Raw genomic sequence first — 224922 nt, 5'->3', positions numbered from 1 at the left:
ATGAGGAGATGGCAACCCACTCCAGTATTCTTGCCTGGAGAATTCCATGGACAGAGGAGCCTGGCCCAGACTTTCCAGCATTTGATTTCCCTTCAAGTGCCTGGGGTTCCCCCCCGCCAAACATCTAACCACTGCTTGCTTGATACCCTGCAGAACTATCGCCTCAAGAAGATCCAGACCATCAGTTCTGACCATCATCCAGACCATCAGTTCCTCGCAGTAGAACTCCCTCCCAACCTGGCTCTCCAGAACACCCACCCCAGCTTCCCAGAAGTCTTGTGACGCTTCACATCCCCACACTCTGGACATTTGTTGGGCGCAGCTGAGCACAGTGGACAAGCTAGATGGAGGGAAAGTAAGGTGTCTTCTGAAATCAGACAGCCAAGGTTGGTTGGTTCGTCAGTTTGTTTTAGAGAAGGAGAAAACTTTATTGTGTGTATATAAAGGGTGATTTCAGTTGTCCTCTGAAGGGCACCCTGACTTTTAGCGTGAGACCAGGCTGCATCACTTACAAACTGTGTGACCTTGGGCAGAATCTCAGTTTCTTTTTATCCTGGTTGTAAAGAATTTAGTTGTTATTTAATATTGGCTTCAAGGTCACAGAACCTCTCTTCATAGTCTATTTTTTCCTTCACTCCCCAGTGAGGATTCTTCACCCCACCGCCCAAGTCTGGCCCTGACATGCCTCTACTAGAGTTCGTTGGTGGGTCTCTCAACTCTGCCTCCCGTGGTCCCCATTCCCTACTGGGTGGAATTCCTGCCTGCGCCCACCCTGCCCTCTTCTGTTATCGACAACAGCAATCTTAGTCATCTGACTCTGACTGATTGGTGTTCAGTTAGCACAGGATTGAGATCAGAGGGTATACAATTTTAGTTAGAGAGACTAAGCATAAGCTCGGTAAGTGAGCACAGTGTTGGGGGCACTTGGTTTCCTCCCAGCTGTGTGGCCTTGGGCAAGCAACTTAACCTCTGTGGGAACCCACTGAATGCACTGGTCCTCACCGTGCAATCATAATAGGTGGTGAGTGCCTCAAATAGGATGTCTGGGCCCAGTCAGTACTTGGTTATTCTTGCTCTTTTCTCTGCACAGAAAGGAGTAAAATCCTTTCCTCAAGCATCATTCAGACTGTAGCCTCAGACACCTGCCTGCTTCCCACTTATCCCACACAGGAGGCCAAATATAACTCCTGACACATCCTTTTGCCTTAAAGCAAGAGGCTTGTCTTGGCTCCACTGCTCTTATCTCTACAGGCACCTGGTTCAGTCTCTGCCAGCCAGCTAAGTCTGTTTGGCTATCTCTCACCCACCTTCCTGTCATAACACGTGCTTGAAATGCCCTTCCTGTCCTCTTTCCAAAACCAGGCCCCACCTTCTTGGAAGCAGATTTAAGACTCACTTCCTCCCTTAAGTCTGCTTGACTCAAACCTCCCAGTTTCAGGATTGCTAATCATGAAAAAATATTTCATGCCTCCACCCTTTGCAACTATGACGTAATAAGATTGCACCTGTCACATCTGTACCTGTGGGCACCTGTCTTCCCAGATATCTGGTTGTACATGTGAGTGGTTATAGAGTAGGAGGCAAGAACAGACAGTGACCAAAAACTCAACCAACAAAACAAAAAAGTAGCTGGTGAGGTGGAGAGAGGACTGGGCCAGATCAGACCTATGTCCATTTGATCACTTACTACATGGGTGACACTTAGCAAGTTACTTAGCCTTTCTCTTTGAGCCTCTATCTCCTGGCATATTTGTTAAGAAAATCAGAAAATTACTAGGACTTCCCTGGTGGTTAAGAATCTGCCTGCCAATGCAGGGGACATGGGTTTGATCCCCGGTCAGGGAACTCCAGTGTTCTTGCCTGGAGAATCCCAGGGACGGGGGAGCCTGGTGAGCTGCCGTCTATGGGGTCGCACAGAGTCGGACACAACTGAAGTGACTTAGCAGCAGCAGCAGCAGCAGCGGCGGCAGGGAACTAAGATAGCACATGTTGTGGGGCAACTAAGCCCACATGCCACTAGTAGAGAGAAGACCCCGCACACTGCGATGAACACCCAGCCCAACCAAAAAGAAAAAAGTACTACTATTATTATTTACCTTACCCAGTACTGTCCTTGCTCAGTACTGTTCAGGCACTGTCCTAAACACTTTACATAGACTTTTACATTTAATTTTCACTCAACACTAGCAGGTAGGTAACATTATTTTCCCTATGCTTCGGTTGAAAATACTGAGACACAGTAGAAACTCAACACAGATATTAAGTACCTTGCCCAGGTCACATAACTAATAAATGGCAAAGCCAGAATTTGCACCTAGGCAGTTGGATCCCAGAGTCCATGTTCCTAAGCACTCTCCTTACTGCCTCCCACATGTAATCCTGTGTGTGTGCAAAGCCCTTGACACACTGCTTGTCACTGCAGTCCCAGTGAGGAAGGTGGCTGCAAGTGTAGGAGGCCAGGGCAAGTGTCTCTTTCCCTGAAGCTGGTCAGGACAGAATAGAAAGCGGACACTTTACGCGCATTTCCAGGGCCTAAGAAAGGTGGGGGAAAAATATAAAGAATTTAAAGTCGTATTTTCCTACCTAGATGTGTCTTATAAACACACATATGCCACACGGACACAGACTTCTCACAAATACATCACATTCACACATACACAATCAGTGACCACTCTGAACCCATGAAGCTTCCATCAGGAAACCTTCCTGAGCTGGTCCAGGCCTCACAATCTCTCAGATCCCTAAATGTGTACTGCACTGACCATTAGGCCCAGCCAAGCCAGCCCTCACTATGTAGTGTTCTATTCATTCAAATAACTGTCCAATAACTACTGAAAATTGGGACCAGGTATTGGAGAAGGAGGACCAAACAATGTTGTTTCTGTCCTCCAGGAACTTTGAATCTCCTAGGAGAACCTAGCAGTCACATCAAGACTTAACAGTAGGACAGAGGAATAAGTGTTATCATTGACAGACAGGTATTTTGGAAAGCTTCCTGGAGGTGACACTTAAGTTAAATTGTAAAGGTGAACAGGAGTTATTCTGGCAAAGGAAGAGGTGTGGAGGAAGGAGAGTAAGGAAGAGGGAACAGGTTAACAAGCTTGGGAAACCCCAAGTCATTCTATCAGCTGAAATGAAGAGTTTCTCATAGAGGCAGAACATGAGGCCATAGGGATAAGCAGGGCCCAAATGCCAAAGAGCCTGATGTGCTGACCTGAGAGATTCAGTCTTTCCCAAAAAGCTTCATGGAAGGGTTTTTGGCAGAGACACATCACAATCGAATCTGCATTTCAGAAAGGTTGACTCAGCAACACAGAGATAAAGGGGTGACAGGGTGAAAATGAGGGGACATTGAAAAGACTTTCAACTATCTCTGGAATAAATGAACTGAAATTCTTAGCACAGTGGGAATGGAGAGGATATTTATGAGATACCATGGAAAAGTGCGGAGGTCATCCACTGATATAGGTAACATGAAGGTCAAAGGTTAGACTGGAAGGAGAGGAGCCAATGATACTTTTTGACTTCTGGAGTTCCAGGTGTCTCTTGGACACCCAGGTGATACCTAATAGGCTTATGAATATGTGTGTGTCTGTATTTTTTTTTCCATTATTACAGTTTGCAAGACATATGGACTGGAGATACAAGTTTGAGTGCTAGGGCAGTACAGGTAGCAAGAATGTCGATGTAGTCACTCAGAGAAAGTGTGGGCCAGAAGGTCTGTGGACTCAGGACTGATCTCTGAGGAGCTCCAACTTCAAGCAGTTGAAGGCTTGGATTTGTGAACATTCTTCCAGGAGCAGGGTGTGAAGAAAGGAGGAAAGGAGATCAACAACATTTAGGGGAAAACAAGGTGAATAGACGAGAAGAGAGGGACGAAACTGCAGGAGACCAGAACACGGTGTCAAGTCGAGGAAAGTCAGTAGCATCAAACACTGCAGACGTCAACGAAGATAAGGACAGGAAACTTCATGTTAGGTTTGGCAACTAAGAGATGGCCAATGCGGCCAGAGTGAGGTCACTCGAGCGATGAAAGGGTGCGTTTCTGGCTGTTGAAATCTTTTCAACTGAAACGCAGTTTGAGCATCTGGCTGGGAACTGCACCCCGCGCCGCTTTCCCGAGTTCATCAGAGTCAAGCGTTCACACTGACACACCAGAAGGATAACAGGAACTTGGCGTTTTCGAACAGAGCGCGCAGGAATCCTGCGCAGGCGCTTCCGAAGTCGGTCGGCTCTCCCGCGAGCCCCTCCCCAGGCCTGCAGAGGGAGCTGCGCCTCGGAGAATCCAGGGCGTGAGGCCGCTCTAGCCAGCGCTCGGGCTCGGTGGCGGGCGCCGCAGCTCCGCGTCCGGCTCGCCTCCTCCCAGCACAGGTGGGTCCGCCCGCGGTGGGCAGCAGTGCTTGGGAGCCGTGGGGCGGGCGGGTAGCGGCAACCTCTGGGCACGGAGTGGGCCCCATCACCTAAGTGCCCCAACTCGGGCCCGGGTCCGGCGAATTGGGCTGTGGCCAGGGCCGCACGTGTGCAAGTCCGGTTCGGGTGGGTTCCTCCTGGACTTGCAGTGTCTGTCCCGGGACCCCTTAACACCCCAGGGGTCTCCGCCCGGGCTTGCTCACGGCTTCCTGGGGACATCGAGGGGCGGAGCTCCAAGGGGCGGGACTCCCATGATTGACACGTCTTTCGCCAGGTTTCACGGGCACCAGTGGACCCTTCTTCCCCTGCCCTGAATCTGAGCCAGCACCATGGTGAGAACCCTGAGCCCAGCTCCTCACCTCCGCATGCTCATGCCCTTGCCCTTGTCCGGCGTGGGCTTGCCTCCGTTGCCCGATATAAACCTGGGGCTCCGCAGGGGTGGTTCCAGTGGGTCTGCCCCAGCAAGGCAGCCTGCACTCTTGCAACCCGCCCATCCCTATAGCACGGGCGCCTGAAGGTGAAGACATCGGAAGAGCAAGCGGAAGCCAAAAGACTAGAGCGGGAACAGAAGCTGAAGCTATACCAGGCAGCCACCCAGACTGTATTCCAGAAGGTGGGGCCCTCAGAGGTAGTGCTCTCCCACCGTGGCTCCCTTAGCATAGCACTTGGCCAAGAACTGCGCCTCAGAGTCAGGTTGCTTGACTCCACATCTAGGTTCTATCACTTACTAGCTGTGTGTCCTTAGGCAAGCTACTGAATCTCTTTGGACCTCAATTTGCCCATCTGTAAAACAGGGCTAACGATTGCACTTACTGCATATGCTCTGCTATGCTAAGTCACTTCAGTCGTGTCCGACGCTGTGTGACCCCATAGACGGCAGCCCACCAGGCTTCCCTGTCCCTGGGATTCTCCAGGCAAGAACACTGGAGTGGGTTGCCATTTCCTTCTCCAATGCATGAAAGTGAAAAGAGAAAGTGAAGTCGCTCAGTCGTGTCCGACTCCTAGCAACCCCATGGACTTGAAAATCAATGATTGCAAGATTACATATTATCCCATAAAGGGCTTTGTATAGTACTTGTAGTAGAGTGTGGCATTCACAGAACATTCAGTAGTTCTATTTATGTTATGGAGCGCTGTAGCAGAAGAGTGATGTGATCCCTGATCCTGCTATCTATCTTCTCAGCGCCAGGCTGGAGAGCTGGATGAGTCAGTGCTGGAACTGACAAGCCAGATTCTGGGAGCCAACCCTGACTTTGCCACCCTCTGGAACTGTCGACGAGAGGTGCTCCAGCAGCTGGAGATCCAGAAGTACATAGGGGTTTAGGGCCCAAGGAAGACGGCCCTCGCTCTGGCCCTGCCCGGCCTGGGTCCAGGGGTGGAAGAAGAATGGGGCAGCCAGGGGCATAGGCAGAGGGCAGTGGAGGGCTGGGTGCAGAAAGTCAGGGGTGAACTGAGATTGGGTGTTGGAGGGCCCTGACCCCCATTCCTCTGGGCACAGGTCCCCCGAGGAGTTGGCCGCTTTGGTGAAGGCAGAACTGGGCTTCCTGGAGAGCTGCCTGAGGGTGAACCCCAAGTCTTATGGTACCTGGCACCACCGCTGCTGGCTGCTGAGCCGCCTGCCAGAGCCCAACTGGGCCCGGGAGCTGGAGTTGTGTGCCCGCTTCCTCGAGGTTGATGAGCGGAACTGTACGTGCCTGCAGATTCTGTCTCCCTGCCTACACCTGCCCCATGTCCCGGTAGTAGGGCCTCAGTAAGGTCCAGAGTTGGGAGGGATGGCCAGGATGGGCCCACTGAGCTGATGACACAAGGGATGACGAGGTCAAATGTGTCCTCCATGGAGGGCACAGAGGTGTTTCTTGGGGTCTCCAAGGGGATGCCAGGGTCCCAGCCAGGCAGCTCTTCTTGCCCTGCTTCTGAGATGTGTTGTCTGCCTATCCCCCCAGTTCACTGCTGGGACTACCGGCGGTTTGTGGCTGCACAGGCAGCTGTGCCCCCTGCAGAGGAGCTTGCCTTCACTGACAGCCTCATCACCCGAAACTTCTCCAACTACTCCTCCTGGCATTACCGCTCCTGCCTCTTGCCCCAGCTGCACCCTCAGCCGGACTCAGGACCCCAGGGGCGCCTCCCTGAGGATGTGCTGCTCAAAGGTAAGCAGGGTCAAGGCGTGCTTGAGAGGACTCTGCTATGCTGCCCTTCTGACCCTGATGCCTAGGCCTGCTCTTGAAGCTACCACTCGGGAAAATGCCTGGCTCTGGGGATGCATAAGATCCAGCCCCTGGCTGCAGAGAGCCCAAGTGTCCACTTGGCTCCTGATGTACGCAGCCCCTGGGTAAGGCTGGCATCTAAGTGAAACTGAAGGCAGGAAGTTCTCCAAAGAGAGGGCAGTATGTGGGGGTAGACAGGAGCCCAGAAGGGTCCTAACCAAAACCCCATGCCTCCTTGGCCCCTGCAGAGCTGGAGCTGGTGCAGAACGCCTTCTTCACTGATCCCAATGATCAGAGTGCCTGGTTCTACCATCGGTGGCTCCTGGGACGAGGTGAACAGTAGGGAAGAGGCGGGGGATTGGAGCCAAGAAGGAATGGAAGGATATTTAAGGAGACCTGAGACTATTTCTTCCCACAGCTGATCCCCAGGATGCCCTGCGCTGCCTGCACGTGAGCCGGGATGAGGCTTGCCTGACCGTCTCCTTCTCTCGGCCCCTCCTCGTGAGTCCCGAGGCTTTTGCTGAAGGGTACCATGGATGGTGGGCCTGGTGCCGTTGGAGTGATGGTCTGTCTCTGTCCCCTGCACCAGGTGGGCTCCGGCATGGAGACCTTGCTGCTCATGGTTGATGAGTCACCCCTGGCTGTGGAGTGGAGGACCCCAGAGGGCAGGAACCGGCCTAGCCACATCTGGGTATCCCAGGGTTGGTGGGTGGAGTCGGGGCTGGGACAGGGCTGGGGTGGGATAGTCAGAAAAGTGGTGCAGCCTGGGCTTTCTCTTAACCCTGTGCTCCCAGCTCTGTGACCTGCCCGCCACCTCCCTCAACGATCAGTTGCCCCAGCATACATTTCGTGTCATTTGGACGGCAGGCGATGCCCAGAAAGAGTGTGTGCTCTTAAAAGGTGAGCCAGCCTGCAGCCTCCCCGCTTTGCAGCAGCACCCCCCATCCCTGTCTTCCTCTCATGGGTGTCCTCTCCTACCCCTGCTCTGTCTCTCAGGCCGCCAAGAGGGCTGGTGCCGGGACTCCGCCACGGATGAGCAGCTCTTCAGGTGATGAGCACAGGGAGGCACGCAGACAGGAGCAGGGCTGTGCACTCTGGGCAGCTGGGTGGGATGCCGAGGGCTCAAGTAGGTGTCTCAGACTGGCTACTGGGGATGACCAGCACCGCTCCCCCACCCTGCCCACCCTCAGGTGTGAGCTGTCAGTGGAGAAGTCCACGGTGCTACAGTCGGAGCTGGAATCCTGTAAGGAGCTACAGGAGCTGGAGCCTGAGAATAAATGTGAGGCCCGATTCCCCTGAGCTCCTGCTTCTCTAAGGAGGGCCCATCCTAGACAGGCTCCTTGCTAGGAGGAACCAGACGAGACCTTCCTTCCTAATCCCTGCCCTCTCCCCAGGGTGCCTACTCACCATCATCTTGCTGATGAGGGCACTGGACCCCCTGCAGTACGAGAAGGAGACACTGCAGTACTTCCAAACCCTCAAGGCAAGTTGGGTCCGCGGGAGTTGGCACGGGGGCAGCCCAGCACGCAGGGGGCAGGCAGCTGACACACAGTTCCTGTGCCCTCTTCTCCCTGCCAGGCTGTGGACCCAATGAGGGCAGCGTACCTGGACGACCTACGCAGCAAGTTCCTGCTGGAGAACAGCGTGCTCAAGATGGAGTACGCGGAGGTGCGCGTGCTGCACCTGGGTTACAAGGTAGGGCGTGCGCATGCGCCTTCCCCACCCTCACGCCGCTGGCCCACCTCCCTCTTCCTCAGGACCCGGCAGTGTCTATATCTGCTCCTCAGGCCTCAGCCGAGACACTCGGCGTCCCCCGCTTTGCCTTCCATCTCACATGCCCTTCTGGACATTTCTTCCTTAGCTCATTCCATGCTTCTCTCCCTGGGGCAGACCCCATCACCTAACAGCTTGAATAGTTCTCAGAGATTTCTGACAAACTCCTGACTCTCTTTTTCCTCTGTAGTCCTTCCTAATCAATCTCCCCAGCACGTTATTTTTATCATGGCGCTGCTGCCCACCTTTGCTCCCATCAAATCAACTCCGGGCTCGCCAGGCCCTCCCCCGCTAGTGGTCTGTGTTCATCCCAGCACCGTGTACCTGCCCCGCTCCCTGCACCACAGGCCACCGCAGCCCCGTGTCCTTGATCTGGTGCATGTACTGCCGGGGGTGGTGAGGTATGCTTCCCAGCTGCTCCCTCCTGTCCTCAGCTGGGGCCCCCCAGGGCCTTTGTGGGGCACACTGGGCGAAGGCCTGATAAACGACAGCTGAGAGCTGTCCCCCAGGCCTCGCTGGGTATCTCGTCCCCCTCCTCAGGATCTGACGGTGCTCTGCCATCTGGAGCAGCTGCTCTTGGTCACTCACCTTGACCTGTCACACAATCGTCTCCGAGCCCTGCCCCCTGCCCTGGCTGCCCTGCGCTGTCTTGAGGTAAAGCCCCCAATCCTCTGTCATTGTTCTGGGTTTTCCTTTCTGCCTCAGCGATTCTCTTATCTACTTCTTCTCATGTGTCCTTGTGAATACATAGTAACTCATGCTAATGTCTGGGCTGCATACCACTTTCCTCAGTTTATTTCTTATCTTTCTAAATCCCGTTGGCCCCTAGTATCCTGAGCTCACTTTCTCTAAAAAGGCTTCTAACCACTAATATCTCCAAAATTCCTAATCCCTATAAGCTATAGTAAAATATGCTAACATTACAACATTCCTTAAATCTTTAGCTTCTAACTATTTTAATTATTCCTAAGCCCTAAATTCAGCAAACTCCTTTGCCATAAACATTTCCCTTACAAATAGGTTTCAGATAGCAATCCCTCCCATGGCCTCAAGCTGCAGCCTACGTGCTCATCCTGGAACACTCTTCTATAAAGGTCCTTGAACGAATGTCAATGATTAACTTTATGAATTATTCTCTGAGCACAGCTGCAGAAGGCTTTGTGCCTTCTCATGCTCCTCTCAAGAACAGTAAGCACCTTAATATTCCTTTCAACTCAATATTCCCTCCAACTCAGCCAAGGAGAGGAAAAAACAAGTCAGAATCACAAGGCCTAACTCCTTCATCCCAAGTCCGTGCCTGTGGGACAAGGAGAGGGAGTTGGGGCCGTGCCTCCATTTTGTCAGTAATGCCTAACGCGGCTGCCGACACCTTTCCCCTTCCTCCACCTCAGAAGTCTCCCCACCCTACTAAGAGATGTCAGGGTCCTCCAGCCCCGACAGATGACCCCAGCCTTCTCTTCTGTCACCCAGCCTGATCCCAGGAACACTTCCATGCCCTGTAAGCTGATCACCCTGGGCTCCCCAGTGGCTTGTACCAATCCCATACTGACAGCTGCCTGCCTGCCTGCCTTGTCTTCCCTGCTCCCAGGTGCTGCAGGCCAATGATAATGCAATCGAATCCCTGGATGGTGTCACCAACCTGCCCCGGTTGCAGGAGCTCATCCTGTGTAACAACCGTATCCTTCCGTCTGGGTGCCATTCAGACAGCAGGGAGGGCAAGGTGCCACACCAGGAAGGGATGGCCAGGAGGCAGGGCGGGCATGCCCTGGGCGTGAGGAGGGGGTGTTGGCCATCTAAGCTGAGAAGAGGATAGCCTGGCGCTGTATAAGGCTGTCATTGAAAACTGTCATTGTCATTGAAAACTCTCACTGGTAGAGTTTTGCAGGATGGAAGGAAGTGACTCCCTCAAACCTGAGTTCACAAACCGCTGCCTACAGATGCTCTTGGGTACCACATCGTATGTTTAAAATCAGGAGGTTTTATATTCTTTTAAAAATCTAGAATTCTGATTCTTCTCAAAACGTGTAAGCTGAAGCATGCTTTGGCCTGCATTTCCACTTGGGAGCCCTTGGCTATTGATGAATCATGGGCGCCTCTGCAGCAGGGGCTGGCTTTCCCCTTGGCCACAGTTTCCACCACTCCTCTGGGACCATATCCCATCAGGGTCCTGCACCTCCTGCCTGGCCCCCGGCAGGTATCTGCAGCCTAGAGGCCTGTGTCCCACTGGGAAGTGGCCAAGGGGCCCATCCAGCAGGCTGCTCAGTAGCAGTGCTCGTTCTGCGGTGACAGGTGTTCAGGAGCAAGCAGATCTGGAGAACCAGCCGAGCTTTCCTTGACTCCTGCCCAAGGCCTCCAGCAGCCTGCGGTGCTCCAGCCTCTCGCCTCCTGCCCCAGGCTGACCCTCCTCAACCTGCAGGGCAACCCGCTGTGCCAGGCAGAGGGCAGCTCGGAGCACCTGGCCGAGCTGCTGCCTTCGGTTAGCAGCATCCTCACCTAAGAGGCCCTGCCCCCACCCTTGTCCTTTAACTTATTGGAACTGAATAAACAATGAAGAGGGCCCTGAGCACTGCTAAGCTGCCGCCCCACCACCATTATTGCTGTCACCACTGCATTTCTGGACAAGAAAGGGAGAGAGATGTGTCGGCTCCCCCGCTCTGCTTCCGTTTTATGCTCAGTCTTGCCGTTCCCTGTCGCGGAGCAGCAGAACCTCCATTTTGGGGGCAGAATCTGGGCCACGGCTGGATTGGAGTCTGCCTTCTGCTTTGGGGCTGGGCTGCGCCTAAGCTCCAGGCTGGCATCAGGTTTGGGTTCAGTTCTAGTTGGAGTGGGGCTACAAAGCACCTGGAAGTCTCTCCAACTAGAAGGGCTCAGAGAAGTTTCTTCCGTGATCTGTGCCCCTTCCGGATACCCTGTCTGCCCTGGCTCTCCTTCACCAAAGCTGTTCCCAGGAGGTGTGTTCAGAGTGCCCTGGCTCCACTCGCTTATAACAACACTATTAGTCCTCATGAGTAGCATGCCCAGGATAAAGAGCCCTTGAAAATACTTGATCCCATTTGATCCCCACAAGCTCTCAGGGCTGAGATGATTAGGCTCATTGTGCTGATGAGGAAACTGCTGTTCAGACACACCCAAGGTTGCTGAGCTCAAGTGCTGGAGCCAAAGCTGTCTCTGTAACTTGGTCTGGGATTCCAGATTCATGTTCTTGCTTCTGGATTGGGCAGAACTTGGCCTTAGCTCCTGAAGTACTGAGATGGTGTCTTTTCCCAGGGTCTCCCCTCCAACACACACAAGTACCTTGTCCTGACTCTGAAAGCCCTGCGGCACTTGAGCCTCCCGGGAGGAAAGGGGAGTGGCTCAGGGATGAGGGCACTGAGTCAAACCTGGCTGGGTGGGGAAACCGAAAGATTGATTGAAACGAGGGAGCGAATGTGACCAGGCATTTTCCTGTTTCCCTGAAAATCTACCTGGGCCTACATGTACACACACTGAACTCTCAGGGCCCTCCCTGTCCTTTCAGTATCCAGAGTGATACACAAACAGCCTTCCATGAAGCCCTTTGGCTGACCTGCCTGGAAATTTGATTCCTGCTCTTGAATGTGCTGGAGGTGGGGTTAGACACCCCCTGCCAGGTCTGGAGCTTAGACTTGGACAGGAAAAGGTCATGGGGATGTGGAGGGCTCTGCCAGGTCCTGGAGCCTCTGTTCCCACTCCCCAAGGCACCTCCCTGCCACATGCATCACCAAACTCAGCCTCTCCTCCAGGCAGCTTCCTTGTATCTCCTTGCCCTCCCTGTTTTTACTGTCTTCTGTCCAGTGTCCCATGGGCAGAGCTGGGACAATGGCAGGATGGAGAGAAGAGAACCCAAGAACAGGGTCCCAACCTTCTGGAAGATGCCTGACCTCCTCTTTGCCTTGGGGTTCTCTCGGTGGCCTCCGTGGTGTTTCTCCCAGGGTTGGGATGGAATTGGGCAGGTGCCTGCAGCCGGTTGGTCAGGATTCCTAGGAAGAATTCCAAGTTGAGAACCGTGGCCTCCAGCTCACCAGACATTTGTCTCAGTGGAAGGAGGGGGTACTCTGCAGCCTGGGGACAGAGACTTCATTCCCACCTGAGCCTCAAAGCAAAGACCAAAGTCACCTCCAAACCCCTGAGGGGTTGGGGAAGGGTGACCGTTAGAAAACGAGATCGCTTCCACTCTGACCTTCCTAATCGCAAAGGTGGAGGGGCCCAGGGAGCAGGAAGCAGCTCTTACTCATACTGGGGGCTTGGCGGAGCCAGAGGAAGAAGGAGGGACAGGTGGATGGTAGGGTCAGAGGATCTGGTAGAGCCGGCAGGTCAAGGGCTGGCTGGTGGAGCCAGTCTGAGGGCCAGGTGCTGATGTCACCAGTCTGTAACAACTTGGGATCCAGGGACCTCCCTGGACTGGGTGAGTCCTAAGAGCCAGCCCATGGGCAGTTTCAGAGACACAGCCAGGCAGCCTGAGCTTGGGAACAGCAAGTCTGCTGGATAGAGGTGTGGGTGGAAGGGGGTCCCTGCCCCATTGCCCTCTGAGCTTCTCCACCGAGAAGGTGCCTCTGATGCACCCAGTTTGGCAGGCAGCGTCCCCCAGACAGGTGGTCTCACCGAGTCTTTCCGACTTGAGCCCTCACAGACTCCAACCGTGCCCTCTCCCTACACGTCGGTCCTTAGTTCCTCGAAAGGGGAAAAGAGGGTGTGGCCCAGCGTCATTTCCCGGCCCCCAGACGCTGGACCTCCTCCCCCAAGTAGGGGGACGAAGCAACCTTCCTTCCTCTTCTTCCCAGAAGCTCGGCCCCGCCCTCCCCCCTTAAAAACCACTTACCGGCCCGCCCCACACCTTCCATTCGTGCGGCGGAGTCCGTCCAGTCCCATCTCCGTCCAGTCCCATCGGTCCTGACCTGTTCCACCTCCGCCGCGGGACTCAGAGATGACGTCGCCAACACCTTCATCAGGTGAGGGGCTCCGACGGGGCACTGCGATGCTGAACCCCAGCGATGCTGTCTGGCGGCTGAGGTCGGGTCCCAACAAGGTGGAGTGCGGGCCAGCCAGAGCCTGTCCGCCCCAGCGAGGCTCCAGGCGACCAGAGATCCCCTGCCTGGGAAGCCTGACTTCAGGCACCTCCGCCTCCTACCCCTCCCAGCAACTCCTCATGGGTGTATGACCCGACGATGTGGGGAAATGCCAGGACCCCCGGTGGTGAATGTCACTTATCTGTCTAATTCAGAGAGCAGTGGGTGGGGGATTCCTTCTAAGCAATGGGTCCCTGAGGCTGTCAGCATTGGATCTCTAGACTGAGGAGCTTTCAGGGGCAGCAGGCTCAGGATGGCCTGTGCTGCCGCCTCTCGAAGCTGTGACAAGTGTGCACTCGTTTCCTGGGATGAGTGCTGGAGCAGGTTTCTGGTTTGGGCATCTGCTTTGGAGGATGTCCGTGTGAGGGTGAGAGGGGAAAAAGACTCGTCTGTCTAATTTGGCAAGTTTCTCTAGGTGAGTGAAAGGAGACTTTGGGGGAAGGTCTCTGGGTGGATCTGAGGGAATCTCAGGGTCAGGGTCAGATCATCTGTCATCTGGCTGGGATGGAATCAGCTCTCTGGATGGAGGGTTTCTGGGTGAGCTGATTGGAGCATCCTGTAGGGGTAAAGGAGATCTGAGTGAGTGATCAGAGCCTCCCTGCCTCTTCCACATAGGCGGTCCTCGCTCGGATGTCGGCCGCTGGGGCGGAAACCCCTGGCAGCCCCCCACCACACCTTCTCCAGAGCCAGAACCAGAGCCAGACAGACGTTCTCGCCGCGGGGGCCGTTCCTTCTGGGCTCGCTGCTGTGGCTGCTGCTCTAGCCGGAACACAGAAGACGATGACTGGGGGCCTGAGCGCCATGGAGACCGGGGAGGTCGAGGATCTGGCTCCAGGAATCGAAGACCCGACTCCCGGGGCTCAGACTCCCGCCAACCTGGCTCCCGGGACTCCCGCCAACCTGGCTCCCGGGACTCCCGCCAACCTGGCTCCCGGGACTCCCGCCGGCCTGGCTCCCGGGACTCCCGCCGGCCTGGCTCCCGGAGCAGCGCTGTGAACGCAGCTGGAGATGGCACCATCCGAGGTGAGGCCCACCTGGCTATGTTATCTGAGAGCCAAAATGCCTTAATTGGGCCTGAGGCTCATTCTGACATCTCTGGGGGCCTGGGAGGCTAGTGGTGGGGGCCTGGACGCCCCGTGGGGCTTTACTGAGCCGGAGCTGTGGCCTTGCAGAGGGAATGCTGGTGGTGACTGGTGTGGATCTGCTGAGTTCACGCTCAGACCAGAACCGCCGAGAGCACCACACGGACGAGTTCGAGTACGATGAGCTGATTCTCCGCCGTGGGCAGCCTTTCCAAATGGTCCTCTTCCTGTCTCGTCCCTATGAGTCCTCTGATCATGTCACCCTGGAGCTGTGCATCGGTCAGTGGAGCCTGCAGTGGGGGATGGGGATGATGGTGGTGAAGTGGAGTAGGGGTGGTGGTGGAGTAGGGATAGGGAGCTGGTTAGCAGGGCTGCCAGCCCTGGTATTAGGGTCACAGGGATGTCTTTAGGCTCCTCCCTTACCCCACTCCTCACCCCTGCCAGCTAAGGCAGGTGTAATCATGTAAGTATGTCCCCCGGAGGGAGGGTCTTGGCTTCCCTGTTTTCGTTTCCTAAGCTCACCCTCTCCGAGCCTCCAGGAGCATTTGTCTCAAGATACTTTTCCTTTGGATCCTTACTACTGCATCCTCTCCAGTGTTGCTGCTTTTGGGTATCTTTCTTTCTGGGTCTGCCCTCCTTCCCCAGGATGTGACTTCACTCTCTGTCCAACTCTGTCTCTCTGTTCCCATGGCCCAGGGCAGGTGCCTCCCTCATTGCATTGCATGGTGGCCACTGACTGCCTAGGCTGATGATTATACTGCTGCCGGGGGCGGGTGACTCCTGGTACCCTTTGATTAGGGCCTAGCCTTGCCCACCCCAGCCTCTAATTTCCCAGGTACCCTTACCACCTCCAGCAGGGATGCCCTGGGCTCTGGAAGCTGCAGGCCCAGTGAGCAGGCAGGCTTTCAGGACAGGAACTGTGCTTTCATGTGGGGCAGGGACACCTAGACCCAGACAGGGCGGCTCTGCTCCTCCTGCCCAGGTACTGGGACAGTCAGGCAGGTAGAGGGTGACGGTGACCTGGTCTCTTCTACTCACCTCCGAGTTAAGTGCAAGGGAACAGGTTTGGGATGTTGGACTGGAGCTCTGCCCTGACATGTGGGCATGCATCGGGTGGGGACAGAGCTGTTCTCAATCTGGCCCAGGCAATTGTCCAACTTGGGACACACATCTTGGGTGGGGCTGAAAGAAGTCCAAGGCTCCATCCCCCTGCTTCAAGTGGGCTGCAGCAGCTAATTGGTGTTTCCTCCACGGCAGGAAATAATCCCGAGGTGGGCAAGGGCACCCATGTGATCATCCCGGTGGGCAAGGGGGGCAGTGGAGGCTGGAAGGCCCAGGTGACCAAGTCCAGTGGGCAGAATCTGAACCTACGGGTCCACACCTCCCCCAACGCCATCATCGGCAAGTTCCAGTTCACCATCCGCACACGCTGTGGAGCTGGAGAGTTCCAATTGCCCTTTGACCCCCGCAATGAGATCTACATCCTCTTCAATCCCTGGTGCCCAGGTGAGCTGCTGGAGCAAAACATGGACAGGAGGGGAGGGCGTGTAGGGCTTCCTTTGCTAAATCTGGCTACGTGCCTGTGTGCCTAGCCCTAGGAAAAGCCAGCTTCCCAGCGTCCAGGTGAGGGGACCTCAATGCAGGATGTAGAGAAGTGACCAGCCCAAGGTCACAGAGCCGCATCACCTCTCCTGGTGAACGGCCCTGGTGACAGCCACCCTTCTCCCATTATCCCCTATCTTGTTTGCTCTGTACTTCCTGGAAGCAGCGCTGTCAGGCTAGAGGTGTCCCTGCTCTTCCTCTGCAGTCATGAGCCCTGCAGAAGCAGCTGAGGGGCAGGTGGGACCCAGGGAGAGGGCTGAAGGGGACCAGGCATATGTGTTTTGGGGACACAGAGGACATCGTGTATGTGGACCATGAGGACTGGCGGCAGGAGTACGTGCTTAATGAGTCTGGGCGAATTTACTATGGGACAGAAGCGCAGATTGGCGAGCGGACCTGGAACTACGGCCAGGTAGGGTTGGCTGGGGCCTCGTGCACTCAGGGCACTAGAGGCAGGTGAGGCGGGGTGGGGGCGCAGGTGCTAGCCTAAGGGTCACCTCTGCCTTGGCTTCCCCCAGTTTGACCACGGGGTGCTGGACGCCTGCCTGTACATCCTGGACCGGCGGGGCATGCCCTATGCAGGCCGCGGGGACCCCATCAGTGTCTCCCGGGTCATCTCTGCCATGGTGAGCCCCCTTGAGTCTCTGAGCCCTACTGAGTGTCTGCCTGCTGTCTCCCGCCCCCACTCCTACCATTTCTGATTCTTCCAGGACCCAAGCCCTGTCCGTGCCCTTGCAAAAGGTACGGTGGGAAGGGATCTCACTCATCTCCCCTTCCAACCTGTCCCCTAACCCTCCCCTTCCTGGCTCCAGTTCCAGCTCTTGTGGAATGTAGGGCCAAAGCCCAAACTTGGCACACCCAGGATGCACATTCCTGTGTCAGACCAGGATGGGGGGGCAGAGGGCTGTGGGAGGGGCAGGCAGGACTCAGGCTGCCTCTGAATCCTGAGCGTTTAGGGGTGAGGGATGGTTGCAGGGCCGGGGGTTAGGCTGGGGGGCCCTGAGCCTCTTCCCCAATTCTGCCCCACCCCATCCTGTCCTGGACAGGTGAACTCCTTGGATGACAATGGGGTCCTGATTGGGAACTGGTCTGGAGATTATTCCCGAGGCACCAACCCCTCAGCATGGGTGGGCAGCGTGGAGATCCTCCTCAGCTACCTCCGCACCGGCAGCTCTGTGCCCTTCGGCCAGTGCTGGGTCTTCGCCGGCGTGACCACCACAGGTAGTGGAGGGATGGGACGGGACCGCCTGGGCTTTACACGGAGGGTGGAAGGAAGCTAGGCTCCACCTTCGTGAGCCCAGCCCAGTTGTGGCTGCAGTGCAGGGATGGGCGGGGGTGGCTGGCAGGCTGGCCTTAATTATCATTAATTAGTGTTAACAACCCAGAAAGGCCTAGAGGAGAGGAGGGAGAAGGGACAGGCAGGCACAAGGCCAGGCAGGTGGCCTGGCTTCCCCTAACCCCCAACACTCCCTGGCTCAGTGAACTTCTGACTCTAGTGACCCCTGACCCAGCTTGGCAACCCCAGTTGCCCCTTTCCCCTTGCTATTCCTGACCTCACGCCTCACCTGCCCCCCTACCCCTGCCCTGGCCCGGGGCCCTGAACCCAACCCTGGCTGCTTCCCCACAGTGCTGCGCTGCCTGGGCCTGGCCACCCGTACTGTCACCAACTTCAACTCCGCGCACGACACAGACACTTCCCTCACCATGGACATCTACTTTGATGAGAACATGAAGCCCCTGGAGCACCTGAACCATGATTCTGTCTGGTGAGGCTGGGCTGGGCTGGGCTGCCTGTCCCTGCTGATGACCAGAGACCCGAGGCCTGGATGTCGAGAGCAGGGGATGCTGGGGAAACCCCAGGTAGGCAGCCCACCGAGCCCTCCATCTATGTCCATCCAGGAACTTCCACGTGTGGAACGACTGTTGGATGAAGAGGCCAGATCTGCCCTCAGGCTTCGATGGATGGCAGGTTGTGGACGCCACACCCCAGGAAACCAGCAGTGGTGAGCAGGGCCCCTGCCTGGCTCCTAGACTCCACTGGGGGCCCCTCCCTGTGTCCCCAACTAGGGGAACAAACTCCAGTGTCCTGGACGGGGCCTTGGAGTCAGATCCTTTCGTTCTTCAAACGGACTCATGAGGGCAATCACCATGTGACCCGTCATTTATTTTCACCTTTCTGCATAATTATTTGCCCCAATTTTATTTATTTATAATGGTTATTACACTCAGATGGCTCAAAAGTCCAAAGATTTGAGAGAATTCAGGGAGAGGTTTCCCTCACCCAACAAACCCACTTTTTCCACTTATATTTTTATTTACATGTCCTGGAGATAATTAATTGAAAGACCTTTTTATTTATATATATATTTTTTTATAGTTTAAAAAGTCACTATTTTAAGTAAAGAGCTTCCCAGGTGACTCAGTGGTAAAGAATTCACCTGCCAATTCAGGAGATGCAGGTTTGATCCTTGGCTTGGGAAGATCCCCTGGAGGAGGTCATGGCAACCCACTCCAGTATTCTTGCCAGGAGAATTCCACGGACAGAGGAGCCTGGTGGGCTACAGTCCATGGGGTCATAATGAGTCGGACAGAACTGAGTGACTAAGCACATTTTAAGTAAAACATGCTTGGAAGAAAAAAATATATAGAATTGCGTAATATAAAATGGAAAATTTCCTATTCTCTCTCAGGTGGTTTCAGTTTTGTTTCAAGGAAATTTCTAAACCTGAATTCCGGGAACAGATTCCAGAAATCTGTGTGTTTTGAAAGTTCCCCTGGTGATGTTGCAGATCGTCTGGATTAGAGGCTTTCTCTAGGGCACAGTGTTAGGTCAGCAGCAGCGTGAACCCAGCCCCTGACTTCCTGTCTTTTGACACATATTCTTCCTTTTACCAAGTTCTTCTCATTGCTCCACTGGGTTATATATACGGTATGGGGAAAAAAATCAGGGTTCAGGTAGGTTCAAAGGGGATAACAGCTTCTATAACGCAGTCCAGCATAAGAAATAATCACTGATGGTGTAACCTACTAGTCTCTTTTCCACAACGCATGTTTCTGCAAAAATTAGATCTCCCCAGACTTTCCTGGTGGTCCACTGGTTAAGACTCCACACTTCCACTGCCAGGGCTGTAGGTTCAGTCCCTGGCGGGGGAAGTTTTGCATGCCATGAGGTGCGGTCAAAAACAAAATTAGATCTCAAACAGGTCCCCCACACCCTTCCCAGTTAATAATCTGGCCCCAGGGAGCCCCCACCTGCCCCTCCAGCTGCTTCTCCCCTCCCTGCCTCCCCCTTCTCCCTTCCTCACCCTGAGTCAGATAGCCCTCCCCTAGCCTACCTTCCTCTTCTGGTCTCTGACCAGACCCCTCCCTCTCAATCATCTCTGTAAATAGTGCCCCCTGAGTTATACAACCCCAGAGATGCCTGTGATATTGAGACAGCCTGTCACAGGACACCAGGAGACATGAGTTCCAGTCCCCACTCTAGGAAGTGGGTGGGCTAGGTGGCAGGCAGGGATTCTGAAGCCAGCCAGGCCCGGGCTTGATTCTAGCTTGATCACTTCTTAGATATGTCATCTTAGGCCAGTTCCTTGCACCTTTGAGCTCTGGTGTTCTTGTTTGTAATATGGGGATGATGTATACCTTATAGGGTGATTGGGAGGATCAAATGAGAAGTCATATTGGACTAGCAGCATGGCTGGAGCTTAGTAGCTACTTAGTAAGGATTAGCCCTTCCAGTCTCTCTGTGTCCGGCTGTCTTACGTCTCCTGGCAGTCACTTTGCCTTGCTGAGCCTATTTCCCCATCTGTAAAAGGAGACCCTAGTTCGAGGTATTTTCTAAGATTCTCTCCTGTTGGACAGCCCTCACTTCCTGTTCTGTGTCCTCTCAGCCACACCTCCTCTCTATCAACCTATCTCCTCCAGAAAGCCCTCCAGAGCATGATGAAGACAGACATTGTTTCCTACCAGCTCCCCTGTCACCTGCCCACAGAAAGGATACCGTGGGCTATAGAGCTGAGGGTGGTTCTGGATCTTTCTGGAATGGTGACTGTGATGTCATCTCTCTCCCAGCTGGCAAGCAGAGCCATAATGGGCTCTGGGTTTGTTTTGATGTAGGATGGGGTGGGTGGGGTGGGGTCTTGACCTCTGGGGGTCATAGACAGCCGACATCCAGCTTCAGCCAATGGAGGAAGTGTGCCAGCAATTCGGTTAACAAGGCAGGCTTGTCCCCCCTACAGTCGTCACTGCCCCCCTCACCCCAACCAATGACTGACGCAAAATAGAACTGCTTTCCCCTTTGTTTGCCCTCCCTGAGCTGGACTGTGAAGTGAAATCGGTCAGTCGTGTCCAACTCTTTGTGACCCCATGGACTGTAGCCTGCCAGGTTCCTCCGTCCATGGGATTTTCTGGCAAGAATACTGGAGTGGGTTGCCATTTCCTTCTTCAGGGGATCTTCCTGACCCAGGGATCAAACCCAAGTCTCCTGCATTGCAGACAGACTCTTTACCGTCTGAGCCACCAGAGAATCTGGACTGGGGGGTGCTGAACCTGGGCAGTGGGCACTGGGTGGGCTTGGAAGGGTGGGCCCAGGATCTGGGGGTCCTACTCAGCCTCCCTGGATCTCTCACCCCTGTGGTGCCCTCACTCCCATAGGCATCTTCTGCTGTGGGCCGTGCTCTGTGCAGTCCATCAAGAATGGCTTGGTCTACATGAAGTATGACACACCCTTCATTTTTGCAGAGGTGAGGGCTGTGCGCCTGGTGCCTTCATGGGCAGCCTGGGGCGACCAGGGCACTGGCGTTGGTCCTAGGTTCTCCAGGCGTGCCCCACTGCTGACCAACTACCTTTGTGACCTTGGGCAGGTCACTCATTCTACAAATCTTAGTTTTCCCAACTGTAAAAAGCCATAATAATGGCTGCCGTGCTTTCTGTGCTCAGGATCAAAAGAAATAATGGGTATGAAACTGCTTTATAAGTCATGGAGTCAGCAAGTGAGTGCAAGGGATTACTGTTATTAATGCCCAATGCACTGTGAGGAGCCTCCCAGATCAACTTCTTTCCTGCTCTCTGGCCTTGTCTGGCTCAGCTTGAAAAGTCTCCCAGTTTCACTCTGCCAGGAAGCTCCCAACCTTTGGATCCGGCCTTCCCTGCAGTTCCTAGGATCCGGGGAAGGCAGCTGGGGGGTCATGCCCGCCCTCAGACCCTCTGGCTCATTCATTCCTGGCTCACACCCCCCACAACTGCCCTCCCCACAGGTGAACAGTGACAAAGTTTACTGGCAGCGACAGGATGACGGCAGCTTCAAGATCGTGTATGTGGAGGAGAAGGCCATCGGCTCACTCATCATTACGAAGGCCATCGGCTCCAACATGCGGGAAGACATCACGCACACCTATAAGCACCCAGAAGGTAGCAGCTCCCCATCCCGGCCAGCTCTGGCCACAACCAAGGGTGCCTTCCAAGCGCCCGCCCAGCCAGCAGCAGCTGTAAGCTCACCCTTGACCCTCAACCCCCAGGCTCAGAAGCAGAGCGGAAGGCAGTGGAGACCGCGGCCGCCCATGGCAGCAAACCCAACGTGTACGCCACGCGGGACTCCGCAGAGGATGTGGCCGTGCAGGTGGAGGCACAGGACGCAGTGATGGGGCAGGACCTGATGGTCTGCGTGGTGCTGACCAACCGTGGCAGCAGCCTCCGCACCGTGAAGCTGCACCTCTACCTCTCTGTCACCTTCTACACGGGCGTCACAGGATCTGTCTTCAAGGAGAGCAAGAAGGAGGTGGTGCTGGCGCCGGGGGCCTGTAAGTGCCTCGTCCCCAGCCTGTAGCACCCCCCTCCATGGCTGGGTAGCCCAGGGCTGGGGACATGGAGACCTGGGGAGGCCGGGTCTGGGGAAGCAGGCCTCGGTGACACCAGGCCTCTTCCCTGCAGCGGAGCGCGTGACCATGCCCGTGGCCTACAAGGAATACCGCGTCCACCTCGTAGACCAGGGGGCCATGCTGCTCAACGTCTCAGGCCACGTGAAGGAGAACGGGCAGGTGCTGGCCAAGCAGCACACCTTCCGTCTGCGTACCCCAGACCTCAGTCTCACGGTAGAGCAGCGGGCTGGGCTGGGGCAGATTGGAGGGCGAGGCGCAGGGCATTAGGCCAGAAGCAGTGGCGGGAGGAGGTCAGGGACCAGCCTGGGCTCTTGGGCTTCGGTTCCCTTTTCTGGAAAATCAGGTCTCCTTTCCCTTACTCTGGGGTGGCTTCAGCTGGGGAGTAGGTTGGAGTTTCCTCTCTGGCTTTGGGTGAGCCCTCCCCCAGATGCAGGAATGTGGGGTCAGGGCGGTCTTCATTCTAAGGAGCTTTCCCTCCCTCTCTGGTGGGACTGTCCAGTCCCATAAATTTGGCCCGAGGCTCTGATAATGGGGGTCTCTTTCTCTCTCAGTTACTGGGAGCAGCCGTGGTTGGCCAGGAGTGCGAAGTACAGATTGTCTTCAAGAACCCGCTGCCTGTCACCCTCACCAACGTCGTCTTCCGGCTCGAGGGCTCCGGGTTGCAGAGGCCCAAGATCCTCAATGTTGGGTGAGTGCAGTCCCTCCTTTTGCCCCAACCACTGCCCTTGCCAGCCTCCTGGCTGCATGGGTCCCACCTTTGTCCCTCTCCTGCTCAGCTCAGGACAGTAAGGTCTGTCACTTGGGGCCAGCCAGCAACACCTCCTGCCTGAGTTCAAGAAGGCCTGCTTCAGGCAGTGCTCCTCGGTGTCCCTGCCTGCCTTGCTGGCTTGTTAGGGAGCTAAAACCTCAAATAGGAATCACTAGTAATTTGTCACTGCTGTCGCCCAGCACTCAAGAGTTGAGCAGGCACTTTCAGGAATGTAAGCTCATTTGGAGACCCCCAATACCCTTTAAAGTACATTAGAGACAATCATATGATGAGCTTCAGGTCCTGGCTTCATCACTCATGGGCTGTGTGCTCTATGTATGATCTTCTCTATGCCTCAGTTTTCTCACCTGTAAAGTGGGGATAACAGTAATAACCTGGCTCTGAGAATCACAGGAGACAAGGCATGTAAAGCCCTCAGCGTGGTGCTGGGCACAGCATCAGTGCTCCGCTGGTAGCTGCCCCCCTTTACAGATGGGGTGGCTGAGAATCACAGGAGACATGCATGTAAAGCCCTCATCGTGGTGCTGGGCACAACATCAGTGCTCCGCTGGTAGCTGCCCCCCTTTACAGATGGGGCAGCTGGTGGCCACATCTCCCAGAGGGTCTCGGCTCCTAAGGGGCAGGCTCCACTCCTCCGCCACAGTGAGCACCTCACACAGGCTCTCAAGCTGGTTGCTGGGCTGGTGTGGTGAGCAGAGTGAACAGTTCCTAAGGAGAGAGCCCTGTGCCTCAGGCCCTCATCCCACCTGCTGGGGCCTGATCCCAAGCCAGGGGAGGCTATGTGCCCGGCAAGTGCCCAAGGTCGTGTTCCCGGGCCACGCTGCCACCTCTGACATGGACTCACACATGCAGGAACAGGGAAAGCAGAGAAGGCCAGAGGCTGACCTTTAAGATCAGCTTTCTGGTGACAGGGGCAGGAATTTTCCTCATCCAATAAACAGCACCCAAGGGAAAGTGACCACACTCATGGAGGGGCTGGGTGGGGAAACAGAGGGTCCCTGACTACCCTACCCATCCCTCTCCCCACACACACAGGCTCTGCCTGGGGGTGGCCGCCACTTTCACCAACAGACCAGAGCTGAAAAGGCTGCTCTTCTGACCTTTGACCCATCCTGGGCTCCTGGGTGATGGGACACCTCACAAAGGAGCGCTCTCCTCCTGTCGCCCTAAAAGAGTTTCTGGCAGCTTAGAGAGCGGATCTTGGAACTCCCAGGCAGCCTGCTTGCTGGGGTCTCTCACCTGCCGCTGACAGACAGAGGTTCCCCTGTCCTGAGGGGTCCCCGGAGCTGGGCTCCCCTCAGCTTCCCTGCCAGATCTTTGATTCTCTCCCCTTCCAGGGAGTAAGGCAAGGGCCACCCACACTGCGTACTGGAGACTCAGCCCCTCTCTTTAACTGTGGGGCTTGTATGGGCCCAGTCTCCCCACCAGTAAATGAGAGGGTTGGATGGTGGTTTCTCAAGGTAGGCCCTCGGTTGACATTCTGTGGCTCCTCCAGCTACTGTGAGCCCAGGTGGGGCCTCCAGCACAGGTGAGAGCCCCTAGCTGCTGATTTGGGTATATTATTGGCTGGCCAAAAAGTTCGTTTGGGTTTTCCCCTAACATCTTAGAGAAAATCCCTAAACAAACTTCTTGGCCAACCCAAGCAATTCCAAAATTGGCATTACTTCACTCTCATTTGCACATCAAAGGCTGTGGTATGGAGCCTCATTATGGCAGAAGGCATGCCACCCCACCTGCTGACTGGCCACTTAATAAACATTCCAGCACTTACTCCTCCAGACGGCTGTTGTCACCACTAAAGCAGTCACCAGGGGAAGCTAGAAGTCTGCTCCAAACCCTTCTTGGGAATTTCCCCCAGAGCCTGAATCACATTCTCGAGAATGTCCTTAGGGTGGTCTTCTAAAGGAGTGGATTTGACTTTGGGGAAACAGCTTCAAGTCATTTAGAACTAAGACTGATTAATAAGGTAAATAAGTGAGCCAGGTGGGTCATAATGCCCTTTTCAATCAGAAATGAGCCTTGGCTGTAAAGGAGGGACAGTGACTTGGCCAGGTGTGAGTGCACGCCCAAGTGGGTACATGTAATGTGTGTGTGGTTTTAAATGGCTGTGAAGGAAAATCTGAGAGGAGCTTTTTTAAATGTTCAGTGTGGTGGAACAAGAGCATAAATGCTAATTTGATGCTAATACTCAAATTAGCATCAAAGACAATGCTAATTTGGATGTCTAAGTTCTGATGTCCTGTCAGGGAGTTTGTTTTATTACTGGCACTCAGTTGTGGGCACATTCCAGCATTAGTAGCTGATGTGTTTGCCTCAAACTCTCAAACTATGGTGCAGCCAAGGTCATGCCCGATACTAAGATCAGGGTAGGGAGAGATCTTGACATCCCTAGTTGGAACCTAGACAGCAATTTATCTTGGAAATAATCTTATAAATAAAGGCTAGGCTCTGAAATAGTACAGTTCAATTACACATGTGTGTGCTCAGTTGCTTCAGTTGTGTCTGACTCTTTGTGACCCTATGGACTGAGGCCCACCAGGCTCCTCTCTCCATGGGGATTCTCCAGGCAAGAATACTGGAGTGGGTTGCCATGCCCTCCTCCAGGGGATCTTCCCTATCTGGGGATCAAACGCATGTCTCCTGAGTCTTCTGCATTGCAGGAAAATTCTTTACCCCTGAGCCACCGGAGAAGCCCCACAGTTCAATTATAATATGGGTAAATAGACTTTTGAAGGCTGGTCTGAACCCAAACAACCTTTAACCTCATATCAATAGAAAAGTGGGCACAAATTAAAAACACAGATTTGTTACCAGGCAGAGTACAGCTTGGGGCTTCCGCTGTAATTCAGTGGTAAAGAAACCACCTGCAATGCAGGAGCTTAGGAGATGCAAATTCTGTCCCTGGGTTGGGAAGATCTCCTAGAGGAGGGCATAGCAACCCACTCCAATATTCTTGCCTGGAGAATCCCATGGACAGAGGAGCCTGGCGGGCTTCAGGGCACAGGGTCTCAGAGTCGGAGATGACTGAGGCAACTGAGCACGCACGCAGAGTATAGCCTACCTGTTAAGTTGTAGACTGAATTTCAAGTTGGATATTCTGATAGGAAGTATAGAAATTAAGTCTACAACCTATCAGGTAGGCTATAGACATCTATATTCCTACTTCTCGCCTTCATAGAGCTTGGAGGCACCTTCAAGACCATCTGATCCCACCCCATCATTTTATATTCACTTCCATTTTACATCAGAAAGTGAGGATGACTGGTAGGTGTTCTAAACTACACAGTTAATGGGATAGAAGGAGTACAGAGTGGTCCAGGGACGTCCCTTGGCAGCAGGCTCCAAGCTAAATGTTTTGCCCCAAGGAAATCCTTGATGTTGGGGTGTTGGCTCATTCCCTTGGAGGACTGTGGTGTTTGCACAAGTCTGGCTCCAGAAATGGTCCCCAAGGCAGGCTCAAGTTTAGCAGGGGCCAGAGGTAAGGGTTTCAGGCAGAGGCAGGAAAGGACAGACACTAACAGGTGTGATCAACTGCAATACACATTCAATCACAGTCAATGTGTCTGCGCACATGCAGATTGCTGGAGGAGCTCAGACAAAGGCGAGATTCATTTTCCTGAGGGTAGGAGGTGCTCCAGGGAGCCCCCAGTGAAGAGGAGGTGTGAACTGGGTCTGGAGGCAGCCCAGGGGCAAGGCATGAAAACGAGGTGAATTCAGGGGAGGGGTGGAGCTCACTGAGGCTGGTGGGCAGGAGGAATGTGGTGGTGGTGGGGGGAATGATCGCAGGCAGGCGGGGTGAGTCAGAGTGAGCCTGTGTGTCAGGTCGGGGAGCTACAGTTTCGTCTATCTCCCAAGCAACAAGGAAGCCAAGCCCTTGAAAGGCTCAGTTCACCTCTGAGTGACTGGAAAAATGAATGGAAAATGAGATGAGAGGCAAGGAGGGCAGTTAGAAGGCAGGTGAAATTGTAAATTCCTGGAGAGGTGATCTGGGACTAGAGGTGCCTGGGAAGGAAGAAAATAAAGACACTGAGGGGTGTGTGTGTGTGTGTGTGTGTGTGTACACTAGCATGTGTATTTCTCTCACATACACACTTGTGTGTGTGTCAATTTAAAGATGCCAATTGTCTCTGTTCTTGGGAGGGACTGCAGTGTTGTTTGCTTGCCTTTTGGGGGACTCCAGTTTTGTTTTGTTTGTTTGGGGCTTTTTTTTCTTTTTTTTTTTTTGAGATAACATCCTAAGAGGTGATGGTAGCAGAGAACTCCTTTTCTTCCACCTTCTTCCTTGGCAAGCCTGGAAGTATTTGGCAACACTGTGTCAAGCCCCAAAGTCTCCTTTTGAGGTTTCCTTATCTTGGAAACCCATCAGGGGATGGGGCTGACCTGGTTGGGGCAGGAGCATCAGTGATGGAGAGGAAGGGGGCTGTGCTCGCTCTTCGCCCAGATGTTTGTGAGAGCAGGGAGGGAGGAGTTCTGAATGCCGAGGAGATTTCCAGCTCGGCAGCTGGCTGGGTAGCTACTGATCACGCTTTGTGGAGGCGGACTTGGGGTTCAGGCTCTGTCCTCCTGTAGGTTAGGTCGTGGGTGTAGAGATTCCAGCTGAGCCCAGAAATGCCGGAAGGGCTCCACCTGCTGCTCCTTCCTTCCAGCTGCCCCATCAGCCCTTACTCCCCACTCCACACCCTGTCACCCCAGGCCCATGACCCTATCTCTGCCCACAGGGACATTGGGGGCAACGAGACAGTGACCCTGCGCCAGACGTTTGTGCCTGTGAGACCAGGCCCCCGCCAGCTCATTGCCAGCTTGGATAGCCCACAGCTCTCCCAGGTGCACGGGGTCATCCAGGTGGACGTAGCCCCGGCCAGCGGAGGCGGGGCCTTCTCAGACATTAGAGGCAGCGGTCGCTCAGGGGAGACCATCCCCATGGCCTCTCGAGGTGGGGCTTAGCCCTGAGCCAGGAGCAATGGGACTGATGTCAGATGAGCAAGGACACTGCCTCAAGACAGGGGCCTACGGCAGAGAGGCTCCCCAGGGGCTCAGGTGGGAGACCCAGGCCCCTGGGAGGAGCTGATCTCATTTGCACAGATGCTGGACGTAGATGCTAATAAACTGTTTTTTAATAAAGCTGCTGTTCTGTCCACGTGTCAGTCTATGCCAAGCCAAGGAGTGTGGGCTCACGGCCTATCCTGGGGATGCAACTTGGCATTTCTGACACCCCTAGTTCTGAGAAGCATGGTTGGCAGATCACCAATGGCACCTCTCAACAGCTCTTAATGGGGGCTGCGTGGCATCAGGACAGCCTCCAGTGCTTCGCTGGCCAGTCTCCCCCCACCCCAGGGTGCTTCTACTGACCGAAGCCCTTCTGAAGCTACCTGGGCTGAGGGGGACTGCCCCTTCCACAGCACCTCCTAATGGAGATAAGGAGCTAAATTCCTTTCTATGGGCACACGTTTGAGGTAGAAATAGGCTGGACTTCTCTGGGAACAGCAAAAGTCACTTTCCAGTATTGATCTTCAAATATCCTTGTCAAAGAATTTTTACGAAAGTAATACGTGTTCAGTGTTAAGCATTAAGAAAATACAGAAAATGGTAAAGGAGAAAATAATAATCCTCAACTCCCACCATGTACAGAAAGTAACTTAACATTGTTTCACATGCTGCTTGCCACCACCCCCTGGAACCCTGCCCATAAATTCCTACAGAGTTAAATATTCTTTGAAAACACCATGGTTAGAGACTAGATGGTAGACTAGGCCCTCCTGGTCCCTCGGATCTCTGGCTGCCATTCTCACTCTCTTCAGCTGGTACCTCTGCCTCTGCTCAGGTGACTCAGGCCTCTGCCCTGGGCTGTCCGTCATCCAGCTACACTCTGCCAAGGTGAGCTCTGCCAGCCTTGAGGTTTTAAAGACTCCCCAAGTTGTATGTGTTCCTTGAACCCCAAACTTGTGTATTTACTGCTGTCTCAATATCTTTACAATGTGACCGTCCAATGTGGTTGTCTCATAGACACCTCAAGTATACCAGGTCCGAAGTCAGACTCATGACCTCCCTCCAGCAGGTATCTTCCTACAGCTTCCCCTCCTACATCAGTAAATGGCACTTCCATCTTTCCAGTTCCTTGGCCCCAAACTTTTGGAGTCACCCTTGACTCCTCTCTTTCTCTCATAACCCACATTTGGATCTGTCAGCAAATCTTGCTGGTTCTATCTCCCATTCGTAGGTGTTCAGCTTCTGACCACTCCTCTTCTCCTCCACAGCCACCATCCTGCTCAAGCTGCTTTCCTCCCCCAGCTGGACTGTTGCACTTGCTTCCTAATTATTTCCCCACTTTGACTCAGAATGAGCAAGTGGACCAGATCGTGTCAATCCTCTACTCAAAACCTTCCACTGCATCCCCTCAAATCAAAGTCCTTATAGCGCTCTGTGACTCCGCCCCTCTCCCCTCCCCGCCCCAGGCTCAGTCCATCCAGCTCGCTGGCCCCTTCCTACCTGGACAGTGTGAGGCACACTCCTGCTCCATGAGCTCTGTGGGGCTGCACTTTGCCTGCAGACTTCTTTAGACTTCTTTCCCACGTGGCCCCACGGCCCACTCCTTCTCCTTCAAGACTCGCTAAACTGTCACCATCTTCTGGTCTTCTCTTCTATTCTATTTTAAAATTGCAGCACCTTCCATGTTTGCTGTTCCCCCTTGTTCTTTACTTTTCTCCAGAGTGCATGTTACCAAGTGATGTTCTTATATTGAATTTTTGTATCATTTGTTTATTCTCTAATTCTCTCTACTTCTACTGCCCTACTACTACTTCTACTACTAAGTCGCTTCAGTCATGTCTGACTCTGTGAGACCCCAGAGACGGCAGCCCACCAGGCTCCGCCGTCCCTGGGATTCTCCAGGCAAGAACACTGGAGTGGGTTGCCATTTCCTTCTCCAATGCATGAAAGTGAAAAGTGAAAGTGAAGTTGTTCAGTCGTGTCCGACTCTTCCAGACCCCATAGACTGCAGCCTACCAGGCTCCTCTGTCCATGGGATATTCCAGGCAAGAGTACTGGAGTGGGGTGCCATTGCCTACTGCCCCATCCTAGTGCAATCCACCATGCTCCATCACTTGGATCGAAGCTCCAGTTCTCCCGCAAGACTTTGCCCTTCCCTGTCTATTCTCAACTTGGCATCCAAGGGATGCTTTTAAATGTCAATCAGATTATGTTACCAATCTGCTCACACTCCCCAGTGGTTCCTCACCTCTCACAGAATAACAGCTATGGCTACTTCACCTTTCTTGTTTCTCAAAGCCTTGACATCATGGCCTTCCGACTGATGGTTTTCCCTGCCTGGCACATCATTCCCCTGCTATCCAGGTGGCAGGTACCTTCCTTTGAAGTCTGTCCTCGAATATCACTGTCTTAATGGAACCTTTTCTGGCCACCCAATTTTATTTTGTATTTATTTTTCTCTATGCCAGGTCTTCACTGCTGAACGGGCTACTCTCTAGTTGTGATTCAAGGGAGGGCTTCTCATGGCAGTAGCTTCTCATTATGGAGCATAGGCTCTAAGCATGCGAGCTTCAGTAGTTGCGGCTCCCAGGCTCTAGAGCACAGGCTCAGTAGCTGTGGTGCACAGGCTTAGCTGCTCCAAGGCATGTGGGATCTTTCTGGATCAGGGATCGAACCCACAGTCGTCTCAATCGAACTCAATCGTCTCCTGCATTGGCAGGCACATAACTACTGAGCCACCAGGGAAGTCCCTGGCCACACTATTTTAAATTGCAACCCACTCTTCTCACGACTACTTTTCCTTGCTTTATTTGTCTCCATAACACCTATCTACATCCAACATAGTCAATATTTTAACAATGCATTTATTTATTGTGTCTCCCCTGCCCCAACTGTAATATAAAATAGTGACTTTTATATTTATAAACAGTGTAATATAAGCAGTGATTTTTGTCTGATTTGGTCTTTGTTATATGCTCAGAAGTTAGTGCATGGAAATACTCAGTGAATATTTGCTGAGTGAAGAAGAATTGGGTACTAACCTATGGCTTTCCTGGTGGCTCAGACGGTAAAGAGTCTAACTGTAGTGTGGGAGACCCAGGTTTGATCCCTGGGTTGGGAAGATCCCCTGGAGAAGGAAATGGCAACCCACTCCAGTATTCTTGCCTGGAAAATCCCATGGATGGAGGAGCCTGGTAGGTTACAGTCCATGGGGTCACAAAGAGTCGGACATGATCGGGCGACTTTACTTATTTATAAGAATGACTGTCATCTTCACAACAACCGCTTAAGGTAGTTGGATTGTAATTCCCCCTCTACAGATGAAGAAACTGAGGCAAGGGGCTAGGGTACCTGTCAAAAATCATTAAGCAGTCTAGAATAGGATGGGAACCTGGGCAGTCTGGCTCCACAGCCTGCATTTTATCTGAGACTGAAAGTGGCCCCACAGAGTTCTTAATTTCACCCTCAAACTCTTCTTCCCCTAGTTTTTCCCATCTCATTGTTACTATGATCATCTAGTTGTTACAGCCAAAAACCTACAAATCACCCTTGATTCCTCCCTATTCTCTCTCCCAAGGTTCACCCCAGCAGAATTTATCAGTTCTATGTCCAAAATATATCCGAGTCTGTCCTCTCCACTTACACTGTCACTGTGCTCTTTCCCTACAGAACTGCCATAGCCTCCTGATGTTTTTCCACTCTTGTTTCTGAATAATCCAATTTCTACACAGCCAGTGAGCTTTCTAAGCTCTAAATTAAATCCTGGCACTCTTCTGCTTAAAACCAGACAGGGCTGGTACTGAACCCAAGTTCATTTGTTTGCTTCTTGAAAGCCAATACTCAAGAGACACGTGTTGGTGGGAAGGACTAGCTGCATTATTCAGGAGGCCATCAACCTTGGAAGATGGTGGACTAATGTCCCCAAACCATCTCCAAGTTGCCGGTTACAGGACAAAGGGTTTTAAATTGGAGTTTCAGGGGTGTTCGAGATGGGGCTATGTGCAGAAGAGCGAAGTCAGCTCCAATAATAATAATAAATTGGCCATTTGGTGTTCTGGTCAGCACCATCTAGAAGGGTTTATGTGCATTTAGTCTTCTACTCCAGGCTCGGTCTGCTCCCATATTTTTAAGGCCAGTCCCTGGGATTCTTACGCAAGCAAAATTGTCTCCCACTCAACGAGTCATTATCTAAAAGCTCTAAGATAGGCCAGGGTCAGTAGGGAGTGAAGATGCAGGTAAGTTTTAAAATCTGTGCTGCTGGAGCAGCTTATCTTATGGCTACACTTCCAGTGCTTTCCCAACACCCTTAGAACCATGCAAAGTGCTACCCTCATCTATTTGGCCTTGCAGCCGTCTCTAACCTCAACTCCACCACTTGCCCCTGACCCTGCTGCCTCAGCCCCACAGTCCTTCTGCTTCTCAAATTCACCAACCTTCTACCTAAGCCTTGGCATCTGTTCTTCCTTCTGGAAGAACACTCTTCCCCATGGCATGGCTGCCCCTCATTCTTCAGGTCTCAACTCAGATGTCACCTCCCTCAAAAGAGAGGGGGTATATGTATACCTATGGCTGATTCATGTTGAGGTTTGACAGAAAACAACAAAATTCTGCAAAGCAATTATCCTTCAATTAAAAAATAAATGAATTAAAAAAAAAAAAGATGTCGCCTCCCCATTGAACTCTTCTCTATCCATCAATCTGATTAGTTGGTTACCGCCAGTCTCTTAAGTATATCACCCTATTTTATTTCGTATCCTACTTAGCACTTATTGTTTAACATCAGTGTGCTTATTTGTTCATTAAATTCTGTCTCTTTTCTCTAAAATGTAAGCTCCTTAAGAGCCTGTCTGTTTACACCCAGGACCCAGAACAGGGTCAAGCACAGAGCTGCAGAAGTGTTTGCTACTTACACACTTAAAAGCAACAATTTGCAAGATGTAACTTATCATTGTTCCTTGAATATGTCGAGCAAACTCCAATAGTTGTACTGTTTTTAAATAGAAATGATGTGATTTATTTGATTAATCTCTCATTCCTAGAAATTTAAGTCTTCCCAAAGTTTTACTATTTAATTTTTTTCTCAATTTAAAAAAAATTGGGGACCTCCCTGGTGGGCCAGTGGCTTAGACTGCATTCCTAATGCAGGGGGCCTGGGTTCGATCCCTACTCAGGGAACTAGATCCCGCATGCCACAACTGAGAGTTCTGCATGTCACAACTAAGACCAAGTGCAGCCAGATACATTTAAAAAATAATAATAATAATAATAAATTTAAAACGTTGAAGTATAGTTGATTTACAGTGTTAATTTCTACTGTGCAACAAAGTCAACCATTATACGTGTATATGTACATTCTTTTAAAATATTTTCCATTATAGTTTATCATAGGATATTGAACATATAGTTCCCTGTGCTATACAGTAGGGCTTTGTTGTTTATCTGTTCTATATATACTAGTTTGCATCTGCTGCTGCTGCTGCTAAGTCCCTTCAGTCGTGTTCAACCCTGTGCGACCCCATAGACGGCAGCCCACCAGGCTCCCCTGTCCCTGGGGTTCTCCAGGCAAGAACACTGGAGTGGGTTGCCATTTCCTTCTCCAATGCATGAAAGTGAAAAGTGAAAGTGAAGTTGCTCAGTCATGTCTGACTTATAGCGACCCCATGGACTGCAGTCTACCAGGAGGTAGGTAGGAGGTCCATGGGATTTTCCAGGCAAGAATACTGGAATGGGGTGCCATTGCTAACCCCCAAATCTCAGTCCATCCCTCCTCTCCCCTCCAAAAGTTTTGCTATTCTAAACAGAGCTGTAATAAATATCCTTGTACAAGAAAATAAATCTTTGCGCTCATTTTAAATTATTTCCTTAAGATAACCCCCAGAGTGAGAATTATTATGCAAACAAGACTGAGCACATTTAAGGTGGTTCAATATACTTTATTAGTTTCCAGAAATACATCAGTATCTCTTTTTATTGAACTTGGGGGAAAATGTGAGAGCTTAAGATTTCTAACAACTTTGTAACTTGCTTCACATTTATTCACTTCATCCTGGTCCTCTGCATGTATCAGAACTCAAAAATGCTTGAAATCCTCAAAAAGAAAAAGAAAAACAACAACAAAAAAACGGGAAGGCAATGCTATTCTCCAAACAGCTAGAGGGAAAGAAACGAATATATGTTGAGCTCCTACTATGAGTTAAGTTCAAACTGGGTGCTTTATGGTGATCATCTCCTTTTATTTTCTGGGGGTGAGCATCAGAATCCCTATTGTCCCAGTTTAATTTGTTCTTAGGCCTCTGGCTCCCCTCCTACTAGAATGGAAGGGCAAGGACCTTATCTCTGTTACTCACACTGATTCATAGCCTGTGACATACTAGGTGTTCATCAAATATCTGTGGATATTTGGAAAATCCACAAATCTGTGGATTTGTGGAATGGAAAATGAACTAAATTGGAGGGTGATGGAGAGTCTGGAGGCTTAGGAGTGCAGTGGAGGATTATGTTCTGGAGCATTTGTGGGAAGAATGCATAAGTGATAACTAGTCCAACTCTGGGAAGAGATAATTGGGTACTCAGGGAGAGCTGAGTAATGACCAGTTGAGCAAAACTCTTACTGGGATTGTACCTCAGCAAAAGTACTAGGGAAACCTATTTAATACCATTTACATTTTACATGATTATTTCCTTTACATCCTCCTTTATCTAACAGAATGCCTTCCTTAAAAAATTAAAGATGTATTCTTAGTTTTGTTTTAAGAAATTCACTAGAAGACTTCCTTGGTGGCTCAGTGGTCAAGAATCCACCTGCCAATGCAGGAGACACAGGTTCAATCCCTAATCCGGGAAGATCCCACATGCCTCAGAGCAACTAAGCTCATGCACCACAACTACTGAGCCTGAGCTCTAGAGCCAGTACTCTACAACAAGAAAAGTCACGGCAATGAGAAGCTCAAACACCACAACCAGAGAGCAGCCCCTGTTCGCCACAACTAGAGAAAGTCCACACATAGCAGTGAAGACCCAGTACAGCCCAAAATAAAATTTTTTAAAAAATTTAAAAAGAAATCTGCTAGAGTTGCTGAGGGAGGCTTGGGGAGATAACTATGAGGGGGTTTGTGGAGGTAGTCAACACATGAGCCACAGAAGATGAAAGTCAAGTCCATGAGGCAAGGACAAAGGACTCATCCAGTATGTGCAAAGCACAAAATATGAGACAACTCAGTATATCTTGAAATGCAAGCAGTTTGAAGAGGATTGGCTTATAGGTGCAGGCTAAGTGCAAAGTGGCAAGGAATGTGTTAGAAGAGGTAAATTTATTCAGATCATTAAAAATCCTTTTGCCATATTAATAAGGGGGAGCTTTCAGTTAGGGATGATGTGATCAATTTTGCATTTCACCAGATTTATGATGAAAGCAACATGGAAAAGAAAATAGGAGTTGGGCTGGAGGTAGGGAGACTAGTCTTCTCAATGTGAGAGACAGGGAACCTGATATAAGATACAGACTGTGAGCATGAAAAAAAGAGGGGGTAAGTTTGAAGGTTCCATTAGAAGTAGAATTGATTAGACTTGGTGAGGGATTAGATTTGGAGAACAGAGAGGACAAACTTAAGGGCAATGGTCTTGTTTTCTGAGTCACGGGTAAAGAAACATGTCATGCACACAAATACAGAGGCCAGGAGAAAGAACAGAATTTAAAATAGAAGATAATTTTCAGTTTTCAGTCTGGCATATAAGGAGCTTAGAAGTTCTTCTCACTTCTGTCCTTACAAGTAGGATGAACAGAAAATCAAAAACCAAGAGAAAATCTTGAAGGAAGCCTGAGGAGTAGAAGTGGGTACATCTTATTTATAGAGGAGCAAGGATAAGAATTACATTGGGGGAATTTCCTGGTGGTCCCGTGATTAGGACCGTGTGCTTTCACTGTCAGGGCCAGGTTCAATCCCTGGTTGGGGAACTAAGACCCTGCAACCCATGCGGGGCGGCCAAAATAATAATAATTACATCAGACTTCTTCAGAAACCAAGAAGAGAGCACAGTAAAATATCTAAAGTGTTGAAGGAAAAAAAAGTCCATCAACCTAGACTTCTGTATCCAACAAGATTATCTCTCAAAAGTGAAGGAGTAACACTTTTTCAGGCAAACAAAAATTGAGGGAGTTTGCAGCCAGATCTGACTTGCAAGATATGCTAAAAGAAATTCTTCAGAAAAGAAGGAAAACGACATAGGCCAGAAACTCAGATCTACATAAAGGCAGAACTTTAGGGAAAAAAATAAAGGTAAAATTAAAAAGTCGGGTAACTAGAATTTCATAGATGTCCGATTTGAGTACTGTAGAACTTCCAGCTAGATGTCCCGCGGGCAGTCGAATGCATGGCTCTTCACAGAAGACTGATCTCGGGTGGAGACAGAGAGGAGTATAGGGGCCATTATCTCTAAGGAGATGGCCCATGGAAAGGGTAGTTTCACTAAATCGCTGTAAGGCAGCCAGAGCAGATAATTAATTCAGAAAACAAAGAATACACACTGTGTGTCAAGTTCTGTCCCTGGAAATAAGGAGAGACTCCAGGAAGGGTGACAAGGAGAAAGACAAGTTATACGAGGGGGCTGACTGGAGTAAGCGCACAACAGAATTCGAAAAGGGAAATCTCTGTTGTCATTTTTAGCACTACACGCCTTTAAACAATATATCAACACAGAAAAACACAAAAAATTACCTACAGTCTCACCATCTAGAAAAAAGTTAACAATCTGACGTATTTTTTTCAAACTTTGTATTTTATTTTTTAAGGGCGGGCGCCCTCTCCTGTTCTGTGAAGAGAGCCGAACCCTTACTGGAAGCCGCGCATCGCCCGGGGAAGGCTTTGGAGACGCTGGGATTTAAGGAATCGGATTAGAGAGGCTGAAGACGATGGAGAGGGAAACAGGCCCGAACCTCCCTTTACAGACTAGAAATTCAAAGAACGAAGCGCTTTCTCCACAGGCTCCCCAAAATAATGCACCGGTCGGGGGCGGAGCCCAGATCGGCGGTCCCCTCCACCCCGAAGCTGTCGGAAGTGCGCGGAAGCGAGGGCGGGGACCAGCAGCGGCGCCGGATCTGCCCGGGCGTGCCCTTGTGACGCGACGTCACGTATCCCCTGTCTGGCGGCCCATTGGTTCGCCACTACCACCCTTTTCCCGGGTAGGAGAACTGGTCGCAGAGCCGGAAGCGAGGTAGCCTTCGGGTTTGAGACAGCGGCGGCGTTTCAGGCAGAGCGGTCTAGTGCCAGTGGAGCTGGCCAGCTTCTCCATTCAGGCTCCATCCCGAGTTGGAGAGAAACAGGATTCTGGTGGCCCTTGGGAGGCGCAGAGTCGGATAGCCAAGTATCCGTTGCAGACTGAAATAGCGGAGCCAGTAAGGGCCACCGGAAGCCCCGCCCCTGGGAGGAGTCGGGAAGCAGCGCCGAGGAGGTAGGAACCCAAAGAGACGGCCCCTTGGGTGGGGTCCACCTGCCATGGCCACACCCCCGGGGGCCGGTCCCGCTGCTCTTCGCTTTGTAGCTGCTGCCAGCTGGCAAGTCATTCGCGGACGCTGCGTGGAGCATTTTCCCCGAGTAGTGGAGTTTCTGCGATACCTGCGCGCTGCTGCCCCTGGCTTGGTTCGCTACCGGCATCATGAACGCCTGTGTATGGGCCTAAAGGCCAAGGTATTGGAACAAACAGGACCTGGTAGAAGGGATAGGGATCGACTACCTGGGGGTGGAACCGGTAGGAAAAGGGCAGTTTGCTCCGACGTGGGCTTTCTGAGCTCAGTACCCTCCACAGTTGGTGGTGGAGCTCATCCTGCAGGGCCGGCCTTGGGCCCAGGTTCTAAATGCCCTACATCACCACTTCCCAGAGTCTGGACCTGTAGTGCGGGACCCCAAAATCGTGAGTAACCCTTGAAACGAGCCCTACCCCGGTTAACACCTGATGCAGCAAAGTTGCTCCTCTTCGTGGTCACTGGATCCTAGTGCCCCTAACCTGTTTGCCTTCCTTACCCTCGACAGACAAAGCAGGATCTGAGGAAGATATCGGAGGCTCAGGAAACCTTTTGCCAGCAGGTGAAGCAGCTGGCAGAAGCCCCTGTTGATTTGGCTTCGAAGCTGCAGGTGGGACTGGTTGCTTTGGAAGCAGTGGTGTAGCTGTTGGCTCTACCCCTCTCTGACCTGCTGCTTTTCCTCCTGCAGGAACTTGAACAAGAGTATGGGGAAACTTTTATGGCAGCCATGGAAAAGCTGTTTTTTGAATATTTGTGTCAGCTGGAAAAAGCACTGCCTACGCTGCAGGCACAGCAGGTTTTGTTGGGACAAAACACTTAAGGGCAGAATGCTGGGGTGGCGGGTGGGGTTGTAACAAGGCCTGTGGTCTTCATGCCTCTCTCCCTTCTCACAGCTTCAGGATGTGCTGAGCTGGATGCAGCCTGGAGTTTCTATTACTTCTTCTTTTGTCTTGAGCCAATATGGCGTGGACATGGGGTGGCCACTTCCAGGTACCAGGACCATGTGGGAGAACTAAGAATTTGGGGGGTGGAGTTTTTAGCTTGAGACCTTTTGAGACAGCCCACTGGAAGGGTTACATGGGCCTGAGGTATAAGAAACCAAACTGAGTGGATGTGTTCAAATTTTAGCTTTTTAAGGAGCCTTGTTTTCTTCTTCAGAGTGCTCTGCTACTGATTCAGTGAACACGACAGAGCCCTCAGAGCAGAGTCCTCCTCAGCAACCAAGACCAGCACTCCACGACCCTCTGCCAAAAGCCTCTCCTAGCCCACTGCTTCCTCAGGGACCAGCCTCGAGGAAGCATCCGGAACCTCTGACAGGCCACCATTTCAATCTGGCCCCTCTAGGCCGGCGAAGAATCCAGCCCCAGTGGGCACCCACTAGCAGAGGCCATAAGGAGCGCCCCACAGTCATGCTGCTCCCCTTCAGGGACGTGGGTTCACCAGCCCAGGTCACATCTAAGCCTGGGAAGAGTAAAGATGGCACACATACAGCAGATGCAGCCGGTGCTGTGGGCACCAGAGCACCCTCGACTGGGAAGTCTAGGAGTCCATCCAAGACCCTGGGAGGAAGAGCTCTGAAGGAGACTCCAACTGACTCATCTGCCTCAGAGCAAAAGGAGTGAGTAGAACAGCTGCTTCTCCCTACTAGCGGCACGTGCCTTGCCCGCTTTCCTTTCACCCTGTCTTTGCTTGCTCCCACCTCAGGAACTGCCACATGGAACCACTAAGACTGTCATTATCACCTCCTAGGAAGTCAGGTAGGTATCCTGAGTCAGAACCAGATCAAACAGCCCTTCCTCCTGGGGACTCCTGCGGATCTGTGTTCACTGAGGAGAGTGCCTGGACTCTGCTTTCCTCCCTACAGTGTGTCCTCCGTCTCTGAACAGCTCTGACATCACCATAGGGGACCTGGTTTTGGACTCTGATGAGGAAGAAGATGGCCAGAGGGAAAGAAGGGTGAGTAGGAAAGCTGGGAAGGGGATGGGTGGGCAGAACAAGACAGAAAGTGACAAGCTCTAGGATATGGAGGGCTCAGGGCACGTTTCAATGATGATAGGATCTCCCTGCTCCCTTCTCTGCAGGAATCTCTGGAAAACTATCAGAAGACAAAGTTTGACACCCTGATCCCCACCTTCTGTGAATACCTACCCTCTTCTGGCCCCAGCACTGTGTCTATCCCTTTCCCTGACTCTACAGACAGTTCTAGACTCCTGTGATAAGACTGAAATGCTCACGACATTCTGCCTGTCTCCTTTCTCTCATACAGTTTAGTGGGGATAAAGTGAAAGCCTGGGCTTGGGTTGCCTGACTATAATGCTGAAGTTACTTTGTAATGCTTGATAATTAAATTTTGGATTTGTTAAAACACTGTCTTGATGCAAGGAAGGGGAATGAAGCCTTCTCTAAGGTCAGGGTAGGTCATTCTTGAGAAACACAACCAGCCTCTCTGGGGCTGGAAGCTGATCCTTTTGCCATTTTACTTCCCTTGGAGAGTGTTGTTCAGACATGCCCAATTACCAGGGCTGAGAGCCTGGAAGAAAAATTTCCTTTTGCTATTCTGAAAATACTCTGTGGTCCGATGCCAGAATATACTTTGTAAATTCTCATGCTGCCAGGTTCGTTGCGGGTAGTGGCTCTAGAATGGAGATATTTCACGGGAAGGGTACTCACTGTCCCTGACTCTACTGGGTCAGTGCCGGCTCCACTTGCCCTGGGGTAGCACCCAGATGCCAGCCTTATGCAGAAACCCCCAGAATCTCAAAGTCATTGGGATCTCTCTTTATTGAGGTATTTAAAGTATGTAAATACTTCCACGCTTTGTAGATATTCAAAGGTCTATTTAATGAATTTGATTAACAAAACATGATTCTAAAAGCCTACCTCTACCAGAACAAAGGCCACATAAAACATTTATGTATGAATCAGCCTCTCTTCTTTTCAGTCCTCTTCAGAATGCTGGGTCCCCAGATTCCTACTTGATTCTCTCAACTTCCTTTTCTCAGCCTGCCTGCCTTGCTTCCTCCCCACTAAGTGCCTTCGGCATTTTGCATGTGCAGATAGAGAAGTACAGAATTACTGCAGGAACCGTCAGGAGAGGATAGGAAATGACCAAGTAATAGCCTGAGTAGCTGGGATGAGAGAGGGGCCCACTTGGGAGCCCTGTGGTGGATGCTAGAGCCCTGGGAGGGCAGAACTGCTCAGGTCTAGCTCTCGTCACTGAAGATTGGATTCACCTGCTGGGTGACACGGATGAAGGTAGTTCTCCGGCTCAGCTCCTTCAGCTTAGCTGCTCCCACGTAAGTGCAGGTGGAGCGGATGCCTCCAAGAATGTCTCGGATGGTATGTTCCACATCCCCTTTAAAGGGCACCTCCACTGTCTTTCCTTCTGAGGCCCTTAGAAGAAGAAAAGCTTTCTTACCTTTTCTCGCTGGATTCCTTACCCTGGTCTCTAGCATTTAGTCCTTCCCTGTTCATCACTTTTCTTCCAAGAACTGTACCATCCATCTCCCAGCAACCATGAGTTCTGCCATCACCCTTCTGGGAAAGTCATGCTTTCCAAGAACCCTTGGCCTCTGGCCACCACACCTACCTGTACTCAGCCACACCCCCGGCATACTTCTTCATGGCCATTTCGGAACTCATGCCGTAGAAGAGCTTGTACTTCCTGCCATTCCTCTCGATGAGCTCACCACCTGACTCACTGTGCCCAGCCAGCATGCCGCCCAGCATCACGAAGTCAGCCCCTGCCCCTGCCAGCACCAGCGAGAGGGTAAGAGATGAAACTGGCCCAGGTGCCCAAACTGTCACCCTCAGAAGCAATTCACACCAAGTTTTCAGGCCTCACAATGATTCTGGCATCTTCCTGGTTTTGTTTCCTTAGCTGGCCCATAACCCAAGCACACAGGCCTGCTCTGCCCTGACTCTATTCCTCAGTAGGCCTGACTTTTCCAAGAATTTCAAAAAGAGTCTCTGCCAGGCTTCTGCTCTCTGCTTTTTGTTGCTTTTGCCAGCTGCCTCTTTTTACTGTGCCCAGCCAAACAAGACTCACTTCGAGTGTCTCAAGAGCAAAGGTCTCCAACTTGAGTGTGAGCAAGGATGACCCAGGAAGCTGGGAAAGTACAGATCTGCAGCCCTACTCCCCAGAGCTAGATCCTGTGGATGCGGTGTGGGGCTCAGACCTCTACTCCATCCAGTTGTCCAGGCGATGGTGCAGATGGTCCTGGCCCACATTTGGAGAGTCTGTATTAGAGTTTCAGGATGTCCCCTGCTGGCTGTCCCAGGTGACACCATAGACTTCTGGGTCCCTAGTCATATTATTAAAGAACAGCTTTCTTGGACTTCCCTAGCCTGATCCTCAGCCCGCTTCAGTGTTCTTGCCTGGAGAATCCCAGGGATGGGGGAGCCTGGTGGGCTGCCATCTATGGGGTCGCACAGGGTTGAACACGACTGAGGCAACTCAGCAGCAGCAGCCTGATCCTAGACCCTCAGAGGTGACTCATCCTCTTCTACAGGATCCTCCTTACGTGCCCTCCTTACCGAAAGCCTTGGCCACATCCCCAGGACAGCTGCAGCCTCCATCCTGCAAAGTAAGGAGCACTGTGAAGAGACAGCATGGATGCCCCAAGCCCTCTAGGAGGTCCCAGCGGCCCAGCTCAATGCTGACAGGGACCCAGGAACCCTAATCCAAACTCTACCAGAACCTCCAGACATGGGTGAGAACCCAGATGTTTGGCAGCTTCATATCTATCCTGCCCTTGACCTTACTGAAATGATGTGGCCTTTGAGGCCGTGAGCAGCATCTGCACACTCCATCACTGCACTTAGCTGTGGATACCCCACTCCGGTTTTCTTCCGGGTGGTACACACGGAGCCTGAGAAGAATGTGACAAGAATGAGGATGAAGTTGTTCACAGGTGTCTGCCACTGGAGGGGTGGCCAGCGGCCCCCAGTGAACCAGCTTACCTGGTCCAATTCCCACTTTGATGATGTCAGCCCCAGAAAGGATCAGCTCTTCCACCATTTCTCCTGTTACCACATTCCCTGCCTGGGACAGAACCATCAAAACAGTATTCTCAGGGTCAGAAAGAGAGGAGGCAATGTGCTTCCAACATTATTACAAAGAAGAGTCGCTGGGTTCCCCTTTTAGATGAGTCACTTCAAAGGACCCTGCTTCCCAAGCTGAGCTGGGGGGGGAGTGGCCAGTGTCGCTGCTGTACTAGGGTAAAGTGGGGGTCCATCTGGAATAAGCTCACACCGCATTTACAGTAGATTTCTCTCTCCCTCCCCACCAAGACACCCAAACATATCCTGTCCTTAAACTGTTACGTCATGAGACCTCTCTGGCTTCAGGGGAAGTGGGAGGACATGGTAATGTAGGCTAAGTACCCACCTACCCAGCTGTATTTGCTTTTGATGAACAGGACAGAGAGACCCCACAATGCTGTGAAGAAAACAAGGCCTTGTCATCACTCCCCTGAGCTTGTAAAAAATAAAACTGCGTTTCATGCAACCCCTTTAATGTAAGACCATAGTGTCTGTCCATGTCTTTGGGCAGGTGTGTATGTACCAGGGATAGGTACAATGCATAAGTGTTCCATTGTGGTTTGGTGAGTGACATCGGGTACTGGATTTACAAGACTGTGTATCAAGGGTCAGAGAAAACAGCACTGGCCAGTAACAAACATCTCAAATGGGGAACCATGGATAACCACCCAGTGCCATGATGAAGTGGACTAGGAAATGCAGTAGAGGAGAAAGGAACTTATAACAAATTAGAGTGGCAGGAAGAGTGGGGGAAGGAGAGGAATGGACCCACTAGAGGGCAACAGACATACCATGATGGTGTGTTCAGGGAAGCGCTTCCGCACATCCTTCACAAATTCCACAAAGTGTTCAGAGTAGCCATTGGCCACGTCCAGGCATACATACTTCACCTGGGGAATAGCGTTCAGGATCTGTTCCAGCTGCTCAAAGTCCGAAGAGCCTGTGCCTGAGCTGGCAGCCAGATGCTGTGAGAGAAACAGGGTCATGAGCATGTCAGAGGCAACAACATGGCTGGTTAGCCAAGGGGAGTGGGGAGGTCAGGGTTGGAAGGCAAGCAAAAGGGATTGTCGGAAGACTGGGCTAAGGAAGGGATCGGGAGGACCGGTGTTACCTCAAGACAGTCAGGATTCTGGCTGGCAAACTCTTTCCACTGCTCGAGGCTGTAGTGTTTATGGACAGCGGTGAAGAGGGAGAACTGGGGAGAAGAAAGCATTAAAAAGGAAAGAACTTGTTAGAACCGCTTTCTCTGGAAACAGACCTTTATATTATCCTATCTGAGGAACAAAAGGACTGAAGTCTGGAAAAAGCAACTTGAAGATGTCAGTGGTTGAGCTGAGACCTCAGTTCCACCATTATTCTCCCTACAAATGCAGTCGGGCTTTTCCACATAAGCCAGTACCTGCCCAACACTCCCACCAAAGCACTAAGTCATTTGGATTGGATTTTACCTGCCAGCGTGTGCAGTGCTTCTGACTTAAAAGGTGACAAGGACAAGCTGTTGGTGCAGTGGGATAAGCCCAGACAAGAGAGAACCATGAAAAGGCTGTACAGAGACAGTGTCTGCCTGCATTGACTCAGCTCCTCCTATGATAGCCTAGTACGGAACTAACCTATTTTTGGTGTTTTCTGTTCCATTTATCAGCAGTAATTCAGTGAGCCTAAAGGCTCACAAAGTCAAAAGAGGTAAAGCCTTAAGGTTAACAGCCAATAAGGTACTACCCTTTCTCCATCTCTGCTAAAGTAGTGGACAAAAGGGACTTTGTCGGTGGTCAGTGGTTGAGACTCACTTCCCATGCAGGGGGTGGGTTCGATCCCTGGTCCCACATGCTTCAACACATGGAACCCACCCCCCCCCAAAAAAGTAATGGACAGATTTTCTTAAGTCATGGACCAACCTGAAAAGTCTGTTTCATTCAGCCTGTTTCCGTTAACCAAGTTCAAGGCTAGAATGACTCATCAGACTTATGTTCCCTAGCTCAAAAAATTGCAGACAACATCCCAATACAAAGGCCACTGTGAATGCTGGTGTTTGTGCTTTAAAAGTGCAGACAAGCGAATAAACAAGGCAGCAGTTGAGAAAGCACAAATCTTGCAACTGATAAGAGATCTAAGGGATTAGCCGGCAGTAAGGAAGTGCACATGCTATACTCAGACATCATCAACACTACCCAGCCAAAGCTGCTACTGAATTCTGCTTTCTCAGAACACTCTGCCACTAACAAAGAAAAATCACTCTAGGAAGTCATCACACCTGGGAGATATCTTGGCATAGGGTGGCATGATGAATACATCCAATTACATACCAAGCTAGAGATCTAGAAAAAGGTCCTTGCTTGCACCCAACCTTTTAATTATTACTGAGACTTGCCTGTATCTCTAAAATCTGACTTCTTAAACATTCATCAGCAGAAACAAAAAGCCAGTCTCAACATAAAGCATCAAGAAAGTCCCAGCAATGTCCATACGTTGTAGGACATCTGTTAACAGTGAAGTCAGATTCACCATTGCTGCTTAACTCTACTGGATAGGCCAGGTGGACAATGGGCAACAGTGGGATTGCTAAGCAGACAGTGAATGGCAACAGAAATATGGTACCAAAGCTGCATAACTATGAACCTCAGAGAAATGGCAGCATACATTCCAGAAAGACTTATAGCAATCAGAAACAGAGAAAGGGAGACGAAGTCCTTAAGGATAGCAGAGCCACAAGCAGCAGCAGAATCCATCAACCAGGGCTACATGGATAACCAGAAGAGTGTATACATCCTCAGGATACCCAAAGTAACTATCTACTTTCTCAGCTACAAGTATAGAAGCAAGTAATATAACTGACAGGAGCAGCATCTTCCATTTTGAAAACAAGCAATAACCTGAATAAGAAAAACATTCCATTTTGGGCACATCCCAGAACACCCAGGAACCTAGGACTTAAAAGGAAGATTAAAAAAAAAAATAGCAGGCATGAAAGAAACTAAATTTCTTCTAGGATTTTCTAGTTGGGAATTTTTGAATGCTCAAACTATATTTAGTTTCTGGACTAAAACAGTGAATGCTGAGTATCCTAACAGTAGTGTAAAGAGAGATGCATGTGGTTTGTAGAGGGTAATCTGGGTAGTGGGAAAAATTGGCAGGATGTTTAAAATGCTGGACAGGAGAAGAGGGAAGTTTCGTTAAAATGGGTGCAAAACTTAGCTTTGAATCTCCCTAAGTCAGATGGCCATTTAAAGTTATCAGATAAAGAGGCCTTAGTACTATTGCAGAAAGCAGTAAATCAAGCATCCTGTTAATTGCCAGAGCTGACCTGGGATGGGAGTGGGGATGCAGATACCTCTGCAGTCAGCCCACAAAACACCATGAGGAAGGGGCATGAGGGAAGTCCTACCTTACAGAGGACCTTGGCCATCTCAAAGGTGCCCACAGTATCCATATTGGCAGCAATAATGGGGATCCCAGTGTACATCTGCTTTGAGTTCCGAAAGGCAAAGGATCTTGTGAGATCCACCTGCAGATGCGAACAGGAAACTGAGCGTTTCACTCATCCAAAAACAAGTACTGCAGGAGAGCAAAAGCCAGGAATCTTTCCCAGTTCAGGCCCTCCAAGGAGCTTGTGATCAAGAAAGAGCAACTAGGAAAGCAGGCTCACCTCACTTCGAGACTTAAGGGTACTGCGTTTGGGCCTCAACAGGACATCCTTGAAATCCAGCTTGACGTCGTTGTCGATGTGAGGCATGGCAGGGACCTTAAGATAGCAATGAATCTGAGGGTTGGAAGGTAGGAAAAGTCTGGGAGAGGGTAGCTGAGTCAACTTCCCTTTAGGTCTTAATGCCCTGTTAGGGCTGGGTGGCTTATCTCTCTCCTAGCTGAAATCGTGGAAAGTCTGAGCATTGACTGAGGTACAGTCCCTGAAGAATGTCACTTCAGACCCATGCGGTTTCACTTTCTCTCGGTGTCTTCAACAAATAGTACTATTTGTTGGGGAGAACTGGGAGTTCTCCCAGTGAGTGACCCTAAAATGGTGCATTCTTTACCCCACCACTCTTCTTTCCGCCACCCTTACAAAGACCAATCTAGGGTAAGGGGCAGATTTGGGAGCGAGGAGTGGTGGGTTTCTCATAAACCAGCTTCCGGGATAGGGGTACTCACTTCCTGTCTCCGTGATTCGAGTGGCAGTTGACCAACGCTTCTCTCGCTTAACCACAGCCTCGTGCAGCCCCGCTGAGCCTTGTGGGATAACAGGTTGGGCTAATTTGCCGCAGAGAACTAGCAACCGAGGAATTCCGGCTTCGGGGGCAGCCGTGCAAGGCCTTCTGGGTAACAGAGTTCACACACTGAGGATGCCGTCGGATCCGAGGGACAGGGGACTACAACTCCCAGAGTGAGACGCGCGGAGCTGCCCCCTGGCATGATGGGAGGAGTAGTTCGTTCCGTGCCCTCTTATCACTAGCCCCAACTCACTGGGGACTCTCAGAATTGTCATCTCTGCTGAGACTAAGCTGGCTGCCTTTTTACTTTCTTTTTTTTTCTTTCACTACGCCACCGAAACGAAACGCAGAAATATTCCTGAGCCTTTCCGGAACCCCTTGGAAAGAAGGGAGAGGGGGCGTGCGAGGCAGGGGTGGAGCCTGGCAGTGACCCGGAAGTAGAAGTGATTCCTGCCGGCGGAGTGCTGGGGAGAGGCATCGGCGACCGCAGCGGCAGAAGCAGCAATTTGTCTGTGTGCAGCCCCAAACTGAGAAGAAGATGCTAATTAAAGTGAAGGTGGGAGCACCACCAGCCTTGCCAAGACGGCAGTGGTACTGGGCTGGCCGCTGTGCCTTAAGGGAGAAACCGGGAAGGAAAACCACGCCTTTCCCGAGCCTGGAGGGGGTTGACAGCTTCGGGGCTCCGCGCGAGGGGTGCCGGGAGGTAGGGGGGAGGCCCAAAAGGACTTTAAGAGCAGGGGGCTGGCCCCGTCAGGAGACTCTTCCTTACCTGCTTTTACTTCAGGGCCGCCTTTGTCCGAAGTCTCGCTGTTTGTATGCACCCCCGCGGTCATAGAGAAGGCCTAGCAGCATTTTGGCCTCCTTATCTCTCGGTTTTTTTGGAATGAGCTCTGTTCTCCATCCTTCATCCCCAAGTTACCCGGTTCTCCCAGCGCCTAACGTAGGCTACTCCGAGTACAGCACAGCACAAAAGCGTTAGCCTAGGGAACTGGGGCCTCCCAAAACTAGACTGTAAGCCTTGGCTAGTTGTTGCCAAGATATAGTATCTCAGCCTTCCTTCAGGAACCAAAGGTGGGAGCGTGTTCAGTCAGCGCCTGCCTTTCTGAGCCAGCATCCTGGACTAGCCTCACTTCCTTGACTGAGGCAGGCTATCAGTACCCTAGTACGCGATCTCCATCCCGCCTCCCATGGTTCTTCACTAATTCCCAACCCTCATTAGCCCTACCTGCAGTTTCCTTCTTTGTGCCTTAAGACGGAGGGACAAAAACTACCAATTGGTGCAGTGCAACGTTAAACTTTTTTTTAACTGCTAAGTAAGTCTGTCGTTACTGCGTCTGCTCCTTAGTGTATTTACCACGCATAATAGCCATTAACATCTTTAGCTCTTCTGAACTACCTCTTAGCTAAGGATTGGGGCCAAGCAGCATTTTAAAGGTCATTGTTTTTTAAAATTTGAATAATGACTTACAGCTTATAGCTCAGTCAGTAAAGAATCCGCCTGCAATGCAGGAGACTTGGGTTCGATTCCTGGGTCAGGAAGATAGATCCCCTGGAGAAGGAAAGGGCAACCCACTTCAGTATTCTTGCCTGGAGAATCCCATGGACAGAGGAGCTTGGCAGGCTGCAGTCCATGGGGTCACAAGAGTTGGACACGACTTAGCAACTAAACCACATATTTTCATTTCCTTTGGATAAATACCAAGAAATGGAATTACTAGGTCATGTATAACGTTAAAAGAAACTGCCAAACAATTCTCCAAAATGTGGCACCATTTTACATCCCCACCTGCAATGAGTAAGCATTCTATCTGCTCTGCACCCATCTTTATTTTAGCTGTTATAAGGGAGTGAAATGTTACCTCAGTCAGGTTTAGATTAATCACTGTTGGTCTCCCCCCACCACAGCATTTTGTCACTGCACTTTTGTATTTGGGCAATAATAATCAGTATGGCATTTCCTTGTATGTTGGTTTGTTTTAATAATTGTATGTCTCATTGTCTGTTGATTGTAAATCTACACTTGAAAAAGATTGTTGACAGAGGCTGAGTCACTTAATTTCTTTTGTATCCCCTCCAGTGCTTAGAGCAGAATGTTAAGTTTAGGTTCATCATAGTTCAGTTGAATACCATTGGATGTATTCCTAGGTCACATAATCAGATTTGAGGGAAGAAACCCAGTATGACGTGATCTTTTAAAATTGTTTAGTTTTATTTATTTATTTTTAATTGTTCAGTTTTAAACAGTTTTAATTTATGGACAATTTCAAACATATAAACAGCAAAGAGAAGGAATAATACACCCTATGTTGTTGTTTAGTCACTAAGTCATGTCCAGCTCTTTTGTGATCCCATGGACTGTAGTCCACCAGGCTCCTCTAGGTCCATGGGATTTCCTAGTCAAGAATACTGGAGTGTGTTGCCATTTCCTTCTCCAGGGCATCTTCCCAACCCAAGGATTGGACCCAGGGATCGAACCCACGTCTCCTGCATTGGCAGGCGGATTCTTCACCACTGAGCCACCAGGGAAGCCAAAGCACCCTATACACAGTTTCAAAACTATCATCTCATGGCCAATCCTATTTTATTTATACTGACTACTTTTCTTACTTGATATTTTAAGAAGCAAATCCCAGATAGTGTACCATGTATTATTTGTACATATTTCAGTATTTATCTGTAAAAAATTTTTTCCCTAACATAACCATAATTATTACACCTAAAAAATCAACAATAACTCCTCACTATCATTGTCTTACTTATTTTTTACAATTTGTTTGAATCTGGATCCAATTAAAATTCATACATTGTGCTTGGTTGATAAGTATTTTAGGCCTCTTTAAAATTGTAATTCTACATTTCCCTGATTTTTTCTTGTTTAATAACCTAGATTATTGGCCCCATAGAGTTTCCTGTATTTTGGATTTTGCTGACTACATCCCCATGTAGTCTTTTAATATATCTCTTTCCTCTTTATTTCCTGTCAATTGATAATAAGATCTAGAGGCTCAGTTAGTCCTGTTTGTCTGTTCATGTGAGAATAATTCAGGGGTGGTTTTGTGACATTTACTTCTGTCAGGTGGTTTTGCTTTCTGTGATGTTAGTAGTTGCCTAGATCTATTATTTCATTGGAGTTTACAAAATGGGGATATTCTGATTTTATTGTTGCTTCCTACATAAGCTGGAATGCTGAGCCGTGTCCAGCACAGTGCCCATTAGCCCTCGTGGGCTATCAAGCACTTGAAATGTGGCCAGTGAGACTGAGGAATTGAAGTTTTATTTCAGTTATTTATTTTATTTGTATTTCATTTTAGTTAAATATAAGAACTAAAACTTTATTCAGCCCTTGCTACTGCTGCTGCTAAGTCGTTTCAGTCGTGTCCGACTCTGTGCGACCCCATAGACAGCAGCCCATCAGGCTGCCCCGTCCCTGGGATTCTCCAGGCAAGAACACTGGAGTGGGTTGCCATTTCCTTCTCCAATGCATGAAAGTGAAAAGTAAAAGTGAAGTCGCTCAGTCGTGTCGGACTCTTAGAGACCCCATGGACTGCAGCCTACCAGGCTCCTCTGTCCATGGGATTTTCCAGGCAAGAGTACTGGAGTGGGGTGCCATTGCTGGGAAACCTTTTAACTTGTTTGGAACAAGTTGGGAATGTAAATCTTTTTCAACTGTAAATTATGAAAAAAATTTTAATCTTTTTAATACTTATTTATGTGGCTGCATTGGGTCTTGGTTGCATCACGTGGGATCTTCTGTTGCGGCACATGGACTCCGGCTCAGTAGTTGTGGCACTCCGGCTTAGTTGCTCCTTGGCATGTGGGATCTTAGTTCCCCTACCAGGGATCAAACCCTGATCCCCTGCATTGCAGGATGGATTCTTAACCACTGGACCACCAGGGAAGTCTCATCAACTGTAAATTATGAAATTTAAATACAGATCAAGTATTTGAGATGAAAACTTACCATCTGCATTGAAGTGTGCTATAAGTATGAAATGCACACAGGATTTTGAAGATTTAGTTACAAAAAAGAATGTAAAATATATTAATAATTTGCATATATTGGGTTTCAGAATATTAAAATTGCACCTTTAAAAATGTGGCTACTAGAATATTTAATATTGTATATGTGGGTGTTACTAAGTTTCTATCTCTAGTAGACGGTGCTACTTTACTCTCAGCAAGGACATTATTTTAATTTTTTTTTTTTCATTCCAGAGTGTTCATGGTTTTTAAAAAAGGAAAATACAAAAAAGCACAAAAAAAGTAATTTAAGTCAGCCATAATCTCACAACTCAAAAGCACTGATGTGTATATGCTTTCAAACTTTTTTGAAAGCATATAAATACACATGTTGATTTATTTATTTACAAAATTAGAATTATACTATTAATCTAAATACAATTTGAGGAGTCTGTGATTTTCCCCCTGTGTCTGTACCATAATTTATTTAACCTTCAATTTAACCTTAAATTGCTGTTTCTAGTTTTGCAGTTTGAAAAGGTTGCAGTCCCATTGTCATAGATATATTTTTGGACATATTATTTTCCCAGAAGTGTTGTTGCTGGGATGCCATATGCCAGAATGCTGTCTGGATACATTCATAGGCTTTTGTAGTCAATCTCAGAAACAAGAGAACCAGTCCTAGACTTTTAGAATTTATAAACCAGTAATTTTTTTTCAAACCTTGTAAAGCACAAGCATCCAACTCTTGGGAGGGCAGTTCTAGGCCTCCTGTTAGAGTTTTTTGTACTTTTTAAAAATTGTTATTATTAAATCAGAATGAATATTTATTAATATCCATATGATAAAGGAATATATTTTTATTAGAAATGTAAATAGTACAGATAAAGGGAGAGTTAGGTTTGGTAAACCCTGTGCTCAGTCCTACTCCTCTTCTCAAGGATAATCATTTTAAGAGATAGGTATACTTTTAATCCTTTTTATGTATGTATGTATATATCTACATGTAGAAAGTGATACTAATCGTATATTCTTTTAGATCTTTCCATGTCTGTGTATAAGCTGTTGCATAATAAATATATCATTCTATGGGTGTACCATAGTTTGTTTTCTTATTAATAGGCATTAGGCTATTTCTCGGAGAAGGCAGTGGCGCCCCACTCCAGTACTCTTGCCTGGAAAATCCCATGGACGGAGGAGCCTGGTAGGCTGCAGTCCATGGGGTCGCTAAGAGTCGGACACGACTGAGCGACTTCACTTTCACTTTTCACTTTCATGCATTGGAGAAGGAAATGGCAGCCCACTCCAGTGTTCTTGCCTGGAGAATCCCAGGGACGGGGGAGCCTGGTGGGCTGCTGTCTATGGGGTTGCACAGAGTCGGACACGACTGAAGCGACTTAGCAGCAGCAGCAGCAGCAAGCTATTTCTAGTGTTTTGCTTTTATAAAAGGTGTTACTGCTACTGCTAAGTCACTTCAGTGGTGTCCGACTCTGTGCGACCCCATAGATGGCAGCCCACCAGGCTCCCCTGTCCCTGGGATTCTCCAGGCAAGAACACTGGAGTCGGTTGCCATTTCCTTCTCCAATGCATGTTACAGTATACTTTATATGTTCCTCTTTGAATATGTACTGAAATTTCAAGTTTTTCCTTTAGGTTAGTTACCTAGAAATAGAATTGTCTGGTTAAAGAGTCTTTGCATTAAGAACAATAAAGTGAAATATTTGTGGACAACACAGAATTGTATACTTTTCATTTGGTCAGGAAAGAGCCTTAAAAAAAATACCGTATATTGTCACTGTCATTTCATAAAAGGATATTTTAACAGCTGAATATATTTAGTTTCAGGGCTTCCCAGGTGGCACAGTAGTAAAGAATCTGCCTGCCATTGCAGGAGATGCAAGAGACACAGGTTCAATCCCTGGGTTGGGAAGGTTCTCTGGAGTAGGAAATGGCAACCTGCTCCTATATTTTTGCAGAAAATCAGAGGAGTGTGGCGGGCTACCGTCCATGGGGTCACAAAGAGTCAGACACAATCGAGAATGCATGCACATATTTAGCTTCATGAAAATCTCACTGTTGCTATTCCTTTTCTCATTTTAACATAGACTATTGAATTTTCATATAGACCAGCTTGGGTTGGGGTGGAAACTTAAGAATCACTATTGTAATTTATTATTTTGCATCCAAACAGGTCAATCCAAGGGAGTTACTCCTGCATTTTTTTTTTTTTTTTAATATCCTTAGTACTGAGCCATTGTCATGGTTGAGAAATTAGGTCTTATGTCCTTTCTTCATTCTGGTCCCATAAGTGGGAACCATATGTTATTTTGTGATCTGCCACAGGAGTGTACATTGAGTCCCAATACTAGGTCACCTGGACTTCCCAGGTGGCTCAGTGGTAAAGAATCCACCTGCCAAGGAAGGAGTTGGAGATGCAGGTTCGATCCCTGGGTCAGGAAGGTCCCCTGGAGAAGGAAATGGCAACCTAGTCCAGTATTCTTGCCTGGAAAATCCCATGAACAGAGAAGCCTGGCGCACTACAGTCCATGGGGTCATAAAGAGTCAGATGCGACTTGGCAACTGAGCATGCGTGCACTAGATCAGCCAGCCTCAGGCAGTGCTGAACATGGAGCTAAAAGCTCTGGTTCTGGGGCCAGCGAATTTGTGTTTGGATCCACACTCTCCTTTTGACATCATAGGCATGCTTTTTAACCTGTCCAAACCCCATTTTCCTGATCTATAAATGGTTATAGGAATAGTACATATCTCAGGTTACTTGCAAGGATTAAATGTATTGATGCATGTAAGACACTTGGTATAGTTTCTGACTCTTAGAAAGTGTTCAGTAAGTGTTGGCTGTGATCATAACATGATCTTCAGTGTATTTAGTGAGTGAAGTTGGCTCAGTTGTGTCCGACTCTTTGTGACCCCATGGACTGTGGGTCCTCCGTCCATGGGATTTTCCGGACAAGAGTACTGTGTGGGTTGCCATTTCCTTCTCCAGGAGATCTTCCTGACCCAGGGATTGAACCCGGGTTTCCCGCGTTGTAGGCAGGCGCTTTACCGTCTGAGCCACCAGTGTATTTAGCCTTTCCATTATTGACTGCTTATATGTCAAACACCGTACTTTGTGCTTAGACTGGGAAGATTGAACAGTCTCTGTCCTTTAAGAAGTTGGAGTATAAATTGGAGAGTTTGACACTTAACTAGCTGTAATATCTATTAAAGTGCATTGGTGACGTCATCAATCTTAAAGGGTCCCTTAAAGGTTTGAGAAGGAGTGGAAGAGGGGATGGCAACAAAGAAAACAGTAGAAGCAAAGAAAATGCCCCTAAATGAGACCATCCATTTGTAGTCTAGATTACTATAGACTGATGCAGGTGGAACTTTAAGAGCAAGGATGGATGGGAGATAAGATTGGATGAAGCACAGCATTTGTAAGTGTACAGTTGTGTTTTGGGTATCAGCAACCCTTAGCCTATGGAAGAAGTCAAGAAGACCAGAGCTGCAATTTTAGGATTTAGGTGAAAATCTGGAGAAGATACAGGAGAATAGAATGTTGAGTTCTAGTATTGCTTAAAAAGCTGGTCAGAGGTGATTGCTAGTGTCCTTGAGAATGCTTTGAATTATCTGAGTGTTAATTTCTAGCATTAGTACATAAAACAAGGTCCTTTTCAAAGGAATACTCTCCTTAGGACAACTCTCATTGCTGTCTTATCCAAAGGAGTTATAGTATTCTCATGGATTCTAATTGGGTGGGGGATGAGATGACCTGTGAGATTAAGAGGTCAAATGGTTTACAGACTCTTCCCCTGTCAAAGTTGTTCACAGCCTAAAAATGTCTGAAATTGGGTATGAGCAAATACTCCTGACACTTCAAATCAACTTTGCGGAGAGTGTGCATTTCTCAGAAGGAAGTCGATCCCCCAAGGCTAGGCCAGGATGTTTTACCTAGGAGACAAATTGTATACTGAACTATAAGACTCATGAAACCCTTGCTATTTCAGACGCTGACCGGAAAGGAGATTGAGATTGACATTGAACCCACGGACAAGGTAATGTATGCCCAGTACCTCTCCAAGCCTATCTCCCTACATGTACCTTTGCCTGGGTATGCTGATGAACTTAGTCCTTTTGCTCTCATGCTATCTGCATAGCTCTTGTTCTTTCCACTTCCATGGTCCCTCCCCCTGAGCAGCCCCTGACTACTTGTACCCCTAAAGGTGGAACGAATTAAGGAGCGTGTGGAGGAGAAAGAGGGAATTCCACCACAGCAGCAGCGGCTCATCTACAGTGGCAAACAGATGTAAGTATGGAATGGAAATGAAGGTATGGTGATGGGTTTTTTTCCTTGGCTATGCTGGGTCTTTGCTGTGCTGGCTTTGCTCTAGTTGAAGTGCGTGGGATTCTCAACGCCGTGACTTCTCTTGTTGCAGAGCACCAGTTATAGGGTGTATGGGCTTCAGTGGTTTCAACTCCCGGGATCTAGAGCAGATGCTCAACAGTTGTGGTACACGGGTTTAGTTGCTTCTTGGCATGTGGGATCTTTCCAGATCAGGGATTGAACCTCTGTCTCCAGCATTGGCAGGTTGATTCTTTACCACTCAGCCACCAGGGAAGTCTGAAAATATCTCTAATTTCTCTTGTTAACAGGTTACCCATATTGCTAATACCCCTGTGGGCTTTTGTCTGTGTTCAAAATTGAAAGAAATATCAAGTTACAGTTGGGGATTAGTAAAAATATAAAAGATGTAATTTTTTTTCTCATATGCATTCATAGATCTCCAGAGATCCGTGAAACCCAGGTTAAGAATGCCACTCTAAAGGGTATTGCTAATAACTTTTTTTTTCTTTTTTGCTTCTTCCTGTAGGAATGATGAGAAGACAGCAGCTGATTACAAGATATTAGGTGGTTCAGTCCTCCATCTGGTGTTGGCTCTGAGAGGAGGAGGTGGTCTTAGGCAGTGATGGACTCTGCTCCATTTTACCTCCCTGCCCTGTCACTCATAATGAGGCATCATATATCCTCTCACTCTGTGGGACACCAGAGCCACTCCCCACTCCCCTGGATGCCCAGTCTTGTGTGTCTGTTGGTGGGAGACTGTGAGGACCCCAGGAGGCAGTGTTCCTGGCCCAAAGGGCCCTTGCTGGCTATTGGGTTTTAGTTTGCAGTCCTGTGTGCTTCCCTCTCTTATGGCGGTGTCCCTGGTTCTCAATAAAATATTTCTTGACCTCCTGGAATCTTTCTTCTATTGCACACATGTGACTGAAATCAAAGTGGACCCAGGGAATTCCCCAGTGGTTCAGTGGTTACGATTCCCTGTTTTCACTGCTAAGGGCTGGAGTTCAGTCCCTGGTTGGGGAACTAAGATCCCACAAAACGGGTGTGATCTTAGTTTTGAGTTTGGCCAAAAAAACCCAGAATGGACCCAGTGCACACCCAGTTACACCAGGCTGAAGGACTGTGACAATGGAAGGGAACGTACCCTTAGAGGAATTCTCAAACTGTAAGTGTATACTCAGGAGTGTGCTAGAGCCAACTGTTACTTGTGCCAGAGCTAATCATTGGCATCTTTCCCAGACCCATATTAACTGACTTCATGTTGGTAGCTTGAAATTGGCCATGGTCAATAGTATTTACAGAAATTGACAATACAAATCAGTCCTTCCCCCCAAACTGGTTGTTAAATCTATCTTTCAGCATATTACTGATGTGGGTGGTAGAAACCAGGAGAGTGAGTTCTCCCTCACTGAGATGCTACAGGACATTTGGGCCTGGTTCAAGAAAAGCCCTCAAGAACTTAATCAACACTGCATTCTTTTATGGCTGGAATACTGCTGAGGGCTCAGGTTTCTATACCATGGAGAGGCTGATACTGAGATAGGATGAGGAGTGATGAGCTATGATGGATCACTTTAGGTCTCGGTGAGAGAAAATGAGAGAGGGGTACTAGAAGAAAGGGCTTCCCTTCCTTGGCTCCTCTAGTTCAGTAGCATATGGTGAACCTGGGTTGGGTGGAGAAACAAGCGAAGATACCTTGCAGAGACCTGAGGGTCATGGGAGCTGTCGGCGATGGTACTTTGCTGAGGTCCTTCCCCTCCTCCACCACCAGAGGGCGCCCTTGGGCGGTCTTGGGACCGACCTTCCCAGCTCGGCTTGGCGACGCTCTAGTCGCCGTTTCTCTGAGGCCCGCCGGCGGCCACTGAGCTGTGAGAGCAAGGCCTGCCTCCGTGCGCACAGCCTGCGGGCACGGGTCATGGCGCAACTCCCCAAACTCGCAGTCTTCGATCTAGGTGAGGGACAGGGTTGGGGAAAGTTTCGTAAGGCACAGTATTTCTCCAAAGCCCAGTAGCTGCTCTCGAGGCCCTGCGCCCTCGGCAGGCTGAGACACCCCCATCTTCTCCCTCTCGCAGACTACACGCTCTGGCCGTTCTGGGTGGACACGCACGTAGACCCCCCTTTCCACAAGAGCAGGTGAGGCAGGGCTGGGGAGGCCTGGGGCCAGGCGGGGCTCCGCGGGAGCTGAGCGCACTCTGGCCCTCTCCAGTGATGAAACTGTACGAGATAGGCGGGGCCAGAGCATCCAACTGTACCCTGAGGTGCCTGAGGTCCTGGAACGATTGCGGGGCCTGGGAGTACCCATCGCGGCCGCTTCACGGTAAGAAGAGGGACTGAGTCGGTCTCATGTTGAGAGATGTGTGCATGAGGAGACTTCCGTGTAACCCTTTGGCTGCAAAAATTTAGGCCGCGCAAATTTGCAGGTATTTGTACATTTTCGAATTGTACCCTCTGCTATGCATTTTGTAACTTTATAAACATTGGCTCAGAGGTACCCGTATCAGGCAAGAAGGATATGGAATTGAAGCTGGACGGAAGATGCTTGCCCATCCCGGACAAACAAGAAGTTGATTTCCCCCTGGTTACACATAACTTCACTTGCAGCCTTGGCCCTCCATTCTCCCCATCTACTACACCTTTTTACAGGACAGGTGAGGTTGAAGGAGCCAACCAGCTGCTGGAGCTCTTTGACCTTGTCAGATACTTTGTTCATCGGGAAATCTATCCAGGCAGCAAAGTCACGCACTTTGAGAGGTACGAAGTGATAAGTGGTGAAGCAGGGAGAGAGAAGACCAGGGAGACTGGAGGGGCTAAGAAGCCAGCGTGGTCACTCCCAGCGTGTCTTGCACAGGTTGCAGCGGAAGACTGGAGTTCCTTTCTCTCAGATGATCTTCTTTGATGATGAGAAGAGGAACATCGTAGATGTCAGCAAACTGGGTACTAAGTGGTGAGGCTAGCCATTTGGGGAATGAGGAGGAAGGCTTCCTAAGAGGGAAAGGGTTGGTAGGTATGTACAGGATAGTTTGCATGCAGGTGATGCCCCAAAAAAGGCGAGAGTCCTAACTGGGAGCCCTCAAGGCCTGATGAAATGTGGCTTCTTTTCTTTCTAGGTGTTACCTGCATTCATGTCCAGCATGGAATGAGCCTTCAAACCCTAACTCAAGGATTAGATGCATTCACAAAGGCCCAAGCTGGACTCTGAGGTCCAGTCATTTGAGGCACAGAACTGAAAGGAAATCAGGAGGGCATTTTCAGGTGCATTTGTAAATTATTAAAGTGTATTTGTGTGCGGCAGAAGAGATCTTACCCTGTGTGGGTTGTTTCTGTTTTGACCTGGGGTGGGCCATCCGGAGGTGCAAAGACCAGAATGTGAGGCACTGGATCCGCCTTATGAACCTGTGGCAAACCGACTGTGATCTCCTTGTGCGCTCCCCATTCCCACTCCTCTCCCGAGCTCTGTCAAGGGCGTAAAAAAACTCTTGCACTGGCCCCAAGTAGTAGGGTGCATTACCCTGCACATTTCCTTCCAGGAAACAAAGAGTTTGCGGGTTGGAGTGGGGCGGCCTTTTTATACAGCGGGAAACGAAGCGGCCGCTTTGAGAGGAGCGCGTGGGTTTGGGGCTGGTGTGTTGGCTCACGTGATAGCAGTGGTCTCACTGGCGCCTGTTGATGATGTCGCCGCGGTGCCCTAAGGAGGGATTGGCCGAGGCCGGTCTCGAAGTGATGCGTATGGCACCTTCTTGGGAGCAAGGCGGAAGCGCACGGGATACCGTGGGGCGGAGGCGGGAGAGGCGAGGGTCGCGATGAGTGGGCTTGGCCGGCTGTTCGGGAGGGGTGAGCCCGGGCGAGACTGGTCCCCGGGAGGTGCTGGCCGCAGGGGGCTGGAGGCGGGGAGAGCAGGAGACGCTGTCTGGAAAACCCCTATAGCCCGGCCTTCTCCCGAGCCAGCACCGCCGCCTTGTCAGCGTGCGCGGTTCCAGCTGCCTTCCTGGGAGGGAAGAGCCTGAGGCCCTGGAGGGGCGCGAGTGGAGGGCGTGGCTCCTGTGCTGGCTCCCACTGTTGAGGCTGTGGGGACGAGTTTCTTGGCATCCAGTCCTTTCCAAAACACTGGTGCTTCCTTCAGGCTGGGCCAGAGGCAATCTGAGGTGACCCAAGAAAGCTAGCCGTCTTGAGCTCCTCTGAGGTGGGGGATACAGGCAAATCTGGCATTTACAGTGTGGTGTGGCAACTCCGTCATGGAAATTTTCCCGAAAGCCAGGGGTACACAGAAGAATCAGGGTGCCAGGTGGTGATCCGGAGTCTAGAAGTATGCCAAGTGGGGGTTGGGGGTGGTGGTGGGAGGGTGGTTGAGGTTCTTTAGGAAAAGGTAACTGTGCAAAACAGAGGCAGGGAGAAGTGTGGTATATTTAGGGAAAAGAAGTTCTGACCTCTGAGTATGGGTGGGTGAGTGTGTGTGTGTGTGTATGTGTGAAGGACCCTGTGTATCTTGTTAAAAAACCTTTTTTGGATTTTATTCTGTAGGCAGTGGAGAGTATGGAAGGATCTTAAGCAGGCTCAGGCCTTCAGCTTTTTTATTTTTAAAAAAATAAGTTTGTTAGAAGTGCAGAAGATAAAGGGAAAAATTGAGATCAGACTTTTTTTCTTTAGCCTCTATGCTCTGTTCAATTTGATGCTGTGAAGTCAGGACCTTGAGTATCTTCTAGGATAACAAGTGGAACAGTGATTATAAAACGTGATTGAACTCTGGTGGTTAACAAGATAATGAGGTTATGCATGTGTGGGTGCCGGCGGCACATGGGAAGTCTTTGTACCTTCCACTTGCTCAGTTTGCTGTAAATCCAAAACTGTTCTAAAAAAAAAAATAAAAGATTGGAAATGACTTGAAATGTAGCTAGGAATAGCAAAAGGATACTGGCTTTGGAATTCATACTGTCACATTTCAGTTCCCTTGCAGTCTCTTACTACAGTCGTTGTGATTTTAGATCAAAATGTTAACCTCTTTGTGCCTGTTTTCACATTTGTAAACTGGAGTTAGTACATTCATTATAGAAAGTCATTTGGGGATTAACAACAACACTATTAAGTGCCTGGCACATACCATGTACTCCATGCTGCTAAGTCGCTTCAGTCGTGTCCGACTCTATGAGACCCCATAGACGGCAGCCCACCAGGCTCCCCCGTCCCTGGGATTCTCCAGGCAAGAACACTGGAGTGGGTTGCCATTTAATCCTTGGCTAATATTTTTCTTTCACACAATGTGGGCTGCTCCATTGGATTCCAGGAAAGAAGGAGAAGGGGCCAACTCCTGAAGAGGCAATACAGAAACTGAAGGAGACGGAGAAGATATTGATCAAGAAACAGGAATTTCTGGAGCAGAAGATTGAACAGGAGCTACAAACTGCGAAGAAGCATGGGACCAAGAACAAGAGAGGTAATGGGGGAGGGAAAGGTGCCACCAGGGAGGGCCCGGGGGAAGCAAGGGCTTCTGGCTCTGATGTTCAGGGTGTGGGCTGGATCAGCTGCCCTACAGGCTTTGCGGAGGAAGAAAAGGTTGGAACAGCAGCTGGCACAAACCGACGGGACATTATCCACCCTGGAATTTCAGCGTGAGGCCATTGAGAATGCCACCACCAATGCAGAAGTGCTTCGTACCATGGAGCTTGCTGCCCAAGGCTTGAAGAAGGCCTACCAGGACATGTGGGTATGGGGGGAGGGGAGGAGGGGAGGAGGGGACCCAGGCACTGGGGAGAGTAGCTTGGTTTTGTGCTGTGACTCTTAAAACCTCTCCAGATGTGAATTTAGAGTAGAGACGCCTGTGACGGCTAGACCTCTGTCAGCCTTCTTGCTTACTACAAGATGATCTCTGCTGGCTGGGACATTCTAGGGAGGAAATATGATTTCCTGGGTTTTTTTTTTTTCTTTTTGGCTGTGCTGAGCAACTATGGGATCTTAGTTCCCCAACCAGGGATTAAACCTGGGCCCCCAGCAGTGGAAGTGCGGAGTCTTAACCACTGAACCACAGGGAAGTCCCAATTTTTCTCATTTTTTAAGACCCTTCAGAGAGAGCAACCAGTCTTCCCCATTGTGGCTTCATGTCATTTCTCAGCCCATGTTTGCCTCTTTATACTTTTCCAGGGGTCTCTTTTACCTGGTAGCCCTGGATTTGTCAGTCTGAAGCCACAGGCAGGAGGGATGTCATTCATGTGAGATTAAAAAGTGAAGGGGATTGTCACCTGATTTCTGGGCTGTGTATCTTGTTCTCAGGGACATTGACAAGGTGGATGAACTGATGGCTGACATCACAGAACAACAGGAGGTGGCCCAGCAGATCTCAGATGCCATTTCTCGGCCTGTGGGCTTTGGAGATGATGTGGATGAGGTGATTGGGCGAGAGGGGTCAGGGAATGTTGAATGCACGGGACCAGCCAGAAGGAATGCCCAAGAGAATTGTGGGGCAGGTTTGGGGGGAACTCCAAAAGTATGTTTTTGGAAATAGAATTTTCCTTTGTTCTGAGTGGCCTTGTCCTCCCGTATCCAGGATGAACTGTTGGAGGAGCTAGAGGAGCTGGAGCAGGAGGAATTGGCCCGAGAGTTGTTACACGTGGGTGACGAGGAAGAGGAGGAGCCCCCGGTCGCACTGCCCAGTGTACCCTCTACACGTCTGCCTGCAGAGCCAGGTGCCCAGGGCTCTTCTGTCATCTCAAGGACTTGAGAGGGTGGGATAGACAGGGGGGAAATTACTCCTCATCCATCCTGCCTCGAAGGATCCAGGCAGAGAGGGTTGCTGCTACAGTTGCATAGGTTGTTAACTGCATAAGGGTATCTGGCCGAAGGGAATGGGGACTGAGATCCAGCCTGTGCTTCACCCCACAAACCATGTATCCTGGTTTAGGGATGCAAGTGCTGGGAGAAATGAGCACCTTCTGATTTGCACAAAGGTGCTATGGGAATTAGCAGCAGCCCAGCAAGCAAGACCATAACCTTAGGTTCTTTGCTGGGAGAGAGCATTCAGCAGGTTCCTAGTGTTACAGAAGGGGATGGTTGGAAGTTGCTGAGACCTTAACACTTGTCTTTCTCTGGGTGTCCTTGTCTCCAAAGCTCCCAAAGCGGATGAAGATGAAGCGGAACTAAAGCAGCTGGCTGAGTGGGTGTCCTGATGAGTCTGGGGTTGTCGGCCTGACGCTGCCTTTGTTGCTCTCTTTTCCTTAAGTGCCAAATGCTGAGCTAAAGGAACATGACCTTGCTGGTAGGTCCTGCTGCGGGTGGTGGTGTGACCCTGCCTGAGAAAAGGGTCTGTGGCCCTCCCTTCCCTGGCTCAACTATGAAGAAGGATTGGTACGGGAAGAGCCCCTGGGCTCCCATGGATAGCATTACAGTGCCCTCATCCCCAATAAAACTGGGCGGACGGAACCCTAGTGCTTATGCTGCCTTGTCTACCACTGAAACTCATCTCCTGGTTCTCGGAGCTTTGTTTCAAGAAATGAGTGACAATGAGAGTGAGAAAGGGGAGCTGTAGTGTAGAACAAATGGAGCTTCCAGTATCTTAACCTGGTGTGTTCCAGGCAGATATTGTTCCATCTCTCAAGCTGGTTTGTCCTAGGGATGCCTAGCGCTGAGGGTAAGGAAACTGCCATCTAGTATTATCCCAGAATCATGTGGGGCCGCCCCTAAGTCTTCCCTCATCCCTTTTTACCCAATTGTGCCATACAAAGAGAGCCGCATGATTTACTACCCATATTCCTTTTACTAAGCCCGTTCACAGATAGGAAAGGAGAAATACACGGATAACGCGGCAAATAGGTTTGCTTTCTCCAGAACGCATAGTGAATAGGCTTGGTTTGAAACTGTTACTTCCACGTGTAGGAACAATAATGAGGGACCCTAACTACTGGGACTGTTTCAGTGGTGGTTAAGGTGGCATTTGGAGGAGGAAGGAGCCAAAATATTGCCCACCTCCTGATACTGGTTTCTAAAAGAATGAACAATGCTGTCCCTTTGGACTATAGACAAACAGAGCAACCAGGGTACAGCAAGTTCTGCCCCACTACTTGAACATTTGGAGTGCATGGAGACACACAGCAGCGAGCATGTCCTCAGCCAGAACAGTGAAGCGTCTCCGAAGCAGGTGTTCCTCCCATCTCGCCCAGCCCACCTTCAGAACCACAGAAGAGCTACATTGTAAATTACAACCTAGACTTAACTGGTGTCAAGATGACCGGTTACAGGCTCTGGGCAGAAATCCACCTCTCACCCTCAGCACTGTTCCCTGCTAAGGGTCCCCTGAGGAAAGAATGTGACTCCAGCTAATGAAACTAAAACAGAATTAGATTTATTTATTTTTGGTATAAAAGATTTTTATCCCCAGACCCTCCTGCTTTGCTCCTCTTTCAACCCCCCTCCCCTCTCTGCCACTTTCAGGTACTGATTTCCAAGGACTGGTGACGATTAGTGGTGCTGGGGGGCTGGCACATGGCCTCGAGTAGCCTGATCTCATGGGTGGGTTGCTCAGGCTGGAACTTCAGCACCCAGGGATCCTTGATGATGTCCAGGATGGTGGCACGCTTGGGGGCTTGGTGTAGCATCTGGAGGATCAGGTTCTAGGGCAGGGGAGAGAGAGGTCTTGGCTGAGCTGGCCCCCTACTGTGCCACACAGGCAATGAGCAGCTGGACCTAAGGAAGAAGCAGGATAGCCCATCACACCACTCTGGTGAAAGGGAGTATGGCCCTGACTTTACCCTTAAAAGCCTCCTGTCTGCTCAGAAAGCCAATATCTTGAGGGGAATCCTTGCAGAATCCCCTTCTGGCCTAGAGATAGAGACTAAAACCTGCTTATCACTCATCCCAGGTGCAAGCCCAGGGGTTGGCCCTTTAAGCCCTCCCTGCCATTCTAGGGCAGAGAGTGGGCATGAGATGGCCCTGGTGGCGGGGAGCCTTCCCCTGGATCGGGAGGTCTAGGTTGGGTGTTCCCTCCCTACGGGGCACCCAAGGCTTCAGCCCTCCTAGGGGAGCCAGCACCTTGCACTCCTGGGAGATGGCATAGTTAGGTGGAAAAGTGACCTCCTTCTGAGTCTCTTTCAGCAGCTTCTTGAGATTGGTGTCATCAAAGGGTAGACGGGCGACCACCAGAGTGTAGAGGATGACGCCCATGCTCCAGGTGTCAGACAGGAAGGGGTTGTAGGGCAAGCCTAGCAAGATCTCTGGGCAGGCATAAGCAAAGCTGCCACAGTAGGTCTGGCTGAGGTGGCTGAAGCAGTTCATTTGGCGGTAGGAAGGGCTATTCCGCACAGACTGGTTGGAAGGCACCATCTTGGCGAAGCCAAAGTCCGATATCTTCACGTTCTCCCGCTTGTCCAGCAGCAGGTTCTCCAACTTTAAGTCCCTACCAGCAGCAGAAAGGCTGGGGGTCAGGAGAGGGCTTAGTATTAGACTGGCAGCTGAAGGGCCAGGGGTCAGAGGCTAGAGATGAGGAAAGGCAAAGGGAGAGAGATGCCATTATGAGGACACAGGGCAGAGAGGAAGGAAAGCCAGGAAGTTGTGAGCAGAACCCAAAGGGGAGAGGATGGCAGCTAAGGACTACTGAGAGCTTAACATCACTTTTCATAAAGTGCTGTGCTCACAGGGGGCACTTAATACATGTTCTTGAGCAGACGATTAAAGTGGATGGATGGGCCTAGATACTCAGGAGGGAGATCAAGGAGGGGAGGGTGAGGGAAAGAGAGCAGAAAGTAGGAGCTGTGCATAAAACCCCCTGGAGCCCAAAGGCCCCAGTCTGAGTGGCAGCGCCCTCACCGGTGCACGATGCCCTTGCTGTGCAGGTAGGCGATGCCCAGGGTCAGCTGGGAGAACCACTTTCCAGCAAGGGGCTCAGAGCAGGCCCCGTAGCGCTGGATCCACTCAAGAACGTCACCACCCTGAGCCAGCTCCAGAATGATGTAGACCCGGGATGTGGTCTCGATGGCCTGATAGAAGTTGATGAGATACTTGTGCCGCAGGACCTTCATCACCTGGCTCCAGAAGAGGGACCCATCAAACCCAGGCAGGGAGCTGTGCTCCAGCCCTCCTCCTCTCCCACTGCTGCTTTTTTAGAACTCTGCAACAGAATCAAACCCCAGAGGGCTGGTGGCCTGTGGACAAACCCTGTTTTGTACTTTTACTTTTGGAGGGTCTGAAGGTGAGGTGGAAAGAAACTTAAATTTTCCTAGCTGCCTAGTGAGTCATTCAGTCGTGATTTAGTGGTTTCTGGCTCCACCCCCTCCTAACCGTACCCCTTTTGAGAACCATTAAGTATCTTGGTATCAGTTCCCTCTTCTAGACCCCTTTCCAACCTGTATCTCACGGGGCAGGAACTTGTTAAGATAGTCCTCAGAGGCCTTCTTCTTCGAGATGATCTTGACAGCCACCATGACCTTCTGCTTTGTGTAGTAAGCCTCATACACTGTCCCATAGGAGCCATTGCCAATGACTTTGCCCACTTCGTAACCATACTCCTCCATGACAGAGCGGTAGGCCGAGGTGGGTGATGCTTCCACGTCTCCCTTCCCCATGGTGTTGGGCTTGCTGAGTGCAGAGAGCTTTGCTACTTAAAAGCCTCCTGTCTGCCTAGAAAGCCAACACCTTAAGCTGCTGTAGGCTAGGGTACCAAAGTGAAGTTAAAGTCTCCAAAAGCTTGCCTATGCAATCTGGGATGCTGGGCTCAGCTCTCTGCTAGGAACTTGGAGGGGGAAGAAGGGAGAAGCAGTTCTTTTGTCTACACTGGCTGTTGTTACTTCTTCTCTTCTTGGTTACGGAACTCCCCAAGGTCCCATGTTCTGCACACATCATAATTCACCTTCTATCTACCACTGGCCACAAGGCTTGAGAGGAAATGCAGTTTCATTGCTGGAAATTATCCCTTTGTAATCTGGTGAGACTCATTCCATGGATCTGGTCCTTTCAACCAATCATGTTTATTGAGTACCTGCTATGTGCCAGGCAGTGTGTGGCATCCCGGAAGAAAATTACCAGTAAGACCAATAGAGACCCTATGCTACTAGTGTTTATAATCCAGCATGAGAAACACCTGAGTGTGAGAATATTACAGAGAATGGTAAGGTATTGTAGAAGCATGTTCTAAAATATTCTTTTTGTGGAGGTGGCTTTTTTTTTTTTTTAACAGATTGAGCTGGACTCGCTTGAGTAGTTCATCTGGTGACATCATCTCAGCTAGGCTGGTTTGTTTCTGCATAAGTGAAGTGAAGTGAAAGTTGCTCAGTCGTGCCCTACTCTTTGCGATCCCATGGACTATACAGTCCATGGAAATCTCCAGGCCAGGATACTGGAGTGGGTAGCTTTTCCCTTCTCCAGGGGATCTTCCCAACCCAAACCCAGGTCTCCCACATTGCAGGCGGATTCTTTACCAGCTGAGCCACAAGGGAAGCCCAAGAATACTGGAGTGGGTAGCCTATGCCTTCTCCAGGGATCTCCCCCACCCAGGAATTGAACCGGGGTCTCCTGCATTGCAGGCGGATTCTTTACCAACGAGCTGCATATCATGTCATTATTCAGTAGACTAGCTCAAGTTGCCTTACATAGTTTGCACTGAATTCCAAGTGGGAAAAAAAAAAAAAAAATCGGAAGCTGCATGACCAATTGAGACCTAGGGTCCAAAATCAAAAAACATCACTTCTGTACCTTTATATGAATAAAGACAGGTACAAGGATCACTCGGATGTATGGGGTGGGGCTGGAGATGCCTCTTAACCTTGAAATGCACACTTATCTTGCCTTCCATGACCCTGGACTCATTTTCCTTACATCCAGCCAGCCATTCCCCAGGATTCACTGGAGCCTGTCCCACCATCCATCCCTGTAACAGAACTTTATTTCTGTTATTTCTCCCTCTGTTCCTAATAGAAATAAGTTTCTGTTACAAGCCTTATTTCCTCTGACCTTTACATCCTTCCTAAGGATCTCATCAAGACCCTTCATTTCTTCACTGATGACTCGAGCAAGCCTTCTGCTCCTCTCCCCTTGGTGTGTTCACCGTGAAATCCAGGAATAAATCTGATTTTGTTCCCACAACAGTTCAGTGCCTCCCCATTCTCCCTAGGATCAACTCGAAATTCTTTTATGTGACTTCAGATTTGACCCAACTTACCTCTCCAATTTTCTGTTGTAACATACATGCAATGCTCCAGCCAAACAACTGCTTTTCCTTCGTTGTTCCCTCTGTTCTGGCAGACTGTGACTCTCTTCAGGGCTTAGCTGATGTACTATTTTAAGGAAGCCTTTGACTGCTCAGGTCCAAATCAAATGTCCCTCCCTCCTGAGTGCTCCCACAGCTCTAATACTTCCTCTAATGTAGTGTCTGTTATTTTTCCTGCTTGCATCTCCTGCTAGGCTGTAAGGAAGGTCAACTGATGAGAGAAGGGGTATGAAGTCAAAGATCTGAGAAGAAAGGCTTGTGGAGAATGGGAGGGAGCTGACTGGGAAAATGAACACTGGGCAGCACTGACGGTCCCACTGAGACTGGAAAACCCAGCTTATGGACACAATCTTAACACAGTGTAAGATTCTTTTAGCATCCTGGATATTGGTGCTTGAACATTAACAGACAAACTGACCCAAGATTAAGATTTCACTTGGCAGCTGCAGTGAAAGGATAATCAAGAACTCAGGCAAGAAGGTGGCTAAAGACCCAAGCTGCGTGGGTTAGGAAGACAAGCGAGAAAAAGGCCAAAGGGCAGGGGGAGGGGTTGCAGGTCTCTGTGAAATGAAACGAGTCTGGTGGGAAAGACGGAGGAAGAGAGGTTATCTGGATTTAAGATGGTGGGGGGGGTGGGGATGGCACACAAGGAATAACAAGGGAAGAATCAAATTTCTTTTATCTTCCATCCTCCAAAACAAAACTTTCAACAGATTTTGCCATAGGCTACTGGTAAATTCTCATTTATTGACAATCCTGCTGGCAGGGTTGCTGAAAGTCCTGTTGGAGTCAGATCTACATCCTCAGTCTATCAAAACGAGCAGCTGTCCAGGACACACCATGGTAAGAAGGCTCACCCAGCCCCGCCTGTCTTCTGCTCCCCTGGATAGGCAGCTTGGTGGCACCTCTGTTCTCATCATGTATAGCAGGTAAATCAGTTCATGCACGGAATGTGTATTAAGCTGCCTCAGTCGCTCAGTCGTGTCCGACTCTTTGCGACCCCATGACTGCAGCACTCCAGGCTTCCCTGTCCATCACCAACTCCCAGAGCTTGCTCAAACTCATGTGCACTGAGTCAGTGATGCCATCCAACCATCTCATCCTCTGTCAGCCCCTTCTCCTCCTGCCTTCAATCTTTTCCAGCATCAGGGTCTTCTCTAATGAGTCAGCTCTTCACATCGGGTGGCCAAAGTATTGGAGCTTCAGCTTCAACATCAGTCCTTCCAAAGAATATTCAGGACTGATTTCCTTTAGGATTCACTGGTTTGATCTCCTTGCAGTCCAAGGGACTCTAAAGAGTCTTCTCCAACACCACAGTTCAAAAGAATCTATTCTTCGGTGCTCAGCTTTCTTTATAGTCTAACTCTCACATCCATACATGACTACTGGAAAACCATAGCTTTGACTAGATGGACCTTTGTTGGCAAAGTAATGTCTCTGCTTTTTAATAGGCTATCTAGGTTTGTCATAGCTTTTCTTCCAAGGAGCAAGCATCTTTTAATTTCATGGCTGCAGTCACCATCTGTAGTGATTTGGGAGCCCAAGATAATAAAGTCTGTCACTGTTTCCATTAAGCTGCCTACTGTATACAAAAACACTGCTAGGTTGTGCTTGCTAAGGATTTATCCTTTGCTAAGGATACCAAAATGGATAAATTATAATCCCCCTGTGAGGAGTTAGCAATTAGCAAGGGAGACCGACACATAAGAAGTTAACAAAATAGTACAGTGAGATAAAGTTCTATAAACAAAGTCCGAAAGGAGACGCAAGGGAAGGCTTTATAGAGAAGGTGGCATTTGTACTGTTCAGAAGAAAGATAGGCAGGGAATGGTGGATTGAACAGTATAGGCAGAAGGAACTATATGAAGCTTGCAGGCCTGACAAAATATGACATTCAAGATTTCAATTTAAATACAGGATAGGGTTCCAGAGGGGAATGTACCTGGAGAAGTAATTTAGATCCACATCTGAGAGGCCTAATATGCCAAGTTTTTTTTTTTTTGCTCTGTCCTATGTACTCATGGTTAAATTTTGGTATGCATCAAAATCAGAGCTTGTTAAAAAATACTGATGCCCAGTAATGTCCTCCCCAAGATCCTGATTTGGGAGGGGACCCAGGTATCTCTGTTTATAATAAGTTTCTAGCTGAACCTGATGCATACTGAGATTTAAGAACCGTTGTTGCAAACTAGTGAATTTAGTTTTTTTTTTGGTCGCACTTCGAGGCATGTGGGATCCTAGTTCCCCAACCACATTCCAGGCATTGGAAGCAAGGAGTCTCAACCACTGGACTGCCAGAGAAGTCCCAAACTAGTGAATTTAACAAAAATAAGCAGACTCACAGATAAAAAAACAAACTAGTGGTTACCAGTGAGGAGGGAGAGAGGGACAATATAGGGGTGGGGGAATGGGAGATACAAATTACTGCGTGTAAGATACGCTCAAGGATGTACAACATGGGGAATACAGACAATATTCTGTAATAACTAAATGGAAATAAACCTTTAAACATCATATTAAACTTTTTTAAAAAAAGAATCATGGGTGCTGGAAATAGGACATCTTTAAGATTAAAAAAAAGAAAAAAAACTTGCAGCAACACTGTGGAAAATAGATACAAGGGGAGAGATGACCAAGGGAGAAGCAAGGTGGCTGTCAACTTAGTTGAGGGGATAGGGCCAGCACCAAGGCAGCATGGAAAGCAATATGGAAGATACTCAAGAGAAAAGCAGAGGAATCCTGGTGGCACTGATCTTATTGTGGGGGGAGGAGGGAGTGACTGTTAACTGTGAAAGAGGCCCAGGTTTAGAGACCAGGGGGTTGTCACATAAAAGATTATTCCAAAGCCACTCTAAGTTATTTTTCTAATCACAAAACTCACTGTCTAAAAATCTCAACCCCTACATCCTGGAACCTCACCTCCTCCTGCAGGGAGGGAGGGAGTAAATGAAGGACTTCTCAAGCCAGAAGTTACTTAACACTTTCCACTTTCTTTATTCCAGTAAAAGGAACCTTAAGTTGTTCCCAAGTGACCAAAGTCACCGACCCTAGGTCTGATCTCCATAGGAACTTCCCTAATGACAGATCCCCTTGACAGAATAAACTTTTCCAGAATAATATGCAATACAAAATTAAAAGATGCTCAAACACATACCAAGAACTTCCAGATGTTCAAGCTGAATTTAGAAAAGGCAGAGGAACCAGAGATCAAATTGCCAACATCTGCTGGATCATAGAAAAAGCAAGAGAATTCCAGAAGAACATCTACTTCTTGCTTCATTGACTACTTAAAGCCTCTGACTGTGGATCACAACAAACTGTGGAAAATTCTTCAAGAGATGGGAATACCAGACTACCTTACCTGCCTCCTAAGAAGCCTGTATGTAGGTCAGAAGCAACAGTTAGAACTGGACATGGAACAACAGCCTGGTTCCAAACTGGGAAAGGAGTACATCAAGGCTGTATATTGTCACCCTGCTTATTTACCTTATATGCAGAGTACTTCATGAGAAATGCTGGGCTGGATGAAACACAAGCTGGAATCAAGATTGCCGGGAGAAATATCAATAACCTCAGATATGCAGATGATACCACCCTTATGGGAGAAAGCGAAGAGGAACTAAAGAGCCTCTTGATGAAGGTGAAAGAAGAGAGTGAAAAAGCTGGCTTAAAACTCAACATTCAGAAAACTAAGATCATGACATCTGGTCCCATCACTTCATGGCAAATAGATAGGGAAACAATGGAACAGTGACAGACTTTATTTTCTTGGGCTCCAAAATCACTGCAGATGGTGACTGCAGCCATGAAATTAAAAGATGCTTGCTCCTTGAAAGAAAAGTTAAGACCAACCTAGACAGCATATTCAAAAGCAGAGACATTAGTTTGCCGACAAAGGCCCATCTAGTCAAAGCTATGGTTTTTCCTGTAGTCATGTATGGATGTGAGAGTTGGACTATAAAGAAAGCTGAGCGCCGAAGAATTGATGCTTTTGAACTGTGGTGTTGGAGAAGACTCTTCAGAGTCCTTTGGGCTGCAAGGAGATCAAGCCAGTCAATCCTGAGGGATATCAATCCTGATACTCATTGGAAGGACTGATGCTGAAGCTGAAGCTCCAATACTTTGGCCACCTTATGAGAAGGGCTAACTCATTAGAAAAGACCTTGATGCTGGGAAAGATTGAAGGCAGGAAGAGAAGGGGCCGACAGAGGATGAGATGGTTGGATGGCATCACTGACTCAATGGACATGAGTTCGAGTAAGCTCCGGTAGACGGTGAAGGACAGGGAAGCCTGGAGTGCTGCAGTCCATGGGTTCGCAAAGAGTCATACACGACTGAGCAACTAAACTACAACAAACACAAACACACAGGTAAATAAAAACAGCGATCAAGGCATGTTAAGATGCTTTACCTGCAATTAATAATAAGCATCAGGCTGCCCAACTCACGGGGTAAAAAACCCGATCTCTTTGCCTGCTTCTGCACCAGACCTGGCCCAGGCCTGCCTATCGTCGGACACAGGACGGTCACTATACAGTCAAGGAGGCCTCCAGTACAGCCTCGGGAAGATACTTTTATTTACGTATTTGGTTTTTGGCGAGAGGCCATTTATGACTGTTGGCAGAGCAGCCGTGAGGTGAGATCCGACTCTAGGGCTGTTGTACGGGCTGTGTCCTCGCCGTCCTAGCACAGCAACGCCCAAAGCCTCATCCTCGTCCTCGGTGGGAACCTTGAACCACCTCTCGGGACTCGGCCTGAGCACTCGGCGGCGAGTCCCGTTGGTTCAGCCGGCAAACGCTTCGGGCATCCACTAGGCGTGGGCTAGCCGCCCCCGGGATCCGGACGGTCACTCTGTGTGCGCGGAGGGCACTGCTCTTAGGCGTCCAATCCCAAACTTCCCGAGGAGAGGGGGCGGACTGTCGGCGACTCTTATCCAGAAAAAGGTGTTTGTGTCCTCTTAGCGAGGTCTCAACCGCAACCCCTCCAGTGGAAACAGGACCGCGTAGCAGCGGCTTCAGCCGGGGGGCGTGGCTCCCTCAAAGCCCCAGGAAAGGAGTTTTCCGCGGGGCTGAGGTCCCTGCGGGCGAAGGCGGAAGGGGTAAGATTGACGTGTCCCGAGCTGCCCTTTCGATTGCCGGGAGGGCCCCGCGCCGGGCGACGCACTAGCGGAGAGTCGCTGGGTCTGCAGAGGTGGGCCGAGGCTCCAGCCGTAGAAAGTTCCTCCGGCAGCACTGAGGTGAGCCGAGCGCGATGTTTTGCGGTGCGGCCGCAGCCGCTGTGATCAGGCACCGCGGCGGCCAGCCCCGTGGAGGTCGGTCGTCAAGTCCTCTCCAGGCCCCCCGCTAGCGCGCCGCTCTGGGGGAGACCCCGGCTGGAGCGTAAGAGCGGCTACGGGGCCGCAGAGGCCTCCTCGGCCAGCCCTTCCCGCGCGGAGAGCACCCCGGGGCTACAGCGGGAAGGTGCCGGAGGTGCGGGGCCGCGTGGCGTTGCCATGGAAATGGGCTGGGGCTCGCGGGGAGGTCCCAGGCAGGAGGGCTGCTGAAGGGGGGGAACCCAGGTTCAGAGGACTACAAGAGCAGAGGCGGAACTTAGTGTTCGGGCTAGAGAGACTTGGTGTGGTGTGGCGGTGGGGTCGGGGGGTGGTGGTCTCCCGAGGGATGGGAGGAAAGGCCAAGGGGAGGAATTGGAGCCATCGGCTTCAGTTCGAAGAACCTGACCTGGGGCGTCATTTGATCCCTGGTTCCCATAACTGCAGGACTCCCTCGAACAGGTTCCGCTGCCTTAAGGATGACAGTCCTAGGGCACCCTCGAAGTTGGAGCTGCCGGTGGTGGCCGCTCCTGCTGCTGCTGCTGCTGCTCACAGGCCGTGAGCCGGGGGTGGAAGGTGTGACACACTACAAGGCCGGCGACCCCGTCATTCTGTATGTCAACAAAGTGGGACCTTACCATAATCCTCAGGAGACTTACCACTACTATCAGCTTCCAGTCTGCTGCCCTGAGAAGATACGCCACAAAAGCCTCAGCCTGGGCGAAGTGCTGGATGGGGACCGAATGGCAGAGTCTCTGTACGAGATCCGCTTTCGGGAGAATGTGGAGAAGAGAGTTCTGTGCCACATGCAGCTCAGTTCCGCACAGGTCAGCCTCTCCACAGTGACTGGGACTCAGCCCACCCTCCCAGGACCTTGAGTTTATGGTTTTCAAAGCACCTTTATGGAAATGATCTGATTTGATTCTAACTACAACTTTATGTGACAGGCAGGACAGTTGGTTGATACAGAAACATCCTTGCTCAGAAGTAACTTTTTTCGAGACTACATAGATGGTGGATTGCAGAGTTGATATGAGAGCCCAGGGCTCCTGACTCGAAGCTTCTCTGTTGATCATAAGGTCCCAACTCCTACGTAGTCATTTTTTTCCATTCCTACCTCTCGGCTATGTTAACTGGCTCCTTTACACTCTGTTTTGCCTGTCATGCTGTTTTCTTCAGCGATTCCTATCTTAGGGCATTTTCCCTTGGTCTACTCTAGGCCTTCCTACACCTTCTCTCTCTTCTTCTAGGCCTTCATCCTGACAAATCATACTTGTTCATTTAGGAGAATGACAACATACTAGGGTCTGCTCCAGTGGCTCTCAGCAGAGGGTTTTTGTCTCTCAAGGGACATTTGGCAATATCTGGAGATATTTTTGATTGTCGGGATTGGGGGCTGCTGCTGACGTTTAGTGAGAAGCCAGGGATGGAGCATCTTACAATGCATAGCCCCCCAACAACAAAGAATCATCTAGCCCAAAATGTCATTAGTGCTGAGGCTGAAATCCTGCTCTAATCCATTGCTTGAGGAGGCCTTGTCTGACTCCTGACTTGCTCTCTGTAGGTGGAACAGCTACGCCAGGCCATTGAGGAACTATATTACTTTGAATTTGTGGTGGACGACTTGCCAATCCGTGGCTTTGTGGGCTACATGGAGGAGAGTGGCTTCCTGCCTCACAGCCACAAGATAGGACTCTGGACCCATTTGGACTTCCACCTAGAATTCCATGGAGATCGAATTATATTTGCCAATGTCTCAGTGCGGGACGTCAAGCCCCACAGTTTAGATGGGCTACGACCTGATGAGTTCCTAGGCCTCACCCACACCTACAGCGTGCGCTGGTCTGAGACATCAGTTGAGCGTCGGAGTGACAGGCGCCGTGGTGATGATGGTGGTTTCTTTCCCCGAACACTGGAAATCCATTGGTTGTCCATCATCAATTCCATGGTGCTTGTGTTTTTACTGGTGGGTTTTGTGGCTGTTATTCTCATGCGTGTGCTTCGAAATGACCTGGCTCGGTACAACTTGGATGAAGAGACAACCTCTGCAGGTTCTGGTGATGACTTTGACCAAAGTGACAATGGCTGGAAAATTATCCATACAGATGTCTTCCGCTTCCCTCCATACCGTGGTCTGCTCTGTGCTGTGCTTGGTGTGGGTGCCCAGTTCCTGGCCCTTGGCACTGGTGAGGTGATAACAATTAATCAGGGATTTCTCTCAAGGGGTAGCACTAAGTAGGTGGTTTGTTCAGAAAAAGATCAGATCTTTTCTGTCCAAGTTGAGGGGCAGACCTAAGGGGTGGGATGGCTCTAGCGAGGATGCATATATTCTGTTGTGGGTTTTCTGCACAACAGAACTGGGGGCTATTGGAAGCCCCGGGTCTGGGAGAAAGGGGGCTGGCTGATCCCTCTGAAGTGGGATAAGTGAGATCTAACACAGGCTTTCCACTACCACCCTGCAGGCATTATTGTCATGGCGCTGTTGGGCATGTTCAATGTGCACCGTCACGGGGCTATTAATTCAGCAGCCATCTTGTTGTATGCCCTGACTTGCTGCATCTCTGGCTACGTGTCCAGCCACTTCTACCGGCAGATTGGAGGCGAGCGCTGGGTGTGGAACATCATTCTCACCACCAGTCTCTTCTCTGGTATGACTGCCTGTTTCCTGGTGGGCCAATTTAGGAACTTAGAACACATTGTGGAACCTGAGATAGAGTCCAAGTAAGGCTTTAAGGGAATGAAAATAGGCAAAAGAAACACTAAAAAAACCATTCAAAAGACAAAAATGCATTTTTTTCCATAGTTAAAAATGATTAAGCCCTTAAAATGTCCTAAGCAGCATGATAAACACTTGACATGCCTTCATCTCATTTAATCCTCATTACTGACTTTATGAAGTTGGTACTATTGTTCCCATTTTACAGATGAGGAACTTGAGCTTAAGGCTGGTTGGGTAACTTGCCTGAGATTATACTTCTAAAAAGCAGGTTTCGTAACTAGGCAATCAAATTCTAGAGCCTGTATTCTCAACCATTCCACTGAAATAACATTTTTTAATTTATCTTTTGATACTCCCTTTTTCCCGAAGCTTTTTAAATTTGGAAGTGGGCTACCCCACTCCAGCCTTTCAAGCCAGCTTGTCCTTTCAAAGACAGTAATTTGCATTCTGAACCTTTTGTGTTTCCAAATTAAGTGTCTGATTTCTGTTCCATCACATTTACATTTGAACCAAAGCTTTCTGAAAACAGGGCCTTAATTCAAAGGAATGTCTCATACTAGGAGTCAGCCAGTGCTATGGCAGGACAAGTCCTTGGAGGCAGGTGGATTTGTCATTTGTAGATCATTATGTAACGGGCTTGCCTTGATCCTTAATGATAATGGGTAGTGGAGGGAGTGTTGGTAAGCCAGGGAACGAAGAACAAGACATGAAAAGGGTGGTCAGCCTGGGAGCAGGATGTTTCACTCCTCACCCCTTTAGGTCAAGTCTGATTGGTGCTCCCAGGGAGGTAGCTCCTAGTGCTGACCCTACCTCTGGGGGCCCATCCCTGCAGTGCCTTTCTTCCTGACGTGGAGTGTGGTGAACTCTGTGCATTGGGCCAATGGGTCAACACAGGCTCTGCCAGCCACTACCATCCTTCTGCTTCTAACGGTTTGGCTGCTGGTGGGCTTTCCCCTCACTGTCATTGGAGGCATCTTCGGGAAGAACAACGCCAGCCCCTTTGATGCACCTTGTCGCACCAAGAACATTGCCCGGGAAATCCCGCCCCAGCCCTGGTACAAGTCTACGCTCGTCCACATGACTGTTGGTGGCTTCCTACCTTTCAGGTATCCTCCCTTTATTCTGTGGCCATCACTCTCAGGATCCTGACCTTAACTTTCCCCTTCCCTACTCACCAGTACCCTAACCCAATGTCAGTGATGGTCCCTGGTTCAGCTGTACCAATAAGAGATCACTAAGTGGTTCTTCCTTTCTCCAAGCAGGAGAATCATTTCAAGTATGAGGGTGTCTTAATTTGAAAAGCTCTCCAGAGACATTGCTCCTTTCACTGTCTTCCTAGTTTCTGACCTTAGTGACACCATGTGGGGCTTAAAACCCATTTGATTACTCATTCAATTTGTTGAGTATCTTTTCATGCCAGGCAAATACAGTGCAAAACAGAACAGACAAAATCTCTGCTCTCAACCTACCAAAGATGTTCTTGAAAGGAGAGCAGCTAATCATAGGTTAAAAACAATCCCCATCAAGCCAGGAACTCCAGGGCAGGAAGTGGCGAGGGCCCACTTTCCACAGTGACCCGGTAACACGGAGGGGTGGTGGCTGGATTTTGGCCTGGCTGCTGTGCTGGCAATGCACACAGTCCTTTAACTGCTGTCTACCGTCTCTTCTCTTCACAGTGCCATCTCTGTGGAGCTGTACTACATCTTTGCCACAGTATGGGGTCGGGAGCAGTACACTTTGTACGGCATCCTCTTCTTCGTCTTCGCCATCCTGTTGAGTGTGGGGGCTTGCATCTCCATCGCACTCACCTACTTCCAGTTGTCTGGAGAGGATTACCGCTGGTGGTGGCGATCTGTGCTGAGTGTTGGCTCCACTGGGCTCTTCATCTTCCTCTACTCAGTTTTTTATTATGCCCGTCGCTCCAACATGTCTGGGACAGTACAGACAGTAGAGTTCTTTGGCTACTCCTTACTCACTGGATACGTCTTCTTCCTCATGCTGGGCACCATCTCCTTTTTTTCTTCCCTAAAGTTCATCCGTTATATCTATGTTAACCTCAAGATGGACTGAGTTTTGGGTGGCAAAACTATTGCTCTTTCCCTTTCTTCATGCTGCCCCCCCCCATTCATTGGTCTCTTACCAACATCTCTTCGATTGAGTGAATGACTTGTGTGGTGGTTTTGTTGCCTTCCCCTTTGCCCTTTGGGTCTCCCTTCACCAGACAGGGCCTGGAAATTATAAATCTCTATTATTATAAGGAGTATATATTTGAATTTTTTAAGTTGCTTTTAGTTTTGGGCCTGATTTTTCTTTTTACAATACCAAAATAAAATTTATTAAGAAAAAGGTTTGGTCTGGCTATAGGAACTCATGCCCTGCCGTTAAGGGCAATGTCCCATAGGAAGCCGGGTCGTCCGCGAAATGCACGGAACTGGAATTCTCCGCGGTGCTTTGGAAGTGTCCGCTGGGGGAACTTATATTACCAGGGCCCTGTTTCCGCGGCTCAGCCGGCGCTCGGCCCAACGGAAGTGGTGGAGCCCGAACTCCGCTGGAAGCGAGTTGAATCACCCTGGTGACGAGAGGGGCGCGGAGCAACGCCCTTTCCGCCGGAAGCGGGTTTCAGAGCCTCCACGTGCTGTCCCTCCCCCCTCCCGGTCCGCAGCCGCGGCTCCGCTGCTGCCATGGAGCCCGCCGGCCTGGAACAGATCCTGCGGGAGCTGCTGCTGCCGGACACCGAGCGCATCCGTCGGGTACGGGGCAGGCGGGACCGGGCCAGGGCGAGTAGGGGATTGCGGGAACGGCCCGACTCTGACCCTCAGGCTCTTCCCAGGCCACCGAGCAGCTCCAGATCGCTCTTCGGGACCCCGCCTCCCTGTCCGCGCTCTGCGACCTCCTGGCCTCAGCGGGCGACCCTCAGGTGAGGCTTCTGGCCCTTCCCGCTGAGCTATAGTACGCCACATGTCAAGTCCTAGCTCCTGCCCTCGGCCATCCGCTCAGCATCTTCGTGCCCCGGTCCTCACACGCCCGCTTCCTCGTCCTTCCCCGAACCCCCAAACGCCTGCTTCCTCGTCCCGGCCCGGCCCCTCACGTATCTGCTTCCTTGTCCCAGATCCGCCAGTTCGCGGCCGTGCTGACCCGCAGACGACTGAGCACCCGCTGGCGTCGGCTGGCGGCAGAGCAACGGGAGAGGTGGGTTGGGCCAGGGGCGGGGCGGGGCCAGACTGAGGCGGCTCCTGGGTACCAATCTTCTGCCACCTGTGTTCCAGCATCAAGTCCTTGGTCCTGACGGTCCTCCAGAGAGAGACAGAGTAAGTGCTTACCTGCCCCCTCCCGGGGTTCTAACTGACTCCAGGCTGAGACCTCCGGTTTTGTAACTTCTTTTTCAGCTCTAGGCTGGGTCTTGGGGGGCAGGGACTTTGGTTCTAGATCAAGAGTGGAGGAAGAATTTTTCTCAGGATGTATTAAAGACTAAAGTTCTTGAGAGTGGGCTGTGATGGTCTGGCAAACTCGAGTCGAAGAATGGAACTGAAATTCAATATGAGGTCAACCTCACCACGCTTCTTGTTTCTGAGTTGCCATCTTCTGTGTCCCAACTTGGCGGAGACCATGTGCACACACCTGGAGGTTTCTCTCCTGGCCGTCCTAGGGAGACAGAGCCATTGTGCACAGAAGGGGAGTTGGAGGGTGATATAGGGTGGGGTGTCTCTCCTGTTTGCAGGCATTCTGTGAGTCTTAGCCTGGCCCAGCTCTCAGCTGCCATTTTTCGAAAAGAAGGCCTGGAGGCCTGGCCTCAGCTCCTGCAGCTTCTTCAGCACAGCACACACAGCCCCCACATCCCGGAGAGAGAGGTACTGTCACATGGTTGGTGGGAGGAAGGGACCCAGAGGCTGGATAGACTCTAAGCTTTTCCCTCTCAATCCTTCTTCCTGAGCAGATGGGGCTTTTGCTTCTAAGTGTGGTGGTGACCTCCCGACCCGAGGCCTTCCGACCCCACCACCGGGAGCTTCTTCGACTTCTGAATGAGAACCTTGGTGAGGTGGGCTCTCCTGGGCTCCTCTTCTATTCCCTGCGCACTCTGACCACCATGGCCCCTTACCTCGGCATTGATGATGTGGTGAGATGTGGGCCCTTACCTTCCTTGGTTCCTGTCCTCGGGCTTTCGTGTCCTTCCCCTAGCGGATGCAGATCTACTTGAGATTCTTTCCCTGGTTTTTGTTCTGCCTAACAGTTGAGAGGGGATTCTGTGGGTGGCTGTCCCTGGACTTCTCCTATGTCCAGACTTTGAGGAAGCTGCCAGTTTCTGAGGCTGGAGATTAGGCTGTGTCATGCTGTCTGTGATTCATCTCATCTTGTGTCCTCCAGCCTCTTGCGCGGATGTTGGTGCCCAAGCTCATCGTGGCCGTGCAAACTCTGATCCCCATAGATGAAGTAAGGACATTTGGGTGGGAGCTCTGTTGGAAGGAGGAAAGTTGCAGGAGTGTTCAGCCTGATCCACTAAAGAAGAGCATAATAAGCCTGTGACTTCTCTGTTTGGTAGGCAAAAGCCTGTGAGGCCATGGAGGCCTTGGATGAATTGCTGGAGTCAGAGGTGCCCATCATTACCTCGCACCTCTCAGAGGTCCTCACATTCTGCCTGGAGGTGAGCCTGGGGTCGGCACTGTCCTTGCTGCTTGTTCTGCTGGGAGCTTCCTTGCCTGTTTCTGACTCGAGCTGGTCTCTGGGCAGGTGGCTAAAAACGTGGCCCTGGGAGATGCAATACGTGTGCGTATTCTTTGCTGCCTCACTTTCTTGGTCAAAGTCAAGAGCAAGGTGAGTTGCCTTCTGACACATATCAACCCACGCCCGTCTCCTCCTCTGCCTCACTCCTGGGGCTTGCTGTCCTTCTGGGGATATATAAAATACCATAGCTAAAGTGTTCCAGATTTGGCCTGGACTCAGCCCAGCTCTTGGCTTGGGGACTGGGAATCTCCTGCTGGACCCCTTGTAGCCTGGAAGGCTAGAATTTTAAATGTGAGCCCATCTTGGGAGCAGATTCTCAGGGACACCCTTTCATCCTTCCCCTTCAGGCCTTGCTGAAGAATCGCTTCTTGCCACCCTTGCTGCACACCCTTTTCCCCATCATGGCTGCCGAGCCCGCCCTGGGCCAGCTGGATCCTGAGGACCAGGATGTGGAGGAGGAAGAGCTGGATCCTGGGCTGGTGGGGGAGACCCCCAAGCACTTTGCTGTTCAGGTGGGATGAATGTGGAGGGTCTGGTGGCTGGGGTGTGAGGTGGTTGGAGAAGGTCGCAGAACAGAGATGGAGTCCGGCTGGGTCTTCCTGTCCTGTTCCAGGTCGTGGACATGCTGGCGCTCCATTTGCCTCCGGAGAAGCTCTGTCCCCTGCTGGTAAGTGTGGCTCTGTCCTTCCAGTGCTCCTAAACCCAGGTTTGCCTAGTCCCTCTGAGGCTGAGGATGTTTGGGCTCTGGTAGGCGTGGCAGGCTCTTGCTGGGGTCTCAGGAGACTGCCATCTGCTCCCCTAGATGCCCATGCTGGAAGAGGCCTTGCGGAGCCAGAGCCCATACCAGCGCAAGGCTGGGCTCCTGGTATTGGCGGTACTCTCCGATGGAGCCGGCGACCACATCAGGCAGAGGTGTTTGTTCCCCTGTCTTGTAGTGAGGGTGGGCCATGGTGAGGAGGACCACACCGCCCACGGCAATCCTGGGCTGCGCTCGTGCTTCAGCCTCATCATCAGTAGCATCTGCCCTTCCTCTCAAACATCCTGATCTGGCAGATCAATGTCTATACCCCGGAGGCTGGTGCTTACTGTCTGGTGACAGAAAGCTTGGTTTTCCCAGGGGAGACAGCAGCCTGGCTCAGCCCAGGGATCTCAGGGCCTGCCCCTCAGACTCCATCCTCTTGTCCTGCCCCATCCAGACTGCTGCCCCCGCTGCTGCAGATCGTGTGCAAGAGCCTGGAGGACCCGTCTCAGGTTGTGCGCAATGCCGCGCTCTTTGCCCTGGGCCAGTTCTCAGAGAACCTACAGGTCAGCAAGGCCGCAGGGGGCAGCCACCATTCCAGAGTTCCCACCGCTCCCCCAACCCCCTGCCCCATCCCAGGAACCAGCCTCCCCTCAGATCATCCCTCTGCATACCTGCTGCCCTCAGCACTTACACGTGTGCCCTGCAGCTAAGCTGACTCAGACCCCCTTTCTCCTCCCCGCAGCCTCACATCAGCAGCTATTCTGGGGAGGTGATGCCACTGCTCCTCGCCTATCTAAAGTCAGTGCCTCCTGGGCACACACATCACCTGGCCAAGGCCTGCTATGCCCTGGAGAACTTCGTGGAGAACCTAGGTAGTGAGGGCATTTGGGGGTGTGAGGGAGTGGATGGGGCTGTGGTTTTGGCCAAAAGGGCAAGGATGTGCAGCTCCGTAAACCACTGCCTGTGGTGGGGGCAGGTGTGGCAGGGAGACAGGCGCGGTGGGGCCACAAGGCGGGTTGGCCTGGAGGCAGGCATGAGAACCTTGGTTGGTTGCTGGAGGGTGCCCTTTCCCACAGGGCCTAAAGTGCAGCCCTACCTTCCGGAGCTTATGGAGTGTATGTTGCAGCCTCTGAGGACCCCCAGCAGCTCCCGGTCCAAGGAGCTGGCTGTGAGCGCCCTGGGAGCCATTGGTGAGTCGGAGGCAGGAGGTGGGCGCCCGGGGTTCACTCACCGTTCACTCACTCGCCGTGCCTGTGGCAGGTATCCCGGCTCACCCGCCGGCTCTGAGTCTGTCCTTCCATCCATAGCCACGGCTGCCCAGGCCTCCATGCTGCCCTACTTCCCCACCATCATGGCGCACCTGCGGGAGTTCCTGTTGACGAGCCACGAGGACCTGCAGCCTGTTCGGATCCAGAGCCTGGGTGAGTGAGGGGCTCCTGGCAGATTTCCCGGGGCCAGGGAAGAGCCGATGCTCACCTGATATTCACAGAGATGGGCTCTGGGGTAGCACAGGTGTCTTCCTTCCCTCGCACTGTACCCAGGGGTGGGAGGGGTTTCTGAATCCCCCTCAGCTGCCTCTAGTTCCCCAAGCCTCGGCCCTGCACATCTCTAGCCTAGAGCTCCTGGTGCTAACCATGCCCTTGCCTCCGCAGAGACGCTTGGGGTGCTGGTGCGGGCAGTAGGAGAGCCCATGAGGCCCCTGGCTGAGGAATGCTGCCAGCTGGGGCTGGGCCTGTGCGACCAGGTAGACGACCCTGACTTGCGGCGCTGCACGTGAGTGAGCCGTCACCCTGCCCCCACCTAGACCCCAGACCTCCCGTTCTGGACCATGGGTTCCCCAGGCTCCCCCATCCAGCCTGGCTACAGCAAGCGGGACTATACAGCTTCCACCTGCCTCTCCCAGGTACAGCCTGTTTGCAGCCTTATCAGGGCTAATGGGCGAGAGCCTGGCTCCCCACCTGCCACAGATCACCACACTCATGCTGCTGTCTCTGCGTTCCACCGAGGGCATTGTGGTGAGTGGAAGGTCGGGGAGGGTGTGGGCCCGTGGGGGAAGGCCACCCCTGGGATGGGAGCTCTCTCCAGGGCCCACCTGAGCTGAAGTCCCTGCTGGGCCTCCCCATCCAGCCTCAGTACGACGGAAGCCGCTCATTTCTTCTTTTTGACGATGAGAGCAGTGGTGAGGAAGAGGAGGAGCTCATGGAGGAGGATGACGAAGAAGAGGATGACTCAGAGATCTCAGGGTGAGGCAGCTGCCCTTCTGGGCCAGGGGTCCTGGCGCAGACAGGGGCCCAGAGCCAGCTCTGCTCTTCCTGGCATTGATTGCCGCTGCTTGCCTGCCTTCCTCTAGATACAGTGTGGGAAACGCCTTCTTTGATGAGAAGGAAGACACCTGTGCTGCCCTGGGGGAGATCTCTGTGAATACCAGGTGGGCATCAGCCCTTCCCCAGCACTGGGAACCCCACCTGGAACCCTCTTCTCCATGGTGTGTCTGTCTGTCTGTCACAGCGTTGCCTTCCTTCCCTACATGGAGACTGTCTTTGAAGAAGTGTTCAAACTGCTGGAGGTGAGTGGGCCAGTGGGCCGGTGAGCAGGGCCAGAGTGCTCAGGTGGGCCCTGCACACAGCGTGCACGACCTGCCCCCCCTCATGCTGCAGTGCCCTCACCTGAGCGTGCGGAAGGCAGCCCACGAGGCCCTGGGTCAGCTCTGCTGTGCACTGCACAAAGCCTGTCAAAGCTGCCCCTCGGAATCCAACACTGCTGGTGAGAAGGGGAGGCCAGGGTCCCTGGAAATGGGGTGGGTGGGGAAAGGGGCAGGGCCTGACCAGGGCTTCAGCCGATCGTGTCCCCAGCTCTGCAGGCCGCCCTGGCCCGGGTGGTGCCATCCTACCTGCAGGCGGTGAACGGGGAGCGGGAGCGCCAGGTGGTGATGGCCGTGCTGGAGGCCCTGACGGCGGTGTTGCGCAGCTGTGGGGGTCTGGCACTGCAGCCCCCCGGGCGGCTTGCTGAGCTTTGCCAGGCGCTCAAAGCTGTGCTGCAAAGGAAGGTGAGGAGGGCAGCAGGCTGCGCGGTGAGGAGGTGGCCCGGCCCCGGGTGGGGCTAGTCAGAGACATCCCCCTCCTTCCACCCCATGGAGCTGGGAAGGGGCTGGAGAGCCCAGACCGAGCTGAGCGCCCTTTCCCACAGACAGCCTGTCAGGATGCTGATGAGGAGGAGGAGGAGGAGGAGGAGGACCAGGTGAGAGCTTCGGGTGCACACTGGGACCAGGTCATCTCCACGGGGCAGGGTGGACAGTGCACTTGGCCTTGGCCTGGGGGTACAGGGGCTGCTCAAAGATTGCTAGTGGCTCTGAACAACCAACCCTGCCCCCACCGAGGCAGTGGAGATTCAGGGAAGGCTTCCTGGCGGTGGGGATTTGGGGCAGCTTGGATCAATGGATGGGGATAGGAGAACCAGGAAAGAGGAAAGGCTGGGCTGCAAACCAACCTAGCTTGGGAGGGGCCCCCAGTCCTGTCGACCAAGGGCAGCCCTCAGGGGAGACCACCTGCAGTTGCCGAGGAGCGCGATGGGAGCTGGTCCCAGGCTCAGAGCTGGCCCTGGCACTCCAGCGTCTGACCTGGCCCCATAGGCTGAATACGATGCCATGTTGCTGGAGCATGCTGGCGAGGCCATCCCTGCCCTGGCAGCTGCGGCTGGGGGAGATGCCTTTGCCCCCTTCTTTGCTGGCTTCTTGCCATTACTGCTCTGCAAGACGGTGAGTGCTCTGTTCTCTTCCAACCCTGTTCCTCCCGGGCCCCAGTGCTCTCCTCCCCTATCTGGCTGACTTGCACTCCTCCCCTCACCAGAAGCAGGGCTGCACAGTGGCAGAGAAGTCTTTTGCAGTGGGAACACTGGCGGAGTCCATTCAAGGCCTGGGTGCCGCATCGGCCCAGTTTGTGTCCCGGCTGTTCCCCGTGCTGTTGAGTGCCTCCCGGGAGGCAGACCCCGAGGTACGAAGTAATGCCGTCTTTGGACTGGGCGTGCTGGCAGAGCACGGGGGTCGCCCTGCCCAGGAGTATCCTCAGTTTGCAGGAGGCGGGGGCCTGAATGCGGTTGGGAGTGTGGCCCCGGGGTTCGGGAGGAGAGCGGTCTGCCCCTGTGCCTGTTCCTTGACTTTGGACCAGACACTTCCCCAAACTGCTGGGGCTCCTGCTGCCCCTCCTGGCTCGAGAACGCCATGATCGTGTCCATGACAACATCTGTGGGGCGCTTGCCCGCCTGCTGATAGCCAGTCCCACTAGGAAACCGGAGCCCCAGGTAAGGTTGGGGGGCATCAGGCAAGGCCAGGGACCCTGCTGCAGAGCGTGTGGGGCCAGGGGCCAAAGTCTTCCATGTGTCCAGGTGCTGGCCCCCCTGCTGCACGCCCTGCCACTGAAGGAAGACCTGGAGGAGTGGGTCACCATGGGGCACCTCTTCAGCTTCCTGTACCAGAGCAGCCCTGACCAGGTAACCCCGATATTGGAGCCTTTGCAAGGGGCTTGATGCTCCAGTCTCATTGATGGGCAGAGTTAGCGTCAGTTGAAGCTGCCCTTCTCAGCTTTCTCATTAGTATGCCAGGATTGGCAGCCAGGACTTTAATACGAGAGAAGGGGCTTCCTCTCACCACGTAGCATTTTTCCTCAGGGAGCCTTTGTTTCTATCCTCTGTTCTGAGCCAGAAATCCCAGCTTTCATAAACTGATTGCCTAGACCAGGGCTCTTTCAGACTGTGCTCCATGAAGCCTGGTTCCTCTGGGCCACCTCGCCTCCCATTCTAATCGGAGCAGCTCTGCTTTCTGAATACAACTTGTCTGAACCAAGTGGCTAGCTCTGGAACCATGCCCCAGTGCTCCCATGTCTATCACCCCTGTCTTGCACGTTCAGAGACTGTGTTAGTGGAGCTCCTGAGTATCGGAGCTCCTGTTGGTCTTGAGGCCAGGATGTCAGTTATCTGTGGTCACAATCGCATCCTCCTGCCACCCCTCCTCCCCCTGCAAAATTACTACTACCCTGTTTCATGGGTCCTTCTCAGGGTTCACAGTTGTTTGGGATGTCTGTTAATCAGTGTCAGGCTCAAACAGCTCAGGTGGGAGGCTGCCTCTCCAGGGCTCCTGCTGCCCAGCCCAGTGCTGGGGCCCAGAGGTTCTCCTTCCCCTTAGTTGGCCCATCTTTTCCCACAGGTTGTAGACGTGGCTCCAGAGCTCCTTCGTATTTACAGCCTCATCCAGGCAGAGAACAAGATCCCATCAGGTGAGGATGGCAGTTGTGGGCAGGGCTGGGGGGAGGCGGGGAGCAGCAGGGCTTGGAGGGCCTGGGGCAGCTAGGGTTGGGGGCCAGTCCTCCCCAGACGTCTCCCTCTTCACTCTCCACTCAGACACCAAGGCGGCGCTGCTGCTTCTCCTCACGTTCTTGGCCAAGCAGCACACCGACAGCTTCCGTTCAGCACTGGGCTCCCTGCCGGGCGACGAGGCCCAGGAGCTCCAGGCCGCCCTGGGCCTCACCTAGACTGGGCTGCAGCTGGGCTGGAGAGAACAAAGCCTGCCCAGGCCCAAGAGCAGCTCTCAGCCCAGTTCCACCTCAAGCCTTACCAAAGATTCTGGGCCTGGGCCTTATACCCACTTGGAGTCCCAGCCTTACTTGCTGCCTTACACGGGTGTCTCCTAGGGCTGGAGCTGTGGGACAATACAGAGTCGTGACACCATTCTGTAATAAAGGCATTTATTTTCTTCTTGAACGGTAGCTCTAGGAGCAGGAAGGACAGAGATACACGTTCAAAAGGACACAGTTTAATGTAGTTGGTTGCCTGGCAGCTTTGTAAATTGGCTCTTAACTGTCGTGGAATCGGGGCCCTGGCTGGATCAGGAGGCGCCCATATGGCTCTTCTTGTTTCACACGAAGGATCTGCTGCGCGGCAAGCACTGGTCAACAGAGGAGGAGGGGGCGGGTCAGAGGAGTCGCTACCACAGCCTCTGGCCTGTGTGTCCGCTCCCCACCCTCCGCGTGGGCGCACACACTCCTCACTCACCCAGGAGCAGGTAGAAGACGCGGGCGGCCATCCTGCGGGGGCTGAGAGGTGGCACCAGGCTGCTGAAGTCGGGCTCCCTGTCGGCCTGCAGCTCCCGCGCCACTGCCCTGTGGTTAAGAACCAAGAACCGTCAGGTGAGGCCGCAGCCCGGCCACCCATGGAGGGACGTCCTTCCTGGTACCTGTGCACAGCCTCCAGCGAGAGCAGCTCGGGCTCTGGGGGCAGCTCCGCGGGCAGCTCCACGGGCACCTCTGGGAGCTCAGGCACCACGGGCAGCGCAGGGGCCTCTGGCTGCTCCGCCTCCACCCAGGCCCTAGAAGAACACACGAGTTGGGCGGAGCAGGGGAGGAGGCAGCGGTGACAGCCCCATCCCACTGCTTGCCCCTCCTGGCCAGGGCTGCGGGCAGGCCGCTGCTCACAACCGCTCTTCTGGGGGCACGAGGCTGATGCGGGACTTCTCCTCCTCAGCTACTTCCAGGGAGATCTCTGTCAGGGAAAGGGGAGTGTCTTGAGCAGGTCTGTGTGCATCTGAGCAGTCAGGATTTGGGGTCACCTGGCTCAGCTGGGTGCCAGAGCAGGCAGTGACTTGTTAACGGCACTTGGCAGGGAGGGGAATGAAGATAATCAGTCTGTGAGTCCTTATGTTAAATGCACTGACAAGAACTGTCAGCAATTGGGGCTCCACTTTCCCAGGACAGTGGTTAGAGTGGTGGTCTCCATTGCCCCTTCTCCAGGTACTTACCAGAAGATACCATGAGGGGCCCACTGGGCTCCTGGGCCTCCCTCAGGAGCTGGGGATGAGAGAAAGAGAACTAAGGCCCCAGGCATCACACCTGGGGCAGGGGTAAGGCAGGCCCGTTGGCTCATGTGGGCAGAAGGCGGCCTGTGGGATTTTAGTCAGAGCAGACGGGGCTCCAGGAAGGACTGAGGGGACCGCTACCTCAATATCGCTTGGAGTCTCAGCCTTTCTCCTTTCCTCCTCAGCCGCTGCCTCCCTCTCAGCCTCTTCTAGCTCCTCAGGCAGCCTTCGCCTTAGTGCCCTTGGAGGTGGCTGGGCACAGTGGGTCCAGAAAGCCAGCAGTTCTGGGGGTAGCCAGCCAGCTGAGGAGAGGGACAGCAGGGAGGGGGTTGAGGTGTGAGGAATAGGGATGTGGAGGATCCCCTACACCAGCTCCCATCACTCCTCACAGTAAGTCGGGTTTCGGAACAACTCCACAGGGGTCCTGATCATCCTCTCAGGAGGCTGGACCATTGGCTGTGTGCAGAGAAGGCCAGAAAACTGGTTAGGAAGGAGCCATGGCCCTTCACCTGTAATGCCTTGTTCCAAGGCCTCTGGCCTTCCAGCTCTTCCAGGCTCATGCACCTGCCTGCTCTGCTCATTGTTAAAAAGATTTTCAACTGATGCCCTTGGATGTGCTAGGCAGGGTCATGAAGTGGTGCATGGGCAGCTCCCCAACCCATGCGTTTTGGGGACTGTTCTCAAGATTCCCCCAGGAGTTTAGATGGCCCAGCATGCACCTGCCTCCCTCCACCCCTCCAGAGCCTGGGGTGTACTCACACACTCCCTGCAGTGGGCTCTGGTTTGCAGTTGTTCCTGGAATTCTTTCCGGGAGATCTGAGTCTCTTCGTCCCAGAATAATAACTGGCGGCGGCGACGGCGAGCTGGTGGGCCCCTGGGAGGTGGGGGGACTGGGGGCCTCCACTGAATGGGGAGGGGAGGTGGGGGCAAGGCTACCCATTACTCTTTTTCCTGAGGTCCTGGTGGACTGTAAATAGGCCCCACACTCCCAATCCCTAGAGGTGCCCTGGTGAAGGGCTTGGGTGGGGACTCGGAGGGGGTGCAGCCCCCACTGTATGAGGTTCCCATCTGGGAAGTTTAGGCTGGATAAAATGGGGTGTGGACCAGGCTACCTTGTACAAACTTGCACAAAGGCCTGTGGAAGCCAGCAGGGGCCTTGAGGAAACAAAATGGGTGAGGAGCTCTGGCAGAGGCGGTGTGGAGGGGCACCACTCACCTCAGGGCTGACTGGGATGGGTGGCGGACGCAGCTCCGGCGGGGGCGTCACCTCTGCAACAACAGTCTAGGTCCACACCTTTTGCCCTCAAAGCCACCCAGGTGAGAAGCTAGAGGGTCCTCCCTTCAGCAAGTTGGATTACAGGGTGTTGTCTGCAGCAGCTGTGCCAGGACCCCCAGGAAGGACCCTGGTTTAGTGGGTACTCACCGGGAAGTGGGACCTCCGGCTCCCAGCCTACCGGCTTCAGCTCCTCCGGGGCCAGGACCTCGCTGGGAAGTGGCTCTGCTACCTCCTCCAACCTGAGGGGAAATGGGCAAGAGGATGAAAACACCCTCCCAGCGCTGACCCCCACCTGGCCCGGGGCTCCTGCCCTTACCCTACAAGAGCTAAAGGCGAGGGCGGGGGTACTGTGATCTCCCGCTCTGGGGCCCAGGGCTCCTCTTTTAATTCTGTGAAGAGAGGATCAAGCTTAGAACACAGAAGAGATGTGAACATTTCCCGGCCCAGATGGCCAGTGCCTGGGGTCTGACTGTCCACTGCCAGGTGGGTCCTACCTAGCCGACGTTCCTCTAACAAGATGGCTTCCTCCTCCTCAGCAATCAGCAGGTCCAATTCTCGGCGGCTGATTTCTGGGAGGTCCAGTTCACCCTGTCAGGAGAGGTGACAATTTCATTTCTGTCTGAGAGACATGCCACAGGGCCAGGCCAGGCCAGGCTGAGGAAGCCTATGGGTACTCAGGCATCGGGGGAAGGGGTAGAGAAACGGAGGCAAGAAGGCAGGACTCTGGAGGCAGAAGGAGCTGGTACAGGGGGCCTGGGCCATCAGACGCAGGACTCAGGCCTTGGGCTCTGTGTGCAGGGGGACAGCTCACCTCGATCCGCAGCATACGTATGGGCTCTGCCTCCCGGATCGTGATGGCTTCAGGGCTGACCCGAATCCTTTCTGGAGGGGGAGGGAAGTCACACAGCCTCTGTTTTTTTTCAAGTCCCCACACCCATGTATGTAAGGCAAAAACAGACTCTAGAGTCAAGCCAACCTGGGTTCTAGTCAGGCCCTGGCCAGTCACTGGCAGTCTGACCCAAGGCACATTGCTTAACCACTATGGACTTCACTTTCCTCATCTGTAAAATGGGCATAATAATTCCAATCTTGTAAGAATCTTGTAGTGCCCTTCCCAAGGCCTTGCTCCTGAAAGAAGCTCAAAAACAGTTTTATTTCTTCGGCCCTTGGGCGTTCCTCTGCCTCTCACCAGAAAGAAGGGTCTCTGCTCACCTGGCTTCCGAGGCTCTACGGGGACTTCAGGAGGGATCTCTTCAGGAACTTTCTCTGGGGTCACGGCCTCTAGAAGGTGTCGAACCTTTGGAAAGGAATGGGAACAAAAGACCGGATTCAGCTTCAGTGCCCCGCTCCCCCACTTTCACAACCTTATGCAGACAATGGACAGTGACACCCCTTTATGCCTAATCCTGTGGCACTGACAGCAGGCTGAACCCGCTCACCTTCAGCTCCCCTTCCTCACATTCCTGCCTGCGCCCAATCATATAGCCTGGGTCACTTTGTGAAAGAAGTACTGCTTCCTGGGGTCAAGTGTTGTCAGGGACAGAGGAAACAAAAGATCCTTGATCTTGAGGATATTGTCTAGTGGGGAGATAAGTTTGTGTATGACCCCAGCAAAAGCCAGCACAAAGGATGCTGTGCTGCTGAGACTAGCACAATGCTGTACATCAACTACACTTCAATAAAAGCTTGTCTAAGCTGTAGGGGTGTTAGGAGTGGATGGACAAGGACATGGAAAACCCAGTGCCGAGGGACAGAGGGCCTGGACTGGGGCCTCGGTTCTAGGAATGGTGTGAAGATAAAAACTGCCTCTAGGTTGGTCCTGAATAAGTGCAGCAGGCTTGTCTGGATAGGCCCACCATGACAGCTGCCCTGCACTGAGTCCTGTGGGGCAGAGCTGGAGCAGGCCCCCACCTGCCCCCCAACCCTGGTGCTAGACTGGCACAGAAAGAGCACGCCCCTCTGCACTGTCAGCTCATCAGTCTGAGCTGTCCGAGGGGGAGGAGACCTACCTGAGGGATATCAGAGGGATCAGGCAGCATGGGCTCCACAGACATCATCCCAAAAAAGGGGTCTGGAGCATCTTCCAGAGTCTCCATCCTGGCCAGGTGGTCAGGCAGCAGCAGGCTGGGTCTGAGGGAGACCGTGGGCTGTCAAGGACTGAGGCCAAGTCCCTTCCAAAGACCGGGTGGTCCCAGCCCCAGGGATGCACTCACAGTTCAGTCTCCACCATATCAATGCGGATCTGCAGCTGTGCCCGGTGCAGGCGCTCCAGGATGTGCTGGATGTCTTCTGTGGTGAGGGAGGGCAAGCTACAGTGCCCGCCCAGGGGAAGACCACTCGGCACTGCTCTACATCCAAGCCTTCCAGCCTTACCTACAAGGTACTGGCATTGTTGAGAGTAGACCCGGATGACGCCAATCTGGAGCTGCGCTGAGAGGTAGAGCGAGAAGCGGGGCCGCGGTGCACCCGGCAGCGGGGGCTCAACTCGCACCAGCACGTAATTGAGGATTTCCTCGCTGGGGGAACAATGCCCCCCATCACCACTGCACCAAAGACCTACAGCCTTGCCCAGCTCAGTCCATCTGCTAACCCACCCCAGCCCTGGGCCACTCTTTATGGACCTTACCAGGTCTTCACCACATTAACGTTCAGGTATTCGCGCTTCACCAACCGGCAGCCCCGCGTCGCTGCCAGCCTGGAAGAAGAATGAGGGGTGTAGAGGGAGGGGGAGCCCTCAGGTTGGGACCCCTGGGTGTCCCTCCCGGAGCACCTACCCTGGCCAGGCCCGCCCTTACCAGATGGTGGCGAAGCAGCCGGTGTGGCGCTGAAGCACATTGGGATAATAGAACATGGTCCCTCCAGGGTTTCACCCTCGTCTACACCACTTCCGTTCAGAGGTCAATCCAAATTCTTCAGGGTACAGAATTTCCCAAACCGTTGGAGAGAAGGATGTGGACAGGTAGCGTGGCAGGTGGACCCAGAATGCCAAATAAAGGAACCGATGAACTATGTATGGGTGGATAAATGATTAAGGGGATAAGTAAATGGAGACACAGACTGGATATACGTCAGCCCTGAGCCAGTCTGCACACCACGTGGGTGCTTCGAACTTAACGGGAGCCTTGCAGGTTGGGTTCCAGGTTGGAGATGCAAAGATTCGCGAAGGAAGAGGGTCCGAGCTACAGCCCAGGCCCGGTCCGAAAGAGAACGGTTGTCCTCTGCAGATAGGCCCGGCAGCTGACTGTTGCGCAGCTTCGGCCACTGCCGGCCTGCTCCTGCAGCCTAGATCCCGCCGCGGGGAGCCCGTGCTCTGGTGCTTTGCACTTTGCTCCTCATTAGATGGCGCGGTCTCCAGAGCAGCCAATGGGGAACAGGGTCAACTTGGGGGCGCTCTGTTCGGGGCGCTAAGTAGCCTAGTCCGAGGCAACAGGGGGCTCCCGAGGCAGGCAGCGAACCAATGGGACGAACCCTGCAGGCGGTGGGGGGAGGGGGGAGGGATTGTGAGGTGTCCGGACCAATGGGCTCTCATCCTCGCCGGGGTAACAGGGGTGCCTCCGAGGTGCTTCCCCATGGACCAATGAGTGGGGAGGAGACTCCAAGCACCGAGCCTGGTAACAAGGGTGCTTCAACTAGCCGAGGAGGTTGCGTCATGACAAGGGCAATCGCCAGGCCCTGTTTAGGGCACCTGACTTGCAGTTAGACCTAAGCCTTTTTCCGAATCCCACGGAGCAGCAAGTGGTTGGTCTACTTTTGTGCCCAGCCCAAGGCCTATGGTGAACGGGTGTGAGGTGGCCTCGGAGCCACCACAGGTCGATGGGGAAGAAAGATCTCAGAAGCAGTGAGGGACTTGCCAAGTCACTTCCTAAACTTGAACAGCTTAGGTTGTAGGCATTCCTCTCCTGGCTGTTTCCCAGGTGTGAATGTTCTCCTGGCTGAGACCTTAGTTTTGTTGGATGTAGGGCGTATTTATCAGCATAGCAAAAGCTGTTTGTCTCAAACAACTGTTTGTGTGCTATAAATTGTGTGGCTGTAGTTGCAAATATTTCTTTCCTCATGCCTCCTGCCTGCACAGTCATTTCTTTGGTCTAGAGTGCACTTTTCAGCCTTGACTCCAGGGCGTGCTTCTGTCTCTAAGACTCAGCTTTTCACACCATACACAAAAATAAACTCAAAGTGGCTTAAAGACTTAAATAAGACATGACACCATAAAACTCCTAGAAGAGAAGAGAGGCAAAACATTGTCAGATATAATTTGGAGCAATATTTTCTTAGATCAGTCTTCCAAGGCAAAAGAAATTAAACCCCAAAATAAATGGAACCTAATGGAACTTAGAAGCTTCTGAATAGCAAAGGAAACCATAAACAAAAGGGGAAAAGCCTAAGAATGGGGAAAAATATTTGCAAATGATGTGACCAACCCAGGCATAATTTCCAAAGTATACAACAGCTCATACAATTCAGTATCAGAAAAACAAACAATCCAATCAAAAAAATGGGCAAAAGGGGACTTCCCCGGTGGTCCAGTGGTCAGGGTACACGCGTTCCATGCTTGCTCTGGAAAGATCCCACATGCTGTGGAGCATCTAAGCCCATGCGCCACAACTACTGAGCCCACGCGCCACTACTGAGCCGACGAGCCCTAGAACGCATGCCCCGCAACAAGAGAAGTCACTGCAGCGAGAAGCCCATGCACTGTAAAAAGGAGCTCCTGGCTCACTGCAACTAGAGAAAGCCTACTCGCAGCAATAAGGCCCAGCACAGCCGAAAATAAATACAAATTTAAAAATATTTTTTAAATGGGCAGATCTAAATAGACATTTCTCTAAAGAAGATATATGATGGCTAACAGGCACATGAAAATATGCTCAACATTATTAGAGTAACGCAAATCAAAACCACCGTGAAGTATCACCTTACATCGATCAGAATGGCCATAACTGAAAAGTCTACAAATAATAAGTGCTGGAGAAGGTGTAGAGTGTAGGGAACCCTCCTACACTATTGGTGGGAATGTAAATTGGTGCAGCCATAGTGGAAAACAGTATGGTGATTAAAACTAAAAATAGTTACCATATGATCTAGCAATCCCACTCCTGAGCATATTTCCAAAAAAGTAAAAAAGTTTAATTTGAAAAGACACGTACCTCAATGTTCATAGCATTATTTTCAATAGGCAAGACATGGAAGCAATTTAAGTGTCAATCAACAGATGAAGATGTGGGGTATATATTTATATATATACACATATACAATGGAATATTACTCAGCCATAAAAAAGAATGAAAAATGCCTTTTGCAGCAACATGGATGGACCTAGAAATTATCTAAGTGAAGTAAAAAAAAAATACAATGATATGCTATCACTTATATGTGGAACCTAAAAAAGAATACAAATGAGCTTATTTACAAAACAGGAATAGACTCACAGACATAGAAAACAAACTTATGGTTACCAAAGGGGGAAAGGGAGGAAGGGATGAGTTAGGATTGTGGGATTAACAGATACACACCACTATATATAAAAGAAACAAGGACCTATTGTATAACAGAACTATATTCAGTATCTTGCAATAATCTATAGTGGAAAAAGAATCTGAAAAAAATGTACATAACTTTGTTTAGTACTTTTGAAACTAAAACAATAGTTAATCAACTATAGTTCAATTAAAAAAAAAAAAAACCTCAGCTCATTAGAGCCAAACTAACCCTATTTTATTTTGCTCCTTCAATCCAGGAACTCTTAAGATTGGGGTCTTGTTTTTTCCTTTAGTGCCTGAAACTTAGCAAATATTTGTCAAATGAATGTACAATTGCCTTAAATTTACAACCACTGAATATTAAGGCTGAATGGGATTCCAAAATCTAGTCCAAGACTTGCCTTTATGGTGAGAAAACAGAGGCCCATACTGACTGTTTCTGCCAGACCACACAGCTCTGTAGTGGCAGCCTGGTTGGGAACTCAACTCTTTTGAATTCTAGTGTTCTCAATCCTTCCATGGTGCCTGGCTAAACTGGTTTCTACATGATACTTACAAATTGTTTTGATCATATATTGCCAATGTTCCTAAGGGTTCACACTGGGGCACACATATGATAAAGTTGGGGGCATCTGCCTTTAAGGCACTTATAACCTAGTTTAAGAGATAAGGGATACAGTAATTTGTTCATTCATTTAACAAGTATTTATTAAATGCCTACCATGTATCAGGCAGTCCTCCAGGCACTGGGGGTGTAGCAATGAACAAAATAAGTCCCTGTTCTCAAGGAATAGGAAAGGAGTGATGATAATCAAATAGACAAACAGAAATGTATGAGCTCATAATCTGTGCTGTGAAGAAAAATGAGGCAGCATAACAGAATAGAGTAGTGAGGGGTGCTATTTGGGTCAGGTGCTCAGGGAAGCTCTCTGAAGAGAAGGGGGCAAGTCAAAGTGCTTACCTGAAAGAAGAGTGTTTTTGACAAAAAAAAACAAAAAACAAAAAAACGTAATAAGAAGCGATGAGGTCCTGAGGCAGAAATGTGTTTGGCGGGTTCAAGGAGCCTAGAGCAAAGTGACCAAGGAGAAGTATGGCAAGAGGTGAGGTTAGAAAGGTGGATAGGAGTCACATCCCCTTGGAGGCCAAAGAGAGGATTTGGGCTCCTCCCTGAGTGAACAGAAAACTATTGGAGAGCTTTGAGCAGAGGAGAGACATGATGAGATTTATGTCTTAAAAGTATCTCTTCTGTGTTGAGAATGGACTGATGGTGAACAAGAGTAGAAGCAGAAAAGATGTGGAAGGAAGCAGAAAGAAGAAGTGTGGGAGATAACTGGTTGAACAATCAGTAGCGAGGGAAGCAGAGGCCAGATTCTGGAGAGAATTCTGAAAGGGATGCTAGAACCAGCTGATGGGTTGGAGGTGGGGTATGACGGAACAGGAAGTAAAGGGCCTGTGCCCTTGTGCGCACTCAGCACCCAGCTTCCTCACTGCCTATGCAGGGCCTGTCTCGGGAGGGACAAGGAAGGTCCAAGGAGGCAGGAAGGCGCCAAAGCAGCGCTGACGTTTGTCAGGTGAGACAGTAAGGACTTCCTCAAGAAGCCAGACGTCTATCTAGACTTAACGATGTAGCTGAACCACTCAAAGCTTATATAAGTGGCATCACAGGAAGGAGCTGGTTTGGGAGGTTCCTTCTCTGTCCATCTGGTGTCCTGTATGGGGAGGGGGAGCCGGAGGCTATGGCAGTTTGTAAGTGCTGAACTAGTTTGGTGAAGGTGAACGTCCAGAGAGGTAGGAGGCCCGCTGGCAAGTCGTCCTTGGGAAGAACTTCCAATTTGGGAGCAAGATAAACACGAGGTAAAGGAGAGAAGTGTTGGTGGATTTGGGCCCCTGGGATCCCCACAGAGTGCTGCTGACGGGGCAGTCTAGGCTAGGCTGTCTGTCGTGGGGCTCTGGCAGAGCAAGGAGACCAGCATGGGAACACCCTTCTGTGAGGGTGACAGCGCCCCAGACCCTGGGAGAGAGGCCCCAGGACCTCATCCGCCTCAGGCACGGGAGGCTCAGCCCCTCATCCCTCTGATGTCCTCCCACGCCAGGCCCCAGGGCCTCGAGCTCATGGTTTCAGGTCTGTTCATTGAGGCTTCCAGGTAGGAGTTCAACCCTGGGCTGAATCAGAGGCCTCTAGCCACGGGCTGTGGACACTGGACTTTCCCATGAGAGAAGGTGGCTCGGAGCCCTTCTTGGTGGCTGACCCCAAGCCTCCCTCCAGTCCTGGTTTCCCAGAGGACACAGAGAGCTGGGCCAGAACCTACAGAGCCTGGACAACTCCCTCGCCAGAACCTGTGGGTGGAGGAGGGGAGAGGGGCCCAGAGACACCAGCAGGAAGAGACCCTGGGAACCCTGCTCTCGGGTGACATCTCCATCATCTCCCTGTGATCCCGCTGCCTTCTTCTAATGAATCCGATGCGGAGTCCTTTTTCAGTAACATTTTATTTTAAATCCTTAGTGAAGATCTAAGACAAAAATATAAAGTGCTAGGTTTTAGGGTTGGGGGCAGAGGGAAAGGCCCACTGCATTCACAACATTTGGACTTGCCCTGTTCAGTTCCTCGGAGATGAAAGACGGTTTATCTCAAAATTGGAAAAAAAAAGTCATTCTTGAGTTTCCCACCAATAAGTGTCCATGAGGAGTTGAGGGACAAAGTCATCACAGACCACCAATGAGAACGCTCACTGTGGGAGGCAGGTTGACAGCAAGGAGGCTGAGGCTGTCTCAAAGAAGACGGGCGGGATAGAGAGGAGAGGAGGCACCGGGTCCTGCAGGCTCTGCAGCAGAGACAGGGTGGCTGCCTGCTCCTCTGGGGTCTCCTTCAGCATACGTCGGGCAAAGGCCTGCTCCATCTGTGCGGAGAGGTGGGAGAGTGGTCCCTGAGCACCACAGGGCCGGATGCTATACCCCGGGCCTTCTTCCCCAGGACGCCCTTCTCATACCACCCCCGTGCAGGCAGGCTCTGCTGACTCACCTGCACCGCAATCAGACTCTGTGAGGTGTGGCTGGGGTCAGGGTTCTCCTCCCAGAAATTCAGTGTCACTTGAAACTGGGGTGGGGGTCCCAGGCCCTGGAAGTACCTGGCCAAGTCTGAGAGAGAAAAGGCCAGGAGTTGGAAGAAAGAGAAGACAGAAGGCCCCAGGCAGGGAGGGACGAAGGAGGAACCCATAAGGGAGGAAGAGGGGTGGTGATGGGGCCACTCGGAGGCCAAGGCTAGAGCAGGAGCCGGGGGTGGTGAGGCCACTGTCTCGTGCTAGGAACTAAACTGCTACTCACCTGAGGACAACAGGGAAAGGGCCCCCTTTAGGGGTAGCCGATTGTCACACACCCTGAAACCTCTCTGCTGGGGGAGCTCAGGGTCTGCTTGGCAGCAACCCTGGCTGCTGACACAGCCATGCCACACTTTGGTTGCCTGTTCACTCCCTTCCACACTCACGCTCTGCATCCCCTGTATTCCTGGCCCCAGTCCCAAGGTCCCGTTGAGAGCTGAATGGAGGCAGGAAGTGGAATTCTCAGCATGGTTGGGAGAGGGGGAACCTGAGGGCAGCTCGAGCAGTGGGTGAGAACATGTGACATGCACAGCTCTCACAAGTGTGGATGGTCGTTGTGCGAGTGTGTCTGGCAGGGGAGAGGGGTGTGGTGCAAAGTGCACCTTCTTGTAATTACTGTACACTCCCATGTGGTGGCGCTCCTGAGATGCAATATTATGGTGGTGAGCTCCACCTGGGCCTCACCTTCTGTGGCCTTGGCCCAGGAAGGGGGGCTGCCAGGGCTGAGCCCTGGGATGTGCACCACACAAGTGCAGGGGCCAGGCCTGGACTGTGCTGGGGGATTGGCTGGAGGGAGCACAGGGTGACGGCTGGCCCAGAGGCGGGGAGCGGAGGTGGGGGAAGGGGCTCAGGTGCTTGGCTGGAGCAGCCTCACCTCTGCAGAAGTAGCTGGTTCTGAAGAGCTCCACGCACTCGTTGGTGGGCAGCAGGTGCGGACCCGGGCCAGGTGGCATCTGGGGCGCGTTCCAGGAGATGGGAATGGGGCAGAGGCGCTGCACAAAGAGGCCCCGGGAGTTGCTGGCCAGCAGGACCCCTCTCTGGAGCTGGTTCAGCAGACGGTGGGCGGGCTCACGTGGGTCGGGTTTGGGAAAGATCACCTGCTCCATGCTGCACTGGGAGCTTGAGGGCTCAGCCACGAGGCGGCAGTCCAGGCTCTGCACCTGGGCCTCACCCACCACACGCCCGTTGTAGATGAAGGTGAGCAGCAGAGAGTAGTCTGCAGACAGAGAAAGGCCAGCTGCACCAGTGCCCTCCAGGGGGCCCACTGACTGGCAGGAAGTTCTGGAGAAATGAAGAGGGACGCCTTGCAAATCCAACATCCTCATTTTGCTGGTGAGGAAGGTGGGCCTCACAGAGACCAAATGAGGGCTGGTGAGCACCAGGCAGGCTGCGAGGCGGGGGCAGCAGCTGTACCTTCTGAGGACAGAGAAGACCCTTGCCTTTCCTATCCTCATCCCCCAAACCTCAGCAGCCTGGGGTGGGGGGGTGGGGCGGGTCTTCCACTCATGCTTTCCCAGCCCTTATGTATGTGTCTGACTCTCTGCAACTCCATGGACTGTAGCCTTCCAGGCTCCTCTGTCCATGGGATTTTCCAGGCAAGAATACTGGAGTGGGTTGCCATTTTCTTCTCCAGGGCATCTTCCCGATCCAGGGATCAAACCCAGGCCTCCTGCATTCCAGGCAGATTCTTTACCACTACACCATGGGAACTCCCTGGCTCCCAGCACTCAGGAGAGGAGCTAATACATAGGTTTCCACTGAGGCCTTAATGCCCAGGGTCTTACAGTTTACAAGAGGGTCCCTGAGATCAGGCCTCTACTTAACCCACAGAATCAACATCTCAAAGTGGATTTCCAGGTTAGAGAATGTGTAGGGGGTATTTTTGAGAAGTGAGCTGTGTGGAGTCTGGAATCTGGCAGGCATGCTGCCTAGAAACCAGTGCCTCTGGGTCAGGGAGCCTGCTGCAAGCCTTGACAGATTAGATAACACACGCATGGCTTTAGGACGACGAAGGGAGACAGGGACAGGGGTGAGTCAGAAACGCCAAGTACCTGAATCTGGAGGGGGCAGAAGCTCCAGGGACAGCAATTCTCCCTGGAAAAGAGCCTCAGCTGTGTCCCTACCTGGAAGGGAGGCAGAGGTACTGGTCATTCAGAGTGGACCGGGGAGTCCAAGGGCCAGAGGGTGTGGTGTGGAGGATGACAAAAAAGGCAGGGCACTCAGTACCTTCCTGAGGCTCAGGGCTGTTGCTGCTGCTGCTGCTGCTTCCGCTGCTGCTGCTACTGCTGCTTCCGGTGCTCCCGAAGTCTAAACGGCCAGCTCCCCCATTGGTCTCCACCATCTCCTGCAGACACAGTTCCTGTGGTTGGCCCACCTCGCCTCCAGTCACTGCTCTGCCCTCAGACCCATCCGGTTCCCTCCCCAGCTCTCACCTTCTGAGGGGGCTCCTGGAGCAACGAGGGGCTGAGTATGCAGTTCTTTGCGGTAACTTCTTCCTCTTTCTTCTCAGAGGATGCAGAACTGTGGGGTCGCTTTGATGGTAATTTCTGGGTCCCTGATTGAGCTGTGGAACGTTGAGAGGGAGGCAAACGTCAGAGCCTTAGGTGGGCACAGAAAGAAGGGGAAAGACAGGAGGCAGTGAAAGGATGGGCAGGACTGGGCAGGGAACCTCCTTCCCAAGGACAGGGCAGATCTCTGAGCGAGGGGCCTGGAGGGAGGCCCACCACCCTCCTGGGAGGCGCAGAACTCCATCCTTCCCCCGCACTCCACCCCCAGCTGCTGATTTTAGGAGTGATGGGGCACAGGGACACCCACCGGGGACAGTTCCTGGTGGCAGCAGCCGGTACACCTTGTAGGGCTCAGCGCCATCCCTGTGGCCGATCTCAGGAACCTCCTCAAATTCACAACTTTTGTTGAGAGCACAGCGCAAACGAGTCTTCCAGATGGCAGGGCCTTCCGAGCTCCCCTCCCTGTACTTCCCCTTGTATATCGCCCAGGCCTAGAAGACAGCAGCAGTAAAAAAGAGATCGCTGGTAATGGACCACTGACGCGGCTGGCTTCATGGATGTAGAGCCTGAGCGCTCGCACAGAAGGGCTCGAGCTAGGTTTATGCTCAGCTGTTGCCACCGCGAGATCCATGCTGAGTTTTGCCTTTCCATCTTGCGTGGGGCTGGTCCTACCCTCCAATCGCCCGTTTATCTGTCACCCTACAGGGTGACAGTGCCAGCGTGTGCTCCACCCCTCCCTCCGAGAGGCCAGTTTCCAGGCTTCACCTTGAAGAAGGCGGCATCCTGGTCCTCCCGGAAGTCCTGCTTGCCTGCGTGCTTCCAGGGGATCCGGAACATGGTCTTGGCCGCATCCTCCCAGCACACTCCTGGGAACTGCCCGCTCTCCACTTGCTCCACCACCCAGTTCCGGAGCTTTCGGGTGCAGCGCGTCCTGCCTGATGCCATCCTGGGGATAAGAGCAACAGAAGTGTTAGGGGAACTGACACTTTGGGAAGAGTGAGACCCTGGCCCTTGGGGTTGGCTTCTGGCCAGGGCCCCTGGAGATACCATTTATATTTTGCCTCCAGACATATCTCAAAATTCTAAGGCTGAATTGTTTCATTTCTGCCATCACTAGCAAGTACCAAAAATACTTTCTTTTTAACATCCCAAGCTGTGACGTCTGGAGGGAAATCCTAGGCATTGGTCTTGATATTTTTCAGGAATCTACTGTTTGGAAGAGAATTCCCCTGGTGTCCTGCTCCAGGTGAGATGTCCTGTCTAGATTCCCAGTGTTTACAGTAGCTGCTTCTGAGGTGTCTCATCAACCCTCTTCACCCACCACCCACAACTCCTTTGATATTTCCCAAACTTCCTCTGTGCTTGTCCCAGGAGCAGGTGGGGCAGGGAGCTGGGGGCTGGGGCAGAGCTGGGGCGGAAGTGGGCAGGGCCAGAAGGCAAGAAAACAATCAGGAGATGGGGGCAATCTTCTTCCCCAAACAGCCTCATAGCAGGTCCGCCTGCCCTTGGCCTGTAGGGCTTGGAACACTGGCCCCGGATCAGTCTTTCACTCAGGCCAAACTTCTAGCTCCCTAGCTCACAGGCCTTCTGCTCTCTATCCCTCAGTCTAGCAGAGGCGTCCCCAGAAGCCCCTACCACCACCTCTAGTCTGGCCGGGCTTTCCAAACCTAGGCCCAAGCTGATACCCATTTTTGGTTAAACTTACCTGAGCTGCTGTGCAGGCAGTCCCAGGGCTCAGCGGACCTCAGCTCAGCCCAGCTCAGCTCAGCTCAGCTCCCAGCTGGGCAGCTTCTGTATCTCTCCGCCCCTTCCTATAGTCCCCACCCTAAGTTTCAGTTCTCCTCCAGGGAGGGCCCTTTCCCTGAAATCACGTGGTCTCCGAGTTGCAGGGCAACTGGTTACCACCAGGGGGAAGCAGCATCTGAGAACCTTATGTTTAGAAGCCTGCTGTTGGAAGGTGGAGGAAGGCCTCTCCTGCTTCAGGCGCCTTCCCTTCCCTCCCTTAAGATTCCTTTTGCTTGGATCTGACGTCTTTATGACACTGCTGCTCCCCTGGGAGGCTGCCGTGTCCTGGAGTCTGGCCTGGGGCCTCTGTATAGCTCTGTACCACTTGCCCATCTATATTCCCCCCGTGGTGCCTGCTTGGTACCTGCTAGGTGACCCTAGATATCAGCTGAATTCAATGAAAGAAACAAAGGAGGCAGAGAAGGAAGAAGCCCAGGCCAGGTGGCTGGATGGGGAGGTTGCCCTTGGCTACCCACAAGTTTTAACAAAGCTGTGTTCACCCCATCCCCCTTTCCCTGGTGCCCCCGGATGGTTAGGTCAGGAAGGAAGAAGGACTACCAAGAAGCCTGGGCAAGGAAATGCCTCTTTATTGGTGCTGGAGTTGTTCCTGCGGGAGTCGAGCCACAGGCCCCTCTTTGGGACCCTCGCCCTCAGCTACTTCCTCCTGCGGGGGATACTCTGTCCCAAGGGCACCTCTTCTATCAGCTTCTGCAGAAAGAGAGAGAAGACGATGATGCTGGAAGGCTGGGACTCAGACATAGGCTGGAAAGGGGACTCCTAGAGAGTGGGGTCAGAGGCAAGGTTGGTGGGGAGGCTTTACCTGTAACAGGCGGGCGTGGTAGGTGGGGGCGTCCTCCCCAGGCAGTGCCTGGGGGCGCACGTGCAGGTAGCGCTCGGCAGCTGTCTCCAGTTCCTCCACTTCATACAGGGTGGCTGGGTCCAGTGAATGGGCGTTGATGAGGCTCACAAGATACTCTTTGTAGTGCGCCCTGGGGAGATGAAAGGGTAGAACATTTGTTCTGTTCGGCTGATTTTAACTGAGTGAGCCGAGCGCCGTGCTGGGCACTAGCGTACTCAGAAGAACCAGATGGATGCCCCTCACCTGTTGCTCTTGTAGGCACTTGCCAACCTGTGCGTGCTGCCTGCCGTGCCCTTGCCTGGAGGGCCCCCTCCCTCCCACTTCTCACAGGACCCACTTCTCTGCCCAGGCACACCCCCAGTTCTCCCCGCAACACCAAGCTCCATGCCCCGCCTGGCACTCACTGGCAGAGGCCAGCATAGCCAGCGGGAGTCTCCTTGCCACAGGCTTCGTCCCGGAACCCGTTGGGAACTTCCTTCTGCTCCATCACTCGACAGCCACCTAGGGGAAAGGGAAGGGACCCTTTGCCTGGTAGAGGCCACTGACCACAAAGGCCCAGGAGAACATGGGAGGCGGCCTCTGGGAAGAGGACTGAGGAGAGGAGTCCCTGCTTTAATGGGGGGGGGGGGGGGGGGGCATTGGGAAACAGATGCCACTATGCAGACCACTTGTGATACAGAAGCAGGGATCCGCTGTCCTTGCGTTTAGCTAAGCTCTTACAAGGCTAGCTTATTCTGTGAAGGTCTCACTCTATGTAGATGGTGAGAAGTGGGATACTTTAGAATCACATGCAACATCTTTTCTGTTGTCCTCACAGAACCTAAAACAGTGCAACTAGTAAGTCTCATTAAATAGGCATTGAGTTAATTAATGAATCACTACCCTTTGGGAATGGGAGAATAAAATTGGCATCAAGGTACCAGGTGCTTGAATGTGGCCTTACATAAAACAGCTGGGCTGTACGTTGGACACGAGCCCGCTTCACAGAGGAAGAAACAAGCCCGGGGAGGCTGACTCACCAAAGGACACAACAAGCAGGCACAGGACGGGCTCTGCATCCTGGTTCAACCCCACACCCAAGCCCCGCTTCATCCATCACATTGCGGAGGCCAGCCCCTCCTCCCAGGCCTGTCCCGACACTCACCTCCGGGCACTGCCCGGGCCCCCACTGGGGGTTCTGTGTTGAACATGACATTATTGTCCTGAGGGCAGAAGGATGGGAGTTAGTTTCCCTGGATGCCAACCTGCTGATTTCTCCACGTCTGACCTTTCCCTTCCTGCCACCCTACACCCTGCCTCCTCTCCTGGGCAGTTGGCAAACCAGCCAAGTTGGCCACCTGACCTGAAGTAGCTTTTGGAGCCGGACAGCAGACCAGTCCCGCAGGTAGAAGAGGCAGTCTCGGGGGTGGTGGCCGTGCAGGGACTTCTTCACCCTGCAGTTAGGGTCTGGACATTTCTGGTGGAAACCCAGATGGAAGAGGGGCAGTTGGAAACTGTTGGGGTCCTGGCCTCTCAGGAACCCCTGCATGAGGGGTATAGGGGTGGGGGACATGGAGACATTGGAGGGTCTGGAGCAAGCAGAAGAGGGGAGGGGACAGAGAGAGGTCCTTGACCTCACCCACCCTGGTCTCCTCTTCCCCTGGGCTGCTCCTCCACTGCCTCCGCCCCTCCTCATGGGAGCCCCACCCTGCTACCCCTTCCATCCCAGTCCTGGGGGCTCACATTCTTGGCGTAAAAGGCACTGTAGCAGCCACTGCAGAACTGGTGGCGGCACTGGGTGCAGTGAAAGTGCATGCAGCCTCCTCGGGCCAGTGCGTACGAGAACTTGCACTTGGGGCAGTCTGCAAGGGTCAGCAGGTCAGGGTCGGGGCTGCTCCTCAGGCCCCAGGAAGAGTGTCATTCTACGCAATGAGAGATTACTGGGCACCTTACCTATACCGTTTTCCTGAAGGTACATCGCCAAGCCCTGGGCTTGGTATTCTGGGTCATTGGTGCGTTTCCAGTTCTGGAAATCTTCACAGCTCCGGCCTCGGTGCTGCTCCTCCCACTGCCAGAAGGAAGCAAGCTTCCCATGAAAGCTCCATGCCAGGCCCTTCTTGCTGGCCACCCCACTCTATCCAGAGGGCCCTGACTCAGTGTACAGCTCTGCCATCCACCCTGTGCTCCAACACCAAACTGCAGGGCCAGCCTTGGTTCTCTCATCTCTTTACACCTGACACATTCACCAGCAAGTCTCATTTCTGTCACTCCAGCCTAGCTCCCCTTTTCTTTATCCCTACTCTGACCACCTTTACTCCAGGCCAGGTCAGGTCTCGCCTTGATTGCTTGCCTTGATGACCAGTCTCTCTGCCTCCACTCCTGCTCCGCTGTGGTTCAGCCTCCACCCGGCAGCCGGTGTGCCTCTGAATGCACACATCAGGCAGCTTCAACTGCACTGGGAGTGTTCTAGCTTGGAAGTTTGGAGGTATGGTGGCAGGTGTTCACTTTATTATTGTGTTTCATAAGACAGACGCAAATTTTTGGTATCAAATATTTAACCTTTTTTATGAAGAATAAACAGCCAATTTTATTGGGCTCACTCTGACTAGGAATCCATTCAAATATTCAACATTTTAAAGGTACATGAGAGCGCATAACCCCTTGTTCAGTCTTAGAATGAAAGGACCTGAGACTTCCCTGGTGGTCCAGTGCTTAAGACTCCACACTTCCACTGCAGAGGGCGCAAGTTCGATCCCTAACTGGGGAACTAAGATCTTACATGACCCATGGCACAGCCAAAACAGAGAATGAAAGGCCAATCCCCTCCTCGCTCGGCCTCATCATGACCTCTCCTGATCTGGCAGCCAGCTCCTCTCGGACCACCTGGCGCTCTCGCCCTTGCTCTTGAGGCTCCTGACATACACTTTTTTGGACTTTGGCCTTTCTGTGTTTTGTTCTTTCTCTCTCAAATATTTTGCATAGTTGACTTTTAAATTGTCAGGCCTGAGCTTAAATTAAGCCATTTCATTTATTTCTAAATATTGATTTACTTTTGGCTTTGATGGGTCTTAGTTGTGGCAAGTTGCTGGGGCGCATAGGCTCAGATGCCTCAAAGCATGTGGGATCTTAGTCCCCCGGCCAGAGACTGAACCCCTGATTGCAGGGTGGATTCTTAACCACTGGACCACCAGGGAAGTTCCTAAATCAAGCCATTTTAGAGAAGACTTATTTAACCTCCCAATCCCATGTACCAGGTAGGTCCACTCTGTTATTCCTGATCTCAGATTCCTATTTGTTTTCTTCATAGAACACATGGTGATGTATATACTTCTGTTCTCGCTCCCTTCCTCAACCTTGCCCCCTCCCTCCCTTGCTAGTCTGTAAGCTCTTTGAGACCAGAGAGCTGGTCTGTTCTGTTCTGTAGCAAACCCCGAGTCTAACACAGCGCCTGCAGTGGCTCAGCAGGTATTCCCAAAGGTTAGACGTGCCTCACCTGGCGCTTACAGCGCACGCAGAAGGTCTGTTGACACTGGGGACATGTTGCTTCCAGCTGCTCACGCTCGTATATGAAGCCAAAGGAACACTGTGGGTGCAAGAGCATAAAGCTATCTAAGGCCTGACCACGTGCTACTCCCCACCCCTCCTTCCGGTCAGCAACTCTGGGCAGCCCACTGACCTGGGCACACCACAAGAACTTGGGGTCCCGCATGAGCACGCCCTCCGTCAGCTTCTTGTGGAACAGTGCATAGGCATCTGGCTCGAGGCTCTCTCGAAGCTGGGGACAGGATGCCAAAGTGGCGGGTGGGCAAGGCTCCTGTTCAAAGCCCAGGGCACCCCAAGTCCGAGGGACTGCCCTACCTGGATGTCGAGGATGGAGAAGTAGCCGAGCAGCTGGGTGTCATCGGTGAGGTCGGGGCGGCCACATCCAGGGCACGCCATATCTGTGATGTGCTTCTCCTTCAAGGCGATGGTGAAGTGCTGGCGGAAGCAGTCGGGGCAGATGGTGCACTCACAGGAGGTCAGGGACTGCATCTGGTGGAGGGGAGAGGATGGAAAGGGAGGGGTCAGAAGCTACAGCTGCCAGCCGGTGGGAGGAGCAGTGGCCTGGTGTCTGCTACAACTGGTCAGGCAACCTAAATGTCTGAAGACCTTCAGATGGAAAAAAAGCAGACAATGGTGAGACCTAATGTAAATGGAAGAAGACCCTCTAAAGGCATCCTCAGTCAATTAAAAGCAAACACATGATAACTGAATCACTCTTCTGTGCTGTACACCTGAAACTAGCACAACATTGTAAAACAACTACACTCCAATAGAAAATAAAATTTAAAAAAACCAAACATTAATTAAAAAGGAAAAAAGGGAGGGGGGGGTATTCCCTGGTGGTCCAGTGGTTAGGATTCCACACTTCCACTGCTGAGCACCTGGATTCAATTCCTGGTTGGGGAACTGAGATCCTGTAAGCCATGTGGCATGGCCACAAAAAGCAAACATACAAACATCCTTGAAATGATAAAACTATAGCAATGGAGAACAGACTGCTGCTGCTGCTAAGTTGCTTCAATTGTGTCCGACTCTGTGCGACCCCATAGATGGCAGCCCACCAGGCTCCCTCATCCCTGGGATTCTCCAGGCAAGAACACTGGAGTGGATTGCCATTTCCTTCTCCAATGCATGAAAGGGAAAAGTGAAAGGGAAGTTGCTCAGTTGTGTCCAACTCTTAGCGACCCCATGGACTGCAGCCCACCAGGCTCCTCCATCCATGGGATTTTCCAGGCAAGAATACTGGAGCGGGGTGCCATTGCCTTCTCCGGGAGAACAGACTAGTGTTTGCTATATGACAGGAGGAGGGGAAGAAGGTTACAACTATAAAGCTGTAGCACAAGGGGGTTCTTTTGTGATATCTTGATTGTAGTGGTGGTTACATGAATCTACATGTGAGATAAAATTGCACACAAGTACACACATAAACCAGAAGAAATGTCAACAACCTCAGATATGCAGATGATACCTCTTTAATGGCAGAAAGTGAAGAGGAACTAGAGAGCCTTTTCATGAGTGAAAGAGGGGAGTGAAAAAGCCAGCTTAAAATGCAATATTAAAAAAACTAAGATCATGGCATCCGGTTGCATCACTTCATGGCAAATAGAAGGGGAAAAGGTGGAAGCAGTGACAGATTTCCTCTTCTTGGGTTCTAAAATCACTGTGGATGGTGACCACAGTCATGAAATTAGAAGATGATTGCTTCTCTGTCTATGAAAAACCTAGACAGTGTATTAAAAAGCAAAGACATCACTTTGCCAACAAAGGTCTGTAGAGTCAAAGCTATAGTCTTTCCAGTAGTCGTGTACAGATATGAGCTGGACCATAAGGAAGGCTGAGCACCAAAGACTTGATGTTTTTGAACTGTGGTGCTAGACAAGACTCTTGAGGGTGGGTCCCTTGGACAGCAAGGAGATCAAAGCAGTCAATCTTAAAGGAAATCAATCCTGAATACTCAATGGAAGGACTGATGCTAAAGCTGAAGCTCCAATACTTTGGCCACCTGATGTGAACAGCAGATTCATTGGAAAAGACCTTGATGCTGGGAAAGATTGAAGGCAGAAAGAGAAGAGGATGACAGAGGATGAGATGGTTGAATAGCATCACTGATTCAATGGACATGAACTTGGGCAAACTCTGGGAGATGGGTGAGGGACGGGGAGGCATGGTGTGCCATAGCCCATGGGGTTGCAAAGAGTTGGACACAACTTGGTGACTGAACAACAAACATACACATCCACGAACAAAATGAACAAGGTCTGCAGTCTAGCTAACATTGTACCAATATTTATTTCTTGGTCCTGACACTACACTACAATTATATAAGATATCACCATTGGGAGGTGGGTAGAGCACACAAGACTGTACTATTTTTACAACTTTCTGTGAACCTACAATTATTTTAAAATAAAAAGTAAAAACAAACAAACAAAAACACAGAGCCAGCCTAACTAACCTAGGCTGTATTTGGCCAAAGAACTGCCACTTCTGACCTAGAGTTAAGTTAGAAGGGGCTCAGGAGATAAGAGGGGCCTATCCCTACCAAACGGGTATTTGATCATGACATTAAAGAATTACTGGTAATTTTTTTTGGCGTGACAGTGGCATTTGTGCTTGTATTTTCAAAGAGTTTTATCTTTTAGAGATAGATATGAAAATATTACAGGTGAACTATCTGATGTCTGAGATTTGCTTCAAAATAATCCTGTGTAGATAAGTAAAGATTGGCCATACATTAATAATGGTTGAAGCGTGATGATGAATACATAGTGGAGGGAGGGAGGCTGAATTTCTTATACAATTTTCTCTACTATTGCATACTTGAAATTTCCCATAATAGAACATTAAAAAGAAAAAGAGAGAGAGGTGGCCTATTCCTGCTCTCCGCTTCCCAGAAGCCTTCAGGGGCACATGGGCAACTGCAGAGCAAAAGACAACATGAGAGACAGGATCCAGGGTAGAGGGGAGGTCCAAAGGGAACAGAGCGATTCTAAGGCTGGAGGCAGTGGAGACTCACCCGGTTGCGGGGCAGGGCCCAGCCGCACACGGCACACTCCTGGGCAAGCAAGCGGCGCAGGAAGGCCCGGTCCTGGCTCTGCCTCACAGCCTCCACCACGTCCCCCAGCTCATAGTTCCTAGGTGTTTCCTGCAGCAGCGCCAGCGCCAGCTCTGCCCGGCCCCAGCTGGGGAGTGAGTGGACTGCCAAAAGCCGTCTGACCAGGCTCTGCAAGGCGATTCAGGCGGAGAGGGAAGAAGTGGCTGTCAGACCCCAGGGAGCCTACCCTTCAGCCTGCCCTCAGCCCTACTAAGTGGGCTCTTCACCTCCTTCCAGCACCTGCTTATCTGGCCCATCCCAGGAAGGGGTGGGCTCAGGGCCACTGTCCCAGAGGCGCTGATGGAAGGGCTCCAGGCGCTGGCGCTGTAGCTCAGTCAGGGCTCGTGCCACATCACCCCCATGTTGGAATAAGGCTTGAAGAGACCCTTCCTCAGGCTCAAAGCCCAGGGACCGGAGCTCCTGCACCTGTGAGTTGGGAGGGGCGAGCAGCAGTGAATCAGAGCGTGAGAGGCTCTTAGATCCACAGCCCTCAACCCTGCCTCACCTCCAGTACGGCTGCCATACCTTCCTCCGCCGGGTCCTCACACACTCTTCCACAGCTTCATCCAGGTTGCCATGACGATCCAGCCAGGCCTTCCGGGCCTCCTGACAGGAAAAGGCACCCAGCCCCGGGTCCCGCTGTCCAGCCAGCTCAGCCACCATCTCCAGCACGTACGGCAGCTCTGAGCGCAGCCACTGCAGGGGCACTTCGGTGCCCGAGTACTGCAGAGCTGAGAAGACCTCCTCTGGACAGGCGCCTCCAGCTTCCCCTTCCTAAGAAACAGCCCCGCTCAGATAGAGAGCCCATCAGGAAGGGCACACTCCATCCCCGCCTTGAAGAAGTGAAGTTGCTCAGTCGTGTCCTACTCTTTTTGACCCCATGGACTGTAGCCTACCAGGCTCCTCGGTCCATGGGATTTTCCAGGCAAGAGTACTGGAGTGGGTTGCCATTGCCTTCTCCAGGGGATCTTCCCAACCTGGGGATCGAACCTGGATCTCCCACATTGTAGGCAGATGCTTTACCGTCTGAGCCACCAGGGAAGCCCATCCACCCCCCTCCGCCTGAACCACAATGCTGACAGTGCTTGAGACCATGGCTCATGTGAGCAGTGCACAGTCTGATACCTGCCATGGGGGAAGGGTTCAGCAGCTGCTGCTGCCAATGACAGGTTTGGAGAACGCCCATCAATCAACTGCAGCCTTTCCCTTCCCCGACAAGCTCATCCCAGGCCCACGTCCTCACCCGGATCTTGATCACCAGCTGGAGTCCTTCTTCCCTCATCTTGTCTTGGCGCTGCTTCTCAAGGTCCCCGCAGGAACTAGTCACGGGGGCATGGAGGGGTCGTGGAGGCCCTGGTTCAGGGTGTCGCTCTTCCAAAGAGCTGGCATGGGGCTGGGGGGTCTGCTGTACTGGGACGGGGCTGCTGGTCCGATTGCACATAGCACATACCCAGCCAGGGCCTGAGTTGCAGAAGGTACAGTGAAGACAGTACCACACAGGAGTCTGGATAGAGGAAAGCATAGTATCCCCCTGCTGGAAAGACAAAAAGAATTATCCTATCAAAGGGTGGCTAAGGCTCAAAATGGAAATATAGGAAGCTTGGGGGAAGATACCGGGGAACTAAGGGAAAACAGAGGATGAAGAAGTAGAGAATGGCCTGTGGTAATAGATCTAAATAAAGAGATGAGAAGGCCAGGAACAAGATACCTGAAGGGGCTTCAGGCAAATGCCGGAATCCTGAGAATCCACCACCAAGCTGGGAGGCTGAGCCAGCCGAGGTCGCTCACATATGGCACACAGCACGGCCGCAGCCTCGTTCTCAAAGGTGCAGCTCTGGCAGGCCCAGTGACCCCGAGAAAGCTCAGGTTCCAGGCCCCCAGTTCCTTGCGGACCCTCGATTCCCGGACCCAAACCCTTACAGCCTCGGGGCCGATCACAGGCCGCACAAAGTACTGCCCAAGGTTCATTTAATAGGGCACAGGCAGAACAGGGCCAGAGCAGACGGGCACTTGCAGGATCGGGGGGAGAAAAAGAGCTGTCTCCCAGGGTCGGCCCGGAGGCTGGCTGAGGCCGTGGTGGAGCTGAGGCAGGTAGGCTGTAATGGATAAATAGAAATGGCCTGCTGAGGGGGTTGCCTAGGCCTCTTACCCATGGGCCCCCCTCATACCCTGCAGGACAGCACATGGCTCTGGCCTTTGCACATGTTATCCTCTCTGCCTGGAACACTCACACACTCATAGCCTATTCATCAGTGAAATGACAGCTTAAAGTTCAGGTCTGGCTGGTAAATATCTCAGCCTCACCCCTATTAGATGCTTAAAATACTGCCAACTGATTGAGCTGATCCTTCTGACGAGGGTGCATCCTCCCACTACCTATTCGCACACCATGACAATCTATTTTGCTATGACTGGTATGTATATCTTGCTTGGTATGTATGTCTATGATCTCCTGAAGGGCAGGAGCCAGCTGCTTGGCATCTATGAAACAGTCTTTAGCACAAAATCCAGCACACAGTAGACTCAAGGAATATTAAGTTCTCTCACTTTTGCTCCCACTCAGAAAAGAAGATCTCTCTCGCACCTGGGGTGGACGGCCTGAGGGGCTCCATGCAGGGTCTGGCGATGGTGATGTGCACGTTCTGGGTGTCCGTGGAAGAGGCGATCACAAGTTAGACACAAGGCCTGTTTACAGGCTGAGCAGTGGAGCGTGCCTGGGGCAGAACCACAGAGGAAGCAGGGAGCAGGAGTGGAGCCTGGAGAACGGGAGACAAAGAAGAACAGAGTATCTTTCTAAAAAAGACCAGGTTACATTTGAATCAGCTGTGGAGGGAAACAAATCACAGACTACTTTTCAACACATCTTTCTACCCAAAGAAACAATCTTCATCTCTTTTTTAAAAGAAAGGGAGATAATCAAGAAGAAAGAGGAAATTTCTATCAACATGATCTACTAGCACTCCTTCCCCCTAATACATAACAATAATACCTGCAGCAGAGGGTATGGTGAGGGGGCCTGGAGCAATCTCTCTCAGTAAGGGGGCAAACTCTGAGAGCTGCAGTAGCTGAGGAAAAAGGACAGGGAATGAGTTAAGGGCTTGGGGACACAGGCCCACAACAGGTTTCCTTTCTTCATCAGGCCCCAGAGCCCCATTCCTGCCTTCCTTACATCATCTTCAACCTTGTCTTTCAGCAGCTGCTCCAGTGCTTGCGGTTTTGGATGAGCATTCTGCAAACAAGATGAGAAGAGTTCCCACCTATAGCCTTAGAACAAGACCTTCCCTCAAAGCCGTGGTCCCCCAACATTCAGAGTGAAAAGAACAGAGAGATCCCAAGTTACTGTGGGGACTATGCCTGTGATTCAGCAGTATGAGAGTCCCCAGACTGGCTTTGTTGTTAGGCTAGTCTCCCCAGCCCTGGTGCTTAAGTCCTCAGGACTAGAGATATCTCACCTGTAACAACAGATTGAGCTCTGTCCGAAGCAGCAGTACTTCCAGTGTGACTGTAGCAACTTGCCGCTGATCCGGCTCCTCCTGCCTTTCAGGGAAGCTCAACCCATCTGGCTGCTCCTCTGTGTAGCCATACAATCGCAGAACATCCCGGCCCCCCTACCACACAGGCAAACCAGTCACCGCCCAGCAAGCCCCCTTCCCAATAGGGCTGGGACTTCTAGCCAATCCCCAGCCAAGGCTAAGTCCCATTAGTCCTACTCCCATTAGAGGCTCAGGGGCTTCACCTGCACAGCATCCACCGTAGAACGAAAGACAGGGTTATTAAACTTGACCCCGCGCCAGTACCGAGGCCTCTGAGAGCTTAGGAGGTTGCGGCCATATTTCTCCAGGATATTCAGGGCCGTGGAGAGAGTGTTGAGGTAGTTTCGGGGCTGGGAGCAGTCAGAGAGCAGAGAGCTGTGAGCCCCGGCCCAGCCTCAGGTCCTCTGTCCTCCTCCCGAGCCGGGGCGGGCCTCACCTCCCCATGAGCGTTGCAGCGGACCAGGCGTGCAGCATCCAGCTGCAGGTAACGGGCTTCTGGCGGCAGAGAGGTGCCCAGTAGCGGCCAGAGCTGCTCCTGTGTAAAGGCCTGCCCGGAATCCCTCCTCAGGGCGCTCGCCAGCTCCTCGCGGGCCTCCAGGAAGGCCCGCTTCTCCTCCTCCCCCGGCATCCTGAGACAGGAGTCAGCCCCGGCCCGCTGCCAAACTGGACCGGGCGCAGGCTGTGCACGGCCCGAGCACCGCCCGGAGCGTCTGGGGTCTGGCTTCCCGGCCCGACCCTGGTCGGTGCGGACGCCCCGGGTCACTCAGGCCACGGTCACTCTTCGGCCCCGGGCCCCATGCCAGGGTTAGCGGGAACAGGAAGTACTAGGAAAGAGGGCGGGATTGAGACCCAAATTCAGGGGAACGGGCGGGGTTTAAACTGCAGATGGGGTGGGGCCAGGAAGTCAGGGGGCGTGACCATGAAGACCCAGCCAATTATAATGGTAAATAGTCCCTGGCTCCTCCCCCAGAGCGCCTAGGCAATAAACCTCGTTCTAGCTCGCTTCCCCTCTTTGGTCCAGGCTGGTTCCACCCTTCTCCGGGTAGCTCCCGGTGCGGGGTTACTTTATTCCCCTCAAAGTCCTCCTCTCTATCCGCACCCCACTGAGGAAATCCCACACAGCTGGGGACTCAACTCTGGCCAGCCTGAGCCCGTCAAGCCCCTCTGTCAGTCTTGAAGATAGAGCGCCCCCTCTCCTTCTTCCATATCCTCTATCCTGTCTCCCTCCTACTACTTCTCCCACTCACTCTGATCCCTCTCTGACCCTTGCCCGCAGTCAAGCCTTCCTGGGGGAGCCACACCACTGAGCACCCCCTTTCCCACTCTCCCACCCTTCTCATCCCTACCCCAACCCTGACTATTCTTGGGCGGTCCTTTCCCTTCCCTCTAAGCTTCTCCCCTTCGAGAGACAGCCCCTGTTCAATCTCCGCCTGTTCCACTTGTCCTAGCCCCTCCCCCGGGCAGCCCCTGGGCTTGTGACCAGTCAGCACCGCCTCTCCTACTCGCACAGGCTGAGAATGGCAGAGGGGCTCCCTGCCTTCCAGGGGGAGGGGGATAAGAAGGAAAGGGGCGGGGCTGAGGGGGGCGGGCCTGGACGTCGGGAGTGAAAGCGAAAGCCCAGGCGGCGAACTGGGGGACCGGAGATCTAGCAGCAACTGGAGCAGCATGGCCAAGCCTTGTGGGGTGCGCCTGAGCGGGGAAGCCCTCAAACAGGTAACGGCGGACCGGGAGGCCAGGAAGGGGCCGAGGAGCCCCTCTGAATGGAGGCCAGACTGGGTGCTCCGGGGGAACGAGGCCGCGCCAGAGAAATCTCCCAACCTCTCTAAGTGCTTTCACTTCTGCCCCGGGGGATTACAGATACCACCTGCTCTCTGGACTATCTGCACTGAGCATAGTTTTCCAGGGAAATCTGGCTTGTGGTGCGAAAGAACTGAGCCAAGTTGGAGGGCATCCCATTGAGGGTGGGATCTTACTCTGGACAACCGAGACCCTTAACCGACATCCGGGTACTGCTCTCTGTGCAGGTGGATGTCTTCAGGCAAAATCTTTTCCAGGAGGTAAGTAAATCTTCAGGATTCAAGCGATTTAACCCAGAATCTAAGGCCAATACTTGAGGGTTGCAACTTCTCAGATTGATCCCCAAACCCACCCTCGCCCCGTGCCCTACTTTATCAAACCTCCACCCAAGATAAGCTCTTAATTGTTGATCTCTACTTTTACTTTGACCTCTCTTAAAACCGTCCTCAGTTCCGTCACTTCCTCTCCCTTCTTTTGGTGTGGAGGGAAAAGCCATGGCCCCAAAGTAGGAATGAATACCGCAATTCTTGGTTCTGCTGTGTCCCAGCTTGGGCAAGTCCCTTCACTTTTCAGGGCTTCAGTTCCCTCATTTGTAAATGTTACAGTCAATGATTTCCAAGGGCCCTTCCAGTCCCACTTCTCAGACATCTCACTGAATGTCTTCTGTGATTCTGACCGTTGCAATATAACCCACAGGCTGAGGAATTCCTCTACAGATTCTTGCCTCAGAAAATCATATACCTTAATCAGCTCTTGCAAGTAAGTAGTGTGAACTCCTCCTGCCCCATCCCAAGGCCTCTCTCCTCTTCATCCACTCTCTCTAGCTAACAACTGCATTCTGAATGCAGAATACAGTTGTAAGTGGTAGACTGGGAACATTAGAATAACATGAAGCCTGAGCCTAGGTTCCAAGGCAGAGGGCGGGTGTGATGTATGAAGGGAAGTCTGTGACCCAGGTTGAGGGGGAAGAGGCTGGGCAGCCCCTGACAGTGAGCTCTGTGCAGGAGGACTCCTTCAATGTGACTGACCTGAAATCTCTCCGGGCCCCACTGGACATCCCAATTCCAGACCCCCCACCCAAGGATGATGAGGTGAGGCACTCAGGGTGTAGGGCTCTGGCTATAAATGCAGTGTAAATGATGGCCCTCCAACCTCCATGACTTTTCTAAAGCTACTTTTCCCCTTTTTCCCTTAGATGGAAACAGATAAGCAGGAGAAGAAAGAAGGTAAGAGAGGAAGAGGTGGCTAGGGAAAGGGAAATGGCACATTGACTGCTGGATGAGAAAGGGTCTAAATCCCCTCTTTCTCACAGTCCCTAAGTGCGGCTTTCTCCCTGGGAATGAGAAGGTTCTGGCCTTGCTTGCCCTGGTTAAGCCAGAAGTCTGGACTCTCAAAGAAAAATGCATTCTGGTAAGCCTGGGAACTGGGGAACATAGAGAAGACAAGCAAGGCCAGGCCCTAGATACTCAAGTCCTTCATTCAGGAACCTATTCCCCAATTAGGAAGCTTTCTTCTGTGCCTTGTGTTTAGATACCTTTTGTTTATCACAATGGTGATCACATCCCCAAATCAGATGGTGCTGTATCCACCTCCATAACCTCTGAACCTACTGTTGTACCAGGTATGCAGCACAGGTGCTATGATATAGTGAGCTGGTTTAAGAACTTAGGCACTAGAGGGAGACTGCCTTGGTTCAAATCCTGACTCTATCACTTACCTAGCTGGTTACTTAAAGTAAGTCACTTAGACATCCTGTGACTCAGTTTTTTCATCTGTTGAGTGGGTACAATAAGAATATTTACCTTGAAAGTTTGTTGTGAAGATTAAGTGAGATATATAATACATAGCACAGTGCCTGGCATATAATAAGTACTCAGTTAAATGTAGGTTTATTAGGAAGTAGCAGTAATAAGAACAGAGAGTTTGTTGAATGATTCCTACATGATATCTTTTAATGTAGGTTATCACATGGATCCAGCACCTGATCCCCAAAATTGAGGATGGAAATGACTTTGGGGTGGCAATCCAGGTAAGAAAGGGTATGTGAGGATGCTGAAAGCAGGGAGAGACTTGGAGAGAAAGGGACAGGAGCTGGACATGAACCAGGAGGAGGTGGGAGATAGTGAGCGAAGGAGGGAGATGAAGTGTTTTTTTTGCCTGTCATCTCTTGTCACCACAGGAAAAGGTGTTGGAGAGGGTAAATGCAGTCAAGACCAAAGTGGAAGCCTTCCAGACAACTATTTCCAAGTGAGAACAGTTGGAGGGCTAGTATGGGGGTCTGCAAGGACATTTATTTGGACATGCCCAAAGCTGAGCATGCCCATTGGGATGAAGCAGGGCTGTGGGAAGTGTCTGAGGGACTATCTCTCTCTCTCTCAGAATAGTCATTCCTGTGGTTATTCCTCTTGCTTCCGGCAGGTACTTCTCAGAACGTGGCGATGCTGTGGCCAAGGCATCTAAGGAGACCCATGTAGTAAGTACATAGTCTACCTGCCCTTTAGCTGAGGCTGGCTGGGGTGGGGGCGGGTGAGGAAGTGGGGATAGAGGTCCTCTTTGTCTTGTTTATGACCTTTCCAATGTGGAGTATATTAAGCCCAGGAAAACTGATTTGGGCTTCACAAACCTTGACCCCTTTCTCTGATCCTGTGTGATCCCATATCTTGGCTGAGAAGGGGCTCATTCTTCAAGTTACCTATTCCCTATATGAGGAAATGAGACTAATATCCCACCCTCCTATGGGACTGACTCAGCTTTGTTTCTCACATCTCAGATGGACTACCGGGCCCTGGTGCACGAACGAGATGAGGCAGTCTATGGGGACCTCAGGGCCATGGTGCTGGACCTGAGAGCCTTCTATGTGAGTCTGGAGTAAGCCCTTAAGGGAGGTGGATGAGGGAGGCAGGGGAAAGGCCAAGAAACCAACTGTTGTCCTCTGGCCTTCTTCCAGGCTGAGCTTTACCATATTATCAGCAGCAACCTGGAGAAAATTGTCAACCCAAAGGGTGAAGAGAAGCCATCTATGTACTGAGCCCAGGGTTAGAAGGGAAATAAATGACCTATACTTTGTGTAGATAACCTCTGGTGTGTGTCTTTCATTCAAAAAACATGTACTGTCACCTGGGCTTCTCTTGTGGCTCAGATGGTAAAGAATCTGCCTGCAATATAGGAGACCCAGGTTTGATCCCTGGGTCAGGATGATCCCCTGGAGAAGAAAATGGCAATCTACTCCAGTATTCTTACAGTAGCCTCAAGACTTCTCCATCCATATAGCACTGATGATAAAATATCTAGGTTAATGATGAAAAGATTCTCCACAGTGAGGGACACCTAGAGAGGTTCACAGAGTTACATGGAGAAGAGAAGAGGGAGGAGGGAGATAGAGGTGACCAGGAGAAGAGGGAGAATCAAAAGGGGAGAGCACAGTCTAGCCAGTAATCAATTCCCTATTTGCTTTCCACAGTCTGGAACACTCAGAGAGGTTCACGGAGTTACACAGAGAAGAGAGGAGGGAGGAAAGAGATAGAGGTGACCAGGAGAGCAGGGGGAGTCAAAAGGAGAGAGACCAATCTAGCCAGTAATCAGTTCCCTACGTGTTCTCCATAGCCCGGAACACCCAAAGAGATTCACAGAGTTAAGTAGAGAAGAGAAGGGGGAGGGAGGAGATAGAGGTGACCTGGGGGAGAAAAAGAAGAGTCAAAAGGGGAGAGAGCAATCAAGCCAGTAATCACACTCCTAAGTAAAAATGGGTACTGGAGATTGGATTCTTAAAGGTACAAAATTGATAACAAATACCAAAAAGCAAAGATTAAAAATCTAGAGTAGAGGTTAGACTCTCAAAATACAATATTAAAAAAAAAAATCGCAAAAATTATAAAAAATATATATACAAAATATGCTTTAAAATAGGGTCTGTTTTTGCAAGCTAATAGGTTTTTTAAATGAAAATTAAAGGAGTAGTAACTTAAATTTTTTAAAAATTAAAAAAAATGATAATAGTAAAATATATCTAGGAATTTCTCTGGAGCTGTTGAGGGCAGTGTGGGGTCAGTTCAGTTTCAGATAGCTCCTTGTTCCAGCTTATACTTCTTCTCAAGGTCTATAGGCCCCTTCTGATGTAGTCAATGCTAACTACTGGGTTTTAATCTGTTGCACCTGTCACTTCCAAACAATTCCCTCTTCTTTATTTTGGCTTCCTCTGTTTGCAAGTCTCTTCAGTGTCTGATTTCCACCCTGACGCAAGGGGATGGTGGTGGACACTTTTTTAGGCTTACTTGTTCAGTCGTGCTGTGGGGAGGGAGGAACACTGCAAACAAATATCACTGGTGTGTGTGGGGAGCGCTCACAGTGTCTGGGCCACACTGGGTTTTCCCCAGCTCACAGCGTGTGTGCTTTCCAGGTCTACACTGCTCAGGCTCCAGGTTGCTCTGCAGGGGAACTGTCTAAAGTGGGCCCTGGGTTGCATGTACTTCCCAGGTCTAAGCCGCTCAGGTTCAGTTTCTCGGGTACTCCACAAAGGTACAGTCTCGGTTGGGCCTGCGATTTGTGCCCTTCCCAGGTTTGAGCAGCTCAGGTGACCAGGTGCTTGGCGACCACAACACTCCAATATTCTTGCCTAGAGAATTACATGGACAGAGGAGACTGGTGGGCTACAGTCCACGGGGTCACAGACAGTTGGACATAACTGAGCAATTACACTTTTACTTTCAAGTGTCACCTGTGTCCAGACACTAAATGTGAATGATGTGGTGATAGGAAAGGGAGCGGTGCCAGGAAGACAAAGATGAATTAGAGATCCATCCTATTCTTAGGAAGTCATCCTAAAGAGCAGGGTGGGGGCTGTTACATGCCATGACAGCCATGAAGATAATCTGTATTTGGGACTTTCGTAAGATCATTTCCATCTGGAGGTCTCTTGAGTGCTTCCTGGGAGAGATGGCATTTGGGCAGAGCCCTTACAAGAATAATCAGGCTTTGGGAGGCTCTGTGGCTGAGGTCAGGGAATGAAGAAAGGTACAACCCTTGTCATCAGCTCAGGGGAAGCCCAGAGGGAGAATGAGGTTTTACTGCGAAAATTAGGGGTAGATGGTTGGGCTTCTTCTCAGGGTTGGGAGGGTAAAAAACACTCCCAAGGCATTAAGGCGAAGGAAATTATACCACAGGACATTATGGGAAGGATAGGTCAATATAATTCTTTTTGACCTTTACCTCCTCCTCTCTGCAATTACTTCCCCGAGGAAACCAAGGGCCATATAACCTGAAGTGCGAAAGTAACACGGCTTAGTAAGTGGCAGAACCACTCTAGAATACAGACCCACTAATTTCATAGTAGGAACCATGGTGTCCGCTATGTACCCAAGTTCGAGACTCCACGGCTCCTATAGACTCCCGACTTGGGTGCGGGATCCACCCAGAGGGCTCAACAGAGCCTGTACGGACGGGAAGCAGAGGTAACAGACGCAGCCATCTTGCAATCAAGAACCGAAGTGGGACAGCTTAGCCAATCAGCCCGCGGGCAACTCTCTTTAGTTTCCAGTCAAAGGCGGGGCAAGGTTGGATACTGCCGGTGATTGGGCAAACGAGACCCTCTAAGCCTATCAAAGAGTACCATGTGGGCGTGACTCCAGAAGCGGCTCGGACGCTGAGCCCGGGTTTTGCGTGTGGGAGGCTGCGCCGCTTGGGGGCGGGAGAGGCGGAGCTCGGTGCTGCAACATGCCGTGTCGGCTGCCTGCATTCCGGGCCAAGTAGGGGCCGGGCGCCGGGCCGAGGTCGGCCTGAGCTGACTGGCTGCCTTCGAGTCGAGTCAGCGTCACCGTCGAACCTAAGTGAGGGGGCACGGGGAAGGGCCCAGGAGGGCTCTGGGGCTCTGGAGGGGGCTTGCGGACGCGAGCTGGGGCTCCGCTCGCCATGGGGGAGGTGGAGATCTCGGCCCGGGCCTACGTGAAGATGAGCCTGCACGCCGCCCGGTATCCGCACGCTGCTGTCAACGGGCTGTTGCTGGCGCCGGCGCCGGCGCCGCGGTCGGGAGAATGCCTGTGCCTCACCGACTGTGTGCCCCTGTTCCACAGCCACCTGGCCCTGTCTGTCATGCTGGAGGTCGCACTCAACCAGGTGCCGCCGCCGGACGCCCATCGACCACCGCGAAATCCCCTAACACCCCTAGCCCAAGCCCATCCCTGGTCTCTTGGCAGTAGTGCGCACCCACAGGGCGGGCGGCACGATTTAGTTACTGATGGCCCCTTTCCCATGGCAGGTGGATGTGTGGGGCGCGCAGGCCGGGCTGGTAGTGGCAGGGTACTACCATGCCAATGCAGCTTTGGACGACCAGAGGTGAGTGGGGTAGCCAGAGGCAGAAGGCTAAGGGTTATGGGGTGGGGGGTGTAAAGAGAACCTCTCTTGGTCATTCCTTCCATCTTCCCTTCATTCAAGCCTTAGGCACTGTAAAGCAGGCACTAGGCTGCGTACGCAGTGAGGAAATTTAAAAGAAACGTATTTTTCTGAAGGAGCTAGGTGGGGGTGGGTAGGACAATATCAGTCTGACACCTGCTGTAACTGAGATACCCCCCGCCCCGTCCCGCCCCAACAAGTGCTGAAAACACAAAGAAAGCTCAACTGGAAACGTTTTTTTTAAAGGAAGTTTCTTTTTATGTATACAGTTCACCATTTAAGGACACAGGCTTAAACTACCTGGGGCCACAAACAGGCAAAAAATTTTCACTAAGTACTGCAATACTACAGGACCCAATGGTTGAATTCCAATGTGGAATCCAGAATAGGGAAGGCCCACTGTAAAGTTATCTGCAGATTTTCAGCTGCTGAAGGCTCTTTGCCCCTAACCCCATCGTTGTTCAAGGGTAAACTATATATAGAAAAAGCTATCTAGTTATAATCAAGTATTCGGATCAAACTATACTGTATTGTAATTTGATTTTCCCACCTTAATAAATATCTGACATCTTTCCATCTCTACACTAATAGCTATCTTACCCTAACAGCTATATAGTATGAATATGGGTGTACCATAATTTATTTAATGCTTTACATTAAACATTGAGGTTGTTTCCATTTTTTTTTGTTATTACAGACACTGTCCTATTAACACAGTAAATTATAAGTAGAATTTCTGGGCCAGCATATGTATAGTATACAATATAAGTTTGGATGGGTATGCCAAATTACTCTCCAGAAAGACCATCTTAGATTTCCGCTCTCACCAGCAGTGTCTGAGCACCTGTTTGCCACAGCACTCAAGCATCAGGCAGTCATGCGAGAAGCATCAAGTAGGCCTGGCCCCCCAGGCCAGATACAGGGAAAGGCCATCGCTGCATCCACGTCTTTGAGACCTGGGAGGCCCAGCTCAGATGGATGCGGTCTGCCCACAGTATGCTCCTCACACCTCTGATCTTCCCTCTACACAGCCCTGGGCCCCTGGCCTTGAAAATCGCTGGGCGGATTGCTGAATTCTTCCCTGATGCAGTACTTATTATGGTGAGGCTTGGTTTTCGGAATGGGGAGTTGGAAAGAAAGTAGGAAGGGGGAACCCTTGAAACCCTCACCAGCCCTTCCTTGTCCACACAGTTGGATAATCAGAAACTGGTACCCCAGCCTCACGTGCCCCCAGTTATCGTCCTGGAGAACCATGGTCTCCGCTGGGTCCCCAAGGACAAGAACTTGTGAGTGCCCCTCTCCTTCCACCTCTTCTTGGAAGCCCACAGCTCCTGAGCCTCCTCTGTTGTTGGTTCTGTCCCAAGGGTCCTTCTCTAGACCCTAACCTGGCCCCACTCCCTGCTGAGTTTGACTGCCATGGGGGTTATTATTTCAGAGTGATGTGGAGGGACTGGGAAGAGTCACGGCAGATGGTGGGAGCATTACTAGAGGGCCGGGCCCACCAGCACCTTGTGGACTTTGACTGCCACCTTGACGACATCCGAGAGGATTGGACCAACCAGCAGCTCAACGCCCAAATCACTCAGTGGGTTGGTCCCGCAAATGGAAATACCTGAGCCAGGGCCAGAGGGGAGGCTCAGGATCCAATAAAGAGACTTGGGCTGTTGGGCAATGGTATGACTATATTTATTGTGCCTGGGAGGCAAGGTGAGGGAGAAACCAACAGGCAGAAGGTGGGGGACGTCTGGAGTCCCCTGTTCAGAAGTCAGAAAGTCAGAAGGTCTCTGTTGGAGCCATCACAGAATGAGAGGAGGGTCTCAATAGATCATTCCCTTTGTTTCTCCCCTGGGCTTCTTGAGCTTCTCGAAGTTCTTCAGGATGATGTCATATAACACAGCCTATGGGGCCAGGGAGGAGTAGGAGTCAGCCACCAGCCCCCAGTGGCTCTGTACCCCATTTCTAGCCTTGTGGAGAGGTTGAACTTTGTAACCCTTCACCCCCAGCCTGCAGGGTCAGGGAGTGGGTGGCTTGGGAAAGCTGCCTTGGGCCACCCCCGCCTCCTCACGTAAGCATTGCGGATCTCCATGACCATCAGCCGGATATCCCGGTACTCTGCCTCATCCAGTTCGTGTACCAGTTGCCGATAATCACCCTGCAGGAGACTCGGATCAGGCCTGACTTCAAGGGTGTCCCTCCTCCCTTGCACCCAGACTGAGGCCTCACCTACCACATGGGGCTGCTTGGCTGCTTTGGTTACAGCATCACCGCGCTCAGAGAAATACCTGTGGGAAGTAGAAGGGTATGGAGCAGGAGGAGGAGGGAGCAGAGGCCTCAGTCTCCACCAGAGGCAGAGCAGTGGGCAATGACTCACTTGGAAATTTGAGTGTGGAAGCCTTCCAGCTTGGTGTGAAGAGCAGTCATCAGCTCAAACACCTTCTCCTGGGGAAAGAAAGCAGGAGGGAATGTGGAAAGCAGCAAGGACTGGAGAGATAAGGATGGCAGGGGAGGGGGGCAGTGCTCTCACCTGGACAGCCACTCCAAAATTATTCCCATCCTCAATCCGAGGTATTTGCAGCTGCAGCCAGGTGGTGACCTGGGAGGATGGAATGGCAATGAAGCCCCATCAGTCCCAAACCCAATTCCCAGTTTCCTATCCTGTTTCCTTGTTCACAGTGAATGGGAGTGTGTCAGGTCTGTCCTGAATGCCATGGCCTGAAATTCTGGCTTTACTTGTGCCCTCTCCTGCTAAGACCTGGCAGGTTCCATGCCCAACTGGTAGGGACAAAGGAGGACAAAGGGTTTGACCTGAAGTGTGTGGATGGAAGTGGGAGGGCTCACCAGGTTGAGCTTCTCAATGACATCCTTGATCTCAGGCTTTACCCGCTGCAGGAGGACCACAATCTTCTCATTGCAGCTCACTGGGCCACATGGAGGACCTAGGAGGTGGGCACTGGGTCAGTCACATGACTGGGACTGTGCCAGGCAAGGAAAAGGCATCCTTAGGGAGGAGCTCCTGGGAAGTGAGACACAAGTCCCTTCCACCATAGAGATACCTTTGTCTTCATCTTCCCCTTTCTTCTTTTCATCCTTGTCTTCCTTCTGCAGGGAAAGGGAGGCTCTTTGGAGTCAGGCCTGAGGCTGATTTTTCCCCGGGTTGGGTCCCTCCTCCCAGGAATTCCCATCTTGCCTCCTGCTGTTTCCTCCGCTCCTCCTTCTCTTTCTCCTTGACTGGATCAGGCACTGGGATGTCCAATGGGGCCTTCAGATTGCTCAGGTTGGCTTCATTGAGATCTGGCTCCTGGTGCAGGGTGGGAGAAGGGCTGGAGGCAGGGGCGAGCTCTCACCTCCTCACTCTCACAGCCCCTGAAGCTCTCCCTTTGGCCTCTACTCCCTGCCCAGCCCCAGTACCTTTAAAAATGCATCCAACTCAGAAATCTTCTTGGGAAAATAGCTTGCGAGCAGGTTCTCTGTCTGTGTGTAGGGTAACGGTAAGGGAGGATGGGGGTCAGAATCAAATTCCCTTCCTAGGCAGTAAAGGAAGGGCTGCCGCTGCCTAGCAAAGGAGGGCTGAGCAGCGGGCTTAGGGAGGGGTGGGGTGATGACCACGCAGGTCTTACCTTAGTACATAGGTCTTCACGGAACACATCCACCTGTGGAACACAAGCAGCCCTTCAGACATCTGGCTTCATGGCCAGTTTATTCGAGAACCCTTAGGGTTGCATGGGGTCTGACTTGGGTTGGGTGGGATTTGGGGAATAACATTCCTGGAAGGGAAGGGCGAAGGATTCAAGAGGGAACAGATCCCTCGGTGGGCAGTGGGAGGAGGGATGTAAGAGAGCTGCTGCGACTGGGGCAGGGTTGGAGGGCCCTGTGGAATGGGCGCGGGGCCTCCCATGGTGGCAGGACAGGGCCCGAACCCCGTCTGTGTGTGGGCCCGGGCCCCGGGCCAGCAGATTTCCCCTCCACGCCAGGGCTCCGCTTCACCTCACCCCGCTGAACCTCGGCCGCCTCGCCTCTCCTCCCGCAGGCAGACCTGGCGGGGCTCCCGGGGCTCAGGTGCTTTGGGCACGGGGCCCATGAGTGTTCGGATGACTGACCCCTACTCGAGGGGCTGGGGGGCGGGTCACGGACTCCTTCAACCTCTCGGAGGCATACCTCCCTGATAGACCCTTCCTAGAACCCGCAGCGCTCACCTTGGCTTGGGCTTCGGGCAGGACCCTGAGCGTGGCCATGGCCGGGGTAGGGGCCTAGCGCCGCACGCGAAGCGAGGAGTGGGCACGGGGAAGGGAAAGTGAAAGCAGCGCTCGCTCCCCGCACGGCCTTCCTGGGTAGTGGGAGTGGAGGTACTAGAGGAGGCGGGGACAGACCAGAGAGAGGCGAGGAGCTGAGGAGTGCCGGGAGGCAGCCCTGCCGGGGCTCCCCCTAGAGTCGGAGAGGCGCCTTTACGCCTCCCCGCATCCCCATAGCTGCCGGTCTTTCGATTCCCCGCCCACATCCCCGCCCACCTGCCCCACCCTCCCCGCCCTGCCCTTGACGCTCCGCCTCCCCGGCCACCAGGCCGGGGCCCGCCTCTGGACTCCCCGCCCCTCCTGCCCCCTGCCCCAGACCTCGGGCTCTATTCCCAGCACCGCCTGGGACAGTGATTAGCCTTACCTGCCTCTCTTCTTTTCTGGGTAGTGAAGCAAGACTTGGCCTCCCTTCCTTTGCCCTGCCAGCGTGGACCCCTGGCTCCAAGGGCATCGTCTGGCCCACGCAGTGACGTTCAGACTCTGGCATCATCCCATCACAGGACCCGGTCAGCTCTCTTAAGACCCTTGTGGACTCCATTCCTCTGTAACCCACTCACCACGCAGCAGCAGGATTCCACCTTGCTCTTGCTTAAAATTTTCTCAACTTCCTGTTGACCTTAGAATCCAAAGGACTTTCCTGGTCCAAAAGGCCTTTCTGGCACCTGTTCCCCTTCAACTTTGCTTTCCAGTTTTCTCCCTCTTTTCGGTTATAAATACCTGGACTTTCCAGTTCTTTCTCAAACCTGCCACCGTTGTTCATTCCTGCCTCAAGGCCTTTGCTCTTGCTAATCCCTTTGCCTGACACAACCTACCCTGCGTCAGGATGTCATTCTGTTCTCAGCTTAGATATCACTTCTTCAGAAAGAACTCTGCCTATAAAGTAACTCCCTCCAAGTCTATTAGAAAGCAGCCTGTTTTAGTACCTTCACAGCACTATCTCCATGAAGTTGGTTTCTTTTTTGAGGATAGTGTGGTTTAGAGCAGGGGTTGGCAAACTTTTTCTGTCAAAAACCATATAGTAAATATTTTAGGCTTTGTAGTACCTGTAGCAACTATTCAACTCTGCCATTGTAGCAGGAAACCAGCTATATACGTAAATGAATTAGTGTGGCTAGTTACCCTAAAATTTTATTTATGGACAGTGGCATTTCAATTTCATGTAATTTTCACCTGTTAAGAAATATTCTTTTTTTTCAACCATTAAAAAATGTAAAATCATTTCTTAGCTCTTAAGCCATATAAACACTGGCCATAGGAGAACTGTTGCTTGCTGATCTATGTTTTAGAGCACAGACAACGGATCCATACTGCCTGGGTTAATAATTCTAGCTCCAAAATTTACTAGTTGTGAAAAACTTAGCTCTGCACCTCCATTTTCACAAATGTACAGTGGGAACACTCCTACCTCATGGTGTTGTGAGGGCTAAATATGTGAATTTATATAAAGAATTTATAGATACTTAGAATGGTGCCTGATACAGAGTAAGCACAATAGTATTATTATTTGTGAGTTTATCATCAGGCAGTAACCCACGGGCCCCCAAACAGCAAGAAACTGTCTTTCTTATTCACGTGGCAAAGAACTATGCTTGGCTCAATGAACATCTTTTAAGAAAATGAGCACGTATAGACCCTCTTTGGAAAGAGAGGGTAGAAAGGGTGGCTGAGTAGGGTGCCCAGATAGAAAGGCCCCTGAGGATGGTGAGGGGGGATTCAGTGCTGGAGGCAGGAAAAACAGATCAACCAAGCTGGAGATGGAGCATCTGCTTAGTGGGAATGCTGCCCATCCCTGAGGACAGTTACCTGCCCTGGCAGTGCCAGTCTTTGACATCAGAGCCCCAGATAGCTTGACGTCTGCAGAGACCAGGAGACTGAAAGGACAATGGGAGGGATAGGGGTCAAGCATAAGGACATTCAAGGTCAGTGACAGCAAGGAATGACTGGGGAACCCTGGCAACTATTATACTCTCTTCTTACCCTACCCACCCTTTACAGGTCCTGCTAACCCAGTGATGAGCAGAGCCGGAGCTAGGTCTGATGTGCCTTTATTCCTTTCAGTTATGCTTGTGGATGGAGTGGGGGCGAGGGAAGAGCCCATGGCCGGGGCTCCCTGGAGACCAGGGCTGATGATACCAGCTGCCATAGGTGAGGTACCAGGCAAAGGTACCCACCGCGGCCCCCACCACCTTGTGAGTATACTGGTGGAAATAGATGACGGTGCAGAGCAGCAAGAAGTTCCAGAGGCCCATCAGCAGCACGTTGAGCAGGAAGACAAGGCGCAGTGGTGCGCCGGCAGGCAGCCCATGGGCCAGATACTTGGCGAATACTGCTGCTTCCTCGGCCATGAGCAGGCAGCAGAAGGTGAGCAGGAAGGTGTGGGAGGAGACCGTGTATCCCCGCCACTGGTGGCCAGCCGCCAGGCAGCTGCGGCGATCTGGTAACTCGTGGAGCAGCAGGCCTTGGGGCAGAGGCTCGAAGCAGGAGCCGGTCAGGTCCTCAATGAGCAGGAAGGCCCGGCCGGCCCCCCGCCACACGGCTGCCCCCACCACCAGCCGGCTCAGGTGCCGGGCAGTCACTGCCACGCGCCGTGTAGCCAGGAAGACCACCAGCAGTACAAAGCCCCCCAGGAAGGTGCAGGTCCAGCCCCACGCCGAATTCACAAACTTTCTGTGGGCAGAAAAGAGGAAAAGCTATTGAGGCCCCTCAGCCCCATCACTCTCTGTGTGTTCCCAGCCTGGCTCTGTCTCCAGTTGCACATGTCACCCCTGTTGTTTTCTGTGCCCTCTGCCCCGCTTCTCCCACAGCCACTTGAACTTGGCCATCTCCTTGGAGGTCCATTCAGTCTTCTAGGGTCCATGTTTCCTCTTCGGCCCTGCTCCTGTACCCCCCCACCCCGGCTCTGTTCCCCTCCCCCCTCTGACATTCTCCTCAACCTCCTAGTCTATTTTTAGTGTCTCAAACTGGCAGGAGGACAGAAACCTGGAGGGAGCCGGGATCCCTGAGCCCAAGCAGCCAGCGCCCCCAGCCTTGAGTGGACTCACATGTTGAAGAAGTTGCCGTGGCTGGCGAAGATGGTCCGAGGGTTGACGTGGAACTGCAGAAGGGGCCCGAAGATGACCACTGCTGCCAACCAGGCATGGTAGAGGCGCCGTAAGCAGGGGCTGCCCAGGAGGTGGGCAGCCTGTTCGCTTCCAAAGTATAGCAAGGCAGAGGCCACCCAGAGCAGCACCCTGACCAGGCTGCCCAGCAGGGCCTGGATCCGGGCCCCGGCCCCCCGCCCTGCCCCCACCACCGGCCCCCGCTCCATGTTCCCTCCCCTCCCCGCTAACTGCTTGCTCTGCTGAGCAGCTGAGGAGGGGCTGATGGGGCCCCCCCTGGACAAGGACAGGCAGTGACAGGTGTGGCAGACACAGGGCAGAGCCCTGTTGGCAGCTGGCAGGCGGGGGAGAGGGGCGGGGGGCAGTGAGGGGCCAGGGCTGAGGGTTGCCACGTCAGCAGGGTTCTCACTTTGGGTGTGTTTCCTGACAACGGCCTTGTTCCTTCCCTGTTAGTCCTGTGTCCCTTGACTTTAGGGCCTATGTCTCTAGGTCAAACCATGTTCATGTTTCAGGGCCACTCCTGTGGTTCAGAGCTGTTTTGTCCACAGCTTGCTTGGGTCTGTTTGCCCCTATTTGGTCAGCCAAAGTCACCCCCACCCCACACAGGTTGGACTCTCAGAGCCCCAAAGATCGAGTTCACTCCCACATGATAGGGGGTAGAGGAGACCCTAGGAGGAAAATCCCAGTCTGGAGTCCATCAAATCCTTGGGGTTGTGCTCCTCAATTACCTTGGGGCTTGGCCACACATAGAATGTGGCCTCCGAGCCTGACCACTGAGGCTAGAGCCATAGGGCGGTGAGCAACTTACCCAAGGGAAGTCCCTGTTATTCATTCAGTAACTGTTTTGAGATCCCTATTTGTCTTCTCATTTCTCAAAATGAGATTTGAGAAATGGGATTTCAGGGGCTACCTTTGTGGAGGCTCATGAAGTAGTGACAGGAATGAGCAAGAAAGGGTACCTGGGTTCTGGCCCAACTCTATGACTTTGAGAAAATAAACTAACCCTCCTTGGTCCTCAGTGCCATCATCTGCAAACTGAGCAAGATGAATTAACCAATTAGGATCCTTCCAGATTCCATTGCCCATACCTTGACATAGCACATGCTCAGGGACTCTATACCTGAAGACCTCCAGAAGCACTCACACATGTTTAAGCTGACACAGAATTTTTCATTGTAATTTTAAATAGTTGCAAAGGACAAAATATCTAGTATATTATATATACTTAGTTTTCAAAAATAAAGCTATCTATATAACTCTTTCCCTGGTGGCTCAGATGGTAAAGAATCTGCCTACCACAAACAAGACCAGGGTTTGATCCCTGGGTTGGGATGATCCCCTAGAGAAGGAAATGGCTACCCACTCAGTGTTCTTGCCTAGAGAACCCCATGGACAGAGAAGCCTGGTGGGCTACAGTCCATGGGGTTGCAGAGAGTTGGACACGACCATGTAACTAACACTTTCACAACACTAGTGATTATATACCTCACCATTTTTCATTTTAAAAATGTGACAAGATCTTAACAGAAATTATATTTCCATTCTATTCTCCCTACAGAATTTATCCTAATATGTTTTTATGCCTGAAAATCTTTCATTGATCATACATAAGTCTCTGCCAAAAAAAGAGTAGATTTGAAACAATTTTTACACATTTCCTGTGACCGTTAAGTTGAATTTTTTTATTCTGCATTGAATTTCCATATGCTGCTAAGTCGCGTCAGTCGTGTCCAACTCTGTGCGACCCCAGAGACGGCAGCCTACCAGGCTCCCCCGTCCCTGGGATTCTCCAGGCAAGAACACTGGAGTGGGTTGCCATTTCCTTCTCCAATGCATGAAAGTGAGAAGTGAAAGTGAAGTCGCTCAGTCGTGTCCAACTCTTAGTGACTCCATGGACTGCAGCCTACCAGGCTTCTCCATCCATGGGATTTTCCAGGCAAGAGTACTGGAGTGGGGTGCCATTGCCTTCTCTGGAATTTCCATATAAATTAGTACAAATTTCAAAATTGTTAGTAGCACAAAATATATTATTTGTACAACAAACCTTTCACAGAGTTTGATAATAATACAATAAGATTGTATCGGAAATGCATCTCTTAATGAGAATAGATGGCCCTTGGGGCCTTGATTGAATGAGGATTTGAGAACACTAATCATTTTAGTTGGCATCTCCTTCTAGCATCCTGGAGGTAAAACAGTTCTGGGTGAGATGGGTGGCATCTCTGGGTGTTAGGGGGTAGAGATAGGTATCATTTGTTAACTAAGCTTTGCAACAGGGAGTCCCTCCTTGGAGAAGAGGCAGAGGGGGGAATGAAAGAAGCCAGTAGGCAAGATCCATGTGATGGTTTCATGCAGGCAGATCAATTGGAGGAAAGAGATCACCTGGAGGCCAAGCATCTGGACAATTTATTCTTTTAAAAGTGTTTTGCTGTTGAACAGGTACATCTCTTAACCCCTTGCTGTGTCTCTAAAACCCCTTGGAGGTGTGCATTCTGGTTCCAGAACTGCCTTAGAGATAATGGGGAAGGTCAGGCCAAGCTGCTCCCCTATTGTCCACACCATGGTCTCCCCTGAGGCATGGTGGCTGACCTCTGCCTGCCTCCATTTCCTCACCTGGAAAAAAGGGTGCTGTGAGAATGGGTGAGGTCCTGAGTGTGAAGTGCCCAGATGGGGCCTGCCATCAGTGTCCAGCAGGTGATCTCTGGCTCTGGGCTACTTCTTTCCATAGACTGGACCAGCTCCAGGGCAGAGCTGACGTGGGTGTTCTGGGTTCTCATCTAAAACGTGTTTCCTTCCTATTATCTTAATTTCCATTTGCTGAGAAGTTTCTGAGGTCGGTGAGGGACTCCCTGTTGCAAAGCTCAGTTAACAAATGATTTTGGTATTCCCCTTCATCTTCGGGCATCAAAGCAGTGATTTCTCTAACAGAGGAACATATCTGAAAGCTTTGCTGAAACCATTTTCTTAAAGTGAGAGGATAAAAGATCTTCAATAGGATAAAGAGAGAGAGAGGCGGATGCTGAGCCAGGTTCCCACAGAGTTTATTGAGGGAGCCAAAGCCAGTGATAGGACAAAGGAGTCCTACTTCAACATCCCTCCTTGAAGCTGCTGGCCTCTGGCATGATGGAACATTCTGGGAGGGGGAGGACCTGCCCTGTGTGGGGCCACACACAGCCTCTCACACCATAGCCTGCCCACCCCAAAGACCCAGACGCATGAGAGAGAAGACATAATTCCTGCCGTGGGAGGGTGCTTATCCATCCCCCTCTCCCTGAGGGGCTAGAGCTCTAGCCATTAGGACCTCTGGAACAAAGGCCAGCACTCCTGGCCCTCGGACTGACCAGTCTAATCCTCAATGTGAAGGCCTGGGCAATGGGCCTTGCTGATGGCACAGTTCAGACCTGGCCCCAGGCATCTACTCTAGGAGCTAACACTTAACATCCAAACATGATTAAAAACACTCAGCACAGTTCTCCTGCTGATCAGATAATGGCAGTCCTGCCAGACCCCGGCCAGAGACAGAGGTCCAAGATGATTGGGTGTGAGCATGTGAGAGGACCACACTACCCCAAGGGGAGGATCTCCCAGGGGTCAGCTAGGGGCCCAAAGCCTGGGCTTCTGTTTCTCCCCAGCCAGTGCTAGTGAGTCCCCAAAGATTCCCCCATAGGGGAGAAAGGGAGGAGAAGGTGGAGAGCTGGTGAAGAGGCTCACCCATGAGTGGGCCTGGAGGTCAGATCTACTGGGGCGAGGAAAAGGCTGTAGCGGGGTGGGACATTGGGGCAGGGGTGCTGGGGCGCTCCTCCGACTCTGGCATGTCATCCTGGAAGTACTCAGCCTGGCGGTACTGCCACAGACGCAGATTCCCGTCCCACTGCAGGGTAGAAGGTGGCAAGCAGTCAGGGGACGCTGCCCTCACCCGGTCCCGGACACACACTGGCCACCCTCACTCTAGCATCCTCACCGAACTGCTGACAATCTTCTCCTCAAAGGGGTGCCAGCTGACGTCACGCACACAGGCCTTGTGGGTGGTCAGCTTCTTCACGATGTGGCCACTGAGGAGGTCGTACACTGTCCGGGGAAGGCCAGAGTGGAGAAGGGCAGCCAGAAGACCTTCCAGCCATCCCTCATCTCTGCCTGCCTCTCAGGCAACCTCCCACCTTCCCAGAGGAACAAAGCCCACATCTGGGGATGCTGTTAGTTTCTTTTCCCTACCTCAGGTTGAGAGTATGATCTAGCAGAGCTTGGTTATCTCTGGCCCTTAGCTAACTGTTACAGGGTCAACAGTTAAGAAAATGAAATGTGGCTTTAAAGCAGCAATTTTTTTGAAAGCTCACAAGATATGGGAGACACCACGAAGGTGAACACGGGCCTGTCTCCATAGACTTGTGAACCTGCTGCTCCTCTTCTGGACTCGGGTGCGCCTTCCTCTCTCCCTGGATGGGCCTTCATCTCAGCACCTCCCTAGGTCTATCTTCAGCTCCATCCATCTGTGTCTGTGTTTCTTTTCATGCATTCCTCCTGCTTCAGTGGCTGTGCATCCTTTACGACTTGCTGCTTTTTGTGTCTTTCTTTCTGTCTCTGTTCCCTCCTACCTTTCATCTGTAATCTCTTCCCTGACTGATTAAAAAACAGAACCGTGTATATTTTTGGTGATCTAGTATATTTACTGACTAGAATTCTGTGTTCCTTTCTTAATTTAAAATGCTAATGAATAGAATGTTTTCTCTTTCTCTGTTTCAGCCGCCCCGCTTCAGGCTAAATGAACTTTCATTATAGCTCTCACTGGATTTCTTAAGGTGCTCACTGGTGGTTACAGGTAGAATGCCAGGGCAACGTTCCTGCCCTTCCTGAGGCTCCCTGGTCTGACAGTCCTTACCGACCACTTTGCCAGTGGAGCAGCCACTGTAGATGAACTGCTGGCCGGTGCTGTGGGTGGGGGAGAATCGGCAGCGGATGAGGGTGTGCAGCACCCCGTGGCCCCGGTAGGTCATCAAGGAGCTGTCCCCTGGGAGCTTCAGCTTCCGCCAGGCTGGGGAGGGATGCAGGGCAAACCCGGGGTTAGGGAGTCTGGATTCTCCTGTATCACCTGTCCTCAGCAAACACTGATGCTCACAGACAGTCATCTTTCCAGTCCCCAACTGGTGTCTCTTTCCCCACCAAACAGTCAGCGGATATACGCCAGTATGGCTCTGCTGATTGTCAAGATGCTGCAGTACTTTGGTATCCATTGGCTTGGAGTGAGTGATCCCCAGTTCCCACATTGGTAACCCCTGACTTTCCCTTGGTTCAGCAAACAAAGAGTTAATGCCTGGCAAGGGGGAGTCAGGAGAGGGGTCCCAGCTTCATCCACCATGCCCATGCTGGGCCTTACCACAGGTTAAATATTTTAACTACCACTCCTGACTCTTCACTCTCCAGATCTCAGGTTCTACCGCTCTCACCTTTTTTGGGTACCTGCTGCCAGCGGTAGTCCCAGTTTTGCTGTGTGGCAGCCTGGCGAGAGGCTTCCATGCCTTCCCGGCTAGAAAAACGTCGGATATCCCAGAGCTTGATGGTCTGGTCTTTGGAGTTGGAGATGAGATATCGGGCATCACCCTGTGAATCCCAGGATGGATAAGGAGGATCAGAGCCCCCTTCTCTCAGTTGAGGGGTATGAATGCAGGCTGCTCTTTGGTCGCCTCTTTCTTCACCCAGGTGGGCCTCACCATTGGTTTTCTACCACGGGCCACACACCCTGGCTAGGTTTCCCCTTCTTTGTCCAGCACACTGGCTGGCTCCTGTTCTACCTTGGATCAGATTGTCTTCTACTTTTCTTGTACAGAAAGCCCTGCTCCTTGTGGAATGGTGCTGATCTTGCAAACATGGCTAAAGGAGGAGCTTGGCGAGTTGCCACACCTGTTTGCTTTGATACCACAACTCAGTCGCCTGGCTGTGCGGTCCTGCCTCTGCACCCACCTTACTGTCAATGAAAGTGATGCCGTCCTGATGCCCGGCGAGCGCACCCACAGGCTTGGGGTCATCTTCCCTCATGGTGCGTCGATCCCACACTTTGCAGATGGCATCGTCACCCCCGGAGAACAGGATTTGGGAGCTGACATCAGCAAAGGCCACCGCATTCACATCATCCTCATGGGACTCAATCTAGGGGAGAAAGGGGCCAGGATGTTTACAACCTCTTTCTAGGTCTTCCAACAAGCCAAGGACTGGGAGGCAGAGGCTTGAAATCTCGGGGGCAATACCTGAAGGGTCCGCCGGTTCTGTTCTCGATCAAAGACGTACAGGCAGCCATCATTGGCCCTGAAGGGGAAGGGATAAAGAGGGCTTTGGAGCCAGGACCGAGAGGACCCATGCTACGTGTGCTCTGGAGATACTGTGTCTCGAAGTCCCACTAAGGGGCAAGCCCTTGTGTCTTCTTATACAGGAGGTGGGAGAAGAGTTAGCTGTGACCTCCCATCTCGTGCTGGAGAAATGGTGCTTGAGAAGTAAAGCCACTCATAAATCTCGGCCCTGGAGAAGCCCTGGTTGTTCTCCACAGCTGCCTGGGTACGGGTATCTGCTGTAGTCTCTGTAATGGTAGAGCCCGTTTCTGGGAGAATTTCTATCTCATTAAGTTCTGGAGGCATCCCCACAAACACTCACCCTCCTAGCACTTCTCGTCCATCTGAGGAGACAGCGATGGAGAACACAGCAAAGCGACGTTCATCTGGCCTGAAAAGAGATGAGGAGGAGCTGCATTAAGTGAACTCCCCTTTAGCCCTGGTTAATCCACACAGAATGTGACAGGGGCTGTGAGGCACACTGCTGAGGGGAAAAGAAATCCCGCCAGCACACATGCCAGAATGTGGGGCACCTCAGTGAGGAACCAAGAAGAATCCTGCAGCCATCTATTTGCTCCTGGTCCTCTGGCTGACAGGCTGGGTGGTTCCCTCCATAAAGTCCACACAGAGAAACTTGCAAGCAGTGTACTTTCCCCTCTAAGCAGGAGTTCCAGTTCAAGAGGTGTGCTCCTAGAGAGCCTTTCTTGAGTAGTTTCTGATGAGTCTGATCAGGAAGGGAAGCCAGTACCTTAGATCCAGGGCAGTGTGTGTGTCTCCCTCCCCGTAGATGTTGCAGATATGAACTAAGAGAAGCAAGAGAAACAAGAATCTTTCAGGGCTGAGGTAAGGAGGGTAGAGCCAGGAAAGAGACAGAACAAATGGGAAGGAAGTTGGACCCGGGGAGTAATTTGTCCAGGAAAAGGCATGGAGTCATGGCACGGAGGAGATGGGTGTTTGGAGACCTCAGGTCCCCAGCTGGAGAGACCATGGAGGTCTGGGGCACACTCACTGTAATCAGACCAGCTGGAGTAAAGGAAATGATTCCCATCAGGGGTGAAGGCCACATCCAAGACGCTCCAGCCGACATCCCGGGCTTTGATGCTCTTGAATTTACGAAAGCGGCCATACCGGCAGTCATATAGTCGGATTGTCTGGTCTGTGTGAGTGGCGATCAGGCAGAATTAGAAAACAGCCTCCTGGAATCCTCCCTATATCAGACCTCTCTCACTCACCACTGATCTGTGGAATCTTCCCTGGATCATGGGACAAAACATGTGTTCTAGCTAAGCATCCTTAAGCCAGGGTCTGAGCTCCCTGGATCTGGGGCTTTCTAGCATCAGTCAGAGGAACATCTCTTGTTCTAAGGCAGTTGGTAGGACTAGGGTATGGTACCTTGACAGGCAGACATGAAGATTTGACCATCTTTGCTGTAGATGCCACAGAAAGCCTTCTGAGAGTAGGTATCGGTGAAGCCCAGATCATTGGGCAAGAAGCTGGGGAAGCAGAAAGAAAGTGAGGGTAAGAGGAGCTCAGGATGGCTCCTGTCCCAGTTAGCAGCATCCTAACAGAGCTGGATGTGAATACAGGGGCATTCTTCCCGGCTTTGGGTATAAGCCTTTGTCTTTGATTCATTCTATCATCCTCTCAATTGCTATACTTTTCCACTTTGCTCACCCTCAAAGCCTCAACCCCACATAACCTAACTTTAATATCCCTGAGAATCCTTTTTTTTTTAGTTTAAATATTTGCTTGCAGTTTATTTTGGTTTTTCTAAATAGACATTCGCATCTGTAAACAATAGGATTTTGGTTTCAGCCCCAACCCCCAATTCCTTCCAAGTGTTTGTTCTCACACATTGGCTAGAATTGCCATTTGTTTTTTAGTCACTAAGCCATGTCCAGCCCTGTTGTACTCCATGGACAGTTGCACACTAGACTCCTCATGGGATTTCCCAAGCAAGGGTACTGGAGTGGGTTGCCATTTCCTTCTCCACCTGAGAATCCTTTAACACTCATCCTTTCAAAGTTTAAGAAAGTTTAGACTTATCTGGCCCTTGGAATCTCTCCACCAAGCCCCATACTCACTGAGACATCACTCGAGACCGTTCTCCAAGGGAGAAGCTTCCCTGGTGGCAGAGGCCCCGTTCTCTCTAAAGGAAGGGATTGGGGAATATTGCTAGAGGAAACAGAGGGCCACCTCAGCCACACCAAGCCCCGTCCTCCAAAAATATTGCTCTTGCTACAGGAACGAACCCAGCACACAGTAATATGTCCCACCAAATGCCCACTCAGGCTGGTTGAGAGCTCTCCAGCCCCAGCACTTGAGGCTTCCTTGGAAAGTTTACTTCCCTCTTCTCTGGGATTGTGGCTTCTGGCTGCACTGATAGTCCTGCTGCTAGACTGGCTGGATGAGGAGAGGCTTACCTGGTGCAGCATTTGAGGAAAGCTGAGCTCCCGGGCTGCCCGCCTAAGCCCCAGCCGCCCCGTGGCCAATTCCACTTGTGTCTTGATCTCACTGCATTCCAGCTCCCGGGTGTCAGGGGTTGCATCCACTGTGAGCACCGAAGAGAAGTTTCATCCTAGGTCTTTTCCAGCCCCAGCGGACAGTTAGCAAGGCTGTGCTCAGCCTTCTCAATGTGGCTGAATATACTGGGGCTGCAAAGACTCCCTCATTCCCTGAATTATCTCATCTTTTTCTTTCAATTTTTGCCGAAATTAATTTTTTTTAAAGTTTTGTAGTGGAAATCCTTTGATATTAGGGTCTCTGTCTGCCTTTCCTCTTACCCGGTGGATTGTATCTGTCTCCAAGACGACCATCCCAGGCACTGTCATGCTCTTCCTCTGAGTCCGAGAGGGCCTGGATGAGCTGCAAATTTGCTGCACCTCCTCCCTGCACCAACCTCACTTGGCCTCTGTGGAGACAGCCCCACCCCCCATGATAAAGGGGAGGATCCCTTCCCCAGACCAACCAAATTCAGAGTCAATGGTTATGTAGTTCATAGACCACCTTGTCCTCAAACCCCTGTACTGTTCCCATGTTGAGGTTTGAGGCTGACTAGACCGTGGCTGTTATTTTGTCTCCTATAAGACACACCAGGAGGCTAATTTTCACTCTTACAAGAGGAGTAGAAAACCCCAGCATTGCATGGATGTTGACTGATCTACTGAGTTGACTTCCCAGAGAGTTAGAAATTCTGAGAGCATTTCCTTCTGAGTCTCTGCCCAAGGAGTCTAGCATAGGACATGGTTTTCTGAAGGGATTCTCAAGCCTGTCTTCTCCCTCAAGGAGCCATAGCTAAGAACCAAAGCCAGTTGCACCCCCTTTCCAGTCAATTGCTGGTGGTCACTTCCCTCAAAGCATTCTTTCTTCAGGAACATGATTAGAGTTAGGTTAATTTAAACTTGTTTTTCAAGTAAATCCACATGGCCTCATATCATGTGTCAATGACTTCACTTAAATTCAACACCCACATCCCCAACTCTTTTCTTCACCCCTTGTAGCACTTCCTTCCCACCAGGACACCCCTCCCTCTTTTTTCTTTTACTTGGAAAATAGGTTACATGTATGTAGTCATAGCTAGACTCCCTTGAATAGTCCCCTCAACACAAAAGCAAATCATCCTGTTGACCCTGCCTAGGGGGGTGCTGCCAGTGTCCAGCAGAGAAGGCTCTTCTGCTCAAACAGAACAGCTGTCCTGGGCTGATCCCATTCCTTGTTCTCTGTAACTTCCCCGACGGGAGCTGGTATCAAGGGACTGTGGTGGCGCCTGGTGGGGACACACCAAGAGGTAAGTTACCTGCGTAGGAGATAGGCCAGTACCTGGGCCAGATCCACATCTTCATCCTCCTCTTCCTCCTCTTCACTCCTTCGCAGGCCAGCCCCTCTTCGGGGCAAGCCCTCGGAGGGGTCTCCAGACCCAGTTCCTGCGCTGCTACTGTTCCGTGATCCCATCTTCTGGTCACAGCATCCTTAAGTCCTGTGCGGGGACTCCGCTTGTCACCTCCTTGGGTTTGGTGAAAGCAAAGCCTGCTCTAGAAACACCAGAGTTTCCTGAGATCGACAGTAGCTATCTCTAGGGGGGCGACCCTTCCTAGGTATTGAGATCCCTTCTCCTCAGCCTGTAACAACTCCCAAGGCTTCGGGAACACAAACCTTTCCCAATCCTGTGAAGCAAAATAAGCAGAGTGAAACCTAGGGCGTGACCCTAGCTCACTAGAGAAAATCCTTTGAACAGGAATTTCTCAGTTTTCCACCTCAAACTCACCTATCAAAGTCCCTGGGGTGGGGGTGGATTCCCAGGTAACCTCTCTGGCGAACCAATCAAAACACCTCGCGGAAGGAAAGGCGCCTCATTAGCTTACCCATCTAGCCAATCAGAAGCCTTAGAACTCAGAGACCCCCTCGACGCCCCCCTTACCGGCCAATTAGAGCACTCCCTTGCGAAAGCCGGTGGCAGCAACAACCAATGAGGTTAAAATTCGGCCTAACACCCCCCCCTCCTTTGCCTCACGCCCACGTGGTGTTCCGGGGGTGTGTACGCTAAGCGGGGGCAGGCAGGGAGGAAGTCGAGAAGCACCTCCCACATAGCTTGCGGTTACCGCCACGCGCGAGACCACCCACCAGCGAGAAGCAGTCGCAGGACCAGCAGCGGCGCGAGGCCTTGTTTACACGGACTGCCGCCGCAGCGTCGGCTAACCGCTTCTCCGTCACGCGCCGCCTTCGTCACGCATCTCCCCGCTCCGCGACCGGCGGATTACGGACGTCACGCGACAGCCCTGACGGCCCAGCCCTCTTGGCCAGCTTACTGGACAGCTGAGCGCGGTGATTGACAGACGGGCGGGAGAAAGTGCGCGAGGGGTTTGAGGGGAGGAGAAAGCGCGCGACCCAGTAGGGGCGACCGCTCCTCGTGGGAGGAGTATATAGGGAACCGGCTGCTTCCTGAATGTGAGACCACGGAACTAGACTAGATGGGCGAGGGGCGGGGCTTACAAAAGACGTTGGCGTGCTTCCGTGAGGTGTCTTAGCAAGGGATACAATTTGCTGTCGGTCCCTTGGGTTAGTTTGGCTTCGCACTTTTCAGACGACCTCTAAGGACCTACTCTTTCCTTCCCTTTTCCTCTTTCGGCTCTAGCCTTTCTCTTTTCGCCGACTGCAGCTACTGCCGTCCCTGCCCTAAGGGGTGCCGGGCACATTTGGGGCGTGTTCACGTCATAGGCCCTCACACCCTCCCTTCCGGACTTAGCTTCCGGAAGCCTTGTTCTTGTAGGGTTTGCCGTTTCTAGACCTGTTAGCAGCTTTGGCAACTTTTTAGGTGAACCCTGTCGGTCTTTGCTCACGTTCCCTAACACGGACGCGGGTCTCCTTTGGCCTTTACTTTTCGTCTGTTCCCCTCAGCCGCCCCCTGGGCCCTCTGGGATTTGCGGACTTTCCTTAGACCTTCTGTCTTTCGGGTGCCTCCGGCGCGCGGCACCTCTTACCCCCGTCCTCCGGGTTTATGAGTAACTCGGCTAAGTCCAAGGCCACGACTTGTGTATTTTGGGATCCTTGCCCTCGCTGGGGTTGGGTGTGTGTGTCTGTGAGGGGAGTGTTGATTGTCCGTGCCCGGCGCGTAGATCCGGGGTCCGAGGTGCACCTCAGCAACCCCAGGCAGCACTCTCTTAGAAGTGTTGTCGTCTGTCCCCCTCCCAGTGCCGCCTCGGGGCAGGTAGGGGAGTGGGGACCCTTAGTTTCCCTGGGCAGATTCTCTCTGGGAGGGCGAAGGTGTGGTTAGTCGTTTGGGTGATGCCTCCTGGTTTCTAGACCGCCAGATCGGTGCTTATCACCTGATCACCAGGGCCGGCTTCTTGGGCCCACCCTTGGTTTAATATTCTGCTATCACCCTTTGAAATGTTTAAAAAATTTTTTGAGTAAGTGCCCCACAATTTTCTCTTGCTCTGGGATCTACTAATTAAGTAGCCTGTTCTGCCAGTCAGCCATCTCCTATTGCCAGGTTACTTACTATCTGTCCTATAGTGTTTATTGTCTCAGTAAATATTATATATATATTTATAAATAAATTCTAAAATAATATAAGCGAAAGTGTTACTACCCTCTGTGACCCCATGGACTGTAGCCTGCCAGGCTCCTCTGTCCATGAAATGCCATTCCTTTCTTCACTGTCTTGAGTCATCATCAGAGAATCTTAGGATTCTGTGGTTTCTGGGTTGTCCAGCCTGGAAAATTTGGAATCCTTTTCCAAAATGACCTTTCCCTTCTCTTTGCCCTTTAAATTCAGTTATTCAAGTCCTATGGTTTTTAGAGTCATCACCCAACATCAAATTTTCATTGTTTCACGCCTCTCCCGGTTAGTTGATCTCTGGAAGTATTCTTCTTTAATAGCCTTTAGTTCTTAAGAACCTGCAACTGGTTCATTAGTGTTTGTTTCAAATACAAACTTCCAAGCCTGCTTGGCTTTTTTTTTACACTTAGAAGTGCTGCGATCTGTCCCCCTCTTGTCATTTTTTTTTGTTATTTCTGCCAAGCAAATATGGCCATAAAGTCCTTACTCCTTTCTCCTCTCTGCACCTTCCCTGAATTTCTTGTCTGGGGGAAACTTCGTCTCTACCAATCAGACTCCCTTTCTCATGACCCAGTAGTGTCACTTCTAGGAAGCTAGCCCTAGTCTATACGCCAAGTTTAGCATAAATGTTTATGTTCAGGAGAGCAATTATGGATTGTAGTAAAACACTGGAAACAATATAGATCAAGCACACTGCTACAGGATAGGACTGGTTAAATAAATTATGGTTCATATGGTAGACACAAAAATGCCAGGTAGCCATTAAAATGATGTACTCTTCTATTATTATGCTGTGGGAAATTGTGCAAGTTACATTTTTAGGTTTCAAAAAGGTGGTAGTTCTTCTGGTGACATGTGGTGGATGCAAAAACAATATGTTTAAATTCTGCATTTAAAAAGTATAAAAATACCCAGGCTTATTATTAGACAAATAGTAGAGAAAGCCTTGCATGAACTAATATGACAAAGATACAGTATGAACAAATCATTATGGTTAACACAGTTCAGCCACTTGAGGTCCACAGCAAACAAAAACTTCTGTTAAACTCATCTTCTTAACTCATTTAAAAATGACCTCTTTCCTCTTCTCCTCCTTAGCTTACAAATCTGTTTTAATTTACAAATGCAGTTTAAAGCCGAACAAAATCTATACTCAAATCTTTGAAAGATGGAACTTGTGTGTTATTGAATAAAACATTTTAAAGTCACAGTAAATGTTAAAAAGAAAAATCTGAGGTTTTATGGCCAAAATGAGTCTTGACATCAAATGCTGAAGAGTGTAAGATTTCATCTCGATGCATCGATTGACTTTTGTATGTAGAAGATTTTTAAGCCTATGAACTTGATTATATCACTTGTGACAATAATTAAAAAATGTATATGAGCATTTATATGTTAGGATGTACTGTGTGTTTCATTGAAAGAAAATGCTGTTTCTTTAAAAAATAATTTTAAGTCATTTTGATAAACTTTATTGGCCCTTCCTCTCATGAATTTGAAATTTGGCACGTTGCTTGGTGACAAATTGTAAGTGCTTTTCGTTTGGGCAGTCTCCACTCTCCCCACCTACACTTAAAGCAACAGAGAGGTTTTCTAGTTAGCACCCATTTTAGGACTGGTTCTAGTGATTGCCCTGTAAATGTCAGCTAGTTGACTTCCTGTCTGACCTGCTTTGGGCATTTCCTGCTCATTAGCATGTCCACCAGGGGGCGGGCTGGGCTTGAGAGGAGAGAAGGAAAGCAAATTTTTCTCTGGCTACCTTTGTCCTCCCTCTCCCCAATCCCAGCCTGGTAAAGGCACAGAGTTCCTGGAACACATGTCCAGCTACAAAGGAACACGTGGGCAACACAAAGGAACGTTTTGTCTTCTGAAGTGATGGATGACGTGTGTTTATACATTCTCCTCTTATAGCACACTCAATGTAGAAGGAAAGGGGGAAGTATGCTGGTTTACCCAGGACTTAAAAGTGTGTTGACTATAAAGCAATTGAGTAATTACGGGATTTCTAATACTTTTGTGTCCTTGGGAACCAGAATTTTTTGTGTGGCGGGTAGGAGGTACAAATGTGATATAGAATTTAAAAACCCTTTAGCTCTGAGTTTGAATAGGAACTATCAGTTTGAACTCGAGGTGATTTTCCTATCCTTATCCACTGAAAAGATCTAGAAACAATCTAGTAGCAATAAACACTCCTACCACTTAAATCTTAAAATACCATTTCCCATGAAGGAAACCAGAGCTCGGGGTAGGTCTGGGGTGCATGTGTGCGTGCTCAGTCCTGTCTGACTCTTTGCGACCTTTTACAATGTAGTCTGCCAGCCTCTGTCCGTGGGCTTCTGCAGGCAAGAATACTGGACTGGGTTGCCATGTCTTCCTCCAGGGAATCTTCCCAACCCAGGGATCAAATGTGTGTCTCTTATGTGTCCTGCATTGGCAGGTGGGTTCTTTACCTCTAGCGCCGGGTCTAGGGTAGAAGATGTACAAGGAAAGCATGGAACTTACCATACCAGATAGTAAAGAAGCCAGTAAACATTATCAGGGTAAAGTCAAAAGGACTCAGGAGCCAAGCCTATGGCCAAAGATGGGATAATTTGAGCATTATAAGGATAACTTAATAAACGTTAAGTATGTTTAAATCCTTGAGTTCATAATGGGTGTGTGTGTGTGTAACTAATTGGTCACAAAAAAAAAAACCAACCTGGTCACCTGTTTGAAGGATGATATGAAACCAAATAATTATTATTATTTTTTAAATAACTAAAACATTTATTTGTGCCAGGTTCTAGTTGTGGACCATGGGGTCTTTGGTTGTGGCATGAGGGATCTAGTTCCTTGACTAGAAATTGGGACTGCGGCATTGGGAGCTCAGAGTCTTAGCCACTCACTGGACCACCAGAATGGAGAAGGAAATGGCAACCCACTCCAGTGTTCTTGCCTGGAGAATCCCAGGGACGGGGGAGCCTGGTGGGCTGCCATCTATGGGGTCGCACAGAGTTGGACACGACTGAAGCGACTTATCAGCAGGAGTAGCAGGACCACCAGAAAAGTCCCAAAAACATTATATTGAAGATGGTAAATTAAGGAAAAGAATCAAGCAGTTATCTTGCTGTACCTGTATAAACTGTGCCTCAGGGTAATGAAAACAGAAAATAAAAGGAATGTCCCTTTGTAACGGAATTCCAAAGATTATGACAGAGTTTGAGGAGAGCTTTTCTGAAATCTGTAACAAATGAATGAATCTAGGCGATGAACATCTAGGCCTGGATTCTTAAATGGTTAAATTGAAGAAAAGAGTAGAGGGGTAACCTGTAGATTGAAAGAGAGATAAAAGGTATACAGGTTTTTGTTTTGTTTTGTTTTGTTTTAATGGATTAGGTTAGGCTATAATGTCTAGGGTTCTGGATTTAGGTAATACAGGAAAAAAAAGCAAGGATGTGATTATCACGAACCATGGTGTCAATTTACACCAGGAAGGAGGGACTGTGAAGATGAGGAACATGGTGGTGATGGTGGCAAAGTTTTAGTGTTTGGCAAAGTTCTATTTTTCTGGGTAATGACTTCAAGGTTCGATTTAGTTTATTAAGCTATACTTTTATTTTGTACGGTTTTCTAAATCTGTGTTTTAGTTTAAAATAAAAAGTTTAATAAAATGTGTTAACTATATTTTATCATTTATCCGGAGCTGCAGGGCATGCAATTTTGTTCTAATTGGCAAAATCTTTTTTTTTTAAATGGGGGCTTGTTCAGGCTGTTTATTTTTTAAAATTTAAAAAATTGAGGTATAGTTGTGTTCGTTTTAGGTGTACAGCACAGTGATTCAGATACATATGTGTGTGTGTGTATATGTATTCTTTTTCAGATTAGTTTCTTTTATAGGTTATTACAAAATATAGTTCCCTGTGCTATACAGTAGGTCCTTGTTTGCTATCTATATTTTATATATAGTAGTGTGTATATGTTAATTCCATTCTCCTAACGTATCCCTCCCTCCTACCCTCTGCTATGGTAACCATAAGTTTGTTTTCTCTGTGTGGGTCTATTTCTGTTTTGTGAATAAGCTCACTTGTACCTTTTCAGACTTAATATGTAAGTGATATATATTTGTCTTCTCTGTCTGGCTTACTTCACTTAATATGATAATCTCCCAAGTTCATCTGTGTTTCTGCAAATGGCATTATTTTATTCTTTTCTGTGGTTAATATTCCACTGTGTATATATACCACATCTTTATCCATTCATCTGTTGATGGACATTTAGGTTCTGTCCACGTTTTGGCTATTGTAAATAGTGCTGCAGTGAACACCAGGGTGCGTGTATCTTCAAATTCTAGTTTTCTCTGGATATGTGCCCAGGAGTGGGATTGCTGGATCATATGGCAACTCTGACTTTAGTTTTTTAAGGACCTTCCATGGTGTTCTCCATAGTGGCTGCACCAGTTTACATTCTCACCGACAGTGTAGGAGAGTTCCCTTTTCTCCACACCCTCTCCAGCATTTATTTGTAGACTTTGATGATGGCCATTCTGACCAGTATGAGGCAATATCTCATTGCATTTCTCTAATAGAGAAGTTGAGATTTTTTCATGTTCCTGTTGGCCAGCTGTATGTCTTCTTTGGAGAAACAAACAAAAAAAAAACGTTTTTTTGACCTTGCCATGCAGCATGTGGGATCTTAGTTCTCTGACAGCCACTGGATTTCCAGGGAAATCTCCAGAGTAATTTTTAAGGCTAACACCTTCCTATTCCTGTGCATTTAGGTATGGTATCAGAAAGGTGCCTGGAATCCCAGTTCCCTGCCTCTTTCCAGGAAGGACTTTATTTCCAACCTATTTTCTTTCTCCTCTAAATTGTATTTACATTGCTCACTTGCCTCTTAAACTGTCAGGTCAGCAGAGTATAACATGCCTACGGGGCCCACTCTAATCCATATAGAGTGAAAAGGTGAGGACAGCTAACATATAGTCAATGGTTATTCCTTGTCAGGCATAGTTATGAGTGCCTGGCTTCACTGACTCTTAACCCAAACAACACTGTCAGATGTAGGCACATACCCATTTTATAGCTGAAGAAACTGAGAGGCACCCCTGGCCTGAGTCTACTGTGTGCCTAACATCTCTACTATGCTACCTCTGATCATATTGTTTCAGTTATCACATGCTGTTTATGAAGTTTTAATATCTGTTAGTGCAGTTTAAAATCTATTTTAGTGCCATGGACTCCATTGCTGTGTTTTAGCATGTAATCCACTCTGACTTTAGATTCCTTTTTGCTCTTTACACATTATAACTCGTTATTGGCTGTTTTCTATTAAAAAAATTTGGTGTTTCCTCCTCCAAGGTTTTCTTCTGAGGAATTTTCAGTTATTTTGTGAATATTTGTCCTCATTTTGTGGGTACAACTTCCATCGTACCCATTCAGTTTATACATTCACTCAGGTGGATCCAGATCACGGGTGAAGTTACTCTCAGCCGTCACCCCTGAACAGTGCCTATCACACAGAAGTGTCATACGGAAGTGTTAGCTGCCTCAATATTGGATCAGCTCTCATGAATACTTTGTGAGTCAAAACTTCAGGGTAATGCAGGAGGAAGAACAGGTCTGAGAACTGACAGTGGAGCTGCTTCACTGGAGTGGGGTCATAGAGGCTTCTGCTTCTCTGATGGGAGATTGGGAATTTTAGGCCTGGAGGCTATACTGAGCAGCTCACAGAGGTCCCTCCTTTTTAATTCCTCAGGACACCAGTAGATACTGTCTTCTCCCAGCAATTTCTACTTATCTGGCTTGGTGGTTGAGCTGCCTGTGAGAGAGATCCTTATACCACTGGGCCATGCCAGGGCAGGCTGCACTGGGACACCAGCTGCTTGGAAGAAGATTGTGAAATTAGTGTTAAAGGGAAGCCTGTGAAGACAGGCAGGAAATGAAAACAGCACAAATGTTATATAAATGAACATTTCATTATTAGGCAGCATGTGGGGAAAGCTCTGGGGCCTGATCTCACAGCACCCAGAGGATGAGTGTTGTTAAGTCGCTCATAGTTTCTGCAAGCCTAGTGGCTTATTTCAGGGGAGTTGGAGGAGGGGTAGGGGGTGCTGTGCCCCCTCGCTAGCTGAAGGCTCAGGTCACATTCTGCGCACACGTCCCTCCAGGGCCTCCAGCTCAGCCAGCACTTCCTTGGGCAGATCCTGGTTGACCTGCTCTGTCAGATAGCTCCGAATGTCATGAACCTCCTGTTGCCAAAAGTCCTTGGGGAGGGAGAACAACTGGGTGGTGTCTATGGCTCCCAGGCTGCTGAGATCCAAGGCGCCTTCCTTAGGCACCAGCCCGATGGGTGTCTCTCGGGCACTGTCCTCCCCGTCAAGCCGTCGGCAGATCCAGTCTAGCACCCGGGCATTCTCTCCAAAGCCTGGCCACAGGAAGCGGCCTGCCTCGTCACGCCGGAACCAGTTGACATGGAAGATGCGGGGCAGCCGGACCCCCTTGCGCCCGTCCATGCTCAGCCAGTGTTCAAGGTAGCGCCCAAAGTTGTAGCCGAAAAACGGCCGCATGGCAAATGGGTCATGCATGATGACCTTCCCTGGGGAGGGGAGCAGGATGGTAAGGAATCTCCTTTCTTACTGGAGAAAAGTATCCTGCCTCCAGCTGGAGGAAGCTGTGGAATGTTGGTGGTACTAGAATATCCTTAAGGCAGGGCTAGGGGAAGGGAGTGGGGAAAAGATACACCTGGAAGGGGTGGGCAGGAGGAAGGTCTGGTTCAGGGAGGGAGAGAAGAGGCAAGGTGGGCACAGGAGTAAAGCAGGGAGGGCACTCACCTTTGTGTTCAGCTGCTGCAGTGGCCTCGGAGCGCATGGCACTGCCCACAAACACCCCGTGGCGCCAGTTGAAGGCCTCATATACCAGGGGGACTCCTGGGACACCAGGGCACACGGTCACAGGCAGCCCTTATCTTTGCACCATCACTCTATCCCTTCTGGTGATCTCAGCTCCTACTGTCTCCTAGGACCTCCACTGTGGATTTTCAAACCCCATGCCGCCCCCCTCCACCTTGATTCTCCAGGTGGGGGTGCTCTACAGGCAGACAGCTGTAGTTAGCAATCCAGGTTGAGGCCCTCTGAGCTTTAAATACAAGAGGGAGGTGTGCCCTGATAGAGAGCCTGACTCTTAACCCAGAAGGCATGATGTTTACCTTTGGGTCTACGGCCTCCAAAGATGATGGCGTCAATGGGGACTCCCTCTGGGGCCTCCCAGGCGGGGTCTATGATGGGGCACTGGCGAGCCGGGGCACAAAAGCGAGAGTTGGGATGCGCACAGGGCTCCTTGTCACCTGGCAGAGCAAATACAAATACTATCACTTCCAAGGGCATGTCCACTCCCAACACACATACCTTTGCAGGCACTCTTGCACAATTTCTTTTTGCCTCATCAGCTCCCTGCAACCTTGAGTTGGAGGTTGGTAGGGAGAAGGGAGCCAGAACATCTCCCCTGAAGATCAAGTTATTTATCCATGATGGTGCTGCCAACTGAGTTATGGGAGAAAAGAATGGGAGAGGAACTGGGGTTTAGCAGGATATTAATGTTTATGCTAAGTTACAGAACTTGGCCAGTGCTCAAGGGAATGGGGTTAAATACTGTCGTAGAATTATAATAGAAATTTTGCCCCAGAAACTCTTCTTTTATGAGATTATTATTTAAATAAACACTCAAACCTAAAGCAAAAACTGAGACTGTCAGGTCAGTATTTCAGATAACTGACTTTCCATCAGCAAATGGCAGAAGACAGAATTTCCTGAGTTATCAAAATGCAAACAGGAACTAATTTTAAAGCTAGCAGTATTTTGGTAATTTCCCTGGGTCTGCTTAGACCCTGCTGGAGTGACAGGGCTTGAAGAACTCAGTTGAGGACGTAACCTGGACAGTTGTAACCTGAAGAGACCATTTTAGGCCCCTTCAGATGCCTGGAGAGGAGTTGGGACCAAGTCAGTGGCATATGTATAAAGCCCCATCATGGGGGCCCTGAATGGGCACAGTGCTTTCTCTGCTAGAAGTTGCTGCTCAGACCTGGGGGGCAAGGGAGTCACAGACCCAGTGTACCCTGCCCTGCTCCAGCCCCAGCTCCTGCCTCCACTCTCATATAAGCACCATCCCTTACGCTTCTCTCTGGCACTTTCATCCCCAGTTCAGGACCTAGCTCAGGGTATTATTCTGAGAATTGAAGCTGGTACAACACACCCTAGTAATACCCCTGAATCCAGAGATGATGAAAGGGTTGGGCAACTAGCCTGTGGGGAAATATGAAAGTTTCTTGGATTTCTCAGTTGGGTGGGAAGGCTGAGGAGGGCTTAATGATGGTGTTAGAGAAAATGAAGGATGATTAGATGAAGAGGGTGACTGCTAAGCCAGCCTGGAAAACTTGAATGTAAGCTTCAGTGACCGCAGGCCACCCTCCCCTGCTAAGCTCTTCTTTGCTCCCAACCCTAGATCTCGGCTCTCTAAATGCCAAAGGCCACTAAAAGCTGAAGGTCCAGAGTGCAGGGCTGGGGGAAGGGGAGGGCGGCAGGGCACTGGAGAGTAATGACAGGGTTGAGAAACTAGCTTCCAGGAGAGGCTAAAGAGCTGGTCTAACTTCGTTTGGAAGGACTGGGGTGAATATGTTGGAAGAGCAGGGGAAAGTTAACAAAACTGACTTTAGACAATGGTTATTTTAGGGGGGTGGCGGTGGGGACCCAGGGGAGGGGAGGGGCAGGCTTCCTCCTTCCTAATGGGTCAACTTTATGGATTGTGCTTTGAGTCCCAATTCTTTCTGTAATAATTTCCAAGACAGCCCTTCCCCTTTAAAAACATTCAGCTTATATTAATTGAGAATTTACTATGTGTTCAGCACTATGTTGAACCTTTTACATGTATTATTTAATTTAATCCTCCAACACCTTATGAGCTAGGTACTGTAATAACTACCCCCATTCAAGTGATGGGGACCCTGAAGCTCAGGAGGTTTTAGCAACTCAGTCAGGCCACAGAGCCAATGCTTGGTGGAGCTGGGATGTGACTTGAGATCTTGCTTAGGGTTAGAAAACAGAACATTCATAACTCCCTGTGCCTCCCAGAGTTCCTGGGAGGTGGCTGCAGGTTGAGGAAAACTTTACATCAACAAGGTGCTGAGCCCCGGGTCTGACTAACCCCTCATACCAGGTTTCCAGGGTTTGCCTAGCCAGGAGGTCACGGTGACGCCAGGTGGAAGAGGCTGATCAATGCCCTCCCAGTACACACCGCCATCGCTGGTCTCAGCCACGTTGGTGAAAATGGTGTTACTCTGGATTGTGGCCATAGCATTGGGATTGGTGGTGGCAGAGGTGCCAGGGGCCACCCCAAAGAAGCCATTCTCAGGGTTGATGGCCCGGAGTCGACCTGTTGGGAGGAGAAGTGAAAAAAAAGAAGGACTAACCAGGAAGAGTTGAGAGGCTCCGTCTTGGAAGGTCTTGCTCAGCTCCTCCCTGCCCTGAGCTAGACCCTAGATCTGAGGGGAAAGGCTCTGCATCTCCAGGGTAGGGGGCTGCCAGGAGGCAGGGGGGGTGGGGCGGTCGTTCAGGAAAATGTTCTCACTGACAAAGTTCACCCTGAGCAGTGAGGGGAGCGTCGAACCAGAACCCAGAGTATGATCTGAGGGCCTCTCACCATCACTGTCAAACCTCATCCAGGCAATGTCATCCCCCACACACTCCACTTTCCAGCCTGGCAGTGCTGGCCGCATCATGGCCAGGTTTGTCTTGCCACAAGCACTGGGGAAGGCGGCTGCCACATAGCGCTTCTTCCCTGCTGGATTGGTGATACCCAGGATCTGCGAGTTGGGGAGAGAGAGGACAAGGAAGAGAGCACCAGACAGAGGTCAGGAATGGTCTGCTTGGGAAGGACAGCTAGGGGTTGACAGGGAGGACCAAGGTTTATTCACTAATTGGGTACACCGCCTGGCCATGGGGCCTGGGGTGGCAGCAAGGGGAAGCCCCCCAACAGTCAGCAGCCTCAGGCCAAAACTTCGGGCATTTGGGCTGAGTCCTTGGCCTCCAGTCTGGCAGTGGAGAGGCGAGGCTGAGGCTGACTGGTCAGGCCCTGCCCCTGGCCTGTTCCCCTCAGATCCTCACCAGGCCCTCACCAGCATGTGCTCCGCCAGCCAGCCCTCATCCCGGGCCAGCCGAGAGGCGATGCGAAGGGCAAAGCACTTCTTGCCCAGCAGGGAGTTGCCACCATAGCCGCTGCCGAAGGAGATGATCTCCCGCTGGTCAGGCACGTGGCCAATCAGGGTTTTCTCTGGATTGCATGGCCACTGGCTCACCGGCTCCCCTGGGGACAATGGATTCATGGGGCTGCTGGCAGGGGCATCAGGCATCAGGGTGTCAGGGGCTGGAGGGATTGGGGTTGGCAGGAAAGACATTGGGAGCAGTGGTGGTGTCAATGGGTGGCTAAAACCTCCTACCTCATGACACCTGTCAGCTCCTGTGCCCCTATTCTTGGATAATTCTTCTCAATCTTGTGCAAACGACTTTGTCAACACAGACTCACTCCCAGCCCACTCCTGCTCTAGAACATGGGACTTCACTATCTCACTAATCAGGATAGCTAGGATATGGGGTTCCCTCTGAGTACAAGCCGGCCTCTGTGTCCTCCCCTGGGCAGAGCAGGTGCTCACCTTGCCCAGTCAAGGGTTGGCCCACAGAGTGAAGACACTTGACAAAGTCGCCATCTCCCAGGGCCTGGAGCACAGGTGTCCCCAGCCGAGTCATAATCCGCATGCTTGCCACCACGTAGGCAGAGTCCGTGAGCTGCACTCCGATGCGGGACAGTGGGGAGCCCACGGGACCCATGCTGAACGGAATCACGTACATGGTTCGGCCTATGGAGGAAAACGCCCCCTGGATGAAGGGTTCCAACCTGTTGATACCTTCAGTGCCCCTGCCTCTGTGTCCCTGCCCTGATTACCCTGCATGCAGCCTGGAAACCTCTCATCCACAGCTTGCTGGAACTCAGCTGGGGACATCCAGTTGCCCAGCTGCCCACGGGCCCCACCAGCCGGGAGGGGCACCGTGTCCCGTTGAGAAGGAGTTACAATCACCGTCTTGCTCTCTACTCGTGCCACATCCTTGGGGTCTGTGCGGGCCAGCCAGCTGGGGGAGAGCGGATATCAAGAAGATAGTGGCCAGCAGACCGCCCTCACCCCAGACCCACTCTTTCATGTCCAGCTTTGTCTCCAGGTCTTCTGATGGCCTTATTTTCTCCCATCCATTTGCATCTCAGTTCTTGCCCCAGATTTTTTTTTTAATGTTTGGATCTTAGTTTGCGGCATGCCAAGCACATGGGCTCAGTAGTTGCAGTGTGTGGGCTTAGTTGCTCTGCACCATGTGGGATCTTAGTTCCTGGATCAGGGATCAAACTCGCGTCCTCTGCTTTGCAAGGCAGATTCTTAACCACCGGACCACCAGGGAAGTTCTCTCCCCAAGATTTTGTTCCAATCTAAGGGGTAGTTCCCTTGGCCCCCGGCCCTCTAATGGCCTCTGCCCTGGCAGAAACTCCCTGAATTTGTTAAGTAAAAAAAAAAAAGTAAAGGCTTTTATTTGTATCAACTTAACATAAAAACCCGCAATAATTTCTGATGGTTTCCCTCAAAGCTCCATTCTGCTTATTCCATTGGCATGGTCTATTTAAAGTTGGATTTTGTCTCGGTAAACCCAAAGTGGCCTCGTCCACGGAGCTGCCCCCATTTCGCAGGTTGCTGGGCTCAGGACTTACCAATTGTTGTACTTCGGGAGTTTTCGGATGAGTCCCTGCTGTTCCAGCAGGGCCAGTGTGGCAGTGTTCTCCGCCTCAGTCCCATCACAGATGTGGATGCCCTCTGGTTGGCACAGGCGGGCACTGTGCTCCACAAAGTCTCGAACCTTAGCAGGCAGTTGGCCCAGATCTCCGCTGAGGACTCGCAGCGTCTGGATGCTACACCGTGACGACCAACCCCAGGGGCTCAGCCTGTGCCAGCTAAGCCTGCAAGAGAAGAAACAGAGAGGTAATGGGCCAGGTGTACTCATGGAAGATGGGTAAGTCAAGGGTACAGAGGGCTGGGCTTCTAAAGATGAGCTAAAGTCCGTCTGGGTACAGGCACCACAAAGAGGTTGGACTAGGTGAAGGAGATGGGTTCAGGCCATGTGTATTTTGTGGCCTTTATGAGGCTTAGTGAGGGTGTCTCCTGATTGGCAAGGGACAGGTATCACCAAATGAGCATAAAGGCACATGTCTGGCAATATGGAAGTATATGTTTAGGCATGCTGATGTTATTCTAGGCTTGGCTCATGCCCATGATTTACTATGTCTGGTCAATGTCTGGAAATGAGCAGGTGTCCTGTGGCCCAAATGTCAATAAATTGTGCCCAGGTGACAGCTTCATGTGTCTGGTGTTCTTTTTATTCTCAAATATAGTTTTGCATGCTGTAAGACTGTGAAAGCTTCAAGCAGAGGACCAGGTCTGTGACATGGTTAAGTCCCAGTTTTCTCAATTTGGGCCCTTGCACAAAGAGTGGGTGATTGGATCTCAGGGTTCCAGGCATTGTTTCTGTGGCTGCCCAGCGGCCCAACAAGGATTGCATAAAGTGTTGCCACTGGGTAGGTAGGTATTTTCAAACTGTGTGGAAGGCTGACTGTCAGGGAATATCACTGGCTGGGCTGCATGCCCCAATTCTTAGAACAGAGCCCCCTGGAATCTGTCCCTTCACACCCCTAGGAGAGGGAAAAGTAGGTTCTGCTCTGATTGGCCTGGACCCAAGGTGGAGTGATCCAGAGAGAGCAAAGGCCAAGAAAGGGAAGTTACCCTCCTCCTATGCCTGGGCCTTGCCCACCAGAAACTGTACCCCACACGCCCAGCACTGCATGACCCTGTCCCTCCCTTGGCTCTCTTTCCTAGAGCACAAATGCCTAGAGCTTTGGCGGTAGGGTGGAGCATTAGACTCCAGGGTGCTCAGACTCACAGGGAAGAAGCCTGGGGAAGAGAGGACACTCAGGCCGTGCCTGGGAGCTGGGTGGCTTCACTGGGCAGGGCAAGGTGGAGACCTAGTGTGGCCCTAGGGGCAGAGAAGGAAGCCTCCTGGGACCTGTTCTGTTCTGCCTCTGAGAGTTTTCCCCAAGCATTAATTTTAAAGGCATTCAGCCTTGGGGAGAACCTCTCTCTGTGGGGAGGCTGCCTCCGGGAGTCTCCTGTGAAGCTCCCCCTGCTCTTCTCCAGTCTCTGGAGTGGGACCTTCTCCTTTTTCTCTGCTCCAGAGACCACCCACAATGGCTGGCCTAGTGGAACCAGCTGTGGGACAGACAGCGGGTCGGCTCAGACTCTGAGACAAAAGCTGAGAAGGGAGACTACAGAGGGAAGACAGAAAGCTGATAGACAGGCAGGGCCTGGGGATTCGTCCTGGACAGGGGATGAAGCCAGCCAGGTAAGAATGAAGGCAACTTAGTCCCTACCTCTACCATGCCTCCCTCCGTCTTGAGACCCCAGACCCCTCTAGCTGTGCAGGGCTCCCCGCCAGGTTCCCATCCGGGGGAGGCCGGGGAATGGCTGTTTACCTTCTACCTTCTTTAGGGAGCTCTGAGCTCAGTCCCCAGGGGGTTCGTGCATCCTTGACCCCAGGGCCCTACTTCTCCTCACTGCAACCTGTGGAACCACTTACATCTGTACCAAGCAAAGGAGGAGATATGGAGACAGGGCCCCGCGAGGGCGAGAGAGGAGGGGAAAGGAAGTTCTGAGAGTGGCAGAAACAGACGGTGTGGTCAGGGACCAGCAAAGCAGGGAGAGGGAGGAGGGGACGGAAACCGAGACACCCGGAGCGGCTGAGGCCGCCCCGATCTCCGGCGTGACGCACGACCCGAGAGGACGAGATCCAGACACACTCGCCACCTGCCCGCCTCCTCCTCTCGGATGCAAAACCAGGCCGAGGGGGGCGAGCAGGACAACGCATATGGCAGCCCTGAGGGGGCGAGCGCGGCGGAAAGTGAGGGTCGGCCCCGGTCTGGGGATCACTCACCGCAGGCCGGGGCGGTACATAGCGGCCATGGCACCTGCGCTGGGGCTGCGGGGTGGCCGCGAGAACCGAGCGGAGCCGGGGAGATAAGGAAGGCGGGGAACGAGGGAGCAGCGCCGAGAGCGGGAGCTCAGGCTAGGCGGGAGGCGCTTAAAAAGGAGGCGGGCCGGCGCAGGGGCGGGACCCAGCAGCGCCGGCGAGACCCTCTCTCCGCCCCCGGGCTACCCGCGGGTCCGCCCAGCCGCGGCCCCCCCGCTGCATCCTAGCCCCCAAACCCTTGTCTCCCATTGGAGGATTGGTTCCTCTCCTCGGCTCCCCTCCCCGAAGCCCCTCCCCACCGGTCCGCCTCGCCTCCTGCACATGATGTAATTTTGAGGACTCTTGCTCCTGGGAAAGAGCGACTGGCAGGCACTGGGTGGCAAACAAGCCAAGAACTAGGGGCGAGGCCAGGGGCTGAACCCACGGGAAGCTGAAGGTTTAGAAGCTGGGGGCTGGGCTTTGCCTTTCCCTTTCCTCCCGGGGCTTGGGCACTCTGGGCCCAGGCTCTTCTGTTGTCCAGATATTAGATATCTGGACATGATTAGAGTTAATACATGGTTCCCTCAGTCCCCAGCTCCCAAACCCCTGTTTCTTCTCCAGGAGATGAGGATTCTTCTCTGCCCTACCATGGTGGTAATGTCTCTCCACCCCAGAATCTCTTCTTTGGGGCTCTGGACTGATCATTCCCTCCACATTCCCCTGAAGAACGTATCTGCCCCAACCAACCATAAAGTCCTCTGGTAATTTCTCAAGTTATATCTCCATCCAGACATCTGTCTTCAACTTGAGGCCCTGGGTATTATCCCAAATGCTATAGCACCTCAAACTCAACATGGCTATGGTAAGCCAGCATCCATTCCTTATTTCTGTTAATAGCACCCTGATGTTCCTTTGGGGAACCACCTCCTCAAACTCTGTGGTCCTGCAGGCCTCTTGGGGGTAGGCTCTGAGCTTGGCCAAATTGTGTGTTCTTTACTTGGGCCATAGCCAGTGGAAATGTTCAGGAATGGGGGTGATGTCTCTCTCTCTCAGGCTTATTCTGTCAGCTTTCAAAATGGGCTCCCTGTCTGCTGGGGTTGCTGGGCTGGAGGAACCTAAGCCTGATGCTGCTGGGTGTCAGCTTGGCCCTGCAAAGGAGAAACCTGCCTGAGATGGAAGCCAGTCTAGAGGAAGCAGGCCGACAGATGGAGAGCAACAGATTCCTGATTCGAGGGTTCAGTTCAGTTCATTTCAGTTGCTCAGTCCTATCCGACTCTTTGCGACCCCATGAATCGCAGCACGCCAGGCCTCCCTGTCCATCACCAACTCCCGGAGTTCACTCAGACTCACGTCCATCGAGTCAGTGATGCCATCCAGTCATCTCATCCTCTGTTGTCTCCTTCTCCTCCTGCCCCCAATCCCTCCCAGCATCAGAGTCTTTTCCAATGAGTCAACTCTTCGCATGAGGTGGCCAAAGTACTGGAGTTTCAGCTTCAGCATCATTCCTTCCAAAGAAATCCCAGGGCTGATGTCCTTCAGAATGGACTGGTTGGATCTCCTTGCAGTCCAAGGGACTCTCAAGAGTCTTCTCCAACACCACAGTTCAAAAGCATCAATTCTTCGGTGCTCAGCTTTCTTCACAGTCCAACTCTAACATCCATACATGACCACAGGAAAAACCATAGCCTTGACTAGACGGACCTTTGTTGGTAAAGTAATGTCTCTGCTTTTCAATATGCTATCTAGGTTGGTCATAACTTTTCTTCCAAGGAGTAAGTGTCTTTTAATTTCATGAATCAAGGCAAATTGGAAGTGGTCAAACAGGAGATGGCAAGAGTGAACGTTGACACTCTAGGAATCAGCAAACTAAAATGGACTGGAATGGGTGAATTTAACTCAGATGACCATTATATCTACTACTGTGGGCAGGAATCCCTTAGAAGAAATGGAGTAGCCATCATGGTCAACAAAAGAGTCCAAAATGAAGTACTTGGATGCAATCTCAAAAGCGATAGAATGATCTCTGTTCGTTTCCAAGGCAAACCATTCAATATCACAGTAATCCAAGTCTATGCTCCAACCAGTAATGCTGAAGAAGCTGAACTTGAATGGTTCTGTGAAGACCTACAAGACCTTTTAGAACTAACACCCAAAAAAGATGTCCTTTTCATTATAGGGGACTGGAATGCAAAAGTAGGAAGTCAAGAAACACCTGGAGTAACAAGCAAATTTGGCCTTGGAATACGGAATGAAGCAGGGCAAAGACTAATAGAGTTTTGCCAAGAAAACGCACTGGTTATAGCAAACACCTTCTTCCAAGAACACAAGAGAAGACTCTACACATGGACATCACCAGATGGTCAACACCAAAATCAGATTGATTATACTCTTTGCAGCCAAAGATGGAGAAGCTCTATATAGTCAACAAAAACAAGACCAGGAGCCGACTGTGGCTCAGATCATGAACTCCTTATTGCCAAAGTCAGACTTAAATTGAAGAAAGTAGGGAAATCCCCTAGACCATTCAGGTATGACCTAAATCAAATCCCTTATGATTATACAGTGGAAGTGAGAAATAGATTTAAGGGACTAGATCTGATTTGAGGGTTAGGAATCAATAAATGTTTTCTCTTGCTCAAGCTAATTGTAAGAGGATTTCTGCTATTTGTAACAGAGACAATCCTGATTCTCAGATTTCCCAGAGTTCTATGCTGGAATATCATGGGACAAGGGGAGCTGGTCTCCAGCCTCGGGCTTGCTACTGACCTTCACCTCTTCCACCCAGGCTGCATCCTGGACTCAACCTCATGTGTATGTGTTTGGGACAATTTCTTCCAGTCCCTACATCCAAACTCTGTCTATAGCCACTCCACTGCAAGCATCTGCCTCTTTGTGCCTGCTCTCTGGCCTAAAGATGTGCACACTGGTGGTGTCACAACCAGCCTTTCAAAGTGATGCTGAAAGCCCAGGTTGTCTGTACACTGATGCCGAATCTAATCTTGGCAACAGAGTCTTGGGTGAAGTAGAAAAGAATTAACTTTATTACTTTGCCAGGCAAAGGAGGCTACAGTGGGTTAATGCCCTTAAAACTGTCTGTCCCAACTTGGAGAAGATAGTGAGAAATTTTATAATAATTGTTCGAAGAGAGCATGATCAATTTGTGGATGTTCTTCTGATGGGTTGGTGGTGAGGTAAGTAGGAGTCAGCATCATCAATGTTCATCATCAACTGGTACATGCTTGTGGATAGCATACCATCATTTGATAACTTCTCCCACCTGGAAGAGTTTTCAGAATTTGCAAAATAACTCAATGATATTATTATGTCTATCAGTTGCTAGGGAAACAGGACCTTGCCCCATAGTTGCCCTTAACTGTGTCTCCCTGATCTTGCATCCCTTCCCTTCCCTAGTTAACAACTGCTTGAATCTGTCCACTGGAACTCAGGGAAGGTCATGGAGGCTGAATGAGGGCTGTTTCCTATAATCAATGAAATGGGGGACACAGAAAGTCTTTGCACCTAGGAGCCCCACAGAGCCTAGCTTGATATCAATAGGTCATCATCTCTTTTGCTCTCATGGTTCCCTATCAGCAAATGGAACCACTATCTAGCCAGTTGCCCCAGAGGAACCTGAACCAGTCTGGACTCTTCCTTCCTTATCTTCCACAGCCAATCAGACACCAGGACCTTTGGATTTGTACTTCACAATTAGCTCTCAAATCAGTGTCTGTCCACTTGACCCTTGCCTTAGTTCAAGGTTTATCTCTCACTTGGCTTCAGACAATAGCTTCCAAGCACCTGCTTGGCCTCCCACATCTCCAAATGCTACTCCCTCTCCCTCCCACTAAGTTCTTCTCCGAACTTTGCACATAAGTTCACTTTGGAAAATTAAGAGAGAAGGATAATGTTTATTGTATGGCCACTAGGTGCCAGGCTCTGAACCAGCAGTTTTACATGCATGTGTGTGCGTGTTCAGTCATGTCTGACTCTTTGCGACCCCAGGGACTGTAGCCCGCCAGGCTCCTCTGTCGGTGGGATTTCCCAGGTGAGAATACAAGAGTGGGTTGCCATCTCCTCCTCCAGGGGAATCTTCCCGGCCCAGGGATGGAACCTGCATCTTCCGGGTCTCCCACACTGGCAGGCAGATTCTTCACTGATGAACCACTGGGGAAGCTCTTTACATGCACAGCCTCATTCCATTTCACGACAACTCTGTTTTATCGATGTGGCCACTGAGGCTTAGAGTTTAAGCCATTTTTTCAAAGTCACACAGCTGATCAGCAGGAGAAACAGAATCTAAATCCAACTTTTTCTTTTTTTTTTGAATCCAAGTTTTTCTCACTCTAGTTACCAAGTTGGTTTTTTTCCCCTGCAATTCTATATTGTCTCTGATTTATCATTAAGAAAAAAAAAATGAGATCATAGTATTCTTAGGCTTAAAATTCCTTGAAGGCTTCATATCACATGACAACTGATGTCTTTCATAATCTGGCTTCTGTTTATCCAGTGGTATCACCTCCCGCTCCTTACTTGCTGTCTTCTTTCCTATATGCCAAACTCTGCAGTTTCCAGAGCACAGCTGGGAATCCTTTCTGCCTTTCAGGTTTAAATTAAATATCACCTCCCGTGTGAAGGTCTGTGTGCCCCTTAGATTTAACATCTCTCTCATCTGTGTTAGCTCTATACTGTATGCATACCTATATCTTTGAATTAATTGTACTTTATTATAGTTGTTTTTGTATCTCTATAATCCCTGGGCCTTCTTTTAGCCTGACCCACCAGATGGTCCAGTGTCAGAGGAACACCACCAGGGGGCAGGGCAAGCCCTGGCTTGGTCTGCATTTTCTGCTCCCCAGGGCCCTCTGGTTCACCCCATGGATGTCTCACAGAACCTCTGCAGTAGATACTAGGACTGTGGCCCAGATCCCCACTTTAGAATCACAGCACTTACTGAAACTGAGTGGGACCCTGTGGGACCCTCCCAGATACAAATCCTTTTTGTGTCCCCAGTTTCTTATTTGGAAAGGCTTCAGCTTCCTAGACCTTCCCTGAGTACCAAAGGGCAGATTCAGGGAGGAGAGATAATGCATAAACAGGAGGAGCAGTCCAGAAAGGATAGTGTGGCTATAAAGCAGGGTCTTGGTTCCTCCTCAAGGGATATCAGTTCAGCTCAGTTAAGTTCAGTTGTTCAGTCCAGTTGTTCAGTCATGTCCGACTCTTAGTGACCCCATGGACTGCAGGCCTCCCTGTCCATCACCAACTCCTGGAGTTTACTCAAACTCATGTCCATTGATTCGGTGATGCCATCCAACCATCTCATCCTCTGTCATCCCCTTCTCTTGCCTTCAATCTTTCCCAGCATCAGGGTCTTTTCAAATTAGTCAGTTCTTTGCATCAGGTGGCCAAAGTATTGGAGTTTCAGCTTCAGCATCATTCCTTCCAATGAATATTCAGGACTGATTTCCTTTAGGATGGACTGGTTGGATCTCCTTGCAATCCAAGGGACTCTCAAGAGTCTTCTCCAACACCACAGTTCAAAAGCATCAATTCTTCTGCACTCAGCCTTTTTTATAGTCCAACTCTCACATCCATACATGACTACTGGAAAAACCATAGCTTTGACTAGACAGACCTTTGTTGGCAAAGTAATGTCTCTGCTTTTGAATATGCTGTCTAGGTTGGTCATAACTTTCCTTCCAAGGAGTAAGCATCTTTTAATTTCATGGCTGCAGTCACCATCTGCAGTGATTTTGGAGCCTCCCAAAATAAAGTCTCTCACTGTTTCCACTGTTTCCCCATCTATTTGCCATAAAGTGATTATGCCAAAGCCTTTGACTGTGTGGATCACAATAAACTGTGGAAAATTCTGAAAGAGATGGGAATACCAGACCACCTGACCTGCCTCTTGAGAAATTTGTATGCAGGTCAGGAAGCAACAGTAGAACTGGACATGGAACAACAGACTGGTTCCAAATAGGAAAAGGAGCACGTCAAGGCTGTATATTGTCACCCTGTTTATTTAACCTATATGCAGAGTACATCATGAGAAACTTTGGACTGGAAGAAACACAAGCTGGAATCAAGATTGCCGGGAGAAATATCAATAACCTCAGATATGCACCACCCTTATGACAGAAAGTGAAGAGGAACTAAAAAGCCTCTTGATGAAAGTGAAAGTGGAGAGTGAAAAAGTTGGCTTAAAGCTCAACAGTGAGAAAACGAAGATCATGGCATCCGGTCCCATCACTTCATGGGAAATAGATGGGGAAACAGTGGAAACAATGTCAGACTTTATTTTTCTGGGCTCCAAAATCACTGCAGATGGTGACTGCAGCCATGAAATTAAAAGACGCTTACTCCTTGGAAGGAAAGTTATGACCAACCTAGACAGCATATTCAAAAGCAGAGACATTACTTTGCCAACAAAGGTTCGTCTAGTCAAGGCTATGGTTTTTCCTGTGGTCATGTATGGGTGTGAGAGTTGGACTGTGAAGAAGGCTGAGCACCGAAGAATTGATGCTTTTGAACTGTGGTGTTGGAGAAGACTCTTGAGAGTCCCTTGGACTGCAAGGAGATCCAACCAGTCCATTCTGAAGGACATCAGCCCTGGGATTTCTTTGGAAGGAATGATGCTAAAGCTGAAACTCCAGTACTTTGGCCACCTCATGCGAAGCATTCACTCATTGGAAAAGACTCTGATGCTGGGAGGGATTGGGGGCAAGAGGAGAAGGGGACGACAGAGGATGAGATGGCTGGATGGCATCACTGACTCAATGGACGTGAGTCTGAGTGAACTCCGGGAGGGGTGATGGACAGGCAGGCCTGGCGTGCTGCGATTCATGGGGTCGCAAAGAGTCGGACACGACTGAGCAACTGATCTGATCTGATCTGATCTGATGGAACCAGATGCAATGATCTTAGTTTTCTGAATATTGAGTTTTAAGCCAACTATTTCACTCTCCTCTTTGATTTTCATCAAGAGGCTCTTTAGTTCTTCTTTGCTTTCTGTCATAAGGGTGGTGTCATCTGCATATCTGAGGTTATTGATATTTCTCCCTGCAATCTTGATTCCAGCTTGTGCTTCATCCAGCCCAGCGTTTCTCATGATGTACTTTACATATAAGTTAAATAAGCAGGGTGACAATATACAGCCTTGATGTACTCCTTTCCCAATTTGGAACCAGTCTGTTGTTCCATGTCCAGTTCTAACTGTTGCTTCCTGACCTGCATACAGATTTCTCAAGAGGCAGATCAGGTGGTCTGGTATTCCCATCTCTTTAAGAATTTTCCACAGTTTGTTGCGATCCACACAGTCAAAGGCTTTGGCATAGTCAACTCAACAACACAAGCAAACAACCTCAAGGGATATATAAAAAAATACCTTTGAGTTCTTCTGCAGCAACTGAGGCCCCCACCCAGGTTGTTGTTCAGTTGCTAAGGCGTGTCGACTCTTTGCGATCCCATAAACTGCAGCAGACAGGCTTCCCTGTCATTCATTATCTCCCTAAGTTTGTCCACCCAGGTGGAGAATGGTAACTTCAGGCTGAGCACACAATCCCTGGAACACAGCCCTGTTACCTCACCAGCAAGCAGTCAGAAGAAAAAATTCACACACCCTAAAGGCCCTACCCCAGATTTTGTCTATAAAATCTTCTTCCAGAAACCCACTGGGGTTTCTGAGCATGAGCCACACTTTCTCCTTGCTTGGCCCTGCAGTAAACCTTTCTCTGCTCCAAACTCCCACATTTCAGTTGGGCCTCACTGTGCTTCATGGGGTATGCAAACTTGCATTTAGTAACAGGTGCAGGGTGTGACCAGCCTTGTCTTACTCTGCATTTTCTGCTCCCCAGGGCCCTCTGTGTCTCCCCTTGGATGTCTCACAGATCCCCCGTGGTGGGTGCTGTGGCATGCTGCCCAGATCCTTCAGGATCCTGTCTCAGCTGCTGAGTGTTGGCTGCTGATAGTGAAGAGCTGAGCACTTCCCCGGGTACCACCTATGGCTGAAGGGAGCTGTCTTGCCAAATGTGCATGCCTCTTTCCTGGGGCAGCCTGTGTCCAATGACTGATTGGTTCAGGGGTCCAGAGTCCCAGCCCCTTTCTCTCAATTGAGGACACTCTGAAGTTTCATCCTAGCTCCAGAGCTCCTATAGGGTCAGCTGAAGCCTCTGTTTCAGCCATAATGCTCTTCAACTCTTCTCTCTATCCAATGCTGCTTCCCTCACAGACTCTGAAAATCCTCCCATCAAACCACCTATACACAAGTTTCCATCTTGGAGTTATTTATTTTTTTTTCCAGCTTAAGATATCTCCCCAACTCAACTTGGATACTGCATTAACCCCCTAATCGGACTCTTGATTCCATTTTGGCCATCCTTCACAGTAGATCTGAAGTGATCTTTTAAACACAACCTGATCATTCCACGTCCTTGCTGAAAATCCTTTAGTAGTTTCTCATTGTTCTTAAGGGCTTCCCCAGTGGCTCAAAGGTAAAGACTCTACCTGCAATGCAGGAGCCGCAGGAGACGTGAGTTTGATCCCTGGGTTGGGAAGATCCCCTGGAGGAGGAAGTGGCAACCCACTACAGTATTCTCGCCTGGAGAATTCCATGAACAGAGGAGCCTGGTGGGCTACAGTTTAGAGGTTTGCAAAGAGTTGGACACGACTGAAGCGACTCAGTACGTTCTTTTTAAAGTCCATGTCCTAAACTTGGCCTACAAGTCTCTGCGTGATCCAGCCCCACCCTCACCTATCACCCTTCTTCCCACTTTGCTTGGTTTTTGCCCTTTGGCTACAGTGTTTTTGTTTTTCTATTTCATGCATGTGTTTACCTCTTCCCTGCCCAGAGCCCTTGCATAGATTATTCCTGTGACTTGGAATCCCCATCTTCTCCACCCCTCCAGACTACTCCCCTGACTAGTCTCAGTTTAATGTGACTTCCTTAGGCTAGTTGTTGCTATAATGCCACTGCCGCCCCTGCCCCCACATTAGATTAGGTTCCCATGAAATAAAGTCTCATAGGTCCCTGCCCTTCTCTTGCATAGCACCCATCTTCATATAATGAATTATTTTTACGTAGGCCCATCCCTAACTAGAGGCTCTAAATATTTGAAAGGTATGACTTAAACAAGCTAACAACTATTAAACAAAATATATTCTATTCTTCTACCTTGACAAATACACACACAATGGTCTGGAATTTGAATTCAAATTTGGATTTTGTTTGGAATTCTCAGGATTCCACAGCAGAATGTGATATTGTGGGGGAAGGCATCTCTTTGGATCCACTTCTTTTCCCACCTCTGACACCATCTTCTACCACAAGGGGACTCCTTTGCATGCATGTAGACCTTCCTGTCTACACAGCCCAATTCTGTCCACAGTCTCCTGCCAATAGCCACTCCTTGGCCACCCCCTGGGTGTAAGGATGTGTATGTGAGTAGTGTGATCTACCCTTGGGAGGGCAAACCCAGGAAAGAGGTCCATGTGGGCCCTAGAAGTGGGCTTGGGGCCCTTTGCACAGAGAATTCCTAAGTACGTGGAGTATAGTCCGGAAGGCGCTTGGGGTATGGGCAGGGGAGGCCTGGACTGCTCGCTGCAAGGGACATAGCCAGAAGAGGGCCAGAGAGATGCCTTCCAAAACACAGGGCCCAGGGCAGGGGCTATTCCTACCTGGGCCCAAGGGCAATAAACTGACATTTCCCTGGTTCATCAGTCTGTAAGCGCCACAAAGATGGGGCTGGTGATGGTCTGATTTACTGAGGGTCTCTAGTGTCCAGCACATTGTTTGGTGCAGAGTAGGTGTTTAATCAATATTTGTCAAATGAATGAATATATGAGAGGTAAACCAAGAAGAGGTCTGAGGATTTGGATGCATTACTGATGATCTAGTTGTACAGGTTGTACAGGACTGCAAAAATGAGGGTGCAGGACAGAAGAGAAGGGCAGGGAACCCCAGATCACTGGCTCTGTCTCCCTTCCTCTCCTTTCTCTTTGTTCCCTACCCCACTCCTCCAGGACCTTTGCCGGCCTGGGCTCCCTCCACATGGTCTAGCATCCCTCTGTCTGTATCCTTTTACCTTTAGTTCCTTTGTCCACTGCTCTTTTTCTGTGGCCCGACCATCGATTTGTCTGTTATGTATTTGTTTCTAGTTCTTGGTTGCCAATCTTACCTTCCTCTCTCCCTTCTTCTGCCACTTTTACTCTTGTAGCCCTTGTTCCCGTCACCTCTTACTCCCTCTTGGTCCCCTCTTGGAAACTTTCTTCTCTCTTTTAGTTCCCCATGGCCCTTCGCCCATCTCTGCGTTGTACCCATGTTCCTCTGGCTCCTTCAATCCAGATTGCTGGGGAGCCCCTGACTTGTTCTGTCCTCTTGCCCAAGTTTATACTTACTGCCTCCTTAGCTAAGTCTTCCTACCTCCCTTACTCTGTTTTGTCCTTCCCAGAGTCCACCTGGTTTCATCTTTCTCATCCCCTGTCCCTGCTTGTCCTTGAGCCAGACAGTCTCAGCATGTGGCCCCCTCCTGCCAAGAAAACCCATGAAGCACCTTGTGGGTCCTCTCTGGCTACTGCAGGTTCTTCTCTCTGTGCCCTTAGTCCTTTCCCCTGGCCCAGCCCTCACCCCCCAGACTCCTTTCCCTGGTCAGTGGCGCCTGGTCTGAGCCCCGAGCGGCTCAACTTGCCTGAGCTTGTTTAGTCTGACTCCTTTAGCCCGTTAGAGGCTTAGCCCTCCCACCTCTCCTCTGAGCGCTCCAGTAAACAAGAGGATCAGTGCAGACCTGACAGCTGCTGGGGGGCAAGTGTCTGGCTAGACCAGACCGGGCCTACGAAAGGGGCTGCAGTCAACACTTGCTATTTCTTCTTCACAGGGAAATTCTGAGGCCTCTTTCCTGTGGATTTCCTTAGAACCACATTCCATGGGCATATGTATGGGGTCCCTAGTCTCCATGGTTCCCATTCCCATTTTGTGGCCTTGTTCCCAGGCCTTGGGTTTTGTTTGTTTGTTTTTCTTTTGCAAAAATAACACTAGATCCAGGCCATCACACCACTTGAATGATGACAATGGCTTCTGCTCCATAAAATGGAGGCCAAGTGTAGAAAGACAGGTGTCCTCTGATGGAGGTCTTTTTATATATGTGTAGAGAGAGAGAGAGGAGAGACCACACCCACCCACCCCCACACACACACACATACACACATGCCCCAAAGAAAGCTGAGTTGACTACAGGTATTCTGTAGACCAAGGGTTCTACTTTAGTGCTCATCAAAATAACCTGGAGGACTTATAAAAACACAGAGTTTTGGGGTCCCATCCCCAAAGCGTCTGATTTAGTAAGTTTGAGGTGATTCCAGAGAACTTGCATTTTTTAACAAGTTCCCAGATGGTGCTGCTGATCTGGGGACCCCAGTCTGAGAACCGCTGTCTTAGATCATCCGAATCCACCAGCTCTTAACCTAACTCCAAAGGCTCGGACCCAGTTAATTTTTATAATTGATGATCCTTGGGGCTGATGGACACCCAGGTTTCTCTTTGGGTGGGGAAAGACCTGTTAACCCCATGGGAGTGTTTGGATGTCCTTAGAAATTAGAGAATAGCCTTTAACTCCTGGAGTTCTATTCTAGTACAGACTCTATTTAAACAGCTTCAGACAGGTTTAAACATCTCCTTGGCTAATACCTAGTATCCCTGTTCCAACTTCTACATGGGGATGATAGCTCTAAGAGGTGTTAGGGGATTAGGCTGAAAATATAGGTCACCCCCCAGCCATCTGGGAACCAGGAGGAGTGAGAGAGGAAGAGAGCGGTTCAGAGACACACAAGGAAAAGGTGAGGGGAAGCAGAGGGCAAATGAGGGCAGTTTCAAAAGTGCCTTGGATGGATTGATGGTGATTGGATTTCAGTGTCCCAAGGTGGCCCGGAAGGAAAGAAGGAGCAGGGCTCCTCATTTCCCCTATGCTCCTGCTCCCAAGCTGCCTGTCCTGGGGCTGGGTCTCCAGCGATGAGAGAGGCTGGGAATAGATTAGGCAGGTCCTGAAGGGTTGTTTATCTTTCTGATGCCATAACTGTGAGGGGCATGAGGTGGGAGTGAGGTAGGCAGCAGAAATGTAAGGATTCCTGAAAACAGGAAACAGATTCAACAGCCCAGGTGAGAGTGGGCTTGGGAGAATTCATACTCCCCTAAAATACCCACAAGGCATGGCAGGGCCTTGGAGGCTAAGGGTGCTGGAAGCTTGTCTGGCCCTCTTTTCCAGTCCCAGGCTTTCAGTCACCAAGGGCTGAGGGTTGTGTCTGCATGAGGTTGCCGATGGGGGCCAACGTGGCACTCTGTACTGGGGAACGGGGAACAGTGAGTTGGACCATCTGTGATATGCTTTGTTGGGGAAGATGCCCCCTTCCCTTCCTTGAGACCAGGCAGACTTGTCCTCTCATTTCCTGCAACCCCCCAGGTCAATGAGATATGCAAATGATCCCCTCACCTCATTGGCTGGAGGCCTGAGAACCATGGATGACCTAAGAGAGCTGGCCCTTTAAGAGTGCCCAGTGGGCTCTGTGCCCACAGCCCCTTGTTCTGAGCACAGAGGTGCCAGGCCCTGCTCAATGGGGCCTCCATTCTCTGGGGAAGCTGTGCCTGCCTGGCTCTGACATTTGACCAATCATCTCTGCCACTCCTAAAGTGAGTATGTCTGAGGCCTCCCTGAGTGTCAGGCCTCTCACCTAGAGCCCCCTCCTCCAACACCTGCTATCAGCTTTTTGTTGGGCTTTTTGTTTTCTGTTTTCAGGAATCTTCACATTTCTGCCCCCTGGTCTACTCCCACCTCAACTGGCTTTAGGTCCCTCACTGCTATCACATCAGAAAGAAAAACAGCCCTCCTCACTTATGTTTTCATCCAACTTTATCTGGACACCTCTCTCTGTGTCTCATCATCTCTCTGTCAAAGATCAATTCCTTCAATGTGTGTTTTTGTTCCCATCCCCTCTACCCTCTCAAGGGTGAGGAGCTCAATAGATATGGCAACACCTGGGACAGGAAGAGAGAGAAGCCTTGTCCTTCCTCCTGCCTCTCTGGGCAGAACCTGCATCTCTTGGCCTGAGATGTGGTTGGAAAGCAGCTACCTAGGCTTGAGGCAGGAAGATGGAGCCAAACTCTAAACCCTGGGGCTAAGTGTGTGTGTTAGTTGCTCAGTCGTGTCCGACTCTGCAACTCCATGGACTGTAGCCTGCCAGGCTTCTCTGTCCATAGAATTCTCCAGGCAAGAATACTGGAGTGGATTGCCATTCCCTTCTCCAGAGGCTCTTCCTGACCCAGGGATTGAACCCTGGTCTCCTGCATTGCAGGCAGATTCTTTATTGTTTGAGTTACAGGGAAGTCCCTGCCTTGTCCCTCCTGGGGCTGTTGGAACTGGGAGCTGGGCTCAAGCTTGGGACTTCCAGGCTGGGAAGTCTCTCCAAGGTCACCTAGCCAGAGGTGCCTCAGGTGGGCACATGCTCTGTGGTTGATAACGGAGAGGAGGGTTCCTGGGTGACACAAGTTTGGGGTTCAACTCTGTTGAAGTTGAGCAGATGGCTTACTGAAGGACTTCTCAGATGACTATGTTGCTTGTGCTCTGTGAACCTGCAAGAGGTGAGGATTGGAGGTAGCATTTCTCAAAATGATCTGAGCATAGACCCCCTCCTTGGCTATTTCTCAGACTTCATGTTTTGCAGAACAGTCTTTGAGAATTGTTAAAGTCTAACTACCTTCCTTGAACAGAAGGGGAAACTGGGGTCAGAAGGGGAAGGTGACCTGTTCAAGTTCACATGTCTTAGGTCCTGGATGGAAGGAGGAAAACTAATCTTGGTTGGTTTTCCTTGGAGAGATTGGCCTTGAGGAAAGATGGTCACCACTCTGTTCTGATCTTTTTAGAATTGATTCTGGGAACTTTTTTCCTTGAAGAGTCTCTTGCTCCTTGATTAATCCATAGAATGAATGTGCACTGAGGGTCTTCTATGTGCAAGGTGTTGGCCTGGATGTTCTGAGAGAGGGAGGTACTACAGCATGTGATCCAGCTATATTAAAATCCACAGCATATGTGCCTTGCCAATGCCCTAAAATATACACATTCTCTGTCACAGTTAATTAAGCAACATTTTTTTAATTGCTTGGAAATGAAATGATGCCTCTTGAGATGACAGAGACATTCAGCATGTCCCAGCACTAGAGTTGGGAGTGCTGCCATATTCTTCTTGTTTTTCATAGATCCCAGAGGCACCAGCAGGCTGGAGGCTGTGCTATCCCCTTTCTCATTCAGGCTTTAAGCGGCTTGGCCCCTGGTCAGGAGCCCCTGCCACCTAAGAAGTTGTTTCTTAGCCTGGAGGCGACTATGCAGGGAACAGACTGTGCCATCACCCCAGCTTTCCAGAATTCTGTCTCCATGGCACTTGGGCTTTGGGGGAGGAGACTGGCAGGAAGTCTCCAGGTGCTCTGAACCTGTCTTCTTCTTTGCAGGTGCACCCCTCCTAATCCAGCCTCAGAATGGCACTGCCTCCCAGTCCCCTGGCCATGGAGTATGTCAATGACTTTGACTTGATGAAGTTTGAGGTAAAGCGGGAGCCCTCAGAGGGGCGATCTGGCCCCCCGACAGCCTCTCTGGGCTCTACACCCTACAGCTCAGTGCCTCCTTCACCGACCTTCAGTGAGCCAGGCATGGTGGGGGCCACTGAGGGCACCCGGCCAGGCCTGGAGGAGCTGTACTGGCTGGCCACCCTGCAACAGCAGCTGGGGGCTGGGGAGGTGCTGGGGCTAAGTCCTGAGGAGGCTGTGGAGTTGCTGCAGGGTCAGAGCCCAGTCCCCATTGAAGGGCCCCATGCCTACTACCCAGGGAGCCCAGAGGAGACAGGAGCCCCGCATGCCCAGGTGAGTGGTCAGTGAGAGGGTCGGAGAAGGGGGCAGGGTGAGGGGAGGCCAACCCAGAGAGGAAGGAGAGTCGCTGGAGAGGATTACCAGTTTGGGAAAGGAACAAAGGACAGAGGAAGGGAGGTACCTTTAGAAGATATCAGATAAAGAAAACCATTGTTCTGCAATCCCCACCCCCCACCCCACCCCTAAATAGAGAGAAATGAGTAGGCTCAACCAGGAGGAAAAGGGAGAAGACAAGGTTAGAAGAGGACCAACTGAAAGGGGAGAGTTGAGAGTTAAAGGGCATCAGGAATGATTGATTACGGGCAGGTATATAGATACTGAGTTTGTGGAAACCAGGAAAGGGTTGTGCGTGGAATGGAGTGGAGTTGAGACTGTAGGAACCGGAATGAAGTTGGCCTTTTTAAGACTCGGTGCTTCCCCAGCACCCAACCTTCTCAGGAAGGATTGGGACTCATCCTATTAATCATAGACAGATGGGGGCGTTGAGGGCATTAAGATATAATCCAAATCCTTTAAGGGTCACAGGGTTGAGGAGCCAGGTGTGTTGGAGGACAGGGGAGCGAGGTGTGTTGGAGGGGCAGGGTTTGTCTGCCCTGGGACACACATAGGCCAGGAGCCCCGCTCAAGACCCCGCAAAGGCAATGTGGGGTTCGGCTGCGCGATTGGCTTGCCCGAAGGTGGGTGGGAAACGCGGGGACCACCCAAAGGGGTCGAAGACCCTTGGTGATGGTGGAGGGCAGTGGAGGGCGTGTTGGGACCTGGAACAGGATCTAGGCTGCAGGATAGATTCAGGGGAAGGCGCATGTTTAGGTAAAGGTGGGAGCCGGGGGCGGGGCCAGGTGGGCGGGGCCATCGGAGCGTGGAGCCAGGCGCTCACCGGCGCTCACCGGCGCCCCGCCGTTTCTCTCTGCAGCTGGCCGAGCGGTTTTCCGACGCGGCGCTGGTGTCGATGTCTGTGCGGGAGCTAAACCGACAGCTGCGGGGCTGCGGGCGCGACGAGGCGCTGCGGCTGAAGCAGAGGCGCCGCACGCTGAAGAACCGCGGGTACGCGCAGGCCTGTCGCTCCAAGCGACTGCAACAGCGGCGGGGGCTGGAGGCGGAGCGCGCCCGCCTGGCCACCCAGCTGGACGCGCTGCGGGCCGAAGTGGCCCGCCTGGCTAGGGAACGCGACCTCTACAAGGCTCGCTGTGAACTGCTGGCCCCGAGCGGCCTGGGGCCAGAGGCCACGCCCACCTCTTCCTCTGAGCCCCTGGCCACCGAGTGGTGGAGTAGGTGGGCGGGCGGTGCACACCACCCCGGAGGCGCCTGCACCATTCACTAGATGGTTACTGAACGCCTTCTGGTGCCAGACATTCCTTTGGATGACCCACACAAGTAGCCCCTAACTTCCTGGACCCTCAAGGCATGCTCTGAGGTTAGATGCTGGTCGTTTCCTGGGAGAGGGGTCCCCTTCCCTCACGCAGGACGTGCACAGAAACCCTTCACTTTCTGCCCTACTCTATAGGACCGGGTCACTGAAATCTGCGGGGGTCAGTGCCAGCATTGTGTAGGGGGCGGGCGGCAAGGAGGTGTGGATGACGTACAGTGAATGGGAGGTGAGGGAGTCCTGCTGCTCCCAGATCAGTTTAGATTTTAATTCAAGGCTTTCAACCTGTAGTGCAGTAAGGTGGTAATTAGCAATGAGGCTATGTTTTCATTCCAGGGCTCGTAACCTCCCCATTTTAGGACAACTGCATTTTCAAGATTTCAATTCCCATTATCAAGACAGACCAGAAACTTGATTCAAGAGGCTTTTGTCCTAGCTAATCCCATGGCCCCCAAGGTCTAGAGCAGCAAAGGCCAGAAGAGCTCCGGGGGTGGTAGGTGTGGTCTGGGAGAGGACCCTGAGCAAGAGTCTGAAAACCTGGGTGCTAGTCTCAGCTCTGCCACAGGATACCTCTGGCACCTTGAGCAAATCACTGGCTCCCTGGGTTTTGACGACCTCATCTAATGCTCACTTGATTGGATGACTTCTGACACCTTTCCAGTTCTGGCCTCTCCATAGTGTGGAAGCCCTAGGGGTCTCCCTGAGAATCCCTCAACTCAGCCTCATTAAAGGGACTTCCTGCCCTGTTCCAGCTTCCTGACTGCAGCCTAGGCCCTGGATGAGACCATGCACTGGTTTTGGGTTGCTCCTTCCATGCTGCCTTGGCCTCCAGACCTGCATAGGTTGCCCCTGCTCCCTTCTGCCTCTCTGCGGGCTGAGGTGAGACTTTCCCCAGCCTGACAAGGAGCTGAGAGAATGCAGCTTTTGTGAATTAAACTTGAAGTCTAGGCACAACCGTATGCTATTGGCTAGATGTTCTTGCAATTTAAGAAGTGTTTATTCTATATCCTTGCTCCAGGCCTATGTAAGTGTGTGTGTGCATATGTGTGTGTGTGAGAGAGAGAGAATGAGAGAGAGAGATACAAAGTGTGGTGTGGGGGAAGAGATTGGATAGCCCCCACCTGGGCTGAGTGGAGGATCACAGTTCTAAGGCCTAATGGAAATGGGGGTGGTGGGCGGGGATTGGGCCAGATGGAACCTTGCGCTCCCACCTCCACTGCATAGAAGCCCAAGAACAGTAGTGACCCAGCCAGGCCTGCCTGTGGCTATCCTGATGGCTCGTAGTTGCCATGGTAACCCAGCCCTTGAGTTCAGCAGCCTACAGAGAATGGGCGGGGCTCTGGGCAGAGCAGAGGCATTGGGCTGGAGCAGTTACCTTAGCAGCAGTGGTAGGTCCTCTAAGGGACATAATAAATGGAGAGAAGCAGTTGGGTGTGGGGGAAGAAGCTCCCATATGTCTCTCTTCCTTTCTGCCCCCTCTACTCGCCCCCTCCCCAGCTGTCTCTTCCCATCCCTGTTCTTGTTCCCTCCTCCCGTCCCCTAGTTCTAGCCCAGCTCATCCCTCCTCCACTCAGGAGCCTGCGATGAGAGTCCTCTCCTCCATCTCCACCAGAATTTTCTTTCTCTTCTCATTTCCCACCACTGACCACTGGTCACCTTCTTGGGCTCTGTCTTCTCTATGAGTGGCTCATGGCACCTTGAGCACCTCCTCCTCCATCCCCTTCCACTGGCATCCTTGAAGGGAGAGGCTGGGGCAGGGAAGGTCCTTCTAGGAGCCCAGCTCTTCTCCCGTCACTCTGGCTGTCCCCTGGATCCTCATGTGTTCTCTACAGCTGTGATCTAGACCCACCACCATTCTTGCCTGCCTTCTTTAACTGGCTGAGGCTCTGCACAACACACAGAAGGGCAGAGATGCCCATCCAAGGCATCTACACCCATACACATAACTGGGCCATGTTTACACACCCTGGGGTCACAAGCGGGTCACATGGATACACCGCAAATGGAAGTTGCACATTTATGATTAAGTGTGGGCCCCTTATTCATATGGGCCCAGACTCAAGTTCTAGGCCTATTAATCTTCTTTGACCTTAGGTAAGCTTCATTGAAGCCTCATTTGCTTTGTCAGGAAAATGGGGAAGATAATGGTAACTACCTAATGAGAATGAACACATTTAAAGCACTAAACACAAAGCTTCATATGTGCTAAATGGCAATGTTTGTTGTCCATATTATAAAGAGTACACAGGGAATTCCCTGGCGGTTCAGTGGTTAGGACTCAGAGCTTTCACTGTGGGGGTCTGGGTTCAATCTCTGGAACTAAGATCCCACAAACCTCGAGGCACAACAACAAAAAATGTACACAGCTGGACTTCTGAACCACTAAAGGCCTATGCAGTTCATGAACACACACACACACATTCATGCACCAGGAAAATCAGGCTGCACAGATCTTAGATACCCACTCTGTATTCCTAATTCACTAGCAGACCTGCTTCCCTACTTCAGTCCTCTACTCCCCTCTTCTCAGCCCGCCCCACAGCTGTGTGGAGGCTGGAGTTCAGCCCCTGGGGGACTCAACTAGGATTCTCTGGAGACAGCTTAAGAGGGCATCAACTTGCCCCCTTGACAGCCCCTTATTACCCTTCCATGTCTGGTAATTAACCACCAGGGAGCCTGGGTTACCCCCCCGTACCCCCCCACCCCCCACACACAACCCACCCCAAGGTTGGGAGGTGAGGGTAGGGACTCCTCAGATCTCATTGACACATAGATGGGGTGAAACTGCAGATACCAGACTGCCTGGGATCTCTGGCTCAGAGTTCAAAAGGTGCTGGTCCCAATTTCTTAATGGTGTGTGTAGGGTGCTATGGACGGCCCAATGGGCATCTGACACATGATAGGTACAGCTGAGGTGCTAGGAGTGCTTTCCTTTATTAATGGCCAGAAAGTCAGGATCACTGAAGAAAATTACTGAGGGGACATGAGGCTGAGGGGTCTGGGGCTTGAAGAGATGGGGTAGGGCTCACCACTCACTTCCGGGACCCAGAGGGCACACCTGGTCCAAGAGGGAGAGGCATGGTCTCTTGAGTCACAAGGGTCAGAACAGGCACCTGGGGGAGAGTGGGATAGTCATAAGCACCCTCTTCTACACCACACACCCAGCCCAGATGGACTCCACCAAGCCCCAACCTCTAGTGTCCCAGGACTCACTGAAAGACTGAGGGAGTGTCCGTCAGGTTGTCGGCAGTCATGGGCTAGGGCTGGGGGTCGTGGCTGGCGTGCAGGGCCTGGGAGCCCCGGGGCTGATGCCCTGGCTGGCGTAGTACTCCACCACCTGCCGGGGCACCTCGGCCAGGACACACTTTGCTAGCGCAGAGGGTGAGGCCTGGGTCGGGGTTGGGGTGGGGAAGTGGTTAGGGGAGGTGGAGTGAGGGAAGGCCGGGCTCAGGTGGGGGCGGGGCTTCGGGTGGCCAGCTGGATTCCGGCTCTTTCTTGGGACTTCAATCAGGTGGGAGAGATGGGTCAGATCTGGAGGGCAGGAGGAGCTGAGGAGCCCTTCAGCCGGGAGGGGGCTCCGGGCACTCACATCCTTAAAGTCCCGGAACGGCACGAACTGGACGATGTCGCGAGCCGCGGGCACCCCTCGGGGGCAACGCAAGGTACCATCGTCGCCGTCCAGTAGCCTCATGTCAGAGAAATCAGCATTGCCCACGCCCACAATGATGATGGACATGGGCAGGCGGGAGGCGCGCACGATGGCAGTGCGGGTCTCAGCCATGTCGCTCACCACACCGTCCGTGAGCACCAACAGCACCGAGTACTTCTGAGGACAGACAGAGTGGGGGAAGGGTCAGCTCTGCGGCCTTGGCGCCCCCGCCCCCGCCCCCACCCCCAGCTCCACCCCCAGGACACCTAACCGTGGCTTGGCCAGTGCTCTGCTCCCGCTGAGCTGGCCCCGCCACGCGGTTGATGATGGGGGCCACGTTGGTGGGGCCATAGAGCTGGATCTGGGGCAGGCAACGGCGGTAGGAGGCAATGACACCTGAGATCTCTGTGGGCAAAGAGGTGAGAGGGCAGAGATTAGCAGGGAGCTCTTCTAGACTCCCTAAAGTAAGGAGGCATTTCCTTGTCTCAGGACTGCCCTGCTACCATGATCCTCACTAAGCAGGAGAGTTGGATGGTTCAGCTGCTGGTAGAGTTGAATGGGCAGATATATGGTCAGGGGCTGAAAGTCTTACCAAATGCAGGCAGACACTGGAAGCATGAAGGGGCAGGGAGCTGGGCCCATGGGAATGGAGTCTGTGCTCCTGCATGGGGTGCACAGGAGTGGGCAGCAAGCTGTATGAAGGGAGGCAGGGCTGGTGGGAATCTCCTCTCTTACCTTCACATTCAGGATTTTCCGGGTCAAAGTTGATAGCAAAGTCATGGGACACCTGTGAGGGGAAGGTGAGGCCAGCCAGAGGATGTTTTTCCTTCCTGTCTGAGTCTCCCAGCATCTCCTATCCTATCCTTGCCCAGCCTACCTCAAAGTTGGGTGGAATTCGAGCTCCAAAGCCAAATGCTGGGAACCGCTTGTCACTGGGGAGGAGAAAAGGCTATGGGGGCCCATCGGGCAAGGCATCCCTGCCCATCCCCTACCCCATCTCCTGCTACCTGTCATAGTCCTGGCAGATGCCTCCCACTGCACGCAGGGCCTGCAGGTAGTGGTTGGGCTGGCGGGGGCTCAGGCAGTGCAGGGACTGGCTGCTCCTTGGGTCCCCATTGGAGGCCGTGAAGTCGATTGCCACCTGGTGGAGATAGGGAGAGGATATGCTGCATCCATGAGACCACCAGGGAGGCTAGGCCAGAGCTGGGTTCTGTAGGGAGGACTAAGGTGAATCTGAGCAAGCTCTCAGGTAGCCTCATCTTGGAGTCGGGTGAGGGGAGCAAGCTGACCACGCTAAGGCTCATTAGAGGTCCAAGTAAGGGCAGTGTGGATTCTGGGCTCCTCTGTCCACTAGGGCCTGGCCCCTCCCCCTTGGCTGCGTCCCCTCCCCCAGGCCTTTACCGTGAAGCTGATCTGGCAGCCCCCCATGATGTAATCCAGGAAGGTGTGCACCTTCTCCACCTGGTGGGGAGAGGGCAGATAAGGTGGAATGCTGGTCCCTTGAGGAGGGAGCTGGGTGGGGCTTCTGCAGGGGAAATGGAGGGGCCAGAGTTTTTGAGGTTGAAGTTGGTGGTGGATAGGACGAGGGTTCTCAGTTTCCAGAAGCAGGGAAATGCTCTTTGTAATGAGGGCAAGGCTGAATCTGAGGTTGCCATGGGGGTTGTAGGGGGTGGGAAAGGGCTTGAGATGGGCACTGGGACTTACCGTGCACTGGGCCAGCACTACGGTCCCTGAGCTCTTGTAATTCTTCTTCTTGTCCCGGTACTTGGGGTTGATACAGTCCCACTGCATCTAGACCCCACACACCCCACAAGCCCAGGGTCTCATCATGTGACCTTTCCTCCCCCTTGCAGTGGAGCCTCCCAGAGCAGAACCTCATGACTCAGTCCTTAGGCTGAGCCCTGAGTTTCCCACCCTCTCCACCTCCTATCGTGTGTGAGGGGCTCTTCAGCATCTCCTTCAGGATTTTCCCAGGGATCTTGGTGAGATTCTTGGGGAGAGGGGGAGGTCTTTGCAGTACCTCCTGCCCAGGGTTTGCTGTTCCTTCCTGCATCTCCTGGAAGGTGCTGGTGAACTCGCCAATGAAGTCATGCTTCCCACTGGAGTCATAGTCATATACCAGGAACTGAAAAGACAAGGGGAAAGGGGGGTGGGTGGTCAGGATCAGAGAGGCTTTGCAGTGGTTCAGTGGGGGCAGGAGGAGGGACACAGGGAAGTAGGGCCCTAACAGTCACTAGGCCCAAACAGATGTCCTCAACCTGTCCAGAGAAGCCACTTGCTGAACTTAATCCTTTGGCTTGGTCTGGTTGGGACTTGGCCTCTGATAGAAGGACCATTGATATAGGAACATTGAGCTGTGACTGGTTCTTTATCCCACAGTGGGAAAGGGGGAGAGGGAGGGGCCTGCACCCTCAGGTGGATGGTCTCAGGCAGAGGCTGGATGCTCTACCAGGCTGCCCTTACTCGTGGGGCCTCACCTTGAGAGGCCGGTGGACATCACAGCTGCACAGGGAGTGCAGGGACAGACGGAACGGCTCCCAGCTGGGGTTCAGATTGTTCTTCACCACCTTGGAGAGGCACAGAGAGCTGGTCACCCCCGGTCTAGGTTCACCCATTCTGCCCTTCCTCCTGCCTTCCCCATGGCCTCGGGCACCCACCTCTGTTCTCCAGACCAGCTGGTTGCTCTGGTCCCCGTTGGTCTTATAGATCTCCATGAAAGGGTCAGACTTGCTGAACAGGTCCTGGAGACACAGGGGGAAAGGGCCCCTGAGCCTGGTGAGGTCTGAAGGGGAGGTGCCTAACCCCGAGGCCTAGGCTACCTAACAGTGGAGATGGGGTCCTAAACTCTGGGGTTCCAACCTTGTTGTCCAGCTTGTGGGCTCTGAAGGTGAGCTGCACGTAGTCATTGGTGCCAGACACCTCTTCGGCCACGATCTGCAAGGCGGACACAAGTGGCAGGATTCCCCCACGCCACCCCCACAAAGCCCTGTCCCTTGGGTGGGGGCCAGCTCTGGGGGCAGGATGTCACCATGGTTGTCCCTGCAGGGGTGTTGAATGCCCTGCCCAAGGGTGAGTACCGGTGACCTTGCCTACCGTGATGGTGGACTTGCCCGCGTTCTTCCCATTCTTCAGTAGCAGAGGCTTAGTGACCTTGGTTTGTGACACGATCTGGGGATGGAGGTGGAGGGAGACCCAGCTGTGACACCCCCACCTGCTTTGGCCAGGGTACAAGGGACAGGGCAATAAGTGCCCTTTGATCGCTCACAGGGGATGCACTTGGGCTAGAACTGGACTTAATTTCCATAGCAACCTTAAGAGATCTGCACTGTGACCCCTCATTGTTTAGATGAGGACACTAAGACTCAGAGAGGTTAGATATCTAGCCCAAGGCTGCACAGCGGGTGAATGGTGGAGATGGGGTCCAACCCCCCGACTGAACTAACTCCACAGCTTATTCTGTCTTCTTCTGGCCTCCGGAGGCAGAACCGTGCGGGTGGGGGTAGGGGTGGGGGTGGGAATGCAGACCTGCCCCAGGGTGCACTCGGTGGAGCCGAGGAAGGTGTCGTTGCGAGGACTGGTGGATCCGTCCTCGGCGTCAAACACATGGAACTGCAGGGGCTGCTTCTCCTCAAAGAAGTACTCCAGGGCCAGTACCCGGGAGAAGACAGGGCTGGAGCAGGAGCGCAGCACCTCTGTGCGCTCCACCTGCGGCAGGAGGGGAGCCCACCTCTGGGAACCCGGGCTGCTTTGCTCTGCCCCGGACCGCCCCCGGTCTTGCCAGCTTTCCTCAGGTTCCCGTGCCCCAGAGACTGGCTCCTCCCTCCCTGGGCTGAACCCCGAGCTTAGGGTGCTGCCTGCCCCTAGGACCATCAGCCATCAGGGGCTCTCATAGTTGGAAGCAGTGCCACTGCCTTTGGGGGCCATCTCAGGACCCCATAGGACCCTGTGAGCTTTGATCCCTGTGAAATGCTTTGTGTGTGTAACGATGGCACCCGCATCTCTATGGTTACCCACACAGACTGGAAGAGGCCCCTGAGAGTCCTGACCATCCCTCGTGGCTGCCCCCACCCAGCCTCCTTCCTTTGCGTTCCGGAGGTCCGTGAAGGAGAGGCCAGCCACTCTCACCTCCACCCACTGCTCATCGGAGTGGAGCTTGAGCAGCACACAGGGGTGGGGCTTGGTGAGTGTGTCTCGGTCGAGGAGGCCGTGGCAGGACACCCGCAGCTCCACTCTTGAGGCCCCCAGTGTCATGGCTGGGGGCTCGGGCACCCAGGCCATCTCTGGGTCGGACATGTCTCTGTGGGGACAGAGCAGACACTGGCCTCTGGAAGGGGGACACCTGCCAGAGGAGGGGTCTATCTCTGGGAGCCTGGGCCCCACCCCCTTACCCTGCTTCCCAAGGCCCTGGCATCTCATGGATCTTCTTCCCCTGACCTCACTCGGTTTCCCCTGAGCTCTGAGCCTCTCACTCCGGCACAGCCCAGTGAGTGCTCTTGTCACCCCTGCTGGCCTTGTATGCGCGGATGGGGCTGGAGAGGGCTTGGGGGTTCCTGGCAGCCTTGGTTCCTAGGCAATCGATTGATCCACACTTTCTGCTATATCAGCACCTTCTGCTATTTCCTGACTGATGTTTAAGCCAGCACGGCACTCAGTCTTGGCTTGAGGAAGCTGAACTGGGGCAAGGGGGTGGGGAGGGGAGTGGAAGGGCCCCGGCAAGTCTGAAGAGGAGGGTCAGGAAACGGAGGCTGCAGTGGGCAGGAGGAGACAGGTTGGAAGGTGCCCTGCAGGGCTGTCCCCATCCACCTCCCCCGACTCACCTTCTGGTTGGCTGATGGAAGGGAGGGGTGGTGGGCTTGCAGAATGAGCAGCAGAGCTCGGCCCCTGCTGAAAGCTTCTCTAGGTTCCTGGCAGTGGCTCCCACTATGACAACACCGGCTTTCCTCCCCACCTCCCTTGTTCTCACACTTCTTGGCAGCACTGGCGCTGTCTCTTAGCGACAGGATTTTTGGGGAGCCTCGGCCCCCTCCATGCTGCCCGTGGGATGCACGCACGCCACCCTCCCCCAACAGTGGTACCGAGCTTCGGGCAGCAGCATGCAGGGGTACACTGGCCCGAGTTCACGGCCGGTCCATCCGTCTCTCTGTGTCTGTCCACTTCTCAGGGTGAGGCTGTCTGATCTCATGTTGTGCTTCCCCGGCAAGTGTGCGTCGGTGTGTCTGATGCCCCCACCCCGTGTCTATCCCCTAGTCGGGCGTCTGTCTTCAGGAGGCTGTGACAGTTCCTGTACGTCCCTCAGAACTGGGACCCTTCCCTGGCTGGGTCCCCCTTCCCCGCAGCGTGTGCCCTTCTGGGTACGTGAGGGAGGGTCTGGGTTGGCGGGGGTGGGCTCTGCCTTCTAGCCACAAGTCTCCCAGTTCTCACAGATCCCCTGAGTCGGGCAGGAGCGTGTGATGGTGAGGGTATTGGGCAGGACTGGAGACCTCTCTGGGGGCCGGGGGCGATGTTGTTATGGAGACTGGGCCAGGCTTGGGCTGGGCCGGGGCTGGGCGAGGGATGAAGGGTGGGCTCACCTGGGCTCTAGTCGGGGGCTCCTCTCTCCGGCTCTCTGGCCCTGGCCCTGACTCCCTTGCTGCTCCAGCCGCTGGCGCCGGCTCTGGCTCCGGCTCTGGTGCTATTTATGGGGCCTGGATGGGGAGGGGTGGGGGGGCCGAAGCACCAGCTCCCCCCGCTTGCACAGACCGGTTGGGAGGGAGAAGGGGGGCAGGGCCACTGGTTGGGAAGGAGCCACGGAGCCAGGGGAGGAGGGCGGGCTGAGGGTGGCTCAGAGGCAGGACCCCCGCAGACACAGTGACATACATCTTCCCCTCCTGCCACACCCACACCCAGCATCACAGAGAGGCACACACTGCGGTGGTGCATGCACACACACACATTCACGCCGGGAGGCGATGGAGACATACGCACCCACGACTCACAGGCTCACACACAGTCTTGACACGAACAGGTGCCAGCACATAAACTCACCATGACACCATGACAGTTTCAGCCTTGGGGATGCACACAGGGAGACACACCCGGTCTCACGTCGCTCTCCACATCACATTTGTTAAGGACATTCGCGGTCACACACGGAAGAACACGGGGCTATAGTCGTCACACACACACACACACACATACCCTCATCCACGCCCACCAACCTGAATACAACAGAATGGAGATCTTCACGTGTCCCTTAAAGACCATTACATATCATGCTGAGCCTCGTAGCTTTTAGAAATCAAAGTTCCACCTTTTAACAGGGAGACAAGGAAACGGACACAATTGCTTAATAGCAAACAGTGTCACATCCCGGTCACGAAGCCCCCTGAAGATAGGGGCTTCCCAGTGTGGAGATATGCTGGACTGATTCCGAAGGCATCTTCCTGGTGCCCGTAACTACCCCCAACCCCGAGATTCAGCCCATATGGCCACATCCTGTGGGAGGGGCCGTGCCACGCACTGATCTTGAGCAAACAAGACATTAGTCATTCCTTAGTGAGGCCAGGGGAAAGGAGCAATTGTCTGGATGCCGCACGTGAAGACATTTGGGAACATGGTGGTCTGGATGAGTATGACAGAAGGGTCACCAGGGCACTTCACTTTCCATCCCCAAAGCTGCTCATGTATTAAGGTGGCAATAATTTATGGAGCATCTCCTGGGTGCCAGGCACTGTGCCAGGGGTGGGGGCTACACTGGGGACTAAGACACAGCTCCTGCCCCTCGGGGAGGTGTGTGCATATAGAACAAAAATCCCACAGAGATGATCAGAACAAATGCATTGAGATATGACAGGCAAAAAGTATGGATCTGTTGAGGAGGCAATGGGCCACAAGAGGAAGGGCTCAATTTGGATGAGTCAGGGGAAGGCATCAGGAAGGGCTTCACAGAGGAAGAGGCTCTTGAGCAGCATCTTGGATGCCAAGCTAGCATTTGTTAGTATACTGATGGGAAACAATTAATTTTAATCATTGATCTTCTCTCGCTACAGGCACTTCTGCTCACCTGCAGGCCACTCTACTATTGAGATTTCGGACTACTGATGGTGCCCCCGGGATGGCATATCACCATTTAATTCCACCATTAGTGAGCCTGCCTGTACATATGCACACATGCGCACACACACATGGCATAGTGCTCCCAATCTCCTCCTGGGACACCAGGACCTCCCCAATCCCACTGTACCTCCGCAAAGCCCAACACACACTGATGCTGCTTTCTGCCACCTTGGCCTCTTCTGCAGCCAGCTTTCAGCCCAGACCCTGCAAATGACACCCCCCTGCCTGGGGGCTTCTGCGTCCCCTCCCACCCAGCAGCTCTCCAGTCTTTCCTGCCTCTTCCCTTAGAGCTCTAGCCCCATCTCTGGGGGGATGGTCCCCACTTTTCCACTGTGGGGGCTTGAGGGAAGGGGAGCAGCTGGTGGGGAATGGGAGCAGAGAATGAGGAAGGCAACAGAGACTCAGGCAGGCAGTGATTTTGTTTTTTTATTCTATACAAGTGGAGAGAGAGCCCCTGGGGATAGAGAGACAGATCTGCCCTCCCAGGAGAGGAGATCTGCAAAGCAAGCAGAGCCTCCCTCTCTCCAGGCTGCTCCCCGACTTCTGGTCCCCCATGCCTCATCCTGCACCCCTGGGACAGGGGCTGGCAGAGGGGCTTGGGGGTGTGGGGGCGGGTGGGGGCCGGAGTCCTTGTGAGGCACATGTTGAGAGGAGGGCTGGGGAGGGTGCCGTAGCGGCTGTCAGTCTGTTCCCGGCTCGCTGGTTCCTGCTGGGAAAATCCAGGGAACCCTGTCTCCCCAGCAAGGAGAGCCAGCCACCCCGTGCGGGGATGCTGCGTCAGATGGATGGGTGGGCAGGGGGACCACCCTCTCACCGCCCCTCTGGCACCTGTGGGGTCAGGGGGCTGTCTTCTGTCAGGTTCCAGCTTGTCACAGGACTGCGCCCGCCGTGTCCGCTTAGGCTTCAGGGGGGCAGTCCGGCGGCCTGGATCTGGGGGCCCTGCAATGACAGTCAAGGCAGGCCTAGCATGTGAGTGGGGCTCCCGGGCTGGGTGCTCACCCAAGCTGTGGCTCCTGGCTGTCTGCCACTCATCCTGTGCCCAGGAAGGGACCCGAGGTCGGGGGGGGGCAGCGAGGCCCCAGAGGTGCCCCAGCCCCTCTAGCAGGTGGCGCACCTTGGATCTCAGGCTCCTCTTGGTCTTGCTGTGAGCCCAGCTGCAGCCGGGGTTTGTTCATTCCTGGGGCTGCACCCCCAGTCTCGACCTCCTCCCGGCCCCCTGGCTCCTGTGGGGGCCGGCGGCCCCTGGGCACAGCCACGGGCTTGGGGGGCTTCAGAGCTAATGGAGGGTCCTGCAGCCGGCAAAGAAGGAAGCCGGGTCAGTTAGTTTGTCCTTTTGCTTCATCAAAGGTCCCTCCCCACGGCCTTGCTGGCTCTCACCTTAGCATTCCTGGTGGAAACCGTCCTCTCTGGGAAGACAGCCCCCTCCTTTTCCTCCTCTCCATCTTGGGAGGCTGGGCTGGGGCTCTGGCAGCCATGGTTGGGGGCGCTCTCCTCAGCTGGGGGATGGGAAGAGAGGAGAAACTGCAGGAAAAGACATTCTTGCATAGCCCTCCCAGTCCCCTGCCCCTGTAAAGCCCTGGAGGCCAGGACTTTCCCCTCCAAGCCCCTCTGCTCCTGCGTCTCTGCCTTGGATGTCTCCTTCTGCGCTCCAGTTTCCTTAGCCCTTGGTCCCCAGGATCCTCCTGAGCCTGTCACCTCTGCAGGGAGCTCGGGCTGACCCTCTTGAAGAGCAGGGACAGAGCCAGGGTCTGGGGCCTGCTGGGTTCACAGGCATGGTCACCCATCCAGGGCTGCAGTGCCCCGGGGCCCTGCCAAGGCTGCAGCCTGGCCTTCCTAGGACTCTCTGCCAGTCTGATTTAGGTGGTGAATCTGGAGGAGAGGTGCCTGGCATTCTCACTGCACCCTAGCCCCGCCTTGTGGCTTTATGCACTCCAGACCCAAGGATACGTTACGTGGATGGGATTGTCTGTGTGTGTATCTGTGAGGTGCAGGTAAGGAAGACCTGGAGGGTGTGGAAGTAGGTGTGTGTGTGGGGGGACGGGGTGCTCCCCCCGGCCCCCACAACCGTGGTCTCCTAAATGAAAGCTGGAACCCGTCTTCGGGTGTCTTAACTAGCCTGCTTATGGGACAGGATCATCAGGGAAGATGTTCCACATGATGTGTTGGCCTTGGAGGATGGGGCAGGTGCCCAGGCATTGCCAAACCTCAGGCCAGCCTAGCTCTGCAGGGCACCCTCGTGCCCTAGCCCTGGGGTGGGAGTGGCGGAGGGAAGGGAGTGTCAGCCTCTCCAGGGAGATTTGTCCCTGTCAGTATTGTTGGAGGGTCACATTCCAGGCCTGTCGGAACTGAGAATGATGCCAAGCTGACTGGTTTTCCGTTAGCGGCTCCCTAAATGAAAGGTGCTCTGAGCCCAGCGGAAGGGAGGTGTCATACTATGATCCCCCACCCTTTATTCTGGAAGGTAAATAACTTGTTTGAGGTCAACACTGCAGGTGGTGGCTGAGCCCAATCGAACACCCAGGGTGTCTGACCCCCAAGGCGGGGGGGCTCTTGCCCCTTCTGGTTGGCACCTTTCTGTGTGGGCAGAGGATGGTCTGGTGAGCTCTTTGTGGAGGAGACTGGAATGTTTGAGGTGGACCTGGTTGGTACTGCCCACCATTTCCCCAGCTGAGGTACACAGAGAGGCCTTCTTTATAGAGAGTACCATTCTGCTGATGGCCCCTGCTCTAGAGAATTCCCCGCGACCATCCACAAAGTTTTGTTCCTGTTGGCTCAGCCTGGCAAAGCACTTTTGTTCCGTGGGGCCTTTCTTTGGACCGGGTGGTTTGTTTTTTTTTGGATGTAGTTTTGTAAATACCCTGAAGCATCTTTACAATGTTGATATTGTACTGCCCCACCTTGACTGGCTTGTCTGTTTGGACACACTCGGGCCTTCAGAGCTGCTGCCAGGAAAGAGGCTTTCCATACCTATGTGCCATGTGGCCTCTGCTCGGCGCATGGCACTGAAGCTCGGCTTGGTGCTTTGGGGGGGCGGCGGGGGCTTCCAGGCTCCAGGCCCTGGAGTGGAAGGAGAGGGTGGGAAAGAGAGAGGGGGGAAATGCATGTTGGGTGGGGCTGAGAGTGGGGTCAAAGGAAGGAAGTGAGGGCGCCCATTCTCACCTGCGTCATCCGAAGAACGCCGTTTCTGCCAAGCCTGGACGCTGCCCTCCAGGTCTGGGCCTGTGCCCTGAAAGGACAGCTGAGTCAGGTCATAAAAAAGTCTCTTCCGTGTGGGGACTGTGGTTAGCAAGGGGCTTCTGCTCTAGCATCTCATGTCATTGGTCCCTAGACACTCAGACTCTTTTCCTCAAAGAATGATACCCATACCACCCCTAGGGGACATAAGAAATGGTTTACATGAATGAATATACTGTTATTTTAATATGTGTTTATGTGTCGTAGAAAAAACATGACTAGTACAAGCCTGTGATTTTAAAAGATGATAATGCTTAGGTCCAGACTGAGTTTAAAAAGGTGAGTTGATTTCAATAAAAATATTATGTAAATAATGCCATGGTATGTGGATAAGGTTAAAGCAGTCATAAAGCTGGTGATCAAGTCACTAAAATTTGGGAATCCGCTCTAGAAGTTAAGTATTTTGGGGGCCACACACTTTACAAGGAAACAGAGGCTCCGGAAGCTTAAGTGACTTGTCCAGGGTTCTGCACCAAGTGTAGGGGCAGAGCCACAGCACACACCTTGCTCTCCAAAGCACTGCTCTCCACTGACCTACGAACCACAGGCCCATGGGGACGGGAGGGGGTAGGCCCTTGGGGAGGGGAGGCGGGTAGGCCCATGGGGAGGGGAGGGTGGTAAGCAGGGACCTGCAGGACCCCCAGTTTGCCACCCTGGGCTCCCCTCACCTCTCGTTTCCCATCGAAGCTCCAACCCTTGGCTCTTCCCAACCCAGGAAGGGCGACGCCGTGGACCCTCGGCTGCTGTGCTGCCCCGGGGGCCTGGCCTCCCTCCCCAGGCTCTGCCCCCTCAGTGCCCTGGAACAAGGTTACAGGTTTAGAAGCAGTTTCTTATGGAGAAGGGGCTCCATACCTCTCCAAGTCCCCTGTCTGGAAGCCCTCTGAGGAGTCCTTCCACTGCCCTCATTTGCATGCTGGGAGTCTGGGTCACCAGGCTTAGCCCAAGGAGCCAAGGAGTGGAGACCTGGGATGACAAAGTTCTCCTGATCCCTGAGTTCTAGCATCCTGCCACTAATTGCCTGGGGTGGATGGGCTGTGTGGGAACCAGGACTCAGAGCCCCTGCCTCACTTACCGTCTTCCTGCGGAAGGAAGGCCCCCGGCTCCCGCCAAATGTGGGGAGGAGGCTGCTTTCTTCCTCGGGGCTCCAGCAGGGGGAGGAGTTATTGCCAAGGCTGGGGGGATCTGGGCTCGGGGGGCTCTCCTGAGTTGGGGGTGGGGGTGGGGGAGGAGGGAGGAGGAGCCCGGTGGTGGGGGAGCCTGGCCCCCTGTCTCCCTTGAAGCTCCGGGGCCGGCGAAAGTGAAACAGGCCTCGGCGCCTTTTCTTCTGCAGTGGAGGCAGTGGAGGTTCGGACAGGCCTGGACGCAGGGTCCTCAGAGTCCGGGGGTAGCTGGGCAAGGTCGGGGTGAGTTAGTGACTAAGTCGTGGGGAGAGCCCAGTGCCAGATGCTGAGGTCGTTCATGGTTCTCAGAATCCCCCACTCTCTCTCATCTAGGGTTCCCTGCTGCTCCATAACCCTGTCTACATATTCCCAGGGGATGGTGTCCTCAACTTTCCTGTCGTAACCCTCCAGCAGTCTCTTCCCTCCCAGGGACGCCTTCCCCCACTCCTCTCAGCCTCTCCAAGTGACCCAGTTCCTTCTGGAGACAGGCTGCGGCGTCTGTGCAGGACAGTGACAGCATGTGCCCTCCAGGCCGGGTACCACCGTCATCCCATCCCAGGGCCTGCTACCCAACCCCCAACTCCTGCAGTCCCACTCTGGTGGTTCATTCCAGCCCCATTCCTTCCAGCTGTCCTGAGGAGATTCAGACAACATGGGAACTAAGGGCTGGGAGGGGAAGAAAGAATGTGGGGGGAAATGTCCCAGAGAGACTGCCACTGGAGAAACCTCCCTGGGAGGTGGGTGGACACAGGAGCTTTCCTAGGGCCTCGGGGCCTGCTGAAACTGGGGGTGTGCCTGGATGCCGCACCTGGAGCTTTCATCCATGACTCTTCTGCTGAAGAAGTCCTCCAGCCCCTCATCCAGGCGGGTGGCCATTCCGTTCTCCTGACGGGTCCCTGGTACTGGCGCCTGCTGGGAGGAAAGTCCTGTAGGATATATTATCTGGGTGAGGAAGCCCTCCTCCCCTCTATTCAAGGCCAGCCCCCTGGGACTTGACCTTGCCTCCTCCTGACCCCATGCAAACACAGACTTCAGGCTACATGGGTATCTCAAGCTTGGCGGCTCTTGACTCTCACCAAAATGAGAACTGCCACTGTCCAGCAGACAGATTTCCTATCTGTGACCAGGTCTAGCTCCATCCAATCTGGATGCTCCCTCTTCTGTTCCATGGCCTGCCTGGGCCCCCGCCCGATCCCATAAGACTAGGACCTCTGGCACTGGTGTCCTAGAGCTAGAATCCCTGGCTCTGGCATTGCTAAGTGAGGTTGGTCCTCTGGTGAGGCCTTAGGGACTCACACTGGGCCGACCAGGTCCTGGAGGGGTGGTCCTGGGGGGCCGGGGCCGCCCTTGTGTTTGATGCCTTAGTTTATAGCCATGAGTGGGCAGCTCGGATAGACCTTCCCAGGAACCACTAGCTGCGGGCTGGCTGCTCCCGAGTCCTGAGAACCAGCCAGGGGGGATTCCCAGGCTCCCCAGCTGACTTTCCATGTCCTGAGGGCTCCCACCTGTGGGGACAGCAGCATTAGAGGGACTAGCAGGAGGGATGGGGAGAGAGCAGGCTGGAGAGGCAGAGATAAAAGAAACAGAATCAGTGCCATCAGCTCGGAGGCTGGAAGACTCACTAATGAAGGCAGACACTGGCCGGATCTTGCGGCAGCGTTTCTGCTTTTTGATGGCCATGGTGTCCTGCAGAGAGGGAGGCGAATGATGGGGCCAGGTGGCAAGTCCCAGGAGACCCACCTGGAGCCTCCCATTCCTCATGAAGTCTTCTCTTTAGACTCCATCCTGGCTCCCCGTCCTCAGGCAGCCGAGGCAATGGGATGAGGGAAGAGGCTGGTGGGGATCGGGGTGAGGGGATGAGACCCAGTGTGGGGCAGAGGGTGGAGTCCAGGGATGTAGAAAGGGACAGTGGTTTGCAGGTTCGGGGGCAGGACCAAGGTTAGGAGGGGAGTGGGGGTGCTCACGATGTTGGTTCCAAGCTCATCGTCTGTGGTCTCCTCGTGGTCGTGGTTCCGGCCTCGGCCTCGGGAGGACAGATCCTGCCCTTGGCCTGGCCCCCCTGGTGGATCTGACAATGTTCTTAGCTGGGCCAGGTGTCGGGCCTAGGGAAGGACAGGTGTGAACGAGGAAGATCAAGATCCCAAGGAGGTTGCCCGCCTCCCAGGATCTTGATGGGGAGGGTTGGGGGGCAGGTGGGCTGATGTGGGATGGGGTAGAGGGCCTCCCTGGGCCTGGTGGAGGCTCAGAAGTCTTACCAGGCTCTTGTGGGAGTGGTATAGCTCCTGGAGGATCTCGTCTACTATGGAGTTGGTCAAGTAGGTGACGACTGAGAGCTTCACTTCACTGTGGGCACAGGGGGAGCTACTCAGCACCCCCGTCCCCACCTTGGAGTCTCTGCCCCAGCCTTTCCCAGATGCCTGAGGGAGTGGGCCAGCTGCCCTGGCTGCCCACGGAAAACACAGCTGCTATACAAGGTACCCTGGGTCTAGAACTCAGCTCCACCCACAGCCCTTCCAGCCTAGGAGTGTGTGGATGAGGAGGGTGCACGAAAAGGAACCGAGGGGAAAGAGGAGCACAGGGGCTCTGGGTCAGGTCCCTGGAGCTCCAGGGCAACAGACAGAGGTAAGTTGAGTTGCTGAGTGAATTCTGCTGGCCTTAGCTGGCATCACTGACTCAATGGACACGAGTTTGAGCAAACTCCAGGAGATAGTGAAGGACAGGGATGCTTGGAGTGCTGCAGTCCATGGGGTTGCAAAGAGTTGGACACAACTGAGTGACTGAACAGCATCAACAACTGCTGTAAGAGCAGGAACCAGTATTTCTTGAGCTTGCCTATTTCATGGGTTTGTGTTATAATTTTCCTTTGTTTCCTTGTCTTGAGAGGTGGTACCCAGACTGGAATGAAAGAGTGCTCTAGGGGCCACGAAAATGTGGGGGGATGGGCAGTGCAGTCCATGTACCCGTATTCTTTGTCCCTACCTCTGAGGAGGCTGTGCTCTGTTTCTAGAGGTCACTTCCTGGGGTCTGTGTGCGGCTGTGTGTATGTGTACACCTGTGTGCACTGTCTGGACTCCTAAACCCCAGCTCAGCATTTACACTTCTAGGGCAAAGACCAGTCAGACCCTAAATAGCAAGGTTGCAGTTGGTTAAAGATTCATCTCTTATAATGGAGATTGTCATTCATTATTCATTACTGATAGCTGGGCCCCGGAGTCCCTAAGTGCTCAAGGCCAAGTCCAGCCCGTCCCAGCCCCGCCCCTGCCTCTCACTCCAGCTTGTTCTGAATATCCTGTCCCGCCTGTTCCAGTAGCGCCCCGCGGATGAAGTTCCGGGGCACGGTGACACGCTCGGCCACGTTGCTCAGCATCTTGTTGTGCCCTTCGGCCACCCGCATGGCCACGGGGCATAATTCCTGCGTCAGGCTGACCATGGACTCCAGGATCACCTAGTGTGGGAGGAAAGGAAGCCAGAGCCCCAAGGAGGTCAGGGCTGGCCCCACAACGGAAGAGACTGCAGCGTGTCTAGCTCATCAAGGTCACAGGGCAGGTTAGCAGCAGAGCCTTGGACACTCAGGCCTCCCCACATCCTGGTCAGTGTTCCTGCCATCCTACCACATGGACACATGGACAAGGGAGAGTCAGTCTAAGGATCAGAGTCCAGAGGGAGAGGTCAGAGTTCAGGGGCTAAGGCTGAAAGGAACAACAAACATCCAAGCCCAGTTTTCTGGCAATGCCTTGGGGCAGCGGGCATGTAGGTGGTCTTCTGCACTTCCTTCTTGCCCACAGTAATCCCCCTGTGCTGACCTCTGCCCTCGGCTAAGGGCCTTGGTCAGCACTGGGCTCCTCCCCCGGGACTTGCCTGCAGCTCCTTGTCCACAGCCTTGGACACCTCACTGGCCACTGACTCCAGCCTCTGCCGCACAGGCCCGTCGTTGGCCAGCATGTGGCCCAGCTCGTAGAGGCTGGGAAACAGCTGGAGAAGGAACAGGGTCTGATGAGAAAGCCAGAATTGGGCCTCGCTGGGTCTCTGGGGGGCCCTGGGCTAGGAAGGTAGATGCACGGGGCAGGGGGTGGATGCTCCTGGGTTGGCACGTGGCCTTCCTGTGCTCTCCAGACTGTCAGGGGAGGGCGGGGCTGCAGAACGCTCACCGCCCGAGAGTTCTTGGCATCCTTGATGAGATCCCGGGCGTAGAGCAGCTCGTCTTGCACAGGCTCCAGGGGGCACAGCCTCAGGGCCCGGACCTCCTCCTGCACCCGTCCGCACAGTCGCTGCAGCATCTGCAGCACAGTGGCAGGAGTGTCAGGGGGGACCCCCGCCTCTTCACCTTCCCAGGTGGGCCCTGGGCGCCCCATTTCTGGGCTCCCTTGGACCATGTCGCTGGCTGCCACTGACAGGGCAAGGGTGACGTCTGCCGATGGCCTGTCCCCTCCTCTTCTTGGGAGGCCATTCTTGAACGCTCAGCAGAGCTCCCACAGTCCTGGGACCCCTTGTCCGGGACCCCTGCTGTTTGCCCACATGTTCTCTCATGTTTGGGGCCCACGTTCTGCATGTCCATTCTGTTTGCTCTCTCACACGCTCAGTCCAGCTGTAGGCACCTCAGGATGCCTCTCTCCCGACCCCTCCCCACCCCGCCCTGCACTCCAACACATCGCCCCTGTGCTCCCCGCATGCCCACGTGCGCCCCCATGTCCCCGAGGGAAACGTTTACTTGCTCGGCGCTGCTGGTCACCAGGCCCTGCTGCAGCCTGAAGGCCTGCTCCTGGGGGCATGTCTGGGAGTGATTGTTCCTCACCAGGCACCACTGGATCTAGAGATGATGGGTGGGTGGGGTCAGGACCAGGGCAGGCGGGCTGGCCCCTGCCCCCGGGGATCCACCCCGCTCAGGCCACCACCTTCTGCCAGACGTCCTCGGTGCGCTCGGGGGCGCTGCGGTAGGCTTGGGAGATGTCGCTCACTGGGAAGGACATGAAGCGCAGCGTGTGGTTGCTGTGGGACAGAGCGGCACAGCTGGGTGGGGAGGAGGTGGCAGGGCAGGCTCCTGCTGCCCACACCCACCTCTTGCTGACCACGTCCCTCCACAGTCCTCCTTAACGTTTCTATGCAATTAGGTCAGATGCACTGGAATGGGGCTTGTGAAGTTCAGGCTGGATCCAGGTACAGGGAGACTGGGGGCTTGGTTAGGGCAGGGCCCTAGCCTACTCACCTCTCCAGGGCCCTCGCAATGTCCAGAAAGCCCAGGGCGGATGTATTGTTCCGATCCCAGAGGATAGTTCTGGGGAAAGGATGGGCATCAGCTTGTTACCCCTCCTACTGGGCCTCTCTTAGGGAGCAGGGACAGCCCCACCGGGAGCCTTCCCACCTTTCCTGGTTAATAAGGCTGACTCAGAGATAGTCCTGGGACTAAGGGTCTCCTGGAAACTGGGGTATAAGCAGTGAGGCAGCAGGGAGGGCAGGTATGTGTGTTTGGGGGAGGGCTGGGGCTCCAGGTGAGAGGGTCGAGGTGTGGGCCCCACCTGAGGGAGGAGTTTATCTGCAGGGCCTTAGACAACATCTTGGCCCCGATGTCCTCCATGCCATTGCCGCTCAAATCCACCTTTGCCAGGCAGGTGTTGCTGCCCAGGGCATTGATGAGGATGCTGGTGCGAAGCTTCAGCCGGGAGTCTGCCACCGACAGTGACTGCAGGGACTGTATGGGCAAGTGGGGAGTTGGACCCAGTCCCTGCAGCCCCCATCACTGCAGGTCCCCTCCCAGGCCCCAGCACTCACACAGTCCTCTTCCTGGATCAGCTGTACCAGCTTGTGGAGGATCTCCTCCAGGGTCCTGCAGGGAGTTGGGGCTCAGAGTAGGAGGAGAGGGGGCTGGGGTCATGCTACTGGAGCAGCAGAAAGGTGGTCAGGGGTGATACAGTGAGCCAAAAGGATAAGCCGATGATGGAGCGGGGGTCTGTGGGTATAGGGAGGGGGGCCTCACTTGGCCTTGACATTGAAGTTCTTTCCCAGGAACAGGTGCTTGAGAGACTTGTTCTTCCCAAGTGCAGGCACCAGTGTCAGGAGGTCCGAGTCGAACCCTGGCCAGCAGATGGAGAAGCCTGGACTTGAGGCCTGAGTCTCACTGGAGTCATCTGAGGGTTTCTCCCCCAGGCTCCAGGCCCCTGTCCCCACCTGGCCCCCAGGAAGGGGGAGGCCCCCACTCACCATTGTCTGACAGATCCAGGCTGCCCACACAGGTGACAGCCCCCAGCTGCTCCTGCAAAGCCTGGGCTCCAGCTGAGCGGAGCTGTAGGGACACAGTGGGGGTGAGGCAGGAGGCAGGGGTTGGGGTGGAAGATAGGGCCCCTCTAATGCTCAGAGATAAGAGGAGTCACACCAGGATTCAAGGTCAAATCGGGTCTTGGGTGTGAAATCAGGAGGCCCCTTCTCCACACCAGATCCTTCCCTAGGGCTCTCTTCCCTTCCTTCTGCCAGAAAAATCTCTGGGCCGCTGCTCTGGAGACAGCCTGTTCCTGCCATCTGCTGGGAAAGCCTGGTATTTCCCATCCCCAAGCGGTCAGGGAGGGGATATCGGAGACTGGAAATGACCTCTAGAAAGAGTGGAGGTGTGGTCAGGTTGTGGGGCTGCAGAGGGGTAGTGCAGAGGCAACATGGAGTCAGAGCTTGACTTAGGTCAGAGGAATGGCAGAGGAAGGAGGGCTCACCTCACAGCTACTGAGGTCCAGGTGCAGATCACTGAGGTGACTGTTGAGGGACAGGCCCTGGAGCAGCGCCCTGTGGGAGCAAGGTCAGTGGGCCCACCTTTACCCTTCGCCCCTTCTCCCAGGGCTCCCCCTCGGACGCCCCCAACCCTGCACCCACCCGACCTGAGGGCCTCCAGGGGCAGCCTCGTGGCCGACAGGTTGACGTGGCTCAGAGTGTAGGCGCTGCTGAAGAACTGCTTAAAGGCCGGGGGCGCCTCCCGGCCCTTCCTGTGGAGATGTCTGGGGTCAGCAAGGGAGGGGGTGCCCATGACTTGCCCCTCCCCTCCCCACACCCCTGCGCTCCCACCTGTGGGAGCAGCTGTTTCGCGCCAGGTTGAGGTAGGTGAGGTGGGAGCAGCAGCCGTGAAGCAGGGCGCCCAGAAGCTGTGAGGGAGACAGGGCATGTCTCAAGGGGCAGTGAGGACTCCCTCCTCCAACCCCACCGAGGTCCTGGCGCTTCACCCTCTGTGGTCAGTCTGTGCAAGTCCCGCTGTGCTTGCCTCACTTAGCCTCTTCAAGCCTCAGTTTCCCCTCTGTGGAAAGCGGGTGTCCTCCCACCTGCCCGGCCCCAGGGGTGTGAGAGGCTCATAGGCAGTGGATGTGTTAAAGCCAGGGCCACCACAGGCTTATAAGGTGGCGGGTTCAGGTTAGGGAAGGAGTCCTTTCCCCCGGGGGGACTCAGCCCTGCGCTGGGGTGCACAGCCAGGGGATGGAGCCAGGCTGGCTTTCAGGCACAGCTGGCACAACCTTGGGCAGCGCATAGACAAAGTGCCACACGGGGTGAGCTTTGGGGTTGCTTTGGAATTTTGCTGAACCTGAAGCCGTCCTGCCAGCTTGGCCCACATCTGTACTCAAAGAGAGTACAGAGATCAGACAGTACAAGGTGAGGCAGAGACCCACCCTGGCCTCCCCAAGTCCCTGCAGGCTGGCTCCCCCATCACCAACCCCTCACCGAGTCGATGGTGCAGTCAGTCCCCGCCAGGTCCAGGTGTACCAGGGCATTGGGCTGGGCCAGGAAACTGTAGAGGGCCTGGGAAGGAAGGACAGAGGGGGCTGCAAGGGGAGGGGTGACAGAGTCCCTCCCCTCCCCAGGGCTAAAGGGCAGAGACTCCAGGCCCTGAGTGTATTTCTGCAGGGACTTGAGGCGCCGTGCGTGGACTCACGTTGGCCTCGTCGGTGGCGAGCAGCCCAGGGTTCTTGCTCAGGTCCAGGTACCGGAGGGAGCTGGCAAAGGCCGGGTTGGCCCCAAAGGTCTGGCCCAGCGCCTGGAGCCCTGAGCACAGCGGGCACTGGGCTGGGTTGGCCCCCACCCCCACCTCTCCCCCTTGCATGCAACTCTTCCCCACTCCCCAGCTGTGCTCCTGTCCCTTCTGTGATCCTTGGGATGCCATGTGCATGGGTGGGGCCTCTGGGACTTGATACCCAGGTAGTACGGGGAGGGGAGGGGTCAGGGGCCAGAGGTCAGGGGTCCCGGGGCAAGTACCTCTAGGGGAGATGGCAGTCTTGGCCAGGCACAGTTTGGTGAGGCCAGTGGGGAAGCAGAGGAGCTGCTGGCTCAGACTGAGGAAACCTGGGGAGTGGAGAGAGAAAAGGGCCTCCCTGAGAGATAGGCAGTGGGGGCAGGCAGTGCAGAGTCAGACAGGGGGCTTGAGTGGAATGTGGGCCTGGGGTCTAGGATGGAGGTACTGGGATAGGGGCTGGCATCAGGTTGGAGAGCCCCTGTTCAGCCCTGGGTTGGGCTCTGGGCTGGGCTGGGGGGGTCTGCATTGCGGTGGGGGGCAGGATTCAGGGCCGGGGCTCACCCTTGTCCTCGATGGGGTTGTGGGACAGAGTGAGGGCATGCAGCACACAGCTCCCGTTCTCCCCAAACACCCCGGCCAGCTTCTGGACAAAGTCCCTTCAGGGAAGGGGAGGAAGGATGTGTTTGTCCCAGGCTCTGGGCTTCCCCTCCTCCTCCATCTGCCTGCCTGGCTGGGGCTGCGATGGTCAGAGGTCCCCGCAGGTGAGGAGCAGCTCGGGGCCTGCAGGGAGCCTGCTGTCACTCAGGAGTACCTGGGAAGTGGTGCTGAGACAAAGCCCAGCTGCGGGTCCTCGAGACAGGAGCAGAGTAGTCTGCTCTGCGGCTGACGGCAGGAGGGGATGGGGCTCGGAGATACTGGGGAAGACCGTGGAGCTGGGGGTCGGGAGGCTTAGGTGGGACTTGCTGTGTGCCCTCTTTGGGCCTCAGTCTCCTCTTCTGTAAAGTGAGGAGCTGGATGAGATGGTTCTACATCACGAGGCCTACATCATGCCCTGAGGTTCTGGGACCCTAAGACTACATCAAGGGGCACCACTGCCCAAGGAGGAGGCTGGCCTCACGTCTTAAGCCCGGCGTTGTCCAGCACCAGCTCTTCAAGGCTCCCCGACTTGCTCAGGGTGTGTAGCACCTGTTCTAGCACTTCAGAGCCCTGGGGACAGAGGGGGTCGTGTGGTCAGGAGCCAGAGAGGGCACTACTCTCCCGTCCCCCATTCCTCCTAGACCCTACCAGCCGCAGGTCTTTGCAGTAGAGTTTGGTGAACCATTGGTTGTAGGCCAGGGCTGCCACCATTAGGGCCAAGTCTCTGTGGGAAGATTGATGGGGGCAGGAAAGTGGTGAGCAGGTGACTGCGGCAGGAAAGAAGAGACTAAGGATGGGGTGGTTAAAGCTTAGATGGGTGGAGGGCAGTGGGTGTCGGGGCTGGGAGACAGATCCCAGGCTTTGTGGGGCTAGAAGGGAGAGGTTAGAAGGGCCAAGGCTGGGCTGAGGCTGGAATGCGGGGTTAAGTCTCTATCCCATCTACTTACCGGCTCTCCAAGTGGCTGAAATCCAAAAGATTGAACTCTCGGTTATCCTCGGCATGATAGATGGTGTCCACATCCTTGGAGAGGTGGAACTGGCTCGCATCTGCTCCCCTCCTCCGTGGCCCCTCCCTCCAGGTCCCACCTGCCCGCCTGCCAGGTCCCTGCCCAAACGCACCCATTGCACCTCTTCACGGCAGTGCAGCCCGTTGTAGTCGCACAGGGCAGCGTAGGTCTCAGAGAAGCCACCTGTGGGGCAGGAGATGGGCTGGCTCCTTAAAGGCTAAGGGGGTGGGGAAGAGACTTGGAGCATTCAAGGAAAGGTCAAGGTCATTTTATGTGCCAGTGTCTTGGGTTCCTGCAGCATCATGAACCTCCGAGGTCTGGGAGCTGTGGAGCCTCAAGCCCTATACACAGAGGACTCTGAGCAAGGGGCAGGGTGGTGTAGGTCCCCTTTCCCTCAAACCTGCCCCTGCTCACCGCAGACACTGTGGGTGGTGGATGTGGAAGTCTCAGAGTTAGGGGACGTGTCTCGGGGCCCGTCCGGGGTGTCTGCATTTCCACGCCGGATTAGACTCCTGGAAAAACAACAAATCCATCCCAAGAGGGGTGGAAAGAGGCTCTCAATTCTTCCTCTGTTACAGCTTCTGGATCCCTAGGAAAAGCAGCACTGGGGACATGAGAGCTCTTCTCCTTGGTGTCACAGGGTCCCAGGACCAGGGGAGGGAGGGGGGAGGGGACTTCTTTATTGTCTGACCCCTGAGAGACTCCTCCTTTGCCACTCACCCAGGGCCAGGGCAGACCTTGGAGAGGGCAGAGCTCACATGTCGTGTCACCTGGTCCACGCTCTCAGCTGATGGCAGCCGCATGCTCACCATGCCACGCTCTGTCTCCACTAGGATCTGGGGGAGAGGGAGCGGCAGGGACTCAGACATAGGTTCCCTCCTCCTGCTGGCCCAGGAGTGGGGCCCATGCTCCAGTGCTCACCTGGTTCTGACTGAGCGTGTTGAAGGCGCGGATCTCTAGGACATTGAAGGAGCTCTCCACCTGAGGGGTGGGGGCATGGGAATGTGCAGCTCCTGGTCAGGGCCTGGCTGCTGGGCTCAGAGGAGGGCACCCTGGGTGTTCTCCCACTCATCAGCCCAACTCACCTTGGCTGGGACTTTAAGGGGGAAGAGGTGGAGACGCCAGGAGGTCAGGGCCTTCAGAGAGGGAAAAATAGAGCATCAGCAGCAAATGGTAGTTTCCTGGGATCTAGTCCCCCTGCCCTCTGTCAGCGCCCTCAGCCCATGTGCACTCCCTGCCAGCTGGCCTTCTGCTCTGAAAGTTCCTGCTTCTCTCTTATGCCCTGCCCCAGGTTCCTGGACAACCAGCCAGTCCAGTCTCCCCTTCCCACAGGCTATGTCTTTTCAGCACTCCTCCACCTGTCTCCTTTGCCCCCCAGGTTCCTTGCCCTTACCAGCCCAGGTGCCCTTGATTCCCCCTTCCTTCCCCCAGTCCAGTCCCTTACCAGTACTCGGTCCTCGAACTTCTTGGGCTTTGTCTCCAGCTTCACGCGATGTTGTTGGAGCACAGCCCCTTGGCTCAGGCACCTCCGGATGCTTTCTGCAGGTGGGTAGTAGGCTGCTCAGGGCCCCCCTTACCCTAGCCACCCACATACCCAAGGCCCTCCAGGGGCAGGGGCAGAGAGGAGGAGAGAGAATCAGAGAGAGATGAAGAACAGGAATTGAGATCTTTCCTTCTTGGGTAACTTTTTCTATTAGAAAGGCAGGGGTGCTACGGAAAAAACTCTGGCTTCTGCTGTCCCTGAGTTGAGGGACAGTAGTTGGGTGGCACTCTGGGAGAGTGTGAAGGATTTTCCCAACCCGTGCACTCCAGCAGCTGTCAACCCATACAGAGTGAGTCAGTGTGTAGGGGCGTGGGGGTGTCCCACTACATGCTTGATGGTCTGCTGTGGTGTCTGCCTTCTACTATGTGTGTAAAGAAGATGCCAGGGAGCTTGTGTTGAGGATGGGTAAGTGTGAATGAGTATGCTGTACTTGCAGTTGTGAAAGGGGCACAGAGCCAGCCAGTTCTCCTGTGGGTGGGGGGTAGGGAGGTAGGAAGGAGTTAGTGTTTAAATGAGTCCCATATCCATCTGCTGGAGAATCATCCAGATATCCCAGTGTGCGTGCGTGCATGCCTGTGTGTGTGTGTGTGTGTGTGCAGTTTCTGTAAAGATGTGGGTACACACACCTCACAACTGTGCTTGTGTGCCTCTGGAGGTGTGGGAGATGGGCACAGTGTAGCATGCCTCTGAGTATCCTTGAGAGTCCTGGTCTCTGCCTGGGCTAGCCTGTGCTCCCACCTCTGGGGGTCAGGGTTGTGGCTGTGCTGGGGAGTCGGTCTTGGTTTGGAACAGTCTGAGGACCAGGCAAACAGGAGAGGCCTTGAGGTGTGGGTGTGGGGTAGAGAGCAGGGGGCAGGCTGGTATGAGGGTTGTTGTAGGTGAGCTGCAGAGACCCTGTTCCCGGTTTTAGCTCCAGTCCAAGCCCTCTTCCCTGACTCCCGTCTTTGCCCCCACTGGCCTGGGCACAGCCCGGCTTCTTGAGGGGCTCTTTGGAGCCAGTTCCGGGGCGGGGCCGGGAGGAGGGAGGGTGTTGAGCCCAGAGGCGGTCAGGACCTGGGGCAGCTCCCATCACCCGGCGGGGCGGGCCTGGCCCCGCCCGGCGGGGGAAAGGGGACTCTCCGGCGGCGAGACTGGATGCTTCGCCTAGGGATGGGCCAGGATAGCTGAGAGTCAGCCCCAGGGAGCGTGAAGGGACTGCACCTGTCACTGAAGATCGGGACGGGAGGCTCTGGGACAGGTAGGTCCTGAAGGGTGAGGCGAGGGGGCAGCGGAGGATGCTCTGGGGACAGCGATGCCCCGAGCTGGGATGCAGGGGCAGGGGGCTGCCCTGGAACCGGGATGCATGAGGGGCGGAGGGACTGGGGTGTACCGCGGAGAGGAACGCACTAGGGCTGGGAGGCTCCCGGACGGAGCGTCCCAGAGACCACCGCAGCCTCGTACCTTGCAGCTCGCGGGTGAGCTCCGCGCTGGACTTGGCCATGGCGGCCGCTGCTGCCGCTGTTGCTGCAGAGGAGCCGCCGTCACCGCCGCCGGGGAGCCGCGGCACATGCTAGACCCGGCTCCGGCAGGGCCCGGCCGCTGAGCGCTGCAGCAGCCGCGGAGCCCGCTCCTGTCAGGGGCGGCTGCGCGAGCGCTCCTCCCCCCGCCTCGGAGCGCCGGGTCTCCCGCCCCGCCCGGAGAGGTGCTGGATTGAGCATGCGCGCCGCGCCTCCTGGCCGCGTGAGACCCTGCGCGCGCTCGCGCCCACCCCTCCCGCCGGCTCCCGCGTGCGACACCCTGTGCGTGTCGCCTTGGAGCCCGCGCTATCTCCCGGGCGGGGGCACAGCGCCCTTACTTTCCGTGTCATCCACTCCTCGGGCACCGTCAGCAGAACGTATTTCTTTTGTTTGTGGGCCTGGGTACCCCTCGCGGGGTCATCCTTGCCAGGCTCCTCCCTTTTCACTGCTTGCTCGGGACGCGTCTGGCTCGTCCTCGCTGACCCTCGAAGGAAGGAACTTGCGGCCAAGGGCGATGCTAGGAGAGGACCTGGCCACATCTGGGGAAGTTCGACCTTCCTTTCCCGCTTTCCCAGCCTCGGTGATCCCTGCGATGTTCTTGGCACCATCCCCGCGGGTGTGAGCCCAGAGTAGCACCTAGGAATTCCCGTGCCACCTCCTCCCAGCTGGCAGCTCTGCAAACACCTCCACCCTCAGCATTACGCTCAGGTCCTGGAGACAAGGAGGAGGGTTAGGAGGATCCAGACTTAGCATCTGGGAACATACTAGGGGAATCCAGTCCACTCAGACTTACGCTCTGCTCGGCCATCACACCTATGCACCCTACACTGAAAAATGAGCACATTGACTCAAAGCATTGTGATCATCTGCGTTTTATTTGCACCTCATTTGCGAGTTGTTAATTTCCAACTCAGTTCCTTCCACTCCCAGTTCCTTCTGTCCCATCTCCCTCAAATTTCCCTGATGCCCAGAAATAATACTAGTTGCTCTTTATCACAGTACTCTAAGCCCTCTCAGCAGGCCTGCCCTGTTCTCTCAAGGGATGTCTTTGTCCAAGGCTACAGCAATAGCGTGAATCCTCCTAAGACCACACCTTGATAGCAGAGAATGCTGGAGCTTTTCACAGGGCATAATTGATTTGTGTGTGTATGTATGTGTGTGTGTGTGTGTGTGTGGCAGGGGGGTGTTACGGTGTAAGGGTAGCAGTATGCTAGGCAGAGATGGGAAAAGCCAGTTGATTGATTCAGGAACAGGACTCTGGAGTTGGAGCCCAATCTCTGCCCTGGTAGATGCTCTCCACATCCTTAGAGGTGGGATAGGGTCCCTCCAGCTACCACCACTGTCTCCCCAGTGATGTAGCTGGCATCTTCAGAGCACAGGAAAGACACGATGCCGGCACAATCCTCTGGCTTGCCTATCCTGGGAAGCAGGGAAAAAGGAAGGGAGTAAAAATCAAACAGGGAATGGAATTTGCTAAAGTATCAGGTGATTTTTCAGGATCAGTGAATTGTCCATAAAATAGGGCTACCATTATTATAAGCTGTTATAATTCAATAGAAGCATTAATACTGTACTCTGCAAAAACCACCACACATTATATTCATATAATATAGGGATACTTTGTTTTTTAGAGAACTCAGGACACCAAAATCCAAAGTTATATAGATAACCTGGCTATTTCATTCTTCAAAGAATTTGTTTCACATGTGTGCATACTATTCAAATATCAGAGAGTCTGTGAGATAGTAAATGATTTGTTTAAAATGATTCCATTTGTACAGCTTCAATTCACAGACAACTTTTTCAGGAATCTATTTTTGTCTCAAAGTCATTTTGTGAGATTGTGCTAATTCTCAGTGTTTGTATCAGTTATTGCATAGTTAGGGAACATTTTAATCTAACTGCCATAGAATACTCTAGAGGTGGGTGGAGTGGGTACTTCAAACCTAGAAGGACTGGATTAGTGGTTCTCCATCCTAGCTACACACTGTTGTCATCTGAGAGGCTCAACTTCTCCTTCCCTCCCCTTCCCCCACTAAAGATGCCTAGGTCCTGCCTTGGACCAGTTAAGAAAGAATCTCTGGGAGTGAGGCTTGAGCATCTGTGGTTTCACAACTACTCAGCTGATTCTAATGTGCATCCAAGACTGAAAAGCATGGAGCCAGATCATTCACTGTGGCTCAAGGATGACAATGCCCTGACCGATTAATGGACTAGGCCTGCAGCTCATGCCTGACATGAGAATGGCTTTGGGAGCACTTGAGAGCATCTCCCTCCTCAAGTAGGCATTGCTGGTACATGTCCTTGAGGGGACAAGGTGGAGGAGCTAAAGACAAGAGAGCTCCCAGAAGCCAGAGACTGGAAAAAGGCAGAGAACTTAGAGGACAGGGAACCAGATGAAGGTGCCTGACCTTTTGGGGGAAGAGGCTAGTTTTCTTAGGCAAGGGAAGTTTGGAGACTTTTATTTGAATTGTAGGATCTTTGTATTTGAATTGTAGGATTATCAACCTGAACTTTGGAAACATGACTCTTTTTATTCAAGGGAAACTAAAAAAGCATGCTTTGACTTTGGTTTTGTTTCCTGATCCTTAGGGACACCCAGAGGTGGAGGCAAACACCCAGGTGGAGAGAGGAGTCAGGGCCTCCCCCAGGGCTCTGCTCTGCTAAACCTGGTTGCCTCTGTGTTTGGTTTTTGCAAGGAGGCAGACTCCCTGTACACACCACTGTAGTGACGCTCTGTTCACAAACTTGTGAAGTCTGTGTGTTTGAAGCAAGGAAAGGATGGCTGTGTTGTCTGCGGGACTGACAGACGGCAAGCTATGGGCTTCGAGGGACCAGACCTTTCCATCTTGATCCCTCCTCACCCTCCCCTGTGACAGCCTTACCTTTTGATCTGCATGGCTGCTTTTATGCTCTCCTGTCTTGCCTGATCCTCCCACAACTGCAGGAAAAAGCAAAATCTCTTCCTGTGAGGGACCGTGAAAGGACAAACCGCCCGCCCTCACATCTACTGAGAGGAAGGATGGAGAGGTGCCCCTCATTTCCCAGTCCTTCCCAGCTCCCAGTCACCACCCACTGCCCTCTTCTGCTCCATTCTCTTCAGGTCCTAAGGAGGCATTTTGGTGGGTTGCCCCAGGTCTCATCCACTTAAGGAAATATCAAATGGCCTGAGTGGCATCTGAATTCCTCAGTTTCACTGTGCACCTTGGGAAAGGATAGTGTGGGGATCTGGTCTGGATACATGGCCGGTATGGAGCGGGAGGGTGGAAAAGCCCAGGGCAGGGGTGGAAGTAGTTGGGAGCTCAGAACCCAGGAGCTGGGCTCCTCCATTGAGAAGATGCCCTTTAGAGTCCCAGTGGGATGCAGGACTCCCCTTCCTCACCATACGGCTGAAGCTAGTCTTGATGAGTCCAGGCGCCAGGCAGTTCACCCGAATATTCCACTCTGCCAGTTCGATGGCCAGGTTCTTAGTGAGGCCCAGCAAGGCTGTTTTAGAAACATTGTAAGGACCCAGGCTCTGGGGAAAGGAGAGGATTGGGTTAGTCTCTTCAACTCCAGCTCATTCTTGGTTCTTAACATAAGATAGAACGGGCAACTGGTAATAGGGCATCTCTTGTTAAAGAGGGTCCCAGTTAGAAAACTGTCTTATGGCAAAACCGCCCCTAGGTTAGCATTTGTGGAGGCAAGGCCTCTATTTCGCTGGAAGGTGGTGTGATTCCAAAAGGGGACACACACTTCCTAGGGTGACTGGAGGAATGGAAGGTGCAGGATGGAGGAAAGGATAAAAGTAGCAGAGAAGGGGGTTCTTACAGGAAAGGGGCTGTAGGCTCCTACAGAGGACACGATCACTATCGAGCCGCCTCTGAAAAAAGAGCAGAATAACCCTGCTGTCACGGACCCACGCCCGCGGCCTGCGAGGGGCCCAGCGCGCCCTGGCCCCTCCTTCCCTGTACCCTCGTTTCGCCATCTCTGGCACCACTGCCTTTGTCAGCAGGGCCGTGGCCTTCACGTTGATGTCCAGAATCTGCAACAGAAAGAAGAGGGGGAACAGCATGAGGGTCTTCAGAAGGCTGCAGAAGGCAGGGTGTTGGAGAGTTAGAGTGGGGTCCCCAGGATCTGTTTGTTAGGGTTGGCAGAGGTCCTAGAGATGATTTACCCAGAGCTTATAAGTGAAGACACCATGGCCCAAAGAGAGGGAGCTTTGAGAATGACAGCTAGAGAATGACCCATTTTGGGGTTTGGGTGAGAAAGAATGGAGCCTGCTTCATCTTGTTTCCTAAGTCTGATCTGACCCAGAATGGATCTAAACTCTCAAGACTCTCTTGGACTTGAGCTGGACTGTCTTCCAACCAGCGAGAGCCTGGGATTTGGGCTGGCTTCCTGGACCTGCCCTAGAGTGAGCCGTGATTCTCAGGGAAAATGTGGCCTGACCTCAGGCACTTGGGGTTGTTCCAGCACTTTTCTGGCTTCTGAGTTAGGGAGGGAGATGCTCTTGGCCCTCCAGGATCGACTGGCTGGCTGGATACTTATTGGCACATGGGATCATGAGGAGGCACTACTGGGGGAGCTTGGACATAGTCTAAAATCAAAACTGTACATCTGTAATTTAAAACCAATGCATAAGCCTTGTTTACATTGTTCCAGGCACTGCTGGGATAGTCCCCTCCCATTCCCCCCATGTAACTGTTTATTTTGAAAAATTTCACTCTTACAGATAAGTTGAAATAGAGGGACAATGACTATCTGGATATCCTTTAACTACATTCACCAGTTGTTCACATTTTGTGCCATTTGCCCTGCTGCTGCTGCTGCTGCTAAGTCGCTTCAGTCGTGTCTGACTCTGTGCGACCCCATAGACGGCAGCCCACCAGGCTCCCCCGTCCCTGGGATTTTCCAGGCAAGAACACTGGAGTGGGTTGCCATTTCCTTCTCCGATGCATGAAAGTGAAAAGTGAAAGTGAAGTCGCTCAGTTGTCTCCAACTCTTAGTGACCCCATGGACTGCAGCCCATCAGGCTCCTCTGTCCATGGGATTTTCCAGGCAAGAGTGCTGGAGTGGGGTGCCATTGCCTTCTCCAGCCATTTGCCCTAACTATGTGCTTATGCAGCTTTTTCCTTACCCTTGGAAGGTAAGTTGCAGACATTATAATACTGTAGCCCTAAATGCTTTAGCATTATTTCCAAATAACAAGAATGTTCTTACACACCACCATTCACTATCACACCCAAGAAATTTAACATTGATAATCATGATTTTACTTAATATACTGTCCATAAAAAATCTTCCCCAATTGTCCCCCAAATGGCCTTATTTTAAAAGTCCAGGGCTCAATCAAGGATCAACCACTGCTTTTAGATTTGATATATTATGATATTAAAAAAAAAGCCAACTAGAAAGAAAAATTACTCAGTTTATAACTGATTTTCATGTGGTCCCTATTCAGACTGCTCATGAAAGATGTTTCTCTGCTTTAAAGAATATCAATCAGAAACTGACTCACTGAATACCATTTTGGCACTTTGGTCTCTATGTCTGTGGAACACTGATAAACAAACTAGAATATTTTAGTATCTTTAAACTTCAGTGTTGAGAAATTATTGATGACATCAGGGTAAAAGGCAAAACCATGGGAGATCATAAAAAATTTAGCATTTCCAAATCATGTGGGAGTATTAACCTTAGTAAACAAAGACAAATCTTTCAATTAAGGCTTTATAATTAAAGAATGTAGATGTGTGATATACCTTATAAATATAATGTAATTATACACCCTCACATGAAAACCAATATTCTGTTCCTTGAATTTAGACATCTGGATCTCAGATGTTCTTGACATTGGAGTTAAAAAAGAGTGCAAGTCTTTTTCAAAGGCTGTATGTCATAAATCGGCAACTTAGTTCATGTCACTAGAATTGATATTTCACTTAACTAGCAGCTATTAAAGTTTTCCAACTAATGAAAATCATTTGTTTTTGGCAGCTGAGAGGGGGAAGGGTGGTGTGTAAGTCTGAGTGTATTAGTTATTGGCATATTAACTGCCATGCCTGCTGGAAATAAACCCGGAAGAAGAGTTTGGATAAGCCCACGGTGGTAGAGGGGAGAGAGCTGGGGGAGGGAAGCAGAAGACAGTTAGCAAGGAGTCAATGAAAACGAGATTGCGGAGAAGCAGAAATGAAAGAGAAAGACAGGGACAAAGGAAGCCCCCCACCTTCATTCGCCCTTTACCAGGTGTGCTGCAGGTGTGTGGCAAATTGCAAAGATTCTTCACATTTACACTGCACTCGACAAGTGCATTCTAAAAGCAGACTGAGTGTGTGCCATCTTCTGAGGGCCACCCCCTGCTGCTCTCATCCTTTCTTACCTTGTCCCACACCTCCTCGGTGACATCCATCAAGCTTCCAAAGAAAGGGTTGACGGCAGCGTTGGAGATCAGGATGTCCACGCCGCCATGAAGCTTCACAGCCTAGAGAGGAGGAAGATATGAATTAGGGCTACAGCACAGTAAGTTCAGTTGAGTTCAGTTCAGTCGCTCAGTCGTGTCCGACTCTTTGCGACCCCATGAACCTCAGCACGCCAGGCCTCCCTGTCCATCACCAACTCCTGGAGTCCACCCAAACTCATGTCCATTGAGTCAGTGATGCCATCTAACCATCTCATCCTCTGTTGTCCCCTTCTCCTCCTGCCTTCAATCTTTCCCAACTCCAGGTTCCTATTCAATATTGCTCTTTACAGCATCGGACCTTGCTTCTATCACCAGTCACATCCACAACCAGGTGTTGTTTTTGCTTTGGCTCCATCCCTTCATTCCTTCTGGACTTATTTCTCCACTGATCTCCAGTAGCATATTGGGCACCTACTGACCTGGGGAGTTCATCTTTCAGTGTCCTATCTTTTTGCCTTTTCATACAGGACAGTAAGGGAGGTGCATTTATCAATATTGGTAAAGGGTTCCTTCTTAAGGACAGTTGTCAAAATGAACTCTTTTCCTTAAAACATTTTCTCTTCAAAAGCACCCCAAGCTCTGCTGTTGTTTAGCCCCTAAACAGTGTCCAGCTCTTACAATTCTGACGACTGTAACCTGCCAGGCTCCTCCGTCTGTGGGGTTTCCCACGTAAGAATACTGGAATGGGTTGCCATTTCCTTCTCCAGGGGATTGAACCTGCATCTCTTGCATTGGCAGACAGATTCTCTACCACTGAGTCACCAGGGAAGCCCCAAGCTCTACTGCTAAAACACTTAAGGTTGTCTCATTTCTTTTGCAATCTCTTCTTCCTGCTCCCACTTCTTCTAAGGCTGTCACTGATCCTTTCTCTTTTGACTTTCCCTTTTGGAACTCCTTTATTCTCATGGCCTCAGCTTTCGCCTCAAAATCCATTTCTAGACCCTTCCTCTTTTATCCTAGCCCCATTTCTCCAAGTGCTTACTGTCCAGTTTCCCTTGAATGAGTTACCATTACTCAAACTCAGCCTGTCCACATGTACCTGAATGGAAAAATGAGTTTAAATAGACCCATAGAAAGTTGCCACTGGGAGGGGCCTTTGCGGTCATCTCACCCAATGTCCTCACGGTGAAGGTAATAAAACTGGGGTTCAGGGAAGTTCATTTCTCAAGGTCATACAGCTCAGTAATGACATATCAGGACCAGCTAAGAAGAGGAGTTCTGGTCATTGAGTCTTTGGAGAGGTGATATGCTCAGGGCACAAGGCTAGTTAGTGGTGGCAGAATTGACTCTTCTAACCCAGAGCTAATTCATACGAGTCCTCCAAAAGTGCGTTGGGGGTCACTATGAAACTGGCTATCCAGGAGGGCCATGATGGAGGAGACGCCAGTCTGGGCTTAAAGCAGTTCCATGCTCAGTTATGATGCCTTTTTCTCCCCTCCCCCACCTCCTGCTTTTATTTTTTTGGCCTGGAGGCATGGAAGATTCAAGGCAGAAACTGAGATTTAAACTGGGAAAACCAAGAGAGCCAACAGCTAACCTCCTTAATAAACTGTAAGTAGGTGGTGAAGGCATGTGCTGGAGTAACGAATAGCCAAACAGTCTTTCTGCCAGCATTCTGCCACTGGGCAAACAGACTTCACATTTGCCCAGACTTGGCAATTTTGATGCCTTGGGCAAACGGCACTAAATGGGCCCTCAATCAACTTTGTGCTTCCCGATTTGGCACACACAGGGGTGTTATTAACAATGTGTACCATCTGCTAACTCCCGTTTTTAACTAATTATTCTTGCTAACTAGGTGCTAAGCTCAGTTGCTTCCACACTGCTGAGGGGGATGCCTGGGCTGTCAACACGTAAATTTAACACATTTTAAGATCACATAATCTTTGCAAAACCTGTATCAGTACTCTCCTGCACTGTCTAAATTTTGGTGTCCAGGTCACCTGCCTCGGCTCTGTGTAAGTCTCAAGGAAAATGCAGGATGCATCAGAAAGTGATGCGTGTTGGACCCATGTGTTAGGGGTGGGGAGCCAGAGGACTGCCGCAGAATCACCTGGAGCGCTCTTCCAGTTGGTCTGTGCATCCCGTCCCAGTCTCCTTCTAGGCCTATCAGCATGGAGAGGAGAGCAGGCTGGCTTTTGACTGAACAGAGACAGAGAACCATGGAAGATTAATGGCAAATTTGCTATGACCACCCAGGTGTCTTCTAAGGCTTGCTCTAAATTGTGTGATTGCTACCCTGAAGTGGTTAAGAGTTGCTTGCTCTGTGCTCTGACAGGTCTATTTTTTTTTTTTTTAAGTAGAATCAAGTGGAGAAGTGGCTGATCTGGTTTCAGCTCATGCTGCCTTTGAGAGGCTTCAAGGTGCAGCTTAGGAGGCCACTGGGGAATAACCATGCTCAGGGCAGCAGCTTCCCTCATCACAGGCTAGTGGCTGGCCATAGGCAGGACTCATCTCAAACTGCCAACAAGTATCCTATCGTTCTCCACTCGACACTGGTCTTTTCAACTACTTGAGAGTCAATTTTGATTCATCCCTCCTCGTCCCATTTCTTGACACCAGCCAGGGGGGAAAAATTTGGTTGGTTTCCACTAAACACCTCTTAGGTACATCTGTTCTGGTCTTCCTGCCACTGGTCTAGACCCAAGTGGCAGCGTCAGCTTCCTCACCAATGTCCTTGCCCAGAGTCTTCGTTTCTCCAATATATCCTTCCTTCCAGTGCCAGATTATTGTTGTTTAGTAATTATTTCCACCTCGCTCAAAATCTTGCGTGGATTCTTATCTCCTCCAAGAATGTCTAAACTCCTTTGGAAGGCCATGGAGGTAGGTCCATGTCCCCCAACCTTCTCACCCAACCCATTTACTACCAGGGATCCTGAGCCTCTGCTCTCACACTGTGGGTTCACAGAGCACCCCACCCTCCCTTCCTTGACTATCTGCTCATTTTTCAGGATCATTTGGGATCCTGGCCCTATGCCATCTGCCTAGTCCCACCCACTCCTCAAAGTCTAGCTCAAACCCCACTTCTGGGTCAGAGCTGCAGGATGGGCAAAGGGGACCTAGTGAGGGTCCAAAAGTCACCTTCCCAGCAGGATTTTGACAATAAGTGGCCACGTACATTTCACATGGCCACTAGTTGGCCCAGGATCCCAGGTGGCTCCCACCCTGAGGATCAAGCTTTCAGGCTCCCGTCCAGCAGAGATGGCAGAGGTGGCCAGGCATGGTGGCCTTCTTGGACCCACAGTTGACTCTCTCCAATGCACATTTGAGCATCTGCCAAATGACTCCTGACAAATGGAATAACTTATGCTGTCTACTATGCCACTGTCTACAATCGTTTCATGCCCTCCTTGTCTAAGATTACCCAAATTATTTCCACCACTTTTCATTCTGTCAGCACAATCTTTTGCTTCCCATCCTTGGGTGGATTCTTCCTGCCACTCCAAGAAATAAATGGTGTGCCCTGAGCCTAGGAAAGAGTGGCCTCCTTTGTAAGATGTTTACCTGCAAGACTGGTGCCAACCAACTCTCAACACTGGCTTAGCCACTTTCTTTGAGACTAAAGTCCAAGAGGGCACCTAAGGCCTGACCTGGAAGGGAAATGCTTGGTAGTTTGTAGGTAGCTTGGCTTCCCTGGTGGCTGAGACGATAAAGAATCTGACTGCAATGCAGGCGACCCGGGTTAGATCTCTGGGTCAGGAAAATCCCCTGGAGAAGGGACTGGCTAGGCACTCCAGTATTCTTGCCTGGAGAATTCCATAGATGGAGGAGTCTGGTGGGCTACAGTCCATGGGATCACAAAAGTTGGACATGACTCAGTGACTAAACTGACTAAGTCAGTGACTAACACAAACACACAGGTAGCTGGTAAGTCTGGGTTGGCTCACACCTCTTCCCTTACTAGTTGTGGGACCTTGGGGTGTTGCTCCAGCTTTCTGAACCATTCTTTAAACAGGGAGCATAGTCCTGCCCTTGCTTGGGTTGTTGTTTGGAGATAACCTGTGAAAGGCTTGAGACAAAGTGAATGGCACACAGTGGGTGGTTGAAACATAATGGGCTGCCTCCTATAGGTTCCTGGGCACTCAACTTTATAAACTGAAAAACAGGGGATTGGTTGTTTCTTAGCTCATAGTGGGAATGCCTATTTACCCTTCTCATCTGCCCAATTAGACTGGAAGCTACTGGAGAACCAGGACCAGCTGGAGTTTTTTGGGTGCCCCAAGGCACAATGCAGGGTAGAAACAGTAGAGTGTTTTTTGGTTCTCTGACTGAGATGGGATGATTCTCGGAGACAGAACCGAAAGGCACACGTGAAAATGTGCTGGTGGACTGGTGTGGGTATGCAGAATGCACTATTTTATTTTAGTGAACAGTGCTGGTTTTGATCACACCCATGTTGTCCAGGAAGGCCAGCTCAGGCTGCCTCCCTTCCGCTATCTCATGGCTCTGGACCCGTATGCTTGCTGCTTACCGTGGCCACCAGCCGCTCCCGGTCCTCAGCCTTCCCTACATGGCACACGGTGCCCGTGACGCTCAGCCCCTCCCCTTTCAGTGTTGCCACTGCCCGGTCTACATTCTGCTGCTTCCGGCTGCTGACCACCACGTGGGCCCCGTCCTGGGCCAGACGCCGGGCGATGGCAAAACCGATCCTGTGGGCAGAGAGAGATAAGGACTTTAAAGCCCGGTACAGGAAGAGGGTGAGAGTATGGGCTCTTAAGTCAGGCTGCCTGGGCTTTGAATTCCAGCTCTTTCTGTAGGACCTCCACATGTTAGGATTAATGGCACAGCCATTACCATACAGATGGACATGCTTAGCATCTTTTTGGCACTGGTTTACTCTTTTTATTATGGTTTTGGCCCTCAGTCTAGGTTCCCAGGAAGTGATAACACTTTCCCCAGGTGTTATCCACCATGGGTCATAGGCTCCATACCCTATAGGGACTGAGGGGAGAAATGACTTAGGGGTATAGCAAGCAGCAGTGATTTCCATGATTGGAGAGTCTCTCTCAGAAAAGCCTCTACCCCTAAATAGTTTCCTTAGGACAGTAGTCTACATCATCTCAATATTCTATTGTTAGTTATGTTTTGGGGTACATATGAAACGGGGTCTCTGGTTCAGTCAGTTCAGTTCAGTCACTCAGTCATGTCTGACTCTTTGTGACCCCATGGACTGCAGCACCCAGGCTTTCCTGTCCATCACCAACTCCCGGAGTTTACTCAAACTCATGTCCCTTGAGTCGATGATGCCATCCAACCACCTCATCCTCTGTCATCCCCTTCTCCTGCCTTCAATCTTTCCCAGCATCAGAACTGAACTGACTGAGTTATGTTTTGGGGTACATATGAAACTGGGGGTCTCTGGTTACAAACATAAATTTTTTACATTCATAGGAGAAAGGGTTACACATTAAAAAAAAAAATGATCTATCTGGCTATATGGGTCTTGGTTGGTCCATGTGGGATCTAGTTCCCTGACCAGGGATTGAACCTGGGCCTCCTGCATTGAGAGCATGGAGTCTTAGCCACTGGACCTCCAGGGAAGCCCCCAGGGTCACACATTTTGCACTTGTTAGCCATTGCTGCTGCTGCTAAGTCGCTTCAGTCGTGTCCGACTCTGTGCGACCCCATAGACGGCAGCCCACCAGACTCCCCCACCCCTGGGATTCTCCAGGCAAGAACACTGGAGTGGGTTGCCATTTCCTTCTCCAGTACATGAAAGTGGGAAGTGAAAGTGAAGTCGCTCAGTCGTGTTCGACTCTTTGCTACCCCATGGACTGCAGCCCACCAGGCTCCTCCATCCATGGGATTTTCCAGGCAAAAGTACTGGAGTGGGGTGTCATCGCCTTCTCCTTGTTAGCCATTAGGTTTCCCCATTTATATGTATTCTAGCTTTGTGAAGAGCTGGCATCTAGCAGGGGTCTGTGGGAATGAGAAACAGGGTAGTTAACAGTGGTTGGTAAGAAACAGGCTGGGCAAGGGAGGCCACAATACACGGGACTAAACAAGAATCTGGACACATGACTTGTATCCCCTCTAGGGAAGGGGCAAAGTTCTGTGAGGCTCCTGGGGGTGCCACAGTGGGGTGTCTGGAACATTTCCACAGTCGGTGTAGGCAGTGGATAGGGTGTTTGGAATCTGGACTGTCCTGGACTTCTGGCCTCTGGTCTTCCCAGACTCTAGGTGGAGCCAGTTGACTGGGGCGGCCCAGAACCCCAGGAGACAGGATAGACGGGGTGGGGTGAGGGGCAGCAGCAAGGCGGCAGCCAGACTCGGGCCAGAGGCGGCAGTGACAAGAGAGCTGTTAACTGCAAAGGTGGGGGGAGCGCAATCCGAAGGGGGCTACAGGCCAACCACGTGCTGCCTTTCTTCCAGGGTCAACTCTGGCCACACGAGAGGATTGAAGAGAGGGCGCGGGAGGCCAAGGACAAGGGGTAGTGCCTGTTTGCAGACAACGGGGTACTCCGAGACTCGGGCTCGGGCACTCACCCGTCAGTGGAGGCCGTTACTAGGGCCACCTTATTCTCCAGCGGGTTCCGGCGCGCCATCCCGCAGCTGGCCATCCGGACCGACTTCCACGATCGCGCACAGGCACCCAAAGGCAGTCTCACCTTCAGCATGGAGCCGGGCGGTTCAGGGTTCTGCACCGCCCAGGGGAGGTGACAGTGGGGCAGGGCGAGGGGCAGGGCTAAGGGTGAATCGCCTCCTGCTCGGCGGCCCGCTCCCCTTCCGGCTCCCGGCTCCCGTCTCCCCGCTCCCGGTAAGCCGTAGATCAGGACAGCTCGTCCCGCTCCGCGCGGGCCCTTGGCCAGGGGAGCCGGCCGTGGCCGAGAGCGCCCCCTGCCGTTTGTGGCCGCCGCGCCCCTAGATCCCCTGCTCGCCCGGGCCGGCCCCGGCTTGGGATGGTACTGTCGGTTCCGGTTCCCTGTAGGGCCCTCCCCACCTTGGGGAGCTCGTAGACTTTCTTGTCCTCCCGCTCCTCCTCCCACATCTACTTGCCCACGTCCGTTTTTGGGGCAGAAGGGACTTTAACTGTTTGCTTTTGCTTCCTAGAACTTCAAGGTGGGTTTTGTTTTCCAAGAAAGTCTGGGTCCACGTTTGTGACAGCCCCCAGGAGGGCAGGTGTTTTGAGATTGCTCATGGGGGTGAGGCCCGTGGTCCCCAGGGAGCTCACCTCCTGAGGGTCTCAGGGGAGCCTGGAGGAGCCTAGGAGAGACACCTGATGGAGAGGAGCAGGGCTAGGCCCGCACTGCCCTTCACTCTGGCTCAAGTTCTCCTCCATCCCCATAGGCCTGGAGGGCAGACTCTGATTACCAGGGGTAACCAGTGTGCAGAATTAAAGATCCTGACCTGACAGGATCTCTTATATCCTCCACTCTAGAGGACTTCTGTAGGCCTAAGTGGTAGCAAGGAGGCTAGAGTGTCCCCTAACCAGTGGTGGAAATTCAGAGCACTCAGGAGCACTCAAGTTCTCCATAATCACTGTGTCTCCAGGTCTTAGCCTCCATCCTAGTTCAATAAATATTTGTTGAATGCAAAAGCATTTTATAAACTTTGAACTACTAAACACATAGTAATTATTGCCACCATAGAGTAATTATTATTGCTGCCACAAGCCAGGCTCTCCATCTGTAAGCTGAGGGTACTGGGGTAGATAATAGATAAGGTCCTCTCCAGCTATAAATTCTGTATCCGAGACTTCAGCCCCTACTTCTGCCAAGTGGGCTGAAATGATCTCCCTCCTGGGTTTCTGGGAGAATTAATAAATCTGGATGGCTTATGATACACTGAAGAAAGGCCCCGACAGACCCAGTGTCAGCATCTGAATTGGTTTAACCCTGTGGCCTCCAAATGCCAGACTGAGAATCTGTATAGATCCAAGGCAAAGTTTTCATTAGTTCAAGGCAAAAAATAAAAAGAATATACAGTGTTTCATAAAGCTAAGCTTATTTAACTTAACAGATAGTCCTTTATTCTGGGATATGCTTTTGCTCTTTTTTTTTTTTTTTTGGTGTTAGTCTTTCTGTTAAGAGAAGGTGATGAAAGCAGATGGGTAGGTTAAGAAAAGGGTTGTTAGTTGGTGAAATCACCAGTCTGGCAACCTGATGTCAATCCCTACAATTAGAGGAGAGAGAATCCCGGTCTGTGAAATTCAGTTCCGGGGATTGCTATTTAACAGAATTCATACTTGCTAAAGGTTCAGGTAGTATATGTGTAAGTCAGCTGAGCAGCCAAAAAGATTTCAGCATCTAAAAGTGTATGAGTAGTGAATGATATAACAAGCATGCACTGGATTTATAGTTTATTCCTCAATCGAGATGTTACACAGCTGTGATATTCAGCATATCCCGATGAGATAAGAGAGCTTGAGTCTAATTTTCCCCATGTGCGGGGAAAACTGACTCTGACTGGTGCCCCTCAGTCTGAACCTCATGAATTATTGACAACAGAGGCTGGATAGCATGACACTCCTCTTCCTCCTGACCTGTTCAGAGCTAATGCACTGTGGGAACCCTTCCCAGGGCTTGCCACCTGCCTGTGGGGCTGGGGGAGGGGATTTAGGACTGACGCAGAGCCTCTCAGGGCATTGGCTCAAAGGGACAGGCCTGTAAGTCATATTTGATCTCTCTTCACTTCCTGTCCAGAGGTGAGCAGCCAAATCCAGGAGTTGAGGTTAGCAGGGGGTGGGGGGTGTGTGGAGGCTGAGGGAGGTCACACCCCAAAGAGCAAAAGGTTTGAGGGCCTTCTCTGGTGGTCCAGTGGTTAAGAATCTGCCTTAAGATACCACAAGCCTCGGGGTGACTAAGCCCTTGTGCCACAACCACCGAGTGTACATGCTCTAGAGCCCACGCTCTGCAACAAGAGAAGCCTTCTCAAAGAGCAAAGGGTTTGGGGAAAGGAGAATTCTGGCCTGGGAGCTCACAAACAGCACATAGCCTCCTTGTCTGGGCGGAAGGTATATTTAGCCTCCAGAGAATGCCGGAGATATTAGGGGGGGTAATCTGTGAACAGAAAAATGTAGAAGGAAAGCAAAAAGGGTGAGAGTCTTCAGCTTCTACTACTCATCAAGATGGTTTGTTGGAGAAGAGGGTAGGAAATTTGGGGGGAAAATACATATATGTGTAGGAGTCTCTTTTAAGTGGGGATTTTAATAGGTAATGGGGTTGTTCTTATATAGAGGTGGGACCATCTGCAGATCTTGAGGAGATGCCTCTGTGATTGAGGACTGCACTCTCATCTTCCTCAAAGGCTGACTGTAGTCCGGAAGGAAGTTCACCTGGGGTGGAATTCAAGTCCTGCATCTTGCTATAGCTATTCCATTTTGGTCATTGACTCATCATCCCTGACACAAGTCAGGCTTGTGTGGTGTGGGAGGACTGTGTGATAACAGTGACTTTTATTGAACACTTACTAAGTGCTGGCAACTGTTGGGTGCTTTTTATAATTTTTATTGAATATGTCTAATCCAGTGAAGTAGGCAGTTTTATTTCCATATGTGAAATCAAAATGAGTCATGACAACCTGACCTGCTGTCAGGGTTGAATAGCTACTCTTAATTTTTTTGACGTTAGAGAATGAGTTTTCTTGGAAATTAATTTTCTCTAAATTGGAATTTTATTTTTTGCATCAATGCATTTTTGTTCAAATCATTGAAATATCTATTTTTTAAGTTACAAAAATAACATATGTTCACAATTTTTAAAAGAGACACAAGGTTATAGAGTGAAAAGTAAAAAATAAATTCTTCCCTATGCTTCTTTTATCTGCTCCCCCTATAGCTCTTAGTCTTGTGTATCCTTCTAGAAATTTCCTAGGCATTTACATGCATATTTTCCCCTTAAACGTTTCCCATGAATGGAATGGCACTACACATAATGTCCTTCAAATTGCTTGTTTCTCTTCTTTCTTCTTTTCCCCCACTTCTGTCTTTCATTTCTTAAAATACATTCTTGGCGATTGTTCTGAGTAGTTCACAATAGTCCCCTTTATTCTGTCTCTCCCTTTTAAAAATAGCTGTAAGATATTCCATTGTGTGGATATTCCATAATTTATTTAGCCAGTCTCCCACCGATGAACATTTAAATAGGTTCCAGTGTTTTGCTGTTTCAAACACTGCTACAATGAACAGCCTTGGATGTATGTGTGTATATATATATATATATTGTATTTGGTACAAATATGTATATTTTATCCTGGGTCAAACGTCTTCAATTGATGACTATGGTCAAATGACCTTAAAAGAGATTTAATCAGTTCTGATGAAACTTTTTCTAAACTGAATTTACCTGCTGCTCTGTCCTTTTATATATTCTGTGTAGAATGGTTTAAACTGTGGTTGATGGTGTAAGCTTAGGGCGATAAGAGGCAGCATACCTTGGTCTCAGTGCCTGGGAACCCATGGGATTGGTGGCTCCCCCAACCTGCTGCTTGCAGACCTGGGGCACACCTGGTCTCCCTCATGTTTGTAATTGACAAGGCCAATCCAGGATTGCAGATTTTAGGAACTGGAAACAGAAGGTAGGAATCTGGGTTTTAATATGAAATATTTGATTAAAAAATATGTATTTGTTTATTTGGCTGCACCAGGTCTTAGCTGCAGCACAGGGGATCTTCGATCTTCAGTTGTGGCATGTGGAGTCAGTTTCCTGACCAGGAACTGAACCCAGGACCCTTGTACTGGGAGCACAGAGTTTTAGCCACTGGATCACCAGGGAAATCCTGAAATGTTTGATTTTTAAATGTTGGCAATAAATTTGCTAAAAAACAACAACAACCCCAAACCAATCAATTAATCAACCAACCAAGACAACAGAAAAAAACAAAAACAGTGAATCTATCTGTAGGTGCCAGAGACTGACACAGTCTTTGCCTATTCACAGGTAATGGATTATTAACTTTGTGAGATATCGCTCCATTTAGAATCTCATGACTCTAATGCATAGTTCATTCAACTTCTTGTTTTTCAAAATTTTCCACCTATTGCCCTATATTTAGGCAGTGATTTGTAGACACTGTATGGAAATCATCCACCCAGTGTTCGTTCAGGTTCTTTTCAGGAACTCTGCACAGCAGCATGCAGAGGTTTTTACAGCCAGACACTGGGGACTTTCCTTGGTGAACCAGTGACTAAGACTCTGTGCTCCCAATGCAGGGTGCCTGGGTTTGATCCTGGTCAGGGGAACTAGATACCTCAGGCTGCTAAGAGTTTGAATGCCACAACTAAAGATCCTGCAGGCTGCAACTAAGACCTGTAGCAGCCAGATAAGTAAATAAATATATGCAAAATAAATAAATATATGCAAGTATGCTTGTATGCTAAGTCTTCTCAGTCATGTCCGACGCTTTTCGACCCCATGGACTATGTAGCCTGCCAGGCTCCTCTGTCCATGGGGATTCTCTGGGCAAGAATACTTGAGTGGGTTGCTATGCCCTCCTTCAGAGGATCTTATATATATATAATATATATATATATATATAATATATATATTATATATATATATGTAAGACAGGCCTTGGCTTCTCTTTTCCCTTATGCCCAGGATTGCTTTCTTCTGCTGCGTTTGGGAAGGGGTGGGGTATCCTTGCTTATGTCTCCTGCATTGGCAGGCTGGTTCTTTATCACTAGTGCCACCTGGAATACAATATAGGGGGACAACCCCCCAAATAGGATGCCTAATATGACTTCACATTGAGTGTTTTATGAGCACATCCAAATTCTTAGCCCTGTTCTCAAAATTGTGATTTCCCCTTTTCCTCTTTCAGAGACAGTCCCTGTGGCAGGCGTGGAGATGCAGATACTGTTCAGATCCTTCTTCTAGAAAGGACTCACTTTTGCTGTGGGGAGTATGATTAGCAGTCACCAGCTGGCAGTTAACTCCTTCCAAGCATGGCCTCAGCCAGTGCCTGGACAGAACGGTGACGCAACGACCTTGCCATTTCTGTGCCTAACACGGGGTTCATCTAAGGGGCTCTTTGCTTTGGAGCTTCCTGTAGGTCTGGCGTTTGTCAGATCTGCATCTCAGTGTCTCACAGCTCCTCCTTCTTGATCCTGCTTCCTCCCCTTTCTTTCACGGATGTTACTCTGACTAAATCCTCTGGACTCCTAATTCCATTGAGGTATCTGCTTTGTTGGGTACTCACAGTTTCTTTCCTTCATAATCTTTGCAGTGCAAGACCCCATTCCCAACACACAGGGGGTCTTCTCCCAGAGAATCTGTCCTTCCCCCACTGTCTGAGCAGCAGGGCACTCTGAAGCAAGAATCCTCTGTAACTGTGGTTCCTGCCAGTCTGAATTTTTCTATGAGGGACTGAGGAGAAAACAGCAGGGCGGGCTTTGGCCATATCAGGCCAGCACAATAGTGCAAGACCAGCCCTGGAGCTCTATGTATTTCCCTGAGATCTCTCTGCTGGTGTGAGATGAAGAAATGTTCCCTGGCCTCTTCTGAAATATTTCATGTTCCTGTAAATTTCTGGATCAACTGAACACACACACACACAATCTTCCAAGAACCGACAGAAGTTCCTAGGGACAATGCAGCTGAATCCACAAAAGAAAGGGAAACATTTCCCTAGAGGTTCCAGCCTGCCCTCTCTGGAGATAACATTTGCCATTATTATGCAAAGCAGTTTCAGTTACCCTGTCCTGCTTTTAGAGCATTGAAAGAGGCCTCTAGTATGAAATGAATAAGGCCGGTCACAAACCTTGCCAAAATGACAGAGCAGTCTACTTCTGAGGGCTTTCTCTTTGTTGGGCCAGATCAAATTCTTGAGCAGCATGCACTCTTTAATCTCTGCAGAGGAAGTAGGGGAACTTTAAGATTAATTTATTATTCTGTTGAAAGCAAACCCTCAGGAGTGAAGGGGTGGGTGGGATTGTCCTCTGTTTACATAAGCTTTCCTCACTCATCTTGAATTTAATGACAAAGGGATTGTTCTTACCTTTTGAAACTTTGTATAATCATATGCTACACACTTTCTCCACCTTTTTTTTTTTTAACTTTTGATTTTGAAGTAATTACAGTTTCATGGTAATTATAAACTCAAAAGTAATACATAGAGTTCCCGTGTACCCTTTGCCCAACTTCCCCCAGGGTGACTTCTTGACATCAGTCATACCATGTAAACACCAGGACACTGGCATTGGTTCAACACTGTTAACTAGACGATAGACCTTATTTTGTGTCCATCTTTTTTTATGTGTCCTTATTTGTGTATGTCAATGCATGCTTGTTTGACATGTGTTGGAGATCTTTGACCAGCAGGTCATACTTCATCCTCATTCCTGGTTTCATTATCTGGATGATTTATCAGTTATCTATTGAAGTCCGCTTCAGTGGACTATGGCTTTAATATATATGATGTTGCAATAGTATGTTTGTTCACTTGGCTGGGAGAACTTCTTTATACTGGGCCCAAATAAATAGTTGAAGCCACAGTGCAAAGATTATGTTTCTTTGACTTTCTGAGAGAAATTGCCAATTGCCCTCCAGAAAAGCTGTGCCCTTTTCCAGCCTCTGGGTCCCTTCCTGAGAAGGCAATTCTGTGTGATAGCGTCCCTTTCATCACATCCTCATAGCACTCAGTTTCACCAAACATTTAAATTTTTGCCAATCGAGGTGAAAAAACTTTTTGATTTATATTTCTTTATTAAAGGTTATTTTTTCATATGTTTATAGATATTGGTGTTTCTTGTTTCGTAAACTGCTTGTTCATGTCCTTTGTCCACTTTCATCGGCTTGTTTGTTTTTTCTTAAAATGTCGATGTTCACTCTTGCCATCTCCTGTTCACATGCCGCAGGTCTTTCCTGTTCGCACAGGAACAGAAAGTGGCAAGAGTGAATATCGGCATTTTAGGAATCAGTGAGCTAAAACGGCCTGGAATGGGTGAATTTAATTCAGATGACCATTATATCTACTACTGTGGGCAAGAATCCCTTAGAAATAATGGAGTAGCCCTCATAGTCAACAAGAATCCGAAATGCAGTACTTGGTTGCAGTCTCAGAAATGACAGAATGATCTCTGTTCATTTCCAAGGCAAACCATTCATTATCACAGTAGTCCAAGTCTATGCCCCAACCAGTAATGCTGAAGAAGCTGAAACTGAACGGTGCTATGAAGACCTATAAGACCTTCTAGAACTAACACCCAAAAAAGATGTCCTTTTCATCATAGGGGACTGGAATGTAAAAGTAGGAAGTCAAAATATACCTGGAGTAACAGGCAAATTTGGCCTTGGAGTACAAAATGAAGCAGGGCAAAGACTAACAGAGTTTTGCCAAGAGAATGCACTGGTCATAGCAAATACCCTTTTCCAACAATGCAAAAGAAGACTCTACACATGGACATCACCAGATGGTTGATACCGAAATCAGATTGATTATATTCTTTGCAGCCAAAGATGGAGAAACGCTATACAGTCAGCAAAAACAAGACTGGGAGCTGACTGTGGCTCAGATCATGAACTCCTTATTGCCAAATTCAGACTTCAATTGAAGAAAGTAGGGAAAACCACTAGACCTTTCAGGTATGACCTAAATCAAATCCCTTATGATTATACAGTGGAAGTGAGAAATAGATTCAAGAGACTAGATGTATCTGATAGAGTGCCTGAAGAACTACGGCAGAGGTTTATGACATTGTACAGGAGGCAGTGATCAAGACCATCCCCAAGAAAAAGAAATGCAAAAAGGCAAAATGGTTGTCTGAAGAGGCCTTACAAATAGCTGAGAAAAGAAAAGAAAGGCAAAGGAGAAAAGGCAAGATATGCCCATCTGAATGCAGAGTTCCAAAGAATAGAAATAGAAGTGAAAAATAAGAAAACCTTCCTAACTGATCAATGCAAAGAAATAGAGAAAAACAATAGAATAAGAAAGATTAGAGATCTCTTCAAGAAAATTAGAGATACCAAGGGAACATTTCATGCAAAGATGGGCACAATAAAGGACAGAAATGGTATGGACCTAACAGAAGCAGAAGATACTAAGACGAGGTGGCAAGAATACACAGAAGAACTATACAAAAAAGATCTTCATGACCCAGATTAACCACGATGACCTAAAGCCAGACATCCTGAAATGCAAAGTCAAGTGGGCCTTAGTGAAGGAGGAAACAGAAAGAATAGGCTCCATCTTGAAAGCAGGACTCCATCTTGGGCTGGACCGTGGACTTTGAGCTATATGCCCAGTATCTATGGAAATGACATACCAACTGGAAAACCAGACACCCCGGATGGAAGAGCCCCAGGGTACCTAGACTCTCCATCACCTAAAAGAATACCCTAATTATCTGTGTAACCAAATAGAATAATAAATTCTATTATGCTTATTGGGGTATGACCACAGGCCTATTGATAATTGTCCATGTTAACTACCTAGGCTTAAGGCATATGAATCAGCTAAAAGGCACGCTGCCCTTTGAACACCTGGAAGTGGACTTCACTGAAATGAAGCCTCACCGACACTACCATTACCTGCTGGTCATGGTATATATGTTCTCAGGATGGGTGGAAGCTTCTCCTACCTGAGCTGAAAGAGCATCAGAAGTAGCCCGGTGCCTGCTTAGGGAGATAGTTCCCAGATTTGGATTTCCTATTAGCATTGGATTGGACAATGGCCTGGCTTTTGTAGCTGATTTAGTACAACAAGTAAGCCAAACTTTAAACATCAAGTGGAAATTACACACAGCATATAGGCCCCAGAGTTCTGGGATGGTGGCAGGAACCAAATGGACACTTAAAGAGACACTCTCCAAGTGGATCATAGAGACTGAGTGCTCTTGGGTGGACTTGTTTCCGACATCTCTGCCCAGACTCAGGATGACCCCACGGTCCCATGGCTACTTTCTTCACGAAATTGTGTATGGGAGGCCCCTCCCATAATAAAACAGGTGTCAACAAATTTGCCTCAGGTAAGAGGAGAGGAGATTTCACAGCAGATGGAACAGCTGGGTAAGGTAATAAATCAGGTAACTAAGTTTGTACAAGAAAGGGTGCTGTTCCCCCTTGGGGAACAGATCACGAATTTGTGCCCGGGAATCAGGTGTGCATCAAGGACTGGAAACGCGACTCTTTGGCCCCACATTGGAAGGGTCCATATACTGTTGTTCTAACCAGCCCTTCTGCAGTTAAAGTTGCAGGTATTGCTCCCTGAATCCACCACATGAGGGTGAAGACAGCATACCATGCAGACCCAGAAAACGCTGAGTGGACTGCACAGAGGGCCCCCACTTACTCTCAAGAGACTAAGATCATCCTTAAGAGGAAGAAGGAAAAGAAGATCCCCAACGAGCCCCTTCAGGATGAAGCTGCATAATCAACTCCTGCCACTTGGCCTCATCAACATGATTTTGAATTTAACGTCCATTTCAACTCAGGACAATGTTTTCATCTCATGGACACATTCCTATGCGGATTTCCACAACACCTCCAACTGCTATGTATGTGAGGCTGTGCCTCTGTCTGTGATGGATGGACTTCCTTGGTGGGTGTCACTGCTCCACCAAGGAGATTTTGAACCACTCTTCTCTTTTCTGGGATGACAAAAAGAGACTTTCCTTTCTCTTGTCAATCATAATCTCTCCCTGCTCTCTTGGTGTAAGCCAGACCTACAGTCAGTAGACTCGGGTCATGGTGTTACATTTGATGTAAACACCAGCTTCATAGAAGTAACAAAAGCCTATACCTCATATTTAAAGAACAAAAAGGGGAAAAGCTCCCTGTCCAGCAAGGGAAGACAGGCCTCTAGGTATGTTGAACAATTCTACCAAGTCTGGAATGAATATTTCTGGATGACCTCAGAAAAGGGTCAATTAATTACTCCCCCTGCTATATGCTGGGAACAAAAAGAACAAAGGGTAGGATTTGGTGACCATCCATTAGACCAAAAAGAACTAAAATATATGGGGTATCTATCCCCCAAACAATGTAAACGAACATTCGAGGTACATACCACCCCAACCAGTCTATCCATTGGCCAGGCTCTGATTGGAAATATAACCCTGGAATCCGCTGGGTGGTGCCCAACGGAACCCAGTGGCTTTGTGGCTCTAACTTTTGGTCTTGGTTACCAATCGGCTGGGTAGGCTGCTGCACACTGGGATTCACTTTTGCCCATGGCAGCATAAAGCCTAACTTACAACAAGCTTCGGCAAATCTACCTTATTTACATGCTAGGTGCACAAGGTCTGTGTTTCAGTGGTATGAGTGTATTGTTGCCTTATTAGTACCTTTTATAGGGACAACAGATATTATGATTAAAGTAGAAACCTTGACTAATTTCACAAAACAGGCCCTCCTCAGTTCAGTTCAGTCGCTCAGTCGTGTCTGACTCTTTGCGACCCTATGAATCGCAGCATGCCAGGCCTCCCTGTCCATCACCAACTCCTGGAGTTCACTCAGACTCACGTCCATTGAGTCAGTGATGCCATCCAGCCATCTCATCCTCTGTCGTCCCCTCTTCCTCCTGCCCCCAATCCCTCCCAGCATCAGAGTCTTTTCCAATGAGTCAACTCTTCGCATGAGGTGGCCAAAGTATTGGAGTTTCAGCTTTAGCATCGGTCCTTCCCATGAACCCCCAGGACTGATTTCCTTTAGAATGGACTGGTTGGATCTCCTTGCAGTCCAAGGGACTCTCAAGAGTCTTCTCCAACACCACAGTTCAAAAGCATCAATTCTTCTGTGCTCAGCTCACTTTATAGTCCAACTCTCACATCCGTACATAACTACTGGAAAAACCATAGCCTTGACTAGACAGACCTTTGTTGGCAAAGTAATGTCTCTGCTTTTGAATTTGCTATCTAGGTTGGTCATAACTTTCCTTCCAAGGAGTAAGCATCTTTTAATTTCATGGCTGCAGTCACCATCTGCAGTGATTTTGGAGCTCCCAAAAATAAAGTCTGACACTGTTTCCACTGTTTCCCCATCTATTTCCCATGAAGTGATGGGACCAGATGCCATGATCTTCGTTTTCTGAATGTTGAGCTTTAAGCCAACTTTTTCACTCTCCTCTTTCACTTTCATCAAGAGGCTTTTTAGTTCCTCTTCACTTTCTGCCATAAGGGTGGTGTCATCTGCATATCTGAGGTTATTGATGTTTCTCCCGGCAATCTTGATTCCAGCTTGTGCTTCTTCCAGCCCAGCATTTCTCATGATGTACTCTGCATAGAAGTTAAATAAGCAGGGTGGCAATATACAGCCTTGATGTACTTTTTTTCTTATTTGGAACCAGTCTGTTGTTTCATGTCCAGTTCTAACTGTTGTTTCCTGAACTGCATATATGCTGCTGCTGCTGCTAAGTCACTTCAGTCGTGTCTGACTCTATGTGACCCCATAGACGGCAGCCCACCAGGCTCCCCTGTCCCTGGGATTCTCCAGGCAAGAACACTGGAGTGGGTTGCCATTTCCTTCTCTAATGCATGAAAGTGAAAAGTGAAAGTGAAGACACTCAGTCGTGTCCGACTCTTAGCGAACCCATGGACTGCAGTCCACCAGGCTCCTCCATCCATGGTATTTTCCAGGCAAGAGTACTGGAGTGGGTTGCCATTGCCTTCTCTGATGATCAACCTAGACAGCATATTAAAAAGCAGAGACATTACTTTTCCACCAAAGGTCTGTCTAGTCAAAGCTATGGTTTTTCCAGTAGTCATGTATGGATGTGAGAGTTGGACTATAAAGCAAGCTGAGCACTGAAGAATTGATGCTTTTGAAATGTGGTGTTGGAGAAGGCTCTTGAGAGTCCCTTGGACTGCAAGGAGATCCAACCAGTCCCTCCTAAAGGAAATCAGTCCTGAATATTCATTGGAAGAACTGATACTGAAGCTGAAACTCTAATACTTTGGCCACCTGATGTGAAGAACCGACTTCTTGGAAAAGACCCTGATGCTTGGCAAGACTGAAAGTAGGAGGAGAAGGGGATGACAGAGGATGAGATGGTTGGATGGCATCACCAGCTCGATGGACATGAGTTTGAGCAAGCTCTGGGAGTTGGTGATGGACAGGGAGTGCTGCAGTCCATGGGGTTGCAAGGAATTGGACACAAGTGAGCAATTGAACTGATTTGTTTCTTCATTTTTTCTTATAAATGCTTCATGAAAGGAAATTAACCATTTGACTGCTATGTGGGGCAAATATTTTTCCCAGTTTGACTTTTGAGTTTATGTTTTTTTAATTTGAGGTAGATGCTTTAAATTTTTATGGAATCAAATTTATTCACCTTTTATTTTATGGCATCTGAGTTTTAGATCGTGTTTAGAAAAACCTTGCTTACTCCAAAAGCATAAATAATTTACTCATGTTTTTGTGTAGCTATTGAATGTGGTTGTGTGTGTGTGTGTGTTAAACTCTTTGGGCCATCTGATAGTTGCTCTTATATAGGAAGTGACATAGAGATCCATTTTAATTTTTTCCCCAAATGGTTAATCAGTTATCTCAGCACTGTTTGCTTTATCCCTCTATGCCTTTATTATTTTTATTATTCCCATATGTATTGGAGTCTACTTCTGGATTCTGTTTCATTCCATTGATTTCTCTATCTGTTCCCATACCAGGATTTTAATAGATGCTGCAAAGAGGTAAAAGGAAAGTGGAAAAAGTTTCATAAGTTAATTTCAACAGAATGGTCATCATGTAAAAATAACCTACAAACAATAAATACTGGAGAGGATGTGGAAAAAAGGGAACCTGCCTACACTGTTGGTGGCAATTTAATTGGTACAGCTGCAGTGGAGAACAGTGTGGAGGTCCCTTAGAAAACTAAACACGGAACTTCCGTATGAGCCAGCAATTCCACTCCTGGGCATACGCCCTGAGAAAAACATAACTCAAAGAGACACATGCACTCCAATGATCATGACGATAGCCAGGACATGGAAGCAATGTAATGTCCATCAACAGAGAAATTGATAAAAAAGGTTTATTACATAT

At 51.5% G+C, this 224922-nt stretch overlaps 23 protein-coding genes and 3 long non-coding RNA genes across 68 annotated transcripts; 13 read left to right on the top strand and 13 right to left on the bottom strand.

Moving 5' to 3' along the window:
• The first annotated feature begins 4214 nt into the window (after nt 1-4214).
• On the top strand, nt 4215-10960 carry RABGGTA (Rab geranylgeranyltransferase subunit alpha). 2 transcript variants are annotated; one of them, XM_006061461.4, is made up of 17 exons: nt 4215-4371; nt 4685-4742; nt 4913-5023; nt 5594-5718; nt 5909-6096; nt 6354-6557; nt 6863-6946; nt 7033-7115; nt 7204-7305; nt 7409-7514; nt 7611-7662; nt 7805-7893; nt 8009-8097; nt 8193-8309; nt 8928-9041; nt 9976-10063; nt 10736-10960. In XM_006061461.4, the coding sequence occupies exons 2-17, from the start codon at nt 4740-4742 to the stop codon at nt 10882-10884; spliced, it is 1704 nt and encodes a 567-aa protein (XP_006061523.3). In that variant the 5' UTR covers nt 4215-4371; nt 4685-4739; the 3' UTR covers nt 10885-10960. The 2 variants fall into 2 exon arrangements, with proteins under 2 accessions (XP_006061523.3, XP_044781271.2); XM_044925336.2 differs by lacking the exon at nt 4215-4371 and adding an exon at nt 4388-4536.
• Nucleotides 10961-11097: 137 nt separating this feature from the next.
• Nucleotides 11098-36752, top strand: TGM1 (transglutaminase 1). 2 transcript variants are annotated; one of them, XM_025296145.3, is made up of 15 exons: nt 11098-13354; nt 14087-14494; nt 14644-14832; nt 15811-16059; nt 16449-16567; nt 16674-16781; nt 17202-17376; nt 17783-17921; nt 18055-18158; nt 20806-20894; nt 21408-21561; nt 21669-21950; nt 22081-22241; nt 22580-22716; nt 36572-36752. In XM_025296145.3, the coding sequence occupies exons 1-15, from the start codon at nt 13330-13332 to the stop codon at nt 36675-36677; spliced, it is 2445 nt and encodes an 814-aa protein (XP_025151930.3). In that variant the 5' UTR covers nt 11098-13329; the 3' UTR covers nt 36678-36752. The 2 variants fall into 2 exon arrangements, with proteins under 2 accessions (XP_025151930.3, XP_006061522.3); XM_006061460.4 differs by lacking the exon at nt 36572-36752 and adding an exon at nt 27516-27918.
• A 43-nt stretch (nt 36753-36795) lies between these two features.
• Nucleotides 36796-42823, top strand: TINF2 (TERF1 interacting nuclear factor 2). Of its 5 annotated transcripts, none has more exons than XM_025296148.3 (9): nt 36796-37466; nt 37585-37689; nt 37809-37910; nt 37989-38096; nt 38194-38290; nt 38459-38918; nt 39050-39057; nt 39165-39256; nt 41812-42823. In XM_025296148.3, exons 1-9 carry the CDS (start codon nt 37275-37277, stop codon nt 41980-41982), a joined length of 1335 nt encoding a protein of 444 aa, XP_025151933.2. In that variant the 5' UTR covers nt 36796-37274; the 3' UTR covers nt 41983-42823. The 5 variants fall into 5 exon arrangements, with proteins under 5 accessions (XP_025151933.2, XP_025151934.1, XP_044781272.1 ...); XM_025296149.3 differs by lacking the exon at nt 41812-42823 and adding an exon at nt 39382-39665 and having other exon boundaries at nt 36797-37466; XM_025296146.3 differs by having other exon boundaries at nt 36799-37466; nt 39005-39057.
• Nucleotides 40063-46643, bottom strand: GMPR2 (guanosine monophosphate reductase 2). 2 transcript variants are annotated; one of them, XM_006043289.4, is made up of 10 exons: nt 46487-46643; nt 45987-46082; nt 45726-45845; nt 43455-43538; nt 43135-43308; nt 42263-42344; nt 42065-42171; nt 41837-41879; nt 40890-41049; nt 40063-40693 (listed from the first exon to the last, which is right to left on the bottom strand). In XM_006043289.4, the coding sequence occupies exons 2-10, from the start codon at nt 46071-46073 to the stop codon at nt 40504-40506; spliced, it is 1047 nt and encodes a 348-aa protein (XP_006043351.1). In that variant the 5' UTR covers nt 46074-46082; nt 46487-46643; the 3' UTR covers nt 40063-40503. The 2 variants fall into 2 exon arrangements, with proteins under 2 accessions (XP_006043351.1, XP_025151941.1); XM_025296156.3 differs by having other exon boundaries at nt 45987-46100; nt 46487-46640.
• A 192-nt stretch (nt 46644-46835) lies between these two features.
• On the top strand, nt 46836-55746 carry NEDD8 (NEDD8 ubiquitin like modifier). The gene is made up of 4 exons (XM_006043281.3): nt 46836-47101; nt 54513-54560; nt 54729-54811; nt 55377-55746. Exons 1-4 carry the CDS (start codon nt 47084-47086, stop codon nt 55471-55473), a joined length of 246 nt encoding a protein of 81 aa, XP_006043343.1. The 5' UTR covers nt 46836-47083; the 3' UTR covers nt 55474-55746.
• An 889-nt stretch (nt 55747-56635) lies between these two features.
• On the top strand, nt 56636-60263 carry LOC102395880 (magnesium-dependent phosphatase 1). 4 transcript variants are annotated; one of them, XM_025296162.3, is made up of 7 exons: nt 56638-56799; nt 56920-56980; nt 57054-57164; nt 57491-57598; nt 57696-57781; nt 57955-58099; nt 60126-60263. In XM_025296162.3, the coding sequence occupies exons 1-6, from the start codon at nt 56763-56765 to the stop codon at nt 58044-58046; spliced, it is 495 nt and encodes a 164-aa protein (XP_025151947.2). In that variant the 5' UTR covers nt 56638-56762; the 3' UTR covers nt 58047-58099; nt 60126-60263. The 4 variants fall into 4 exon arrangements, with proteins under 4 accessions (XP_025151948.2, XP_025151947.2, XP_044781274.2 ...); XM_044925339.2 differs by having other exon boundaries at nt 57696-57791; XM_025296163.3 differs by lacking the exon at nt 57054-57164 and having other exon boundaries at nt 56636-56799.
• CHMP4A (charged multivesicular body protein 4A) lies at nt 58502-63210 on the top strand. Of its 3 annotated transcripts, XR_006542955.2 has the most exons (7): nt 58502-58571; nt 60126-60275; nt 60364-60541; nt 61109-61223; nt 61383-61521; nt 61943-62090; nt 62851-63210. XR_006542955.2 is itself a non-coding variant. In XM_044925338.2 (6 exons), the coding sequence occupies exons 1-6, from the start codon at nt 58514-58516 to the stop codon at nt 61999-62001; spliced, it is 699 nt and encodes a 232-aa protein (XP_044781273.1). In that variant the 5' UTR covers nt 58502-58513; the 3' UTR covers nt 62002-62254. The 3 variants fall into 3 exon arrangements, 2 of the variants coding, with proteins under 2 accessions (XP_044781273.1, XP_006043345.2); XM_044925338.2 differs by lacking the exon at nt 62851-63210 and having other exon boundaries at nt 61943-62254; XM_006043283.4 differs by lacking the exon at nt 62851-63210 and having other exon boundaries at nt 58548-58678; nt 61943-62254.
• TSSK4 (testis specific serine kinase 4) lies at nt 63152-68118 on the bottom strand. Of its 4 annotated transcripts, none has more exons than XM_025296159.3 (4): nt 66981-68118; nt 64634-64848; nt 63860-64241; nt 63152-63441 (listed from the first exon to the last, which is right to left on the bottom strand). In XM_025296159.3, exons 1-4 carry the CDS (start codon nt 67002-67004, stop codon nt 63259-63261), a joined length of 804 nt encoding a protein of 267 aa, XP_025151944.1. In that variant the 5' UTR covers nt 67005-68118; the 3' UTR covers nt 63152-63258. The 4 variants fall into 4 exon arrangements, with proteins under 4 accessions (XP_025151944.1, XP_025151942.1, XP_006043347.1 ...); XM_025296157.3 differs by lacking the exon at nt 66981-68118 and adding an exon at nt 65170-66182; XM_006043285.4 differs by lacking the exon at nt 66981-68118 and adding an exon at nt 65170-66182 and having other exon boundaries at nt 63860-64223.
• Nucleotides 68119-71446: 3328 nt separating this feature from the next.
• TM9SF1 (transmembrane 9 superfamily member 1) lies at nt 71447-77401 on the top strand. Of its 4 annotated transcripts, none has more exons than XM_044925335.2 (6): nt 71447-72264; nt 72799-73163; nt 73901-74522; nt 74799-74984; nt 75888-76161; nt 76732-77401. In XM_044925335.2, exons 2-6 carry the CDS (start codon nt 72816-72818, stop codon nt 77123-77125), a joined length of 1824 nt encoding a protein of 607 aa, XP_044781270.1. In that variant the 5' UTR covers nt 71447-72264; nt 72799-72815; the 3' UTR covers nt 77126-77401. The 4 variants fall into 4 exon arrangements, with proteins under 4 accessions (XP_044781270.1, XP_025151923.1, XP_006043348.1 ...); XM_025296138.3 differs by having other exon boundaries at nt 72784-73163; XM_006043286.4 differs by lacking the exon at nt 71447-72264 and adding an exon at nt 72334-72496.
• Nucleotides 74278-76738, bottom strand: LOC123328173. Its single transcript, XR_006542956.2, has 2 exons — nt 76525-76738; nt 74278-75063 (listed from the first exon to the last, which is right to left on the bottom strand). It is a non-coding gene; the product is annotated as an uncharacterized LOC123328173 (long non-coding RNA).
• Nucleotides 77402-77540: 139 nt separating the features above from the next.
• On the top strand, nt 77541-86267 carry IPO4 (importin 4). Its single transcript, XM_006043287.4, has 30 exons — nt 77541-77805; nt 77886-77972; nt 78165-78244; nt 78322-78363; nt 78774-78903; nt 78990-79169; nt 79418-79483; nt 79593-79694; nt 79781-79864; nt 80122-80286; nt 80388-80441; nt 80577-80686; nt 80971-81079; nt 81259-81388; nt 81593-81706; nt 81824-81937; nt 82169-82289; nt 82420-82531; nt 82644-82759; nt 82867-82944; nt 83025-83082; nt 83174-83279; nt 83369-83562; nt 83703-83753; nt 84145-84270; nt 84362-84570; nt 84680-84812; nt 84897-85001; nt 85714-85783; nt 85908-86267. Exons 1-30 carry the CDS (start codon nt 77737-77739, stop codon nt 86036-86038), a joined length of 3246 nt encoding a protein of 1081 aa, XP_006043349.3. The 5' UTR covers nt 77541-77736; the 3' UTR covers nt 86039-86267.
• On the bottom strand, nt 86235-92069 carry REC8 (REC8 meiotic recombination protein). Its single transcript, XM_025296139.3, has 19 exons — nt 91429-92069; nt 91260-91328; nt 91007-91149; nt 90847-90922; nt 90643-90763; nt 89846-89930; nt 89445-89515; nt 89128-89221; nt 88950-89022; nt 88781-88872; nt 88574-88626; nt 88117-88260; nt 87747-87813; nt 87499-87659; nt 87301-87349; nt 86978-87044; nt 86740-86871; nt 86559-86665; nt 86235-86451 (listed from the first exon to the last, which is right to left on the bottom strand). The coding sequence occupies exons 1-19, from the start codon at nt 91482-91484 to the stop codon at nt 86360-86362; spliced, it is 1752 nt and encodes a 583-aa protein (XP_025151924.3). The 5' UTR covers nt 91485-92069; the 3' UTR covers nt 86235-86359.
• A 4509-nt stretch (nt 92070-96578) lies between these two features.
• IRF9 (interferon regulatory factor 9) lies at nt 96579-102168 on the bottom strand. Of its 8 annotated transcripts, none has more exons than XM_044925334.2 (9): nt 102056-102168; nt 100522-100658; nt 100020-100203; nt 99638-99768; nt 99432-99549; nt 99257-99328; nt 98080-98421; nt 97130-97245; nt 96579-97007 (listed from the first exon to the last, which is right to left on the bottom strand). In XM_044925334.2, exons 2-9 carry the CDS (start codon nt 100561-100563, stop codon nt 96837-96839), a joined length of 1176 nt encoding a protein of 391 aa, XP_044781269.1. In that variant the 5' UTR covers nt 100564-100658; nt 102056-102168; the 3' UTR covers nt 96579-96836. The 8 variants fall into 8 exon arrangements, with proteins under 8 accessions (XP_044781269.1, XP_044781266.1, XP_025151920.2 ...); XM_044925331.2 differs by having other exon boundaries at nt 100478-100658; nt 102056-102166; XM_025296135.3 differs by lacking the exon at nt 102056-102168 and adding an exon at nt 101418-101977.
• RNF31 (ring finger protein 31) lies at nt 102062-113366 on the bottom strand. Of its 2 annotated transcripts, none has more exons than XM_025296134.3 (21): nt 112942-113366; nt 112709-112855; nt 112425-112580; nt 112142-112201; nt 111962-112037; nt 111557-111728; nt 110681-111068; nt 110216-110506; nt 109498-109746; nt 109213-109398; nt 108895-109101; nt 106194-106367; nt 106012-106110; nt 105829-105918; nt 104289-104403; nt 104079-104197; nt 103699-103878; nt 103501-103558; nt 102761-102857; nt 102318-102486; nt 102062-102205 (listed from the first exon to the last, which is right to left on the bottom strand). In XM_025296134.3, the coding sequence occupies exons 1-21, from the start codon at nt 113131-113133 to the stop codon at nt 102152-102154; spliced, it is 3279 nt and encodes a 1092-aa protein (XP_025151919.3). In that variant the 5' UTR covers nt 113134-113366; the 3' UTR covers nt 102062-102151. The 2 variants fall into 2 exon arrangements, with proteins under 2 accessions (XP_025151919.3, XP_006077755.3); XM_006077693.4 differs by having other exon boundaries at nt 103699-103812; nt 112942-113364.
• A 146-nt stretch (nt 113367-113512) lies between these two features.
• PSME2 (proteasome activator subunit 2) lies at nt 113513-117377 on the top strand. The gene is made up of 11 exons (XM_006077701.3): nt 113513-114218; nt 114530-114562; nt 114999-115061; nt 115307-115393; nt 115498-115528; nt 115615-115712; nt 116263-116331; nt 116482-116549; nt 116721-116775; nt 117073-117159; nt 117250-117377. The coding sequence occupies exons 1-11, from the start codon at nt 114171-114173 to the stop codon at nt 117328-117330; spliced, it is 720 nt and encodes a 239-aa protein (XP_006077763.1). The 5' UTR covers nt 113513-114170; the 3' UTR covers nt 117331-117377.
• A 2753-nt stretch (nt 117378-120130) lies between these two features.
• On the top strand, nt 120131-122358 carry EMC9 (ER membrane protein complex subunit 9). The gene is made up of 5 exons (XM_006077705.4): nt 120131-120410; nt 120553-120629; nt 121718-121787; nt 121878-121972; nt 122122-122358. Exons 1-5 carry the CDS (start codon nt 120207-120209, stop codon nt 122300-122302), a joined length of 627 nt encoding a protein of 208 aa, XP_006077767.1. The 5' UTR covers nt 120131-120206; the 3' UTR covers nt 122303-122358.
• Nucleotides 122357-125037, bottom strand: PSME1 (proteasome activator subunit 1). Its single transcript, XM_006077702.3, has 11 exons — nt 124880-125037; nt 124304-124336; nt 124095-124157; nt 123874-123984; nt 123740-123785; nt 123525-123622; nt 123211-123279; nt 123058-123125; nt 122914-122968; nt 122752-122838; nt 122357-122584 (listed from the first exon to the last, which is right to left on the bottom strand). Exons 1-11 carry the CDS (start codon nt 124916-124918, stop codon nt 122504-122506), a joined length of 750 nt encoding a protein of 249 aa, XP_006077764.1. The 5' UTR covers nt 124919-125037; the 3' UTR covers nt 122357-122503.
• Nucleotides 125038-127004: 1967 nt separating this feature from the next.
• On the bottom strand, nt 127005-129410 carry FITM1 (fat storage inducing transmembrane protein 1). The gene is made up of 2 exons (XM_025296133.3): nt 128017-129410; nt 127005-127642 (listed from the first exon to the last, which is right to left on the bottom strand). Exons 1-2 carry the CDS (start codon nt 128280-128282, stop codon nt 127030-127032), a joined length of 879 nt encoding a protein of 292 aa, XP_025151918.3. The 5' UTR covers nt 128283-129410; the 3' UTR covers nt 127005-127029.
• A 1688-nt stretch (nt 129411-131098) lies between these two features.
• Nucleotides 131099-139674, bottom strand: DCAF11 (DDB1 and CUL4 associated factor 11). Of its 8 annotated transcripts, none has more exons than XM_025296132.2 (15): nt 139011-139674; nt 138210-138553; nt 137174-137301; nt 136814-136941; nt 136475-136539; nt 135783-135883; nt 135400-135546; nt 135139-135193; nt 134713-134781; nt 134313-134370; nt 134029-134214; nt 133515-133668; nt 132950-133102; nt 132035-132141; nt 131099-131944 (listed from the first exon to the last, which is right to left on the bottom strand). In XM_025296132.2, exons 2-15 carry the CDS (start codon nt 138230-138232, stop codon nt 131810-131812), a joined length of 1509 nt encoding a protein of 502 aa, XP_025151917.1. In that variant the 5' UTR covers nt 138233-138553; nt 139011-139674; the 3' UTR covers nt 131099-131809. The 8 variants fall into 8 exon arrangements, with proteins under 8 accessions (XP_025151917.1, XP_006077768.1, XP_025151911.1 ...); XM_006077706.3 differs by having other exon boundaries at nt 138187-138366; XM_025296126.2 differs by having other exon boundaries at nt 138187-138553; nt 139011-139669.
• Nucleotides 133593-134577, top strand: LOC112587906. The gene is made up of 2 exons (XR_003112423.3): nt 133593-133723; nt 133895-134577. It is a non-coding gene; the product is annotated as an uncharacterized LOC112587906 (long non-coding RNA).
• Nucleotides 139675-146380: 6706 nt separating the features above from the next.
• On the bottom strand, nt 146381-154650 carry PCK2 (phosphoenolpyruvate carboxykinase 2, mitochondrial). 3 transcript variants are annotated; one of them, XM_025296121.3, is made up of 10 exons: nt 154493-154650; nt 152223-152468; nt 151416-151600; nt 151126-151329; nt 150592-150839; nt 150117-150279; nt 149631-149849; nt 147631-147768; nt 147257-147352; nt 146381-147021 (listed from the first exon to the last, which is right to left on the bottom strand). In XM_025296121.3, the coding sequence occupies exons 1-10, from the start codon at nt 154519-154521 to the stop codon at nt 146567-146569; spliced, it is 1983 nt and encodes a 660-aa protein (XP_025151906.1). In that variant the 5' UTR covers nt 154522-154650; the 3' UTR covers nt 146381-146566. The 3 variants fall into 3 exon arrangements, with proteins under 3 accessions (XP_025151906.1, XP_025151907.1, XP_025151908.1); XM_025296122.3 differs by having other exon boundaries at nt 150592-150779; XM_025296123.3 differs by lacking the exons at nt 151416-151600; nt 154493-154650 and having other exon boundaries at nt 152223-152456.
• On the top strand, nt 153445-171985 carry NRL (neural retina leucine zipper). Of its 2 annotated transcripts, none has more exons than XM_045162116.1 (3): nt 153445-153904; nt 168990-169397; nt 170317-171985. In XM_045162116.1, the coding sequence occupies exons 2-3, from the start codon at nt 169017-169019 to the stop codon at nt 170722-170724; spliced, it is 789 nt and encodes a 262-aa protein (XP_045018051.1). In that variant the 5' UTR covers nt 153445-153904; nt 168990-169016; the 3' UTR covers nt 170725-171985. The 2 variants fall into 2 exon arrangements, with proteins under 2 accessions (XP_045018051.1, XP_044781262.2); XM_044925327.2 differs by lacking the exon at nt 153445-153904 and adding an exon at nt 167046-167177.
• A 1699-nt stretch (nt 171986-173684) lies between these two features.
• Nucleotides 173685-180284, bottom strand: CPNE6 (copine 6). Of its 2 annotated transcripts, none has more exons than XM_006077710.4 (17): nt 179989-180284; nt 178544-178715; nt 177944-178123; nt 177512-177586; nt 177278-177352; nt 177076-177159; nt 176896-176985; nt 176439-176543; nt 176123-176209; nt 175820-175879; nt 175426-175559; nt 175296-175350; nt 175154-175205; nt 174690-174823; nt 174359-174595; nt 173983-174157; nt 173685-173882 (listed from the first exon to the last, which is right to left on the bottom strand). In XM_006077710.4, the coding sequence occupies exons 2-16, from the start codon at nt 178709-178711 to the stop codon at nt 174020-174022; spliced, it is 1674 nt and encodes a 557-aa protein (XP_006077772.3). In that variant the 5' UTR covers nt 178712-178715; nt 179989-180284; the 3' UTR covers nt 173685-173882; nt 173983-174019. The 2 variants fall into 2 exon arrangements, with proteins under 2 accessions (XP_006077772.3, XP_006077773.3); XM_006077711.4 differs by lacking the exon at nt 179989-180284 and adding an exon at nt 179236-179391.
• A 1637-nt stretch (nt 180285-181921) lies between these two features.
• On the bottom strand, nt 181922-198647 carry CARMIL3 (capping protein regulator and myosin 1 linker 3). Of its 6 annotated transcripts, none has more exons than XM_025296111.3 (40): nt 198509-198647; nt 196970-197064; nt 196611-196661; nt 196447-196506; nt 196246-196361; nt 195940-196037; nt 195638-195708; nt 195466-195539; nt 195167-195242; nt 195000-195088; nt 194444-194538; nt 194125-194211; nt 193805-193914; nt 193594-193671; nt 192949-193025; nt 192765-192869; nt 192603-192672; nt 192103-192184; nt 191879-191975; nt 191674-191728; nt 191421-191593; nt 191111-191179; nt 190800-190893; nt 190616-190714; nt 190056-190184; nt 189766-189879; nt 189177-189352; nt 188163-188250; nt 187872-188009; nt 187530-187593; nt 187204-187412; nt 186716-186819; nt 185820-186135; nt 185600-185710; nt 184673-184739; nt 184481-184570; nt 182891-183009; nt 182628-182802; nt 182342-182452; nt 181922-182222 (listed from the first exon to the last, which is right to left on the bottom strand). In XM_025296111.3, exons 1-40 carry the CDS (start codon nt 198546-198548, stop codon nt 182194-182196), a joined length of 4101 nt encoding a protein of 1366 aa, XP_025151896.3. In that variant the 5' UTR covers nt 198549-198647; the 3' UTR covers nt 181922-182193. The 6 variants fall into 6 exon arrangements, with proteins under 6 accessions (XP_025151896.3, XP_025151893.3, XP_025151895.3 ...); XM_025296108.3 differs by lacking the exon at nt 185600-185710 and adding an exon at nt 185416-185544; XM_025296110.3 differs by lacking the exon at nt 185600-185710 and adding an exon at nt 185416-185544 and having other exon boundaries at nt 181922-182219.
• A 773-nt stretch (nt 198648-199420) lies between these two features.
• Nucleotides 199421-211768, bottom strand: LOC102392353 (dehydrogenase/reductase SDR family member 4). The gene is made up of 8 exons (XM_006043180.4): nt 211493-211768; nt 209478-209655; nt 204926-205027; nt 202518-202588; nt 202375-202426; nt 201947-202081; nt 201450-201505; nt 199421-199983 (listed from the first exon to the last, which is right to left on the bottom strand). Exons 1-8 carry the CDS (start codon nt 211621-211623, stop codon nt 199869-199871), a joined length of 840 nt encoding a protein of 279 aa, XP_006043242.1. The 5' UTR covers nt 211624-211768; the 3' UTR covers nt 199421-199868.
• A 196-nt stretch (nt 211769-211964) lies between these two features.
• LOC102393738 lies at nt 211965-218674 on the top strand. Its single transcript, XR_006542952.2, has 2 exons — nt 211965-213650; nt 216767-218674. It is a non-coding gene; the product is annotated as an uncharacterized LOC102393738 (long non-coding RNA).
• Nucleotides 218675-224922: the final 6248 nt, after the last annotated feature.

This window comes from Bubalus bubalis, chromosome 11, assembly GCF_019923935.1.
Source record: "Bubalus bubalis isolate 160015118507 breed Murrah chromosome 11, NDDB_SH_1, whole genome shotgun sequence".
Classification (NCBI taxonomy): Eukaryota; Metazoa; Chordata; class Mammalia; order Artiodactyla; family Bovidae; genus Bubalus; species Bubalus bubalis.
The sequence above is the reverse complement of the archived record's forward strand: the minus strand, read 5'-3'. Positions and strand labels throughout refer to the sequence as shown.

Coding starts and splice junctions, on each gene's coding strand:
- RABGGTA (XM_006061461.4), top strand. Junction 8,098..8,192: donor AGTACTTCCAAACCCTCAAG/GCAAGTTGGGTC, acceptor TCTCCCTGCCAG/GCTGTGGACCCAATGAGGGC. Junction 9,042..9,975: donor CTGCCCTGCGCTGTCTTGAG/GTAAAGCCCCCA, acceptor CCCTGCTCCCAG/GTGCTGCAGGCCAATGATAA.
- TGM1 (XM_006061460.4), top strand. CDS start 13,330: ATGACGTCGCCAACACCTTCATCAG. Junction 20,895..21,407: donor CACCCTTCATTTTTGCAGAG/GTGAGGGCTGTG, acceptor CCCTCCCCACAG/GTGAACAGTGACAAAGTTTA. Junction 21,951..22,080: donor GGTGCTGGCGCCGGGGGCCT/GTAAGTGCCTCG, acceptor TCTTCCCTGCAG/CGGAGCGCGTGACCATGCCC.
- TINF2 (XM_025296146.3), top strand. CDS start 37,275: ATGGCCACACCCCCGGGGGCCGGTCCCGCTGCTCTTCGCTTTGTAGCT. Junction 38,097..38,193: donor CTACGCTGCAGGCACAGCAG/GTTTTGTTGGGA, acceptor CCCTTCTCACAG/CTTCAGGATGTGCTGAGCTG. Junction 39,257..41,811: donor ATGGCCAGAGGGAAAGAAGG/GTGAGTAGGAAA, acceptor CCTCTTCTACAG/GATCCTCCTTACGTGCCCTC.
- GMPR2 (XM_006043289.4), bottom strand. CDS start 46,073: ATGCCTCACATCGACAACGACGTCAAGCTGGATTTCAAGGATGTCCTG. Junction 42,345..43,134: donor TCCCTGAACACACCATCATG/GTATGTCTGTTG, acceptor GTTCTGTCCCAG/GCAGGGAATGTGGTAACAGG. Junction 40,694..40,889: donor GGGGGTGTGGCTGAGTACAG/GTAGGTGTGGTG, acceptor TCTTCTTCTAAG/GGCCTCAGAAGGAAAGACAG.
- NEDD8 (XM_006043281.3), top strand. Junction 54,561..54,728: donor ACATTGAACCCACGGACAAG/GTAATGTATGCC, acceptor GTACCCCTAAAG/GTGGAACGAATTAAGGAGCG. Junction 54,812..55,376: donor ATCTACAGTGGCAAACAGAT/GTAAGTATGGAA, acceptor TTCTTCCTGTAG/GAATGATGAGAAGACAGCAG.
- LOC102395880 (XM_044925339.2), top strand. CDS start 56,763: ATGGCGCAACTCCCCAAACTCGCAGTCTTCGATCTAG. Junction 57,599..57,695: donor AAAGTCACGCACTTTGAGAG/GTACGAAGTGAT, acceptor TGTCTTGCACAG/GTTGCAGCGGAAGACTGGAG. Junction 57,792..57,954: donor AGCAAACTGGGTACTAAGTG/GTGAGGCTAGCC, acceptor TTTTCTTTCTAG/GTGTTACCTGCATTCATGTC.
- CHMP4A (XM_044925338.2), top strand. CDS start 58,514: ATGATGTCGCCGCGGTGCCCTAAGGAGGGATTGGCCGAGGCCGGTCTC. Junction 58,572..60,125: donor GGCCGGTCTCGAAGTGATGC/GTATGGCACCTT, acceptor ATTGGATTCCAG/GAAAGAAGGAGAAGGGGCCA. Junction 61,522..61,942: donor ACGTCTGCCTGCAGAGCCAG/GTGCCCAGGGCT, acceptor TTGTCTCCAAAG/CTCCCAAAGCGGATGAAGAT.
- TSSK4 (XM_025296157.3), bottom strand. CDS start 65,388: ATGGGGAAGGGAGACGTGGAAGCATCACCCACCTCGGCCTACCGCTCT. Junction 64,242..64,633: donor AGCAAGGGCATCGTGCACCG/GTGAGGGCGCTG, acceptor CCTGACCCCCAG/CCTTTCTGCTGCTGGTAGGG. Junction 63,442..63,859: donor CCATCTCCCAGGAGTGCAAG/GTGCTGGCTCCC, acceptor CCCCTGCCCTAG/AACCTGATCCTCCAGATGCT.
- TM9SF1 (XM_044925335.2), top strand. CDS start 72,816: ATGACAGTCCTAGGGCACCCTCGAAGTTGGAGCTGCCGGTGGTGGCCG. Junction 74,523..74,798: donor GTTCCTGGCCCTTGGCACTG/GTGAGGTGATAA, acceptor ACCACCCTGCAG/GCATTATTGTCATGGCGCTG. Junction 74,985..75,887: donor CACCACCAGTCTCTTCTCTG/GTATGACTGCCT, acceptor CCATCCCTGCAG/TGCCTTTCTTCCTGACGTGG.
- IPO4 (XM_006043287.4), top strand. CDS start 77,737: ATGGAGCCCGCCGGCCTGGAACAGATCCTGCGGGAGCTGCTGCTGCCG. Junction 80,287..80,387: donor CCAAGCACTTTGCTGTTCAG/GTGGGATGAATG, acceptor GTCCTGTTCCAG/GTCGTGGACATGCTGGCGCT. Junction 84,271..84,361: donor CATTACTGCTCTGCAAGACG/GTGAGTGCTCTG, acceptor TCCCCTCACCAG/AAGCAGGGCTGCACAGTGGC.
- REC8 (XM_025296139.3), bottom strand. CDS start 91,484: ATGTTCTATTATCCCAATGTGCTTCAGCGCCACACCGGCTGCTTCGCC. Junction 91,329..91,428: donor GGCTGCTTCGCCACCATCTG/GTAAGGGCGGGC, acceptor TTCTTCTTCCAG/GCTGGCAGCGACGCGGGGCT. Junction 90,764..90,846: donor GATATGGTGGAGACTGAACT/GTGAGTGCATCC, acceptor GGTCTCCCTCAG/ACCCAGCCTGCTGCTGCCTG.
- IRF9 (XM_044925330.2), bottom strand. CDS start 100,895: ATGCCTAGGATTTCCCTCCAGACGTCACAGCTTGGGATGTTAAAAAGA. Junction 100,204..100,477: donor AGGATGCCGCCTTCTTCAAG/GTGAAGCCTGGA, acceptor GCTGTCTTCTAG/GCCTGGGCGATATACAAGGG. Junction 97,008..97,129: donor AGAGTCTGATTGCGGTGCAG/GTGAGTCAGCAG, acceptor CTCTCCGCACAG/ATGGAGCAGGCCTTTGCCCG.
- RNF31 (XM_025296134.3), bottom strand. CDS start 113,133: ATGCCGGGGGAGGAGGAGAAGCGGGCCTTCCTGGAGGCCCGCGAGGAG. Junction 111,069..111,556: donor CCTCAGGCCGTCCACCCCAG/GTGCGAGAGAGA, acceptor TATCCATTACAG/CCTACCTGCCTCAGCTCCAC. Junction 102,858..103,500: donor GGCCCGGGCAGTGCCCGGAG/GTGAGTGTCGGG, acceptor CCTTTCCCCTAG/GTGGCTGTCGAGTGATGGAG.
- PSME2 (XM_006077701.3), top strand. CDS start 114,171: ATGGCCAAGCCTTGTGGGGTGCGCCTGAGCGGGGAAGCCCTCAAACAG. Junction 115,062..115,306: donor ACCTTAATCAGCTCTTGCAA/GTAAGTAGTGTG, acceptor AGCTCTGTGCAG/GAGGACTCCTTCAATGTGAC. Junction 116,332..116,481: donor ACTTTGGGGTGGCAATCCAG/GTAAGAAAGGGT, acceptor TTGTCACCACAG/GAAAAGGTGTTGGAGAGGGT.
- EMC9 (XM_006077705.4), top strand. CDS start 120,207: ATGGGGGAGGTGGAGATCTCGGCCCGGGCCTACGTGAAGATGAGCCTG. Junction 121,788..121,877: donor CTGATGCAGTACTTATTATG/GTGAGGCTTGGT, acceptor TTGTCCACACAG/TTGGATAATCAGAAACTGGT. Junction 121,973..122,121: donor GTCCCCAAGGACAAGAACTT/GTGAGTGCCCCT, acceptor TTATTATTTCAG/AGTGATGTGGAGGGACTGGG.
- PSME1 (XM_006077702.3), bottom strand. CDS start 124,918: ATGGCCACGCTCAGGGTCCTGCCCGAAGCCCAAGCCAAG. Junction 123,786..123,873: donor AGCGGAGGAAACAGCAGGAG/GCAAGATGGGAA, acceptor CTTTCCCTGCAG/AAGGAAGACAAGGATGAAAA. Junction 122,585..122,751: donor TGGAGATCCGCAATGCTTAC/GTGAGGAGGCGG, acceptor CTGGCCCCATAG/GCTGTGTTATATGACATCAT.
- FITM1 (XM_025296133.3), bottom strand. CDS start 128,282: ATGGAGCGGGGGCCGGTGGTGGGGGCAGGGCGGGGGGCCGGGGCCCGG. Junction 127,643..128,016: donor CACGGCAACTTCTTCAACAT/GTGAGTCCACTC, acceptor TTCTGCCCACAG/AAAGTTTGTGAATTCGGCGT.
- DCAF11 (XM_006077706.3), bottom strand. CDS start 138,341: ATGGGATCACGGAACAGTAGCAGCGCAGGAACTGGGTCTGGAGACCCC. Junction 135,547..135,782: donor CTTCATGTCTGCCTGTCAAG/GTACCATACCCT, acceptor CCACTCACACAG/ACCAGACAATCCGACTATAT. Junction 134,371..134,712: donor GGACGAGAAGTGCTAGGAGG/GTGAGTGTTTGT, acceptor CTTCCCCTTCAG/GGCCAATGATGGCTGCCTGT.
- PCK2 (XM_025296121.3), bottom strand. CDS start 154,521: ATGGCCGCTATGTACCGCCCCGGCCTGCG. Junction 151,330..151,415: donor GTTTCCAGGCTGCATGCAGG/GTAATCAGGGCA, acceptor TTTCCTCCATAG/GCCGAACCATGTACGTGATT. Junction 149,850..150,116: donor GATGAGGTTTGACAGTGATG/GTGAGAGGCCCT, acceptor TCCTCCCAACAG/GTCGACTCCGGGCCATCAAC.
- NRL (XM_045162116.1), top strand. CDS start 169,017: ATGGCACTGCCTCCCAGTCCCCTGGCCATGGAGTATGTCAATGACTTT. Junction 169,398..170,316: donor CAGGAGCCCCGCATGCCCAG/GTGAGTGGTCAG, acceptor TTCTCTCTGCAG/CTGGCCGAGCGGTTTTCCGA.
- CPNE6 (XM_006077710.4), bottom strand. CDS start 178,711: ATGTCCGACCCAGAGATGGCCTGGGTGCCCGAGCCCCCAGCCATGACA. Junction 178,124..178,543: donor CCGATGAGCAGTGGGTGGAG/GTGAGAGTGGCT, acceptor CTCCTGCCGCAG/GTGGAGCGCACAGAGGTGCT. Junction 175,351..175,425: donor ATCTGCCAGGACTATGACAG/GTAGCAGGAGAT, acceptor TCTCCTCCCCAG/TGACAAGCGGTTCCCAGCAT.
- CARMIL3 (XM_025296108.3), bottom strand. CDS start 198,548: ATGGCCAAGTCCAGCGCGGAGCTCACCCGCGAGCTGCAAG. Junction 196,507..196,610: donor CCCTTAAAGTCCCAGCCAAG/GTGAGTTGGGCT, acceptor CCCACCCCTCAG/GTGGAGAGCTCCTTCAATGT. Junction 188,251..189,176: donor GATATTCAGAACAAGCTGGA/GTGAGAGGCAGG, acceptor CTGTGCCCACAG/TGAAGTGAAGCTCTCAGTCG.
- LOC102392353 (XM_006043180.4), bottom strand. CDS start 211,623: ATGCTGAAGGTGAGACTGCCTTTGGGTGCCTGTGCGCGATCGTGGAAG. Junction 205,028..209,477: donor GGGAGCGGCTGGTGGCCACG/GTAAGCAGCAAG, acceptor CCTCCTCTCTAG/GCTGTGAAGCTTCATGGCGG. Junction 202,427..202,517: donor CCAGAGATGGCGAAACGAGG/GTACAGGGAAGG, acceptor CTCTTTTTTCAG/AGGCGGCTCGATAGTGATCG.